General features: G+C 35.2%; 36 protein-coding genes, 4 long non-coding RNA genes, 3 other non-coding genes and 1 pseudogene across 98 annotated transcripts; 19 read left to right on the top strand and 25 right to left on the bottom strand.

Annotated features, from left to right (window-relative positions):
* Positions 1-3,491: 3,491 nt before the first annotated feature.
* Positions 3,492-3,573, top strand: TRNAS-AGA (transfer RNA serine (anticodon AGA)). The gene has a single exon. It is a non-coding gene; the product is annotated as a tRNA-Ser (tRNA).
* A 366-nt stretch (positions 3,574-3,939) lies between these two features.
* LOC7468411 (serine/threonine-protein kinase-like protein CCR2) lies at positions 3,940-6,544 on the bottom strand. The gene has a single exon (XM_002315263.4). It carries the CDS (start codon positions 6,400-6,402, stop codon positions 4,120-4,122), a length of 2,283 nt encoding a protein of 760 aa, XP_002315299.4. The 5' UTR covers positions 6,403-6,544; the 3' UTR covers positions 3,940-4,119.
* Positions 6,545-10,829: 4,285 nt separating this feature from the next.
* LOC7458654 (chlorophyll a-b binding protein 6, chloroplastic) lies at positions 10,830-12,194 on the bottom strand. Its single transcript, XM_002315262.3, has 4 exons — positions 11,927-12,194; positions 11,680-11,782; positions 11,125-11,413; positions 10,830-11,045 (listed from the first exon to the last, which is right to left on the bottom strand). Exons 1-4 carry the CDS (start codon positions 12,112-12,114, stop codon positions 10,894-10,896), a joined length of 732 nt encoding a protein of 243 aa, XP_002315298.1. The 5' UTR covers positions 12,115-12,194; the 3' UTR covers positions 10,830-10,893.
* A 3,708-nt stretch (positions 12,195-15,902) lies between these two features.
* LOC7458653 (uncharacterized) lies at positions 15,903-24,303 on the top strand. Of its 3 annotated transcripts, XM_002316324.4 has the most exons (16): positions 15,914-16,446; positions 16,543-16,718; positions 17,003-17,168; positions 17,364-17,416; positions 18,100-18,243; positions 18,374-18,478; positions 18,563-18,688; positions 19,400-19,582; positions 19,710-19,816; positions 20,041-20,203; positions 20,314-20,379; positions 21,060-21,153; positions 21,935-22,047; positions 22,515-22,585; positions 22,956-23,109; positions 23,300-24,303. In XM_002316324.4, exons 1-16 carry the CDS (start codon positions 16,125-16,127, stop codon positions 23,735-23,737), a joined length of 2,481 nt encoding a protein of 826 aa, XP_002316360.2. In that variant the 5' UTR covers positions 15,914-16,124; the 3' UTR covers positions 23,738-24,303. The 3 variants fall into 3 exon arrangements, with proteins under 3 accessions (XP_024466384.1, XP_024466382.1, XP_002316360.2); XM_024610614.2 differs by lacking the exons at positions 22,515-22,585; positions 22,956-23,109; positions 23,300-24,303 and adding an exon at positions 21,360-21,432 and having other exon boundaries at positions 15,906-16,446; positions 21,935-22,053; XM_024610616.2 differs by lacking the exons at positions 19,710-19,816; positions 20,041-20,203; positions 20,314-20,379; ... (3 more) ...; positions 22,956-23,109; positions 23,300-24,303 and having other exon boundaries at positions 15,903-16,446; positions 19,449-19,584.
* A 462-nt stretch (positions 24,304-24,765) lies between these two features.
* On the top strand, positions 24,766-28,314 carry LOC7468410 (rhomboid-like protein 19). Of its 4 annotated transcripts, none has more exons than XR_002984050.2 (9): positions 24,766-25,101; positions 25,185-25,309; positions 26,245-26,305; positions 26,419-26,585; positions 26,676-26,781; positions 26,908-27,110; positions 27,206-27,343; positions 27,681-27,881; positions 28,011-28,314. XR_002984050.2 is itself a non-coding variant. In XM_024609774.2 (8 exons), exons 1-8 carry the CDS (start codon positions 25,078-25,080, stop codon positions 27,781-27,783), a joined length of 927 nt encoding a protein of 308 aa, XP_024465542.1. In that variant the 5' UTR covers positions 24,919-25,077; the 3' UTR covers positions 27,784-27,955. The 4 variants fall into 4 exon arrangements, 1 of the variants encoding a protein (XP_024465542.1); XR_002984051.2 differs by having other exon boundaries at positions 24,919-25,101; positions 28,047-28,314; XR_002984052.2 differs by having other exon boundaries at positions 24,919-25,101; positions 28,006-28,314.
* Positions 28,315-29,255: 941 nt separating this feature from the next.
* LOC7458651 (probable E3 ubiquitin-protein ligase ZFP1) lies at positions 29,256-38,631 on the top strand. 12 transcript variants are annotated; one of them, XM_024609768.2, is made up of 10 exons: positions 29,256-29,439; positions 30,704-30,751; positions 32,443-32,527; positions 32,695-34,233; positions 35,513-35,670; positions 36,257-37,000; positions 37,089-37,495; positions 37,819-37,917; positions 38,004-38,141; positions 38,380-38,631. In XM_024609768.2, the coding sequence occupies exons 5-10, from the start codon at positions 35,571-35,573 to the stop codon at positions 38,527-38,529; spliced, it is 1,638 nt and encodes a 545-aa protein (XP_024465536.1). In that variant the 5' UTR covers positions 29,256-29,439; positions 30,704-30,751; positions 32,443-32,527; positions 32,695-34,233; positions 35,513-35,570; the 3' UTR covers positions 38,530-38,631. The 12 variants fall into 12 exon arrangements, with proteins under 12 accessions (XP_024465536.1, XP_024465533.1, XP_024465535.1 ...); XM_024609765.2 differs by having other exon boundaries at positions 30,931-32,527; XM_024609767.2 differs by having other exon boundaries at positions 30,690-30,751; positions 30,931-32,527.
* Positions 38,632-38,682: 51 nt separating this feature from the next.
* On the bottom strand, positions 38,683-40,512 carry LOC7468408 (ubiquitin-conjugating enzyme E2 20). 3 transcript variants are annotated; one of them, XM_002315260.4, is made up of 6 exons: positions 40,363-40,512; positions 40,107-40,134; positions 39,583-39,813; positions 39,281-39,344; positions 39,142-39,201; positions 38,683-39,024 (listed from the first exon to the last, which is right to left on the bottom strand). In XM_002315260.4, exons 1-6 carry the CDS (start codon positions 40,485-40,487, stop codon positions 38,969-38,971), a joined length of 564 nt encoding a protein of 187 aa, XP_002315296.1. In that variant the 5' UTR covers positions 40,488-40,512; the 3' UTR covers positions 38,683-38,968. The 3 variants fall into 3 exon arrangements, with proteins under 3 accessions (XP_002315296.1, XP_024465543.1, XP_052312381.1); XM_024609775.2 differs by lacking the exon at positions 40,363-40,512 and adding an exon at positions 40,226-40,338; XM_052456421.1 differs by lacking the exons at positions 40,107-40,134; positions 40,363-40,512 and adding an exon at positions 39,915-40,090.
* On the top strand, positions 39,720-40,603 carry LOC127905850 (uncharacterized). The gene is made up of 2 exons (XR_008060336.1): positions 39,720-39,860; positions 40,323-40,603. It is a non-coding gene; the product is annotated as an uncharacterized LOC127905850 (long non-coding RNA).
* A 2,627-nt stretch (positions 40,604-43,230) lies between these two features.
* LOC7458650 (MLO-like protein 6) lies at positions 43,231-47,409 on the bottom strand. The gene is made up of 15 exons (XM_024609375.2): positions 47,072-47,409; positions 46,751-46,808; positions 46,406-46,647; positions 46,139-46,255; positions 45,980-46,040; positions 45,693-45,781; positions 45,370-45,444; positions 45,183-45,277; positions 45,057-45,106; positions 44,922-44,962; positions 44,625-44,798; positions 44,490-44,525; positions 44,293-44,360; positions 44,107-44,167; positions 43,231-44,014 (listed from the first exon to the last, which is right to left on the bottom strand). Exons 1-15 carry the CDS (start codon positions 47,192-47,194, stop codon positions 43,559-43,561), a joined length of 1,746 nt encoding a protein of 581 aa, XP_024465143.2. The 5' UTR covers positions 47,195-47,409; the 3' UTR covers positions 43,231-43,558.
* Positions 47,410-57,175: 9,766 nt separating this feature from the next.
* LOC7468406 (tetraspanin-6) lies at positions 57,176-59,103 on the bottom strand. The gene is made up of 3 exons (XM_002315258.4): positions 58,380-59,103; positions 57,983-58,299; positions 57,176-57,524 (listed from the first exon to the last, which is right to left on the bottom strand). The coding sequence occupies exons 1-3, from the start codon at positions 58,869-58,871 to the stop codon at positions 57,485-57,487; spliced, it is 849 nt and encodes a 282-aa protein (XP_002315294.2). The 5' UTR covers positions 58,872-59,103; the 3' UTR covers positions 57,176-57,484.
* A 1,133-nt stretch (positions 59,104-60,236) lies between these two features.
* LOC7468405 (serine carboxypeptidase-like 27) lies at positions 60,237-62,961 on the bottom strand. Its single transcript, XM_024611148.2, has 8 exons — positions 62,389-62,961; positions 62,027-62,122; positions 61,822-61,914; positions 61,644-61,729; positions 61,289-61,549; positions 60,930-61,153; positions 60,703-60,811; positions 60,237-60,567 (listed from the first exon to the last, which is right to left on the bottom strand). Exons 1-8 carry the CDS (start codon positions 62,780-62,782, stop codon positions 60,424-60,426), a joined length of 1,407 nt encoding a protein of 468 aa, XP_024466916.1. The 5' UTR covers positions 62,783-62,961; the 3' UTR covers positions 60,237-60,423.
* Positions 62,962-64,246: 1,285 nt separating this feature from the next.
* On the bottom strand, positions 64,247-70,658 carry LOC7458648 (serine carboxypeptidase-like 27). The gene is made up of 9 exons (XM_002315256.4): positions 69,578-70,658; positions 69,377-69,472; positions 69,146-69,238; positions 68,963-69,048; positions 68,598-68,858; positions 66,283-66,410; positions 66,105-66,200; positions 64,855-64,960; positions 64,247-64,662 (listed from the first exon to the last, which is right to left on the bottom strand). The coding sequence occupies exons 1-9, from the start codon at positions 69,942-69,944 to the stop codon at positions 64,513-64,515; spliced, it is 1,383 nt and encodes a 460-aa protein (XP_002315292.3). The 5' UTR covers positions 69,945-70,658; the 3' UTR covers positions 64,247-64,512.
* LOC112329010 (uncharacterized) lies at positions 70,343-71,113 on the top strand. The gene is made up of 2 exons (XR_002984469.2): positions 70,343-70,484; positions 70,652-71,113. It is a non-coding gene; the product is annotated as an uncharacterized LOC112329010 (long non-coding RNA).
* A 2,133-nt stretch (positions 71,114-73,246) lies between these two features.
* Positions 73,247-73,318, bottom strand: TRNAH-GUG (transfer RNA histidin (anticodon GUG)). The gene has a single exon. It is a non-coding gene; the product is annotated as a tRNA-His (tRNA).
* Positions 73,319-81,612: 8,294 nt separating this feature from the next.
* Positions 81,613-91,168, top strand: LOC7468404 (uncharacterized). 4 transcript variants are annotated; one of them, XM_002316318.4, is made up of 5 exons: positions 81,634-81,891; positions 82,158-82,430; positions 83,738-84,604; positions 85,166-86,296; positions 87,950-91,168. In XM_002316318.4, exons 2-5 carry the CDS (start codon positions 82,232-82,234, stop codon positions 90,916-90,918), a joined length of 5,166 nt encoding a protein of 1,721 aa, XP_002316354.3. In that variant the 5' UTR covers positions 81,634-81,891; positions 82,158-82,231; the 3' UTR covers positions 90,919-91,168. The 4 variants fall into 4 exon arrangements, with proteins under 4 accessions (XP_024466718.2, XP_002316354.3, XP_024466716.2 ...); XM_024610948.2 differs by having other exon boundaries at positions 82,055-82,430; XM_024610950.2 differs by lacking the exon at positions 82,158-82,430 and having other exon boundaries at positions 81,613-81,891.
* Positions 91,169-92,053: 885 nt separating this feature from the next.
* LOC127905808 (uncharacterized) lies at positions 92,054-93,987 on the bottom strand. The gene is made up of 3 exons (XR_008060223.1): positions 92,731-93,987; positions 92,427-92,494; positions 92,054-92,269 (listed from the first exon to the last, which is right to left on the bottom strand). It is a non-coding gene; the product is annotated as an uncharacterized LOC127905808 (long non-coding RNA).
* Positions 93,988-94,663: 676 nt separating this feature from the next.
* On the bottom strand, positions 94,664-97,286 carry LOC7495097 (uncharacterized). The gene is made up of 4 exons (XM_002315255.4): positions 97,029-97,286; positions 96,176-96,332; positions 95,597-95,890; positions 94,664-95,484 (listed from the first exon to the last, which is right to left on the bottom strand). Exons 2-4 carry the CDS (start codon positions 96,308-96,310, stop codon positions 94,858-94,860), a joined length of 1,056 nt encoding a protein of 351 aa, XP_002315291.1. The 5' UTR covers positions 96,311-96,332; positions 97,029-97,286; the 3' UTR covers positions 94,664-94,857.
* Positions 97,287-98,652: 1,366 nt separating this feature from the next.
* Positions 98,653-103,523, bottom strand: LOC7458647 (uncharacterized). Its single transcript, XM_024610582.2, has 6 exons — positions 103,121-103,523; positions 101,745-101,853; positions 100,918-101,048; positions 100,768-100,833; positions 100,485-100,631; positions 98,653-99,062 (listed from the first exon to the last, which is right to left on the bottom strand). Exons 1-6 carry the CDS (start codon positions 103,403-103,405, stop codon positions 98,943-98,945), a joined length of 858 nt encoding a protein of 285 aa, XP_024466350.1. The 5' UTR covers positions 103,406-103,523; the 3' UTR covers positions 98,653-98,942.
* A 116-nt stretch (positions 103,524-103,639) lies between these two features.
* LOC7458646 (uncharacterized) lies at positions 103,640-109,052 on the top strand. Its single transcript, XM_024610581.2, has 12 exons — positions 103,640-103,805; positions 104,226-104,672; positions 104,770-104,858; positions 105,204-105,312; positions 106,018-106,085; positions 106,447-106,524; positions 106,650-106,714; positions 107,282-107,348; positions 107,456-107,638; positions 108,027-108,083; positions 108,216-108,311; positions 108,745-109,052. The coding sequence occupies exons 2-12, from the start codon at positions 104,231-104,233 to the stop codon at positions 108,877-108,879; spliced, it is 1,389 nt and encodes a 462-aa protein (XP_024466349.1). The 5' UTR covers positions 103,640-103,805; positions 104,226-104,230; the 3' UTR covers positions 108,880-109,052.
* Positions 109,053-110,653: 1,601 nt separating this feature from the next.
* LOC7458645 (E3 SUMO-protein ligase SIZ1) lies at positions 110,654-120,470 on the top strand. 5 transcript variants are annotated; one of them, XM_024610580.2, is made up of 20 exons: positions 110,654-110,846; positions 110,933-110,975; positions 111,137-111,217; positions 111,388-111,430; positions 111,752-111,830; positions 112,079-112,235; positions 112,499-112,629; positions 113,267-113,335; positions 113,635-113,722; positions 113,844-113,919; positions 114,663-114,736; positions 114,913-115,020; positions 115,324-115,479; positions 115,904-116,008; positions 116,099-116,179; positions 116,273-116,936; positions 118,137-118,489; positions 119,101-119,150; positions 119,412-119,778; positions 119,967-120,470. In XM_024610580.2, exons 2-17 carry the CDS (start codon positions 110,946-110,948, stop codon positions 118,262-118,264), a joined length of 2,070 nt encoding a protein of 689 aa, XP_024466348.1. In that variant the 5' UTR covers positions 110,654-110,846; positions 110,933-110,945; the 3' UTR covers positions 118,265-118,489; positions 119,101-119,150; positions 119,412-119,778; positions 119,967-120,470. The 5 variants fall into 5 exon arrangements, with proteins under 5 accessions (XP_024466348.1, XP_024466344.2, XP_052312255.1 ...); XM_024610576.2 differs by having other exon boundaries at positions 110,655-110,846; positions 116,273-117,455; XM_052456295.1 differs by having other exon boundaries at positions 110,655-110,846; positions 116,273-117,455; positions 119,101-119,258.
* Positions 120,471-122,866: 2,396 nt separating this feature from the next.
* LOC7489636 (elongation factor 1-alpha) lies at positions 122,867-128,464 on the top strand. Of its 2 annotated transcripts, XM_052456652.1 has the most exons (4): positions 122,867-123,032; positions 123,795-124,276; positions 124,406-125,302; positions 128,084-128,464. In XM_052456652.1, the coding sequence occupies exons 2-3, from the start codon at positions 123,815-123,817 to the stop codon at positions 125,291-125,293; spliced, it is 1,350 nt and encodes a 449-aa protein (XP_052312612.1). In that variant the 5' UTR covers positions 122,867-123,032; positions 123,795-123,814; the 3' UTR covers positions 125,294-125,302; positions 128,084-128,464. The 2 variants fall into 2 exon arrangements, with proteins under 2 accessions (XP_052312612.1, XP_002316351.2); XM_002316315.4 differs by lacking the exon at positions 128,084-128,464 and having other exon boundaries at positions 124,406-125,604.
* LOC127905871 (uncharacterized) lies at positions 126,663-127,643 on the bottom strand. The gene is made up of 2 exons (XM_052456497.1): positions 127,632-127,643; positions 126,663-127,563 (listed from the first exon to the last, which is right to left on the bottom strand). The coding sequence occupies exons 1-2, from the start codon at positions 127,641-127,643 to the stop codon at positions 126,868-126,870; spliced, it is 708 nt and encodes a 235-aa protein (XP_052312457.1). The 3' UTR covers positions 126,663-126,867.
* LOC112328978 (elongation factor 1-alpha) lies at positions 127,688-128,077 on the top strand. The gene has a single exon (XM_024610727.2). It carries the CDS (start codon positions 127,727-127,729, stop codon positions 128,072-128,074), a length of 348 nt encoding a protein of 115 aa, XP_024466495.1. The 5' UTR covers positions 127,688-127,726; the 3' UTR covers positions 128,075-128,077.
* A 2,138-nt stretch (positions 128,465-130,602) lies between the features above and the next one.
* Positions 130,603-133,605, bottom strand: LOC7489638 (transcription factor GTE6). 3 transcript variants are annotated; one of them, XM_024609987.2, is made up of 9 exons: positions 133,444-133,605; positions 133,199-133,319; positions 132,883-133,107; positions 132,523-132,600; positions 131,913-132,137; positions 131,704-131,802; positions 131,416-131,474; positions 131,079-131,229; positions 130,603-130,980 (listed from the first exon to the last, which is right to left on the bottom strand). In XM_024609987.2, exons 2-9 carry the CDS (start codon positions 133,313-133,315, stop codon positions 130,780-130,782), a joined length of 1,155 nt encoding a protein of 384 aa, XP_024465755.1. In that variant the 5' UTR covers positions 133,316-133,319; positions 133,444-133,605; the 3' UTR covers positions 130,603-130,779. The 3 variants fall into 3 exon arrangements, with proteins under 3 accessions (XP_024465755.1, XP_002315289.2, XP_024465756.1); XM_002315253.4 differs by having other exon boundaries at positions 133,199-133,322; positions 133,444-133,594; XM_024609988.2 differs by having other exon boundaries at positions 133,426-133,557.
* A 2,241-nt stretch (positions 133,606-135,846) lies between these two features.
* TRNAP-AGG (transfer RNA proline (anticodon AGG)) lies at positions 135,847-135,918 on the bottom strand. Its single transcript has one exon. It is a non-coding gene; the product is annotated as a tRNA-Pro (tRNA).
* Positions 135,919-135,989: 71 nt separating this feature from the next.
* Positions 135,990-138,666, top strand: LOC7489637 (uncharacterized). The gene is made up of 2 exons (XM_002316314.4): positions 135,990-136,151; positions 137,812-138,666. Exons 1-2 carry the CDS (start codon positions 136,073-136,075, stop codon positions 138,459-138,461), a joined length of 729 nt encoding a protein of 242 aa, XP_002316350.1. The 5' UTR covers positions 135,990-136,072; the 3' UTR covers positions 138,462-138,666.
* A 1,058-nt stretch (positions 138,667-139,724) lies between these two features.
* Positions 139,725-154,598, bottom strand: LOC18109220 (elongation factor 1-alpha). Of its 18 annotated transcripts, none has more exons than XM_052456289.1 (5): positions 154,443-154,597; positions 153,205-153,686; positions 152,998-153,075; positions 146,379-146,449; positions 139,725-140,774 (listed from the first exon to the last, which is right to left on the bottom strand). In XM_052456289.1, the coding sequence occupies exons 2-5, from the start codon at positions 153,664-153,666 to the stop codon at positions 140,036-140,038; spliced, it is 1,350 nt and encodes a 449-aa protein (XP_052312249.1). In that variant the 5' UTR covers positions 153,667-153,686; positions 154,443-154,597; the 3' UTR covers positions 139,725-140,035. The 18 variants fall into 18 exon arrangements, with proteins under 18 accessions (XP_052312249.1, XP_052312246.1, XP_052312245.1 ...); XM_052456286.1 differs by lacking the exons at positions 146,379-146,449; positions 152,998-153,075 and adding exons at positions 146,493-146,527; positions 146,655-146,865 and having other exon boundaries at positions 139,725-140,888; positions 153,416-153,686; XM_052456285.1 differs by lacking the exons at positions 146,379-146,449; positions 152,998-153,075 and adding exons at positions 146,493-146,527; positions 146,655-147,019 and having other exon boundaries at positions 139,725-140,888; positions 153,570-153,686.
* On the top strand, positions 145,781-152,706 carry LOC127905836 (uncharacterized). The gene is made up of 2 exons (XR_008060292.1): positions 145,781-145,931; positions 152,480-152,706. It is a non-coding gene; the product is annotated as an uncharacterized LOC127905836 (long non-coding RNA).
* Positions 154,599-168,693: 14,095 nt separating the features above from the next.
* Positions 168,694-169,431, top strand: LOC7489634 (uncharacterized). Its single transcript, XM_024610725.1, has one exon. The coding sequence runs from the start codon at positions 168,694-168,696 to the stop codon at positions 169,429-169,431; it is 738 nt and encodes a 245-aa protein (XP_024466493.1).
* Positions 169,432-171,060: 1,629 nt separating this feature from the next.
* LOC7489633 (protein REBELOTE-like) lies at positions 171,061-174,461 on the bottom strand (annotated as a pseudogene).
* A 1,144-nt stretch (positions 174,462-175,605) lies between these two features.
* Positions 175,606-180,128, bottom strand: LOC7489631 (protein IQ-DOMAIN 3). The gene is made up of 6 exons (XM_002315246.4): positions 179,868-180,128; positions 179,238-179,320; positions 178,800-179,132; positions 178,265-178,492; positions 177,635-177,754; positions 175,606-176,748 (listed from the first exon to the last, which is right to left on the bottom strand). Exons 2-6 carry the CDS (start codon positions 179,292-179,294, stop codon positions 176,017-176,019), a joined length of 1,470 nt encoding a protein of 489 aa, XP_002315282.2. The 5' UTR covers positions 179,295-179,320; positions 179,868-180,128; the 3' UTR covers positions 175,606-176,016.
* A 2,919-nt stretch (positions 180,129-183,047) lies between these two features.
* LOC7458639 (cyclin-L1-1) lies at positions 183,048-185,732 on the bottom strand. The gene is made up of 6 exons (XM_024610723.2): positions 185,714-185,732; positions 184,449-184,720; positions 184,267-184,337; positions 184,112-184,175; positions 183,756-183,909; positions 183,048-183,615 (listed from the first exon to the last, which is right to left on the bottom strand). The coding sequence occupies exons 1-6, from the start codon at positions 185,730-185,732 to the stop codon at positions 183,131-183,133; spliced, it is 1,065 nt and encodes a 354-aa protein (XP_024466491.1). The 3' UTR covers positions 183,048-183,130.
* A 1,079-nt stretch (positions 185,733-186,811) lies between these two features.
* On the top strand, positions 186,812-192,496 carry LOC7489630 (uncharacterized). The gene is made up of 7 exons (XM_024609422.2): positions 186,812-188,607; positions 189,055-189,472; positions 189,634-189,778; positions 190,202-190,317; positions 190,402-190,480; positions 191,114-191,347; positions 191,897-192,496. Exons 1-7 carry the CDS (start codon positions 187,407-187,409, stop codon positions 192,215-192,217), a joined length of 2,514 nt encoding a protein of 837 aa, XP_024465190.1. The 5' UTR covers positions 186,812-187,406; the 3' UTR covers positions 192,218-192,496.
* Positions 192,497-193,757: 1,261 nt separating this feature from the next.
* On the bottom strand, positions 193,758-196,780 carry LOC7489629 (ATP synthase subunit d, mitochondrial). The gene is made up of 5 exons (XM_002315244.4): positions 196,524-196,780; positions 195,844-195,925; positions 194,347-194,411; positions 194,149-194,235; positions 193,758-194,064 (listed from the first exon to the last, which is right to left on the bottom strand). The coding sequence occupies exons 1-5, from the start codon at positions 196,692-196,694 to the stop codon at positions 193,963-193,965; spliced, it is 507 nt and encodes a 168-aa protein (XP_002315280.1). The 5' UTR covers positions 196,695-196,780; the 3' UTR covers positions 193,758-193,962.
* An 11,702-nt stretch (positions 196,781-208,482) lies between these two features.
* Positions 208,483-210,334, bottom strand: LOC7489628 (LOB domain-containing protein 1). The gene is made up of 2 exons (XM_002315243.3): positions 209,923-210,334; positions 208,483-209,137 (listed from the first exon to the last, which is right to left on the bottom strand). Exons 1-2 carry the CDS (start codon positions 210,238-210,240, stop codon positions 208,814-208,816), a joined length of 642 nt encoding a protein of 213 aa, XP_002315279.1. The 5' UTR covers positions 210,241-210,334; the 3' UTR covers positions 208,483-208,813.
* Positions 210,335-218,643: 8,309 nt separating this feature from the next.
* LOC7458638 (pentatricopeptide repeat-containing protein At2g16880) lies at positions 218,644-221,666 on the bottom strand. The gene has a single exon (XM_024609437.2). The coding sequence runs from the start codon at positions 221,523-221,525 to the stop codon at positions 219,171-219,173; it is 2,355 nt and encodes a 784-aa protein (XP_024465205.1). The 5' UTR covers positions 221,526-221,666; the 3' UTR covers positions 218,644-219,170.
* Positions 221,667-224,147: 2,481 nt separating this feature from the next.
* On the top strand, positions 224,148-226,074 carry LOC7489627 (uncharacterized). Its single transcript, XM_002316308.4, has 3 exons — positions 224,148-224,445; positions 224,717-225,050; positions 225,894-226,074. The coding sequence occupies exons 1-3, from the start codon at positions 224,273-224,275 to the stop codon at positions 225,957-225,959; spliced, it is 573 nt and encodes a 190-aa protein (XP_002316344.2). The 5' UTR covers positions 224,148-224,272; the 3' UTR covers positions 225,960-226,074.
* A 472-nt stretch (positions 226,075-226,546) lies between these two features.
* On the bottom strand, positions 226,547-231,820 carry LOC7458637 (protein GET4). Of its 2 annotated transcripts, none has more exons than XM_002315241.4 (12): positions 231,672-231,820; positions 231,289-231,368; positions 230,978-231,056; positions 230,135-230,216; positions 229,671-229,821; positions 228,966-229,056; positions 228,473-228,556; positions 228,049-228,095; positions 227,758-227,886; positions 227,413-227,497; positions 227,102-227,182; positions 226,547-226,787 (listed from the first exon to the last, which is right to left on the bottom strand). In XM_002315241.4, exons 1-12 carry the CDS (start codon positions 231,717-231,719, stop codon positions 226,776-226,778), a joined length of 969 nt encoding a protein of 322 aa, XP_002315277.1. In that variant the 5' UTR covers positions 231,720-231,820; the 3' UTR covers positions 226,547-226,775. The 2 variants fall into 2 exon arrangements, with proteins under 2 accessions (XP_002315277.1, XP_052312523.1); XM_052456563.1 differs by lacking the exon at positions 226,547-226,787 and adding an exon at positions 227,580-227,671 and having other exon boundaries at positions 227,097-227,182.
* A 246-nt stretch (positions 231,821-232,066) lies between these two features.
* LOC7458636 (uncharacterized) lies at positions 232,067-234,838 on the top strand (the record flags this gene model as incomplete). Its single annotated transcript, XM_002316307.4, has 4 exons — positions 232,067-232,270; positions 232,761-232,876; positions 233,815-234,536; positions 234,646-234,838. Coding segments are annotated over 2 exons (318 nt in total), but the record flags the coding sequence as incomplete, so codon positions are not given.
* On the top strand, positions 234,456-234,838 carry LOC18102748 (salt stress-induced hydrophobic peptide ESI3). Its single transcript, XM_006378692.3, has 2 exons — positions 234,456-234,536; positions 234,646-234,838. The coding sequence occupies exons 1-2, from the start codon at positions 234,456-234,458 to the stop codon at positions 234,727-234,729; spliced, it is 165 nt and encodes a 54-aa protein (XP_006378754.2). The 3' UTR covers positions 234,730-234,838.
* A 1,858-nt stretch (positions 234,839-236,696) lies between these two features.
* LOC7489626 (40S ribosomal protein S23) lies at positions 236,697-238,886 on the top strand. The gene is made up of 4 exons (XM_002316305.3): positions 236,697-236,857; positions 237,755-237,910; positions 238,010-238,136; positions 238,554-238,886. Exons 1-4 carry the CDS (start codon positions 236,853-236,855, stop codon positions 238,692-238,694), a joined length of 429 nt encoding a protein of 142 aa, XP_002316341.1. The 5' UTR covers positions 236,697-236,852; the 3' UTR covers positions 238,695-238,886.
* A 593-nt stretch (positions 238,887-239,479) lies between these two features.
* LOC7489625 (uncharacterized) lies at positions 239,480-243,773 on the bottom strand. Of its 3 annotated transcripts, none has more exons than XM_052456693.1 (8): positions 242,939-243,773; positions 242,280-242,456; positions 241,990-242,178; positions 241,593-241,874; positions 241,191-241,225; positions 240,818-240,965; positions 240,104-240,741; positions 239,480-239,968 (listed from the first exon to the last, which is right to left on the bottom strand). In XM_052456693.1, exons 1-8 carry the CDS (start codon positions 243,006-243,008, stop codon positions 239,594-239,596), a joined length of 1,914 nt encoding a protein of 637 aa, XP_052312653.1. In that variant the 5' UTR covers positions 243,009-243,773; the 3' UTR covers positions 239,480-239,593. The 3 variants fall into 3 exon arrangements, with proteins under 3 accessions (XP_052312653.1, XP_052312654.1, XP_024466527.2); XM_052456694.1 differs by having other exon boundaries at positions 241,593-241,856; XM_024610759.2 differs by lacking the exon at positions 242,939-243,773 and having other exon boundaries at positions 242,280-242,923.
* A 142-nt stretch (positions 243,774-243,915) lies between these two features.
* LOC7489624 (uncharacterized) lies at positions 243,916-250,217 on the bottom strand. Of its 5 annotated transcripts, XM_024610758.2 has the most exons (4): positions 250,057-250,217; positions 248,446-249,867; positions 245,574-248,334; positions 243,916-244,397 (listed from the first exon to the last, which is right to left on the bottom strand). In XM_024610758.2, exons 2-3 carry the CDS (start codon positions 249,815-249,817, stop codon positions 245,597-245,599), a joined length of 4,110 nt encoding a protein of 1,369 aa, XP_024466526.1. In that variant the 5' UTR covers positions 249,818-249,867; positions 250,057-250,217; the 3' UTR covers positions 243,916-244,397; positions 245,574-245,596. The 5 variants fall into 5 exon arrangements, with proteins under 5 accessions (XP_024466526.1, XP_002315275.3, XP_024466525.1 ...); XM_002315239.4 differs by having other exon boundaries at positions 245,574-249,867; XM_024610757.2 differs by having other exon boundaries at positions 243,916-244,394; positions 245,574-249,867.
* Positions 250,218-255,635: 5,418 nt separating this feature from the next.
* On the bottom strand, positions 255,636-258,878 carry LOC7489623 (probable RNA-binding protein ARP1). 4 transcript variants are annotated; one of them, XM_052456176.1, is made up of 6 exons: positions 258,391-258,878; positions 258,148-258,289; positions 257,516-257,651; positions 257,378-257,420; positions 256,857-257,142; positions 255,636-256,001 (listed from the first exon to the last, which is right to left on the bottom strand). In XM_052456176.1, the coding sequence occupies exons 1-6, from the start codon at positions 258,577-258,579 to the stop codon at positions 255,961-255,963; spliced, it is 837 nt and encodes a 278-aa protein (XP_052312136.1). In that variant the 5' UTR covers positions 258,580-258,878; the 3' UTR covers positions 255,636-255,960. The 4 variants fall into 4 exon arrangements, with proteins under 4 accessions (XP_052312136.1, XP_052312137.1, XP_024465806.2 ...); XM_052456177.1 differs by having other exon boundaries at positions 255,636-256,021; positions 258,391-258,854; XM_024610038.2 differs by having other exon boundaries at positions 256,857-257,091; positions 258,391-258,843.
* Between the last annotated feature and the right edge of the window lie 7,506 nt (positions 258,879-266,384).

Genomic DNA, 266,384 nt, shown 5'->3' with positions numbered 1-266,384 from the left:
TTTTCAGAAAACCGTCAAATAACACTTTCTGAAAAATACCGACGAAAAATTCCGTCGGTGATTCCCTTTGTAATTGACATGATGAACATTGTTCATAGTTTACCGACATTTTTTTTTTGCTGTGTTTTAAATTTTTTTCCCACGGTAATTCCTTCGGTATATACCGATGGAATATTTCCGTCAGTAAAATCCCTCGGAAATTTACCGACAAAAATATTCCCTCGGTATTTCCGTTTGTATTTATCAATTTTCTAGTAGTGTTAGTTCAAAAAGAATTTTAATTAACAAGGTGAACTAGGATTTTAAACACAATTTCTTTTTTTATTTAGAAAATCTTTTCCTATCTCAACAATTCATTTTTTAAGCTTATGTTTTTAAATATTCAGTTTAGTAATGAGAGACTCTCCTTCAAACAATGTCTTCTTGGGTACAAATATTAATTAATCATCTGAACTTCACAAACCACTCAAGCTTGATATTGTCTCCTTCTATATTTTCTTTGCGAGGAATGTACAAGTCTTTAATATTATACAAATGCATATAACTTGACTTAATCTAATAATCTGTGAATTATTGAACTAGATCTTCTAAAGCAATTTTTATGTCATAGGGTATATCTTTCTTTTGCTAAGTACAAACAACCATAACATTAGCCAATATTTTTCTTAACCTTCTTTCATGCATGAAATAAAGGTTATCAAGTATAAATTCTTCTTTTATGATAATACATCATTTTACTAGCTAGCAAGAGTACTTGTAGTTTCCACCAAATATGATTCTTTAAATAGATCATAGTCAATTTTTGCTTGTGTATAGAATATAGATAATAAACTAATATTGACATTCTTTTCACCTTGTCAATCCCGAGTTAGTCAATTTTTATTTGTCTTTAGTAAAACTCTCATATTGTCTTATTCTTTATCAATAAGTTCAAGATACAAAGCAAGTAAAGACTTAGTTCTTGAAGATTCATTTTAATATTTTTTGTTATATCTGTATATCTTACTCAATAGAAAACTAAAATGAACTTACACACTTTACATTGCATGCATAAATAATGGTTGCCAAGTTTGAAACTACTAAAACTGGTTTTTAAGCTGAATCAGTTGATTGTTTGGATCTACCAAGTGAATCAGTCGATCGTTGTTCATTAGTGATGAACACTTAGGAATTTTGTAGGAACCAGTCGACCGAATGATATGGTCATTTGAATCGATCGATCGCTTTAGCCGTCAGAGGCATTTGAAAGGCTAGTTTCTTTTGGAAACATATATATAGCTATATTTTATGCAAAATTAAAAAGAGATTCTAAACATATATGATATAGAAGCTATTCCAAAAGAAAAATCAACTAGAAATCATCAATCTTATCATGCTCTAAATTGTGCTAAATTAAATCTCTATATTCTAGCACAAGAATATAAACATCACACTCATTATACTTACACACATTCAATCATCCTAAATGTTATTGTATGAGCTATAGAGATTATAATTTTTAATTGTACAATATGTTATTTGAGAGAGTAAATCTAGTTAAAAACAAATTATAATTGTAAATATTTGAGAGTTTGGATAAACTCTTGGCATCAATGAGGTATCACCATAAAGAAAAAAATCTTTATTCATCACTTTATTGTGTATAGTGTTGGAACCACAAGTGTGGGAATCTCTCCTGCAAGAGATTTATGGGTTTGATGAATATCTCTTCTCCTTTTCACTACCTGTTTGTATACGTACGTGTGTGTGTGTATTTCAATGTTAGATTCTATTCTAAACCTTTCTCTTTAACAACCATTATTACTATATTATATTAACCTAATTTAACTATATTTGCATAAATTAACTGTATTGCTGAATCCTCTAAATTGTTGCAATTTCTCGAGAAAAATATTTTAGTTTTGTAAGCTTCTTCTCTAGATCTCTCTCAATGTGTGTATGTTCTTGAACTTATGTGCGAACCCTAGTTTTAATTTGGTGGTGACAAGGGTTTCAAAGGAAAAAAAAGGCTCTACCAAATTAACTATAAGAAGGTATTAACCCCTCAAAAAGAAGATGAAAAAAAAAATACCAGGTGGGGTCAAAAGATATAGTGAGCAAACGGTAGCTTATACCCAATTCATAGGAACATCATATACATATATGGACATGAAATTCACTTGAAGCCCTGCTGTTCCTCATTCGAGGGGGCGTCATTATCACTACAGAACGAAATTGTTGTCACTAGGCAGACATTATTCTAGTCATCTAGTGGCTAAATAAATTTGTTGTCTTTGCTCTGTATTTAATTGCACTGCAAAGGGAAAATGGGACGGTGTTAGTGAGGTGATGTTTATGGCAACAACACATTAATTTCTTCATTTGCCATCCAAATAAAATCTATAGGAGATTTGAGAATTTCGATCCAAATCCCTTCATGGGAGGAAGGAAATATAAGCATTCATATTCTTAATTTTACAATTAATTCTAAATCCAATATTTGATCCAATTTAAAATTTAAATTCTCCTGAGGAAGTATCATGTTCTTCAATTTAAATTTATCTTTTAATTTTGAATCAATAAAAATTAAAAATTACATGAGACGAGATAAAAATAAAGAGTTGAATCTTTCTTACCGTGATTTCCAGTACATGGTTTGAACTCGTGATGAGCAACAAGGGAACGAGCACATCCCTGAATTAATCAAGACATGATGCGTGTTTGGCGCACCCTCTTTATATTTATATATATTGTGATTGAATTTAATTTGATAATTTGAAAATAAAGATATAACATTCAATGATATTTTTCAAAAACATCAAGACAAAGGGTGAAAAGGAAATGCCCATTGATAGATAGCCCCAGGAGGAAAACGATTGGGATCTGGAATTAATGTCCATTATTGGTTCTTGAATTGTTCGAGCTTTCGTATTCATATAGTTGTGGTTAGACTAGCTAGACTGCCATCTCTTTCTCTCTTTCCGGTGGAAAGAAAACAAATGACTACGTCCACGTACAGTATAAAGGTTACTTACACGCCTGTGTGAATATGAAAGCTCGAACAATTCAAGAACCAATGGACCATGAAAACAGTATCCGTTCAAGTTCAAAAATTAGAATTTCTTTTTATATATATATAGAAGTGAAAATGTTCTCTACGCATAGATAAAACAATTTAAGTTTCAAAAATTAATCGCATACAAAAAAAGCAATCTCACAACTCTCACTACTGCTCCCTGGTTCTTGTGGTTACCAACTCTAGCAAGCATTAGAGCCAGCAACAGCAGCTACTGCAACAACAGCAGGCAAAATGGAACTGATGTTTCGAAACTGAAAACTAAAAACCACCCATGTTTAGAGCTCTTCAGTTTTTAGCCCAAATATATACATGAAAAGGCCCACAAACACATCAAGAAGTAGCAGTTATGCTTAAGACTTAAATCAAACGGGGGAAGTTATATAGGAAATATTATAGTATTATTATTTAAATACACTTATCAAGAAGAAAACAAGTGGACATGCCGGAGTGGTTATCGGGCATGACTAGAAATCATGTGGGTTCTGCCCGCGCAGGTTCGAATCCTGCTGTTCACGTATTTTTTAAACCCCCACTTTTCTACCACAATACCAAACACACTTAACAAAAACTTGGAAAAGAGTGTTTCTGATACATGTTAAAATCCTTTTTGTGCTCTCCTCCAAGTCCAACTTCCACCACCACTAAGCACCAACTTAAATCAATGCCCTGTAAATATTATACAAGACGGTGAAGTTGCAGACTGCGCTGCTTGTCTTCAGCACCAACAGCCATTAATTGGTGGCTAGGTGATGTGAACATATGGTAGAAGTGATTGAATCTTGTGACCACCGAGATTTTTAGTTTTTAGAAACGAGCCTTGCCAAGTAAATGGTGGCAAATCTAAGCTTCTTGCAACAAGACGTGAGAAACCATCGAAGAACTTTTTAATGGATGGAAAATTGCAAAATCTTATAACAACAGTAAGCCATCTCCTTCACTTTGTGAAAAGGAGAACGAATTAGACATGTAAAACACAATGTTTACAGAAAATATTCACTACAATAGACAAGCACTCATTGAAAATGTTCCTCGCAAAGCTCTGGATTAGTGATTGAATTTGATTAGAATATCAATCCAATCTTCACAATCTGATCCAACAAAGTTGCCACATTAGACATGCTGGGACGCTCACTGGTATTTTCCCTCAAAGTAAGCTCGGCTACATCAGCAAGTTTAAGGAGAGGTTCCACATTTCTAGGTAGAGGTACATTCCGGTCGATAATGGCAGCTGCCCTTCCCCTCCTCATTAAAGGCAATGCCCACTCAACAATGCCTGGAGGTTCGTAATCTCTATCGTATGCCTTCCTTCCGGTTAACATCTCCAGCAGAACAATGCCAAAATTATATACATCACTTTCCACATCTCCATTTACATCCCTGTCATTAGCACTTACCATCCCAAAATCTGCAATTCTTGCCACCCACTCAGAGTCCAGCAGAATGTTTGAGGTCTTCACATCCCGATGAACTATGGGTGGTGCAACTTCATTGTGAAGGTACTCAAGTCCTCTTGCAGCCTGCAAAGATAACTTCAACCTCAAGTTCCAATCTAAAGGAGAGAGTTCCCCATGGAGATGGTCATGAAGTGTGCCATGAGGCATATACTCGTAAACTAGTAATCTCTCCCCCATTTCAGCACAATAACCCAACAAGTTCACAATATTACTATGCCTTACAGTGCACAAAATTTCTAATTCTGCTTCAAATTCTCGGCTGTTCGTGTGAATTATGGTGGCAGCATTAGCCCTCTTGACAGCTACTTGCCTTCCATCAGTCAGGATAGCCTTGTAAACAAAACCAAAGCTCCCTCTGCCAAGCTCACTGAACTCCTTGAATCCATGTGTCGCATCTTTCAAATCTGAAAGCCGGAATACTTGCGTCTCACCAATACACATGCTTATTGAGAGGGGGGGCTCTGGATTGGGGTCAGGCTCAGCCTCCACCACTTTCTTGCCTATGCAAAAACTGCGATGGTATTTTATATTCTGATCATCTTTCGTTTTGAAAATCCGGGGAATGCAACACCAGACTATTAAAATTAGCATGGAACCCGACACCGATGAGCCAATGATGATAACTAATTTCTTTATGTCTTGCTCCTGCAGCTTAACCCCTGGCGAAGAATGAAGTCCGCAAACATCCCAGCAGGAGCTGTTCTGGCAAAGAGAGCAAGCAGTGCAGATTCTATCAGCATTCTCACTACAGGTACTAGAAGGGAAATAACCTTCGGAACAATTTGTCCCACAAGGCAAGCAAATTTTCAAGTCCTTCCTGACACATAAATTAGTCAATTCTGGCTCATTGAGAAGGCTTGCATTGAATGCAAACTTTCCATGACCACACGAACTAGGCCAACACACACCAGGACTACACAACTGCAAAGGGGGGCTATAATCTGGCAAGGACTTCCCATGAACTCCCCAGCAATCAAGAACTAAGTCAACTTCTCTAACCCCACAAGTAGCATAATCTGATGAAGCAATAGCCATAAACCCCGAACCTTTTGGAATCGAAGCCAGATCAAAATTCCCCCAACACTCAACTTCATGATTATCCTCGCGAACCCCACAAAAGTGACGTGCTCCAGCCGATAAACCTACAAATCGAGTTCCAACTGGCAGAGAACCAAGCTCATCAGAATTTCCCCAGCACTCTACTTCACTAGATACATTAGAAACACCACAAACAGAACCCCTTCCTGAGGCTAAAATCTCAAATTCACCAGAAACAGCTGAGACTCCCAAATTAGCTGATCTGGGTCCCCAACAGACCAAACCACCTTCCTTAATAACACCACAACTAAACCCATCACCAGAAGCAATCCTTCTAAAAACAAGACTATCAATATAAGAATTATGAAACGAATCAAATGATGTCTGATTAAACTCCCAACAATCCACGTTTCCATATTCTACACTAGAAAAGTAAGATCCTTTAATAGCACAAGCATGATATTTGCCTGAAGCAATTTGTGAATAAGAATTGTATTGAAAACTTTTCGGGACAAGATTATTACCCGGATTTGACAAGTTAAAGCAAAATGCTTGAGAATTGTTAGATGTGATTCCACAAATAAACTCTTCACCACCAGAGAGAGAGGCCATTGCTGGAAGAGAGCTGAAATATGCTGTTGATGTTGAAACTGAAAAGTTGTCACCTTTGTCCCAGCATATGATCTCTTGCTTTCCACCGGCATCAATAGCACAAAAGAACCCATTTTCGCCGAATGCAGCTGCTATTGGACCAAGTGATCCATACCCCAATACATTGACCGGCAACACTAGTAGAAGCAGAAAAACGGTTATGGTAATGACTGAACCAGACAGACATCTTTGGATTACCATGTCTACTGGTTAATTAATGGTTTCTTAGATAACCAAGTGTGGATATCTCATGGGCTACGAAATGCTGGTTTGGGGCTGTTTTGTAATGGGAGGGGTGTGGGTGGTTTTGGCCATTTTTTAATGGAAGAGTTGAGATTCAGACAGTTACAAGTCAAAGTGGTAAGTGTCTGACTGAAAAGTACAGGTAGTTAATTCAATAACTGTAATTTAAAATCACAGGGTTAGCTGGCTTCTCTTTTCTAGCGGGGTTGACTCCTCTACTTGGGCTCAGTTGGATTCGATTTAGCTTATTTTACTATTTCACCATTTACTATCTAATCTAACATGTGACTGTGACCTTTTTCTTTAATTTGCTCACTTTTTTCCCTTCAAACCTCTTAGATTTTTTTCTTATTATGTTCAGTAACATTGTATTAGTATCGTGAAAACATAGTTTTAAGAAATTAATTTAGTTTAACGCTCGCGTCACGAGATTATTATAAATATTTCGATTAAATTATAATTTTTTTAAAAAATAAATGAAAGTATTGTTTCGGTAAATTAATAATAATAATTTGAAGTAAAAACTAATCTAAACGAAATTATTAGTTGGATATTAAGTTTTAAATTGATAAGTTATCGGTTTCGTTTACAAAAATGCTGGAAGGCAGAAATATTTTTGACCGTGTAGTTAAAGGTTCGGCGAACATTCTAACAAGCCAGCAAAGAAAAAATAAGGTGCTTATCATTGGATTCTCTTCCTCGATCGTTTGTCATTGTCTATAGTTAAACCTCGTCAACAAAATGTAGTAAGAACTAGCAGCCGACTTGTTTTGAATAGTAGTAACTAAGGATGTTACTGTATGACTATGACCATGACCTGACAAGGGTTCCTTGTTTGTAGAAAGGTAGTGCAGGAAATCCCTTAGAACTAATAATGGGTGATGAACGCGAATCGCCATGAGCAAGCGAGTTGTATGAAGCAAGAGGGAGTCTGACATGAAAGCTTGACCAGAACAGGCTGTGTCCAAGGGAGATGACACCGGCCACTGTAGGCCCGTAGAAGTCTGGTTTTCTGTCTCCATGTCCGCTACAAGCCAAAGTGGACTTTAAAGAATTAGACAGCATATTATCGAGACACTATCTCCGTATCTTTCTCTGATTTGGTTTCTTTAATTTCCCCGGTCTTTTATATGTTGACAGACAAGATTTAATCATTCCTTGTTAAGGGAGAGTTGTGCCTCTAAGCACACAGCATAAGGAATTTTCTTCTTAAACGAGCTCCATAATTTTGTTAGGGCAAACAACAATTCTTTTAAAAGAAAAAACTTGCTGGAAAATGCACTGATTTATACACATGTTTCCTAACATCCAATGCTTCTTGATGATGCTCCCGTGGCCATGCAATGGTGCCACCAGAAAATCCAAATCTAAAATCAAACTACAAGATATTTTAGCCAGAGCAATGATCTTTATCAAGATTCAATGCTTTCTTCTACTCCTTGAAATGATTCGACAACAATAACAAGTCATGGCATGAAGAACATTCTAGTCTTCTGAAGGCCTGCTAAATCTGCTATCAGCATCATGACTCCTTGCTCAGTAACCGATCCAGTATGCAGGCATTAGGCCAGGAGACTTGAGAAAGAAGAGGGTGACGAAGATAATTAATGAAAAATACAGTAAGTTGATTGAATTGGTGTAGAGGACGTCCGTACCTGAACTGGCAAAATGTGTTTGACAAGTAAATCAAAGAATCAAATTAATGCGGGGATCCAAGGAAGATTTAGTAAATGGAGACAGTAGGCATAGTCTCAGGTGCTACCAAATAAACAACTTACAAATTGTATTACATTATACTCTTTGCACATGAAACTTAGAGCAATTCAAGGGCTTGCACCTTTGTTTTCTTTTTTTGTGGCGCCAATGGTAGAATCCACTCGTTCAATGGATATACATTTTATTAAAAATATATATATATCATTTTGTAAGATTAGCATTATTAACAAATACCGAAATTATATAATATTTAAAAGGAAAAAAAAGGCTCAAAAGCCAAGAAATCCAATTGGAGCTTCTTCGCTTTTAGCATTTTCGTATTTTACTATATAGTTAGGGAGGTTTTGGAAACGCGGTTGAAATCGTGTTTTTTTAAATTTTAATTTTTTTTGTTAAAATTATTTTTTAAAAAAAATATTATTTTAAAATATTTATAAGTAAAAAACACTTTTGAACCGCAACCGTTATCACAATCTCAAACAAACTGAGTGTTTGAAGATTTAGTTATTAAACTCAAATTGATTCGTCATCTAATATAAGACACGAAAAAGTTTAGATTTTATAAAAAAAAAATTTAACTAGATCAAAAATCTTAATTTTCTGCAACCATGTCAAAAACATGTTAAATCTTTTCAAAAAAAAATAAATTAACTCAAATCAATCAAAAACCTGGAAAACCTCTGTTCGAGTCCTGGTAGGTTTAACAACAATGTTTGAAGCTACTGCGGCTCCAGTGATATCCTGTCTCTGTCGTTTACGGGTGGAAACGAGGATGCGGTGAATTGTTTTCTACTCTCTTGTAATACATGTGGGCTGGTTGCTAGGTAAGGTCATTGGGCCAGACCATTGGGCCCTAGGCTTTTGTCTTCTTGGTTTTATTTGGGTAAAGCCTTAGTGTTTGTAAGGCATTAATATGTTTACACTTCGACGTTCGAAGAAGATAATCGAGAACTAGAGACACTACTCTACCTCCATTTTCTCAACTTTTTTTTTTCTTTGATTATTCGGGTTTTTTTTTAAATATATAATTTAACTACATATATTAAATCAAAACTAGAAAATGACATGGCATATTCCTCAATAAAACTAATAATAACTTATATGATATTATTATTCGCAATAAAATTTCTTGAACGGTGTCTTTTAAATCAATAGCTAGGTTTGCCATGATTTAGTTAGGGTTTTTTTAAGAGATGAAAAAAAAAAAAAAAAACTCGGAGGAGCTCAATAGCCTTATCTTCTTTTTATCTTTTAGATTTTTTTCTTTTTTTCTTTTTTTTTTAATAATTGGTTTATTATTTTAAATGACAGAAAAACATGCTCTAAACATTTGCTTCCCTTTAAATCTAAGATTTGGTTGAGAAATATGTACAATCAAATCCCATCCTTTAATTTAGATTTTAAAGCTAGAATTTAGGACATTAATTATTAGCAAATCATGGACATTAATTATTTTTGTTCAAGGAGTTTATTAATGCTAAATTATCGATTTGGATCATTAGAAACATGACTAATCATACACCAAATCCAATCATTGATTTTGAATTCGATGATTTTAATCAGGAGAAAAAATAAAACAATTACGAATTAAGTTGTTGCTATCTTAATCATGTGTTAAATCATATTCCTCTCGGGTTTCCAGGGAGCAAGATGTTCAAGTCTCACAACTGGTTTTATATTCAATAATTTAGGTTAGGTGAGAGAAATAAAATAATTAGTAGTTAAGTTATTGTAATTTTTGTCACACACTAAATTAAATTAAAGTAATTAGATTCCATGAACATAAAATACGAGAACACAAAAGTAAAGCAAATTTGGTTACACTATCCCGATTTCTCAATGTCTTTATTACAAGTAAAGGCAACTTCACCATCTCTGTTTCTATATGAAACCATACACAACACTTCACTGTACAATCATAAAGTTTTCTTTGCAGTTTTTTTATTTATTTATTAATGTACATGTATCTTGATTAATCATTTTAAAATTAATAATTATACAAGTTTCTAGTGATCAGTAATAATTAGTATCATTTTTTTTGCAGTTTTGAGAGAGAGAGAGTTCTCTTTGCTAATAAAAGCTCCTTACTTTATTCTGCTTTGCGACCATGGCAGGTAAAAGAGCGATGCCCTTCTCTGTTGTTGTTACTGGCTCGTTAATTGCTGCAAGGATGATCTTTCTTGCATGGCAAAACATATACTTCATGAGAGATAGATCCAAGGGTTGATCTGACTGAGTTTAAATCAGGTGAACTGGATCACTAAAAATTCCGAGATTAGCAATATCAACCTAAAATCCAGTCCAAGCCTAAATCACGAATTTACTGAATCAATGATAGCTCAACCTAAAAATTCTAACAACTATTAATTAATAGATCAGGAAACATGACAGTTCACTGGTTAGCAAAAGCTGGCAAAATCTATGAGGAAAAACAATTGTCCCCTGTATTCGATATCCACTCCATTGTGAAAGATGCTTCGGTTTCTTGATAAATTCAGATTATTGAGCGGCTAAGAAAAGGTGATGCATGGAGGATTCGCGTTAATGCTCTGAATAAGAGATAAATTAGGGTAAGATGGATGGCTGGTATAAGTGGTACAGGGCAGTATAATTTTCACAAAATTTCAAGGCACCACAGAAAGTAACTTCTAAATTTACACAGACCAGAATGATAATGAAATCCTGTTTCATTGCAGATGGTTACAGTAGATAAGCAATACAATATTTGATTTTTCAAGGCGAGACCGATCTAGGGATGAGAACGTCCCCGATGTTGTTGTGCCATGGGTCAGCCAGGTGAGTTGCCAAGTTCTCCAATGGTCCAGTACCAGGATAAGCTGTTTGTTGCACACAGATCCCAACAAATGCCAACAGTGCTAGACGGCCTGCAACATCAAATGCATATTGGATTAATACTAATAATACAAGTACGTACAGAACCATATGCCAAGATTGTGAGATTACCATTCTTAATTTCCTTGACTTTGTATTCCTCGAACTTCTGAGGGTCCTTGGAGTATCCTAGAGGATCAAAAGCACCACCAGGGTACTTCTTCTTCTCTGTGTCTTTCTCCATGCTACGTTGGTGCTCAACAAAGGCAATGGCAACGAATTCAATGGCCAGAATGATAGGGAGGGTTCCCCATGGAACTGGTTGGCCCAGATAAGTAGCTTGGCCACCTGGAGTTGCAGCCCACTCTTGAGCTTTTACCCAGTTGCCCAGACCCAGGGCCTCTGGTACCAGAATTCCAGGCTGCAAAATGAATTCAAATCAATTTAGTTAAAAGTAAACCTATACTCCACTAAGATTTGGACCGTGGTTTAGCATCTTAGCATCTGCAAAATCACTTTTTCTAACACAGATAACCACATCAGAATTAAGGATTCATTTCGTTACGTAGCTTCTTATTTCTATTTCTAGACTGTATCATGCCATATCATACAACTTCAGCAGCTAAACTGATTGATAACTTGAAACATGGAAAGTAAAAGACAACTGAAATTAATAAAAAAACTTACAACAGCAAGCATAGCCCATCTGCAGTGAATGAGTTCGGACTCCTTGTATCTCTCCAGATTCTCAGGGACCTCGCCCAGTCGAAGTGGGTCGAACCCAAAGTCACTGCAACGCACCAGCCCAACAAACCCATCAGCAAAAAATGTTCACAGAATAACACATACTGCGTAGCATTATTAAATAATAACAATAATAAACCAAAGCTTTAATCAGTAGTCCATGAAGCTATTATATAGTAGCGGTATCTACCCGGGGGCTGAGCCATCGAGGTAAGGTGGACGAGGCTGGCCTGGCATCCAGTTAGCAGACATGGTGACACGAGAGGTGCCATTGACACTGGGAAGTGGAATTGAAGAGGCGAATTTGGACTTTGAAGATGAAAGAAGTGAAGGGAAAGCGGTGGCAATGCCGCAGCTCATCAATGTATTGGTGGCCATTCTCTTAGAACCCGTGAACAAGTGTGAAGCTGCGTTTTTGAGAATGGGTGATGGAGAAATTGAGGTCAGTACAGGTAATATCGCAGGGAGGGATATAGGCAAAATCCAAATGTGGATTGTTATTGGTTAAGGAGACTTGCTTGGGATTTGTTATTGGGCCACGTTGGATATGTTAATCTGGTTAGTGGGGTACGTGTGATATCCAGTGGATATGTGGATGAGATTGAGTGCTAGCTACAAAAATCAAAGCTTCATTTCAGGTATCATGTGTGTTTGGCAATGTGGTAGTGGTTATTTTTTAAATAGCTTTTCATGCTGAAATACATGCCAATAATATTTTTTCATTTTTTAAAAATCATTTTTGATATCAGCACATCAAAACGATCCAAATAGTACAAACCGCACTCAATTTTAGCAAAAAAAATTTTTTTAAATTTGATAAAACACAATTACAAACGCAATGCCAAACGGTCTGAAAATGAATAAAAAAACGATTGTCCTCTGCCTCGCAAGTCACAACCCGGGAACGCAGTGGTTTGGGTATATGCTTCTGTTTGAGAATGCGATTATAATTATTTTTTAAAGTATTTTTCATGTTAAAATATATTAAAATGATATTTTTTTATTTTTTAAAAATTATTTTTGAAATCAACGCATTAAAACGATTTACAAAACAAAAAAAAAATTAAATTTTTGAAAAACACGGGTTGACCCACATTTCCATACGCTTTCAAAGTTGATATACAACCGGATAAATACTTCTCGACAATGTTTAGGTGATATTTGGTATTGCACCATGTTTTTTTAAAAAAATTTGAATTTTTTAAAATTAATTTTTTTATATTGTTTTGATATGTTGATATTAAAAAATAAATTTTTAAAATTAATAAAAATATTATTTTTAAAAAACTTTCAACGTGAAGATTATATAAAAAATTTTATTTATATTTGTGTCGGTTATTTATTATTATTTCGTGTTTTTAATTTGATCAATTAATTTTTATGCTCTTTGAATTTGTTCATTTTTTTTTGAATTTGTCTAATTAATTCGGTAATTATTTTTTATTAAGTTTCATCATTAGCTATGGAAGCAGATGTGATATATTGAATACTTTTTATTCATAAGATGTTGTTTTTTATATTCCTGTAGAATCTGTATCACTAAATAAATTGTTTTTGAAATAAATAAATCACATTAATTGCAAGGTGAATAATATAAAATCAAAATCAAAAGGGTTGGTTCCTCGAAGATTTTTAGAAATGAGGAATGGTTCAGTCCCGTTTATTTGTTGGAAAGTAATTTTCTTTTGAAAAGTGAATTCCGAGAAAGTGAATTATTTTCTGATGTTTGGTAATGTAATAAAAAATAAATTAAAAAATATTTTCCAATATTTGATTATATTATGGAAAATGAGCTGAAAAATAACTTATTAATGTTTTATTATTTTCAAGTTTATTAAAATAACGAGTAACAAATCTTACAAATTAAAAAGTTGAATGAGAATGAAATTGAAAAAAAATATGATTTCATAAATTATTTCAAATAAAATAAATAATAATCAAAATAATAGAGATCAAATCTAAAAAATAAAAAAAATTGAAAGAGAAATAAATTAAAATAATAATAATAATTAATATTTTATAAATTATTTCAAATAAAATAATGTAAAAAAAAATCAAGATTTTAAAAAAAACTAAACCAAATCCGTAAACAAAAGAGAAGAAGTAATGGTTTTGTCGCAAAGTTTTTATTTTCGTGATTTTTTTGTTGAAAATCATTTTTAATGTATTTTCTAAATGAACTATTTGATGTTAATTATAGATCCTACGTAAATATAAAAAATTATCTCGCAGATGGAAGTTGTTTTGATGATACCGTGTGATTAGCATTGAGACTTGATAGTTGATAGGCATCTAAGCAATATATGAAAACGGGGTGATTTAAAATCCACATATTTTTCTCAAATAAACCAATAATTGATTGACACGTTTAAATAATATTTTAATATTCAATTATAATGTTAGGAGAGAGAAATTAATGTTTTTCTTTTCCAAGCAAAACATCTTATTAAAGATTTCTCCAGATTAATATTTTTCAAGTAAAATAATATTTTAACAATTAAAACCATGTTATTTTTATTTTTTTTACTATTCTAGACCATGGTTTGAGAATTTTTTTTTAGATTAAGGTGGGTATTCGAGTCAGCTTGTGCGTACCTCGACTAATCCTATAAACTCTAAAATTAACGACTATATAAGCAAGGGCGGAGGCATTAAAGGGCTCGGGTGGGCTCTAGCCCAGGTTAAGATTTTATCAATATTTTTTGAGTAGTTTTATGTAAACAAAATTTGTAATTCTCGATTGAGATATCAAAAAGTTATGAAAATTTACCTAAAGCCTTCTAATATAATGTTTTAGCTTGGGTTAAAATTTCAGAATTTTTGGAGAAATTCAAAAATTTGATAAAAAATCACAATTTGACCAGTTTTATGTTATTGGGTGTAATTTTCAATCCGACCATTAGATTGAGCTGAAATTTTACGAGGGATCTTAAAATATATTGAATAAAATCTGGTTAAAATTTTAGGATGAACAGAGTTTGGTAGTGCTAATAAAAAAAAAGACCGTCAAATAAAAGCAAAACGACTCATTAAAAGTAAAATGGTTATTTGCCATTAAAAAATAAAACAAATAAGTTATTCCATCCTTTTATATGTTGCCGATTGGGCAGAAGCAGAATAGAAAAAAAAAAAAGACGAGAGAGAAAGAAAGAAAAGTAAGTGAAAAACATAAAAAAAAAATCCAAAGAAAAAAAATAAAAAAAGTGAGAGAATAACAATGTCCAACTTATAAAATACTAATATAATAAAGAATAAAGTGAATGAATGAGGAGTTGAGAGAGGGAAAAAATTTAATTACTTTGTTTTTCAGTTGACATGAGTTATTATTTTATTCCGGTTGAGGGGTTGTTACAATATCGATTCAGATTCGATTATAGATAAATTATATTCCACAAAACATCAAAGGATATAACTTCAATAGTAAATTTATTTTTACTTTCACTTCAATTTTATGTATTTTTAAATTTATTTTTTAATATTTTGAGTGGTGTACTTTAATTAAAATTTTATCGTTAACTTTAAAAATCATGTACATAAATTAATAATTTATTTTTTAAAAAAAATTATATATTTATTTAATAGCTTAGGGCAGGAAAAATTCATGGCTCTGCCCTTGCATGTAAGCCTCAAATGGCTTTGAGAAAATAAACTCGTGACAATTAAAAAATAAACCCAAGATATGATGAATTGAATTACTCCTTATAATTGCTTTGAGAGATTTTCGACAATGTAAAATCACTCATTTTCCCGTCAATAAAAACACACTCATTCTAAACCTTGATTTTTTATTTATTTAAAAAACACCAAACAAGATCAAAGGGGTTAAAAATTAAAAAAATATAGTCTCAATTAACACGTAAATTAATAAGAATATTTTTAACGTGGAATAAAAAAAAAAGTTAAATCTTTAATCTCCCTTGAAACCAAACAAAGCCCAAGGCACCGAACCGATGCATGACATGAGAAGTATTGCAAAGTTAGAGAAATGGGAATCATAAAGGTGTCTTTCAAACAGAGGTCAGAATTTGGTACGCGGCATTCAACGTTTAACTAGATGGGCGACGCGTTCAATTCCTATTCGCCCATGAAGTAGAAAACCCAATCAAAGAACCAACAATCATAGTCCCAGTAAGCACTACCTCATCTGATCTGCTCTCCCCACTAACGCCACCTTTCACACTCCACAGCCACACACAGCAAATGAATACAACTCGAGAAAAACCTTCACACAGAGCTCCTCTACTAACTACCTCCCCTCTGTTACCATATCTTCCTTCCATTTCTACCTTCTCCTTTTTTTCTTTTTTCTTTCTTTTCACGCAATTAAACCCCGAAAATTATCAATATCCGAATTAAATCGCCGAAATTACCTGCACTCGCAATCTAAAATGGCGATTGTGACCGTTGCGGCGTCGTCGCCGATGCCTACTCGCGCTCTATTTAGAGAATCCAAAACGGCGACGACGAAAAAGATTTTGAAACGGCAAGGAGTTCGTGTTGTAGGAAATTTCAGTCACTTTGGAGATACGGTGGGCAAGGATTTCGAGTTTATCAAAAAAGGAATTAATAAAGGAATGGACTGGGCAAATGAAGCATTTCGAATTCCGCAAGTTTCCAAAACTCTAGACGACATTTTATGGCTTCGAAATCTTGAAGATCATAATTCTCCTCCAATTGAACCTCAATCCTGGCCTCAACCTTCATATCCAGGTCAATTCGCATTTTCTTTTATTTTATTTATAAGTTGCTGTTCTTTATTTATTTGGCTGTATTTTGATGTGAGATGCATGTGTTATGTGTTGACAGGACTTACCGGTGTGGATTTGCTGTTGGCTGATCTTAAAGCATTGGAATCATATGCTAGTTATTTTTATTGTTTGTCTAAGATTTGGTCTAAGCCATTACCTGAAGCCTATGATCCTCAAGAAGTTGCTGATTACTTCAATTGTAGGCCTCATCTTGTCGCTTTTCGACTTCTCGAGGTATAATGCTTCTCTCTCATCTGCTAAGGTTTATTCACCCGTAGCAATTGGTTTTTTTCTCATTAGATTTTATAGATTGATTAATTGATGGCCTGCCGCATCATTGGCATGGATAAGCAGCTATTTAGGTTATGAAAGAGTAATGGTGGGGATGCCAGCAATTGTTCCGACACTTATTTGCTAATTTTTGTAGTTGGTAAAGTAAATTTAGTAAAAATGTTAGTCTCTAGTAGTATTCGTTGTGAAATATGTTTTTATTATATTTTTATTTTGCGTGCTGGAAGGTGTTTACTGCATTTGCTACCGCAACCATAAGAATTCGAGCCTCAGGGATGAGAAAGTTTTTAAGATCAGGTTCCGATGAGGATGTAAATGGGAACATTTCACAGTACGATTTGGGGATGGTATTAAAAGAAACAATGCTAAATTTGGGTCCCACTTTTATCAAAGGTCAGAAATTCTTATCTGATTCCAAATGTTAGAATTCCAGGTCCTCTCTGGTAACTGTGACTCCTTACATTAATTTGTTTCTTCTTCTTGTTCATTCTTGCAATGCTCTTGAAATTATATGCTGGCCATTTATTGCTATCCTGCAGTCACAAGATTACCAATATGCTAGTTACATGCCTTTGCTTGCTGATGCAGTTGGTCAGTCTCTTTCCACAAGGCCAGATATTATTGGTACTGAAATTACCAAGGTTAGGTGGTGTACATAATTTTTCTACCTTAAGTGTTTTCTAAAGTGTATCTTTTGTCTACATAAAATGCATAGACAGTTCCAAATGTTTTAATATGCATGTGTGTGTTGTCATGAATTGGTTCACGGGAATGAAATTTCTCATCTTTCCCTGTATGTTTTGTTGTATTTTTCTTTTTAGTGGTTTCTGGTCAAATGGTTATCCTTTGTATCTTCAAGACCCTTATAAATATATTTTACTGTGTCTTTGTGACAAAATTATCAAGTGGAGTCAAATGCCTAGGTTCAAAAATTAACATATACTAATTTAATCCTTGAACAAATACTTTTAGACTTGTGTATTTATGCTGTTTGTAATGTGTGTCCTGGATGAATATTTCATACTGTGTTTGTATGGAAAAATTATCAAGTGGAGTCAAAAGCTTAGTGAAAAGATTTCCTGACAAGCTTTTAGGTTTGAGTATTTATGTTTTCCAGAGTGTGTTTGTGCCAGCTGTTACCTTTTTGTGTGTTGGCACTGGTGATGTCAAGTGTATATTGGGTGAAAAAGTTTCTTGTATGAATTCTTGCATCTGTATAATGGGGACCTCCTTGTAGATTGCCATCATCACGATTGCACTGTGAAGTTCTATTATTGGATGTGTGTAATTAATAAGATCTTTGTGTTTTGAGTTACGAATGCAGGCACTTTCTGGACTGCATGATCAAATACCTCCTTTTCCCAGGACCTTGGCTATGAAAATCTTTGAGGAAGAATTGGGTTCTCCTGTTGAATCATTCTTTAGCTATGTATCCGAGGAACCTGTGGCTGCAGCATCATTTGGTCAGGTGGATCTTTGCCTAGTTATTCTTCCACATGGACAGAGATGTTGCTTATTATACAATAGATAAATATGTTTGCAGGCTTGTATTTTCAACATCTTATCATGTTTCTTTCTATTACTGGCTACACATTTAGGTATATCGTGGAAGCACCCTTGATGGTCGTACCGTTGCTCTGAAGGTTCAGCGTCCTAATCTACATCATGTTGTAGTTCGTGATATCTATATAATTCGGCTTGGGGTTTGTACTAATCTAAATTGACCTCTCTCTCTCTCTCTCTCTGTATATATAGTTCACAAATAATTTAGTTTTGAATGTTTTCAGCTGGGCCTGTTGCAAAAGATAGCAAAGAGAAAAAGTGACCTTCGCCTCTATGCTGATGAGCTTGGGAAAGGCTTAGTTGGGGAGCTGGATTATTCTATAGAGGCTGCCAATGCCTCCAAGTTTCTGGTACTCACAGGTTTTCCTTTCAAGTTAAACTGCTCTCAGTTTAGTTATATTGCAGAGAAGAAAAATAGTAGAGGTTCCATGAATGCTGCACCTTTTGCCACTGTGCAGGTGGCATTAATCAAATTTTGCAGTGGAACAAATTTATTTGGTGGTCATGTCCTGTCTGTATTGTTTTGGGGATGGGAGTCTATGTGCTGATGACCGACTCAATAGGAAATTGATCCAAATTGTAAATTTAGATTTTTGATGATAGGGTGTAGTCTTACCACTCTGTCCAGACTGGTATCTTTGTGTATAACAGTAGAACATGGCCTCAACTCTTTTTTTTTTCTTGTTACTTCTTCAGGAGGGGTATTAATACAAAGTGGGATATCCTTCTAATAAAATCATTCTAAATACCCATTCAAACTCAGAGAAAGGCAACCTTTCTATGCTGAGACATGGAACAGCAGCTTCTCTGACAGATTTAATGAGGGAAAAGTAGAGAGTGGTTTCAAGTTTGAAAAGAAATCTGTTTCTAGTTTCACTTGGTAAAATGACTGACTTTGTCGAGTGAGACATAAATGTGATTAACATAAAGAATTAGCTGTGTTTAAGTCACATGGTTATAGTGGGTGATATGCCTCACATATTTAGCCATGGAAATTGTGATTCCAGCTAATATCTAGGACAAAATGCTCATGCTTATTACTACATTTATTTTCTCTGCAGGATGCTCATTCCTCATTCTCATTCATATATGCTCCAAAAATATTTCCAGATTTAAGCCGAAAGAGAGTTCTGACAATGGAGTGGGTTGTTGGTGAGCGTCCAACTGATTTACTATCTCTATCTACTAGTTCCGCATATTCAGAAAGACAGAAACTTGAAGCAAAAAGGCGTCTCCTTGATTTGGTGTGTGATAATAATGATTTTATCTTCGCCTCTTTCATTTGTCCATTATTCTGTGCTTTGTAATCTGCCAGAACTCCCTTTTTTACAATGTTAAAATATAGGGAAACTATACTTTCAACTGTTCCAGGTTAGCAAAGGAGTAGAAGCATCATTAGTTCAACTCCTGGAAACAGGCTTATTGCATGGTGATCCACATCCAGGAAACTTGCGTTACATATCATCAGGACAAATAGGGTATGGTTTTGGCCTTCCATGTCCTTGAATAGATAAAACTCCGCGTTCTGTCCTAGCTGAACTTTATTTGATTATTATATCAATAATTAAGTTTGTGGCTTCAAAATCTGTCTTCCTCCTGACACATAAATATCAAGTTAAAATTTGACAAATTAGTTTCCAGCAAGCTCTGAATCTCCTTATATTCATGGCTTTATTACCTCTCCCGCTAATTTCTGTGGCAGTTTCCTGGATTTTGGATTACTTTGCCAGATGGAAAAGAAGCATCGGTTTGCTATGCTTGCTGCCATAGTACACATTGTAAACGGGGATTGGGCATCCCTTGTGCATGCTCTTATTGACATGGATGTTGTGAGGCCAGGGACTAGTATCCGGCGTATTACAATGGTATCATATTTGCATTGGGTTATCATGATCAAGTTCAAAATAATTTTTTCAAGTGCTCAACTTCTGGGACTCCCTTTTGATATCACTGATTGTTCCTATGAATAATACAGGAACTGGAAAATTCTTTGGGAGAGGTGGAGTTTAAAGATGGAATACCTGATGTCAAGTTCAGTAGGGTAAGATAATGTGTTGAGGACATATGACTATTGTTGTCCTGTACTCCTGTGCTTTCCCACAAGTAATTTTTAGTCCTGTACTTGTGCTTTTCCAATATCCTCAAGGCAAGAACTACATATGACAGCCACCATGGAGTAACTAATTTATAGAAAGTGACTTTGAATGAGAAAAAAAAAAAAAAAACCCTAATTATTTAATGCATCAATGCAGACCCCATTTAGTGGCTGCAAGCCTGGAATCCTGGATTGTTCTTAAGACAAGGTCACTCTGTTAGATGATCAGTGTTTTGAATCTAACAATTAGAAGATTAGGATAGTCAAAATTATGTGCCCTTTAGAAGTACTGGAATCTGGACATATATTATAGGTGCTGATCATATGATTGATCCCCAACTAGGAATATGTTTCAATATTATATTCCATTGTTAATTTAAATGCTGAAGGACTATAGATTAGTCTGCTACAATGCATATCTGGTTATTCATTGTCCATTCTACGCAATATTCAGCACCAACTAAATAAAAATCCCTCCCTAACTTCTATGAGATTGGCTTGTTTTCAATTTTTAGTTCCTTCTGCTTTCTTCACCTATCCTTAAATTTTCTCTATTTCATTGTCGTACAAAATTTATTTGGATGCTTTATATATTCAAATGGCTGATTGTGACTACAAATTTGAAGGTTCTGGGAAAAATATTGTCTGTAGCGATCAAAAATCATTTCCGCATGCCACCATACTTTACTCTTGTGCTCCGTTCTCTTGCATCCCTGGAAGGTAAGTTGATGAATGCCATATTTTATAGCTCCCATCTATATATTTCAGTATTACCTGTAGGATCGCATCATATTCTTCCGTTTCAATGCATCGTTTTACTTTCTTTTGAAACATACTATTGAATTAAAAGTTGCTATATTTTAGCAAACAGGGAATTTCATTTTCTGTAAATAAACCTGAATTAGCTTTTGGGTGACATTTGGCAGTTCCAGCTCTAGCAAACAATTTGGTCATGGCTTGGATACATTATCCAGGAATGAATAATTAGGGTTTGCGGAGGTTGGGTTCATCCACTTCTTTTATAAGATTCATTTTGTTTTCTCATTTCTCACATAATTTCACATTTGTGTTTATATGTGTGCATTTGTCATGTCACGTGAACTTTAAAGAGGCATTATAAAAACTTGTCAGCAAGGAGCTGGTTCTCAAGAAGAATTCAGATTTATTTGCCACATTGTAGTATTTTGATCAATAAAAGATCCTTGGTTCTCTGGCAGATGATCTGTAACACATTCCAATTTATAGCTCTAACTCTTACACGAAATGGGGCCTTTCTAATAACAATAAGTTGGCTCATCTAAGCAAAATGCAGCACAAAAGCCCTCCCAGGGGAAATTCCCTCTGAGATTCCACAGAATATTCAGTTTTGTTGTGCTAACTGTAACATGATCTTAACTGAAAGCCAACAGTCTTAGGACCTGACAATAGCTAAATTTGTTTCTCTCATTTCTCATCCTAACAATAGCTACAACTGCCAATTGCTTTGATTTTACTTTCTCAGGTTTGGCAGTAGCCGCAGATCCAAACTTTAAGACATTTGAAGCTGCATACCCATATGTTGTTCGGAAACTTCTCACTGAAAATTCTGCTGAAACGAGGAAAATTTTGCATCTGGTATCATTATGACTTACTGAACTACTCTCATAGTCTCTTTCCCACCTAGATAATTATTGATTTCCTTGTTGTGTGTTACAGTTCATGTGAGCTATCTAAAACGTGAAAGAGAAACTTTGAAATAGTAGTTAGTTTTGAGGTATACAAGTGATTAGAATTGCAAGTTAAAGGTTGTGAATTGATGGGTTTCATGGCTGTTTCCCAAAAGACCAGTGGCAGGGATATTCTCCTTCACTCAATGTTCCACATTTTCCAGGCACATGCTTTCAAAAATAATAACTTCTCCCATAATTTTCTCTGTGACTTAATAATTTTGGCATGTTAGTTGTCTCTGGGTCACAGAATACTTTCTTGTGACCTGATAATACATCCTTTACTACACAGAATGCTGAAACTGGGTCTGTAGAAAATTTCTGATTCATCAGAACCACTGTGTCATGTGCTATTTATTTATTTTTGCTATTCAGGTGGTTTTGAACAAGCAGAAAGAATTCCGGTGGGAGAGGCTTGCTCTTTTCCTAAGAGTAGGATCCACCAGGTATAACAAGAAATCTCTAAAATGTTGTCCTATGTGATACTATCTACTATTTAAGATATCCTATGCAGGACACAATTAAAAAATCATTTCATCGATGTTAATCATTATCTCTCAAATAGTCTTCATTTTCTTGTGTTCTTTTTGTTAGTTTTGCTTTTGTGGAAAACAAGAAATATATCTGTAGTGTAAAGTTTTATGGGTATTCACATGATGCAGCATTTTCGATTCACGAGAACCAAAAATACCATAAATTACTTCCCATTGTCACCCATTCTCATTTGGCAGTTTTGATTGCAAATGTTCTTCATTGTCTATCTTTCTATCATTATCACATCATCCAATACATGAATAAATACTTGTACTTCTGCAGGAAAGCCTTCAATCGGGTGATAGCATCAAAGAATGAAAGTTCGCTCGATTATTTACCAAAAAGGGCCAGTGGTGTTTTTGATACTGCACATTTAGTTCTGAGGCTTTTACCATCTAGAGATGGTATTGTGCTTAGGAAACTTCTAATGACTGCAGTGAGTGAATTTGAACCAGAACCTTTTCATGAGATACTTTCTTATTTTTATTAGTGCTTTTTTGGGTGCTCCCCAGCGATGAGATTTCATCTTATGCTATCTAGATATTTTTGAAGTGGCTTATGGCATCATTGTCTCTCATTTTATTTTCTAACAATGAATTGGACTCATTTTGCATTTCAACAAACAGAATGGAGCTTCATTAATCCGAGCAATGGTTTCCAAGGAGGCAATTTTCGTCAGACAGCAGCTTTGCAGAGTTATTGCTGATGCACTATATCATTGGATGACTCAAACTTTTGGACGAGGCATTATGGCAACCCGGTACGGTTCCCAAGTAAGATTGACCAGTGAGGCTGACAACAGAGAGCTGAGTACATCTTCCAGGTTAACTGTACCGGTTTATGATTATCAGTCCATAATTAGAGATCGACGCCTCAAAGTGATCTTTTCCAGGATACTAGATTCTGCAAGGAAAGATCCGGTGTTGATGCTAAAATTCTACTGGACTACATTTGTGATGGTTGTCACAGCCTCAGTTAGGGCTTGTCACCGGGTTTTGGTCTCTCTGTCCGAGGCTACGTTGGCCCCTTCTCGCTTTCTCCCAAGAGTGGCAATTAGTGCATGAAATTCATATTTGGCCCTAGCAATCCTCTTCAGAAGAAGAAGATTTAATGTAGACATCCCCCTCGACTGTAGATTTTTGGAGGAGAGCAGAGAATGTGGGATAGAATGGTAATAGGAAAACTAGGTGCTTTTGGCTTGTAATGCTAATAGGAAAACCAAGTAGTCGGATTTTATGACATCAAGGTATGAGTCCACCTCTGGTGCTTACCCTGACTCCAGTGAGGTGGGTTTCAAGTAGCTGGTGCCAAAAAATATTGTACTGCAAACAGTGGGCATCATGGAAGTTGGTATCGCCAAATTCTGGACAACATTGAGGTCAATCAATGAATGGTGGCAGACCGAGGATAAGAACTGTATATACTTCGGTTTCTATAAAATCAATGCATTTGAAATATGTAACATTTAGCATTGGTATGTGACATACGATGTGCAAGAGGCCAGGAGCTTGTGTGGAAAGAGACGTATTTTGCTCGTTGAAGTTATGTGGTAGATAAGGCATCAGTTGAGCGAATTGAAAACGTGAATTTGTGATTCATTACTGATCTAAAGAGATAATTTCTTTGCTGATATTGTTTTTACAAGTAGTAGTTTTCTTAGCCTAGATTTTTGCCTGTATTAGTGATTCGCTTGGGAATTGTTGCCATGTGATGGTTGACTAAAAGCAACAGAGACTACATCCAACTTAGAGAGGGTTGCTTGCATCTTCGTCTAGCACAAGGTGCCTTACGGCGTACATCATCTACCATGTCATAGATACATTGCTTCATAGCTATCGGGAATTTACTATATGTAGCGTTTCAAGCTGTAATTTAAATAAAAAAGTAATCAAAATAATACTTTTGATTATAAAATTGCAGTTTAAAACACGATAGTAAACAAACAGGTAATTTTATTTGAGATTATAATAAAAAAAGCAATATTATTTTGGACAAAACTTGAGAAAAAAAAATCTTTAAATTAACATAACCGATGATCAACCAGCTTATAAATTGATCGTCCTCTAAATTTAACTAGGTGGTAAACTTTCGGAAACGAGATCACCAGGCGCCGGAACGACTTTAATAACTGTCTACAAGTGAATTGTCTAAAATCCAGTAGAGTGGTTTGATAACAATCTTTAACAGTTAAAAAAAAAAGAGAGAGTTAAAACGGCAAGTCGTTTTGAGAACCAATATAAGCCCAGTTTCTGATCTGGAAACCCGGGCCTAAGATAAGTTGAAACTCCCTTTCTTCTTCATCACCAAGCAAAGTCAGAGATCCCAGATCATATCAGATCATCTACCTGTTCCATTTTTCACCAAATCAAACAGTGACCTTTTCAAAACCCTAAATCTCTGCATTATGAGCTCTCCACCCATTCTCGGAGTAATCTCCCCCCCTCTCTCTTAAATTCTCTCCGTTTCTCATCGCATCTCGACCTGATTAACCTTATTGTTTTCTAATGGCAGGGCGCGAGCTTGTTTACAGGGTTCACGAAGCTATGCAAAGGTCTCGCGGTGGTTCTCGTCGCTGGTCACATTGTTGTTCAGATTTTCCCCTCCGCTGTTAACTATCTTGCTCTTATTCCTGCCAGGTAACGAACTTTTCAGTTCTTGAATTCCTTGCGGTTTTGTTTTTCAGATTGCAATCAGTAGAGTAAAGTGGAAAAATGGTGTTTAGTAATAACATGTTATTGATTAAAGATCGTAAAGGATCCGGAAATGGTAACGTGAGGCAGGCAGATACTAGAAGCAATAACACACACACACTTACAGCGTAGACTCTAGGAGTTAAAAAGAGTTACTAATTGAATCCTGTTATATCCATGAACTTGTACATACCTTTCTTGATTATTTCAATGTTGATTTGATGGAATTTTTTTTCGTGTTCTTAGTCCTGGAGGAAGCAGCTTGAAAGAGAGGGCTGCATTGCCTGGCAAGCTGGATCTTTTCCGAGATTTTTTTTTAAACATTATAGTTTAGGATTTAACTGGATAATTGATTATGAATCTAGTTTTTTTTTTTAAGTACTTAAAAATCATAAAAACAATGGGTTGGACCAATGCTGCAAGTCAAATACTGATCACGGTGCACTTCCAATGTTAATCACTTTGGACCACGGAGCCTTTAAAATGGGCGTGTCTTACCGCATGTCTCCATGATCTTGCCTTTTAGAACACAGGATAGATATATTTGCATGATGCTTTATAACTTGCTTATTTTGGTGTAATTGCCTGCATTATTGGTAATCACATCCTTGTGGTCGGTATGGCTCTACCATGGTACGATGAACAGCTGATCAGTTGTGATTTTCTCTTGAAATTAGTGAATATCAATGAAGAAATACAGTCAGAAAAAAAATTGCTAGTATAGGGGATCAGAGATAGAGACAGCTATGGACCTACTATACTCGATTACCCCGCGTGCTAGGTTGTGGAGATTGATAACATTCATGCAGTATGCTCTATATGTATGATCTTCATTTCAATGGCAAGGAAATTTATTCCTTACCAGAAATTTTGTTTTGCAGGACGATTCCTTTTGCATGGAACCTCTTAACAGCTGGTTACATCGAACAATCGATATATGGAGTATGTAGTTCATCTGTTGATAATGCTATTCTTTGTTTTGGTTTTGCCTAAACTGCCCCGTGGCTTTTATATTTCCTTCATAAAGTTGCACTCACCATTAAATTCTTCTGTAGGTGGTTGCAAGCACTTTATGCCTCCTCATCATGGGAAAGCTTCTTGAGCCAGTATGGGGTTCTAAGGAGTTCTTAAAGTTCATTTTCATAGTCAACTTTCTTACCTCTGTCTGTGTTTTCATTACTGCGATTAGCCTGTACTACATAACAAGGCAGGAAAATTACCTGTAAGCATGTGCTTCCTAAATGTTTTTTTTTTTGGCTTGTGCTACTGTTTCTATTACCATTGTACTGATTTCCTTTGTTCTTTCTGGTAGTTATATGCCCATTTCTGGCTTCCAAGGGATCCTGGCAGGTTTCTTGGTTGGTACCAAGCAAATTATACCTGACCAAGAGCTGTCTCTATTAAGATTAAAGGCAAAGGTATGGACCTGTACAATGGTGTTGCTTCATTCATCTCTTGCCTTTTAGTATTACTTGATGATTTGTTTTGCAAGTTGAAAGGATGACTCATACATTCTCCTTGGTGCTGTTTCAAATGCCATGCAGTGGTTTCCGTCTCTTATGCTCTTGATAGCTATTGTTATAAGCTTCTTTACTGCAGAGTCAGCAAAATATCTTCCAACCATAATATTTGGCACTTATATGAGCTGGATTTACTTGAGATACTTTCATAGGAAACCAGAAACAAAACTAAGGGGTGATCCAAGTGATGATTTTGCATTCTCATCCTTCTTCCCTGAATTCCTCAGGTGTTTTCTCCTTTTCTTTTAATACACTAGGTTTTTAGTCCAAGGAATATATGAGTTTGTTTACGTGCTTCCATCTGTCTCCATCTCGTTTTCAGGCCAGTCATTGATCCTATTGCATCAATATTCCATCGGATGCTTTGTGGTAGATTCGAAACGTCTACTGAAGCCCACGGTCACACCTTGGGAGGTGCTCCATTGCCTGGTTCTGATCCCATCGAGGCATCTAGGAGGAGGTAAGTTTATTTACTCAATTTAAAACTTTGGATAAGGATATGTGTCCCTTTCAAATACTAGGATATTGTTAAATCATCCCAATTTATTTGAACATGACACTATAATATGATCTCTGCTGTGAAATTCTAGGGTTATGTGTATTGGTATCATTGTAACAGCAGAAATGAAAAATGCATTTTTTTTATAAATAGAAAAATGAACCCAAAGGAACAATTAAGCAGTGATACAATGTCCTGAACACCTTCAATGACATGTAATATTAAGCACATTGTCATAGTAATTAAGTTTTCACAGGTGGCAAAAAGTTATAGTTTCTGATCAATCTTCCCCTTGCAGAGAAAGAGGAGCTAGAGCACTGGAAGAGAGATTGGCAGCTGAGAGGTTGGCCACTGCACGGAGTGCTGAAGAGTTGAAAAAGGATGTCTCAGAGAATGTTTGATTGCTCGACTTCACTTTCAAACATAAACAACAAATGCGAAATTGTATCTTTTATGACCACTTCAGAGTTTGTGCAGTACTTGGAAAGAAGTCTTTTTGGTTGGTTTCCATATCACAGTTTCTTCATGCATATTTCTGTCGATTATAATTCTTATAGTAAAATCATTCCTATATCCTTGTTTTTTTTTTGGACAATGACTGTTCTTGCCTTGGACACATATAGAGCAGAAATCCTGAAGAACTATCCCTGGGATGGCTTTGCAGAAATAGATGGAAATTTTTTATCTGCCAACGGAGGCTGCTTTCCCAGAAAGATGCGTAACCATCAAGATTTTGTCGGTGGATGGGCTTTTGTTTCCAGCTAGGACCCATTTTTTATTACAGGTGTTGAAACTCTATGCAACTGTTCATTATTGGATCACAATTTAAGATTGGTAGACTGCTTCGAAAAATAAGGTTTGACACGAGCATTCTTTTGAATTCGCTGGGATGGACACAATAATGGAATTGGTTGGGAAGATCCGAATCTCAAGATAGCCTGTCATTTTCAGTTGCTTCCAATTTAATTGCGAACACCAAATCCTAGGAACTGTAGGTGCATTTTCCAAACTTTCTGTTAAAAGTTTGCCCTGGTCCTGGATTCCCTGCCCCGTTCCTTCACATGGGAAAGAAATTGCGTGCCTGAAACCAGTAAGAATAAAGAAATTGCAAGATGATAAATTGATTTGAGAACGTGGAGATACGTCGACCAGAGAAAGAAACTTGCTGAAATAAGAAAAGAATTGGTGGATAGAGAAAGGAAGCGTGTCGTTTTAAAGTTTAATCCTTGCGTACAGGAACCCCCTTTGCCTCAGGCTTTCTTCTCCTTCTTTCTGCTTTTATGTTTTTAATTAAATTAATCTTATTACCTCCTTGAAAAACGAAAGCCTCCACGTTTGACAATACCACGTTGATTGTGGCTTGTCCCACGAGGACTCTTCTGTTTTTAACCTTTTTTTTTAAAAAAAATAAAAATCCAAGGGGTATTCTTTCCTCTCATTAATGTTGAAACTCATATCCCTTGCTGGCTTGCTGCATATTCAATTCAGCTAGGTGAGGGTTACTTGGATTTCTGGTCATGGAAGTTACAATTGCTCTCCCCTAATTCCTCAAATACCCTCCCCCTCAATTCTCAAACAAAATCCTCAAATAATCAAATTCAATAAAGTTCTCGGTACTTATAATTAGGTATGAAAAAGAAATATTACAGCTACTGGAAAAAAAAAAGGGAACAAACTAACAAAGTACTAATTGGAATTTAATAAATCTACAAGGACAAAAAAAAATAAAGTTTACCTAAGGGGGAAAAAAAAAGAGACCAATGAAATCCCACAAGAAACAGGTTTATTGCCAGGACGGTCTCTAATTCATAATTAGCATACCTAACATTACATGCCACACTAATATATTTATATATATAACTGCCTCATTCTATAATTCACACCAACTTACAATTTAACACACAACTCTCTCCTCTCTCTCTCTCTCCTCTCCTCTCTCCTGGCGCCCTTTACCAAACAAAGGCTTCAATCATCTCTACAAAAGGACATCTGTAATTCTCCTCTCTCTCTCTCCACCGTCTGATCCCCGTAGTCAACTTCACAATCAAACGTCTCAGGTACTTTCTTCGGCCAATTCTCTCCGTTTTTCCCTTTTCTTCTTGACCAGTCTCCGTTGATTAACCTCTAATTTCCTCTGATTTTTTTTATTTTCTTTTGAAATTAAACGATCCTCTTCCAATTTAAATAATCGCGTTGATTACGTTTTTTTAGTAGATTTTTTTTTATGATCGTGTTTTTTTTCTCGCTCTCTGGATGTTTTGCTCCGCTCTCTTTCTTTTTGCCTCGGAATTGTATTTTTGCCTGCCTTTTTGGAATTTAAATTAGGGTATCATCGTTAACGATTTGTGAGCGTGCGTGCGTTTATTTGATTATTTTTTAGTGTTTGTTGTGCTGATTAGATGCTGTGTTGGTAGATTATGTGTTTTTTTTTTTACATAATAACCTTGAAATTTAGATTTTAGAGCTAATCTTAGGGTCATGATTGCTTAAATTAGGCACGGAACCAAATCGTATTGAAACTAGTGCGGGGTCCGATCCTCGTAAATCAAGCCCAGTTCGCGAGTTTAAAAGTTGTGGTGTTTCTATCATTGTCAATTGGTTGGTTTAATTGCGAGTTTGAAGCTCGAAGACCTCTTAGCTTGTGAAAATATAAAATTGTATTGTTGGTAGATTATGTTTGTTGGTTTAGTTGGAAAGCTATTTATTTCATGCCAATGATTTGCATCAGACATTAACTTAGTAGGTTTTTGCGCATCGATGTTGCAATCTGATTTTGAATTTACTGATTGATAATAATTTGTTGCTTGCATGGCAGCATGTGCTGTTTCTATATGAGAATAGGCATCATCGAATGTACTTATATTAGTATTATTTGAAAGAGAAAGATCACTTATAATTATTTCCAGAAGGCAGTGGTGGTTGCTGCTATACCAAGGCGGTAGGAAACTATTATTCTTTCTCAATTTTCATGTGATGCAATGGCATTGGATGGAACATTAGTCAATGCCCATTACTGCATTTCTTGTCTTTTGTCTCTTATCCTCGCATATGATTTTTTTAAATAGAAAGTTTTGTGTCTCTGATTTGATTTTAAAGGATTTGGTGTGTTACAATGTGACTATGATCTCATTCTATTTTTTTGTTCGTTTATCTAACAATGCAACAATAATCACCTGGTTTAGTGTTAGCAACTGTACCAGGAGTGCTTGTTTTGGTTTCATTAGCTGTGGATCTAAGGATATTATAATGGAATTACAGAGTATTGGGGTCCTGAATTAGCCAAAATTAAATTAATAAGATCATATAGTTGAATATTCTCAGGAGGGCAGCAGTATTGTTTTCTTGAAAGATTGTGAAGATACATTGCAGGTAAGATATGAAATGTTGTTTGATCATGCCCTCGGCTATGATTTTGATGACTTGCTAATTGTTTCTCAATTCTTTTCCTTGTTCATCGGTGCTTTGTTGCTAATCTGGGTTTTTTGGAACTAGTGGCTTGAGCTGACAAATGCAGCAAATTTCATTTCTTTTCTTGCTTAGATCTGCAGGTTCTGGTGACTTCAAAGATGGATTTACTAACATTTTTTAGAGAGGCGAGGTTAGATGCTTGATAACATCCAGGTTGTCATCAGTAGGTCGGCCTAAGATCTTTGGAGATAATTCCACTTATCCAAACTTAAATTGAAAGATTAGAAGTTTGGCAAGTTTTCCTCTCTTATTAGTTGTATTTCACGATTGCTGTTCACCATACTAAGATAAATTTGTTTATCTCTATGCGAGGGTCTACATCTCTGTAATATTACTCCATAAAGACTATGCTTGCATCATGCGAAACTGTGGCTCTGTATTAATCTTTTTGCCCCTATTTTTCTGTTGTAGTTGTAACTCCCTTCCAGAGCCATTTCCTTCTCATTTTTTGTGCCTCTAGCTTTTTTGCTATTAAAGTCATTATTCCCTAGAGAATGGTGTCCTTTTTTAGTGTAAGTGAAATCATCTAAAACCAGAATGATGATTTACCACCATAATTGTATTGACAAAGATGGAAAATCAATAAGCATGAAGTACAAATTTTAATATCATAAATTTAAATGTTGAAGTGGTCTTAAAGCTCACCCATTGACAAAATCAAATGGATGTAGAAGAACTAGACAGCTTCGGAAGAGAAGGAAAGAAAAACTAAAAATTCTATATAAATTGGAAGAAATTCTTGGACGTGTTATGAAATGAGAAGGCATCAAGCTCCCAGATCAGGAAAATTTGTTTGGTATTTAAAATCTTGAAGTTTCATCACAGGTAAATTTGCTAATCATATGAACGGAGTAAACATTAGAATTATAACTGTCACATACTATACCATCGAATGTGATGGAGAAGATTATATTGGGATTTTAACTGGATTTTTGGACCTTGTTGCCACTCTGTTTACCTATGCACTAATTTACAAGAAGAAAAATTATAAAAATATTTACCAATCATGTTATCAATTGGGTTCTGCTTTTCTCAGCTTTGTTGCTCTGAATTGAACTTTAACTTTATCCTAGATGTATTTTTTTTTCCACTTGGAGGATGGGAACAAAATATTCTTTGCATTCAGCAGTCTTATCAAATAAAAATATCAAGGCATCCTAGGGAGCATGTACTAGAGGTTTTTCCGAAGAGGTTTTGGAGGAAATATTTTGTGCCTGCTTCTGTTGGAGAAGCTATTTTTCCTAATGCTTAACTAAGTGAAGTCATCTCTTTCTTCTTTTCAGTCAATCCTGTTCCTTTTATTCCCTTAGTGTTTGATATTGCTGTAATCATTTGCTTCAGTGAGAGGAAGGCTTAAGTGATGAATGAGGACATGAGTTCTGCAATAGTTCCTCTTCTCAAAGGAATTCATGTATATTAACTTATTTGGAAGTTTTCATGCAGAAGGATGGTGTTCTAAGTTTTAAATATTTTAGTTAAGTCTTTTGCTGTCGGATTTAGGATCTGGTGCATGAAAGTGCTTTGTTACATCTGAGTTATCTGGTTTCATACATAATTTTATATATTCATAAACTAATTGAAGCTTCTTGCAGATACTTTTTCAGTTTATTTCTCTTTTACCATTCCAAGGGCTCAATGCAGATGTAATGGAGCTAATAAAATTGTACCATCCTATGGGTAGGCGGCACCTCTTTGGTGCTTTTCCCATTTCTCCACTTTTAATCATCAAAAGAATGATAATGTTTTTGCCCTGCTCTGGGTTTCTCCACCCTCCTATAGGTATAGGTGGCCAGCGAATGCAGGTTAATTGATGCTTTATATATCTGTTTTTGATTTATTATCAGGTACAGGTGAGCAAGGAACTGGTCTCCAGAGGATCTCTCTCTCTCTCCACATTCCTTAAAGCATTTCTGTTTTGCCAAACAATCTTCAGTCTTGAAGCATGCATAAACTTTATGCACCCTGTCTATAGAGTCACTAAATCTCTTAGCATTTCTATGAGGTTTAAGGTTTCCTAAGTAGAGCCTTTGAAAACAGCCGGAGCCCTTTGCCTCAGCTCTTCTTATATGTACTTCCATGGGTTCTTTAATTAAAATCATTAGTCACAGCCAACTAAATTCTAAAAGATTTCTGCAATTTGGTATATAGGAAGTTTATCTTTTATTGTTATAAGTATTGATCTAAAGTGCAAGTGGTATTGCCTTGCAGGCACTTATGGTCTCATTGATCACTTGAAGGGGATTTTCATTTTTGAATTCCTGTATTTCACATAAATTTCATGAATACATGCAGCTGCAATAACGTGCTAGAAATGAATCCTTGTCCTGGGAGATCGAACTGTGGGGCCTCTTAGATGTATTACTCTGATTTGAGGGTTATAGTCTCGTTCACATTGGGGATAACTACAAAATTGCCTTACGATTCAAGGCCTGAAGATTTTTCAATGCTCCAATTAATCTTGTATAGTGCAGTTTCATCTGAAGGATGTTGTGAGCTTAGAATTAGTTTCTGTCCCAAATACCACTAGTGTGGATGGAGTGAGCATTTTAGGTCACTACATTGAAAAATGAAAGGGCTCTTGGGATTTTCTTGTGCATTTGAGTGATAGTAATCTCACACCACTGAGGTTACTACCTTTCACAATGTGATGTTTATTTAGAGTGGCTCGCCTTTTGAGGCTCTTACCAAAAAAAAGAGATCATCAAGTTCTTGTTCCTTATGGTGATAGTTTTGTATTTGAAGAAGTGTCTGGCGGCATGGTTGCGGAGACTTGCTTGATGAAGAGGAGTATTTCATTGCATAATGGAATTCTGATGGTAGTACAGAAGATATAACTTGTCAGGATTGGGAGAATGATGGTTGTTTCCTGGATTTGAGAAATCTCCATTGAAATGCTAAAGTGAGAGAAAAAATGTGAAATGAGTGGCTGGAGTCCCTCATAGATGTTTGGAAAAATGATTTTGTCTCAGTTATCTGAAACATTATTTGATTGCGGCGGCATTTTGGGACACGTTGTGTTTCTGAGGGGATGTTATTCTATGTGCTCCTTTAGATGTTCTCTTCCCTTATATGGCTGATGTGATGCCCTTTGTCCATATCAATATGCTGTCAAGATATTACTTTGGTGCATCTAGGTTGTTGCAGCCTTCACATAATTTTCCAATCCAAAGCAATTCAGTAGTATTTCTTTAGCAAGCAGTAAAGGCTTTTCTTTTGAAGGGCGAAGTTTTACGTATCTGTTTTTTAACTTCGACAAATTTGCTAATCTGCTACTAGGGATGAAGACGTGGTACATTGCCTGTAGAATCCCTTATCTACAGAGAGAGAGTCACAATTGGACTTTGAGTAGTAGTTATGTTAGCATATAAAGACAGGATCTGGATGTATGTAACCATTTTTCTTTTTCACACATTTTCGTTTCCTTCTTGATGATGTAAGATATGAGGGCCTTATTTTCCCTTCTTCTATTATTATTGTTCTGTCATATTTTTCTTGGAATTTTCTGTGTTTTCCATAGGATTTTTGTCCCAGGAACAATGTATACTTTGTAAGCCTGCTTATTTAAGAGGCATTAAGACAGAATGAACTAGTTATTGTTCCCAGTTTTTTGTTATTTTTTTTATGGCAGTAGGGGATCAGTAGAAGTTCATTTCTCTTGAATTTGTTAGTATGATTTCTGTTTTCTCAGACCATTAGATTTTAGTTCATCATATTTTTTTCTTAGAAGTTCATTTTTTTTCTTTCTTGTTCTAGATGTGATGATATTTTCATAAATTACCTTCCTCAACTCTGTTTTTCTCTCTTGGCTCGTTTCCATTAGAACAATACTTATGTTTCTCAGTATTGCATGGCATTTTTTTGGAACTTTCATGGAGTGTTTGCTTTGTGAAAAAGTTGTGTTTTATTATTTATTTATTTATTCATTTATTTTTATCAGAACTCAATTCCTGATGGTAAAAATCATAGAAACATAACCTGTTATTATAATTGAAAAACTAGAAAATCTGTCTTCTTAGTATGTTTCCCAAATTTGAGACAGCCTGTTTTGCATGTCTCTTGTCATTTCAATGTAGTCTCTTTGGTTCCTAAAGCTTAATTATTATAATTTGACCCTGTTTTGCACTTCATTTTAGGAGTTGCTTGAGTGAAAGCATATATTGATAGGGTTCTTTTTTTCTTTTCATTTCTTTTCTTTTCTTTCTTCCCTTTGTGAGGGGATCTAATTTTTGTAGTTAATCACTTGACATGATGAACTCATTAGCGAACTTTTTCTTGATTTAGCAGGAAATTGGTACATGGATCAAATGGATAGAACTTTTAGAAATTGCTAAAATTCTATTGATTGTGATTATATTTTGACTTCTGTTTATCCATCTTAGTAATGAACAACTTTGCTGAAGAAATTCAAATGAATACTATAAATGTCATTTAGTCATTTCTTCAACCATATTTTCAAGCATTCTGGTTTTAAGGGCTTGGGCTTTCTGGCATATAGTAGGTGTATAATATATCTAAGTTTGAACGTCATTAGTTAATAAAGTTTTGGAGACAAAGCTTAGTATCATGCCTGCTTAGATGACATGTAGAAACTGATGTATAATTGCAGCACACATACTTGTACATACGGGATTGCTCTGATAATTGTAGATGACTTTTATGCAGGTTGGTTCTTCCTCTATTCTGAATCCAGAGCTTAAATTATCTTCTGCTGTAAGGGGTCATGGGACATAGACAAATGTTCAACCCTTCTCAATTCTTCGAGATGGAGCAGGATTGGAGCCATGGCCACCCAGCTGCTGGACAGTCCTATGTTCATATGGGTATTTTACTTCATTTTATGTTATTCAATAAAAATGCCTTTTGTAAGTTAGTATTTGGGTATTTTACTTCGTTTTATGTTATTCAATAAAGATGCCTTTTGTCTGTTGGTATTTCTTCAATACCTTGCACCAATGATGTCCAACTTTTGTTTAGATTGCCAGTGGGATGCAGATCAAGGGTTTGAATCTATCAATGATTATTCTAAGGGGAAACTTTTATTAACTCATCGCTTTAGTAATCTTTAACTAGGAAAATAGCTGCATTTAAAGATATGCAACACTTCCAGGTGCAGTATGAAGATTATAGGGTTTTCTTAAAAAAAATTCATGGCCCAATTGAAACAACACTCCTTATTTTTTGCCATTATTTTTTGCCATCAAGAATATTGGTGGAATTTGAATTATCATTGATATCAAGTGTAAAATTAACTGAAGCTGTCCATTGTGTTTTACCTGGGAGTTCAAACCTACTGCATGCCTTTTAGGTGTTTAGGGAACTGCTATTGCTCTTTTATCTGCCGACTGCTTACATCATGGCTTAGCCTTGCCTTGAAAGTTATTGAAGTTCTGAACAACGTTGTTGCAGGAAGGGCTGTTTCTCAAGAAAATGGTTCCTTTTCTCATCCTATCAATCCTCCTTCAATAGATGGACCCAGCTGTGCCTCTCGGCGGAACCTGGAAAACAGAGCTCTTGAGCATTCCTCTACATATTTCAGGTCAGAAGGTCCGCAAGTTCACGCTCCCCTTTCTGCCCCCCGACATGATGTATTCCCACACTGTCCAGCTGGTGGAAGCTTTTACCCTCCTCCAGAGCTCGAAGCTACCCATGTTCATTCTAATCACCACAACAGGCATGGTATCCATGAAGGTGAGGGTGGTCTCCTTGATCATACAATGAGTGCTGGAAGAGGGCCATTCAAAAGAAAAAGCCCTGGTGTTCCTACCTCGTGGGAAAGAGGTGGCACCAGCAGTATGTACAGTGCAGGAAGTTCCTCCAATTCTTTTGAACTTCACCATGAGAAACCAACTTCAGATTATAGAAATTACTTTTCAGAATCCTCTGGTTTACCTCCCTATATGGGTAGCAGCCTGTCAATTGGGGGTGAAGATCCTCCAAGGAATGTGAGAAGCAGATCTAGACTTGATTTGGAGCCCAACCCAAGGAGAACCCATTCATCAAGTTACACGTCCCATCCTTTTTCTTCAACATCTCATCTCCGAAACCATCCAGGGCCAGTGGATGTTGCTAACTTAAATGCTGACAGAACTGCTTATGAGCAGAACCAAATTGGTGTTCCACCTCCTGCACATGGGAGGTTTCATACTTCAGGTCAGTTTAAGATATATTGCTTTCTAACATCTACTCTTAGTTTTTCCCAAATTCCTAGGTAATTGTAATTTATAATTTACAATTGCAGAAAATAATTCCTTGAGCCATGAGATGAATCAGCATTATGCTGGAGGGAATCCTACTGATATTCGTCGGTACAACCATGATTCCATCTTAAGCAGAAATCCCATTGCACCACCACGACATCTTCATGGTTTTCATGCCCAGGCTTCAAGGGAGGGTCAGAACAGTTATTCTCGAAGAGCTATACCTACACGTCGGGCTGATATAAACTCCTCTCATCTCAGACAAGAAGCTGCTGCTGTCGAAAATGGTCAGCATTTTCTATCAGAAACCCATAGTTCCAGATATTCAAGACCACTTTTGTCTGGAGGTTGGCACAGCAATCATAGAGAAGGAAGGTCAAGGATATCAATTGAGAGATTCCAGTCTCTTTCAAATGTGGTGGATGTGCGTGATAGAATGGGATCTGAGGTGTGTGGTAATCAATTGTGACTTGTGCTATGGTTGGGGCTAGAATTTCATTCTGTTTTCTTTACTTTTCTTTCCTTTTTTTTGTTGTGCACGTGCACATGTCATGCTTGTTGGTGTGATTTACACGTAATCACGAGAGTGCAAGTCATAAGAGTGCAGGATGCTTCTGAGCTTTTTAAATTAGCCATGCACATCATATTTCTTTCACCTCTATGCAATGTGCATGTTTCTCCTCAAAACAAGTAGTTTTTCCCTTTCGGGTTTATATGTGATGGTTCTGATGCAGTTCATCGCCTGCTCACATATTTATTTTACGTTTGCAGGCTCTTATGATGTTAGATCACTCATATTTATATGGCTCCAGAAATTTCCTTGATCAATACAGGGACATGAGACTGGATGTTGACAGCATGAGTTATGAGGTTAGTAATTTCAGGAAATGACTTTTTTGACTGGCAGTTCTCTTGTTTCTCCCGAATTAAAACAATCTGCTATGTGGCCTGGACAGGAACTACTTGCTCTAGGAGAAAGGATAGGGATTGTCAACACAGGATTGCCTGAAGATGTGTTTTCAAAGTGCTTGGTGGAGACAAGATGCCATTCTTCAGACAAAGCCCAGGAAGAAACATCCTGTGCCATATGCCTTGTAAGTAATAGTTGCATAAATGGTGATTAATTTGCATCTGAGTAAACCTTAAGATATAGGTAAAGGTATCGTTAAGATTAAGCTTGACAAGAACAGTATCACGATTCATGATCTTGAATGGTGTAAATGTACTCCTCTGGAAGTATAAATCAGAATACAGGGCAGGATGCCCGTGTGAGAACTAATTTGTTTCCGCTGCTTAACATTTATGCACCTTGCTGGCAATTGCAATTGACAGGAAGAGTACAAGAGCATGGATAAAGTTGGAATGATAAGGAACTGTGGACATGTTTATCACGTCGACTGCATCAAGAAGTGGTTGTCAATGAAGAATATGTGCCCCATCTGCAAAGCACCTGCTGTTGCTGATGGTTCGAACAAGGAATGATTTGCTTTTACTTCCTCTATTTGATCTTGTTCACTTAATCTTGTATATAATAATTTGGTGATGGGATTTGATGACCATTTATAAAAATTTAATTTAAGCTCATCCTTCGATGGTTTGATCCAAGTCAAGAACGATAAAATGCCAAGCCAATCATGGAATCACAACTGGAAACAATTTATCTGCTTATATATCTTGAAAAACTTTCCATACAACTTTGTAGACTTTATTTTATAATAATTACAAAAAGAGATATCACTCGTTTAATCAGAGAAGGCAATGGACAGAACTATCCTGACAAATGATGCGGGTTTGAGTTCTTTAATATTCGTTCATACAAGGATCCAAACTGACTCCTGACTCCTCCCCTAAACCTTTAAAGAGCAACAGCGTGAAGTGCTAACATTTTCTGATGGCATCAAGGACAGGAGGAGCTCGCAGCTCAGCTCTCAAATGCTTCTCCAGCATAATACTGTTTGTGGACCTTCCTTTTGTAATCTGTGACAATAGAGAGCTCTTCAGTTCATCATGCTGACATAGAAGAACATATAAACAGAAGCTCGAGCTTAACATATATCCATAGCAGTTCTTAGACATGAAGATGGGATATCTGACCTTCCTTGTTACTCCAGAGTTCGGCAGCGTAGCTGTTCAAGGGACTATCCGGGTTGGGTTCTGCGTGAAAGGAACTAAATAGTTAGGCAAAAACAGGAATACGGACAAAGTTTAAACATGTACGCAAGTCCGAGCAGACCTCCCAAGAGACTTTGAATGGATAAAAGAATGGTTCTGCAATCATAAGCTGAAGACCACTTATCCTATGAAGACAAACAGAGAGGAGCTCATTAGTCAAATGAGAGAAACATATAAAAACAAGGCAACTAATTTCAATGTCGTGTGGATAAGGAGAGCTCGCTTCGACGGGAAGGACTGGACTTTGGCAATATCAGCGGGTTCAAACATCCTCAAATAAATTGGTTTCACCTAATCTCAATATCATTTTAACATCTGCCATCTCCCGCATCCCTTTAACTCTACAAGCACAATGATTGATACCTGGAGAATATCAAGGCATATGTTCCCAAATTGATCAACATTTGGATGGAAGCACATCGTCTCAAATTTGATCTGGGGAGGTTTGAAAGGGTAATCTAGAGGAAAACGTAGAGAGAGCTTGTACGATAATCCCTCATAGGCAGTTCCCTCTCCACCCGCAATTGTACCAATCCATGCAAAAATGCTCTCGCCTTCAGGAAAAGCTGACACTCCAAGATCTCCTCCAATCATCTGCAGAAACAATGTAAGATAAGTCCAGGCCATCATCAACTGACACGGTAAAAAACATAACTCGATTTTAATTTCTGCAATTGTGTGTGTATTATAAACACCTTCTAACCCCACTCGAAGGGATTCTTTCCAATATAGCCATTGCCAGAAACACGATGCAACAGTCCACCGTAAAGTGCAACAGTTCTAATTCAGTGGATAAAATCAAGACTGGTGACCAGATTGAACATTAAACATAAAAAGTTGATCATTTTTTACAGGCAAGAAATAGAAAAGAAAGGATTTTTAAATACCATGAGAGACATTAATTCCTTCTGTAACCTGAAAAAAACAATAATCAAACAGAACCCATTAAGATCATTTCACTGCCTAAAAAATCAAAAACCCAAGAAATAACATATCTGATACTAACAGGTTCAAAGCTTCTATCTTTCTATTAATTCAAAGAGACCCAGAAGAAGAAAATCAAAATTAACAAACGGGTTTTTCTTTTCTTTTTTTTCCCCAAGATTCCTCAGGAAGCAAACAGAAAACTCAAGAAAGCGAGACCTCTGAGAAACGGAGGTGGTCTCAACTGTGTTAGGAGGAACAACAGGTTGCTTCGAAGGAGTTGCTGGTACATGTCGCCGATACTGCGTCGAGTTATCGACCGTCTCATTTGGCCTAACCTCCATGATGTATTCTTACAATAAAAAGAAAAATCAACCAAGTAGATTCTTGCAATGATCAAAATCAAGGGTTGCTATGCAATCAACAAATTAATCAAGTTCAGGTTTTTAACTTTCGATTCTCTTTCAGTATTGTTGTTGGGGATTAGTTGTCTCGTGGTGGTGAAAGTGCTCGAATATTTTTTTTGTATTGAGAGTGAGAGTATATATAGCACACAGCCTGCCACGACATGCTCTGTTGAACAATACTTGTGTTTTTCAGCTGGGTTTTATATATATATATATATATATATATATATATATATATATAAATTCTAAACCATCCTAAATATCTATCTAGCTGAATCTTTGAAATTCTTTAAAAAATTCGAATTATGATCTTTAACGCGTTTATATGTTTTTTCCTGTTAATTTTTTATTAAGCAAACCTTAAAAAATATCGCCCAAGTCTCAACTTTGCATCCAAATTTTTTATTATTATTAATTTCATCATTAATTCTCGATCAAAGACTTCCATATAATAATCTTAAGGTTTTTCATCCATATTTTTATTTAAATTATACTTTATTATATAAGAAATAACATTATTTTATAATTAAAACTTTTTTACAAATGTTCTAGTTAATTTTTTTAATTAAAATAACATCATTGGGCCTTGGTTTTTGTCTCTCATTCCACTGTTGAAAAGGAAAAGGTACTGCAAGATGTCCACAAATAAAATCATTTTTCTAACTCAAGCACAACTAAAGTAATGGATTTAGCCAGGTGGCAACTTCCCTATGCTGATAAATGCAAGGGATAAAGGAATCTTCAAGGAAAGCCACAAGTAGTGGGCAGAGTCAAAGCAATCTTTAATCTTTTCTTCTTTGAAAATGAATCTCCAATAAAAATAGAAAAAAAAAACCCACATTTTATGCACAAATAAAGTTCGAATCAAGCTTCATTATGATTGAAGAAAGCGAATCATCAACTTTCAATAATAACAAGAATAATCATCTAATCGGTGGTTCACTAGTAAAAAATTGGGATCAAAAGATTTATTCATCTTATGGTCTCAGGTTCGACTCCTGTAGTTGCTAATATGATGGTCACTGAAGTTTTACATGATCGTTAACTTCAGGATCTGTGAGATTAATCGAGGTGTGCACAAGCTGGCTCGGATACTACGTTAATTAAAAAAAAAAATTCAGTATTTATCTAACAAATGTTTTGTGCTCTCTACCCCTAACCTTTTAGGGCTTCTTTGTCACTGGGCCTCCAAATTTTGCTTATGGGTTTCTAAGATTCAAGCATTTCTTGTTATTGCAATACATGAAAGCAGCATTCAACAGAAAAAAATCAGTGCTTTGGAGACATGTTCTGCTCATGAGACCGTCAAAGGAAATGATTTTTAACAGAGGCATCTTTATCAAAAGCCCAAGCCCTGCCTGCACATCCTACGGCACGATACTAGTATATTCGTTCATGTTTTGCTACGGGTGGAATTATTTTAAAAAAAACCTTAAAAAATATTAAGAATATGAAGATTTTTTTAGCAATATCATTAAATCTAATCAAGCGGTTCAATTTTAAAATATGTCAACCCGACTCCTTGTCTAAGTCGAGTTTTGAATTATCTCGTGAGAGTTAATTCAAAAGAAATCATTCAATTTAATAGGTCTAAAAACAATTTGAATGATTGGTAAAAACAAGACATAGCTTTTGAAAAAACTTAGAGATAACAAAAAAATAATAAAATTGAAACGATGCCAAATTAAATCGACCTTAGTCACCCTACGACCTGAGTTGTGGATTTTAATAGGATTAATAACTTTGTTGTTTTTGTAAATTATTCTTTATTTAATTTTTATAATAATATTAAATGCTTGCAAAATCGGACACCCGCCCTAAAAAAGACATTTATTTGAGATCGTGATAACCCTATAGAAAGTAGAAAAAAATAAACCATGATTTTTATTTCCTAACCAATCCAATATTGAAGAAGAGTTAAATAAAAAAAAAACAATTAAAAAAATTAAAGGACCAGAAACTTAAAAAAAAAAAAAACAGGTTTGTGAATCGGATAACCCTAGTCAACACATCAAAATCGCAAACCAGGTAATGGACTCTATTGGGATTAATAACTTTTTTTTTCTAAGCTATTGTCTATTTAACTATACGATAAAAAAAAAATTGACGGTCGCAAAATCGAGTATCAAACCAATATTGCAACTTTTTTTATGATTATGACAACCTCATAAAAAAAATAAAAAAAAATGAAACTCAATTCTCAATTAGCTCAATATCAAAGGATTAAATGAAAAAAATAATTCTTTTTAATAATAAAAAAAGTTAAAACTCGTTAAACCCGTCAATAAGATCATGAACTTTTTAAAATTTAATAATATTTTTTTTTCAAAATCATTTTTTTAACTATATGTTAAAAGGAAATATAAATGATTATATAATCAATTTTAATTAGAAAAAAAAGTACCCTGCTAAACTCGTGAACTAGGGCAATCAGAGTTTCTTAGCTAAACTTGCAAATCGGGTCATTGACTCCATAAAATTTAATAACCTAATTTTTTTAAAATTATTTTTTTATTTAACTAAATTTTTTAAAAATAGACTTGTTGCATGTGATTTTTTTTTATATTACGATAAACATATAAAGGGAAAATAAAAATAAATCATCTATCCCTGTAAACACATTATAATAGACTAAATTTTAAAAAATTAATAACTAAAGAAAAATAAAAATGGGTCAAAATGCAAAAGAAAAAAAAATACTATTATAATTCATAGTGTTATTGAAAATGCTAAACCTTATAGCTTTATACTGAATACACTTACACTATGAGACGTCTGGTTTTTTGAAAGGGTTCTAAATAGTAATACGGGGAGAAAAAACAAAGGTTTAAAAAAGAAGAAGAAGAAGCAAAACTAATGCCTTAAACCATCCCTGCCTGTGCTGCTTTCAAGTTCCTATACTCTTTTCTTTTGGGCCCAAGTAGGTTTCTATTTTCTCATGTACAAGAAATGAACACATGACACGTAAACAACAATTGCTGCACAACAAATCCTGTATGCATCTGCTATCACTTACTAAATGTGAAATCACGAGCACTGCCAACGTTAATTTCATGCTGCTCAGAATGGATGGGGCCTGGCCCTGGAGGCAATTGCACCGGGTTTGGATCTTGAGTTTCTATGACCTGGACTTGGTCCCTAACATCAGGACTTCCATGGTGTACAGGCTCATTGAGTTCATGATCGTGTACAGAATTTGCTTCAGGATCCCATTGATCATTGTTGTCATAATAAGAATGCCTTGGAGAATTCTGGAAACTATCAGGAGCAGTGCTGCCACGGAAGTTGTGCAAGAGATGAACAGGCGACATGCCATAAGCGGGAGTTTGTGGTCTGCTTGACATTGGTGTTTGAGACTCAGAGTTCTTGCCATGTTTACTTTGCTTTTTGGCTGTATGGTGCCAGTTTTTGAGTGCTGCTGCCACTCGGTCGTTAAATACGGTTGGTCTCATGCTAGAACCCATCTGCGAGATCACAGGAAACAATGTCATTCACAAGATTACAAAATGTCTTGCTGCTATGAAAACTTTTAAGGCATTTGAATCTCAATACTAACCTGTGTCACTAAAGCATAAAGAGGCAGAGTCACATAACTGCATACTATCTGTATGACAACCCTGAAAAGTTCCAATGTGCATTTTGTCAGCAATGCTTAAAAATTTTGAGCTAAAAATCCTAATTATACAGAAGTCTTTAACTAGGTTAATATTTTCATGTTTTTCAATATGCTAATGAAACTCACCCCAATGTGATCCTGATGACAATACCCTCAGTGTGAGCATGGTAGCAGGACTTTATTGTGAATTCATACTGAAAGATAAGGGAAACTTAGTTAGGGTCTATTCTTCTTCTTCAAGGGAAAAGGGTATAAGATCATTCTTTGGAAGTGAAAAAAAAAATCCTAATTCATGTTAAAAAGAACACGGTAGAATTGCTTACCACACTCCATATGAAAAAAGCAATCTGAAATGCATTCTGCAATGAAGAAGGTTACAAAGACAACAAGTAAGCATAGGCGGGTATAGTATTAAAATGTTCAGATAAAAGTGAAGGTATATGGATGTGTTGGAGTACCTGAAAGAGAACTAAGTGAATGAGAAAGAGAAGGAATCGTGGGCGTCCAAACCAGAAAAGGTCATCGCCTGGTATAACCACGAGAGCACCCTTAACCACATCTCCTCTCTCTTGAATCCTTAGCCCCATTTGAGTTATGATCACTTGTAGCTTAGCTCCTATCAGTAAAATTATCTGCAAAATTCCCAATTAAATGTTATGATGACTTCCTCATGCTCACACAACTCACAAGAGTAGGAAATTTATTAATCAATTTAGAAGGCAAAACCAAGGGTTTTGTAAGACATTTGTACTCACAATTAAAGGGATAAATGGTAGCCAAAACTGAGAGTTCCATCCTGTCACGAATAAGGAATAGATTCTTAGCCCTTCAACCATATAACTTTTAGTATCTTGCATTTTCTGGGAATTATATCGCAATATTATGCTTACCATGTGTATTAGTCAACAGGAACAACACTGCAGTGAACCATATTATCGGACTGCATACACAAAGTAAGGTTATTATTCTGAAATAAACAAGGGTAATTTAGGGCTCAAATGATTGCGAGAACACACCTGATTCCCACCACAACTTTAAAATCCTCATCAAGTGATCTGCTGATGTACTTTTGGAAGTTAAATCTTGTTTCACTTCCAGGGGCCAAATGTGCCTGTAGAAAATAACAAGACATTGTAACTCGAATAACGAGAATTCCTTGTCAGGGTGAAAGGATTCGAGTACAAGTGTATATTCTCAACGCACCATGATAAATCCATGTCTCAATGTCATATAATCAACCTTGGTAACAGATCCAAAAAACTGTCTGAAGAAACACACCTGATATTGGGGCAACAAAAAAAAAAGAACAATGAGTTTCATATAAAAAATAAACTCCAAGTCCTGAAAATATAAGGTTGCAATGAATTGGCATGCTAATCACATCATTTCTATAGCGAAACCATTAATACCGTATCTTAAGTTCAGTACAGATTATGCAGAATGTTTCAGTGGTTTTATCTTCATAGCCCACATTTTTCATTTCATAATGGCAAATTCCTCTACAAAAAAACGCATTCAGTACTTACAATCCAAAGGAGAATCGATGACTTGCTCCATAGTTGCAGATGCCTCCTTCCAAATGATGTCTCTCTTGCAAACCTAAACCTCTCTGGATCTGCAAGCCATGAAGACATTTAAGTAATACTTAGTATAAGATGACTAAAATAGAAATAGTTGCCACTGACTAGTTTACTGAAAGTCACTTCCATCCTTGTATGTGTAATTTTGCATCTTTGGTGAAATTTTAGGCAACAAATTATGAATGGATAATTGATCATTAAGCTAAGCTATGGACTAAACACTAAACACTTACCATTATGGTATTGGTACTCAAGGGTTTTTGTTTCATCCTCCCATGCCTTCCACTTTCTCATCTGCATTTCAAGGAGTATTGAAGAGATCGATCCATCAGAAAAGGGGAAACAAACAAGCATTTGAGAAAAAAAGTATACAAATGGTAGTATTGCAGTACCTTGGTTCTGCCTATGAAATAGGTAATTATGCAATAGAGCACATGAACAACTGCTAGTACGAAGATGAAAATATGGAGCTGGTGGATACCATATGATGATACAAGGGCAACTTTTCCCTGAAACATATGCAAAGATCAATGCTAAAAATCGGCTGCTCAAAAACATCGAGTTCAGCAGAACATATTATGGACCTACTTTTACCAATCCTAGCACATTTTTCCTAAGTTGAAATTGGTATTCAAAGATTATACTGATCTTATTCTTACCTTTTCAGCACATTTGTCATATTTTGATGCTAAAAAACGTCTATGACTTTCACCGGAGCCCAAGAACTGAAGGAGCCTTCGACGAGTGTTATCAGAATCATCATACTCTGATACCTTTTTTTTCTCCTGGTTCTTACTGCAAGGATGCCAGGTGGCTGCTATATTCCCCGGAATGCAAATATCAGAGATTGGTCCTTGTAATATTGTTAGGAGCAAGGATATGAATCCCATAAGCATGAGCTCTGCAATTTTTAATTTTTTTTTTAAAGTAAGAACAGAAAGGATTAGTTAACTTGGTTTCACTTCAAAACTGGCAAGAACTTATCAAACTAAAAAAGGGGTTACCTGCTTTAACTTTTTCAAGTGCTTCAACTAAAGCTGGCTTGTGTTTTTTCTTCAACCACTGTAAAGAAGTGCAAAAAAAAAACGTCAGGTCTAATCAACGTACGCAGCCATTCAAATATTCAACTCTTTCAATTTTGAGGGCTGGCAGGAGTTTAGTTCGATTGTCAGAACTGCTATCACTTATTTTTCATGAAAATAAACTAAAAAAAATAAAAATTCAAAACATGCTTGCCTGCTTTCAAGACTAATCAAGTTTTAAATTACCTAACATGGTGCAAGTCATCTACCTAGCTAAACCATTTAATGAAGGCAAGAAAATACCTTTTCTACAACATGAATTAGATGCTCGATGACGATTGAAATGGCAACCAAAACGAAGCAGACCACAGCAACAGCCCATGTAGGTGTCTGCTCAAGAGACTGTGCTTTGCCTTTTGAAGCCATCCTGGTATATAGAGCTTCTACTGGTTAAAACAACAGGACCCTCCCTTCGAAGATTCACCAAGAATTGTTAAACAAGAAACAGAACAGAGAAGAGTGGCCAGAGATTGATGCTACAAGGCTTAATTAGCAAATTCAGCACAAAATTAGGCAGAGCTCGGTTACTTTTCTCTGCACGGAATTTCTTTCTTCTTGTGTATTTAGAGAGAAATACTTGGCTTCTTGTTTTATAAGTCTTGCAGGGGCATATATGACATATATGCCAAGACCCAAAACTTTGACTATTTCAAGGAGATTAAAATATTTGACCGAGAAAGAACAAAAGAGTGCAAACAAAAGAACGCGCAGCGTGAATTCGGTTCGTGAGATTATTCAATGTATGTATAAATTAACTCGAATAATCACGTTAATAAAAAAAAAAAATAAACCGCAGCGCAGGAAATAAAAGCAAAACAAAATAAATAAACAAGTCGATAAGGAAATTTCTCCTGCGATAAAATAAAATAAGAATGAATCCTAATTTGCGGGCTCAGTTACCGTAGTACTGGTGATTGACTTGGCTACCAGTCACAACTCTGCCGCCCATTGAATTCTTGTTTCAGACCAGTATGTTTGTTTAGAAGAAATTTAAATTATTTTTTTATTATTATTTTAATATATTGATGTTAAAAAAAAATCTAAAAAAAATATTTATAATATAATTTTAAGTGAAAAATGCTATACACCATAATACCAAATATATCATAAAAATCCACATGTGCTCTATCTATTTTGAAGGATTTTATGTTCATCTTGCCAGGGTTTATTTGAGATTTTAATATTGATTACGATAGATAAATAAGCATTTCCCTTAACATTTATGTAGTGTTTGTAAATGTAATAGCGGTTGTTTTTTAAAGTGTTTTTTGCTTGGAAATACATTAAAATAATATATTTTTTATTTTAAAAAATAATATTTTTGACATCAGCACATCAAAATGATTTGAAAACATCAAAAAATATTAATTTGAAGTAAAGAAAAAAATAAATAAATAATATTTTTTTCAAAAACACTTTTGAAATGCAAAAACAAACAAACATTTAATAGAGCAATGTTATTAAATTTGGTCTGGCTTAGTAGATCAACTCGAGATTTTTTTTGGGTTATATTTCAAAAAAAAATATAAGAGAATTGACTCGATATGACCCCACTAAAAATCATGATTAATCCACGACATGGTTAACACTCATTAACTTTTTTAAAAAAAAAAATAACCTGATTTAACTTATATTAAACCATCCTACCCATGATCCAAGTTTTATATCATATTGACCCCAAATCAAGTGTAATAATCATGTCGTAAAGCAAGACTGACCCGGAATTAGTACTCGTGATTTCTTTGCAAGTATCAATTTTTTCTTAATTGACCGGCGTTACTTCTTTAGTTGTCGTTGTTGCTGTTTTTTGGAGAAAATGCAAAATTTACAAAGGATATGCGGTAGACAGAGATGTCTGTAACCCATCATTTTACCATCAAAGAAGAGCAGTCTATTATAACATGCACAGAGAGGAAGGTTGGCGGTAGGAATTTAAAGTTGAAGAACATATCACTGTGCACGCAGAAATCATTAACACACAAAAAAATATGAAAAAAAAAATATAGACTATGGATTGAAATATAACTTTTTATTTAAAAAGAGTCAAGGTAAGATTTATATAAAATAATTATTAAACACAAAAAATGGCCACAAGAATTATAGATTGCAGACTAGAATATAACTTCTTTTATTTATTTAGGAAGGGTATTATATAAAATAAAATTGACTGGATCAAGCTCTGTTGACTTCACTAGATGGATTAAATTGAAAACTAAGTGTGTAAGAATTTGACCAGCACCTCTCCAACACGCACTAATTAATGTTCATGTGTTTATTTTACAGATTTAGCATGACCCTTGTGAAATATAAAGAATGAAAAAAATGTTCATAATTAATCATTTAGTATTTATTACTATAATGGTATTAAAGCGATGGAGATAATGGGAAGAATAGAAAGGACATGTCTACGTATACTAGTTTTGAAAATATATAAATTCATTCAAGATTTATCATTAATATAAATTTATTTTTTTATATTTATTTTTTATTTTAAGACACTAGCGAACAAAAAAATCCTATTATCTTCCACTATATAAAAGCTTTGGAGATAACGAGGATAAAAAAAACATGTTTTTGTATACTTGTTTTAAAAATACAGAAATTCATTCAAGATTTATCACAGATAAATTTATTTTTTAAAATCTTTTTTAATAGCATGTTTTACCTCTTTTATATATTTTTTATTTTATTTTAAGAAACTGGCAAACAAAAAATTCAACTGTCTTTGCTTTGCTTGATAATAGAGATTTGACCAGAATACTACCTAGTCATAAAACTGTTTCTCGTGAAGGCATATCTGGCCAGTTTGTGTCAGCAGCAGCGTAACTATATTGAGCTCATAGGATTAACATTACTATAATATTTCTTAATCTTTGGAGATTTTGTACAAGAATTTCTTCAAGGAACGAATCTTTAATCATATTCCCCAGCTCAAACTCCAGGTTCTAGCTAGCTAATAAGAACAGCTGACTTTGTATTCCTATATATCTTGCTAATATACTATTATTATAATAAGATCGTATCTAACAACTGACAAAGTCGTAATCGACCGATCGAAACCTGTCCCTGTTCTAACCGATCATCAGCTTAATTTAAAAAGCCAAGGCACAGTTAGCATGCTCAAAGAAGTCCACCGTTCTGATCCAGAACTTATGAGCACTTTTGCCGTTAGCTAGGAACCAATGGGGGAAATTCTACCACTTCTAGATGGCAATTATTAGCGAGGATATATATAAAATTTAGACATGCTTGTCCGAATTCTCTAGCAAGTCCTCCCATTGAATTTAAAATGTTTTCGAGGACCAATTGGCTTCCCAATTTGACTGCAAGGAATCGAGAAATGTCCAGTAAGTCTGGCTTATATTGCAGTGGAAATTTACAAGCAGACTTGTTTTGGTGATTGAGTCTCTCCCTTTTGTCTCCAGGGCTGCTTGTTGTGGTTAGAATTTAGAGTTTTCAATGGTTCTTGAACTGAGTAGACCGTTTAGAAGGGGCTGGTATACAAGGGAAAATTAGGCAATTATCATATAAATTTTAAAAAAATAAACGACTTACGTAATATTAAAAAGATTTAGTAAAATAACATTTTTTTTTACTTATCATGGTTGAAAAACACTATATTTATTAAATGTTATGTGACAATTAATTAGTATCGCAGTTGAAAACTACAATAAAATTTTAATTAATATGGTGATTTAGAACTCTTGCAATTCTTGTCCTTGAAAATTTGTCTTCCATGTCCCTTCATATAAATCTCCACCCAGACTTAAGGGTCCAGCGATACTCTCCGGAGCATATATTTTGTCTCAAAAGAAAAGTATACAAGGGGGTATGGTGAGGTATTCAAGAACTGCTCACATCTTTGCAATGGTCAGAGATCGAGGTTCAGGAGAAGAAGGGGGGGGTATGCCTAAACTGCTCACACTTTAGGCATCATCCAGACGAGATAGACAAGGAAAATCTTAAAACGGGCTCGAGGAAGGCTTTGAGAATTTTCATTGCCGCTGGAGCAATGGAAGTGGGAGACTTACCGTAGTAATGGCCACAGAATAGCCTGTGGAGGTATAGGCGAGAAGGATTTGGAAGAGTTCTTGGACACAGTCACAATACCTCAAGGGCTGAGGTCAAGGGAAGAGAATTGGACCCTATTATTGTTTTTAAAAAATATGATTGCTATTTTATTGTGTTTGGAATTTTTTTCCTTTCTTTTCAACTGGGCCAATAATCCTCCTCGATTTAGTCATTTCACAAGCTTACGTCAGATTAATCATTGAGGTGATTAATTACCCGTCGCCAAAATTAGTAGTTTACAGTGCACTCGTTGTCATCTCTTCTGCAAGCAGTTTTATTGTCAAATTAACAATTATATTATATAAAAACTCAAGCTATGAAATGTTTTTTTAATATGAAATTTGAATATGTTCATATTGTCTTGTACAAACAAGAATTAAAGTAATTGTTTTAGTTGTTACATAAGATTTTAATATATAATTTATATTATTCTATAATAAATATAATTGAATAGACTTTCTAGCCAAAAGAAAGAAAAAAAAAAGAAGGTGATTGAGCTGGCCTATTTATCATGTAACCAAATTGAGATAAATGTTTATAATATCTATAAATGGTTACCGACATTGTTGAATAATTGAATATAGCTCCAAGTGCTGTGTCCAATTGTGTGAAAGGGGAAAAAATAGTTATTAGGGCAGAATTGGAGGGCAGAACTCTATTCAAGCTGTGGCGAGTTCACTTAAGAAATCGCGGGTTCACTTCAACTCATACAATATTAAGTAGTTTGTCATTATATTTATTTTTTAAAGGTTACCAGTTTGAATCTTATAAATTTTATGGCTATTAAAGGTTTAAATGGTTATTAACTTCAGGACTCATGGGATTAGTCGAGATACTTGTAAACTAACCCAAACATCTATATTAATTAAAAAAAAAAAGAAGTAGCCTGTCATTTGTAAGACATCCCCGATCCCACCCCACACTTTCTCCCGTGGTCCTAGAATTCAAAGCTAGCTAGGTTGGCAGGGTCGTTATGGGGGGACTTTAGGGACCATGATGACCGTTGACTGCCCTTGCCCTTGTTATGGGGGGGGGGGGGGGGGGGGGGGGCGCCCACTTTAGGGACATGATGAACCTTGACTGCCCTTGTGACCCTGGAAAAGGGGTGCTGGGTCTTGGTAGGAGAGTCTATCGTGTGCTTATTCGTTCAGAGACAATGGACTAGCTCAATGTTGCCGGCTAGGTTCAATGGATTCTCTTCTGCTGGGATCCATCTCTTACCTGATTGTCAAATTAAAAAAAAAAAAAAGAAATTCTTAATATACAATGAGTTTTGCTAACAAGAGCACTTGTCAAGTAGCATTTATCCTGATTAATGACTAATGATCGATGATTAATATACTCTTTGTCCTGATTCCTTTAACAGAGGATAATTAAGGCAGTGTTTGATTACAATCTTGACCTGACATAGACAAATAATGGTAAAAAAAAAGCTGTCCTGATTTCTATGACATAGAGTAATTAAGGCAGTGTTAATACAAAAATAATAGGTAGAATTATGTTTCGTCGAAAAGAAATGGATATAAAATAAATATATTTATAGAATAATTTTTAAATAAATTTATATATTTTTAAAATAAAAGGCACATGAAATCATGTTATTTTTTTACGTGTTTAGTATTATAGTATATAGTGTTTTTCTTTTAAAAACATGCTAAAATAAATTTTTTAGAGTTTTTTATTTTTAACATCATCATATTAAAATCATGAAAATACTAACAAAACCATCAATCCTATATATTTTTTAGGCCAGATACATTTTTTGAAAAGTAATAAAAAATCAGAAATGTATTTTTTATTTTCACGTTTTCCTCTCTTGGACACCAAATCAGAAATCAAACACGTTGAGCTTTTTAACAGGGCAACCGCTACTAGCTTTGCCCGCATACAATTCATAGGAATTAATTACCAGTTGATATAAGCTGTTTGGAAATGCAGTGGAAATAATGTTTTTAAAAAATTAAAAATTTTTTTGTTAAAAATAAATTTTTTTATGTTTTGAATCGTTTTGATGTATGTGCTGATCTTAAAAATAATTTTTAAAAAATAAAAAAATATTATTTTAATACATTTTAATATAAAAAATACTTTAATAAATAACTCCAACCATACTAAATCTAGGTTTACTTTACTGGTGAATAAACAGAGATGTAAATTTTAAGCAGCCAAGGGTGACTTTACTGGGATCCATCAAGGTCAAGATGAAGATCAAGATCTGCGGCGTTGTATTCAGTGCTCATGTCATCAAGGGAGTGAGACCCCGGTCTATGCATTCACATGTTAATCGACTCCCTCTTCAAAGGAAATTACATGAATTTAGTTTAGATATTTCTGGGCATTTTCCCCCAACAATTCAAGTTATTTTCACCCTTTTTTTATTTATCTGTATTAGATTTGATTTCAAATAAACTATATACATTCAAATTGATGTATTTATATAAAAATAATTATCTTTACATCTTTTTTCAATTTAAATTCAAAATGATAATGTAAGAAACAAATCTTCTTGTCATCTTGATTTCAAACCAAATCTTCAAAGGCTGGTTCTCTCTCGATGCATGTACAGATCGAATGCTCTTTAGCTCACCATCGCAGAACACAGTGGGTTAAAAACAAGTGATAATCAATGTATATGATTTATCCATGATTATTGACTTAATATTTTATTTCAAAAAATTCTTATGTTATGTTGTTGCTAATTCTGGATTTTATCATATCTATTTTTTTATGATAAAATTAAATAGAGTATATGATTATTTTTTTCGGGAAATGTTTTTAAAAAAAATTAATTTTTTTATTTGTTTTAAATTTTAAATTATTTTTTTATGTTTCTAAATTGTTATGATATACTGATGATATGAAAAATATAAATTATTTAAAATATATATATATTATTTCAATACATTTTTAGATTAAAAACAACAACAAATTATTCCATTAACAATCTGCTGGCTAGCTACGTTACAATATATATGATGCAGGACAGGGTGGACAAGCAAATCAAGCAGTTAAAGGAGTAGATTGGTTTGAGAACAAATTTACAAGAAATCCGACTATAAAAGACACATCAAATCACTGATTTCCCTATAAACTTGGTTGAATAATATGGCTCTTGTCATTTTATCTATGTTTTGTTCTTGATTTGTTTATTCTAAATGAACTTAAACTATAAACAAGTAGATGATTGCATGATGTCAAGGAAGAAATTCCGGTGCTCCAAGGAAATAGCCAAAAGAAGGGTAATATATACTAAAATAGCATGTTCTTATCATATGATATGACCTAAAAATCTGTAGCATCTCCGTGCCTGCCTGCCTAGGGCTGATGATAATGCTGACCAAGTCTGCTTCCACGTAAAATATATCACCTACAAATTAATTATTCCGATCGAATATGTGCGAGAGAGAGAGAGAGAGAGAGAGAGTTTGTTTTTTTTATTTTTTGAAAGAGATGAAACGATTTTTTTATTTTATTAATGGCCGTTTGAATTGCGACTATTCAAAGCGACAACGACTGGTCATCGCACTGCTTGTTGGATTTCTTTTTGTGCCCAGCGAAGAAGCCCGAGAAAACAGATTACATTAAGAATTATAGCAGAGTTATTAATTTATAAAATACAATTTAATGTATATAAATACAATTAGTTTATAAAAGTCATTGCACAGCATAGGTTAAGGATGAGAACCTCTTCATATATAATTACGTCCGTCAACGCAGATGCCAACCCACCACCACCTAAATTGGTGGTTGTTTTTCCGATTAACATTGGAGTGAGTATCGATCTCACTGGCGATTCGATCTATAATTTTTTTATTTTTTATTTTTTATTTATTTCATGGGTTGCAACACTCCACTGGTGCCAAGGGAGCAGTAAAGCTGGCTGGACTCATAATATACTGGAGAAAATAAGATGTTATTCCATCTTTATTCAAACAAAGCAACCAGGCGACTCGATCTATAGTCTTCAAGTTGATGCTAAACAATGAATAAAAAAAAATTAAACTTTTAGAGAAAAAAACTAAGACTTGAAAGCAAAGAAAAAATAGAATGAGGATTGAAAATATATATCTCTGCAATATCTTTAATTAATCATTAAAACTCCATAACAATTAGAAAAATAGAATATAAATACTAAAATACTAACTAGAACAAGCGATTGGGTTTATGGGTCATTAAATAAAATACCCAACAATAATTAAATTAAACCCAACAAATAAAGTTTAACTAATAAATCATAATTAAAAATTCATATAAATTAAATTAAAAATAAATTAAAGACCAATCTTTCAATGATTTGGGTTGTTCTTCGTCGTCTATAATTATACGAGTGCATAAATAATGTTTCGAGTTAGATGTCCGCTAGTACACAGAAGAAAACTCTAGAAACTTGAACAGTCCCATCTTTAAAGCACGAGCAAAGAGATTTTGATAAATTGATCTGATAAAGATGTTCTGTCATGCCCAAGGTTGTCAATTCCGTTTCGGTAGGTGTTTCGTTTTTTCAATTGGAATGGAATGTTTCAGTTTCGGAGTGTTTCGGCGTGCCGTTTCGGAGTTGTACTGTTTATATATTCAACAAACATAATTCAAATTCAAGATAAATTAATTATAAATTATGCAATACAAACACAATGCCAAACAAATATAATTTTAAAATTTAAAATATTTCTAAATAGTCAAGATTAAATAAATCTTTAACTTAAAGTAATTCAACTTAAACAGAATATCAAAATATTATGAAAGTAAAATGTTTTAACACAAATATTTTAAATATAAAGTTAGGTTAATGTTATCAAGGCTAATGAAATCTAAAGCATCCTTTGTTTTGCTCAAATTCCTACAAAGTATAAACATGAAACAAACAACATGAATGTAAACCATATATATTAGTGATAAATCTAATTTTAAAAAATTAATATCATTGTTAATGAAAATAGTAATAATAATTTTTAATATTATTATTAATATCATTGTTATTGAAAAATATAATGAAAAAGAACTTTTTATAATTGGGTGGTTTAATTAATTAAATTGAACAAGGTTCAATTTGATTCTATGATTTTTCAAGAGCGGAACGGAACATGTGGAATGAAACAGGAACATTCCAGGTGAAATTTAGCCGAAAAATCCGGAACGGACCGAGATTTAAAATAAGATGAAATTTTTTCCGTTTTGTTCTATTTTTTGAATTAGTATAGAACATTTCGGTCATTCCAAGCAAAACAAAACGGAATTAACAACCTTGATTATGCCACCTTCCTCACCTTCACCAAGTACAAGCAAGCATCACTTGGCTGAAAGCTATACGAACAGAGACCGACTCGCTTAGACTGGACCCATGCTCCATTTGCCCATCAGTTTTCTTTCGGCAAATAAGCCTGCTCTCATTTTCAAATGGACCGTGGCTAGGCCCACCTCAGCCACATGCGTCGTCGATAAATATTGATAAATGCTAGTTTACTAATTGTCTTTAGAGATTTTTTCTTTCCTTTCTTTGAAGTAAAATCCTCGTGAATATTATGAAGTGGATGGCATATTTTAGGTGAAATAAAAAGTTGGGTTTAATTTTGATAAAATAAAGATTGAAGAAATATCCAAGAAAAATCATCTAAAAATACCCACAATGATAGTTAATTTCTCTCCGGCTCAAAAGACCTTTTCCTTTGGCCACCCTAATGTTGACCCCATCGTGGATCGGTTTCTCACCGGAAACCCTGCTCCTCCAAGTTCCGACGTGCACCAACTCATCGAAATGCTAATGTTTGTGAGCATAACATGCAGTTAACTCTGATTATTAATCAACTAGAGGCCGGAAAAAGATATGGAGAAAGTGCCTAGGCAAATAAGGAAAAGCAATAGAAGCCAATGTTGTTGGGAAGCTCTCATTGAAGAGCTTTTTGGTATAGACCACCCGTTTCTTGCCCTTTTTGGCAGCAAATGGTACTAGACAAGCTGGAAGATTTTGGGAACAAACTTGAGATTGATACTGCTTCCACCACGCTTCATCATTTCAACACTTTTGGTTATGCATATGGGATTTGTTGAGCCATCATATTCCTCCATGAAAGAAATTATAAGCTAGAGGTTCGAGAAAGGAGGAATTCCCACCTGAACATTCCCAATTCTTTCAAGGCCTCAGCCCTTTTTTCCCCCTTTTATCATTGACTAATGTCTCATTAGCAATTCTATGCGGATTCATGCATTGCAAACAACTTGTTGCTCATTTTAGAAGTTTGCTAATCCTAGCTAACTAATGTGATATACTTGAAGAGGGAATTAATTATGAAATACAGCCCGTGTCATTTCAAGAACAAGAAAACTCGTGAATATAATTATAGCTTAGTGGGTGTATTTAACCTGCATAACGTCAAAAGGCAGAAAAGTAAAAGAAAGATACTGGTGTGATCTTTGAAAACAAAGGTAAATCCATCCGTGTACAGGGGGGGAAAAAGACTCTGAAAGGACTGTGAAAGGTGACCTTGAAACTTCCAAGATGCCCCCCATACACTGAAAAACAACTGAATTGTCCCAGACACTGAAAAATAACACAAGCAGGAGATTTTTGAAAGATCATCGGGACTCCAGCTAGTAAAGTTGTTCTCTCTTGTCCTGCCACCATCTCCACCTGTAAAGAAGGAAACCAAAGCATGACTTAGCTGTGGAAATTTTTACTGGCCGATCTTGCCCTGGCCCCATCATCGCCGGCCTAATTGTAGCCTCGAGATAGAGCAGGCCCAATGAAGTAACAGCTATCTTTTCATAATGAATATTTGGTGCGTAATTAAGAGAAAAAAATCACAAAATGATCTTGGTGATTAAATTAAACACCTACGTTTTATCAAATCATCATCAGTTCCAAAGTTATAAATCACTCAAAATGAGTTCTTTTCTCTTTTATCCTTTTCCTTTCGTACATGATTTTGAGAAGTGAAGATTCCAATCTGAGCACTTAAATTTTCAAAAATCCAACCTTAATTAAGTTAGTGAGTGTGTGTTATATGAGGTTTTCTGTGATCAGGAGTCTCAAATCTAATTAATATATATCTTAAATGAATATAAAAGCATGGTTTGATTTTCACTTACCAGTAATAATCCCATCTGGGTCGGACTTTGGTCATCCGATTTTCACCATAGGGGTAATCAGTTTCAGCCCTTCTTGTATTCTGGAAAGCACAACATCCTGTCGAATAAATTCCAATCAGAAGCACAACCATCACAATATTAAGAACTGAAAGCTTGCGCCAATCCCTTCTAACATCTTCAAGAACTCCAGCTTTGCACGAATCACACTCGTAGCACAGTAAAGTTGGGACATTGTTCCATCTATAGCAATCTGGGTCCTGAGGCACCGCTGTTGCCATGTTGTAGTTACATGAAGTTGGTGGCTTACAACATCCAGACTGCACCAAAAATCAAGAAAAACAGCCATAAGGCCAAAAAATTCGAGAGTGAACAAGATTGATGAAATTAAAGATTATACCTGTATGGGAGACATGTCTTTCTCTAGATAATCAAGAGGAGTCCAAGAGGCAAGTTTAGCACAAGTCTTAGAACCCAATATGCAACTCCTAATTGTTCTCCAATAATCAGGATCTTTAATTCTATTTCTTAACCATGGAGAATAATCTTCAAGTCTATACTCCTTGTAAACCCTACCGGGCACTTCCACACCGCCGCCTTGGCTAGTGACAACAAAGCCAAATATAGTCAAACCCATTAAGGTTGCAATAAGGAGTAACATGACTACTAAGTAGACCCAAAGTGCCCATGCTACATGAAAACATGCACCGATGAAGCCAGCTAGTGAGATTATAAGCACGACGAAGCCTACAACAAGGAGTGGAGTTTGGAGGAAACCTTCACAGGTTGTGCTACTCCTTGCCATCCATAAACCTCCACCAATTATTGGTATGGATGCTAAGAGAGTGAAAAGATTCAAGAAACCAATTACTGTGTTGCTAAACCTATACATCTCCTTGGCTTAATTAAAATCTCTATATGTTAAGGCTTAGACCACAGTACTAAACCCGAACCTCTCTCTCCCTCTTTTGCTCCATTAATTTCTATTAGTGTTCTCTCTCCTTAGCATGATGCTTCTTTTCTTGTTATATATATGGTGTCTTCTTCAGCTTTTCTTTTTTCACTTTTAACGGGTGGCATTGCTTTTCTTTATTTTGTGTTCCTGCAAGATTCAAGAATTCAAAATGTTTATAACCTTTGCTCTATTTGCTTTTTTGTGTATTAGGGTATTCAAGAAAACTTTATGCGATGTATGTGGAATGAGTTAATTATACTTCTTAGTCTGCAAGTAACTTTGTCGAGCGTTTAGATTGACTGATCTGCCCTGGAAGCATACTGTATTGAGATTCCTAATCTAGTCTAAAGTTCCAATTTGCAAGGACTTGGTTTAGGAATAAAATTGGGCGGGCGATGCCAAACACAACCCACAATTCTTATAGCATACTTGAGAAGGAGAAATTATATTCATTTCAATTTTCAATTTTTTTTTCAAATATAATTCATGATTTAAATGATAGGAATACCTCATGGCGTGCCCATACCAGGTGAGAATAATTTGAAAAGTTTAAAATTATAGGGTTCCTAACATACATGCATGAATAAGTAGACAAACGTAGAAATTACGATGTCTTCCTACCTTTCTTTATTAATGAAAATGTATGGTTGCTCTCCATTGTTTTTTTACACTAAAACCTATTCCAGAGTTAACCCATCTCAAATTCCAAATCGAGTTCGTATCATGAATCAAGTATATGGAGATTATGTTGATCAATATTATATTGATAAAAAAAACCAGTTCAGAATAAAACCTGACCCGAGTAAGGTTTTCGGGCTAGTTTTTATAACTTTGTTTTTGCATGTACGAATTTGACACGTGAAGTTTGTTCACAGCAAGCAAGAATTCTCTTTTCTATTGCCAAATATTCTCTGAGGATATGGTAAAGGCATCAATCCGTAATGCAATTGACCAAGGCAAGCAAAGAATAGCAGGCATTTAGGTAATTGCAAGCTTGTGGAACAGTGAGATGCTTTCAGGGGTTGGACCCTCATAATTTTTAGCTTTCTTTTGAAGCATGGCCAGAATCAGAATTATCTCCGGTTGAGGGGGATCACAGAATAAAATGATGCTTCTTCCTTATCTCCACCCATCTTCGTTTTAGTGCCTTTTTTATTCACTTTACGGCTCCACTGAACAATCTAATTTCTTAATGGCAAAGAATTCCCACCAAGTTTCATGTCCATTGCTCAATAATGACAGAAAACAAGTAGGAAATTGTTGCATCAGATGAATAAATGCTAACTAATTGAAAAGACCAGAAGACTTTTAATGTTCATTCTTTATTCTTAGCTGAGCAGCGGGAAGACAATGAGGCTAAAAAGATTTCTAATTTTTGTCATTTCTACTTTTAATTTGTTTAATCAAATAATGATATGAAAAGAAAAATAAAAACACTCCATACGCAGCTAGTAACCTTCAGGATTAAACAACAGGAAGTCTTCTAGGACTAAAATGCTGGCATGGGTTCGTTTTTCAGAAATTGCCTAAATAGCAATAAAGCAAGTCGAGGCCGAGTTAAAGGCACCTCATGCCCTGCTCCCCTTACTGTCACATAGGTCAAGCCCTTGTAAACTTGGCTCCAGCCACCAACCTGAACAAACCAAGCATGAAAAAGAAGTGCAAATCAATACCAACAGAAAATTCTTCGTGCTTAGAGAAAATCAGAGATAGGAAATCTATATACTCTACGCCAAAACCATTACTTCAGCATTTGTAGTTGACTAACCTGATGATGGTCATCGTGCCAAGCATACCAGCTTATGTTGGTTTGTAGCTGTAGAGCATTAATGGAGTATCTGGTTGCAGTTAGTGGCAAAATTGCATCTGTATCACCACTGTTGATAGAATAAATATCGATTACCCTTTGAGAAAATATGATTTCCCTGTTATTGATTTTATGCAAATTATCAGAATGGATGACTTGTAACTAAATCTTTTTCAGCATGAGCTTACCTGAAAACCCATATTCTAATACCAGCTGCTATAAGTTCTTTGAAGATTGGCAACATGGATTTAGGAGAATCACTCCAGTTTCTCCTAACAATAGAGCTGCAAGTGGCCCAAGGATGAGGAATCCTGGTAATATTGGCATGAAGAGCCCTTTGCACCTCTGGGCGGTTCATGTATCTTTTTGTGTACATCACCACACACTCGTCATTTCCTCTGAATTTCCATGGCTAAAACCCAACAAATGAAAGCTACCAACTCGTTAGGACAACCAAATTATTATCACAAGTTCCGCCATTAATCAGCGGAAAGTGTGGAATAAGAAAAAGAAGAGGGATTTTGAGTGATCCAAGAATATAATATACCAGTGAATAGTTTAGATAGTGTCTAAGAGTAATGATTTCATTGCAAGGAGAGCTGTAAATGCTATAAGGATTTATATCTCCAAACTCTGAATATGCCCTCTTTAAAGCACTGTTGCATTCACTTTTTGGGAACAAGAAAGTACTATTTGGGCAGAACTTCTTTAGATCTTTATAAGTAGAATCGGATATCAATCCATGGTTCCACCAGAACTCGTGTGTGCCCACGTTATCGTGATAATCATCTATAAGAGGATTGCCCAACTGCAAAAACAGGGGAAAAAAAACATTAATTAAGATTGCATGTCAAGATATTTTTGGACCAATTTTAGTGTTGTTCAGGGCAAGATTGACACACCAAGAAACCTGTGAAATTAATGACAGGATTCTTGACTCCCTTATTTCTCCGGGCTATAATTCGTGACAGCTCAGGGATGTAATGACCTGAATTTGCATGGATTAACGAAATATTAATTAATGCGATCAAATTATTAGTCAAACGTTAGTTGGAGATGAACAATTAATTAATTAACCACCTGCGTAGCTTTCTCCAGCAATGTAAAAAGGCCTGTGCTTGTATTGAGTGAACCTCTCAAACCAGTTAACCAGAAAAGTGTAAGCATCTTTGGCTGCACTTTCAGATTTCAGCAATAATCGCCTAGTTAGGGACTAGGGAGGGTAGGCTAACAAACTTGTTGACAAATTATAGCAAAATTATCTATTCTATACTTTTACGAGTACCTGTCCTCTTGTCACCAACCGTGTATGTATCTGATGAAGTATTTGAATAAGAAAATCCCACACCAGCAGGTGAATCAAGAAACAGCAAATTTGCCACTGCAAAAACCAAAACTCTCTGATATTTTATTCTTTCTTGGAACACTCAAAATGTCACAGCACTTGCACCAATGCACATGAAACTTGAACAGAGGAGAATCGACAGGCAATTTAATAGAGACACCCACCATTATTCAAGGTCCCATCTAGATATAAATGAGGCCTTGATGACTGGTTATTGTAATGAAAAAACAATAAACTGCTAAGATCACACATTAAGCGATTAACCTCAGAGATTATTACATGATCATCTTGACCATGTTTACCTTTATTCCAAGCATATGGATTCAAATGCAGGGTCTTGCCATCAGGTCGTACCCTGAATGGACCGACCTCCTCTGAAGCTCCATAGGCCACAGATGAGCAGCCAGGCCCACCATTGAGCCATAGAACTAGTGGCTTTGACTTGGGCTTGACAATCTTGGGGGCCTCAATCAACCAATAAAAGAGAGCCCGTCCTGCCAACGGGTCCACAGTAATGTAGCCAGAGAATTGAGAGAAGCTCACATTTGGTGGCTGCCCTTGTAGCTTGATAATCTTATCCCTCCTCTGCTCTTCAAGGTGACCGTGATTGGTGGCCGCAATAGTAGAAAGCAGGAGTGTAGCAAGATTTAAGACGTAGAGGAGAGAGCGAGAAGAGGTCCTAATGTGCATTGCCATAAGTGAAAAATCAGGCTTTGCTTGTCTGTCTTGAATGCGGGTTTCGGGGTCTTTAAAGGGTGTTTAAATTAGTTGTTAGCTCGTTAACAATTGACTTCAGCCCCTGCTTTTAGGTTGTCTAAGAGTATAGCCAAAGCATGTGTTATTTAGAAAAAAACTGTGTAGCCTGCAAAGTCAGTTATATGTTATTATTTATTGACTTCTTACATGCCCTCTGCGCTGTCCATAGTACTTTCTTTTGTTGAATTGAATGCACACAAGATCTGGTAGTCGAATTTTTTTTTGGGTTGGTACCTGGTAGTTTGTGCTCCTACTTCATCATCCAAAGTTTTCCCCTTTTTTTTTTTAATCCAAAACCGTTGAGCAGCTATGCTCACCTTGAAACGGTATCAACAAATGTTCTTTTAGCGTTCCTTTTTCTTCTTTTGCTGCTAAAAATAAGAGGCATTTTAAACTACCCTTACTTCGGCAAGAAATTTTGCGTATAGACGTATCACTGGAGTTGTTGTATTGATATAGAAGAAATGGAGATAAATAAGACATGTATCGACGTATTTTCTATCTTGAAAATACAGAAATTCATTCAAAAACTCTATGGGAAGTGAATTTATTTCTATTTCTTTAATGATGCGCGTTTTTTTGTTTTCTATATCTATCATTTCTAATGCTAACCAAACAATCAAAACTGAAGTTCAGGGCACCTTCCTAATGATCCGCTGGACGGTTTGTGCAAACAGGGAGAGGAGGATCAAGATTAAGAAACATGCTGTTTGAGCCCTGTTTTGGCTACTATATTACATGATGCGACGAACATGTGAGTTATAAATATTGCAATGAGCTGGACAAGGATCTGCCGCCCCAATATTATTACCATGGACAGTCGACTTCTTTTGATGGAATTGATAGCGCCTGTGCATTCTCCAATAAGCTACACCCACATGGGGCAAGTGGTCCTACTAGAGGACACTGTTCCTCTTTGCCTCCTGGGATTCTTGACTTCTGGGTGTTACACTGTTTCTTGGATTGGAAGGTCATAAATGATAAAACTAGCCGTAACAACGCCCCCAACTTCGTTACTTTTGAGGCACGAGTCCTTACAGCACCTTCTTATTGATAGTAGCAGTGATAATTTTACTGACTACTTTTATGATTCTAACATTTCTTTTGATTTTCAGAATGATGCATTTATGATGAAGTCCTTTCATGCGAAATACTTTGAATTGCGTGCATACAAGGGCAGAAGTGTGGGTTACCACAAGCCTCTCCTCTCCCCTTCATTTGATTCATATCAGTCCACCGAATTTGCCCTGCTGCAAATTTGATGTACGGGTTTCAAGAGTTCACCCTTGTAGGGTAATCTTTTTGCACCCCATGGTGTTAATCTGAGTTCTTTCAACTGGATTTAGAGTGAAGTTTCCAAAAATTGCTAACCAAACCAAGAAAAAGTAAATCTTGGGGCACAAATATTTTAACTCCATTATGTATAAATTTCTTGGAAATTAGTACAATTCTATTGTCTAAACTTACAGTTCAAATAATTGAATTACTATAAAGAATAGCTCCATACATTTTGATATGCTACAACTTAAATATAGAAATGGTGCACTTATGGAAGAATGGAAGAGCACTCGAGAGGAATGCTTCTCTTACTCTGTCATTTATAAGCCTGTGTATGAACAAATTCTATTATCTATCGCTTGTTTATTCATCAATGATTAATGCAAGGAGGACTAAAAGCTTCGGCCCGGCATGGACTTGTTCCCCAAAAATGACATGAAAAGAATAAAAGCCTGTCGAGGGCGATGGAGTGGAACTTCATGCCCTGCTCCGGTCACTGTTACAAAAGTTAGCCCTGTGTATACTTGGCTCCACCCGCCAACCTATAACAGAGGCAAGAAGAAGATGGGAGACGAACAAATTACCATGGAGTTCTGTAAGATTATTATACCACCCTTTTCTTAGTACTGTATTGCAAGAAAAGAATATCAAATCCCCAAATGTTCAGTTCAATGGTTGCACCAAAATAAGGTGGTTGTAGCAATTAGTTCTCTGTATAGTAGATGGGTACTTACCTTTCCACTGTCATACCACGGATACCAATTGATAATAGTTGGTAGTTTTAGGGCATCAATTGAGTATCGAGTTGCAGTAACAGGAACCACTGCATCAGTATCTCCACTGGTCAAAGAGATCAAGCAGAGTTAGATGCATTGCGTAATGAGGCAAGAAACAATTGAAGGCAAAAAGTTATAATGCTGACCAGTGCCGTAACATAAAACAAAGGCCAAATCCGAATTGAAAATAAAAAAGTCCGACCTTTTTTCATATTTTGGCTTTGCAAGACATGCATGCCATTATTGCTGAAGGTATGAGAATATTATACATCACCAAAGTAAATTCTTAAAGTTGACTATCCAAAAAGAATATCCATTCCGTTATTTTTATATAATCATAGCTTTTGGTCATCGTTAAGCAGCTGTTTTCCTATGAATTCTGTCTATATCCCATTTAAACTCAGTTTCAGATGCTGCCTTCGTGTTGACTTCGGTGACTCTTCTCAGTCAAGTAGACATATATAGTTCATACGCTTCCACCTAACAAAACAAACATTTGGGCCCAGTGCAATTACTAGTGCTAGAGCACACAGTATGTCTCGCCTACTGTAAATAAATCCAAAGTCGTCAATCTTTATCAACACTACCTACTGCAAACAAGCTTCCCTATCCAGACATGGAGATTAGTTTAGTTGGCCAAGAACTCAGCGGTTCAAAAGAAATTTATTCTGTTCCAACTTCCCAGTTCCCAACTACCAGGTATAGGTGAAAACATGATCCAACAAAACCTCTCAGCTCTTTACCGACCAACTTAGGCCATAGTTAGTTGCAAATAAAGATTAAACTCAAGTGTTCCACAAAAACAGACCAATGGATCCAAATAACATGAAAACAGATCAACACAAATTAGTTGGAGTTAGCTAAACGAGTCCTTCTTGTTAGTTCCACCGTGTCTATGTCAACATCTTCTTTGACATGTTCAGAAACAAAAACATCTAGAAACAACTCTGAATCATAAAGAAGATCCACGTACACAAGCAAACAAATCACAAAAATAAAAATGCTAAAAAGTTTGTATCATTAATTTCAACCGCAAGTTAGATCTCCTGCTCACCGAGATCAAGTATTGAAAAGAAATGCATAATAATCAATTCCACAAGCATTCCTTCTAGAACTACCATTTGATATCTTCAAGCAACTAAACAGATTTCCCTGATTTAATCTAGAACAAAGGGAATGGCGGGGAAAAGGCAAAGGTGGGAACGTACCTGTAGACCCATATCCTTAGACCTGCAGCAATGAGTTCTTTATATATAGGAAGCATGGAAAGTGGAGAATCTGCCCAGTAGTCTCCTACAATGTTACTGTGAAGTAGTGATTCAGTTAGCAGTGTTATTGGAAGATATGTAACAGAATTCTCAAAAAATTAAGAGAAAAAAATATCACCTGCATGTTTCCCATGGGTAAGGAATCCCAGTTACATTTGCATGGAGTGCCTTCTGGACTTCAGGGCGATTGAAGTACACTTTAGAATACCTCTCTGTGCAGGGATCATATGCTCTGGACATCCATGGCTGAGTTTGAAAATAACAAAATGAGCTTGGTGTATCTACTAAGTACCAGATTAAGTACTGTCTGGGGCAAAAAGTATGGACAGAGTGAATGAAGTACTGTAGAGCAATTCTAGTTCACTCGTCCAGCAATGAACAGTATTTTACATTCATGGATTGTATGGTGTATGAGTTTTTACCTAAAATTTATCAAAGATAATTCAGGGATACAAAACAAACAAAATCAAAGTCTTTTATCAAAATAGCATTTTATGAAACTAGTACAGGTTGATAAAAAAATTTAAGAAATAACATGGGAGATAAAAATGTTTGAAAAATAATACACTTTTGACTCCATTATTATTGGGAATACGGTTTTATTAACAACTGTTAACGATAATAGTGGGTGCTTACATAAAGAGCACAATCCACCTCAAAATTTTACATAAAATAAAGTCTAAACCACCACAATCAAACACCACACAAAACCATAAGTTACCAAACCTCAAACCCATAATTAAAACAGAAGGTATTTTAACATTATTTTTATTTGTTAATTATTATCTCAAATTAATGCATGTGTTTTTTAAACATTATTTTTATTTATATGCATTTTTTAAGTTGTTAATAGATGATTTGAAATATTAAACAACTTGTTCACATGTTCATTTGTTAATTAACAATATTAAATCATACTTATATAAACTAAGTATGAAGATGCATAATATATTAGACAACTTTAAAACCAACATGTTAATTAGCAAAAACAATATTATAAAAATAATTAAAAAAATAACTCTTAACTAGAAAAATAACACAACACAATTATACACAACATAATAATATATCTTAGCCTATCTATGTCTTCTGCGACGGCGAGCGGATGCAACAAAAAAACAATAGAAATGAGACAAGGGGAAGATGATTCTAGTGTTTTGGTAAAGGATTGAACGGTGTTTTGGGGGATTGAAGGCTGTTTTCTCTTGGGTTTTTTTATTTCTAGGGTTTTTTCTCTCAATAGTGGCGGTCATGGAAAAAAAAAAGGTGTTTATAAATGTATTGTAAACGCGATTCAGAATCATGGTTTTGTTATGAAACCGTTATTCTAAATTGCAGTTGTGAAAGAACCACTATTGAGAATAGCGGTTGTATTAAAATCGTGATTCTGAATCACAGTTTTTATTTAAATTATTATTCTAAATAGTAGTTTTTTAACAATCACGATTTTCAACCACAAATATTTACCAACTATGCTATTTTCTGAAAACTTTTCAAATTTATATCATTCATTATTAACTTTCTTGAAACCATGTTAGTTTTCAAAAAAAAAAAATCCAAAATCAGAAGGAAAATCAGTCGTGCAAGTAAGAAACACAAATTTAATCATTTAGTTACCCTCACTCTTGCGGAATCTTTTAGAAACTGTAGAAAACATAATCTGATAGATGAAGATCTAACATCAAAAAGGAAAAGACCGGATTCAGATTTGTGTTTGTTGAGAGGTCAAGAAAAGTTTGGCACGAATTTAGAAGTCATGGTCAGAAACAGCATCACATGACACGAGAACCACAATCTATGGTCCAAAAACCACAAACTTGATGGATGTCAGAAACTTAATATTTAACAACTACCTTCGGTACCCAAGACGAGCCCACAAATTAGCTATTCGGAAACAAGTCACTGTAAGAAAGTTGTCAATTTTTCGAGTAGTGAAAAAATACGAATATTTTTTTAACAGGCCACAGAAAATATTTGCAAAAATATATGCTTGGTGGATAACCTTCTTCGAATGCAATTTGTTTGATAATTGTTATATTGTATTGCTAAAAAATCCTGGAAACTTGCACATGTCTCTTTCAATCTAAGAAAACTATCTTCCAATGTCTATTAAGCTATTGATGGTAGAATCTTAGATGTGAAACGCTATGAGTAAAGGCTAGGCTTGTTCATGATAACTTTCCAGTCAAATCCAAGACTTAGAGGCTGGTGCCAAAAACCAATTGGGTGTCAAAAAAGACTTCTGTGAGCAAATGAAAGCATAATAGCCTTTTTTTCAAGTAAGAAATTTCATGCTAGGTGCAGAGAATCAACTTTTGATAATAATGCATCAGGTTCCTTGTTTAACTTGTATTGCATGTATCTTTCTGCTGACAGTTAAGCAGAATCCCTTGATGATGTTGATTCAGAGAAAAGGGTATGATAAGCGCTTACATAATGACCCCTTAGGTTGTGCCTCAAGGCTGCGGTATTATTGCAAGGCTGTGTGAAAATGCTATATGGATCAATGTTCCCTTGCTCCAACTCTGCAAGCTTGAGAGCCTTCATGCATTCTACTGATGGGTGTGTAGATGATACAAAATCACAGGTGAGGCGTAGAGTTCGATAGGTAGAATCAGAAATTAAACCATGGGTCCACCAGTACTCAAAGGTGCCAACATAATCATGATAATCATCAGTGACTGCATTTCCCACCTAAATGAAAGAAAAAGATATTGACTTAACTATTCACTTTCCATTACGCAGTAGAAGTCTATACAATTCCCAATTTTTATGAATAATGAGTTCTGTGTTCTCACCAAAAATCCCTTGAAGTTAATTACAGGATTCTTAATTCCCTTGTTCTTCTGATAAACAATTTGGGACAACTGTGGTACATAGTGACCTGAAACCGAATTTCAAACAAGTAAACAGTGTGCAATCCCTAAGATGAACAAGTTAACGAGACAGTTAAAAAATAATAATGTTATGCAATTCAAGACCTGCGTAGCTTTCTCCGGCGATGTAGAAATCTCTATATTTGTACTGCGGAAACCTTTCAAACCAATTGACTAGAAATGTGTATGCGTCTTCAGCTACAAATGCACGACACCCAGTTTCCAAAAGCATTTAAAGAAGTCAAAATCAACTAACTTTACGCCAGAAAGGCATATAATCACATTGAATCAAAAGGCTACTGAAGTACTCAACAATCAAACAAACAAAACAATTACCAGTTCTCTGGTCACCAGCCGTGTACAAATCCGAAGACGTATTTGAATATGAAAAACCAACCCCAGCTGGAGATTCCAGGAACAGCAAATTCGCCACTGCCACCGACAACAACAGCAAAATAGACATGAGATGAATTCCAAAGAGAACAAGTTAAAGCACGAAACAGAAATGGCATTGTGTAAATTATCTATTACACATACACTTATTCCAAGCATAAGGATTGGAGTAAAGAGTTTTGCCATCAGGTCTAATGCGAAAAGGCCCAATCTCCTCAGCTGCTCCATAAGCAACAGAGGAGCAACCAGGGCCTCCATTGAGCCATAAAACAAGTGGTCTGGACTCAGGTCTGCGACTTGTCGGTGCCTCGACCAACCAGTAAAACAATGCCCTCCCGGATTGTTGGTTCACAGTCACATAACCTGAGTACTGATTGAACTCTACACTCCCTGGCTGCCCTGGCAAATATGTGATCTTGTCTCTTCCTTGATCTTCAAGAGGAGCGCATATACAGGAATAGACAAAAAGAGAGACTAAAAGGCAGAGAATAGAGAGCAAAGAATGACCCATTAATCGAACAGCCAATCAAGATATGATCCAAAACAAGCAAAGCCCAGAAACAGAAGTCACAAAAAGTTTCTGGCTTTGCAATGAAATTATCTAGACAATGCTATTAGGACATGATCTAGAGAGGGACAGATAGCCAATGAAATGAGAACAATAAACACAGGAAAAGAAGACAGAGAGTCACTTAAAGCGACTAAATAACAGACACAAGCACCACAAAGCCGAGTCTTCGTTGTCAACAATAGCAAACACAAACAACTAAAACCAAGTAACAAAAATCCGAAATCACAGCAGTGTCAGCGAAACATGAAACAAGACCGAGTAACACGAATCACAAGATGTTTCTTTTTAGAATGAACCTAACAAAAACCACAAAAACAAATAAAGCCCAGATCCCAAAATATCTCTTGAGTTCTAGCCAAGAAAACATTTATCCAAAGAAAGACTTTAAAAGAAGAGAAGGAAACATTAGACATTTATAATGAAGAACTGTGTGCACTTGAATTCACATTCCCAATGATTGTGATTAGCTGTCTATGGAAGGTATGTTGTGAATACAAGCTTGTAATTTATTAGTATTATCTTTTCTTGAATTCTTTTATGGGATGTTAGATGGTAATCCTTTAATGCCAAGAAATTTATTTATTCATGTTCAGGAAGAAAAAGGAGAGGAATTTATTTATTTGTCTCTCTGAATTTGGTTTTATCAGGCACTTGACTGAAACAGCTGAGAGGCGCACATGGGATATTTTTGAAAAATGGTAGAATAAACCAAAAGGTTTGTAGCTTTTCAACTGGATCTTTAAACAGCCAGATGTAAACAATGAGGTGAGACTAAAATCTGGAATGATTGGAAGAAGAAGCTTCGTGTAGCATAGCCGGATAAAATAGGATTGTGCATATTCATCAAACAGTGATAGTGCAGGAGTCGTTGTTCTTATTGACAAAACAAACTCTGGCATGTAATGGCGTGGTGTGAGGCAGCTAAGCTTGATGGCCCAAGGAATTTAACTACCATGTATGAATGGGAATGGTGGGACCTCGCCATTTCTGACTGAACGTTCCTTTTCCTGTTGGTAAGGCCATAGCAGCATTTTTTTACTGTTGAACTGCGGATTTGATAAGATTACTTTCTTTCTTTCTTTCTTTCTTGATTTTGATGATTTATTGCTCGAGTTTGAATTCTAATTCATATGTGTTTGAGGAGAGATTTTGTAAAAATATAGAGAGAAAAAAAAGTTAAAAAAAGCTTTGATTGGTATATATACCTTGCTCGTCATCTACATTATACATTATAAAGGGAAAAAGGAGAATATACACGGAGAAAGAAAAGAAAGGGATGGGAGAAAGGAATATTTCATGTCAGAAAAAGCATTCTCATATTTTCAAAATTGTGGAAAGAGACCAGTGTGTGTATGCATGTTAACACATAGGTTCTATGTATCAGTTATTGTTACTTGCCCGTAGGTTGATCCGAGAAAGCTTGTATTCCGGGTCAAGCTTTGACTGTTTTTTTACTTAAATCGAAATAGATATTAATTTAATAAAATCTTACCATCACATCTAGATTTTAAAATATTTGATTGATATAGTTAAACTCAATTCAAATCTATTTGAGTCAATAAAAAAATTAAATTATTTTAATAAAAATAATTAATCTAATAAACCGTGAATTGATCAAAGACATAGATTAATTTGAAAATAACAAATGAAAAACGTGAAAAATAATTTTACAGTGGAGCTACTCGCCAAAAACATAATCAAAGTAACAATCATATTAAATATTTTTTTCATGTAAAACGAGATCACTCTGCCGAACCAACTCACCGATAAGTTCAAATATAATAAATTTAAAGAGAAAACATGTAATTTTGAAATTATTATTATTATCATACATGTGTGTATACAAGGGCGGAGCTAGGAATTATTCCTGCCTTGAGCTATTAAATAAATATATAAATATTTTTTAAAATTAATTATTAATTCATATATATGAATTTTTAAAGTTAACAGTAAAGTTTTAATTCAAATACACTGCCCAAAATATTAAAAAATAAAATTGAAAGTACATAAAATTAAAACGAAAATAAAAATAAACTCACTATTAAAGTTACATCCTTCGATGTTTTGTGGATTCATCTATAATCGAATATGAATCGATATTGTAACAAGTAACAACCCCTCAACCAGGATAAAATAACAATCTCATATCAACTGGAAAATAAAGTAATTAAATTTTTTTTCCTCTCTCAATTCCTCATTCCTTCACTTGATTCTTTATTAGATTAGTGTTTTATAAATTGGACTTTGTAAGTTTAGAAAACTATTCTCTCACTTTTCTTATTTTTTTCCTTGTCGGCAACATATAAAATGAAAGAAGAGCTGATTTGTTTTATTTTTTAATGGCAAATAATCATTTTACTCTTCATGAGTCGTTTTGTTTTTATTTGACGGTTTTTTTTTTGTTAGCACTGTCAAGCTCTGTTCATCCTAAAAATTTAACCAGATTTTATTCAATATATTTTAAGATCTCTCATAAAATTTCAGCTCAATCTGATGGTTGGATTGAAAATTACGTATAATAACGTAAAACTTGTCAAATTGTGATTTTTCATCAAATTTATGAATTTCTCAAAAAAATCTGAAATTTTAACTCAAACTAAAACATCATATTAGAAAGTTTCACGCAAATTTTCAGAATTTTTTAATAACTCAATTAAGAATTACAAATTTATTTTATATAAAACTAGTCAAAAAATATTGATAAAATCTTGATCTGGGCTACATCCCATCTTAGCCCTTAACATACTTCCGCCCTTATGCTAATTGTTTTGATGTATAAAAAAGTTATTAATCTAAGTATCAAGCGGGACATGTATGTTTTTTTTCGAAATAGATTATCTTGTAAACTTAGGAAATTATTAATTCACCATACCTAATCAAGATTATCAATCCACGGAGGCTATATTTTATATTAATTGAATATTTCGTAAAGTTATCTCGCATGCTACTAAGTTGGACCCATTGATTCTCTTTTTCCTGAAAATCTTTAACTCGTGAGATCAAATTAAACCTGTCAACTTGCTGTGTAGACGGAATACCCGGACCTGCTATGCATGTTGATACTCTGGAAAGCAAAGGCATGGAAAATGATGGTCTGGGTATGGGCCGAGACACGCGTCCATGTTCATGCTAGTTAGCATCACACGTGCCGAATGAATATTAATTAAAATTTCCCTGTGATATTTTCGAGTATCATTTAATCGTTAACTTTTTTTTCGTGAAACAAAAAATTAAAAGTTTAGTGTGGCTGCTGGGATTCGAGCCCAGGTCTCCACGGCCACAACGTGGAATTCTTACCACTAAACTACAGCCACTCGATTACTCAAAATACGATTTATATATTAAATAATTATTAAATGAGCTGCTTTTACGAGGCCTCGGGGAAGTTTAAACGTGGAATCACTCAAATGACAGCCCTACAAATGCTAGTAGCATTTGTATTTGATCTGTCCAAATTCTCCTGAAAAAGACCAGTATTTTCTACGTATCCAGTACAGTACATTCTATGATTTGTTTCAACATGGATGACTGTCTAGTATGCCAATACAGTGGAAGAACTATACTTGGTCCTGGTTGGAAAAAAAACTAAAAAAAAAAAACTAAACTAGATTCCAGAAAATAGAAGGGGGCGGAAAATGGTGCTTGGTAGTGTGGTAGTGGTTATTTTTCAAATAACTTTTTGTGTCGAAATGCATGCCAATGATTTTTTTTATTTTTTAAAAATTATTTTTGACACCAGCACATCAAAACGATTCAAAACATACAAACCATGTTAAATTTTAGCAAAAAAATAAATAAATTTTTTGAAAACGCGGTGCAAACAGGTTCTTTAATTAGTTAGCTACGTGACCTGTATCCCGTCACGGGACGGGTAAAAAAAATAATGTTAAACTACCATAAATATGTTTTAAAAAAATTAAAAAAAAACAATGCGAAATAATATAAATAAACAATAAGAAATAAAATAAATTTCAATGAATGCAAATTACCAATTTACCCCTCTAGTTATAGCATAAACCGGCGTGAAAATCCAAAAATACCCCAAACCAAGCCTAAATTAAATTTAACTTCAAGGATGAGTTAGTAATTTTATTATGATAAAGTAAAATTTCAAAAAAAACCGTGACAACTAATTATATGATTTTACTTTCAAGGACAGTGAAAGTATTTCATTGTTCTAAAAAAAAAGATTTCTATAGCCCAATTAAAAATGGAAAAGACAAACGTATTTTTTTAAAAAAACTATTTTATCCTAATTTGAAGAAGAACAAAACTATCAGTTCATTATTCCAATCATAGTTTTGAAACCGGCCTGGTGAGTCGACTCGGGGTTGAAATTAGGCCAGATTAAAGAAAAAATAGGGAAAGAAAAAACCCGGTATAACCTAACGGGTTAACCTGGCGACCCGGTAAAAAACCTGGTTGCAACCCGTTGACTTTTATTTTATTTTTACTTAAAACGATATCGTTTTGATTTTTTAAAAAAATTAATCCTAGTGACCCGGTCAAAACCCAAAACCTGAATCTTGAACCAAATCGGGTCTAAAAATTATAATTCCAATCCACCTAATTCTCTGTCTAGTACTGCAATATTTTTTCCAAGCCCTATATATATATTTTGTTTTTTGGCAAACCAGAGCCTTCAGTTTTTAGAATCCTGGGAATGGATTAGAGTCCGTAATTAGTTTTTTAAAAACAATGTTAATTGCTATTACTTTTATTGGGACTTGGCCCCCGTTTGTAAAAAGAAGTTATACTTCGGTAATGAATTGAGTTATCAACGGCTAAAAGCAAGCAATTCCACGTACAGCCGTGCGCCGCCCGTAAGGTATTGAAACTTGGTGATGGTTTGGTTTATTTTAATTTAAAGCAGAACCTAACTTCAAGGTATTTGTTAAATTAAATCAATGATATTTATCAAGTACATTAAATAGGTGTTATTTTATATAATAATACCTACAAATATTTATAATAAATTTTAAATAAAAAAGAAATATCGTGATTGAGTACAGACGTTAAATAACTATTAATAAGTGTGAAGTGATATTTGTTGGTCAAATATTTAATTTTATTACTCGGTAAATGTTTCCTGAAATCAACACACGTTCCTTTTCTATGTCAAGGAAATAAACAGTAACGGTATTTGTTTTTGCGTTTTAAAAATATATTTTAATATATTTTTAAATAAAAAATAATCATAACTACATTTTTAAATATACAAATATGATATTTTATTGTTGATCGACACCAGTTTTATCTTTTTTTAGAGTGCAAAAAAGAAAACTTATTCACTATAAAGAAACTTGAAGTGAATTATGTGAACTGTGAAGGGATAGTAGAGTTCTTCATTGTTTAACTTGCAAGAAAAAATTAATTTGAAGCAAAAAAAAATTCAAATATTGATGAAAAGCAGGTTTAATCTCAATATCAAGCACTATTTTAGTATGTGTTTGGGAACACGGTTGAAACCGTGTTTTCTATAAATTTGAATTTTTTAAAAAATAAATTTTTATTTTTTTAATATTTTTGATGTATTGATGTTAAAAATATTTTTAAAAAATTAAAAAGTATTGTTTTAATATATTTAATTGCCTAGCAAATAGAGTTGCAAAAATAGAAGGATGAATATGAAAAAGTATAAAGAATCGGATGTAGACAACGATTATATAAGATGCCATGAGTAGATTTGACATGTCCGCCCTATTTTTACATTTTACGTGCTCTCTATCATGTGAGTAATTGGGTTTTCTTTAACTTTAAAGTAAGCGACGTGTTTCGTACTTCGTATGTCTGCGATTTCGAAAATCCCAACTTGGACGGCCAGCAGACGGACGAAAACAAATCCTGCACGTGATATTGCACGAGCAGTAAATGATAGAGGTGGGGCACCATGCGGCATGCGCTGTTCCTAAACCCGGCTAGATTGGGTCGTGTGAAAAAAATTAACATGGAATTCACCTAGTTTGACGTGGCAAACTTGAGAGGTCCATTCACAATTATATCAAAAACTTGTTGATTATTTTTTAAAAAATAATATTTGTTATTATTTTTTTTTTGACATGTCATCCTTTTTTCTTTGTTTTTAGTGAGGTTTGAGGTTTTGTGCTGGATGCTGATCACGTTCATTGACAAAATAAACACAGAGATCGAGAATTTATCCCGGTTCTTTTTTTAAATTTTAGCTCTATCAATTTAAGTATGTTCGAGTGAAATCTAGTAGATAAATTCCAACAATTAATTTTTATTTAAGATGGTATTGTTTTAATTTTTTTCTAATCAAATAGTAACAAAAATAATATTATTACAGGGTTGACTTAAAATCTAGTAACCTGAACTATTAATCAAACTGGTCGCGAGCTTTATCTAACAAATACAAGAAATACTTAGATTTTGAGCATGTAGAGATTTGAATTTTCAATGTAATGACTGTCTTCTTCTTTTTTTTCCCTTGTTTTTCATGCCCACCCTTGCAGAAATTTTCAGCAACCCTTCAAGTTTTTTTCTCTCTCACAAGACTTGGTACATGATGTTTTAATTTCTATTATTTTATTTGAATTAGTTTAATAAATTGATTTTTTTTCGATTTCATCCTTCATTATTTTTTTTCGTTTCATATTTTGTCCTATTTCTTTTTACTATTGTTTTTTTTTTATGGTTTTTGGAATTGATTTTTGTTTTACAGTTTTATCCTTCTTCGTTGTATTTACATGTGAAATTATGTCTTTATTTTTTATTGCTATTTTTTAACCCCGATAAGTTTTTAAAATGTTTTTTTTAATTACATCTCTCAACCTTAAATTGAACTTATTGATTGGCTCCGGGTCTAGAATTTAACGGGTTGTAAATTTGAGAGATTTACTTATATTCAGGAGAGTTGCCCGAGTTCACTTGTTGTTTGTTTTTATTATTTTTCAAGCTCGTGTTTTTCAGTGTCATCACTTGGCATTTAATTTAATTGAATATTAAACTTTATAATTTTTTTCTCTATGTAGAATTTTACTTTTAAAAATAACTTGAGTTATTTCGGGTCTTTTATATTTTTTTTCTCTATTGGATTTATCTTTTTTCAAATTAATATTTTTTAAAATTAAATTAGAGGAATTGCTCAATGTTTATTTTTAATACTTTTTCAAGGCGAGGAAAAAATATTTAACTCGTAAACATAGTGTAATGTATTAAATACTTATTTTCTTTTTTTTAGCTCGTATTTTTTTTTTCAGCGTTTGATTTATTTGAGGACCAAACTCCTTTTTTTTTTCATTTCTATATGATTTTTCACTAATTTTGAAAATAACATGGGTTATCTTGAGTTTTTTTTAAAAAAAATTATTGTCCATTGTTATTTGTAACCATAATAATAAAATTAATACGACTTAATGGATCCATTCATGTTAATTACTCTAGTCTCAAGATTTTATTTCTTCCTTTAAAAAACTGGTCCGAGTCACATCATAGTGCAATACACTATCCTAGATTCGCTCGAGTATTTTTTTTTTACTAAATGTTTTTTTTTCATTCAAGGCCTTCGATATTTGGTTAATTTAAATTGTGGTTCCTAATTTGTTTTGATTTAGATTTAATGGTGTTATCGCGTGCTCGTGTCCCAGATCAAAAGTTCTGCGGGTTAAACATGACTGGTACTAGAGGTGTTCAAAAAGACCGAACAACTGAAAAAAAATTAACTAAGAAAACCGAACCGAGATGAAAAATCGATTAAACCGATTTTCAAAACCATAAAATCTTGTTGGTTCGATTTTGGTTTTAAAATTGAAACCGATAAACCGAACCAAACTAACTAAAAAACAAGAGGGATATAAACACTACAGTTAACCTAACCCTAACAATAACATAACATCTTCATATCTTCTGCACAACATCTCCAAAAAGCCGTCGCCCTTCACTCTCCATCTCAGAACTTAAAAGCTAAGCCATCCACCCATAAATAAAGTCCCGAACAAAAACTCACACCTTCATCTCCCTGGCTTCTCTTTTTATTCATGTGCAACATCTCCATCTTTTTTGCGCAAGCCGAACAAAAATCCACATCTCTTTGGCTCATCTCTTTTATTTATGCGCAAGCTGTCGAGAAGATCTAGTTTGTCTTCTTGTTAAGGGGATAACTTTCGTAGCAAAAACTGATGATAGATTGGTAGCCTAGTGAAAAGTGCGATCAGAACTAGTGCCCATGTGAGAAGGCTGGCCTCCTCAATCTGGGTTGTCCTTTTCTTTCGTTTTGTAAATTTCCTTACCAACAAATATTCTTATTACTCGGTACGCTAAAACTTTTGGGGCTTTGTCATCTTTGTAGGATTTGAACAACAAGATTCTGGCTAAACCGAAATATAATTGCATGCAAATGACAATTGTAATCGTCTATATAGCAAGCATATATGAAGAATTTTCTATTATTATAGGATAAGATTGGATTTCCCGGTTTTATGGTAAAAAAATTGAATTTCACCGAATCAACCCGATTCGGTTTAAATTTTTCAAACTTTAAGTTACTCGGTTCGGTTGGTTTTTGTAGTTTGAACCGAACCGAACTGTGAACAACTCTAACTGGTACTAGTTGAATAAATGTGTTAACATATCATTTTTTTAAATATCATCTAATATATCAAAAACTTAATATTATTAAAATTCTTCATCCATTATCAAGTTTTAACTTTCTATTTTTTTACAAGATTAAAAAAAAAAATCCGCAAAGCAGCTTGGGTGAAAAAAATGGTGAATCGACTATGAGGCCGTTTGTTTACGCGGCTGCGGCTGTGTTTTAATTAAAACGCAGTTTGCAGCCGTTTGGTAATGAAAAAAAGCGATTTACTGTGCATGAGTTCCCATAATTTTTGCGTCCGAAACGCTGTTAATGAAAAGCAAGGAAATCCTGCTTTTTCACGCACTATGCATGCTAATTGCACTGTTCACGGAACAGTGCAATTAGCATGAACAATGTACATTGGTACACTGTTCACTTAAAAAATAATGAACAGTGCAATTCACTTGCATTGTTCATGAGTGAATTGCACTGTTCGCGTGAACAGTGCAATTCACTTGCACTCTAAACACAATTTTTTTTTTCAGTGTTAATTTTATTAATTTTTTTTTTAAAAAAACTAATTTAGAGTGAATTAAATTCATTCGCACTATGATGTGAACATCATTTTTTTTCTCGAAAAACTAGTATAAAGTGAATTAAATTCACTCGCACTGTAATATCAATTTTATACCTGATAATATTTTATCTAATTTTATTACACGCTCAAAAATTTATGAAAACTGTAGTTCTTATTAGATGAATTTTGCATGTAATGGAATTATAAATAGTTTAATGGAATAATAAAAAATATTTTATATAAAATATTATTTATTTCATGATGTAATAGGAGTAATTAATTTTACAATATTTAAATTTAAAACCATCAATATCAATATATATATTTTTAAATTATTTTATAACCTCAATTTTAAAAGCATTTTTAACCAAACACATTAAACTATTTTTTCTTCACCTTCAATTTCAACCACTGTTTTAACCAAACATCTATTTTTTCAAACCAACCTCAACTAAAAGTACTTTTTATAAAATAACTTTTTTCAAACCATAACCACAATAGCTACCGTAATACCAAAAACACTCTATACTGAGATTTCAGGGTACGAACAAGAATGTATTAACAGAGACTGCACATTATTTTAAAATAAGTTAATGATTTCCACCATCATTACATTGTAATTGTATAATCATAATCGCTCATTCTTTGCCCTCCATCTCCGCATCTGCTGTAAATAAAAGAACGTCCAGATTGTGATTTAAACATGCATTTGAAGTGAGAGTCATTATTTCGAGCAAGCGAGATGCTGTATTTTTGTTAAAATAATCAATTAAATTGTTACGATTAATAAGTAAATATACTTGATAGTCCATGACTTACAATTATTTTAATCAATTATTTGTAAAAATATGGCAAACACACCACACCAGAGATAACAACGCCACGTCCTGCCTTATCATTTTTCAAATTAAAAGACAATTTCCCACGTTGACAAGAAGAGTATACCGTCCTTCAAAGATTTAGCTAGAATAATGATTTAGTTAAAAAGATTTAGTTAGTATTTAGAATTATAATAATGATTATTTTTTATAATATTTTTCATTTAAAAATATACTATAATAATATTTTTTTTTATTTTTTTTCCACATCAGTATATTAAAATAATTTAAAATAAAAAACATTAATTTAAAATAAAATTTCATAAACATTAACAGCAAAAACAAACAAAATCTTATTTGGAGATTTCCACTGCCATATAAAGCATTTTAAATTTTAAAACCAGCCTATCTTGCCATTCTTCGTAACTCGAAGGTTAAACTCGTCAAAACCCCAGTTCCAGCGCGTGCATTTCACTCCAATGTCACCCGTCAATACGTGCCTACAATCAAGGGCATTGCCTTAAATAAGTGAAAGTGAACATGGCGGGGGGCCAAAGTGAGAAAAACTGAAAAGCAAAAGCTTTGATTGACGAGAAAAAAAAGGAGTTAAGAATAAAGCTTGTGAATATATAACTCAAAGAGGGGCACACGCTAATCAATCAATAAATAAATAATTTAATCAGAAACTAAACCTTACTAAAAAAATAATACAGAAACAAGACTATATTTTAAAGACTAATGGATTTATTTCATAAGAAATTATCAATTATTTCAAAATGTTTTACTATGTAAACATAAAATCTGCAGTGTTTATCCTAGATGTGAGCAAAAAAATCGAAAAACCGATTAAATCGAAAAACCAGAAAAAAAACTGAAAAAACAAAACCGTGAAAAAAATAGATTAAAATTTTGAAAAAACCGACCGGTTCGGTTTTATAAGCCGAAACCGAAAAAACCAAACAGAACCAAAACCGAAAAAACCGAGCCAAACCGGTTTGAACCGGTTTTGTCTAAAAAAACCGAACCGAAACCGGTCGGTTTGAACCGGTTTCGTTTTTTTTTTTTAAATTTCGATTTGATTACTTTTTTTTTATAAAAACCGAATCAAACCGAAAATAATCACTCTTAATTTATCCATCACTCAAGTAGAAAATTATCAATAAAATTATTTATCTTTAATAGACTTCAACCACAAGTGTAATAAATGATTAATTTTTATATTACCACTTGATTTTTATTTTTATGATTGAAAATAAAATAATAATCTTATGAATTCGAAACTTCAATAAAGCTCAACCACATATGTACTAAATAATTTCTTATAATATTACTTTATCTTCATTTTTATGACTAAAAATAAATTATAGTTGAAGTATCTAATATGTTTTTAATAATACTATGTAAAACATAATTTAACCTTGAGTTTAGGGATTAAAAAGGTTTTTTTTTTTTAACTCTTTCATTATTAGAGTTAAAATCTAAAAGCACTTATTTCTTTGAACGCAAGAAATCGAGGGCTTGCTCAAAATCTATGGGAGAGAATTTATTTACTGCTGTTTATGATTAAAAAAACAACTGGCTAAAAAAATACCATACAAGAAAAAAAAATATTGATAAACAAAAATTACTCCCGAAATATTTATTTTAATAGCGGACGCGAGAGAAGAATGAATTAGGGTTTAATAGCGCCGTTGAGATACGGGTGCCACTCTCCCTCCTCTCTCTCTTTCTCTCTCTCAAGGCTCTCTTTGTCCCTTATCGTTACACACAAAAAAGGAAAAATTTTTTCTCTTCTCCTCTCTTCTTTTCTACCACAGATTTTATTTCTGCAACCAAATAGCAGCAGGAAGGTTCTAATCCAAAATCTCCATGGAATCATTGCACTCTACTATCTCTTTCGATCCAAAACCCTAACTCTCACCAACTGCCAATCAAATTTCAACCCTCTCCTCTCAGGTGCGTTTAATCTTTTTTAAATATATTTTTTTGTAAATTTCTCCATCTTTAATCGAATTATTAGTTGGTAACACAATGGATTTGGTGCTTTTTTTGGACTTGCACATAATTCTAATAATAACATAATAATAGTCACAATAGTAAAAAATATCTATTTTCTTAGGCTAATCTAGGTGCCGTGGATTCTACTCGGCTGTTTCGTGAAGCTGCTAGTGCAGCAGATTTTTCGATCTTTTTTCAAAGGAATTGCGTTTGGTGCGGCGCAGGTGGAAAAGAATTGGCGGCGCATGTGATATAGGTGGATTAGACTAGGGTTAGGGTTTTTGTTTTGTTAGTTTCGATGCCGCCAGAGCCATTGCCGTGGGATCGGAAGGACTTCTTTAAGGAGAGGAAGCACGAGAGGTCAGAGTCGACGTCTTCTTCTTTTGGTGGCGGGTCTACGCCGCGATGGAGGGAATTTCCTTTTTCTTCCGCGAATAATTATGGATCCCCTCGCGATTTCAATCGTTGGGGTCCCCACGACTTTCGCAGGCCTCCTGGTGAGTTTTCTTTGTTTCTTTTACAAGCTATTTGGAACATTAGGGTTTGACAAGAATTGATTTCATTTCATCTATTTTAAAATTAAATATTTTTGGAATCAAATAATTGATTTCAGAATTGATTTCCATCGTGCGGTTTGAAATCGCACCTATAGGTGCTATTCAATGATAATTCATTATCACCGTTGCAAAGCTCACCAAAACCTAGCTGTTTCGAAGCCCTTGTCCTGCAATTTTTTCAACCACCAACCAAGACTTGTTTTCCCAATGAATATCACCAGCTAAGCACTGACCCATTGGTCAAAATAAAGCATGAGAAGAAACCACATTTCAACCATAAAGTGGAACAGCCTCTCATCATGGTAATAGCAAAACTCAATTACACTGATCGACCTCCTTGTATGCATCAAAAGGCACCCACAATTGAAGGGAGCAAAAAAAGATAGAAAAGGAAGCGATTTAAGAGATAAGATGAGACAGGGTAAAGGAAACTGAGAAGAAGAAAACACGGAGAGAAAGGATGGGCAGAGTTCATGAATAAAGAGAAACCATTGTTCTTGTCCCCCCTCTTTTTGACAATAAGAAACTTTTGTTCTTATCTACCCACATGTAGAAGAAGGAACTAAGAGGCCAGTTTAGAACTGAAATCTCTAGTCCAAGAAACCAACGTTTGTTTATCTTAGACTCTAAGGGTAATATGGTTAAATTCCAATCTTATTTATTTATTGTTTAATTTAAACAATGAAAAAAGATCTATAGAATTCAATTGCATCAGTATCATTCCATTCAGAGCATTTGAATTCAAAATCATTTTTCTCAGTTTTACTATCAGAAATGAATTCAATTTCATCGTGGAATTGGTTCCTGACAGGTGTTAATTTCTCAAATGTTGTTCTTTTTAATTGTATGCTGCTGTCTGCAGTTTACTTTTTAGAAGAGATTTAACTTAGGTTTTCTTTGGAATTAGAGGCAGTAGGCTATTGCTTTGATTTTAGGTACTTTTCCTTTTCTAGTGAATAAATTCGTAGGTGTTGAGGTGATTGCCTTTGCAGTGTTCTAATTTTTCTTTTTGTATTTTGTTGTTTCTTATTTTAGTTTTTACTGAACAAAATCTGACCTGGTGGGTTTTTTGGTTATTAGAATTTGTTATGTTCGTCTTTTGATTATTGGTTTGCTAGATCAGAACTTTTTTGCTTCGGGGTACTTGTTTTCTTTTCAAAGTTCATTTATTCTTTTTTTTTCGTGGTGAAAATATATACTTTGCTTGTGTTAATTATGTGTTTTTTCCCTTCAAATGTCATGTGAAGGTCATGGTAAGCAGGGTGGTTGGCACATGCTTGCTGAAGAATCTGGTCATGTGTTGTCACCTTATAGGTTGAGTGACAAGATGCTGGAAGATGAGAATTGCCGGCCGTTTTCGCGTGGAGATGGAAGATATGGCCGGAACAATAGGGAAAATAGGGGGTATGTCAGCCAGAGAGATTGGAGAGGTGGTCATTCATGGGAAATGATCAATGGGTCTCCGAATATGCCTGGGAGGCAGCATGATGTGAATAATGATCAGAGGTCAGTTGATGAAATGCTAATGTATCCTCCCTCTCATCCTGCTCATTCTGACTTTGTTAACTCATGGGATCAGCATCAATTGAAAGACCAAGACGATAATAATAAGATGGGTGGTGTCGTTGGTTCGGGCACAGGCCAAAGAGGTGATAGAGAGATCCCACTTGATTGGAGGCCTCTTAAATGGACACGCTCTGGAAGCTTGTCTTCCCGAGGGTCTGGTTTCAGTCATTCAAGTAGCTCGAAGAGCCTTGGGGGTGTAGATTCAAATGAAGGAAAGACTGAGTTGCAGCCAAAGAATGCCACTCCAGTTCAATCTCCATCAGTGGATGTTGCAGCCCGCGTTACTTCTGTAGCACTATCTGAAGAGATTTCTTCTAGGAAAAAGGCGCGCCTTGGATGGGGTGAGGGGCTGGCAAAGTATGAGAAGAAGAAAGTTGAAGGCCCAGATGCAAGTGAGAACAAAGATGGAGCTGCCGTTTCCGCTAGTAACATGGAGTCCATTCATTTTCAAACTTCAAACTTGGCTGACAAGAGCCCCAGAGTTATGGGCTTTTCAGATTGTGCATCTCCTGCAACGCCTTCCTCCGTTGCTTGTAGTTCCTCACCAGGTACTTGTTCGTTTCTTTGTAATTTTTCTGTTAAGCTATTGTATTTAGTTATTTCTTCTAAGTTGTCGATATGACATGGAAGTCTGGCACATTCACATGGCTCTTAAACTTAAGTGATATGCTGGTATTTTTCATTTAATTGTCTCTGTTATTGCTGCTATTATTTGGTTGATTAGTTGACGCCTAGTACTGGGAGTATCACCAATAATGTATGCAATTAGAATAGTGAATTGCTATGTCGCAAGGACTCATTACTCATATTGAGGAAAATTTGTGGCATCCTCTTCTAGTTCTTCCTGCCTGATGACCTAAACTACTCTCATAATCATATTTTGGTGTAAGAAAATTGCATTGCCAATTTCTTCCAGAGGAATTTTAGATGACCTTTCTAGATCTTCTTCCATCAATACAAAGTTTGATTTTACTCCAAAATACTATTCTTCTCTTTAAGAACAATGTTTCAGACTGCCATGCTAGGCACTGTCTATTTTCATGAAGTTATTATATCTTATTTTCTCTTTTTTTTGCCGTTAAGGATTTTAATTTTTGCCTATATTACAGGTTTAGAGGAGAAAACTTTTCTGAAGTCAACAAATGCTGATAACATTGCTAGTAACTTATGTGGTTCACCTAGTGTTGGTTCTCAAAGCCATATTGAGGGATTATCTTTTAATTTAGAGAAGATGGATGTTAGTTCTATAGCTAATCTGGGATCTTCCCTTGCTGAATTGCTTCAGTCTGATGATCCAAGTTCTATGGACTCTGGTTTTGTGAGGTCTACTGCAATGAATAAGGTACTTGTATGGAAAAGTGACATTTCAAAGGCATTGGAATTGACGGAATCTGAAATTGATTCTCTTGAAAATGAACTTAAGTCCATGAAATTTGAATATGGAAGCAGGTGTCCCTGGCCTGCAGCATCCAGTCCTCTGTTTGTGAGTGATGTAAAACCTTGTAGTGTACAGGGGGTGGCCTCTAACAGTGTCCCTCGACCTTCTCCCTTGCAAGTTGCATCACGTGGGGATGGAATTGTGGAGAAGGTTTCTCTTTGCAATGGTGGGCTGGAAGTTCATGGTGATGTTAAGGATGATGATATTGATAGTCCTGGAACTGCTACATCTAAGCTTGTTGAACCAGTTTGCTTGGTGAGGATAGATTCATCGACCGTTGCCTTGGAAAATGATTTTGATGGTATTCAGTCTGCAAGGATGGACTTGAAAGGCCCAGTTCCCCGTGCTGATGATGAAGAGACTGGTGTATTTGCATGCAAAGATGATGTAATTTCTTCTGGTGATGTGATTTCAGAAACAAATGGAGAAGATAATTTATGTAGTTTAATACTGGCTTCTAATAAAGAATCTGCTAGTGGAGCATCTGAAGTATTCAATAAGTTATTTCCTAGTGATCAGTGTAAGTTTGATTTTTCGTGTGTTACCAATGGATCCTCTTGGCAGAGTGGTGACTTAGTTGTGGAAAAAATTGCTAAAAAGAAACGGCTATTAAGATTTAAGGAGACAGCTGTAACCCTTAAGTTTAAAGCTTTTCAGCATCTGTGGAAGGAAGAAATGCGACTGCCTTCTTTAAGGAAGTATCCTGCGAAGTCTCAGAAGAAATGGGAACCAAGCTTGCGGACAACTCATATTGGGTATCAAAAACATCGTTCTTCTATTCGTGCTCGATTCTCTTCTCCTGGTAAGGCTACTAATTTTGTTTGACTCTTTCTTTATAAGTTGCTGTAGTTTTACTGATTAAACTTGTTATCATGTTAGTAAATTGGAAAAAAAAGGTGCCTTATTCTTTGATTACTTGGAACCACCATAGGTTGCTGTGCAGGTCTGGCACCATTCTGGCTAGAAAATGTTAAGCTAACAGATCTGCAAGGGGACCTTTAATTTTCCATATGATGAAGTGATAATAAAGCACATTGCTACCAGCTTATAATATTGTTCTGTTTCTGTACCACACAATGAATCTTTACAAACATGCTATTGTTCCTTGTGTCCGTTGTTAGGGGGTTGGAAATCCATCATTTGAGAACTGTCCTTGTATTTGTGCCAATGACTTTCCTGTTTTGTGCCACAAAGTCAGATGCCCTCTAAGAGGTTTGTTGGCTAGAAACGATGTGTTTAATTGTGAGTTTATTTGCGATACTCCATCTCAAGTGGATCTGGATATTGGACTCCCTGATTTTTTGTATAAATTAGTTACATGTTAGAACACATGGAACTGGAGTATTGTCGTCATTGGATTATGAATGAAAATAAAACTTGAGTACTTGCCTTATGCATAAAACAGGAGTTATTTATTAATGAAATTAAGTTTTAGAACGAATATTTTTGCATGACATCCTTCCTGGCACCAGTTCTACTGTGGAGGATTTGTGACTCATTCTTGACTGGTAATTGTTGTTGCGGAGAGCTTTTGCATGTACTGAGTGACCAAATGTCTGCTTGAGAAGATTTGGATCACAAATGCTCTGTGAACATTTCATTGGTGGTGGTCTAGAGTTCTCTTGAACTGTATGGATAGTGCATAGGTGAAATTGGATCTCTTATGACCTTGGCACCTGATGATCAAACAAATAGCAATTGTCTGGACACTGCGAGAATCACATGCAAGTATTTGTATATTTGGGTAACTTCATCCATGGGGCACTATGTAGCTCCAATCTTATAGACTGGATAGGATTTTATAGATTTTGATGTCTAATTGTTAAACTGTGTTGTAACTCAGGTTTTTATGTCATTGGACTATGGTGTAATTCAGGTTTTTATGGCATACATGTAAATGACCTTTACATTTTATGTCAAAATGGATACGGCTCCATTGTTCTTCTTATCAGAAAGGGGGTTCAACTAAATTTTTCTTCGCCCTGGTAGCATATAAATTATCAAGTGTGAGTTTAGGTTATTTTTGGTCAGGGGAGATAATAGTCATTCTTCTCTTGCTATAAAAAGTTTGGTTACAGTGATCTAAGCCAAATTTGTGACATTACATCTGTTCTGTTTTTAGGATATGGTTACTGTAATTATTATGGTGCAGATGTGGGCAAGTAGTATCATTTGATTCCTGTCTCCCTTCCTCCACTTTTGTTATATATGTTTTGAAAATGTAATTTTCCAGAGTTGACCAACTCTGTATTTTGGAGAAAAATCCTCCACCCCAATGTCCTTTATCGGTCTAAACCAAACCAAAGTTAATTTTGGAACTTTGAGGATTTTACTTGCGTGCTTAGTGTATTGTGAGTTCAAAATATGATAAAAATGATTCTTAATGGTACTCTTAAATTTTAAGATTTATGTTGTTGAATTCTCTTGAATTATAATTTTTGTTTGAATATTGCAGCTGGAAATTTGAGCCTGGTCCCTACAACAGAGATCCTCAACTTCACAAGCAAGCTGCTTTCAGATTCTCAGGTCAAGCCATACAGGAATGCTTTGAAAATGCCAGCTCTAATTTTGGACAAGAAAGAGAAGATGGGATCACGGTTTATCTCTAGTAATGGATTGGTTGAAGATCCTTATGCTGTTGAGAAGGAAAGAGCTATGATCAATCCCTGGACTTCTGATGAGAAAGAAATTTTCATGCATAAGCTAGCAACGTTTGGGAAGGATTTCCGAAAAATTGCTTCCTTTCTTGATCACAAGTCAACTGCAGACTGTGTTGAATTCTACTACAAAAATCACAAATCTGATTGTTTTGAAAAAACCAAGAAGAGTAAGCAAACTAAATCTTCTACTAACTACTTGATGGCATCAAGTACGAAATGGAATCGTGAATTGAACGCTGCTTCGCTTGATATTTTGGGTGTGGCTTCACGGATTGCAGCTGATGCTGACCATGCTATGAACAGTCAGCAGTTGTGCTCTGGGAGAATCTTTTCCAGAGGCTATCGTAATTCTAAAATAACAGAAGGTGATGATGGTATTTTAGAAAGATCAAGCAGTTTTGATGTTCTTGGGAATGAAAGAGAGACTGTTGCTGCTGATGTCTTGGGTTCACTGTCCTCAGAGGCCATGGGTTCTTGTATTACTACTTCTGTTGATCTCATGGAGGGCTATCGAGAACAGAAGTGCCAAAAGGTGGATTCTGTTGCAAAAGCACCTTTGATATCTGATGTTATGGAGAATTTTGATGAAGAAACCTGCTCAGATGAGAGTTGTGGGGAGATGGATCCTACTGATTGGACAGATGAGGAAAAGTCCATCTTTATACAAGCTGTGTCATCTTATGGCAAGGATTTTGCAATGATCTCCCAAGTTGTCAGGACAAGAACTAGAGACCAGTGCAAGGTGTTTTTTAGCAAGGCCCGGAAGTGTCTTGGACTGGATTTGATGCATCCTGGACCCAGAAAGTCCAGGACACCAGTTAGCGATAATGCAAATGGAGGTGGGAGTGACACTGAAGATGCTTGTGCCATGGAGACTGGATCAGCTATCTGTAGTGATAAGTTGGACTCTAAGATTGATGAGGACTTGCCATCGTCCATCATGAATACAGAGCATGATGAATCTGATGCAGAGGAGATGATAGGATTGCATGAGGACCTGAATGGAACTGAAGGCAATAATGCATGTGGGATATTAGATAAGAATGATTCCAGGGTTGTAGATGAAATGGTTTCTGATCCATCTGAGGCAGGGCAGAGTGCTGATCTAGCTTTCAATGTTGACAGCAAATTCGTGAATACTGTTCATCAGTCAGAGCCTGTACAGGCCCAGAAAATGTTGATTGCATCAGCTAATGCAGAATCTGAAAGAGATCAAGTAGCTGACAAGGTTGTTTCTGTTGTCGAATCACTGTCTGTTGTAGGTGCAGTTGATGTCAGCACATCCAATGCAAGTACTGCAGTTGAGTTGAAAGGTGTAGCTGAGGTCTCTGGTAATGGATTGCAAAATGGTTTTACAGAGCAAGAACTTTTTTTACCTGAAAATAGTTTGGGTAGTCCAAGTGGCTTGATGCAAGATTCAACCAGCAATGCTTCACACCATCCTGTACATATGGATTCCTGTTCAGAATTCAGCTGTAGTTTAGAAAATATGCATCAAGTCTCTGTCCAGTTAGAATCTGTGGAAAAGCCTCCTGTCATCTCATTGCCACAGGAAAATAATCTTGCTTTAACAAATTCCATCTTACAAGATTCTGCTGTCATCCAATTTGAGAAAAGGCACAAACAGGATACACTTCAGGAGAGCAGTAGGGATAAGCAGGGTAAAATATCTGTTAGTGGAGATGATTACTTCCAGCATCTGTCGGATCATCCTTTGTTGAACCATAATGAATCCTCCCAGATCCCCCGGGGTTATTCACTGCAAATTCCTACAAAGAAAGAGATGAATGGGGTTATTTCTGGTAGGCTTCTTTCTGGAGCTCAAAGCCTTCCAAACTCAGAAAAGAATGTCACCAGTCAGTCTGAAGCTCAGGAGTGCTATCTTCAAAAGTGTAGCAGTTTGAAAGCTCAGCATTCAGTGCCTGAGCTTCCATTCATATCCCAACGGCGTGGACGTGGAAGTGATCATCTGAGAGATCATTCACGGAGGTCATCAGATGTGGAAAAGCCATGTAGGAATGGTGATGTTAAACTGTTTGGTAAAATACTCAGTAACCCCTTGCAAAAGCAGAATTCTAGTGCTCGTGAGAATGGTGAAAAAGAGGCCCAGCATCTTAAACCAACAAGCAAGTCCTCAACTTTTAAATTTACTGGCCATCACCCTACAGAGGGTAACATGACTCTCTTGAAGTGTGATCCTAATAATCAGCCTGGCCTGGAGAATGTTCCCATGAGAAGCTATGGTTTCTGGGATGGGAACAGAATACAGACTGGGTTTCCATCTATGCCTGATTCTGCTACTTTACTGGTCAAGTATCCTGCTGCATTTAGCAATTACCATGTGTCATCATCCAAAATGCCCCAGCAGACATTGCAAGCTGCTGTCAAGAGTAACGAGTGTAATCTGAATGGCATTTCTGTTTTTCCTTCAAGGGAAATAACTGGGAGCAATGGAGTGGTGGACTATCAAATGTACAGAAGCCATGACAGCACTGGAGTGCCGTCATTTACTGTAGATATGAAGCAGCGGGAGGTTATATTAGCTGAGATGCAAAGACTGAATGGGCAGCAAACAAGGGGGATGGCAGGGGTGAATGTTGTTGGAAGAGGGGGGATTCTTGTTGGGGGAGCTTGCACAGGTGTTTCAGATCCTGTGGCAGCCATTAAACGGCACTATGCCAAAGCTGATCAGTATGGTGGGCAAAGTGGAATTGTCTTCAGAGAAGAAGAATCTTGGAGAGGTAAGGGGGACATAGGCAGGTAGTAGGAGTGTTAAGAGGGCATCTTTAGGACGTCCTCAGTGGCAAATTCTTCCTTTGCCGCGCTTTGTATCATAGTTCCTGTATTTTCAATGGAATGTTAGGGCATTAGACGGTTTCTCAGTCCCATCTTTTTGGTAAAGTTATTTTAGGTGTCTGTATTATTGCAGCTATTTGTTGTATTTGATGGAAAATGCAAAAATAATTTGTTGTTGGGTAGGGCGACATCGGAAGCCACCCCCCTGCTTTCAAAAACCTAATCTTGGAGACAATTGACCCCTTCATGCACATCAACAGAACTCTGCAAATTTATCCTGTTTCCTTTTAGAATCAGGAACGCTCAACTAATGGGTTTTGAGACTTGAAAGGTTAAGTATCGTGTAAACGTTTACCTTGTGTAAAAGAAAGAGAAAAAAACTTGAACACGGTAAAATCTTATTGCTTAAGAACACCCGCGTTCAACCCCTGCTCAAACCGCGGCAGGAAAGAGGTAGCGACATTCATCACTTCTTTGGCTTCAGCCTGTGCGCGTAAAATGGATGGGATAGGTGCTGTAATTTATATTTCTTGCAGTTAACCAAGGAAGAAATAACTGAAGAAAGGGAACATCAAGCCTCTTGCATCTTAAAAATTGCAGCAGAGTATCACCTAGAATTGCTTAAAGAATAGTTGAGCAAATTTTATAGCCGATCATGAAGCTTTGTGTAGCACAAAATCACCAAAGTTTTTTTTATAAAAAAACAGCTTCTTTTCTTGTTTTTTAGTGTATCTTATAAAAATTATCTCGCAGTGATCTCTTGTCCATCTTAGCTTAACATCTCCTGGAAATCTTGCATTGGTGTCTTTTATTATATCTGTCTGTGAAAGCCCACTATCCTAAGAGGGGAAAAGAGTATGAAAACTTTTACTCTGCGATGCAATGAATTGTTAATGATTCAGCAAAAGGCTCTGTTTCTGTTTTTTTTTTGTTTTTTTTATTTTTTCTATGCAGCCCTTTTAACTCTGTTTGATATATGTTACAACTGGGGTCTGGTTTGATCTAGTAACTATTATATATAGCTTTGTAGTAGGGCTTGGCTCCTACATTTTTTTATCCTTGATCAAGGAATTCATTTAATTCATAAGTTCTTTTAACCTCAGCACATATCGAATTAGCAATTAATGAACCATAATAAACACTCTGTAGCGATAAACAGCTTTCATTCCCATATCAATTGCCTTCTGAATGTTGACAAGGGTGTAGACTTCATTCAAATACACAGTAAAAACCTATCCACACTAAGGTCTACCCAGCAAAGGATGCCCTATGAAAGAGTGAAGGCAAATCTGGCGTGGGCGTCCTGATTCAATCTCAGCCTGTTAAAACATATTAACAAGTACTTGAAAGTTCAGAAAAAAAGTTAAATGATGTTCCACTACTTTCCCTCCATTTCTTCAGATGTTGAATCAGAGAAAGCTACTGCATATGTGCGCTAAGACATTCAAAATGTACAAAGTGAAGCGTGCAGAATACCTGGACCAATGTGTGGTTTCCTTGTGCATCTCTCTCATGGACTTCAACTTTGCTCAAAGATGATTATCCTGGCTTGACCATTAGCGAAACCTAAACATGATCAGAAATACATTCAAAATAGAAAAGGAGGATCTTGACAGCAAATAGTGGAATAACAAACATTCAAAGGCGAGGACACTTCAGGAGACTAGAAAACACAACTAAAAAATTTTTATATAGTATTGAATTTATGCAGTAACTAGGAGTTATTGAGAGGAGAAAAAAAACATAAATTTTATTTAGAGAAGGGAAAGATTTAATGAACCTGAGGGTGAAGCAACACACAGCCCTTTGGCCACTCCAGGGAAACGCATTGTTACCTATCCTGATTCTTATCATGAAAAGTTATTTGCAAGGAATGGCGTGATTGAGAAAAACAAACAACCACTGGATACAGATGGTTCTTCAAGTTGTCAGCATTATAAACACAAAATAATCATTGCCAACCAAAGAAGAAATCACAGCATAACCAGAAGATTACAAATGCCACAAACAGAAAAGGAAGCAAAAGACAGTGGTTGAGCCAAGGTGTTACCTATCCTGATTCAGTATCCCATTCACTAGTGCTAGGTATATCTTTGAAATCTTCCATTTTATTCTCTGCTCCATGTTGGTATTGCTATACATGAGGGAATCGAATACGTTTTATCAGCAAAATATATTCTGGTTTACAACCATGACATTGGCTGTCACACTATTATGTCAAGAACCGTTTCTTCAGTTAAAGCAGAACAGAAGAAAATTATGCCAGGTCTTCGCTTGTCAGCATTTCTTATTTTCATATCAATGCAATGTAGTAGTGTAAAGTAGTCCTCATAAGCAAAGCTTCCTCCTGACTGACTAATGAAATTGGAAAAAGAGTGCAATTATCACGTGCACATTTCCAAAATTTAGTCATTCATTTATTCAGCACCAGTAGCTAACCTGATGAAGGTGATGAACAGGATGTGATCCTTGGCTTGCTAGGGAAGAGATGTCCTTGCTTTCCCTCCACTAGAGTTGCATTAAACCTTGAAGACCGGACAGCTCGTTCAAAGCAATCTGATCATCACCTTCACATGAAACTTGAAGCAAGGCGCATCAGGCTCTCTCCACGGAGCCTATGATAGGCCAATTCCGAACCATCCCTAAAAAATCATGATCCCTTTCTACACAAAAAATACACATGAAATTCTTTTATTTGGTTTTTAACAGAAATCTACCCAAGGATTGTATAGGGCTCTTTAACAACTTCACCATCAATTCTTATCTGTAACCAAAAACAAAAACCCATTTCAAAGAATTACTCAACAGTACAGTACATCACCAAAAATAAAGTGAAAAACTCACCATTTTCTCAAGACTATGAGTAAAGTGGTGATATGCTTCCCATTTTTTCTGTACGTCACTATGGCTCTCACCCCTTTAGTTAATGTGGTGGTTATTTGTTTTGGAGTAGTTTTAGTTTTACCACTGTCAAAAGTGTTTTAACATCCATGAATTTCAAAATTCTTAATAGCCTATTGACCAACTTCCTCGTAATTCTTTTTAACAGGTGGACATGTAAGTAGTGTCAAGTGAGTTTTGAATATATATATATATATATATATATATATATATATATATATATATATTTTTTTTTATCAGTGGAGTTTAGACTTGTGTGGTTTGATTTTTTGAGGAAAAAAGTAATTATCTTGCAATTGATCAGGATTTGAAGACTCGACAAAAGCATTAGTGTCAAAACAGGCACCCCACAAACCCTACACAATGGAATGTTGAACACAAACAGGGACCAGGTCATTCGTTCGTCAAGAACAAACTGCAGCTCAAAGTACTAAAATCCAACATAAACTAGTGTTCTGGGTTCAAGCAAATTAGTTGACCTGCTCCCATGGACGATTGCCACTAAGAAAAGAGAGGGCCATTTGGATATCTCAGCAGGATTTTGTTGAAAATTCCCTAGATGGCTTATGGAGATAGGGAAAAAGTGACAAGCAATGAAACGTGGATCTCACAGATGTTGAATGATAGGTTGAGCATGGAAAAATTAGTTATCGCAATTTTGAATGATTTATTCATAATAATGCATTGCTATCTTATTCGGTCACTTTTTTAAGTTTTAATACGCACAGAAAAATTCCTATTTGTTGGAAAGATGACAAGATCTCAAGTATCAAGCATTCCAAGATATTTGTCAGGACAGAGAATTGCCTGAATAATAAATAAATAAATCACTCATGATTTATTATCTTTTATTTCTTCAATTGCCGGAATCAGGTCTTTACAGGAAAGGAAAACAGCGACAATCATGGAAAAACAAGGAGCAGGCAACCACCCCTTGTTGGACACAAATTACAATAATGTAAAAGCACAAAGATGGGGTAAACAATTAAGTGCCAAGACAGAAGAATTAACAGAACACATCTGCTGCTGAAGAGGAATTCCCTGCCATCTGAAGGGAAACTGGATATTCCACTAGAGCGCCGCAATGTCCACTCTTAACAGCAACAACTTGCAACTGACTGGAGCTACTGGCAGGTGTTTCGGCAAGAGGCATTCTCTTGGCAGCTACTGCCTTCAGCCGGTATCGCTCTGCCCTAGATCCAATAACCTGTCCTAATATAGATGCTCCAATGGTAAGTGCCATGGCTGACTTTGGCATCAATATGGATTTCCTAAGCATGGCTATGAATGGAACTGCAGCATGGACAGCAGCAAACCAAGATGGCGAAAATTTTTTGGTGTGTTCCCTCCATATTCCTAAAGGAACATTTGCTGCCATACCCAAAATCCCAATCACAAGTATTTTTGCGGGCAAGGGTTGTGGCCGGAGATTCTTTGCAAAGGAAGTTCGTGATATAGCTGCTCTGGCTGCAATCACTGCAGGTGGGCACTTGATGTTCATGCCTGGAGGGGGTTTCAGAACCTTAGCTACAAGTGGCAAGACACTGCTAACTGCCCGATAAGATTTCGCAATAGGGCAGTTTCCAGTTTGCAGCCACTCATTGCTCAATGCCTCATGATTAGATTGTCCTCCCTGAAACATCATCATAAAAATTTGTCAAAAGGGGAGAGCTGAGACACAATTTAAAGTTCCAAATTTGTTTTTCATCATATATGCAACAGTCTAGAAATCAACATTTATTTACCTGTGAAGACGACCCTTTCTTGGATGAATTGGAGTTTTTCTTCTGATTATTCCACTTCTTAGAAAACGCATCAAAACTGAAGGGTCCCCCAGCTCCAAAGGATGAAAGACTGATGGTGGCTGCCTTTGCAGCTAAAGGATTGAATTTGGGTACAGCGAGTTGAGGTTCTACTTTCTCAGCATTTGATAAAGATCTTTCAGAAAGTGGGACTACTCCATCATGTCCATGGAATAGCCTAAAAGCCATGTCAAAATTGGGACCATCTTCAAAAATTGGACCCTTACCCATGCGCACCTAGCGAAAAGATTGATCAAAATTTTAGTCGCATGTTCCATTCCAATTAACCAATTTCAAAGGTGCAATGGACAAAACATCGGATTAAGTAACAGGTGAGATGCAAGCCCAGGTTCAGAATCTATTGGTTTCATACTAGGCCAGGCAAGCTCCGAGCAACAATACAGTTTTCCGGGTCTCAGGAAATGCACAAGGTATAATAAATGAGGCAACACCTGAACCAATACCTAATTGAGATGAAGAAGCTTATATTTAAGCAAAACTGAGCAAAAATAGAAAACTTACAGGCATTGGGAAAGGCATGGATGAGGAAAGGGAAAAACTAGTGGGCTCATTAATGTTTCTCAGAAAGGGACACCTATGGATGTCTAGCTGAGAAGGTGCGGGATCCTCACTTAGACCTCTGAAGAAAAAGTCCATCTTTATCAGAAATCAAGATTACCTGCACAAAAAGAGGAAAGAGCATAAAGATAAATGCCTTCATCATCTTATGAACATGAAATGATAAACTTCCAAACATGAAATCAAACTCTCAAAACAACGTTAAGAATAAAAATTGACCACAACTCTGAATCATACCAACCACCGATCAAGATTGTAAAACCAATCTCAGAAACTGAAGAAACACACACAAGATTTTGATTGCAAAGCGTGAGATCATATGCCCAGTAAACACAAACAATTCATCAAATCAGAAGTTCTAGCTATCAAAATCTAAACTTTAACAAAGAGACAAGCATCATTAACACACAGGTACAGTTTCAATTATATACCAACAATTATAAAAACTGAACATAACTCTTAAAAAAAGAATACAACTAAATAAAACCGGACATCATCTAATATCTCAACAGATCACTACACAAAGCTTTTTATTACAAGAGCTACAGAGTTTAAGATTTATCGAACTGTCTTTACCCGGAAAAAAATGAAACCCATTTGACTTCCAGAAAACCCCATTAAAGTTTTTTTTCTTTAAACCTCTAAATTATCGAACTTTAGCAAACCATTAACCCTCTGGAATCAACAAATCTCAATTATAATGAAATAAAGCAAAACACCAAACAATGCCAGAAAAAACGTCAAAAACAAGGATCTAAAAAACCGAAAGAAAGCAAGAAACTTTAAGATGCCATACCTCTTGCGCTGATGTTATAATTAAAACCCAGAAATCAAAATAGAAAAAAGTGAGTAAAAAAGGGTTTTTTTGAGGGATTGAAGAGACAAAGAAAGGAATCAAAGTTAGGTAACAAAGGAGAGAGAGAGAGAAAATTGTTCAAGAGAAGAAAGAGAGGGTGTAAACGACGACGTGCTAAGCACACGCCTTGGATGTTTAGTGTTTGTAAATGTCAACGTTCGAGTAACATGTGTTTGTGTTGTTTGGTTTGGTCAGAGCTGGATGGAGGCTTTATTCTTAATTTAAATAAGGGTTGGGATTCTTCGTTATTTCCTTTTCAGATTAGGATTCGGAATTATGTATTTGTTAACCTAATTTTCTCTTTAAAAAAACGAGAGAAAAAATATTCCTTACAGATAATATATTACTTCTTTATATAAAAAAAAAGGCACAGGCTTTTCCATCCGTGAATACTAAATTTGGGTTTTCCATTGTATCACAAATATCTTATTGACAATTAACTCAATTGATTCGTAGTTTCTAGGCATATTATCAGATAATAATCATCTAATTAGCTAAGATCCAAAAAAAATAATATGCCTAATATCAAGGGAAAGAACATGAAATTTTACCTATAAATAAAAAATAATGGAGAAACATGTGTATCAAAGTATTTCAACTTTTTTTTCCCTGAGTTTTTATTTATTTTTCAATAAGTATTTTAACTCTCAATCTTCCCAATCAAGAGCCAAAAACTTATTCTAAAATTAATTATTTCGAATTATTAGAACTATACACCAAGTTTAATGGGTTTTTACTAACTCTTCGTTATAGCAATGTTATGCCATCCTTTTCAGAGTCCTGTCATCTTACAATCTAGTGCTTAAGAAGCTGAGATACTGGTCGAGAGGAACAAGTGCTGGAATTACTTGACCAGGTAAATAAAGTCATGTGCTTGGTATATATCTTTCCCACTAACAGTAAGTCTGGGAATAGTAAAAGTGATGTTCGAGCAAAATCTAATCATCCTCGTGAATGGATACAGATGGCTTTCAAGATCTCTGCTTTTGGTCTTGTTGGAAGTTAGCGATAAGGTGGTTGATGACTTCAAGCACCTTTGATTAATTTTAAAACAGTCTTGACTCTTGATAATGCAATTTTAATAAATGATTCTTGGCACTATTACTATTTTATTTCGCCATGGAAATATCTTTTTTGCAGCACTGTTTAAAGACCTGAAGCATTTTAAACATTGACAAGGTGTCCATGCATGAAGCATGTGGTGAAGTTTTTTTTGAAGGAAAAGTCCACTCATTCTGAGGTGCTGTGTGAGCCAACTCAAATCCTTTAACCAGCCATTATCTCCGCTAACATTTTCTTTTGGGTAGGCAAAAATCAGTTCACGAGCTCGTTGCAAATGACCAAATTAGCTCTCTGCTATAAGTTAACTGGGCAAATTTTATTGTTTACTGAACAAAATCCTTGTATTTTTTACCATTTACCTTTGCAATCCGTGGGACATAAACAAACATTATCATGACTGGTCCCATACCAACAAATTCACAACATGCGCCAGTTTCAGAAATCACTGATCAGTAGCCAAGGACAGCCTTTGTTTGGCAAGAAAATGAAAGAACAGTCATAGTTGAAAGGGTCAGACATTAAACATTCTCGTAAATGACAATACCCTGAATGAAATATGTGGCCAAGTTTGTATTTACAGAAAGTTGACAAAATTGCCATCGTGTGCTGATCTGAAAACTAGAGGTTAAAAAGCAAAGACGCCTACTGTTTCCTTCACGGCCTGCCCTCTTGCATACAAGTCAATTTCATTAGAAAGAGGGCATCAGGAAAGTAGTTTAGGGAAAAGGAGAACAGTACAAATTACTATTAATAGAGCTCCTTTCTGCAGTCATTCATCAGCAATACTAAAATCTATTCAGGCGCTGGTTCCTCGTTTGATTTCTTGTATTCCGGCTTCAGCTCATATGATCCTTGATTACTTCCCTTGTTGTTATAGACACAAAGGTCTTTAAGCATGTCTTTAACAAATTGCTGCAGAAAGACAAGGTAATAATGAGACAGAGAAGGCGAGGACAAAATACTTCTATACTGAAATTCAACAGAGAAAATGGCAAAAAAGCAAATCTTAAAACAAGCATTTCAAAAGAAAATAAAAGGTATTTCACATAAGCCTTAAAAAAGATCCTGGTGGCTGGCCGCATAAGTTTTTGAAACAGCCAAAACTATATTTTTTTTGTCTGCAATCCAGAAGGGGGAAGGAAGAAGAAGGATGGTCAATAGATGATAAAGTTATTCTAGTGTGACAATTCATGGAGCACCATCTGCCCAGGCTTGTTCGAAATGTTCAAAAATAAAAATAAGTATGCAAAGTCACAGTTATTCTGAATTTTGAAACAAGTTCCATATTGGAGATAAACAGAGCTTCTGAATTTCTCAGCATAGAGAAACCCTGGTTAAAATAGATAGAATTGCTAAAATCTGCAAGAAACAATATTATGTAAAATCTTAGAACCCTAGCATCCAAAATTAGGGTTTTGATGAGTCGAATAATTTCATTCAAAATCCAGAGACAAGGTGTAGAAAACCATCCAATGAAAGGATGCAATCATGAGGTCAACTAACATGAAGCATGTGGTCATGACCATTCTAAAAAGACATGCCTCGTGCCCATTTGAAAAGTCAAGTTAACAAAAAGACGAAAAAGCTCATGCCCATTTGAACCTGTTAGTGAGAGATATTTGAATTTCAACTAAAGGCTCAAAGAACTTTTGCCTAGTGTTTGGATGCAGAGTGCATGTACTTTTCATAGCTGAACAGCTTGAAATTTGGCGAATAATTTTACTTCTGACCCCCATAGAAGAAAAGTCTTATCATGGTGTTAAAGGATGAGTTCATAACAGAAACCAAAAGTAGTAATATACTAAATAGTAGGAGCCTGTAATGTTTAAACATGGGTATAGCAGGTAAGCATAATGCTGGAATTCTTCAAATTACTATGAGAAGATCAAATTAGAGCACTTTCACCCTACACAAACAAAGAGATAATCAGAGCACCCCAACTTGTCTTACAGCTTTGTAAAGACCCATATTTAGAAACAGTGCCTAACAAGTCAAATGTCCAAATATACACTATATTCTCTGTTGATCTAAAGGTCATGCGTAGCAAAGTTTGTTAAACTCATGATTGCATAGTTCATGAAATCATATATTCCTCTAAAAGCAATATGTTTTTGCATGCTTTCAATACAGCATCATATGGCAACAATATGGACACGTAAAATGACTTGGAAGATCGAAAATATGACATACAGCACTAAAAAGAACTCTGACCACTAATTCTGGGTATCATACACACATAGAATTTTTAATTATTTTTTTACACGCAGTATTGTTACTAAGATCCAAACGGTAGCATAAGCACATTTGCAAAAACTAAGTGGTCAAAAAACATACTTCAGGTTGGTCTGTCTCTTGGACCAGCTGTTTTAGTGTCCAGTTTGGTTGCTTTTCAAAAAGCTTAAACATAATCCCTTCCATTTCTCTACGGTCTCTTCTCGTCCTTTTCATATCTGATGCCTTGATTGGCAGTTTCTTCTTATCCTATTGCAAACACAAATGTTTAGAATAGTCCATATCATAAATATCACTAATCTATCAGGTAATAGCAAAAAAAAAAGTGCCTCCACATAAAGCAAGGTGAAAAAACATTGACAAAGATGTAGAAAAAGGACAGTACAGCGAGTCCAGATATAATCATCCCCGGCATAGGCATCATATGACTCCCAGTGTCATTGTCGATGACCTGAAATTGGGAACAAGGAGAGGGTCAAAGAGAATTGATCATCCATAAAAAGCATGAAGAAAAGATGTTTAGTGTAAAGCAGACCTTTATTTGTCTACTCTTGACCATGTACTTTTTTGTTCTTTCACGACAGATTTTTCTATAGTTCTCAAGGTTTTCACTATGAGGCCTCACATCAAATTTGTTCAGTATTCTTCCCTCCACAGACAGCTTTCCTATAAAACAATGGAATTGCACCAACTTTAGTTCAGCTTCCAAAGTTCAGTTGCCAAAATTGAAACATGTTTTATGAGTTAGAAGTTAGAACAAGAAACCAGCTGTTTGCTATCCAAGTAAACAGGCAGAAAAAACAGCATATACTAATTGCATATTCTCTTGAAGAAAGTAAGAGTTCCATTTCCATGACGAACTGATGTGCATTTTTTTTGGTACAGAGAAGGGCCCACAGGCCCAAGGACACAAATACTAACTAATTATCATGGATACTATTACAAGCAAACCTACAATGATCAGCTGAAAGTAAGTTCAGGAGTCCTGGTAGAGGATCAGGAAGATATTTGATTCCTAACTTCGCATTAGATCTTATATTAGTTAGTCAATCAGCATTATGAGTTCCCTTCTCTGTAGCATGTGCAGTTATATTTAAGTTATTGCTCAGTGGCAATACAGTGCAGAAAAATTCAACCTAGAGTTTTCTAGCTATCCCAAAAAAATGATCCACTGGCTTGCTTTTCCTTGAAGTGAACCATCTTAAGAGGTTACTATTGTCCGCAGTTTGGATAGAGAGGCAAAACAGGGAATTTATGCAAGCTATTTTGTCAAATAAAAATGATAAATTAACTATGATCTGAAGTGTTCTTCATGGAAAGTGAATTTCATGACATGGGCTCCAAAGACAGAAGCATGCTTACCTTGAGATGACTCAGAAAACACAGACATATCAACTAAGTCTTTAGACATTTCCATAGAGTAAGACTTGAGTCCATCTCCAGGTCCAGTGCCAGCCATTTCCATAGTGAACTGAATATGATAGGGGATGACTTAGATAAGGTGAAGCAGTACAATAGACGTCCCAAAACAACAAAAGAAATGCTATATCATCTCCCGAATTTTTTCATTGATGTCATGAATTAATCTAAATTATTGATCTAGTTATTGTGACATCTTCACTCAACCCAAGGAAAAGAAGAACAGAAATCAAGGCAAACATAGTACCAAGAAGCTCGTTATTATCAAATTCTGTCCGTGCAAATTCATTCGTATGCACCACATAAAGGAGCTCTACAATCCAACAAGTCCTTTCAAACCTTAGTCAATGCTGATGAAATTAGAAAATTTTAATGTCATGATCACTACTCGCTAAGAAATAAAACAATTTGAACACACCATCTTCTAACTCATCTACTGTATGTTGCACTTGAAAAGGATTAACAATCGGAATACCAGAAAGGATTGAAAGCATTTGATATCAAGTTTGCAAAATGAAATAGATTCTTTTCCATGGGAACATGATGATTACAGCAATTCAAATATTTCCATCCGGATACTGATGTACTTCCTAAGAAATCTTCCAAGCACAAAGTTATGACTCACTCTGCCTTCAATTCCCACTAGCCAATCCAACAGGAAAAACAAAAACATGCAAGTCGCAACATAACAGAAAAACAACAAGTCGCCTCATCTAAGATTTTTTTCTTAAAGTAGAAAAGGTCATTACTAACTTGCGGACCACAATTCCTGAAAAGGGAAATCTGAAGATAATAGACATAAATATTTAGTTTGATACGTGAAATTCAATTCTCATTAGCAAAATTCATTAAAACTAAGCAACACGATACACAACATTACAGATAAAGAAAATCAAAATGACACGAAACTGAAAAATAACACCACATTCCATAAGAGTGTGATAACTTGTGAAATGCAGAAACCAAAAGAAATCGTGAAGTGTGAAAACCAAACAAAACAAAACAAGACTCAACTCGAAATTTAATGCATTCGGATAATCCTGCAGTAAAATGTCACCATTAACCAAAACAATCCAAAACCACACAAATTAGTCCCTAGAAATGACACGGCACAAAATCCAGCCAGCAAAAGAAAAAGAAAACACAATCTTGATTCAAAACAAAGGGAACCCATAAACCCCAAGGAACCACACAACGCAAATAAACCATCAAACCTACAAAAACCAACCATGCAAGGCAAAGAAGAAACCAAAAAGACATAAACTTGAACATATCTTAAAAAAGGAAAGAAACACAAAAACAGGTTGTATCTTTTTAACCTCTGTAGCAGAATTATCATCATCATTGCTTTTAAGAGGGTCAACAGAGACAATGACTTTAGCCACAGGTGGCGAAGAGGCATCACCATCACCAACTTCATGTTCTTGGCTTCGTAGAAAACGAGAGACTATTGAAGGACATTTCATCAACCAAACTGATTTCTCTGCTTTGCTTGCATCCAAGAACCCACCAAGAACAGGACTTTTGTTATTATTGTCATTTGTAAGGTTTTTGTTGTTGTTGTTGTTGTTGCCGCTGCTGCTGTTGCTTGCCTCATCGTCCATGGCGCGAGAGACTAAAATGGGGCAACGGGGTCTTTCTCTCTTTGGGAGTGAAAGAAACGGTTTTTGAGATAATATTTTGGTTTTTAATTTTTTTTTATTTTTAACAGCGAGAAGACCACAACGGGTTATGGGGGCAGTTTTATATAGCGAGAAGGAGCCACGTAAGGCGTGATCCAGCTGGAGTCTTTGTGTTTGAATTGAGGAATTAGGATTATTAGTTTATTACCACCTAGAATTAACTAAACCTGGTTTCGCTACAACGACAAGTCGTCTGCTGCCACTACATAGTGAACCAGGAGGATTAAAACCCCGCTACGAGCAACAAAGTTTGTGACTTTTTTGAGTTCTTTTCATAAACTCTCTCTCCCTCTTTCTCAATTTGGTCCTCATTACTTATATGGTAATCTCTTGATCTCTCTTTCCTCTTTTACATGCAATTGTTCATTCTTCTATGTAGTTTTTGATTTATTTTTTTTGTTATATATATAATGGTGGAATTGTAAGTGAAAAAGCAAAAGCCCAGTTGCTGATTGGGATTTTGATTTGTTCTTACGAACTGGGTTCTTCTTACTTTGGTCTCGAAAGTGTAAAAATGGATGAGCTGCTGGAATCATGTTGCATTGTTGTTTGAGGTTAATGTCCGGTTCTTTGTTTGATTATCAATTGATGCAACAATGTTAAGTTATTGCAATTTTTCAATTTTGAGAAGGGAAAAGGCTGTCTAGAGAAAAAAACTTGCGCTTTCTTTTACATTTAGTTATAGTTAAGCGATGAATCTTGTTGTTGTAGCAATTTGTCTTGATATTTAGTGTTCGAATAGGTAAAATGGAGAACAGAGTTGCTAATCAGCTCCCTGAAGTAGACTCTTTGCCAGATGGGTTTGTTGACAGCTCAATGGAACCCGTGGCTCCTCAAACTCCAACTTCAGAGCAAGAGAAGCCAGTCAGCGACTGCAAGGAGGATAGTATTGGTAAAGTGGATCATGTGAGTGAAGCATTACAGGAGTTGGCTGCAAATGAGTCTCAAACCAGTCAGAATGGTACCGAGAAGCCTGAAAAGATGAGAAATTTCCCTGTTCCATTGTCTGATATTGATGGATGTGATGCTTCAGTGCACTTGGTAGTTGAGCCTGATCAGGGCGCGTGGCAGGAAGAGGGTACACTTACCAAGCCTGTTTTAGATGATTTAGTTCCTGAGGCTTCTGTTGGGGTGTCCAGATGCAGCGAGGTAATCGAAGTTCAAGGGAGTTCTCAAAGTTCAGATAGATGTAATTATCTTCTCTTCCATGGCAATTGCTTTCATAACTCCAATTTTGTTTTGAGTTTCTGATTTTACATTGTTGGCCCTTGGTCATTCCTTTGCAGCCACTCAAGGAGGTTTGGACTCACAAGCCACTGGTGTAAAAGAAATATCTTCATCAGAAAGCACTGAGTTACAGAAAGGCAGAAAAGTAGTCAGTGACCTACCTTGATTAGTTTGATCACTAAAGAGACTTCTAGCTAATTTATTTTTTCTTATTTCTAGTTACTTAAATGCATTTTGATCTCTGTGTGAGGACTGCACAGTTGTGTGTTCGTTTCTTTCCTGTTCCTATAATTCCTTGACAGTAAGGCCTGCCATCTTTTTCAGCCATCCAACTCCATACTGTCATGCCATTTTGACAACAACATGCATACTACCATGCAGTATTTTTTTTTTGTTTTCCTGGATGTGCTTTATTTTTATGAACATCCCATATTTCCATCTATATAGGAAGTATTACTATTGTGATTCATTGTACTTCATTTATTGCCTTCAGGAAGCTACTGAAACAAAACGTAAGAATGCAAAACGAACCTTCAAGTCAGAAAAGGAGTTTCTGGAGTTCACTTTGAAGTATCAACAAGTGCTTACTGAAAGAGATGCTGGTGAGTTTGAATGTGTTTGTAGTACCTGAAGCTTACTTTCATTGTATTTGATAAACTTAATACATCCTTAAAGAGAAGAAATTTTGAAGCTTCTTTTTAGTATTTCCTTAAGTATAATTGATTTGGATGTAGCATACCTTGTTCAGATATTTGTTTTCAGACTAGCATAATTTCATGACAATATAACTAGGACATGTTTTGTTGGTTTATAAGATTTGCACCCACAATTATGAAAAGGAAGCAAACCACATTTTGTGCAGGAATTTAATGTAGAAAATGGCTTTCACTTGTTACCTGGGCTTGCAATATGTTGATCTCTGAAATCTAGAACATCACTTCTTCACATTTACAGGAAAACACTGTTAAATTAAGGGATAATTCCTCCTTTTTGAGAACAAGTTTGCCAAGGTCTTCCAGATTCCTGCCAAAATACCTTCCTTTGCTTTCTCCAATGAAAAAAAAACTTGTCAGAAGCTGGTGACAAATGGATTGACCATTGAAGTTGTTTTTCCTTGAATTGCTCATTGTAGCATTTTATACAATCTTTGCAGGATCAAAGAGACAACTACATCAAAATTAAAACCATTTGTTATCGATTTTTGTTTGTAAAATCATGATACCCATTGTGATTTTCATTAAAATCTTTACAATTTTGAAGATAGATCAAACTCATGCTCGGTAACCTTTTCCCTTATTCTTTTGCAGCTATTGTTGTTCGTGATAAGCTTGAGTCGCTGTGCAGAGAGTTGCAACGCCAGAATAAAATGTTGATGGTATACTTGCTTTTAAACTGTATCTATCCACACTGAGTGAACTGTAAAGTTGTTACTTGTTTCAGATGATGATACTTTACATGTGATTGGTAATGTTTGGGTTAGTATTTTGAGCATGCAAAATCTGTTGAGGTCCTTGACTTTTCCCACAGTTGATGGCTTTTAAAGTTCTGTTATCATCTATCCCTACTCTTGAAAATAACACACTCTTAAGGGAAAGAAACTGTTCAAGTTCTGAACTTGTATTTTTCATTCACAAACTGTGCTTTATTTAATTCAGTGGATTGTTTCTCGTACAAATTTGATATGAGAACTTGTTTTCCTAATTAAGATAGGAAGTGATGGGGTGATAATTTGACAGGATGAATGCAAACGGGTATCAACAGAGGGGCAACATTTGAGATTGGATTTATCAACCAAATTCCAAGATGCAATAAAGGTTTGGTTAGCATTTTTCACTCAATTGAGATTGAGTATCGAGCTGTAGTACACTTGCATCATTCCTTTTTCCTGGGAGGATGAACCATCTGATGCAACTGGAATAACTAGTGTCTTCTGTTATAGGACGTGAGCAACAGGCTAGAAGAGCAGAAGGAGGAATCTCTCACTCAGTTGAAGGAGAATGAGATGTAAGACAAATATAAAATACATGCAAAATTATCAAATTTTATAGTAATTTCATTTTTTGTTTGAAGTGGATGAATCAATATATAATAGTAATATTGTTGCAATGATAAATATTCTGGGCTTGACTATGACGGTTCAGTTTCGAGTAGTGAGCAGCCTGTTTATTACAGATAGGTCTGTCTCCAAATTCCCCTTTCCTAAAATTACTGCTGGTACACAAAATTGTCAATACGTAATGACCGTAGCTGTATTTGATGTTTCTCTTTCATGAATAAGAATTGAAGCAGAATGGAATTGGATTCCTTGAATCTTTGAGATTGTATAACCACGCAAGAGGCATCTCTATATCATAAATAAGAATCACCATAGCTGTGTAGTCACAAACAAAATTTTGTGATTTAGCTGTCTCAGTTTTTGTCCTCTGTCCCTACCCTTTCATGCCCAGATCATGGATGCTTTCTTGGATTTATCCAGGACTTATCCGCTCACACCTATCAATGGTTCTTTAAAACATATGAAGTGTGAATACTATTGCTCTCAACATAATCTACCTGATTTTTCATCCTTAGGTTAAGAAAAAAGCTGAAGGAATTTGCTGATCAGTATGCCATTTCTGAACAGCAAAATGCACAAAAGGTTTGTAATTTATGCTTTACTTGAATATGAAGAATGCTCACTGGTTCCTTGTCTTTAAGTACTTGTAAAGTTGTTGTTCATCTTGTTTTTGGAATTTGAATTCACAGTTAAAGCAGAAAACACTGGAACTTCAGATTGCTGATTTGAAGATCAAACAGCATGAAGAAAAATTAGTTCAGGAGCAGTCACAGATGAAAATATATGCAGAACAGGTGTCCCAATTATTGGCAACTGAAAAGACTTTGCGTTTGCAGTTGACAGCAGATGGAGACAAGTTCCAACAATTCCAGGTCAACTTCATTTGCTGTTATGCTTCAGCTTACATCATTATACATGAATTTTAAATTGGATAGTGAATGTGAATTTCAAGTTTCATGTCCTGGTAACACTTGATAAAGGGTGGTATGCTAAGATTCCTTTTTTTTTTGTCCTTGTACAATATTGATGCCAGCTGATCTAATTAGCTAAAATCATCATCAGCTTCCCTTAACCAAAAAAGAAAAAAAAAGTTGTAATCTCTTCTTAATCCCGCTCCACTTTGTCATTGTGATGTCTGTGGCCCGTGGCAATTATTTTCGAGTTAGAGAGTACTATATATAATCCATCTCCCACAACTTACATATTCCATTCATAATAACTTAACATTGAGGGATCTAAAGTGCTAAGTTGATTTTGCAGGAAGCGTTGGTAAAGAGCAATGAGGTTTTTGAAACATTTAAGCAAGAGATTGACAAGGTACACTTGCATTTCTATTAAAGAGAACATACATTTTATTAATGTGCCTATTCTTGATTTCTCTCTGTTTCAGTGCTGTGTGCATTATGTGTGTTGAGTAATCATTTCTCCTTGTTGTCGCGGAAATAATAGATGGCAAAATCGATCAAGGAACTCAAGAAAGAAAATACATTCTTGAAGAGCAAGAGCGAGAAATCAGATGTTATGCTGATTGAGCTTGTTGATGAGGTATGGTTGGCTTGCATTTGTAGATTACATCTTTCTCGATTATTTGCAACGGGTAACCCTTCCTTTTTTTAAGCTTTTATTGACATGCAAGCATGGATTTTTACCAGTACTTAAGCTCCATGAGCTTTTAAGCATGTTGCTCTCTTCAACTTCATGCAAGGGGTGTGTCTGTCCTCCATCATTGGAGGATATTATCCTCCTCCATGTGCTATCTTCAAATGTAGAATTTAAGTTGTACATCAAGAAAGCCTTTTGCCCCAACTACAATTGGCTACTCTAATTATATGTGATCGGCCCATACAAATTCTAGACATTTCATTGCTCGTTCCAGCGATTTTGGTGCAGTACTGATTTACTACTGCAAAATTCCTCTATTAACATATGCTTTCTATTACCTGAAACATAAAGCCCTTTGAATTCTTCTTTTTGGCAGAGAGAGAAGTTGAAGAAACAACTGGATAAAACAAGGAATCAAAAAGAAAAGCTGGAGTCACTGTGCCGATCACTCCAGGCAGAGAGAAAGCAGAATAAAACTGGGAGCAACAGCAGTGATTCAGTCCCAGCCTGATTATTATCGATCCTCTACCTGATTATTATTGATCCATGCTTTAATCTCATTGTGAATTTTGGAATATTGTTTCAAATTTTATTATGTTTTGTGTCGGCTTTGGTTTCTTATTGAGGGGATTCGCAGTGATCAAATGTAACCAACCCTTTATGAGTAGTTTGCTTTTTTCGTGAGATAGTTATCTTTTCTTTTCTTGGAACCAAAAAAGTTGTTCTTGTTATTGTGCTGCTTTAGCTTATTCTAGTACCTATGTTGTGATTGGCATCCAAAGTTACTTTGGGAAATTAGTGTACAGTTTTTCAGGTTAGTTTGTGCTCGCAGCCCTACAGATTCAAAATCGAGATAACAATGAAGAATAAATATAATAACCATTTTACCGGAGTTCGAAGTGATGTGGGCCTCCAAAGCTGGCGAGAATCCCTTCGAACCTTCCTCAATTTGCTTTACCAATCACCACGAGTTTCAAACTCGTGCATGGTAGGTGTATTTCTTGCAATACGAAGAATATTTGCCTCGTCATGAAATCCTTACCGGACAAGGAAAACATCATGTTTTCTCCTTACGAATTTGTCAGGTAAAAGACAACGTCTCCGCCTCTCAGGTAACTTCCAACCATTTTCCATTTGAATTGTTTGAAGGTGTGGAATTGTCGGTGTTCACACGTATTTGTAAAAAGAAGAAAAAAACCTGGACGTATTTCTTCTTCTTTTTCCTTTTCAAACCAATATTCAAGATGTCCTGCAGAGGTAATTGTTGATCACATATTTTTTCCTTCTAGTGTTCTTGGTGTACAGCACATATCCAACTGCGATTGTAGTATTTGTAAATTTTTACACCAAGATCATAATCTAAAACGTACCATACATGGAAATTTCAACTGTGGTGATTTGAACTAAATTCATCTCTCCAATTTGACTAAATTCAATTAATTATTTTAAATGGAAACTTACCTTCTCATACACTAAAAAGGAGATTATTGAACACTTCCAACACATAATTAATTCACACTCACAAAATTGGTGAATCCCACAAAACAATTTAGAATCTTCGAACAAACCAGCACACAATCAATTCACACCACAGATTTGGCAATCTCACAAAACTCCATGCTTATCCCCTTCTTTTTTCCACTGTATACTAATCACATACTAGTCGTGATCCACACATTTTTTGGGATAAAAAACGAAGACAGCACGCGAATCTTTTGTTTGAAAAGACTGAGAAATTTATAATTAATCAAACATGTTTTCGTTTTTTTTCATGCGACACTAACAATTTTCTGCATACACAAAGTATTAAAAATCTAGGAATTGAAAACCGGAATCTCAAAGCCATGAGGTTTCTCATGATCTTACGTTTTCATTAAATGAACATGTAAGAACAAAACGCTTGGAAAAAAAATCTATTTACAAAGGGAAGGCAGGAGGAGACTTTTGTGGGGAGACTTGAGAGAGATGAAGAAGAGGGCACCTCACCTAATATTATTTTTTGCTAACGCCAGTTGAACCGTGAGTCAATACTAACGGACTTGGGCAGCCACGCCGAAAAGACACTGCCTACGTCAGCAGAATCCACGATAATGTTCATTTAATGTTTCTCGTACTCACTCACCAACTCCAAGACCCCACGAACCGTCGCACACTCATTTGCCCAAAGATTTGACAGCCAATAGCGTTCCTCCACGTTTCCCCAAACTCCCTACTTCTGCATGCACCGAACTCGGACCCGGACTTGTACACAAATTCCATAACATGAAATTTATATAACCGTTTCGAATCCGTTGTTCTCGTATGTAACAACCACCCGAACCATTCATCGCTGCAAATTTAAGACCCATCTTCCTTCCCCCTTTTCCCTCTCCGAAGTTTGTAAAGTCATGAACTTTACTGATCACTAAAAACCCTAGTTCAGTATAATCACTGCTGTGTTCCTTGTCCTTTTCTCTTCCTTTCAATTTCAAGTCAAAGGTAGGCCTGTTTGTTTTAACCATCTATTGTTTGGGTGATTTTATGGTTTTGGGCTGAATTCTGTGGTTTTGTTATTCATTTTTTAGGGTTTTTGTGCTGATGGAGATGAATTTAGTGGCTAGTTGCAAGGTAATCAGTAATTTAGTATACTTATCAGTGGTGGTGTTGATCAAAGTGTGGTTTGTTTGGATGTTGATTCACGTTTTTGTGGCAAAGAAGAATTTTATTTTGTTATTTTATGCATGCATGTATGTATCTGTGCTAATAATGTTTATATGCTTAACTTGAAGGGAAAGTTGGCATATTTTAGAATTAAAGAGCTCAAGGATATTTTATCCCTGTTGGGTCTTTCAAAGCAAGGGAAGAAGCAGGTCTCTGTCCTCCTTTTTCTGTCATTTTTTTTTTTTGCAATTGTTTGTGCAAAGATTTGCAGGTTTTACTCATTTTTAACTTGTTTGTTGGCTCAATAATTATTCAGGGTCCTTCTTTTTCCTTCATTTAAATCATGATTGTTTTATCTGATATTTTTCTTTTTGTGCAGGATTTAATGGACAGAGTTTTGGGTTTGCTCTCAGATGATGAAAGTGAGTTTCATTGCAATTTTTGTCATCGATAGAATGTTATTTATTATTTGCCCTTGGTACTGTTAGTCAGGGCTGGTGTGAATCACTAGGGGAATCAGCCTGTGGGTTTTTTCTTTTCTTTTTTTTTGTTCTTTTATTTTATTTTATTTTTATTTCAGATGTGTCTTTTGTGCCAATGTTTCTCGGAAATCTAATCATCCCTTATGTTGTCATGAAATTGGTTTCTCTTGTTTAGAATCACAACTCTTTATTTACTTGCCTCAGCGCAGTTTAATTCAACTCTTGATAAATGTGATTAACATGTATGAAAACTTTTTGCAGTTTGCTCCGCTCGCAGCTTTGTAAGGAAACAGCAGATTGGAAAGGAAGCTGTAGTGAAAATAATTGATGATGCTTACAGGTTTTTTTTTTCCTTCCTATTTTCATGTGCTGTGCATGAAATCCTGATGGCTGCTCTGTAGTGTTTCTGTGTGGGTGTCTGCCTGTCATTTCCTGACTTGTTTTGTACAAATGGTTTGGTTTTCTAATCAAAATACTTCTAGTTTCTTCTAAACCTATATTTTGCCCATCTATTTATTGGAAAATAAAGTGTTATTTCCCCTTGTTTCTTGCTCATATGCTGTGTGTTAAACCAATTATTTTGCCCAGAAAAATGCACATAACAGATGCATCAGATTTAGCAGTGGGGGCTCCAAGTGGCTTTCATACTATGAGTGTTAAAGAAGAAGTTGAAGATTTCATTAGTCCAGAGAAGAGGATTCGTTGTCCTTGTGGAAGTTCACTGCCTACCGAGTTCATGATACAGGTAAGGTCAAACATAGTGGTAATTTTCTTTTCTGGTTTGAATTAAACGTGGAAGAACTCTGCAGTCACAGCTTAATCGGATATCTAGTTCTTTGTTTTAATCTTTGAGTTTTAGCAGGAAGAGATAGCTAGCTATGAAGTTGAATGCGTTACACAGCACCTTAGGATTCAGAGCACTTACATTGCCTGATTATTTGATTTTTGCTTCCCTTGTAAAATGTAGAGTGTTGTTTCAAATTCTTACTGGGGCTTTTCTATATGCAGTGTATAGATTCAAAATGTCAAGTGCAACAACATATTAGTTGCGTCATTTTTCTGGAGAACCCTGTGGAGAGTGACCATCCAATTCCACCTGTATTTTACTGTGAAACATGCCGTATTGACCGAGCAGATCCGTATGTATTTTATAGTTATCTTTTTGTTTGGTCATATATGTATATTCCCAAGTGAATCATGTCTAATTAGTCCAGTTATGGCCATCACTATTTTTCTTTTCCTGGTGCATAATTAGTGTCTTCTAATGGTGTACGAACTTGAAAATGATTTTGTGTCCACAATGGAATTTCTTCTCTATATGAAGGTATTGTAAGCTCATAATTGTTCTGTATGGATGTGACTTTGAACTTGCTCTATTTAATTGTTGCTTGCTACATGTCGAAACGAAAAAGTAGTTCTGAGGTAGAATGTGAAGTGGATAAACTCTCTATTTTCACCTAGCAAAGAGGATCTCCATTTTCATAGAACAAAATGGTATAATCATACCAAAAAGGCATGTCAAATTATTATTTGGGACATCCTTTAGCATGTGTTGCATGACATGTTTTCACACGTGATATGATGATTTTCCATGAGAAATTACACGTGGATCAACATATTGGTTCCCTTATTAGAATTGATGCATGACCAGCACCCATAAGCGCAATGGACTCCTATTGGCGATTTATGTTTGTTTCAGTCTTTTTACTTCTGTTTTCTTTAGATTAGATTCGCGAACAAAGGGTTCTACTATATTAACAAGCTTCTTGTGGACAGTTTTTGGGTTACTGTGGCGCATCTATCATTGCCTGTGAAGTTAACGAGTTCAAATATTTCAATGGACGGGTGAGCTCTCTCTCTCTCCCAACCTTAGAATTAAGTGCTACTACAACTATGGAGGGTATCCAATCAAGGAATCCACTTAAGCCTATCACACGACAAGAATTAATGAGCCATGAAATTGATTTTGTTAGCATTATCACTGTTGCTATAGCTTTTTGGATCTATAATTTTGCAATTCCTTTTTTTGGGTTAAGGCTTTTTTTATTGTTCATATGCCATTCTAGCTCTTATTTTCTCAATTTTTTGGCTCATGTGTTCTTGTAATCCATTATATTCTATTTTTTTTTTTCAATGTTCTCCAGTAATATCACATCGCAGAAAGTGGAAACAACTTTTCAATTGACAAGATCAGATCAACACCTACTACAGAATTGTGAATATGATGTTCAGGTTGGTTTCCTGAATGGTGCGTTGATTGCAGAATATTCACGATTAATAAAAAAAAAGTGTCATGCCTCCATAGTTTTGTCATGTACAGATAAATTTACATGCTCAAGTTGTTTTCGTGTAGGCCTGGTGCATGCTTCTCAATGATAATGTTTTGTTTAGGATGCAGTGGCCACTTTTTGCAAATTTACAGGTTAATGGTATGCAAATGTGATCTTCTTCCATTATGCATTAATGGGTACACCAGCAGCTTTACTTCCTTTCTCAGATGTAACAGAATTATTAATATGAGCTGAACAGTCTCTTCTGTTACACTTTTTTTTTTTTTTTTATCTGGGTGTAACTTTGGTTAAGCATTGGTGCTGTCCTTAGGGCAGGTGTAGAAATGTTTCATAATTCAGTAATGACTAGACTTTCCTTGGCCATGAAATGGATGGATTGTATCGTGTTGTTGCAATCCATTAGGCTTTTCTCTTGGATTAACAATAGTGTTGTATGGTGAACAATAATTGTTATGCATCTGATGCATTACACAAGGATCTTTTGATCATGATAGGGTTTCAGGTGCAACACCTTGGCTAAAACAATTTATTTTAGTGGGTTAAGGTTGTAAGGTGCTATTGGTCGATATGCATTTATTTAACTTAGAGAAGATATGACACCTTTCACCTACGACTTGGTCTGCTAAGCTTGCCACATAAGTACCCCCCCTCCCCGAAAGGCCTGATGCTCTTTATGCAAAAGAGGCAAAATAGGTGATTTAGGAATGTTTGCCTAGTATGCTCATTGCTCAGACCCTCCAAACAAGTTGCTTGGAGTTGGTTCATTTTGTTTTAATTTGTTGACTGACAAGCCGGTGGAGCTGGTATTTCAGAAGTCTTGTTTTTTTTCCTTGAATGCTATGCAAAAGCCCAGTTGACAGTTCTTCACTCTTTAAATGCAGATATGTCCGTGAGAATGCTAGATAGACTGGTATCACAGTCTCTTGGTGCTAATGGCCGTGATGATGGTGCACAAGTGAGTCCATTCCCCAGTCTCCTTTCTTATGAGATGATTAATATCCTACTTGGCATTGTTTGTGTCCATTTTTTTTTGTGCAACTTTGTATTTGATTGGATATTGTTTCGAGTTAAAGTCAAGCATTCTTTCATTACATGTTTTATTGAAATTAACATCGGTGCTCTTGATGTCAGATCAAATTATGCATTCGAGAGGGAATAAATAGAATTTCTTTATCAGGATGTGATTCTCGTGTTTTCTGCTTCGGCATCAGACTCGTAAAGCGACGAACTGTTGAACAGGTGTTCCCACCTTTCATTCATATGATTTACTTGTTGGGACAAATGGATGGCTCATCTCTTTGAAGGCTATGTCCATAAAATCAATTTTTTGGAACATTACATTACTGATGCCTCTATTTGCCTGCAAAAAAATGTAGCAAACTTGATTTTAATAAAAATGTCTTCCTAAGTTTATTAATTTTGTTTTAAATATTTGTTTGCGCTCATCTATGCTACATCTCACTCTTAGATCCAAAGAAACAATGTGCCTTGAGTTCCATGTCACTAAATGTTTTTCCTCTGCTGACCAATTTACTATCGAAGGTTCTCAACCTGATTCCCAAAGTTGGTGAGTCTTTTGAAGATGCTCTTGCTCGTGTTTGTCGTTGCATTGGTGGTGGGATGAGTACTACAAACGAAGATAGTGATAGTGATTTGGAGGTGATTGCAGAGGCGATTACAGTTAATCTTCGCTGTCCTGTGAGTATGCCTGGCTTTTCTGTATTCATGCACTTCGATGTATTAAGCACATGTCATGAAGTTCCATCTGACCTTGATATGGATAATGTCCTATGATTCTTGGCGAAAGATTCATTTTTCTTTTGATCTAGCATAATCCCAAGTTTGGGTATCTGGTATGATCTTTATGCATCATGATGTTTGCATTTTGATAGGATAACTACTGTTTATAAATAAAAAAACCTAGTGTTTTTTTTTCTGTCCATTCCACTGTTAATATGTCATTATGGCTTGCAGCTATGGCACACAAAAATGGTTTAATGAGAAAGACCAGTTCTATTAAAATTGTTGGTTGAGAATATTATTCATTTCAATTTACATTTCTTTTCTTTTGTGGGTTGGGGTCCATTAGTAATCTTTTTAACTGACCATGTCTATACTGTAGATGAGTGGCTCTAGAATGAAGATTGCTGGCAGATTTAAACCTTGTGCTCACATGGGCTGTTTTGATCTTGAAACTTTTGTGAAACTAAATCAACGCTCCCGCAAGGTAAGTGATCTAACATACATGTATTGCAATTCTCATTTTGTATTTGATTCACAAGTTTATATATCTGAGTGAGGTGTTCCGTGGTTGCAGTGGCAGTGTCCTATTTGTCTTAAGAATTACTGCTTGGAGGATATTGTCATTGATCCTTACTTCAACCGCATTACAACTTTGGTAGTTCCTATGCTTAATATCTTAAACCTATTTTTACTAGCATGCCCATCAAAATTTTAACAAGAGAAAATGTATATATGCTTATTGGTATAGATGGGTCATTGTGAAGAAGACATAACTGAGATTGAGGTGAAACCTGATGGTTCTTGGACTGTAAAGACCAAAGTTGACATAGGTGATCTCAGGCAATGGCATTTTCCTGATGGTTCTCTTTGTGCTCTTACTGATGAAGTTACTTCCTGTTACAAAATCCCGAGGCAGATCGAGAAGGGAGATGGCTTGAAAGCACATTTTAGTCCTGAGACCGGAATTAAGAATAATCTCAGTGGAATTGTGCAAGGAAGAAACCCTCAGCTTGCCTTTTGTTCCTCAAAGAATCAACTTGAGGGAAGTTTTGTAAATCATGGCCAAAGGACACTAACAATGAGTAGTAGCACCACTGGAAGTGGCGGGGATGAAGAGGACCCAAGTATAAACCAAGATTACAGTGGGCATGTTGAAATATCTCCCAGTAGTGTCAATGAGATCAACTCTATCTGTCATTATTTTGACCCAACACTTGCAATAAACCATGGTAGTTCTGTGGCACCAGGGAATGCTGACATCATTATTCTAAGTGATTCCGATGAAGAGAATGTCAATTTAGTTCCTCCTGAAACTGTCTATGATACTTACAGAGTAAATGGGAGTGGTTCTTCATTGGCTGTCAATCCTGGAATAACAGACTCATACTTAGAAGATCTAGCTCTTGATGCAGGTGCAAATTCTTGTTTTGGTCTCTTTGATACAGGTGTCAATGATGTTGGGATGTCTAACTGGTCATACTCTTCTTGTACTCAAGCTGGTCCCCATTTCCAATTATTTAATACAGACCCGGATGTATCAGATGCTTTTATTGATCTGGATCATCCTTCCATTAGTTGTGCTGTTCCAATGAATGGTTGTACACTGGCATCAACGCCAGCTATAACTTCTGGTGGTGAGGTCCTAGATTCTTTAGCCTGTGACGCCAATGTTGATATGGATGTTGGCTTGGTTGATAATCCTATGAGATTTGTTGCTGAGGACCCCTCATTACAAACATTTCTCCCAGTTCAACCTGTGCAGCCTGACTTGGTGCACAAGCCTCCTGTATCAAATCGTGCCCCTACTGAGGATTGGTTTCCCCTTAGCCTCAGCAGCACCAGTGAGAGTTTTGGCAATCACACCAGGAATCATGATCAGGGTGCTGCTAAAATTGGGGTTGATTTGAGAAACCAGTTAGGATCAAATCAAGGTGCCTGATTGATATTCTTACATTGTTTTAAGCAATACTTTGGATTAGATGGTAATGTTGTTGCTTTATATTCCAGCTGATTAAATCCCTGTTAAATTTCCAACATTTCAAAATTTCTATAATTCTCCAATACAAATTTGTTTTGAAATGTATCATGGAGGGCTTAATTGTTTTGGGATCAAGAAAACCTTATGTTGATTCCTTTAGGGTCCTGAATTGGTATTTATGCCAATTTGTTAAATCATAATTGAATGTGACGAACTGACGATCTAAAGTGTTAACACGGTGATGCTTGCCACTTTTTTGGCCAATGATATTGCTAGCATGTTTTAAAGTAGTTAGATACTTAGATCAGGTCATGGGTTCTCATGTGGTGCCATTTATGCAATGAAACTCCTTGAAGTTTCGTGGGTGATCATTAACCATGCTTTTAAAACCGGTTACTAATCTTTAGACTTGGTCATTTTTCCCTTCTGGTAGAAGCCTTTTTTTCTAAATCAGGAATATGGAAGCAATTGCGTGTTAATTTCGTGATGAAATATAATTTTGTGGCCTATAATATCGATCCTTCCAGTTTGTGGTTGTGTTCATTCACACATTCATCTGTGTAAATGTATGGGTTGAGTTAAATTTTTAATCGTTTATGGTTTTCGGTAAGGTGTTAACTTTGAGCCTTTGCAGCTACTTCAGTTGCAGCTCTAAACGATGAAGCTAGGTCTAACAGGAAATGTAACAAGAAATTTTCAGATGGCCCTTTCTCATTTCCTCGCCAGCCGCGATCTGTGAGACAACGTGTTTATTCTCAATAGATTCTGAAAGACAAGAAGGGAATATACATTTTTTGATTCATCAGGAAGGCTAATAGCCACCAGCACGATGCTCCCTGTTCATGTCATTTAGTCTTTTTCTTGTGAATGAAGCAAATAATTTCTTTCTAGCATGTGCATGTGAAGCCTATTGATCATGATGCCTATGGGATCAACGCTGATATGCTACATGATTATACGGCAGTAATGGGTCTGCTTTATTTAATGGTGAGCATTAATCGTACATTTGTAATTTTAAATTTCAGTGTTGACTGATATATCATGACTTTTAGCATCTATACTTAACACGCATGTGCCTCTGCGTATGTTTATATGTGAACATGTGACTGCGATCTTGTTATACATGTAATATTGGGTTAAAGTAGTATACTTTGTAGATACTACAATTGAACATCTGTAATGCTAGCCAAATGATTTACATCGGTATGACTAATACAGCCAAAGAAAAATTGTAGGGAGTTTCTAAATGGAGTGTGCTTCTATTTATTTGTTATTTTTTTTAGTAGAATTTCTGGATATTCATGTTATCATTCAGCTGTGAGTGCTCTGATGATAACCTTGTCTAAAGATGGTAGGAAATGATTGACTTTTTGAGATAAAGACCAAAACGTGAATCGTGCATTTCATAACCAGCAATAGTTGTAAAATTGTGTTGAATAGGAAACTATGTATGATGCAATTGAATCTGTTGCTAGTGTTAACAGAATCAGTGGATGCTTATAAATGAGCCGACCATCTTTGATAGTTTTGTGTCAAACAAGTTTTGACAGTATTATTCAAATCAGATTATCTAATGCTATTTGCCCACTCTCTTTTAGGTACCCTTATATTTATCTATTTTTGGATCTTGGTGTTGAAGATTTGGCAGGTCAGACAACTATCTTGTCTTTTTGAGTTTTACAACTGCTAATATCAGTCTGAACAAGGGAATGAAAATCGCATTTTTCTCGGTGGTGGTTAGTCTTAGACGTCATAGGTCTTTCTCTGACAAAAGAAGTAAAAAAATAAATTTTCTCATTGAACTGAATTATCGGAGAATTATAGACAGCTGGAGAAATCTGCTTATTTTGTCTTTCTTTGACAAAAAAAAGTAAAAAAATAAATTTTCTCATTTGTTTGTGGCTGCCAGTGGAGCCATGGGATGGGACAGGATGGTGAGTTGCCAAACGAGCAACATTTGTGGCATTACCGTGTCTATAGGGTGAAAATTGGAATTGGAGTTGTCCAACATAGAACATTAATCCCTAGGTGGATGTGGAAGTAGATGAGCAACCAACAGGAAGCAGGGCAGGTTGCTCCCTTAGTTGCTAGAGGTGGTTAAATTTGATTTCCATCTCTTTGGGAACTTCTATGTTACAACATTGGAAGGCATGCGATATGATACCAGGTTATTGCTGAAGTGGGTTTTGAAATAGATGCAACCAACTGCAAGCAAGGCAGATTGTATTCAACTATGAAAGAGGGGCTGTAGATGGGGTTCATCGCACTGCCTACAGGTTTGTGGTTTTACAAAAATTGGTTGTAGGCTTGAATGGTTTTATTGGATGAAGCCAGTCGCCCTTAATTTGATTTGTTGGAATTGTGTTCCAACATCTTACCTTGGGGTTGCTCTGATTAGTGAATTTCGTCATTGTGGATTTCTGTCAGACCATCAAATTTAAATTATTTGTTTGTATAAATGCAGACAAGTTGGGCGCTCAGATGATTTATCTCTGGTGGCCGAGGTTGAGCATGGAGAGACACTGCAAAGGGGGGTAAATATTGGCTGTGTGACTTGCAAGGTAGATTCAAGATGTTAATCCTGCAACTTGCATGATTCAGCAATTTTCTTCGTCGTGCAATACCTGTGAAATGACTCGGATGAAGATTCTAAGATCCTATAGGCAGAACTATGACATGTAAAGCAATGAGTATTCGGAGGCACCTTTTTAACCTTCTCTTGAATATTATTACGCTCGTTGTGTAATCTTGGGGCAAAGCTGCATTACATTTTCTCAAAGCCACCAATTTTACTCGAGAAAAGGTCTAGGTTTGTTTTTCTGGGATGTTCCTTTTGTGATCTTTGGTTCTTCAAAGTCTTCCTTGCTCTTTATGCCGCGTCTAGTTTTCTTGTTGCGTTGGTACTTCCATGTTTGTGCAGAACAAATATTGTCGCCGTATATATGATTGCCAAGTTTAATCCTTTTCATCTGGATGCTACTCAATTGTATTTTTTTAGAGTATGTCCTTGTTCTCTTGCTTCCTCGTGTTTTTTTTTCGGCCTTCATTTATTTTTGTCTTGGGTTTCATGTTTGCAAGGTCAATGTTCATTTTTTTTCTTGTCAAAAAATGTCGCTCGGCTGGGATTTGATGATCTTAGGGTCCACCAGGAAAACTTTTCTTGAATTTTCCGAAACATCTCCAAAAACTCCAAATTTACACACTAATGGTAGTTATTGCTCCACATATAGCTTTTGAAATTATATCTGTAACCTTCCATCTTCGTAACTTGCATATACAACTAGATCTTTTCTATCAATAATTCCTATAATAAATCGAACTTGCACAGACACATGCTTTTTAACTTGCTTCGATTAAATTAGTCATTCTTAGAACTTTGTTTATCTCAGTCAATCATAATAATAATTTGAGGCTATAGAATGAAGCTTTTATGGCTTTCTTGACCCAAAAGGCCAACCCCAGCAAATTATAATTAGTCTAACCCACGAGAAATAAAATTCTACATCAAGGAGAGAGAACAGCTAACAATATTTATTTAGGTTATGTTGTTATTATTTTATCTATTGAAATGTGGTCATGCTCTCCCATATATATGTTGTAATAGAGATTATTATTACATTACGTTAAAGATAATTGTTATGAATTAATAGGTTGTAGTTAAAAAGAATAAAAATAACAAAAATAACTATTTTTTTTCATTTGCGCTATTTAAAGGGTGTGTCTTTCTAAATTTTGTGAAACTTTATTTTTTTTATATTTTAATTATTAGCAGTCGAGAGATGTGGGAGAGCCGCTGAAAATGAAGAAGAGAGAAAAATCTAATGACATCAAGAAAGATCATCAATGGCGACCCGAGTGGGTCACACATGCCGCCCAAAGGCGACAAGAGGCTCACTTGTTCTTGGCTGCAAGTGTAACCCACTCGGGTCGCCGTTGATGAGATCTTTCTTGGTGATGTTGGATTTGTTTCGTCAAAATCTTTCTAATGATACCAATGATGTAGGAATCAGAGCTTCAATGTGTTTTAAAGGTATTTTTTTTCTTTATTTTTTCTCCATCCCCGCTCATTTTTCTTGCCCATTTAGAATTTTTCATTGGATGACGTTGTTTTGAATAGCAACAAGTTATAAAAATCACGTTTCTCAATCGCGATATGTACAAATTATGTTGTTTCGCTAATTCTTTTTTACCTATGTTATTTTGATATTTTTTTAAAAAAAATGTGCTAATAACCAAAAATAGAAGTTTTTTTTCCCCTAAACTAGCATGGTAGAAAAAAAAAATATTTTTCAAATTAGCACATCTAGAAAAATAATTCTCAAGCTAACAATAGTTGATATATGCATACACTACATGCACAATTATCCGTGTTGAGTAGATGCACAGCCAATAAATTTTGATTATTTCTTTCTTTTCTCAAATAATTCACATGCACAGAAGTCAACATGCATTTTCATAAAGATCCAAATTGCATGAAAGAAACAAAAATGATCTAATGGGATGAAATAAAAAAACAAATGAAAAGAAATTAAAAAAAAAGATGAAGTATCAAAAACACACCAAAATTAGAATGATAAAACTCATAGTACTACTGAAAAATATATCAACAAAACAAATTCATAAACATCATGGAAAACTAACTTCGAAGTTATTTGTGAAATGCATATTCAATTCAAAAGCGACAATATGCTCACTTGTTGACATCTTATTAATAGCTTCAAAGTTGATTTTTTAGTTTGTGTATGAATTTATCTTGTTGATATTTTTTTGATAGTACTGAGAGTTTTATTGTCGGAGCTACATGTCTCCAACGCCTCACTACTTTTTTTTCTTTTTTTTTGATTTTTTTTTTGCCATGTCATTTTTTTTTATAGCCATTAGATATTTTTATTTTTTTCATATTATCGGATCTTTATAAAAATACATGTTGATTTTTGCATAGATGAATTATTTGAGAAAGAAAAAAAATGAAATTTGTTAGTTGCTGCATGCATATTAATTACTGTGTTAGATTAAAAATTATTTTTTAATATATCAGAAATATTTTTTCTAATGTGGCACTCCTGGAATAAACTCCCAAAAATACCCTACCAAAACAGACAACATGACGTCGTTTATTCATCTGCCCTTGCCTTTTGCGGACAGCGAGCGTTTATCATTTGACATTTCTCACATTTTTCTACCGTATTCTCCATGACACCCTGTCAAATCCTTTTAAACCTGAAAGTGGACACAGACACTTCCACCACTTCCACGCTTTTCTAAAGCGCGTGAACAAACATAGGCACTGATTTGCTAGCAGAATAGTAATACGCGCATTCATGCGGCTGGTGATATAACACATCAGGGGAAAGTCACGAGAGGATAGCTCAGGGATTCTAAATTAACAACAAGGACAGTTTAGGAACTCAAATTACAATATTTGCAATATAAATGACACAAACCCTACACTCTCTCTTCACCCCCCCCATTTGCTACTCTCTGCCTATCATCTCTTTAGCGGCTAAGGTTTAAGCGAAACTTTCTGCAGGTCAGATTCTTCGATCCCTATCTCTCTTTGCTTTCTATTCTAGTTCTAATAAGGGTTATTATAATTGTGTTTTGCTGGTTAATCTCTAATTAAATCTCTAATTAAGTTTTGTTAGTTTTTCTGGTTTCGTTGTCGAAGATTTTAAGCTGTATTATGTTTAAAATTTGACTGTTAGTGCCTTTGTAATTCTTTTTATTTTTTTATTTTTTTACGCAGATCTAAAAGATATCACTAGTGTATTTGGATTCCGTGTTAGAACTTAAATGATAATTGTTCCTGCTTGACAGATATGGATATTAGAAATTAATTGTTGTTGTTGTTATGATCTTCTGAAGAAAAATATTTTTTTTACATATATGTTGACCTGGCTTCTCATGGATGATATTTAGATGTTTTACTCGTCTGTTGACGAGATAATAGACTAGTTAAATTTTCAGGATTTGAAATTTGTAAATTTGAAAAGCTGCAACTGTTTATCAGATAATGGATAGTTGGTGTTTTTGTTCTCTTTAAATGGATGTTGCACTCTTGAAGAATTGTTATATAAACAGTTCTCACTGTACTGCTTTGTGATTTTAATAGCAATTTTATTATAGGTTGAAGTTTTGGAAATTTAATTACTAAAATCTGTCAATAATTTAAAGCTACTGCTATGATTTATCCTCTGGATGTTGACTTTATTCTTTATTTCGAGTATGCTCTCATCGTGTATTTTTAGTATGGCATGGATGGTTTCTAACATTATGTTTTTATGTTTAACAGTTTAACACTAAGACTTAAGCATGGGTAAAGAGAAGACTCACATCAACATCGTGGTCATTGGCCATGTGGACTCTGGAAAGTCAACCACCACTGGCCACTTGATCTACAAGCTTGGAGGTATTGACAAGCGTGTCATTGAGAGGTTCGAGAAGGAAGCTGCTGAGATGAACAAGAGGTCATTCAAGTATGCCTGGGTGCTCGACAAGCTCAAGGCTGAGCGCGAGCGTGGTATCACCATTGATATTGCCCTGTGGAAGTTTGAGACCACCAGGTACTACTGCACTGTCATTGATGCCCCTGGACATCGTGACTTTATCAAGAACATGATTACTGGGACTTCCCAGGCTGACTGTGCCGTGCTTATCATTGATTCCACCACTGGTGGTTTCGAAGCTGGTATCTCCAAGGATGGCCAGACCCGTGAGCACGCTCTTCTTGCTTTTACCCTCGGTGTGAAGCAAATGATATGCTGTTGTAACAAGGTATATTTATTTTTTCTTCCTTCAAGTTAACTGGGTGGTTAATATTTCATCGAATTCTTACCTGTTGCCTGCTTGTAGTTAAGTTGTTTTTTGCTTTCTACTGATGTTTGCTGGTTCTTTCTGGAAAAGATGGATGCCACCACTCCAAAATACTCCAAGGCAAGGTATGATGAAATTGTCAAGGAAGTGTCCTCCTACTTGAAGAAGGTTGGTTACAACCCTGACAAGATTCCCTTTGTCCCAATCTCTGGATTTGAGGGTGACAACATGATTGAGAGGTCCACCAACCTTGACTGGTACAAGGGCCCAACACTCCTGGATGCCCTTGACCAGATCCAGGAGCCCAAGAGGCCCTCAGACAAGCCCCTCCGTCTCCCACTTCAGGATGTGTACAAGATTGGTGGTATCGGAACTGTCCCAGTGGGTCGTGTTGAAACTGGTGTCATCAAGCCCGGCATGGTTGTCACATTCGGTCCAACTGGACTGAGTACTGAAGTGAAGTCTGTTGAGATGCACCACGAGGCTCTCCTAGAGGCTCTTCCTGGTGACAATGTCGGGTTCAATGTTAAGAATGTAGCTGTTAAGGATCTGAAGCGTGGTTTTGTGGCCTCAAACTCCAAGGACGATCCTGCGAGGGAAGCTGCCAACTTCACCTCCCAGGTTATCATCATGAACCATCCTGGACAGATCGGAAACGGTTACGCTCCAGTCCTTGACTGCCACACCTGTCACATTGCTGTGAAGTTTGCTGAGATCCTCACCAAGATTGACAGGCGGTCTGGTAAGGAACTGGAGAAGGAGCCCAAGTTCCTGAAGAACGGTGATGCTGGTATGATCAAGATGATTCCCACCAAGCCCATGGTGGTGGAGACTTTCTCAGCGTATCCTCCACTTGGTCGTTTTGCTGTGAGGGACATGCGCCAGACCGTTGCTGTGGGAGTTATCAAGAGCGTGGAGAAGAAGGATCCCTCTGGTGCTAAGGTGACCAAATCTGCTGCCAAGAAGGGTGCCAAGTGAACCGTGCGAGTTGGTGCACTAAGAAGCTTTAATAAAAATCAAGAGTGGGTTCTTGTTACTGGTCCATTTCTTGGATGTCTATCTGTTCATTATGAGAACTGTAGTCTTAAGTCATCACCTTCATTGCAAGGCTTTTGTTCACAGAACTGGGTTCTTGATAGGCGGTGGCGTGGTTTCGGTCTTGATTTTTTTTCCGAGTCATTGTTGTGTCTCCCATGTTGAGAATTTTAATCTGTTTTTATTTTCACTTGCTCTGCTCAGGAGTTAAGTATTTTGCTGTTATGTTAAGTACCCTTGAATACTTTTTACCATTTTACTTGTCGAGTTTTTGTTCGTCTGCTTAGTTTCTACGTATGCCTTTGTAGAAGAGTGATATTCTGAATGTTTTTTCTATTGCCTGTCTCTCAAGGTTTGAACTGCAATTTAGACGAAACCTCCACGAGGATTAAGACGATTGCCTGTTCCCATTTCTTGTTCTTTGTGCTTCATTTCTTAGGTGACTGAATGACTGTAATGTCATTGTAAATTTTTTTATCAAGGCAGGCAAAATTTATCAGTTGGCCGCTGGGAACGAAAGCTTGGGTGGACAGGCCTCTAGCTGCAGAGGCAATCGGGATTCACAACTGTTTAGTGAGATCTTTTTGAAATCTGTTGTGAGAAAATTGGTGTGACCTGCCTTCCTGATGCAAACTCGAGCTTGTATTAATTGATTTTGAGTGCCCTTGCAGCGTGGGTACCAGAACAAGTGCTAATAGATTGCCTTCGTCCCGGGTTAGTGTGGAGCAGACCGGTGAGAGTAGAAAGGCTTGAGTTTTTCAAATTGCCTAGAGAATCGTTTAGGTCCCAACTTCACAGTGTCTCAAACTGGCAAAGAAAACGATGATCAGTGCATCGCAGGAGGAGGTGGTGTAGTTGAGGGCTATTCAATCCCAATGCCACTCACCAAAATAATCCATTTAATTTCCTCTCTGTTTCTTTACCAGTAATAATTTTTACTGAAATTTCATTTCTCATTCTATCAAAGAAATTAAAGCAACCTGGAATAAAGCATGCTTCACCGAACCCCACGTTGCTGGGGAGGAAAGGCAAATTGCTTGGAATCCACCCTCCCAAGGTCGGTTGAACTTAACATGGATGGTTGAGCAGAGGAAAACTTGGAATTTTAGGTGCAGGAGGCTTGCTTCGTTATTGGCAGGGGATATACATATATATATATATATATATATATATATATATGGTTTGCTTCATTCTGGTACTTCCTGTACATCACTTAATTAGAGCTAAAATGGGATAGACACTCCACGTGATTGCATATATATTGCTAGCTTGTATTGAGCCTTTTGGCTCCTCCCCTTACCCAAGATAAAACTTCAAGTGTAAGCTTATCCATGACATTAAACATCAAAATTCAAATATTGATTCGTTTCCTACTCTAGAAAACATTGTCTCGATAAGTAGAAAAGGCTAGGGGGGGGAAAATGCCCATTGGCTCAAAACCAGGCCAGAGCTTATCACAAACCATGAAGTAAAATCAGGTCATACCGTACTCAGGGAAACCTTGCAGAATTTTCCAATCACAAATTTTTGAAAGCAGACTCGTGAGCTGATTTCTGTGGGGTTAGTCTATTCAACAATGCCTTGTTATGACAGTGCTCTGAATCAACGAAGTAGAAATTTCCGTTCGCCTTAAAAGTCACAAAGGGCCTGTTGGTTTCTGGAAGCCGGATATCAGCAAATTTGATAGTCTTTGGAATGTAGGTTGCTAACCAGGACATCATCTCCACTTCAAAACTATCTGAGCCGGGCTGCCATCTAAGCTTGTGAATGTAGGGGCTAACAAACCAGTGCAGAGCAGCAGTGGTTGAAGCACTGAAGAATATAACAGAAGATGCAACTGCCCCCTTCAGGATGACATTTGTATCTTGAGATGTCATAAAAGTTACAACCGGACCCAAGGATACAGACAGACAGCATGTTGAAAGAGAGAGCATTTTTACTTTCTTGATGGTGGATGTGATTGGACCATAATACACCACCCCAGTTTCTTTTTCATCTTCTCCTGCTTCCTTCCCTCGGCGTGGTCCAATGCTGATCTTATTGTCATCTTTTGTTGTTGTAGCTCGAGATGCCCATCTTTTCTGAGTAGCAGTGAGACTGGCATGGTTGAAGTTGAGTTTGGCACACTGATCGTGTGGCCATGTGCCAAACCGACAAGGATGATAGCCTAAAAGAGAGAAAAACAATGACAATAAGAACACATAGAGTAGTGGCTATTTAAGAAATGCTCCCAAGAACTTTGTAGATATGCTTTCTCATCTATTGATTAGCCTCTCCAAACAGAAGCAGACATTACTACGTAACAGATAATACTAAAACATAATCAAGCAACTTCAGAAAGAATAATCTGCCAACTTCACCGCCCAAGTTATCATCATGAACCATCCTGGGCAGATCGGAAACGGTTACGCCCCTGTCCTTGACTGCCACACCTGTCACATTGCTGTGAAGTTTGCTGAGATCCTAACCAAGATTGACAGGCGGTCTGGTAAGGAACTGGAGAAGGAGCCCAAGTTCCTGAAGAACGGTGATGCTGGTATGATCAAGATGATTCCCACCAAGCCCATGGTGGTGGAGACTTTCTCAGCGTATCCTCCACTTGGTCGTTTTGCTGTGAGGGACATGCGCCAGACCGTTGCTGTGGGAGTTATCAAGAACGTGGAGAAGAAGGATCCCTCTGGTGCTAAGGTGACCATATCTGCTGCCAAGAAGGGTGGCAAGTGAACCGTGCAGGTTGATGCTATTGAAAGCTATCTTAAAAATAATGTCTTGCTTTTTATTGGATGTCTATCCCATGGATGTCTATCTTTGTGTCATGAGACTTTTAGTTTTATGTGGTCACCATCATCACAAGGCTGTTCTCAGAACTGGGTTCTTGATCGGCGGTGGCGTGATTCAAGGCTTGATGTTCTTTCTGCATTCAGTTTCTGCCTGCTTTTTTGCTGGCTCTCTTAAATTTAGATGTTGGTGATGTTTCTAGTTTCATGAACAGCTCTTATTTTAATTTTAATGTCTAGTTATCGGACTCCGGGAACTCCGGAAGACGTGTTGTGTTTTATCTGAATTTTCATGTCAAAACTCGTTATCAGTCAGTACATCTTTTATTTCGCGTTATTCCTTTGGATTTTCTTTTTCTTGATAGAATGAATGCCATGTAATACATTGCATCCTAGCGATGCTTCGCAAGCTCTGCTTCTGTCTCAATTAGTTTTTGCCATTTACACCGAGGATGCGTGTACAAATACACTGGGAAGAGGTGGTTTATGCGATGAAAAACCAAAGAGTCGTTTTTTCCGGGAACCGTTAATTGTCTAAAATAGTCTATGCCGTGGAAGCGTCTTCATGTGTCTCCTTTCTTTCATCTGCGCATCTGGAAGTGGGAAGAGGTCCTGTCCGGTCAATCATGCATCATTTCATAAATCTGGAGTGTGAAAAGGTTCATGAACTAGATCATTCATCGCTTTATAATTTGGGCGACAAAGAAACCCTTGAAAGCTTTAATATCGGGGAGCCCTGTGCATATCGAATTTAAGGATACCAAATACCAAAGCTTAAACGATGGCTGTGGGCTGAAACATTGACAAGGTGTTGAAGAATAAAGATATGGAGGCCCAACTCTTAGGATCGGGCTAATAACTGTGTATAGGGTCTGTTTTGTTATGTAGAATTCATCTTATTGAACTTCTGTACATTCTTTTGTTTACAGGAGTGAAAAGGGGTGACACTTGACTAAAAATCAACGATCCATTTTAATTATTTTACGAATTTAGGTAGAAATATATGATTTTAAATCTATACGTTTTTCACATTTAATAGCTTGCTCTCAAGGTTTTTTGAAAGTTTAGATTGAAAAGAGAGAGAGAGAGAGAGTAATGTGCTATATAGTTTTTACTTTCCTTTTTTTTTTTTCCCAACATGTACAAAACAAAGGTTTGTATGGAAATAATAGCATTTTCTTCGAAGAAGAATAATATATTAGAGACTAAATTCTATAAAAAAAAATCTTCGTCTTTTTGTTTTTGTTGTTGATCTGATTCCAAATCTTGATCTTAAACTCTATCAAACAATAGCACAATAACGACTGTTAATAATTAAAGAGAGGAGAGGGAGCACCTCCTCCTCTGGCATTGCAATTGGGCATCGATATCCTTAACCCTCTGGTGCACCTTCCGTTCCTCGGAATTAAAAGGAACTAAAAAACGAGACTTGACATTCTATACATTGGGAGACGACATGTTGCTGTGAGAAAAACAAGTAGTTATAGAAGGAATTAAAAAGAATGGGCGGGTGGCTGCAAACTGCTCAGCCACCAGTTCCAGCAATTTCCATCGCCTAGCACCAGTGGGTTGCAAGCCATCCCCACCATGGCACCGTGGCCTGATTTCCCTCAGATGCTCCATACTCCCCCGCACATTTCCCCACCCTTTCAATAAGAGTAAAGATATAAGTATCGTGAATGCAGTTGCCCATTGGTGCTCCATAGAGGTACTTCTGCTACAAAACCTCCTTTTTTCCATAACTGGGGAAGAAGCCGTATGAGCAGCTAGACATGCGTGGCATAGAAAGAAAAAAGGTGTGGCAAAACTAAAACAGGAAAGCATTGCCGCCAGTAAACATTCAGCTGTTCCAAGTGACACGATGAGAAAATTCAAGTCCCATCTCTGTTCTCCATTAAACAAAAATATCACCCACGAACAGGACCACTCGAAATCATTGATCCACAAATCGACAATCACCACTCAATCAAAATGTTCATTTATTAAACAGTCATGGCCTCGCAGGTAAATGCTCCGTTTCTCATCTTGCTAGTTTCTTTCATCACAGGGATTGGGGAAGCATTTTCTTGAAGAAAGAAGACCAAGCAAAAATTTTCATGCAAAGAGATTATGCCACACAGAAACAGAAGACAAGGTAACCCAGTGTGGAAGTTTTCTGGGTGAGAGTCAATAGGCAGTTCAGACACAATCAAAGCTATCTTCCTACTCTGACAGAGAAGAGTGGGATGTGTGTGAAGTCAGAATCGATGGTTGAAAGTGTTGTGTTGAGCAAATTGCCAAGAAGTCAAGAAGGGGCCCAACGCCTCCATTTCAAACTCATGCAAAAAATGGTGTCTGGCTCTGTCGTTGTTGTACATCTTACAAAATTGTGGCAGAACAAGCGAAGGAGATTTACATTGCCAAAAAAAAAAACCGCTTGAATCTGATTTTTTTTTTGAAACAATTGCACATTAGAAAGGCTTAGCAACAACTAGCTCCTCTCAGAAGATAAATATCATTTACCAAGAGACAAGTCAAGATATGTGCCTTGACAAATCAGACTCGTTATCAGACAGTAAGAATTGCTGCCCGCTATATTGTTCCATGAGAAAATGCAACCAAGATGCAAGCTTACCAAAATCCAGAAAAACACTTGTTTATGATACAAAAAGTTCAAGAAGAGGGCTTTTTACTCCTTTTCTTGGCAGTTTTGGCAATAGCATCGCAAATCTCTCTTTTTCGTTTGTTGTTATTGCTGGTGTTCTTGTTGTTGTTGTTGTTGTTGTTATTGCCACCTGTGCTTGCCGCACTTTTTCCCTGGACTTCCAGCACATCTTTCACCAAAAACTTTAGCCTCCACAGGGTGGATTCAGTCTGCAACGGGAACAGAGCAAACTCAACAATTCGTCCCTTTACTAAACAGTTCGTTAAGAATCTAACAAAGAAGCACTAATTATAACATAAATTATGACCTGAGCATCAATGTCGAGATCCACCTCTTCAGCAGTTGCTTGGAAGCCTGGATTACTCCGAGCAACAATCTCCAATGCTTTAGTTAGATCTTCAGGAGAAAGTCTCGTAAGAGCCACCCCGAGCTTTCTTTTCTCTTCAGTGGACATCTTTCTGGAATGGAATTTTCAAAATTAACTTAGTTAGTTTCCATGGAGAATTGGAAAACAGAATTTTAAATCTTCGAGCAGATGTAACTCATAAGTTAGCTTTTAAGCATACCCAGAATACGCCTATAAGAAATAACTTTTGTATTCGCAGTATTATCCACTACATATACAAAGCTGGACCACCACTAACCTGCACTTTTGAACAACAATATCCCGAAGCTCTTCCAGATGCATATCAACCTCATAAAGCTGAAAACAGGTCATTACAGAATCTTAAAACATATTTTCCAACATAACCCTAATACAAGATGAAATGCATTGTTGAACTTGATTATAATAGAAAATCAATTTCAACATGTTTATGGAGAATTCTATAGTTATACAAAAATATTAATAGATCAAGCATGGGAGGAAGCAAATTAAAAGATTTTTCAGTGCTTTATATATTTGTGAGAAAGGCTGTGATGTTTCAGTATACCTCATTACTCAAATCACGAGCCATTTTAGCATGAGCAGCCTCCTGAGCAAGCTGCATATCCAATTTAGCCTCCACTTCCTCGTCTTCTCTTCTTTTTTCCTGTGTGTATTGATTTGGTATTCCATAAAATTATCCAAAAATAGAAAGCAAGGCAATTGCATTTCTCTCAGCAAAAAGATCATGGACTAAGATAGCTCCATAACACATACCTCTTCAGTGACTTTAGGCAGAAGTTGTAGCCACTTCTCCTCAAATTTTCCCAGCAATGTTTTGGCCATAACATGAACATCGCTTCTTTCATCATTATATTTCATTGCATTCTTAAACACTAACCTCACATCAGCACTTATCTCTCTGACATTCTTATATCCTGTGCCATCCTTAGCCTCCATTTGATTTTTTATTGTACTGAAGTCCATGGGCTTGTCGATAACCTATTGAATACCATATGTGCCAATTTCATTGAAGTCATATTCAGATGGAATCCAACTCTAAAATGGTAGAGCAATTAACAACCAGAGTGATAAATGATTGAAACAACTAAAATTCATGGTGGGTCATATTCCCAAATAAGTAACAAGTCACACTTGCATGTGTGTGATCCCTCATCACACAAACTAAAAGTTGAAAGCACAATTTGCTATCCTTTTAAAAACAACTCGATACATGTTTAAATGGGGTTTGTGTGTTGTTTCGTGTTCACAATTATACTGAACGATTCCTGCGCAGTCACTGGAAAAGGGTAAAAGCGCTTCATGTGATTTCTGTTATAGTACATGCTGATGAAATAGGAAATTGAGAAGGATGCTATAACTTCACCTCATAATAGTCATGCAACCTAAGACCTTTAACATCTACAGGTTGCATAAAAGGCCAAGCCCATTTGTGCTGCGTGATCTGAAGGCAACAAAAAAGAAACTACATTAGATAACGAAAATCAGCTCGTAACACTTATTTTGTTTCTTTAACCTCAAGCATCCAAGAACAAATTTCCATAACTAATTGGTCTGTCATCATAACAATGAGATATAGCAGGGGTAAAAGGAACCAATTTCCATAACATATTAAACAATCCAGACAGCAATTTCTCAATCCACCTTAAGATTTCATAACAGAAAGGAAAAATCAAGTTTCATCCAGACAAACGAAAAACATAGAAAGCACCGAGTGATACATTACTTGACGCAATATGGTACCGAATTGGCGCATAAGCTCTTGCATTCTCTTAGCAGCAGCAGCCTCTCGTTTCGACGCATCTTGCTGCTGTTTCCTAATACTAGTAACATGCCTCTCTTTATCTTTATCTTTCACAATCGAGCTACCACCACCTTTCGAAGAACCACTCTGCTGCTTTTTACTTATATCCAAGTAAAACTGCTCAACCCCATTCATTCTTTGCTCCAACTACAGATTCAAAAGCAAAAACCAAAATAATCCTCAAATCTTTCACAACATTCATTCTACGCGCATTTTTTTTTTATGATGACTAGCTTACTTTATCAACTTTTTGGAAAATTTCATCCACGCTATGCTTGAAACCCTCCGTGTCGGCATCGTTGCCGTCGGGATTTCTTACCGGAAGATTACCAAAATAAAAAACCGACGGTTCCATCTGACTGCTAAAACAGAAAAAAAGAAGAAGAAAACAAATACAAATTAAACTTTGTTAAAAACATTCAAAGATGGTAAAATTGAATTGCTAAGCAGAAGATATATACATACATTTCATGTGTAAAATACCTGGAAATATTCGTATCTGTATACGGAGACAGTAGAGGGAGTGGTGGAAGTAAACAGAGCAGGCGCAGGGAGACTGCTTTGTCTCGCTATCTGTCTTGCCAAATTGCGAAACGAAAACCTGACTTCTCTTTTTAACGACGTCGGTTTATTCATGCTGCTGTGATATGTCGGGTAACGGCGCCGTTTCTCTATCTCTCTCTCTCTCTGTTTTTCTTTGAATGCACCAAAATAGTGTACCTCTAATATGTCTTTTTGTTTTGAACTTTTTTTCAAATCTTTTTAACATATCCTTAAATTAATTTTTATATATAAAAATTAATTTTTTTTCTCGTATTATATACCAAACTTAAAATGATATATATAGAAACAAGTTTAAATTATACTTGAATTAAAAAAATTGTAAGGTAGAAAGTAGAAACATGTTGAAATCAGAAGCGGATTCTTGGTGGATGTAAACTAGAAATTAAGAAATATTCAAGCCATTTCTCTATTAAATTCTTTTTAAGAAAGAAATTACAGGGAGCTAAGATAAGATAATTTTTTTATACAGATTTGATCCATATAAACAAAGTCTATATACAAATTCCCCACCAATTTGTAGCCCGAGGCAGAGTACTTGGAAGAACATCAAGACTCCACATTTTCAGAAAGTATTGCACGATGGGAATGATTAGAACTGTAGAGATGGTTCAATAATCAAGTAAAATCCACTTATTATAATTACCTATGGACTTTCTATATACATAAAATCCGAGAATCTATCTCTGATCAAGTGCAGGGATGATCAAGTCCTGATCACAAGAGGGGAATGCACCCTTTAAAACAAGCCTTGGCGAAAGAACCTGAAAGATACGTCCTCTACTTTAATGGTTTGGCAAATTCCCCACGACCCTTTTGGCAGCTTTTACCTGATCTATCAATGCCCATAAAAAGGCGTTTTTCATCACCAGCCAGCTCCGCAGCCGGGATCATGGGTGCCGGTGCTTGACGGCTCTGCCTTTTCTTGATGTCACTAAGCTCCATTTTTGCTGGAATCTTTGCCAATCCTATCAAGACCTTGTGCTTTCTTGAATTATTACTTGAGTACTGGTCCCGGAAACTACCGGTTGAAATTGGGGCCTGAGAAGGTTTTGAGGTTTCTATGTGAAGTGAATGTGAACGTCTGCTTCTGTTCAACAAGTGAGGTGAACGACTGAATGGGTTATGAGAGTTTGTTCCATGAATAAAAGGGTTAGGACTGTTGACGGATTGTTTTGTCTCGTGGAGTATGTTTCTTCCAAAGAAGATGATATCTCGCGGGGGGTTTGTCTCCGTGCTCTGATCATCAGGTGGAGAGAACTCAAAGAAGTCTTGGCTTGAAAAGGAATTTCTTTGTTCTTGATCATCATGATAGTAAGTGTCGCGTTCAGGTTCTTCGTCGAGGGATGATAGAAGATCACCGAAGGAGAGGTCTTGTTCAGGCTCTAACCCCCCCTCACGGTGATAAATAATGGTGGTGTTTTCCATTTTGTGTGCCTGTTTTTTTAAAAAGAAGGAAAGAAAGAGAAGAACGAAAAATGGCCTTGAAGTTGAGAGAGAGATGGTTATTGATGGATTGATTTGCTAGCCAAAATCAAAGTATATAAAGGCAGAAGAGAGGAGGACTTCTTTTTTTAAAGGGAAGGTTCTTTCAAGACATTAGAATATTTTATTTTATTTCATTTGATTAATTCATTTTTGTCCCGACTGTTTTGTCAGGATTCTGGAAGGAGTACTGGGTTTGAGGGTTCAATAAATAAATAAATAATAAAAATGCAAAAAAGAAAGGACGTGGCAGCAGCAGTGGTGTGTTAGGACTGAGGAAATGAGATGCTTGGAAGAGAAAAACAATTAGGAAATAGAATGTTTTACTCTTACAGGAACTGGGTCTGAAAAGAAGCTGTCAAAGATAGTATGATTAATTAACTTGATGCTGCTTGTGGCCAGTAAATTGTGCTAAACTGTGTTCTAGAAATATATAATTTTTTTTTATGACTTTAAAGTGTTATGTTAAAAATTATCAGTTTGATAATTAAAAATAAATAAATAAAAAATATTATTTTGATAATTAGCTCGCTAATCTAGGTTTTTCCTTTCCAATCACTCGGATCTCTTCCGTTTCGACAAAACCATGTTGTTTTGTTATTTTGTGTCTGCTATATATTATAATAATGAGTGACATTGTCGTAAATAAATATGGTAAAATGTTGGAAATCATTTCACAAACATTGCAAATACACTTAAAAATATTTCTTAACGCAAAAATCTCCGAAATCTTTTTAAAGGAAGACTTCCCCTAATCCACAAAATCTCCGAATTGCTTAGCCCGAAAACCTCCGAAACACTTCACCGGAAAAACACAGTGAAGGGAAAAAAAAGAACTAAGGGGCATTCCGAGAATTGAACTCGGGACCTCTCGCACCCTAAGCGAGAATCATACCACTAGACCAAATGCCCTTCTGGCCTTCGGATTATTCTAATTATGAATAAGAGAGTTGATTCTTGAGCTCAAAGGCTCTTGAACCCTCCAAGTCCAAACCAAACCCTTGGATATTTACACTCACGAAGGGAGTCCTGCGGGAATCAAGAAACTCAAAGGAAGCCCAAAGAAATGGCGAGAGGAGCGGCTCTTCTTCATTTGCTTCGATCTCAAAGCAAACAGCTCTCAACCATCAGAAACTTCCACTCAGGTTTCTCTCTTCATTTCCTTTTCCCTATATACCTGGCTTTCATTTTACAATCTCATTTTTACTTCAAAGAGCACAAACCAGTAACTAACTTAAAAGTCACGATGCAATATCTGATTTTTGATTGGAGAAGAAACCAGGTTGTTTCATTTCTGTGGGGGGATTTGTTCTAGAGTGAATAAAGCTGGAATCTTTAGCACATACAAGGGTTTAAATTTTCAAAAGCATAAAGATTTAGAATTGGAAGAGTGTAAGAGACCCTTAATTGTTTTTGTGCTCTTAGAGGTTCTGTTGAATTAAGAGGGAGGGGCTGGCTTATGTATATAATCTAGTGAAAAGGTTTCAACTCTGTTGAATCAAGCCGTTCAATAAAGATTTAGGATCGACCAGTCTTCAGCTTCTTGAGTATCCTCAATATCCGAGCATATGTGAACTATATGCACTTTTGAATAGTTTGATGTTGTTGGGGTAATGAATACTTGATACGTTGGAAGCTAGGAATGTATGTAGCTCAATGCCTGTTCTTCTGTGTTTTGAACTTATTAAGCCGTTAATATAAAGATTTAGGATCAACCAGTTCACATGAATTAAATTTGTTGTATTTTGTTTTAAGACGGTCCTTTTTCAACCGTGTTTTTGTGAATCTTTCCCTCTGCACCATATTGCTTTGCTGCAATTTCTGTTCTGTGCTGCCTAGACTGAAATATATGCCTGGACTTATTTACAGTTTGGACTTAAAAGATCATATTTAATTTTGCTTACGGGGACACTTTCTTGAATCAGCTAGTGTGTTTGTCGATCTTTGTATGTAATATCCCTTGTCTCTTAAATGGTTTCATTGAACAACGTCAGGAACTTTAAAGTCATTTGCTTTTTGCTGCTTTTATGTTGAAATTCTCATTTGAAAACATGAGGTCACTTCTGTGAAATTAAATTGTTTTTGGGCAAAGCTGGTCACTGGCTAAGTTCAGTTGTTCATGGATATGGTTCAAGTCAAAATGTTGTGCCCTATAGCTTGTGATGGACTATATGGCTGAAGGTATCATCTGTTTAGATGAATTCTAGAAGTACCACTGGCTGTCACTTACATTTTATTTTTAGCTCCTTTTTACGTGATTTCAATAAGAGAATGAACTTCTTAGGCGTTGTCTTAGAACTTTCTACCAATGCCATAGTGTCTAAACGAATCGGACTTGACAAATTGCTCACTGTCTTAGACTCTGTATTTCAATTCAGTAGCACCTGCTATTACAGGATTCATAACGTGATCATTGATTTCCCTTTGATAATTCCATGCCCCATGGCAATTTCTATTATGTGTATCTGAACCTGTTATTGGAATATGCTATGATCTATGTTCAATTTTTCTCTTTACTCGGGTTCATTTATACATATTTTATTTGTTGCTGATCATGACAAGTCATATTTTAGAGTCAGCCTATTGATTTGTGTCAGGAAGGTTCTTATTATGAGTCGAATGCAGATTATTCTTTCTGAAGTTGCTTGATTATGTTTTAGTATTATCTGTTACGTAGTAATGTCTGCTTCTGTTTGGAGAGGCTAATCAATAGATGAGAAAGCATATCTACAAAGTTCTTGGGAGCATTTCTTAAATAGCCACTACTCTATGTGTTCTTATTGTCATTGTTTTTCTCTCTTTTAGGCTATCATCCTTGTCGGTTTGGCACATGGCCACACGATCAGTGTGCCAAACTCAACTTCAACCATGCCAGTCTCACTGCTACTCAGAAAAGATGGGCATCTCGAGCTACAACAACAAAAGATGACAATAAGATCAGCATTGGACCACGCCGAGGGAAGGAAGCAGGAGAAGATGAAAAAGAAACTGGGGTGGTGTATTATGGTCCAATCACATCCACCATCAAGAAAGTAAAAATGCTCTCTCTTTCAACATGCTGTCTGTCTGTATCCTTGGGTCCGGTTGTAACTTTTATGACATCTCAAGATACAAATGTCATCCTGAAGGGGGCAGTTGCATCTTCTGTTATATTCTTCAGTGCTTCAACCACTGCTGCTCTGCACTGGTTTGTTAGCCCCTACATTCACAAGCTTAGATGGCAGCCCGGCTCAGATAGTTTTGAAGTGGAGATGATGTCCTGGTTAGCAACCTACATTCCAAAGACTATCAAATTTGCTGATATCCGGCTTCCAGAAACCAACAGGCCCTTTGTGACTTTTAAGGCGAACGGAAATTTCTACTTCGTTGATTCAGAGCACTGTCATAACAAGGCATTGTTGAATAGACTAACCCCACAGAAATCAGCTCACGAGTCTGCTTTCAAAAATTTGTGATTGGAAAATTCTGCAAGGTTTCCCTGAGTACGGTATGACCTGATTTTACTTCATGGTTTGTGATAAGCTCTGGCCTGGTTTTGAGCCAATGGGCATTTTCCCCCCCCTAGCCTTTTCTACTTATCGAGACAATGTTTTCTAGAGTAGGAAACGAATCAATATTTGAATTTTGATGTTTAATGTCATGGATAAGCTTACACTTGAAGTTTTATCTTGGGTAAGGGGAGGAGCCAAAAGGCTCAATACAAGCTAGCAATATATATGCAATCACGTGGAGTGTCTATCCCATTTTAGCTCTAATTAAGTGATGTACAGGAAGTACCAGAATGAAGCAAACCATATATATATATATATATATATATATATATATGTATATCCCCTGCCAATAACGAAGCAAGCCTCCTGCACCTAAAATTCCAAGTTTTCCTCTGCTCAACCATCCATGTTAAGTTCAACCGACCTTGGGAGGGTGGATTCCAAGCAATTTGCCTTTCCTCCCCAGCAACGTGGGGTTCGGTGAAGCATGCTTTATTCCAGGTTGCTTTAATTTCTTTGATAGAATGAGAAATGAAATTTCAGTAAAAATTATTACTGGTAAAGAAACAGAGAGGAAATTAAATGGATTATTTTGGTGAGTGGCATTGGGATTGAATAGCCCTCAACTACACCACCTCCTCCTGCGATGCACTGATCATCGTTTTCTTTGCCAGTTTGAGACACTGTGAAGTTGGGACCTAAACGATTCTCTAGGCAATTTGAAAAACTCAAGCCTTTCTACTCTCACCGGTCTGCTCCACACTAACCCGGGACGAAGGCAATCTATTAGCACTTGTTCTGGTACCCACGCTGCAAGGGCACTCAAAATCAATTAATACAAGCTCGAGTTTGCATCAGGAAGGCAGGTCACACCAATTTTCTCACAACAGATTTCAAAAAGATCTCACTAAACAGTTGTGAATCCCGATTGCCTCTGCAGCTAGAGGCCTGTCCACCCAAGCTTTCGTTCCCAGCGGCCAACTGATAAATTTTGCCTGCCTTGATAAAAAAATTTACAATGACATTACAGTCATTCAGTCACCTAAGAAATGAAGCACAAAGAACAAGAAATGGGAACAGGCAATCGTCTTAATCCTCGTGGAGGTTTCGTCTAAATTGCAGTTCAAACCTTGAGAGACAGGCAATAGAAAAAACATTCAGAATATCACTCTTCTACAAAGGCATACGTAGAAACTAAGCAGACGAACAAAAACTCGACAAGTAAAATGGTAAAAAGTATTCAAGGGTACTTAACATAACAGCAAAATACTTAACTCCTGAGCAGAGCAAGTGAAAATAAAAACAGATTAAAATTCTCAACATGGGAGACACAACAATGACTCGGAAAAAAAATCAAGACCGAAACCACGCCACCGCCTATCAAGAACCCAGTTCTGTGAACAAAAGCCTTGCAATGAAGGTGATGACTTAAGACTACAGTTCTCATAATGAACAGATAGACATCCAAGAAATGGACCAGTAACAAGAACCCACTCTTGATTTTTATTAAAGCTTCTTAGTGCACCAACTCGCACGGTTCACTTGGCACCCTTCTTGGCAGCAGATTTGGTCACCTTAGCACCAGAGGGATCCTTCTTCTCCACGCTCTTGATAACTCCCACAGCAACGGTCTGGCGCATGTCCCTCACAGCAAAACGACCAAGTGGAGGATACGCTGAGAAAGTCTCCACCACCATGGGCTTGGTGGGAATCATCTTGATCATACCAGCATCACCGTTCTTCAGGAACTTGGGCTCCTTCTCCAGTTCCTTACCAGACCGCCTGTCAATCTTGGTGAGGATCTCAGCAAACTTCACAGCAATGTGACAGGTGTGGCAGTCAAGGACTGGAGCGTAACCGTTTCCGATCTGTCCAGGATGGTTCATGATGATAACCTGGGAGGTGAAGTTGGCAGCTTCCCTCGCAGGATCGTCCTTGGAGTTTGAGGCCACAAAACCACGCTTCAGATCCTTAACAGCTACATTCTTAACATTGAACCCGACATTGTCACCAGGAAGAGCCTCTAGGAGAGCCTCGTGGTGCATCTCAACAGACTTCACTTCAGTACTCAGTCCAGTTGGACCGAATGTGACAACCATGCCGGGCTTGATGACACCAGTTTCAACACGACCCACTGGGACAGTTCCGATACCACCAATCTTGTACACATCCTGAAGTGGGAGACGGAGGGGCTTGTCTGAGGGCCTCTTGGGCTCCTGGATCTGGTCAAGGGCATCCAGGAGTGTTGGGCCCTTGTACCAGTCAAGGTTGGTGGACCTCTCAATCATGTTGTCACCCTCAAATCCAGAGATTGGGACAAAGGGAATCTTGTCAGGGTTGTAACCAACCTTCTTCAAGTAGGAGGACACTTCCTTGACAATTTCATCATACCTTGCCTTGGAGTATTTTGGAGTGGTGGCATCCATCTTTTCCAGAAAGAACCAGCAAACATCAGTAGAAAGCAAAAAACAACTTAACTACAAGCAGGCAACAGGTAAGAATTCGATGAAATATTAACCACCCAGTTAACTTGAAGGAAGAAAAAATAAATATACCTTGTTACAACAGCATATCATTTGCTTCACACCGAGGGTAAAAGCAAGAAGAGCGTGCTCACGGGTCTGGCCATCCTTGGAGATACCAGCTTCGAAACCACCAGTGGTGGAATCAATGATAAGCACGGCACAGTCAGCCTGGGAAGTCCCAGTAATCATGTTCTTGATAAAGTCACGATGTCCAGGGGCATCAATGACAGTGCAGTAGTACCTGGTGGTCTCAAACTTCCACAGGGCAATATCAATGGTGATACCACGCTCGCGCTCAGCCTTGAGCTTGTCGAGCACCCAGGCATACTTGAATGACCTCTTGTTCATCTCAGCAGCTTCCTTCTCGAACCTCTCAATGACACGCTTGTCAATACCTCCAAGCTTGTAGATCAAGTGGCCAGTGGTGGTTGACTTTCCAGAGTCCACATGGCCAATGACCACGATGTTGATGTGAGTCTTCTCTTTACCCATTATGAAATCTTAGTTTTGAGCTGCAATACATAAAAGTCTAAAATTTAAAAACAAAATACTAGAACACTGAAAATCACTTCTTAAACATTCAACTAGATCTAGTTGAAGTGTCCAGAACAATAACAAATCCACCATGGCATGTCCAATCCAACTTCAATACATCACGATTTCTGAGATATTTTAACACAGCATAACATTCTGTTCTAACATAAAAAATCACGTACAAAAGATAATCTGTATAAATATTCAATATGATTAATCAATCTAGTTACATCATTATCAGTTAATTTGAGTGGCAATTCTTACATTCAGATTAATCACAATAATATCAAATCAACAACTAGAGAGAACATAGAATAAGTTTAAGAGTTCTTTTCAGTACCAAAACCAACAAAGAGGAAATCAAAACAAAATAATTTACTATCTTATTATATCTGTATAACAATTAAAAAAAAAAACTTCCCCTGCAAAAAAAAATAATAATCTAAAAGACCTGTGTATAAAATCTTAAAAGAAAGTAAAAAGGCACTAAAAACTAGATCCAAGGCTTGCTCTCAAAACAAAATTGGATTAAAAGCTAATAAATCTGATTGAAATCACAAAGCAATCAAAGACTTCATACGAATAAGAATACCAGTCATTAACTAGATAACCACAGTGATTTCCAATTAGAGATAAAGACAGGAGTGAGACGAAGAGGCGATAGTGAATCGAACCTGTTAAACTCTAGCCGCGAGCGAGGAGGAGGAGGGTATGAGGGACTTCTTGATAGGGTTTGTGGATATATTTATATCACCCTGCTGGTATTTTGGTTTCCTAAAATGTCCTCATTTTGAGGTTAGAATCGCCATCATGTCCTCATACCTACTCTGTTTTATTATATGGAATCCGCTTACTTGGTGATCAAGACCTTAAACTGTTTTTAAATGAAATGAAATTTGGTCCCATTTTTATTCTCTGAAGGTTGCCAAGTCACTTCCCGCTGAGGGAGATTTCATGATAATAATTAACTAAATAAAATGACTAAAAAGAGTAGCTCCAAATAAAATCAACTCTAAACAAAGCAACGACTTTGGGATGTTCCATGAATTTTATTGAACCGAGGGCATAAGCTAAAAGGAAAAGATAAAACAAATTTAAATTTCATCCGTTATTTTTATAATTTCAAGAGAGTACTTATTTTTAAGTTGAAGACTATATATATATATATATATATATATATATATATATATATATATATATATATATATATATATGTTTATCAAAAAAGCTAAAATTTATTTAATATATTTTTATGCATAAAAAAGATTTAATAAATAGTTATATTAATATCAAATGTTTTTTCCTATCGAAGCATGTATATGAAAAAAATACTATATTTATATTATTTAAAAAACTATATTACCAATTTGACTTTACCGAATAGTTTTTTTTTTAAATATATTTTAAAGTTGACTTTTCACATACCAGAAATTTTTATATTTTTAAAACTCTCGGATACTAAAAGATTTTGAATTTTTTTATTATTTTAATATTAAAAATAAATTTTAAAAAATAAAAAATATATATTATTGTAATATATTTCTAAAAAAAAAAAAACCTACGTGATGATGGTCTATAAATGTTTAGTCTATATCTTAGTGAAATGCCTTCTTGAATCTACATGACAAAGCCCAAATTTAACAGAACATGAAAGACAACGCTTGATAGAAACAAGAACTGGTGCTTCACAGCGAAGACCATGACGGCTACCTGTATTGGCCCAAGGTAAATTAAATTGACAACAAGAGGCAGCGCATTTCAACGCATTCAAAATAGTAAAAAATACTAGTTACATCACCAGCAATTTATTTGCATAAAAAATATCAAAAAAATATAAAATTTAAAAATATTAGGTTTTTTTACAAAGTTATATCCAAGAGTCTTGAGTTTAACTGTAATGTCTGACCCAAGAGTAATATTTATAATATTAATAATAACATTAAACTTGCATAACCCAAGTTTAAGTGGATCTGACTGCAATACCAGAGCCAATAGTTTTGGATGTGGGTCTGGCTGCAAGATCGTGTCATAAAAGTGTGATAATTAAATAGATTAATTAAAAAAACAAATAAAAAAACCAACAGAAAAAAAAAACTAAAGAAAAAAAAGAAAAAAAAATCTGAATTAACTGGGTTAACCCTTCAAACCAGGTTAACCCGTCAAACCTTGAATTCGTGTCGTGAAAGTTTGATAACTAAATAGAAAAAAATATTTGACGGGTTAACATGGAATTAACTGGGCTAACCCGTCAAACCCGGAATCCGTGTAATGAAAGTTTGATAACTAAATAGAAAAAAATTGAACATTAACAAACTAAATTAAACGAAAAAAATTAATTAAAAAGAAAAAAAAACAAAAAGACATCAGTCTTTTCACCGTGGACTGCACTGTGCAGTCCACAGTCAAAGGCATAAAAACAAAAAGAAAAAAAAACTAAAGGCATCAGTCGATAACTAAATAGAAAAAAATTTAATATTGATGAACTAAATTTAAAAAAAATTAAATAAAAAGAAAAATAAAAGAAAAAAAACTTATAAGAAGAAAAAAACTAATGAAGAAAAAGAAAAAAAAATTAAATTAACTTGGTTAACCCGTCAAACCTGAGATCCGTGTCATGAAAGTCCGATAACTAAATAGAAAAACATTTAATATCAACAAACTAAATAATAAAAAATTAATTAAAAAGAAAAAAAGAAGGCATCAACCTTTTCATCATGGACTGCACTGTGTAGTCCACCGTGAAAGACATAAAAAAAAGAAAAAACTAAAGACATACAATATTAAAAGATGAAATCGGAAGAACAAAACTAATGAAGAAAAAGAAAAAAAATCTGAATCAACTGGGTTAACCCGCCAAATCATGTTAACCCGTCAAACCTGAGATTCGTGTCATGAAAGTGTGATAACTAAATGGAAAAAAGATTTAATATTAATGAAATAAATTAAAAAAAAAAGATTAATTAAAAAGAAAAAAAACTAATGAAGAAAAATAAAAAAATCTTAATTAACTGGGTTAACCTTTCAAACCAGGTTAACCCATTAAACTTGGAATTCGCGTCATGAAAGTCTGATAACTAAATAGAAAAAAAAAATTGACGAGTTAACCCAGAATTAACTGGGTTAACCCGTCAAGCCCGAGATACATGTCATGAAAGTCTGATAATTAAATAGAAAGAAATTTAACATTAACAAACTAAACTAAACGAAAAAAATTAATTAAAAAGAAAAAAAAAATCTGGTTAACTCTTCAAATCAGGTTAACCTGTCAAACCCGGGATCCGTGTCATGAAAGTTTGATAACTAAATAAAAAAATTAACATTAATAAACTAAATTAAACAAAAAAAAATTCATTAAAAGAAAGAAACGCAAAAAAAAAAGCAAAAAAAAAACCCATAAAGGTATAAAAAATTAAAAAAAATTTAAAAAAAAAAAAATAACTCGTTTCATTGTGGACTACACCATGTGAAACACTAAGCAGTTTTAGTATATGTTATAATAATTATAATAATAATAATATAGTTATAATTATTTGTCCACCAAGGCTTGATGTATTTGTTCATTCAAGTTTTTGCTCTTCAAGAACCAAAAACAGAGGGCAGAAGTGAGAGGAGACAAAGTTGAAAAAATAAACGTGGTGGACATCCATCAACTCTTTTTAAGCAACAGAAAGAAAAAGAGCTTTAAAACAAAAAACACTATTAAAATCTACAGTAAAAATAGAGTAAATATACAGTGTTTTCAAGAGCTATTTTAGTTTTTTTTAACAGGAAAGAGATCGACAAGTTTACGACAACTGAATATAAGCAGACAGAAAGGAAAGGGTATAAAACTAGAAAGAAGGCTGAATATATGAGCAGGCGGGCACAAATGTAAATTCAACGCCCATAAACAAAAACATGACATGGAGATCTTAGTGTCCAAATGCTCGAGACCTAAATTTCACGAGCCGATAATGAATCTAGAAACATAATCCAATCTCCAAAATTTTAGAACAAGATTCCACAAAATAAAACTACAATTCTCATGACACAGCTCAGGGACAATTAACAAAAAAACAAACCAGTAATTGCACAACACAATGATTACTTGGCACCCTTCTTGGCAGCAGATTTGGTCACCTTGGCACCAGAGGGATCCTTCTTCTCCACGCTCTTGATAACTCCCACAGCAACGGTCTGGCGCATGTCCCTCACAGCAAAACGACCAAGTGGAGGATACGCTGAGAAAGTCTCCACCACCATGGGCTTGGTGGGAATCATCTTGATCATACCAGCATCACCGTTCTTCAGGAACTTGGGCTCCTTCTCCAGTTCCTTACCAGACCGCCTGTCAATCTTGGTGAGGATCTCAGCAAACTTCACAGCAATGTGACAGGTGTGGCAGTCAAGGACTGGAGCGTAACCGTTTCCGATCTGTCCAGGATGGTTCATGATGATAACTTGGGAGGTGAAGTTGGCAGCTTCCCTCGCAGGATCATCCTTGGAGTTTGAGGCCACAAAACCACGCTTCAGATCCTTAACAGCTACATTCTTAACGTTGAACCCGACATTGTCACCAGGAAGAGCCTCTAGGAGAGCCTCGTGGTGCATCTCAACAGACTTGACTTCAGTACTCAGTCCAGTTGGACCGAATGTCACAACCATGCCGGGCTTGATGACACCAGTTTCAACACGACCCACTGGGACAGTTCCGATTCCACCAATCTTGTACACATCCTGAAGTGGGAGACGGAGGGGCTTGTCTGAGGGCCTCTTGGGCTCCTGGATCTGGTCCAGGGCATCCAGGAGTGTTGGGCCCTTGTACCAGTCAAGGTTGGTGGACCTCTCAATCATGTTGTCACCCTCAAATCCAGAGATTGGGACAAAGGGAATCTTGTCAGGGTTGTAGCCGACCTTCTTCAAGTAGGAGGACACTTCCTTGACAATTTCATCATACCTTGCCTTGGAGTACTTTGGAGTGGTGGCGTCCATCTGTTCCAAGAACCCAAGAATAAAGATAAGTAGCAAGCCAAAGATATCTTCTCAAATACACGTGACAAGACAGATCAATGCAAAATGAGTAATAAACTTAACTTGAAAGAAGAGAATAGAAATATACCTTGTTACAGCAGCAGATCATTTGCTTCACACCAAGGGTGAAGGCAAGGAGTGCGTGCTCACGGGTCTGGCCATCCTTGGAGATACCAGCTTCGAAACCACCAGTGGTGGAATCAATGATAAGCACGGCACAGTCAGCCTGGGAAGTTCCAGTAATCATGTTCTTGATAAAGTCACGATGTCCAGGGGCATCAATGACAGTGCAGTAGTACCTGGTGGTCTCAAACTTCCACAGGGCAATATCAATGGTAATTCCACGCTCGCGCTCAGCCTTGAGCTTGTCGAGCACCCAGGCATACTTGAATGACCTCTTGTTCATCTCAGCAGCTTCCTTCTCGAACCTCTCAATGACACGCTTGTCAATACCTCCAAGCTTATAAATCAAGTGGCCAGTGGTGGTCGACTTTCCAGAGTCAACATGGCCAATGACCACGATGTTGATGTGAGTCTTCTCTTTACCCATTACGAAATCTTAGTTTTGAGCTGCCATACATAAAAGTTTAAAATTTAAAAACAAAATACTAGGACACTAAAAATCACTTCTTAAACATTCAACTAGATCTAGTTGAAGTGTCCAGAACAATATCTTAGAGCTGAACTGTTACACACAAAATGAACAAAATTAAAACATAATAATTGTAGAAGGAAGTTATCCACAGAAAACAAAATTGTATATGGCATGATTTCTGCTCCAAGCAGACATAAAAATAAAAAGTCTCAAGAGCAAGAGCTTAGCACTTGTACAGTTGGACACAAATCAATACAAAATTGATGTTTAAGAAACCATCACTACAGCAAACGAAAAACTAGTTCATTTCAGGGCAGGGTATGATTCTAATGGTAAGTTAGACATGGCAGATGAAAGATAGTTCCGATGAAATTAACGATAATTAACTAATCAGTCTAATTATATTAACTTCATTTCATTTCACTGATGATTCTTAGGGCCACGCTAATCACATTCATATCAATTCAGCAACTATAAAATAAACAGTCGAATAAGAAATTTATTACTAAATACCAACAAAGAGAAACTGCTACTGAAAGTAAACAGTCAAGCAAAGAACACCTAAGCATTTCATAATCATATAAATTAGTAGCGTATTAAATCTATATAAAAAAATCAGTGACGAGATGCTGAAACCATATACATCAATTATCATGTAATAGATCTGCGTGTATAAATCTTCAAAGCAAACAAAAGGCACGAAGAAATCAAAGTAAAAATCTTGCTCGAGATAGAACAGACTAAAAGATAATTAAACGGCCCAAAAACACAAATGCTAGACAGAGCAAACTGATTTACAGTCAAATTCAATTAATGATGCGATGGAAACGAGGAGGGGGAGAGAGGCCGACCTGAAGAGAGATGCTAAAACCCTGGCCGCTGGAAAAGATAGTAAAGAGAAAGAAATGTGAGAGTGAGAAGGGAGATAGGGTTTGTAGGTATTTATTCACCTTTCTTTCCTGAAATGTCCTCGATCTGATGTCTGAATTCCCATCATGTCCTCGTACTTGCTTGGAGATCAAGAACTGCAGGTCGATTTCCTAGAAAGGGAAAATATCTTTTCAGTGATTCTGATCATATTTATTTTTGTATTTAAAAAATATTTATTTTAAAATAATATATTTTTAATATATTTAAATCATTTTGATGTACTGATTTTAAAATAATTTTTAAAAATAAAAAAATATTATTTTAATATATTTCTAAATAAAAAACATTTTGAAAAGTAACCGTAGCTACATTCTCGTAGTGAGATTGAAGTTGTTTTTTATAAAAAGAAATTAATTTGAATTAATATTTTTATATTATTTTGATATGTTAGTGTTAAAAATAAATAAATAAATAATATTATTTTAATATAATTCGAATCAAAAAATATTTTAAAAATTAATACACACAACACTCTCAAACACCCTAATTTTTTATCAGTATACAAGTGATCATCTCACAACCCACGAGTGTGAAAGCATGGAGGAAGTTTTGAAAAAATTTGAATTTTTTTTTTGTTTCAAATTAATATTTTTTTTGTGTTTTCATATCATTTTGATGTGATGATGTCAAAAATAATTTTTAAAAAATAAAAAAATATATTATTTTAATGTATTTCCGAGTAAAAAATACTTTTAAAAACAACCGTAACTACACTTCCAAATAGGCTCATACTTCTTTACTAGTTTGTTTTAAGGAAATTGTTTTTCTAAAAAGTAGTTTTCAAATTTTTTAATGATGGATTAACTCTAAAACCTTAAGTTTTCAACAAAAAGAAAAAAAAAGATCCCCCCCAAAAAAAAAAATTATTTTTCTCTTCGTAAATCTGAAAAACACTTTCCTTTAACACGTAAAATAAACCTCATGCAATTACATACACCTTCCACAAATCTCTCTTTCCACGTCCTCGTACAAAATAAACTGTTAATTAGTGTCATTAGCTAATTTGACTTTTTATCAATTTAAAAAAATATATTGAGGTTCCGAAAATGAGATTTACTTTTTTTAAAAATATTTATCAAGGTTATATTCATGTTTAAAATATTTATATTATATATATATACATCTAAATAGAATAAGGTATGTATAAATATATGATATAATAAAAAAAATATTTTTACTGTTATACTTTCAATAACTTTTTTCTGTGAGTGATCAAATAGTTATATTTAATGTTATGTAATCTTTTAAAAAAAGTTACAAGTTATTTTTTTAATTTATTTTTCATAACACTATTGAATATCAAAAATTAATTTACTTTATAATAATTTATTTTTTAATAAAAATCACTTCTCATGTTGAAATTGTTTTCCAGCTAACAAACTAAACAAGTTCATTATCTATATTATCGTTTTGAGTATAAAAACAATTTTTCAATCTATACATAAGTATTTTATAATTGTTTTTTTTATTAACATAGGTGTCCGGACCAGCTTGCGCGCATCTCGACTAATCCCACGGGCTCTAAAGTTAACTACCATGTAAACTTCCAGTGCCCATCATATTAGCAACTACATGGCTCAAACCTGAGACCACAGGGAGAGCAAACTCTTTAGTCTCAATCTCTTACCACTAGACCGCCGACTAAATAGCTATTTTTATGATTATGTTTGTTATAATTGGTGGAAGACAAAGGACACGGATGGAGATTGGTATTTATTTATTTAATTTTTTTAATATTCCATGACTATTCCAGATCTTATTGTCCATGAATATTAATATTTCTAGTTAGATTATTTTTTTATTATTATTATTGAACTAAAACTTGCTAGGTTTCTCTATTTTATTTTGTTTGGTGTATGTGAACGGGGATATAGATATTAGTTATTTGAAACATGGTGATATTGATTTTAAAAATAGAAGATTTTAAATATCCTTCAAGATTGAGCGTGTCTCTCTCTTATGTATATTCCCGGTGATCAAATGTATCGCCCTTGATTTTATCTCTAGTTTTAAAACCGGTTTGGTTTGGTGGGTTAATCTGGGATCCGACCAACCCGGTGCTAGAACCAGGCCGGGTTGAAGAAAAAACAAGAGAAGGAAAAACCCGGCGACCTGGTTGACCTAGTTAAAAATCCAGTTGCAATCCGTTGATTTTTATTTTATTTTTTTTAAATTGATCCGGGTAATCCGGTGACCCGGTCAAAATCCAGAACCCAGACCGGGTTTAAAAACTATGATTTTGCCACTTTAAAATGAAGCATGACTCGTGTTGATGAATTTTGATTTTTGTCCTGAATTAACTTTCACGCCAGTGATCTTCTCCTTTTGCTATGCAAAGTATAAATTAATTTAAGTTATTTTACTAAAAAATACAAAAAAATCAAATACTTAACACGAACGATCCTTATTGTTTTATAATTTTTTATTTATTTTTATCTCAATGATTAATTTTAGCTGTTGAAAACAAACAATTTTTGTTTTTTTGCATGCACCATATAAAAACAACTTACATGTATACAATACAGATAAAAAAAAAATGAATTATAATAATCTCATCAAAGGAAACTAAAAGTTAAAAAAATTAATTATTATTTTTAAAAAATGTTAGCCAGGCAGCTTAAGAAATAAGAGAGAGCGTTAATTAAAATTTAAATAAAAAAATCAAAATCAAGGAACTGAAACACAGATAAAAAATGAAATTTTGAGATTAAAATGTAAAATTTAAAACATAAAATCATATCAATGTAACCTAGCCAATGAAACTAAAAATAAAGTCTTACAAACAAAATGAAAAGGACTATAACCCTATTCACATGAACAAAATATAATCCACTACTCTAGAAGCATAGTGAACTTCACTATTTATTTTTTTCAATTTTTTTAGTTTATGGTATAATTATTTCAACTATTTGAACTTTAGTCTATAGTATAATTTGTTCAACTAGCTGAACAAATAGCTATCTTTATGAAAAAGAGTTGGATAATCTTTTTCGGGTCATAATTCAAGAATGTTTGCGAATATGTTAATAGTTATTTTTCAAAGTATTTTTTATTCTAAAATATATTAAAATAATTTTTTTATTTTTTAAAAATTATTTTTGATATTAACACATCAAAATAATACAAATATATAAAAAATATATTAATTTAAAAAAAAAAAAAAAAATTAACTTTTTTAAAATCACTTTCAAAACTAACGCAATGTAATACACGTCCGGCCAGATGAACATAACTATTTCCAAGCCAACTGATGGCAATCCGACACGAATGAAAAAAGAATACAATAAGGCTAAAGTTGCTGGAAACGTGATTGTAACAACGTTGCTTTAAAATTTATTTATTTATTAATTTTCATATGTAAATCTTAAAAATAATTTTTAAAAATTAAAAAAAATATTATTTTAATATATATCTCGCTCATGCAATGCAATCTAAACAAAGACTCCCACTAGCCCTGGAAGCTATTCTGGCCAGAATGAAATAGCCCGTACGGGGAACAGTCCGATGTCATTTATTTTTAATAGCATGTCCGGCAACACGGCCTGGGCATGCTTTTAAAAATATCATTTTTTAAAAATAATTTTAAATCATTAAAAAAATACTTTTTTAATACTTTTTTTTAAAAAAACCCTTCTATTGCAATGCCACTAACAAACAGGCTTCTAACAGCTTCAGGCAGCAAATTGTAAATTCACCTACAAGAAGCGGAAAAGAAGGAAGAAAATGCAGAAAACCCTGTGAAGGTTACCGGTAACAGGCCAACGACAGAGACCAAACAAAACACAACACTATTCAAGTACAATATAGAAGATGTAGAATCCTCGGTAACAAGACCTACCAGTCGCGACCAGTTCATGAAAATAGAAAAGTCTGACAAAACCTTTAACTTTTAAGACAAAAAAGCGCAGAAGATATCTAAAGATATACATCGCCACCGCCGATCAAGAACCCAATTCTGCGAACAGCCTCTTGATGAGAGTAGTGACATAAAACTACAGAGATCAAGACACATGGATAAACATCCAAGAAATTGAGAACTAAGAAGAACCAAGTCGTTATTTGTAAAATAGATTCCAGTAGCATCAACCTGCTCCGTTCACTTGCCACCCTTCTTGGCAGCAGATTTGGTCACCTTGGCACCAGAGGGTTCCTTCTTCTCCACGCTCTTGATCACACCCACAGCAACAGTCTGGCGCATGTCCCTCACAGCAAATCGACCAAGTGGAGGATACTCTGAGAAAGACTCCACCACCATGGGCTTGGTGGGAATCATCTTAATCATACCAGCATCACCATTCTTCAGGAACTTGGGCTCCTTCTCCAGTTCCTTCCCAGACCGCCTGTCAATCTTGGTGAGGATCTCAGCAAACTTCACAGCAATGTGACAGGTGTGGCAGTCAAGAACAGGGGCGTAACCGTTTCCGATCTGCCCAGGATGGTTCATGATGATAACTTGGGCGGTGAAGTTGGCAGCCTCCTTGGCAGGATCGTCCTTGGAGTTCGAGGCAACAAAACCACGCTTCAGATCCTTAACAGCTACATTCTTAACATTGAACCCGACATTGTCACCGGGAAGTGCCTCTAGGAGAGCCTCGTGGTGCATCTCAACAGACTTGACTTCAGTACTCAGTCCAGTTGGACCGAATGTGACAACCATGCCGGGCTTGATGATACCAGTTTCAACACGACCCACTGGGACAGTTCCGATACCACCAATCTTGTACACGTCCTGAAGCGGGAGACGGAGGGGCTTGTCTGAGGGCCTCTTGGGCTCCTGGATCTGGTCGAGGGCATCCAGGAGAGTTGGGCCCTTGTACCAGTCAAGGTTGGTAGATCTCTCAATCATGTTGTCACCCTCAAATCCAGAGATGGGGACAAAGGGAATCTTGTCAGGGTTGTAACCAACCTTCTTCAAGTAGGATGACACCTCCTTGACAATTTCATCATACCTTGCCTTGGAGTACTTTGGAGTTGTGGCATCCATCTGTTACAAGAACCCAAGAATAAAGATTAGCAGCCAGCCAAAGAAATCTTCTCAAATACACGTGACAAGGCAGATATCAATGCAAAATGAGCAATAAACTTAACTTGAAAGAAGAGAATAGAAATATACCTTGTTACAGCAGCAGATCATTTGCCTCACACCAAGGGTGAAGGCAAGGAGTGCGTGCTCACGAGTCTGGCCATCCTTGGAGATACCAGCTTCAAAACCACCAGTGGTGGAATCAATGATAAGCACGGCACAGTCAGCCTGGGAAGTCCCAGTAATCATGTTCTTGATAAAGTCACGATGTCCAGGGGCATCAATGACAGTGCAGTAGTACTTGGTGGTCTCGAACTTCCACAAGGCAATGTCAATGGTGATACCACGCTCGCGCTCAGCCTTGAGCTTGTCGAGCACCCAGGCATACTTGAATGACCTCTTGTTCATCTCAGCAGCTTCCTTCTCGAACCTCTCGATGACACGCTTGTCAATACCTCCAAGCTTGTAGATCAAGTGGCCAGTGGTGGTTGATTTTCCAGAGTCGACATGGCCAATGACCACAATGTTGATGTGACTCTTTTCCTTACCCATGATGATATATTAGAGCTGAACTGTTATACAAGAAGATATGAAATGTTTAAACAATCAATGGTAGAGTAAAAAATTACAAGAAGAAAGCATACTCAACATAAAGTATTAAGTCAAATCAAATTAATAGTTTCAGATTATATACAAGTGTTATTAATTAAACACCAGAAGAGAACTAAGAAATAAACAAAGGCGGTACTGGAAGAACTGTTTAGATAATAGTTATTCGTAAATACCGCATGACTGTTAAAAAATACGGCATGAAAATCTAATAACTATTATCCATAATAATTAGGGCATAAAATCGTCCCAGATTTTTTCCAGCTTCAATTTCAAAACTACAGGGTTAAAACTGCAAGCCTGTTATCTCAAATATTAACAAAATCATCGCCCAAGTAAAAGCATAAGCAATAAAAACAAACATAAAGAAATCTATATAAAACCATATTTTAATATGCCAATGAAAATAACACGGACGTATAAAACGGTATTTATCTTCGAAAAATCTTATATCACAGCGATTAATTTCTTAGATCTATCTGTCAAACAAGAACAAATTTCATGCAGCAACTTATAACACGAAATAAAAAATAATAAGAATTAAAAAAAAACTAACGAAAAAAATCCACGCAGGATACAGCTTAAAATTCTAGACTAAAGCCGAGAAATATATCACAAATCTTCGACAAATAAGTCACTAATCAGCAACTCAGTTATGTAATCTTGATCAAAACTACAACGGAAATCAAGAGAAGATAACATGTACCAGAAAATCCAACCTTACGAGAGAATGGATTAAACCCTGGCCGCGAGAGAGATGGAAGGAGGAGAGTAGCTAATGACGGATTGGAGAGATTGTAGGGTTTGATATATTTATATTACTACTAAAGTGATATTGTTTTCTTCCTAGATTACCCTCAGAATAATTTTGAATACCAAATATATCATCCTGTGACCTTTATAGCCATGTCTATGTCTGAATCGCATAGATGCACTTATTGCTAAATCCGAACTTATTATTACACTGGGGTTGTTTCACGCGCTCAAGGAATGCGTGAGAGAGCGTAGAAGTGTTGTTTGTGTCCACATTCCGGTTTAAGGATTTTGAGTGGAAATGCGTGCTGCCGAATGCAGGTAGACAACGACGTCGTGTTGTCTGCTCAGTGAAAACGAATATCTTAACATTCTCTTTTGGGCCGAAAAAAGGATTTTCTTTCACATGGGCTGGACCTGTTGCCGTGGAGATTGATGGATAAATTGTGGTAATTCCTAATAATCAATGTGGGGTAGCTTTGATGCATGTTGTCTCCTTTTTTTATTTAACCCAGTAAATAAAAAAAATAAAAATTCAATTCACTCTTAAATTCTTCTCGAACAAATTGTCATGATGAAAAGGCTAATGTGTCCAAACTTCCCTTCAACCTTTCTATATTTGTTATTTCACCTGTTTAAAATCCACTAACATAATAATATTTTTGTTTTGTTTTTATATTTCAAAAATATTTTAAAAAAATTAAAATTTTTTTATTTTAAATTAAATTTTTTTATGTTTTCCTAATATTAAAAATAATTTTTAAAAAATAAAAAATATTTTAAAATACAATCATAAATACATTTTCATACAAGCCCGAGACCTCAACATAATGGCAGTGAATCATTGAAGTCACAGCACATATACCTGCACAGGAAGGTCACATGACCGTTATCAAAAACGTTAATTAATTCTCATTGGGAATTTACCTTGTCACGGTACAAGACATGGAATACTATTTATTATAATAGTTTCATGACTTTATTGTCCCCTTGTTTTGGGATGAAATAGTTTTTTCATTGTGATGTAAATATTTATTTTTTAAATTATACAGAGTTATTTTAGTAATTATATTTGTTAATATATAATAAAATTATCTTTCAAACTAAATTTTTTTTTTTTGAAAAACTAACATTAATGGATAGTAATCTAACGAAACAGTATGTTTTGTATTTTTAAAAATTTTAATTTTTTTTGTTTAAAATAACTTTTTTTTATATTTTTAGATTAATTTAATGTGTTAATATTAAAAATAATTTTTAAAAAATAAAAAAAAATATTTTAATATATTTCTAAATAAAAAAATATTTTAAATTATCATCACCGCAACTTTAAAATGTTCGTTATTTTAAGTTGGTGGCTATAAAAATAAAATGCTTTTTACCTTGTCATTTTTAAATTCAAATTAAAAAAAAAATGAGCAAGAATTTTTTTTAATGAGTACACTTATCCAAATATATAAATGATCTATCTAACTAAATATATAAATGCTCATATTTTTTTGTATTTATTTTCTTTTCTTTTCTGTTTTAGCAGTCAGATGGAACCGTCAGTTTTTTATTTTGGTAATCTTCCAGTAAGAAATCCCGACGTCAACGATGCCGACACGGAGAGTTTCTGTGAAATGATTTTTAAATCAAAATTATTTTCTGTGAATTTTTAGATTGAACATGTGTTTTTAACTTGCTTTTTTATCCCAATACTCTTTCATTGAATTTTATTTTTATATTACAAATCTTACTACTAACTCATTAAATTGACCATAAAAAATCAATAGGGGAGAAAACACCAAAACTTTAATTTTGTCAAATTGAGAATCAATTGAGTGTCCATTTTCTTTCTGATATCACAAAAATCTTATGTCAAGCCAATCAGAATAAATCATCAAGTTTAATTCTGGATCAAACATATTGTAAAACGACAAGATTGTAAGGAAAACAAAGTCAAGTGATCAAAAAAATCAAATGCTGAAAAAAATAATTTGAAAGGATTCAATAAAAAAAAAATCAGTAAAATTGACTTAGATTTTGCCAAATCAAATATCAACCGAGCTATCATTTATTTCCTGACACTACAGTAATCTTGTATCAAGTCAATTAAAATAAACTGTAAAAATCAATCATAAATTAATATAATATAAAAATATCAAATTAAAAATAAAAAATTAGCGCGGCTCACTGTACAACAGTGTTTCCACCCAAGTTTTTATAAGTATATTAATAATAATCGATAATGTTTTATCTGCTCCCTGCGAGTGACACGCGTGCTTTCTCTGAGAACAGATTTGTAATCAAACGCTCCAATTCTTGAAAGTTGGATTAAAAAAAAATGTTCAATTTATATGGCCAGACAGGCCCCTCGTCGTTGAAAGATGCTTACCAAATGATAGGAAAAAAGAGTGAGTTGACGTTACAAGCACTGTCTGCTCGGGGAGAAATACGTGTTTCATCGTCCGCCAATAGACTCCGTGCACATTTCTTTATCTGTCAATAAATTCTCACTGGCAAAACTTCACATGAATTTCAATCGAATAATCGATGTTTAAAAATAATCAATTTTTTTCTATTTCATCCCAATTATTTTTTAATCTACAAATAATCTATCATATTACAAATAATTTTTAATTTCATCCCTTGTGACTTTTTATCTTTCAAGTTTGGATTTAATTCTTTTAATTTCATTTTTTTTGTTTTGGATATTTTTTTTAATTTCATCTTTATTGAGTTTTTTTCTATCAGATTTTAGCTCAATTCTTTTTTTTTTGCTACTCATTTTTTTTTCATGTTTTTTATTAATAATTTTTTAAATTATTTCATATTTCAAAATTAAATTGGATAATATTTAAGTTTCTTGATTGAAACTTGGATCCATGATTTAACAAGTTGCAAGTTTTTTAGATTAAACTAGATTTAAGAGATTCACCTAGGTTTGCTTGGTTCCCTCCTTCTTCTTTTTTAAGCTGATGTTTTATGTGTTTTTTTTTAAGTTTGACTCTTTTTTTTATGGTTTTCATCCATCCAGGTTGACATTGTCTTGTTTGATAATCTGAATAGACTCGAGTGTGATTTTTTTATTGTTTTGTTTTTTTTTTTATATTATTTTTATATTTTTGTTTAAATTATCACTTTAACCAATGACTCAATACTTTAATTTTTTTTAACCTATCGCTTTTTTTACATAAAAAAATTGTTCTACACACAACAATGCGTGGGCAACATATCTAGTTATATGCTAAGCTTAATGGTGTGCAAAGAAATTGGGATTCTTGATGAGCAAAATAGAGGGATATGTTGTCCAAAGTATCACATGCAAGAAGATAATTAGAGAAGATTATAATCATTCAATATCATAAAAAACATAATAAACTTGTAATGACAATAAAAAGGATAACATGTTTTTCTCTATATATATATATATCATTGAAACACAATCCTAGCACAAATACTAATATAATAAATTAAATAAAACCAAATAAATATACTTACTTATTGAAACACTTTACAAATTGATTAGACTTTATTATTGTCAAGAATTAATATTTTATTCTTAAAACTTTATTGTTTGTCATTTGATGTAAGAGAACTTTCTTCAACAATACCTACAAGATTCCAACAATACTACTTTATTTAAATACATTTCTAAACTAAATCTAATAAAACAAGAAAAGTGTACTTGATAATCTCTTTATAACGATTGAATCTAAGCTTTATATAATAATAATAAAAAACATAGAGCTTAAAAACAAAAAGAGTTGAGCTAAAAAAATAAGCGAAGAGTCATGTATTTATGCATAAGATTTTATCCAAAATTGTGTAGAAAAACAAAACAATAAACACTTTTCTTCAACTTCATTTATAAAAAAATTTAAAAACCAAAAGTTAATAAAATCCTTAGCTAATAGCTTTGATTATCCAATATAATTAATCAGAATTAAACCAAAATATTTTCAAATTTATATTAGAAGATTTCTCAAATGAGAAATTTGTCGAGGCATTGTTGAAAGTGTTATGAAAAAACTAATCGGATTCTAATAATTATGAAGTAGATAAATCAATGGCTGAATAAATATTTTTTTTCACGGACCATATTCAAGCCCTTATTTCACCTCTGGCAAAAAAATAATTATTTGCAGCATAAAAATTATTCTATAATAAACCTAGGACTATATGAATGCTAGCGAGTTTAAACCCAAAATTTACTTTGTTTAAGTACCTTCCTCTTCAAAACTTGGAGTGCTTTTTGGATCCAATATTAATTCCTCACCTTTCTACTAAATAAACCCTAAATTAACCATGAGAAGAACTTGTTTATGTCTAGTGTGTGCTATAATTTTTTGGAGTTTTAGATTTCAACAAAAATATATCAACTTAGAGTTAGAGTTATTTAAGATAATTTTTTTATTTATTTATAATTTTTTTAAATTATGTTAATATTCCATGTTAAAAAACTTAAATCAATGATTAAATTTTAATAATTTTTTAACTTAAAAAATAAATGAATCCCACTTTTAAACAAATTTTCAGCAGATCAGCATAGAAAATTGAAATGATCGTGGACTAAGTTCACGTTGGCCAAGATTCAGAGGATTTTAGATCAATCGGCTTAAGGAGAAAGGAATTTCCTCCTAGGATCTTCGTTTTTAATTTTTTTTTAATATGATCTGTGAAGCTTTGTCGGAGTACTGCTGCTCCTAGAAACCGTGACGTGCAACGAAACAAAAACGAACCTAAAAAACAATACAAGCTGACACGACCACTGAACAGGTCAGGTAGCATTTTCTGTGCAAGCATTCACACTTGGTTTAATAAGCTTACCATTCCAGAAAATTGACCTCGTGGAGTAGATATTTGCTCTGGTTCTAGAAAGCAAGAATAATAAGCCACAGATGCTTGGTAATTGAAGAATCTCATCTCATTTCTATCTAGAAGGGTCTGTATCATGCCCTCCAAGAAGGAAGGACGCAGACACACATATGTGGACGACGGAGAGAGCAGACTGAAGAGTATACATTCCATGTTGCAACTCTCTATTTTATCCGTCTCCAAATGGCAAAAATAATTAAAATTACTGGAAAAGATTTAAAAAAGAAAACGAAAAAAACAATGGGCAGTGACTCATTATTCTTCTTCTTCCTCGGAAAAGGCAAGACCATAATTTTGGAAGAAGTTTAATTCAGTAGGTAGTGTCTGGGAATGGGAATGGAATGATATTGCGTCTCTTAAAAATTTGATTTTTTTTAAAAATTAATTTTTTATATTGTTTTGACGTGCAGCTATAAAAATTAATTTTTTAAAAATAAAAAATATTATTTAAATATATTTATAAATAAAAAAACAGTTTAATTATATTATTAATCATGTTCATGATGCGGATGCATGGCCAACCGCATCATTGATCGCATGAACAAATACGTTCTTAAATTTACACTCGAGCTTGGAAAAACCGGCTAACCTGAGACTTTTCATCTCCATGATATATGATGGTGTAATTCAAACTCATATTTAAAAAAGAAAATACTAAAAGATATTGAGAGATTTATTAGGTGGGTAAAAAACCTAAAAGAGTTTATTCTTACAAAAAAAAAACATATACTTATAATCGTGTAAGAAGAATCAGAAGAAAGATCATATGGTGATAAAAACTCCAAAATGACTAAATAATTTGCCAACTACAGAGGCGCGTGATTTCCATGTCCTTTTGGCAATAAAAAAATCCAAACGCGGAGTATGATGTTGTATTTTACACGTCACGAAGTGGAAAGCCAATCACATACAAGTGAGTGCCTTTCCCTTCCACCTGCCCTGTTTAATACCATCTCACTTCCTGTATATCCACCTGTGTGAAATCGTTCTTCCAATTCGGACCGGGTTCACCTCAGAACAGACAAAGATTGGGCGACAAATCTGATGGAGTCCTGAATCTCTCTCTTAGTTTTCTAAGAACAGCAAGAAATTTATTAACGCAAGATACACATTACCTAGCATAAAAGCCAAGCCTAAATGTAACGATAGAAATCTAACACAGAATTCAACATCACGCTTTGGAAATAGAACACTCAAACCCTAGAAGGACGATAAATTAAGAAAATCTAGAACAACTCAAACCCATGAATTTTCTTGGAATGTCTAAACATATGAACTAGATGATCTTCTATACGCAAATCCCAATTTAGCAATTTAGAAAAGAAAGAGAACCGTCCTATTTGCTTCTCTTCATTTCTTGTTGTATTACTAGTCTTCTAGACGAAGTTTGTTTTTGTGGTGTGAATTTTTTTTAAAAGAAATTGATTTTTTTATTTTAAATTGTTTTTTTTAATGTTTTTAAATTGTTTTGATGTAATGATAATAAAAATAATTTTTTTTAAATATTATTTTAATATATATAATTTTTAGAAAACAAACCTACCAAATTATTAAACGGTATAGAAGTCAAATCTATCTGTATCAGCCACCTCTAATTCCCGTCCGTGTATCTCTTAATTTCTCCTCTATATGTGTACGTAGACTTCTTGATTAGCCACCCCATCAAACTACAATTTGACCTTTTCAACAAGCCCTCCCTAGCTAGTCCTTAATAACATTGATCACTTGCTTGATCCATATCCTTTTCTCTTCTCCATTCTCTGATCACGCAATGATTGGCACCAAGGAATTTGACCCTGAACCAGTACAGGAAAATACTAGCTTGCAGGATTTTGAAGATGCAGAAGAAGCATTCTCATTCTCTGATCTTTCATTAAAGAACTGTGACAATTATGGGGATGACTTCGCCAAACAAGACCTAAGCTCCTCTTTTGATCATCAAGATTTCTTTGAGTTTTTCAGTGAAGAATTTACCAGTACGGCCAGCTCTACTAATTCCTCAGACAGCATCATCTTTTGTGGAAAGCTCATACCTTACAGAGGAGAAACAGTGGTAGCTGAGACAGAACAGAACCTGGGACTCGCGGCGCAAGAAACAGTGGTAGCTGAAACAGAACAGGACCTGGGTATCGCAGCGCAAACAAAACATACCAAGAAGGGCTCAATCTTGCCATCAGAACTATCACCCTCTTTCAATAAATCAACTGAAAGAGCTGCTGCAAGAAGCAAAACTCCACCAAAGAAAAAGAAATTACAGAAGAGTACTGACAAGGCCCGTGAAAGTACTAACAAGGGATATGCAACCAGGAAATTAAGTGTTGATCGTAAGTATGACTGTTCAATGAGAAAAGGACCAGACTTGTCACCCTTGATGAACTCAGGATGTTATTCTTTTAGATTAGGAGTTGGGAAGTTTCCAATGGAGATGGATTTGAGTGATATCAGGATGAGGCAAGGTAAGAAGAGTACACCTCCAGCCAGGAAGCTTCCGTTCAATGATGAGTGTCACCAAACGGATAAGAGTGGCAAGGGAAAGAGAGAGAAGACTTTGTGGGGTTTGTTCAGGGGTAAAGCTTCTCTTGGTTGCATTCCACCAGTTTGAGTTAAGCTTTGGTCACCGTTGTTGTTCAGTAGGCCAAGTACGTTGTTGTTTCTCCTTAGTCTACAGTTTAGTAATCAAGATAGAGGATATGTAAAAAATAAAAAAAATAAAAAATATATTTTTTTTGTAGAGGATATATACTATTCAGTAGCGTACATTTTCTCTAATATTCAACCAGAAAGTATTTGAAAATTATTATCATCCGATTAATTAATTAAGATCCTTTCATGGTGGAGTTCCAAGACTCAAATCGTATGTTTTACTTAATTTATTCCGCACATTTTATATGATTATAGTTTATTAACTCTGTTTCGGAAAAAAAATTAAAAAACTTTACAACAACAAAAGCTTCTACAAAATAATTGTTTCAACTCTCTATCAAGTAAATCAAGCATTTAATCTGAAATGGACGGTTGGATAAACTAATATGACCAATGATCTCCATGCCTGCGCGCGGGAAAAAAAAAAGATAAATTTGCTGCTTTAGCATACATAAATAAATAATCAATAATTTTTTTAAAAAATATTATTTGATATATTTTCAAATAAAAAAATATTTTAAAAAATAATTATTACCACAAGAAATAAATTCCCAAGACAACAATAGAAAATTCCTACAGTGCACTAATAATTACAATTTATAATACCTTTTTCCAGGTTTAGATCACATTATACAGGTGAAGTTGCTTAATTACTCAATAGATAGTTCAGAAAAAAGTAAAAGTAAAATGGTTATTGACGTGTTGATGGGTCTTTCCCTTGAATTTACATGAAGACCATGCAATGCATGGGTGCGCAGAATCAACCAGTCAAACAGAGTGCGACCGCAACTGTAAAAGCAGTTTGAAGATTCTTACATGCGACTGCTTTTGAAGTTAATTAATCAGTTGATCTTGAGCGCAATCAATGCTTCACCAATTTTAAAAACAGACATGGAATCACTACGCACATTTCTTTGCTTTTACTGTGTTCTTATGTAAGATTGTATTTCCAGAGCATCTTATAAAATTATACATATCAATATTAAATTTACAATCTAATTGGTTTAGAGGGAGTTTGGTATTACGGTTGAAATTTTATTTATTTAACATTTAATTTTTTTTATGTTATTGGATTATTTTGATGTGCTAATATAAAAAATAAATTTAAAAAATTAAAATAATTTATAATTTAAATATATTTTTAAATAAAAAATATTTTAAAAAACAATTGTTACAATCCTATCAAATATAATATAAAAAAACTGTGTTGGACTAAACTTTAAATGAGATATATTGACTTACCGTTTTTGTTCATTTTAACGGTCATGTGATACTTATTTAACCTAAAACTAAGACACCATTCACGGCAAAGATAGAAAAAATATACTTTAATGACTTGCCTTTGAAATTAAATCCCAACTAGACCATCCTCAATTAGAATCAGCGTTATTCTACATACATAAACAGAGGTTATGCCAATTTTAATTTATCATTTGAAGCATTAGTTATAAGGCGTGATTAGGGGTTTACATGTTTAAAGTTCAGGCTGCGAATCTAGAATTGACCCGAGTTAATTAAATCTGTAATATCTATTTTCTTTTAATTTTTTTTTAAAAAAACATTGTTTTTGTAAAAAGTAGGAGATCAATTTTTTTTTATTGATACTTGGTGTCTAGATCAATGAGTCACTAAATTTAATCATCATGGCAAGGCAAGGCAAGACGAGTTTCAAAAACAAATACAAAGTATGAAACCGACTCAAAAATACATGTTAATGGGTTTTGAAGTTCAAACTTGTTTTGTGTTTTTTTTAGGAAATTCAAATTAATTTATACCTTAAAAAAGTAGTTTTTTTCCTTACCTGTCTGACATTGATAAAATCTCCCTATAAATTAAAAAAATATAACTTTGCCAATTAAAAAAAACCCAAACGCCGTGTATGTTGGTCCATTTTATACGTCACGAAGTTTCGAAGCCAAATCACACACGTCCCACCACCTACCATCGTTTCAATTCATCGTAACCATATATATATATATATATATATCCACTGACGTTGATTTATTTTTTTCGATTAGGACATGGGTGGGTAGCCTTAAACGGACAAGGCAAATCTGAAGTTTTCCTGAGAATTTCTGTATACGAAGATTGGATCTTATCCATCCTATTTGTGCTCGAACAGGACATTCATAGAAATATATTAATTTAGGAAACAAACAGCACGCTTCCTACCATATAAGCCAAGTCTAAATGCATGTAATTATCAAAATCTAATATAGAATCCAACGCAACTCGTTAATGAGAGAAGAGAAAGAGATGACATGCATGAACGCTAATAAATCAAGGAAATCTTGAAAGATTCAAGCCCAGAATGCATGCATTTCTTGCTGTATATATTTATAGTCTTTCTAGAAGTAGCCAATTCCATCAACATCAACCAAAGCTCATTCCCTTCTGTCTATCTCTTAATTTCCTCTACATATAATTTTATATACTTGGACTCCTTGATTACCCCCCCCCATCATTTGATTTTTTCAATAAGCCCTCCTTGGTCCCTAATTGATTACTTGCTTGAACCGTATCCTTTTCTCCTCCATTTTCTGATGATCACACCATGATTATAGGTGCCGGCCAGGATTATAACCCTGAAGCAGTACAGGAAAATACCGGCTTGCTAGATTTTGAAGATGTAGAAGAAGCGTTCACATTTTGTAATCTTTCATCAAACAACTTCGACAGTGCTCACAGGGATAACTTCTCTTTTGATCATCAAGATCACTTTGGGTTTTTCAGCGATGCCTCTACAGCTCATTCTTCAGACAGCATCATCTTTTGTGGAAAGCTCATACCTTACAAAGGAGAAAAAGTAGTAGCTGATCAAACAGCACAGAAGTACCAGGAAATTACAGACAAATCAAAACTTACCAGGAAGAGCTCCATCTCCCCGTCAAAATTATCGCACTCTTCGAGTAAGTCAACTGAGAGAGCTGCCGAAAGAAGCAATGCTTCACCAAAGAAAAAGAAACAAGAAAAGAGCGATCGCGAGGATTGTGGAAGTACTGACAAAGGGCATGGAGGTAGGAAATTAAGTGTTGATAAGTATGATTCTTCAATGAGAAAGGGATCAGACTTGCCACCCTTGATGAAGTCAGTATCTCATTCGATAAGATCAGGAGCTGCGAAGTTTGCAATGGAGATTGGTTTGATCAGTGATTTGAAGACGAGGCAAAGTAAGAGGAGTTCAACTCCAGCGATGTTTTCATCTGCAAATGAGAGTGATAAAAAGGATAGGAGGAGCAAAGAAAAGAGAGAGAAGAAGAATTTGCGTGGTTCGTGTAGGGGTGAAGCTTCAGTTGATTGCATTTCTTACTTTTAATTTGAGCTTTGGTAGCAGTTGTTGTTCAGCACACCAAGCTCCTGATTCTCTCTAGTCTAGAATTTGCTTAAGAATTATATCGTTATAATCAATCAAATTACGACCCTTTCATGTTGAGGCAAAAAGAATAATCATCAGGGGCGAATCCCAGATGTTACATTTCGGAGGACAGAATTGTATAATTTTTAATTTTGGAGGTCTATTTGATAGAATTTATATAAAATTAAATTTGTATGCACAAATTAAAGGGTGGATTTCGACAAAATTTTAGAACTCCTTTTTTTTTTAGGGGGGTGGACCCCAAATTCTTCCCTGCCAATCATTATAAATTAATTAGTTTATTCCACACACTTGATTTGTTTTAAGAAAAGTCTATATCATAATTTTACCTGATTTTACGAAAATTTGATCAATTTAAGATTGAAATCAGGCCTGGATAAAAAAAAATAGGAAAAATTATGACCTGGTATGACCAAGCAAAACTATGTTGCAACTTATTAATTTTTTTTTATTAAAACAATATAATTTTAATTTTTTTAAAATAAAAATTAATCCAAATAATCTAGTTAAAACCTAAAACTCAAGCCTTAGACATGATGGAACACTTTACCGAGTTTAAGGTATAGGATGTAACTTTGCTCCACTTTGAATTCCATGCGAAAAAAACAAATTCCATTTCATAATCAGTAATTAATAAGTCATTAATTACGAAAAAGAAAAGTATGTGCTAAGTCACAGTAAATATTGCACTGTTCTTAAGTAAAAAAAAAAAAAAGAGGTTAGGATTAACAATACTCTAATGTTAATTGATTTCTCTTATATTTGGCCATAATATTACTGTAAATTAAAGCATGATTTTACTTGATTATTTTTTTTAGCAAGCAAAAGAGCCCCTTATAGATTTTTTTTTTTACTCCAAAAATTAATAAATAAATCATTCTCGTTAGGTAGACTAAAGTGGGGTTGTATAACAATTTCTTGAAAATCAGATATAATATGGAATGGGGATTTATTTCATTTTGGCTTTGTTTTTGAGAGAAAAAATCAATTATAATTTAAAATGAAGGAGAATAATAAAAACGAGAGATTAGCAACAACTTAAGTACTATAATTGGCACTGATTAGCCAAAGATAGATTCCGAAAGAAAGGGTAATTATCCTCGAAAGGCATTCACAGACCTGAGGATTCACAGGGAGAATACTGCTTATGGTGTTGCAAAGGAAAGAAGCGAAGTCTTACAAAAGGCTTGAGGGAACGGGATCGGAATCATGACTTTTCAAGAGGCGCTTTATTCTTTCTTACGGGGATCGGCAATCAATGATTCTTCCTTTTTAGTGCAATATCAGATCAGCCTGATCTTTCCCTGCTTGGTTGATATCGGCTTGAGTAAAGTAAAACATTGGTCCCTGGAAACCTAAGGGTTTCTCCGCAAGTTTTGTCCATGGAGGGTGAGTCAGGGTGTGAGTTCAAGCTGAAAGGTGTAGTTGATGGACAACAGATGACTATTACTGTACCAGCGAGGGATGGAGGGGACTAGGTTAGCTGAAAATGGTCATTGAAGTTAATTCTCATGGAATTAAACATGTTCGAGTACCAGGTGGTACGATGTTGAAGTTACTCATGTCATGCTCAGAGGAAAAGCTCAAACGACCTTCAACAGAAGGATATACCTACGAGCGTGAGACAACCCTCTCTAAAAAACTCAACAAAATAACCCCGTAACTTTGGGAGAAGAGGTGCCTCCTCACAGAAGGGGTTTAAATACTAAGTTCTTGCGGGACATGTATTGATATGTTGTGCTTGAGTCATGAAAGATCTTGAATGTAAGGTAAAATTATAAGATTGAATTAATCGTTGTAATCAATTCATTAATCAGATCATTCTGTTATGATTTTATGGTTAAAAAAAAGAAATAAATTGTTGCTATGTATAAATGTATGTGATAATATTCTCAACTGAGTTGTTAAAAAAAAATTACAAAGTTCTAGATTGATATATTAATATCGGGTTATTATAGTTGGTCACGCTATTTTATACCAGAAAGCCAATGTATTTTATGATCCTGTTTGCTTCTACATTTTAAAAGTTTTTCTGAAAAAAATTGAATTTTATTTATTTTTATCTTTACTTCAAATTAATATTTTTTTGATATTTTCAGATCATTTTGATGTGTTGATATCAAAAATAATTTTAAAAAATTAAAAAAAAATATTATTTTAATATATTTTTAAACAAAAAACACTTTAAAAATCAACTATTACATCACCTTAAAAAAATAATAAAAATATAAGCAGTTATGTCCTTTACATACTAATTTCCGGACTAAGCTTCTTTTTTAAGTGAGGTTAATTCTCCTTTTATCACTAACAATATAAAATGAAAGAATTACACACAACCAGTCCTCGAATGATACAGTGCCAACATACTTGCTAACAAGAATTTAGCACCCAAAAAGAAATATCCTCGCTGACCAAGAATATTCTGATGAGGTCATTGTCATTCTAGATCTCAACACGTGGGAGACCACAGCATCAGTTGAGTGCTAATTAAGGCAGAGAACTAGTCCAAAATAACAATATCAATCACGTTCTTTATCAAGAAGTAAAAAACCCATCCCCTTTACAAAGCTTAACAATAAAAAAAAAGATTTAAAATTATTAATATAAAAAGATTTTATCTTAATTTATTTTTAAAAAATAAAATAATATTATTTTAAAATCACGAATACACTGATTCCAACATGAAATTTATGGTCCCATGGACGTTGCTAAATTATTATTATTATTATTATTTTCTAAAATATTAATTGCGTGCATGATAGTAGGAGAAGTAGAATCTCTCCGGCATCACATGAAAGCTCGACATAGTCTCCTATATTTTCTTTCTCAGAAAAGACAGCAACGTAGAGACAAACTCTGTACTAACTAACTAGTAAAATATACTAGAAGGCCGAGCCAAAGAGAGAAGAAATATTAAAAAAAGGAAAGGTAGAAAGAAGAGCAGCCTTAAGATGCGTTAATGGAGTCTCATCAACCGATAGAAAAACTTGACACCCAAGGCAATAAGAACCCACTTGTCTATCTATGACCGCCTGCTGTTCTAGAATCAAAGAATTTCTAAAACTATCCGTGATACTTGCCATATTAATTTATTTTTCTTTTTTCTTTGCCCTCTAGAAGCCGCCCCCACTCCCCATTAATTCACCAACTATCTCTAAGCATCATGTCAAAGCATCTTCCTTTGAGCTTCTGTTGAACGTGTAATATATAGTGGTGACAACTTTGCCAGTTTTTCTCATCAAACTACAGCAAAGCCATTTACAGACTTCCTTCATCAAGAATCTCTTCTTAATTCTTTTTGGATCCTCACCTTTTCTTGCCATTGTTTGATATTCACAATGGTTGCGAAAGAAATGAGCCTTCGACAGCTACAAGAGGACAGTGAGTTGCAAGATTTTGATGATGAAGCAGAAACACTATCTCTTTGTGATCTTCCATTGTACAACTGTGCTTCTGATTGGGATGACTTCTCCAAAGAAGATCAAAACTTGGAAACGTCTTTTGATCAAGATTTCTTCGAGTTCTTCAGCGAAGACTTCGCCGCTTCAGCCTATCCCTCAGATAATATCATCTTTTGTGGAAAGCTCATTCCTTACAGAGGAGAAACAGTAGAAGAAAAGGCAGAGAACCTGGCCGGAAGCACAAAGAAAGCGAAGGATTCCAAGAAGAGCTTTAGATTCCCTTGGAAATCATCCTCTTTCAACAAGCCAAGGACAACACCGTCAAAGCAGCTACAGGAAAAGAGTGACAAGGCTTTGCAAGTGCCTCTATCAGAGAATCATGGGTTGGCAACAAGGAAATGCGATGATAAGAATGACTTTTCGATGAAGAAGGTATCGATACTAGTGACCCCGGTAAAGCCAAGATGGTACTTTTCGGCATTTGGAGTTGGAAGATTTCCAATGGAGATGGAGCTGAGCGATATTAAGACGAGGCAGAACAAGAAGAGTCCGTCGAAGATGTTTCAATCCGAAAAGGGAATTGAAATGAGTAGCAAGAAGAGAGGGAAGGGACTGTGGAGTTTGCTTAGGGTTTTAAGGCACAACAGTCATCATTCGTGTGCCATGGCTAATTAGGCCTCGTTTGCTAGCGCACCCATTGCGTGAGAGGTCAGAGGAGTACTCCTGGCAGCGTGTATGGTTAACCAGGCCAAGATTGACCGAGAGAAATTGAAATGCAACGGTAAACTAAGATGTTCATTTTTTGTAATCACAAACGGGCCTGACTCTCTAGCTAGTATTCAACAGGGAGCTAGGGATGGCTGACGAGAGAATTAAAGAATGTTCAATTATAGAGGCATATCACCATTAAAATTTTGTTCTTAGGGACTGTACATGAACATGGCTTAGATCATGAACACATGATAATTGAGTACTCTGTATGCACGTATTCACACTTGTTCCAATATTGATAAGTGATTACAAGATGTTATACAAATTACAATGCCTCGGCAGATCAGTCGCACTTCTCCATGGTCCCAGTCCCAGAACACCGAAGATGGGTCCTGGTTAAGGAAACCTAATTGCAAACCATGAACAAAATTGAATTCAACTGACAAAATGTAATTTAGGTACTAGCAAGCTAGCTTTGACATTCAAAACAAACAGGTACTTTTGAACGACAAATGCCAGCTCAAAACTTGAAGCTTGGTCTCGTAAATTTGGTGAACAAAACTCACTGACAGGGATTTGTCAGGCCTAATATATCCAGTCTAAACAGAAATGAACTTGAATGTCGGTTTTGAAGAATTTTTAGAAGCCTAAACATGGAGCACATCAAAATTTCTGTAAGAAACTATAACTAGCAAAAACTGATAGTTTCTGTAATCTTACAAAACATCGAAAATGGTGGCAGGAAAGCTGAGTTTCTTCCATTTCTTTCCGCTGTTTACATCTCACCAAATACACTTCTATTTATTGCGAATCTCCTTCACCATTAACAGCCAAGTCCACATCCATTGCCTTCTTTGGAGGCTGTTGCCTCTTTTCTTTTGATTTCTTCTGATCCAGAGAACTGCAGCAAATATCATATTTTAAGAGCCCTTTTCAATTTTGTTTTTAGATCTCGTAGTCAAATTATACAGATTTACAAGAGATTGCACAGAGTTACTATCCAATCTTCACTGCTATAAAGGGGCACGCCAAAAATGGGTGAGCCAATGCAGTGACAAATTACACAACATTCCTGCTAGAGACAACTACACTAGGCTTGACCCAGTATGACCTTATTTCTACTGGTCTTGGACTAACAAGACTGGGGATGTACTGGAATCTCCATCAAGTAAATCAAATCCAATTTGAACAAATTTGATTTCTCACCATATCGAAACCAACACAGACCTGAAGCTCCTACATAGCTCTAAACATACTTGACTGCCTTTTCCACGTGTCATTGAATATCAACATTCGCCAAAAATGTGGAATGAAGCATCAGAATAACTCAATTGTCAGCCCAAAGCTAACATTTGGTTTCGACCAGTGTCATGCCCAAATACGTCAAAATACACCTCGCTCAATTGCCCCGTGCTTGTTTTAACAGGTTTTTATAGAAGGGAAAAAGATTTCTAAATAAACTCACGCCATAACACCACAAGCCATTGACTGCAGCAAATTAATAGTAAAAAGTAAGGCCAAGTAAAGGGAAAAGATGTCTAGATATTACTTATTTTTCCATTCATAAGTAGATTTCTAGAACCAGCTTTTCCAATGACACTAATGTAATAATGTGTAACGGAGCATCTCCACCGCATATTTCAAGCTGCAAATCAACCACAAATCAAATTTAGAACATGTGACATCCATCTAACACTACAAGAGAATGGGTCACAGACGCCTGCAGAGGACTAAAAAGCAAACTTGAAGAAATGATTCAACAGATTGCTGATCATTTGGTGAAAAAGAAACCTCATCCCTCTTCTTATGCACATACTCCACGTTCTGCTCTACCTACAGTTAAAAACAAGCACGGGAAACAATGTTATGTGAATCATACATCCTTACAAGAATCACCATAAATCATTAACAGTGATAAAAGCACTGTTGAATATCAACGATTATGGTTAAATTTATGAAAACAGAAAAGAAGAGATAGACAAGAACTAGCATGATCAAAATGTAAGAATTTTCCAGTGTCAAAATAACAAGATGCTGAAAGCATCTATTGCTTGGGCCCAAGTTGGGTTGGTTCTCCATGTAGACCTCCATAAGGATTGCAACTACACTCTACAGCTTTCATGGCAATTATTATGCTGACATGTAATATAAACTAAGTTTCAACCTCTTTAGAAATCCATATTGTTGGATACAATTGAATGCCATACTCTTTGGAAAAGAATACCTGATCAATAAAACGCTTCACCACATGCCTTAAACTCTCAATAGTAGTCATCTCATGAATTTTACTCAAATGGATGATTGGAATAATTTCAGGATCAGGAAATGATTTGTGATGGCTCCGCTGAGCACAGTGCACTGCCAACAGCTCAATAGCTGAAAAAAACACGTTCATCCTGGAAGTTTTGAGATTTAAGCCAATGCTTTGGCAACTGCACAGGAAACAACACTGTTAGCTTTACCAGGTGTGCAGTATACTTGATGCCAAAGAGTTACCAGGTGGATTTTAGGAACCAACTAATTGACATTGAAAGAGATCAGGTATAAAAGATTCGAACAAATATTACCAAACTAATTAACGTTGCGATGCGAGCCACATAAGAAACTCAGCCCAGGGCAAGTAAAATTTTGTACTGACCTTAACCGCAGAAGAAAAGCTAAAGTCCTTTCCAGGTTTCCAACTCTCCTTGCCTATATTATATTCCAAAATATCCAGCATTAATGATGTAATGGGAATGAAAAACCCACTAGATCCAGAGAGTATTCAACCATTGGTTACATTTAACTCTTAAAGGCATGTATCTTGGTCCTGGAAACAGAACAGCTACTCCATTTATGATCTGAATTATCGTATAGAGGCTGCAGATCATAGTCATGTATATTTACAAAAATAAATGCAACCCAGATAGCACACTGCCAGCTGCAAATCTTAGAGTCGGTAACCTTGTTCAGGAGAAACAGGGTACTTCATACGTAAGACTTGACTAGTGGTTTCAAAGTTTTCCATTTGGAGGTATTCTTCAGTTCCAAGATGACCTCTTTCCTTTCATTGGAGCAAGATATTCCCAGAATTTCATGGAATATGTTACCAGCCTTATGAAGCATGAATGTCAAGATCTTGCCAAAAGTGCAGCTGTCTCCATCAATGGTGGATGATTCAGATCCATAGTGTCATGCAGCCCTGTACTCATTTCATAGCCTCACAAAAGCAGGTACATTATTCTGCTCCTTGAGTACTACACATAAAGAATCAACAGTAGAACTACTCAACTTCCCTATTTCATTTGCAGATAGCCTGTCATTCTCACTAGTCTCTTCTTCGTCTGGATACTTCCGTGAAGGAAGAGATGGTTAAAACTTGTTAAAGGGAGGGAAAAAAAGGTACACAAAGCAGACTGAGTATAAGGTTTGATTACTAGAAATTACGAACTTCGATGGACGGAGCAACTTTTCATCTTAAAACAGATCGTATGGACAATAATATAGATGACAGCTATATATTTTAAACATCAAGTGGTTATAAGATAGATATACAAGCTAATGGTGCCTAGAATTAGCACAATATCCACACATTTACATTCTCAAGATATTAAAAGTCCAGGAACAGGAGATCAAGACTTAATAGCTTATATTTTCCTCATCCCATAATGTCTGAAGACGTTCCTTGTTGCTTTCCAAAAACTTGGCAAATTCTGGATCCTGTCAAATTTTAAGTGACAATGCTTAGTTGAATCTCTACATGATGACAGTAAATTCATAAAAATGGATTCTGCTCCTAGAAGGCATTTGGAGTGCAGAAGTAAATAAGATAAATTTAATATCAAAGGTTGTCTGATAAGCATGTAAATGCCAAAAAATATTGCAGATTATTGACACGAGGTCAAAGCAATCACAGATTTCCCCTTCACGATTAATTTATGATAGTTTTAGATTTTAGCACTCACAAAATTTAGCCTTGACCAACAAACTGAAGTGCTATATGGGAAATATTACCCAAGATCGAATAGATATAAAATCCTAAAAAACTTTGTTTTCTGAAAAAAAAAAAAAGAAGATTATGATCTCATCACCTTGGCTTTCAAGCCGTTCAACCTTGTCATTTTCTGTGCCAGTTCTAAATGAATTTCCTTGTTCTGACTGATAAATCACCATCACCATTGTTCTTTGCATGCATATTACTAAAAACATAAATATAAAGGCAAATTATAATTTAAAAGACTAAAAAATACCAGAAAAACTGGTGATGATATCCTGACCTTTTAGATGATTCTCACTTTCAGTTTCACCATTATATGAACAGCTTGCATCCTGAAATTTTACCGGAACCAAAAATGTTAGAAATCCTAACAGAGGAAATATGGCAAGTTAAGTTTACCGGAAAAAAGGGAGTTGGCATAACAAATTTCAAAACCTCAGATAAATATCCGTCACTATCCGAATCATCCTGGTCCATATCACTGTCATCTTCACCAAATACGACACCATGGGAAACATCTTTAAGATCTCAACTTCATTGTTTCTGTGTACAAGATAAGGATTTTAAAGAGCTAATTCAAATCAATAAACATATCAATCCTCGAAATCATTCTCCTGTACAAGCAAACAAGCAGAAATGAACTGAACTAATATCAATAAGAACCAAATGAGCTATTTAAGAAAAGCTTTTTATCATATATTAACAGGAAAACAAAAACGAAGCTAATCTTTCATGGTCAAAACAATGCGCCCCGATAGCTTTCTTTAGCTTCCACCATATATTTCTTTTCTTTCTCCATCTGAGTCTTCTCTCTAATCTCCTAAGCCAATAATTACTCACAAACTCAAGCTCAAGCAACCACAAAAGAAAAGAAAGCAATGAAGGTATCAAAAACAAATTTATTCATACTTTTAGCAGTTTTCTTTTTGAAGAAAGACTTGACCTTCATCTTCCTTTTAAGCACTGACTGTAAATTCTTCCCTGCAAACTTCCCTGCTTTCTTTCCTAGTTTCCCCATTACTTTCCCTTTCCTGCCCAAAATATCACCAAATTTTCTATAAAAACACAAAACTTGGAATGGAAAAGAACTCAGAAAAAGTTTTTTCTTACTTCAAGAATTAACGAACTTCAGCTCTTACGTTTTGGTGGCTTTCAGGCTCGGAGAACAGCAGTAGAGTATCAGTGCAAAGGAAGACAGAGAATCAAAAACCCGACAAGTATGAATTTCGGGTATCCAAGCCCGACCTATCAGATGTCGGGTACCATTCGGGTACCCATAACCCGACCCACTTCATAAAAACGTGTATGAATTCTCATAGTTGAATTCTTGAAGGGCTGGAGATGCCTGGGGACTTGTTAAAAAGTCACGGGACTCCTTTGCCGAGCTTATTTGCGATTCAAGCCTGAGAACATTGATTCTCTGCCATCAGCCACGTTGAAAAACCTTAAACTGGAATAAATTGAAACCAGAGAACAAAACAGAGGAAGAAACACTTACCAAGGGACTTTTTTTTTATATCAATCAACTGAAACGAAGCACGAAGGATCTTAAAAACCCACTCTAACATGCATTTCATCTAACATATCTTTTACGTAACAATGCACCAAACAATAGTTAGCGTACCCATTTCACTGTTGACACAATACAGGAATCTAACAATAGATTTCACAAAGTAATGGTAGCAAACCATCCTGAAACTTCAAAAATCAAAGAGGCTAAAGTAAGGATGTGGTGCTTGGGAAGACATAGGATGGTGGGATCTGCATTCAATATGCCCTACTGCTTGTTGTTGCTCATAGGGCTGAGAATAGGTTCTCTCGAACCACATGAAACTGTGAGTTGCTGCAACGTCTCTTTAGTACCCGGAATAACTCAACGGGTAGAGTACGAATCTCACTGTTCAACAGCGAGGATTCCTCCCGCCACAGTTCTTGTTGATGATGACGATTATAATTGTGAAATCAACCATCTGTTTATCACTTCTGGTTTTATGCTAAGAGCCTTCAATTTATACTCTCAGTTGACAGTAAAATAGCACTAGCACAGAACAGAAAATCGGAATGGTAGATTTGAATGGTGATGATAACTTCCTAACATTCTCAGTGGAGAAAGATTCATACATATGGTTTGTGTGAATACAGGCAAATTAGAAACGAGCAAATGATAAAAAAAAAAATCTGATTATGAACACAGGACACCGAGTTCTTCCGTCACAGTATTACAAACCAAGTTAACCGGAGAAGAGAGAGGATGAAGAGTGGTGAAGTTATTCCGACAAGACTACTACAACTAAATAAATCAAATTGTTAACATCCCCAGAAGCAATCCTGCTACATATAACAAATGACACATCCCTAATAATTGTAAGAATAAGGAGTTAACGGTGATCACAATGATGATGAGAACATGAATCACAACAATAACACATTTATTCCCTCCCTTCACTTGTTTCACAAAGAGTAGACACCGAAGAAGAAAATGGAGGCGAAGATGAAAATCTAAACCCATTTTTATATCTTTTGTTTTTTTTCTCACTGATATCTAAAATGAAAATTTTCTCGCGTCTCCTGCACTACTTGCTGCTTGCTCCATTGCTCATTTTCTCTTCTCTGTGCATTTGAATGTCTTTAACAGCACTGGCATCCACCCTAGGAGGACCAGAGTGTCTCCTTGCTCCAGCTGGTGAAGCAGAGAAGGAAAGCCGCTTCTTTACATAACCCACTGATGCCTTATCTGGTGTCCCATTATTATCTATGCCTAACGGGCTTGACAAGCGGGATTTTGCCTTTGCTGACTGTGACCGTGTGGGTGCCATGTAACTTGGAACTGAAGGCGAACTTGCAAGACTCTCATCATCTCTTATTGATGACCCTGCTATGCTATGTCTCCGATAGCGCTCAGACTGGACACTGAATGTGCTCCTGGAGTCCTCGTCTCCTCCCCAAGCACTCCCTCTAGGGCTTGGTGGCTTTGCTTTCCCTGTTACTGAAGATGTAGATGGTGCCTTAGAGGGGGGAGTAGAAGGTGATTGCCGACTGGGAGGCCGACTTGATTTTTGCGCACCAGGAGAAGCTTTATTGTCATGGTTAAGATCACGACGAGAATAAGCTCTGCTGATTTCTCCAAGAGACATGGTACGGCTTGTTGTACTCTTAACAGAGGCCCGATCATTGTTATCTATTGTGCTTCGGCTCTCCCAAGGTCGGGCTGCCATCCACCTCTCTAACCAACTCCATCCCCAACGAGGATTGTTTGGATCCATGAATGTAGCATTTGCTGATTTTGAAGATTGCTTCCACATTTGCTGTTTACAAAAATTAGTCATCCATGTTAGTTTTAAATTGAAGTTTGATTCAAGAATGAGAAATAGATAGTCTTTTAGCATTACAAATTAGAAGCTCTAGACACGTCTTTCTTTTGACATTTTTGTGATGAGTATAAAATAGAAACTCTTGGTTTTCTGGGACAAGTGTGTACAGAGTAGAAACTTTCAAGACAATAATGATAAACTCCAGGAAACTGTTGATGAAAAGCAACATTGGTTTCATATTTGTGTCCAACGCTATTCCTTTGCAGTAAACGAGCAAGAAAGGGTTCTTATCTGCTCCGTGTTCTTAAAATACATTTCTCGAGGAAATTGATCAATTTGGCTTGAAACCATTTAACAAATACCAGTGTTAAGACACCCTATGGAAGTAAAAGTAAGCAAATTTGTTCATTTTACTTGAATACTAAGTTCAGTAACACGAGTCATTGCTGAGCAAAAGGAAAGTTGTAATGAAATGGCATTATTTATTGAGCAGCAACAATTATAAAGCAAGTGTCTTCACATGAGATATCTGAAAAGCTATTTTTGTGCCCAGTGTGTGCGCACATGTCCATTAACTTATCAGCAGAACTTTGCATCAGGAAGGAGTGGGAAAATCTGAAAATATTCCTGAATTCAAATATGCCAGAATTTCCCAAATAACCAAGACTACTTAAATGTCTTCTAGTATTACAAGTACTAAAATGCAAGATGGAATAAAACACCAAAAGCAAGATACTAAGCACCAGTTGTGCATATTGACTTAATTTTTTCTCTTTCTTTGGCTAAAGGTACTCAGAATGCATGCTCCATTACATGACAAGTTACAGGCTATGTTACAAAATTTTTCAACAATGGACTATTTAAAAAACCACTAAATTACCTGATGCGAGTATGCATAAGCCAGTGCCCTTTCTCTTCTCATGGCAGCTTCTTGCTTTTGTAGTAGGCTGGCTTCAACTTCTTCCTTTGATTGTGGGCTATCATCCCATTGTTCTCCAATCTGTTGCAAAGGTATATGATGTTAGAGAATAATATAAATTATATCTTGGGACCTCACCTAACAGCTTAAGTTATTGGGTTGAGATGGTTCTTTAACATATGAAACATATATATGCACAGGTTAATACAAAATATTCAAACTTTCAAAGCAAAGAAAAGGGAAAAAAAACACCCATTAATGAAAGGCAAAAGCGAGAGCAGTGTAATGCATGTGACAGCAAAATACTCGGGTAAATTTGGGTTCAGAGGAGGGAAAAGACTGAGAGTGCAAAAACAAAACAGAAATTTGTTCTCCTAAAAATCCACACATTCACAATACATATGCATTCAGATGCAACCCAGAAAACAATCGGGTTAACTTTTTGTATAGCAAACAGGGAGGGCATGTAAAGGGAATGCAAAGCACAAGCAATGGCACATATGCTAATTGTGCAACCACTGCATAAAATGCAACAGGAAAAAACTACATCCAAAAAAGTCAGGTAAAGAAGTATGAGATGATCGCACTTACAGAAGTTCTCAACTTCTCAAGTTCTTTGTCATGTTTCTGCTGGAGCTGCCGTTGGAGGGCCTCATTTTCCTCGGACATTCTGATCCTTCTTGCACGAATCTGAGACTGCACACGAGCAAGAGTCTGCATGGCTCGTAATGTGGCAGTTGCTTGCCGTTTGACAGATTGCCCTTGTATCAATGACTTCAATCTCACCAGCCCTCTCAAAGCACGTAATGCCCTCCTCGCCTGAAAGCAGGAATAGCAAGAGCAGTTCTTATATGCAACTAATTACAGGAAGAATATGAAAAGGTGTAGATTAAGAAGTATATTACGTTCTCCAATAAGTATGGCCAAGTTTCCACGACAAAAGTAGAAGGTTTGATTACATTAAAAACAAAAGTAAAAAAGAAAGCAAAAGAACCTAAAAGTCAGATCCGTCATACATGGAAGTTTTGACAGATAACTTGTACGGACACAGTACATGTCTTGCTAAGAAAATGAAGAAACCGTAAGAAATAAAGAAATTTCTCAAGTAAAATCATAGAAAACATACCAGGTATCCTCTAAATGCTGTTTGAATCCTGATTGCAGCTATTTCCTCCTTCGATTTTCCAGAGTAATGTGCCACTGTAGTAAGCCGAACAACCTCAGCGGCAGCCTGGGCGGCTGCAACAGCTGCCTCAGCTGCCACAGCAGTGGCAAGCGCCACGGAATAAGCATGCTTGCTCTGCTCGTTCTCAGCTTCAGTTAATTTCACATCTTCTGCTGTAGGAGGAGGTGGTGTACGAGGAGGAGAAAGAGAGGGTGCAACGGTTTCTTCATGTGAAGAAACACCTAGATCCCGGTTCTTCTCTTTTTCTGACCATTTCTTCTTTGATTTGGATTTCTAATTAAAAAGAAAAGGGTAACTGAACTTAAGATTATCAACATTTCGAAATAATTACAAGTTACAAAAGCCTTGTTGAATATATAGGCCAAAACTCCAACAAACCTTAGAGGAACCGAGGGCTTTCTTCAAAGCAGAGAACCAACTCCCTCTTTTCCCCATTGCTTAATTTATCAATCTTGTTCGGGCTAAAACAAGAAATCCAAGCCCAAAATGAGATCAAATCATCAAGACACAGTAAAAAATCTACAACATATGTAACAGTAGAAATGTAGCAAAGACCATATAAAATTTCAACACATTGGAAACAAGGGAAGTGAATAACTAAATTGCTGAAGGAAACCGCAAGGTAGTAATTCAACCCTCAAAATATGTTTAAACAAGAACATTTCAAGTTACTAAAAAAAATGCAAAACCCACACTTGTGTTAGATCTATCATTAAACACAACAATAAACTGCAATTAAGAATGCGTTTACACATGGAAATGAAATAAGAAGACAACATCAAGAGCTACGGGTAATAAAGATGGTAACTTTAACCAATTACTGCATCTAACCAACAAATGGCAACAAACCAGATGTTATATTTGCAAGATCTTCTCAAAAGACATAAGCCCCAGTTCGAACTTTCCAATTCTAAACCAACCCAGAAACACAAAAGACAATGAAGACTCACAAAATGAGACAAAACAACAAATGTATCAAAAACAAATAAGAGAACTCCAAATCTATACCTCTAAATCAGAAATTCTCAGATCTCTGTGACCTAAAGATCATTCTCTCTATATAAACAAACAAAAATATCCAAAGAAGTTGAACAAATCACAGGTTGTGTGTGCACTTGTGTGCGTTAAAAAGTAGATCTTGACAGGGGATGAAAGCTTGAGAGATTGGAAATGGAACAATAACAGCTTGGTGTTGACCCCACTTTTAACTGTTGTGGTCCCTGCTTTGGTTTTTATTACTATACAAAAATAAGATCAACACAAAAAATAGTAACAAGAAACCGCAAACAACGATAACAGACAGCCTCCTTTCGCTGTCTTTTCAGTTTTTTTACATTGAAGTACGCGGTTACCTGTCACGGTTAATTTTTGGAGTGAGGGTTTGCTGTTGTCGCTATGGGGAAAGAGAGTGTTTATTCATTTGACCAACCAGAACTTGCCACATCTAATTTAGTCAAGTTCCTTTGTTTATAAACACACTTGCTATTAAACCCACTTCGCCGCCGGTATTAAATTTTTCTTTTAAAAAAACCCTAGTTGTAGAGGTTATTTTTTTAAAAAAATTAAAGTATAAATCAAAATGTTTATGTAATTATATGATAAAATAAATATATAATTATTTATATAAATAAATAAATAAAAATTATTAACAATAAGCAAAAAAAAAAACTAAAAAAATTAAGAAATAGATATAGATCAATATATTTATTAGCGCAATATGAATTATTTATTCGATTGTGTTCAATAAATTTATTTATAAAATTTAATTTGCAACAGAAATCAACACACATAAAATTCATTGAAAAAACAATTATATGCAATGTTGCACATATTAAAATATTGCATAAAAAATAAATGTTTTTATTTTTTTAAAATAAGTTTAATATATAAAAAATATAAATGAATTATATCAATCTTATAAAAAAGTTAAACACGCTAAGTATAATATAATAAAAAATAATAATTGTTGATTCAAAAAAGCTAGATAAGCCAAAAAAAAAACAATTACATAGAGGGGTATTGATCAAAACTTAAATGCAAAATTTGTTTTAAAAAATACATACAAAAAATTAGTAATTAAAAAAATAAAATTATATAAAAAAGGAAAAAAAATGAGGCCAAATGTTGTGGATTTAGTAAGTCAGGCCTAACGCGCTGACCCATAAAAAAAGGACCCGCATGCATGAGCCATTTTTTTTTCTAAAGTTCGTCGTTCACCCCATTCTTTGCAAAAAAAAAAAATTGACAATGTATCGTCTAAAAATTGCTCAAGATTCGACCACTATAGTAGTCGAAAAAACAAGGCTCTTGTTTTTTCAACCAAAAAACCTATTTTCAACTCGCCTTTGACCCGAAAACACATAGGAATCATCCTTATAATCTCGTTTAAACAATCAATGGGCTTAAAAAACACAAAGAACCACCCGAAAATAAAAAATCTTTCAAAGTTTAAATATGTTATTTTAGATGTTTTCAAGGTAATAAAACACTTAATCTAAACTCTCATCGTCTTATGAAACCATTTGACATAAAAAATCGACCGTTTTAGTAGTTAAAATTGTTGCCAACCACCACTTTATCTCTCCAAACTAAAATAAGGCAATCCCCTCTCTCTCTTCCACTAAAAAAGAAGGAAAATAAAGTATGATATCAAAATATAATATTTAAAAATTTTAGGGACCAATTACCTAGTAGTTTAAAAAGATAGGGGATTAAAATGAACTTTTCAAATAAATTGCAGAGCCGCCACCCAAGTTACTTGTGTTTTTCAATTAAGCCTTCTTTCTTTCAATTCAACCCCCACCCCTCAAAAAATATGCATCCGAGCTTCAATTTGAGATCAAAATAGCTTAATTATGCAAATAAAAAGTTTGAAAATCAAATTAATTTTTTTAAAAGTCCTACCATTGAAATCCACAGTTGATGGTATTACGAAAAAAAAACATGTTTATAAAATAAGGATTTTTAGTTGTTCTACTATGAGTTAATTAAGTGATCATTCATATAACTATCTTCAGTCTTCACCCATATAAATAAAATAAAATTATCTTGATGAATACCTTGGATACTGTAAAAAGCTTTTTTTGAAAAATTTAAGCATTTTTTGTGCGCACGCGTGCGCGTGTATATATATATATATATATAGGGTGTTCGGGTTTTCTTTTACTTTCCGGGTACACATAAAAACTAATCTGAGAAATTATTATATATTTTTTTCATTTATATCCAATAAAAAGAGGACCCATCCTAATAATCATTTGTAGGATCCTCTTGATCCATGCAAGCTGGAGATCACTTAATTACCTCTTTTTAAAAATAAAAAAATTGGTGAGAATAGAAGGATGCAACTTGAAAAGAAGATTGTTTTTGGTTGGTGGTAGCCGGAAAACGACAATGAGATTATGTCAGGGAGGAAACGGCGACGGTGATAATGGTATTTACAAGTTCTCTTATGAAAACTCCAAGTGGTTTGCTTGCAATCATTTTACAGATCGGCTTACCGGTCATTCACCAGGCCCTTGCTTATTTTTTACATTTAATTTGTTTAATTATTGTCTATTTATTTTAGGACAGAATTTGATTACCCTTTTAAAATAAAAGAGATGGAAATAATGAAACAAAAAAAAAACATTTATATTCTTTATTTTGGAGATATAGAAATTTATTCTAGAATTATTAAAAAAATATGTTTGTTTTTTTAAATATAACTTTGCACCAGCAGCCGAGTTACTAACATTTTTTAGAAGGTCTCATCTTGCTCATTCGTGTAGGGGTAAAGGTACAAGATCATTCTTAACTTATGGCAAACGCATTCATCATAGTTATTCTCTGCCTAATCCACGTAACGAATATCTTTTTTTTTAATATTATTTTTTAATATTATTTTAATACATTAATATTAAAAATAATTTTTAAAATATAAAAAATATTATTTTAATATATTTTTAAATAAAAAAACACCTTACACTACATTTATTATCTACATGACAAAGACCCAAGAAATGGATAGAGATAACACCTTCTCTGGAAACAAGTGTTATCTTTTCGAGATCCCGGCAGACACCGCATTTAATAGTACAGCGGCATGTTTTTTGTGGTTGCATTAATGGCATCACATGTCATGCTATTCTCCTCCAATTTCAATTTACCTGTAGAAGCAAGTTCAAGCCAGTAGCCCAGCACCAGCATCAGCATCAGCATCCCCTCCTCTTCAAATGGTGTGGTTAGCCAAACCAGCATGACGTGATCACCTTATAATTTACAAGAAAGGGTTAAAAAAGATTTGCACAGAAAGGCCCAGTTTCAAGTACAGAGCGGATAGTGTTGAGGGAACTAGCAAAATGGAACTCGGTGATTTTTAATTTTTGTTCCTGTCCTAGCATGATGTTTCTTCTTCTTCCTTCCCTCCTCACAAAGGAACGCAGACGAAATATGTAAAACAACCATGTTATTAATATATATAGGTAGTGTCTTTGTAGTCCGTGCTGGTACATATATCTCTCGGAAGTGATAGGAAATGCATGCATGCACAAGCCAACGGGCAGTTCAAGCATATATATGATCACTAATGCCCACATCGATCGATCCTTCTCTCTTGATGAATAGGAGAAACTGTGGTAATAAGGATCTAAAAATGCAAAATAGTCGCCGATAAGAGGACTGCCACACACGTGCACGAAGGAAAAAAGATGAACCTCGGAAGGCCAGTTAAAAGACACACCGTGTGATGAATGATGCCTTGATTTCTCCGAGTGGCCTGCATTCAGATTAGAAGATCATATATTATTAGAAATGTGTTCCGAGAGCACTTAAAGTTGTTTCTAAATTCCAAAGTTGTTTGAGCCAACCTCCAAATTTAGTGTATCATTTGGAAAAAAAAGGAACTTGGGAGCTAACCTGATTCTCTTCCTCTATCCTTTGAACGAGGATGACCTCGATCCTTACCTCTATCCCTGTCTCTTTCAATTTCATCTCGCTCTCTTTCCCTGACAGAATCTCTGCCCCTATCGTGATCCTGGGCCTTTATCCTATCCCTATCCCTCTCTCCCCCCTCTCACTGTCCCTGTCTCTCTCCCTGATCCTGTCACCACTTGCTTCAGTAGTTCTGTGCTCAGACCTCGATCTTGGAATGAGCTCTTCTCTTGCCTCTAACTCAAGGGGCTTTGGATTTATAATCACTCTTCTTATGTTCCTTCAGCATTTCTGAGGCAACCTTTGTTACGTCCTTGGATCCACCAGTTCAACACTCCCACTTGGAGCTGCCTTTGCTCAGTTAAATCATTATTAGCAGGTACGTAGGCCACTCCATGGAAGTTCCTATAAAAGAGCACATGAGATCACAATTTCAGTTATTTGGTTTATATGACGAAGCATCCCTGTCTCGGATGAATTTGCAGAAAATATCTACACGAGGTTGCTTTGTTTTCTGAAAACAAAAGCAATACTTGCTCCATCATTAGGCAATCCACCATGCTCCATCTGAAAACAACAGCCGTTGATGACAGGGTGACATTTGCAAACATTGTAAGAAACAAAAAAATTCAAAATTCGAATTTAGAAACAAATGAAGTAAAAGAAAAACTGACCCACCTTTGGAATTACTGGCTGCAGTTGTGAATCTGACGACTTGTTAGAAGAAGAAAAATCTCCATCCTTGCAGACTGATATATACTGTGCCTTAGGAAGGCTATACAGATGAGCCAAAACTTTACAAACTTCATCAATCCCATATTTCTCTGCATCGAATGCTTTCCACCATGGTGGATTTTCAGGAAGAGGTACTTGGAATCTACGAGCTGCAGCATATACAACCCCACAAGCTACAATCTTGAAATTAACAAACACACAAGGTCGTCCGCAAACTGCATGAAAAAGTAATTGATGTAGAAAAGGACCAACAAGAAAGCACACTAGCAAGTCCCAGGAAAAGAGGATATAATAAACAAGCAAAAACACCAAAATCTGTTAATAAAAAACAGAAGTTCCATCTGTTTTTCAAACGATCTTATTATGCAGTTCTGTCGTGTACTGATAGCTTCAAGGAATATGCCACCGAGTAAGCAAAAAGAAAAGGTTGTAATTCATGCTAACTGTTAAGTCATTATTAAAGAAAAAATAAAAATTACACACTCACACACGCTTTTCCGTTCATCTCTCAATCAACGATCTTCTTTGAAGTTACCATTCAGACACGAGCTTTAAAAACATTTACGGTGTTCGGTAACTATCAACGTTCTGTTAGGTTACCTGACACTAATTATTTATTATAATTAAATTTAATCATGATATTTGATCTGAATTTAATTAATAAATAAATTAAATTTATATATTTAAAATAGATAAAATTTAATTTATTTTGTTTTTTATGTTATCCTTGTTACCTTCATTTTATGTTTGATGGATATTTTAAAAATATTAATTTTAATATTTAAATATCTCTTTTTATGAATTATAATTAAATAAAAGGTGTTAACATCTAATTTACTTTTGTAGTCTTTTTACATATCAAATTCTATTATGAAATTCAGTTTTTAACACTCAAAAAAATTTGAAAAATAAGATTTCATTAAAGCTCTGAATTGAATCCCTTTCAAATAATTTCAAACAAGTTATTAATTATTTTATAAATCCATTTTGAAGGGGAAAAAACACAAGGAAAAAAAAATCACGACCTATAAAAAAAATAATAACAATATCTCATATATCTTTCCTATTTGAATTTTTTTAATTTCCTATTTTTTTTTTTTGCTTCTCTCTGCCTTTCTGTTAGTTTTTTTTTTCGCCTGTCTTTCTACTTGTTTTTTTTTAAAAAAATTCTCTGTCATTCTTCTATGAAAGGAAACCTTTTTTATTACACGAAATATCAAGTGCCATTGCAAATTTTCAATGCTTTTATGAGATGGATTATCTGATTATGATCCCAAGTGTAAATCAAGCCTCGTGACATGCAAGTTTTAAGTTAATTTAAGAATATCATTAATTACATCTTTTTTAGAGATTTTTTTGAAAAAGCAACTAAATGCAACATTACTTGGTCGTAAAAAAAAAAAAAAAACAATACATTTTCACTCTACAAGCTACGTACCCAGCGCAGCACAATGCGTTTCGAATTAAGTTATGGTTTACGGGAGAGAGCAATGCAAAAATAATAATAATAATAATAATTAAAAAAAAATACATATGATCGTGAATTTTTTTCGGCAATTTAGCAATTACTCCTTGTATATTTTAAATATTCATCAACATAAAAATAGATAACTTGCCTAATGCACAAAAGTCTGTGAATGGTGGACAGGCATCGGACTAGCAGTAGAGTAGCACGTTAAGCATTTGATTGATATTATAGTATAAAATATTTTTTTATTTAAAATATATTAAATATTTTTTTGTAATATTATCATATTAAAATTAAAAGATAAAAAGATATATTAATTTGAGTTTTTTATATGAAATATATTATTAAAACGCATCAAAAATATAGATTAATATGCAATAAAAATATGTTTAGGGTGTTTGAAAGTATAATAATGATTATATTTTTAAAATATTTTTATTTCAGAAATATTTAAAAAATTTATTTTAAATTTTTTTTTAAAAAAATCATGAAATACGAGTTACACTGGAACCATAAATAATTTCTAAAAACTTGTTTATTTTTGTGTTTTAAAAGTATTTTTTAAAAAATAATTTTTTTTATTTTTTTTGTATTAAATTATTTTTATATGGATATATTAAAAATAAATTTTAAAAAATATAAAAAATATTATTTTAATATATTTTAAAATAAAAAAACTTTAAAAAACAATTATATAAAAGAAACTTTAAATTTACCATCAATCACACAATAATAAGAGTCTCGGAACCCAAGATCCAAGTTCCGCCTACTTGGTTCTCACGTCAGCTTCTATGCATTTTTTCGATCTTTCATTGTCCAAAGAAACAAATAGAAAAACAAACAAATACAGCAGTGGTAATTTCCTCTTCACTTTAATTCACAAAAATCAGAACAAAAAACAACAATAATTATAATAAAAAAACCAAACCAGAGGCCTCCTCTTCCTCTTCTTCCTCCGCCACCGAATTCTTTCTATTTCTTTTAAGAAATAAATCCACGAATCTTTTCTGGCACTTTATTATCTCTAAAAGTCAAAAAATATTTCCACAATTTATTTTTCTCTCACAAAAAAAACTGAACTTTCACTGTATATAAAAACCCCCCTCTCATTTCCAACCTTTGTTTATCAAGAAAGCGAAGAAAATGCAAAAATGGGCACAACACTGCCGTTTACCTGGGCCCTTGCAGTCTCAGATTCAGATACCCTTTAAGACCTTTTCAATGGATCTCGCAGCAATCTGGTCCAGTTCACTGTGCATTTACCGCGCCTAGTTCTTCCGTTTTATTCAATTATGTGCTTTTCTTGGTTCAATTTTATTTCTACTGTTTTTATCAGAATTGTTGTTGAGATTTGAAATCGGTAAGGCGCATATAAGAACTGGGAGAGTAAAAATATTGAATTTTTGTAATTTGGGTGTTGTGATTTTGGAGTAATGTTGTCTACAAATGATCCAATGGAGTCCTTTATGAATTCAATTCAAGTGGTCAAAGATGCACTTTCACCACTTGAACTCGGGATTCGGAAAGCTGCTAAAGATCTTGAAACTTGTTGGGGGGTTTCAAAGAATGATGATAAGGCAACCCATGATCTAGTTACTGATAATAGCAGCAAAGTTTCTATCTTTACTGTGAAAAATAAGAGTGTTAGTCTTGGAAATAGTGAGAATAGGCAGGGTGTGGTTAATGAAGAGAAAAAGAAAGGATTTTTATCTATTAAGTTTCCTATTAGGAGTTTGTTGGGGATGTTTTCTATGAATTTGGAAGGTGGGCATAGAAATGGAGGTGATAATAAGGCTGGGCTTCCGAAGAAAGTCTTGAAAGAGAAGGAAATGAGTAATGAAGACGGGTCTTGTGTAAATTGTTTGCGGTTTGCCATGACTTTGTCTTTGTTGGTTAATGGTTTGGTTCAGGCATTTCCTGGCCCATTTAAGATGAACAAGAAACGGTTTCAGAAAGTAGGTGACGAGGATAAAGATTATTTGCATTCGTCCAAAAATGGGTCGAAAGCTAAGGTTTCAGGTGAAATGAAGCTAAGGAAATCAAAGGGTCAATCTGTTAAAGGGTACCAGAATGTGAGTGAGAAGGGTAAGGAGGAGAAACCTGTGTCCCTCGAATGCTTTATAGGGTTTCTATTTGACCAATTGGCTCAGAATCTACAGAAGTTTGATCTGGGTTTACAGGAAAGAGATATCAAGGGTTGTGAAAATGATTGTTCAACCTCACCTCCAGCATACTCCCAGTTTGATCATTTGAGGGCAATCATAAGTATTTGGGAAGGTCAAAAGGTGTATGTAGATGGGGTTTTGGGAAATTTGAGTTTTGCGAGAGTGGGTGGTGTGCCATCAAGTATAGTTGGAGTATCCTCTTCAGTTAATGAAGAGGGTGATGATGGTGCAAGTAGTGCACCTACCAACAGCGCTGAGGACACAGGGAGTAGTTCACCACAGAATCTAGCAAGTGGGTTACTGAGCATTCCGCTATCAAATGTAGAGCGTTTGAGATCCACATTATCTACTGTTTCATTGACGGAGCTAATTGAGCTTGTGCCACAACTTGGTCGATCTTCTAAAGACTATCCTGACAAGAAAAAGCTATTCTCTGTCCAGGATTTCTTTAGATACACAGAGGCTGAAGGTATGGTTTTTCATCTCCTTAGGGATGGTTTTTCATCTCCTTAGGGAATCAATCCTGTATTGGTTTTATGTTCTATTCCTGCTTGTTTCAATGGAAAATGAAATGTGTGTGTATGAAATATTGCTGAGCATACAGCTTGCTAGTGTTGTAGCCTTTTAGATGAGGAGCACGTATTTGTTTATTTCAAAGTTTACACAATATCAGCTGAATGGAGCTGATATATTCATTTGTGCTTATGGAATGTGCTTCACTGGAAAAGGAGATCTTGTTTGACAAACAGAACAGTTAGTAGATGCAACTGTTATTTTTTTACCCTCCAGATAGGGTAGAAAGATAGAAAGGCAAAAAAGAGAATTGCTTACCTTCAAATGGATTTCTAATTATACCGATCCTTCTGTATCTTTCATCCGAAATATTGCTCTTATTTGCACCCTCAAATTCTTATAGGAAGAAGATTCTTTGAGGAACTTGACAGAGATGGTGATGGTCAAGTGAATTTGGAAGATCTTGAAATCGCATTGAGAAAGAGAAAATTGCCCCAGAGATATGCCCGGGAATTCATGCGGCGTGCTAGAAGTCACTTGTTCTCAAAATCATTTGGGTGGAAACAATTTTTGTCCTTGATGGAACAGAAGGAACCAACAATTCTGCGTGCTTACACTTCTCTGTGTTTAAGCAAGTCTGGGACCCTGCAAAAGAGTGAAATATTGGCATCACTAAAAAATTCTGGACTTCCAGTGAATGAAGACAATGCTGTTGCTATGATGCGATTTCTGAATGCTGATACAGAAGAATCTATTTCTTATGGGCATTTTCGTAATTTTATGCTTTTGCTGCCTTCTGATCGACTTCAAGATGATCCCAGGTAAGATGTTTGTGTTCATTTATTCAGAGCTATTACATAAATTTTGGGCAAGCTCATTTACATCATTTACTGTAGGCTTACCTCCATTTGATCAGAATGAAATTGTGTAATTTACTGGATTATGTCTAACTGATGTTGGCTTCTCCTCCTAATACATACAGGAATATATGGTTTGAAGCAGCAACTGTTGTTGCCGTTGCACCACCCGTGGAAATACCTGCTGGAAGCGTTTTACGATCTGCATTGGCCGGGGGTCTTTCATGTGCACTCTCTTGTTCTCTTATGCACCCTGTTGATACAATAAAGGTAAACTATTCAGTGTAATTTTGTGCACTTTTTTTGTCTCTAATGCAACTAGAAACATTTGACCAATTATAGAAACATTGACTATTGGTAATTTAGGGGGGTATTCATGATCAAATACTACATAGCTTTTCCACTTAAGTTAGCATCTGCTTTCTGTCAGTATCTCGTCTTTTACTTATAATAGCCTTGTATTAGACTTTCAAAAGGTGGAAAAAAGAGGACTTCAGATAATATAATTCAGACAACTAAGTATTGTAGCATATAGATGCAACGTTAAATTGAGCAATATAATCTTAATTTGCTTTTGTTCATCCTTAAACATATATATATATATATATATATATCTCTGTGGTTTTCCATTATTGCTGATGTTAGGTCTTCTTATGATTGTTTTCATGATCTGTTGTGTTGATATTCTCTTAGACTCGGGTGCAAGCTTCAACATTGGCCTTCCCAGAAATAATTTCAAAGCTTCCACAAGTTGGAGTTCGAGGATTGTATAGGGGTTCAATTCCTGCAATTTGGGGACAGTTTACAAGGTTATTATTATTTTTTCTCTTCCAGACTTTTGATGAGTAGCAACTACTTGTCTACTAGCTCACCTTTCTCTATTGACATTTCAGCCACGGCTTGCGAACTGGGATATTTGAAGCTACCAAACTTGTGCTAATAAATGTTGCCCCAACACTCCCAGATATCCAGGTGATGCTTATTATTATGCCACTAGAGTTAAATTTTTTTCGATTTTCAAGCACTGAATCTTTTACATCCTGGTCTTCCCGAATCTCATGAACAGTGCTTATAAGCAAAGAGTTTGAAGTGGCAGTAATAATTTCGAGCAGCCATTTCCTTATTGCAGGGAATGGCAATATTGTTGGCTTCTGCTTAAGCATGAGACCTTCAACAATATTGTTTTTACCACTTCTTGTATTGCTGTTATTTCAACTGATTAAAACAATTCAGTTGCTGCTCTCTCTCTCCTAGTGGTTCTTTCCATTAAATCTATGTAGGCTGCTAAAATCTGTGTGTTTAATTCATGCATCTTGTTCATTAATCATTGCAAGTCCGCTCTTTTGAAAGAAGATGGATATATCAATGCAGCTTATAAAAGTATACTTTAGTTATTGACTAGGCTATTTTTTTGTCTTGCAATCTTTGCTATTATATCAAACTCGAAAGTTGTTCCTATGCTAAAGGAGATGACTAGATAGGTGGCGCATAAAATGAATATGATAAGGCCTATACCCCCAGTTTTATTAGGAAATGTTATTCTGAAACAACTATTCCAACTCTAATCTAAAAAAAACTGTTAACCTGCTTTGGGGTGCTATACAGGTTCAATCTGTAGCATCATTATGCAGCACAGTTTTGGGGACAGCAGTGCGGATCCCTTGTGAGGTATTGAAGCAGCGTTTGCAGGCTGGCCTTTTTGACAATGTAGGACAGGCTATTGTTGGTACATGGCAGCAAGATGGCCTAAATGGGTTCTTTCGTGGGACTGGTGCCACTCTTCTCCGTGAGGTTCCATTTTATGTTGCTGGCATGTGTCTATATGGTGAATCCAAGAAGGTAAGCAGGTTTTCGTGCTTAAATATTTATATCCCCTTTGCTTTTGTAAAATTTTGAAGGTGCAGTTTTGCATTCTATGTGCATGTCAACCAGAGAGTGATATTTTTCATCCTGTAGTCCACCAAATTAGGCAAAATAATTATTACAATAGAAGGGCATTATCGATTGCAATATTTAATTCCATGGAGGCTTGGTGTTTTTAGCTTACTTTCTTGAAATGAATTTTATTTTAAAGATGATTCGTAGTAATAACATTTATGTCAGGTTTTGTACAATTGTAATGCCAGGAATTGGTTGTTTCTTTAAAAGAGTTGTACGAAGGAATGAAGTTATGACTAAAAAGTACGGAAGGGGAAAGTAACCACTGCAATAAATTGTTCAAAACATGCCAACAGATGAATAAACTGTTTGTTTAAGCTTTGCTTGATCTTGTCCCCCCGCTAGATGCATTTGAGTTTATTTTTCTATCAAAACATAATTTTTTCTTTTGCAATTTTTTTTTTAATTTGTTGTTTTCTGTATAATGTGTAATTGATTTGATTCTTCAAGGTTGCTCAACAACTTTTAAGGCGGGAGCTGGAACCCTGGGAAACAATTGCTGTTGGGGCTTTATCTGGAGGCCTAACTGCTGTTATCACTACCCCTTTCGATGTACTGAAAACTAGAATGATGACGGCGCCACCAGGAAGAACTGTATCAATGTCATTGATAGCTTTCTCTATACTCCGACATGAGGGGCCCCTTGGCTTATTCAAAGGAGCAGTGCCGAGGTTCTTCTGGATTGCTCCCTTAGGTGCCATGAACTTTGCAGGCTATGAGCTAGCAAGGAAGGCCATGGACAAAAACGAGGAGGCCACAAAAGTTGAGTAGTTCTGGGTAGATATCTATAACGGCCTTTCTGAAGCAAGAACCCTATCAACCACAGCCTCCAGTTTTAGATTTGTGAATGCTGGTGGAAGATGTTTTTCTTTTTCTGAGTTCTCAGCAACAGATGCATCAAATTTTATCTGTCGACAAGCCCTTTTTGCTTTCCTTTTCAGGGTCTCTTGTTAAAGAATTTTCAAGTTTTGGCAAGAATAGCAGTTGATCTGTTTTTGCAGTGATCTTGTATTTTGTTCCCAAAATTTTTTATTGTACATTTTTTGTGCAGTTATTTTGTTCTTTCATTAATCTGAATCTTACTGCATTCAACGAGTCATGACCAGGTTGTTGAATCATTGTGCATTTGCAATATCCTTATCTCCAGCCGGCATGCACTTAACTTGTAGCTAACATATGAAAAGCACAGACGCTATTTGAATTTGGTAGTTGTTTGGCAGAACCCTTTTTGTTAATCTTATGACATTGCAAACCCAGTCTGTAACTCCTGCAGGCAACCGAGAATCGTTTTTGAGAAAGGAAAAGGACAAATTGACACGGTTTCCAAGCACACAAACATCTATCCTGAAAGCTTACGAGTGTGAGATGCTCATCCTTGCATCAAATTTATGCTTGCATCGTGGTGTTGCTGTGACAACACAGGGGGAGGGGGAATAATGTCACTCAGACCATTACATGAACCACAATGAAAAAAGGCCTAAAATATTCATGCGAGTTCAAAAATAAAAACTAGAAATCGGAGATCATAAAAAGCCAAGAATATTCACGAGCAGCCCAACTAAATTAACCAATGATATACTAGCAAAAGGCAAGGAACAAATTTAATCATCGTCTATCACGTCTGGGGAAACTTCGAAGAGCCTGAATTGTATCTCTCAAGAGCCTTATTGTATTTTTGAGGAGCCTTGAGAAACGAGCCTTAATTGTATCTTTGGTTATGTTAGATGATGACGCTTCTGAAAAGAAATTTATATGATCTTCAGAGTCTACGAATAATTTAGATCATTAGAAATTCGGACACCACCACCAATCATCAATGAAGTAAGTTTAGGCTGCCATGCAGGAAACTGGGTCATAGGCTGCCATGCAGGAAATGGGTCACAAATTTAGTTGGAAAAGAAAAGGAAAAGGCATGCAACCCCCATACCCAAAATTGAGTTTTTTTTTTTTTTTTTAACGTGGATGTCCAAGTCAGCTTATGTGCACCTTAACTAATCTCACGAGCCCTGAAATTAATGACCATGTAAACCTCTAGTGACCATTATATTAACAACCACATGACTCGAATCTAAGACCACAGGGGAGCAAACCCTTTAATCCTAAGCTCTTACTACGGGACCACCTACCAAGAGTTCTCTTGTTTCCACCAGAGTTGGTAAAACAAAAGTCTTGGTCTCAACAAGGAACGAACATCACCTTCAAAATGAAGTCGAGCATCATAAATGGATGTTTTGAATGTTAAAAAAGCCTGCATTATTTGCATCATAAACAGTCAAAATGGGAAAAAGGAGAGAACAATGACAATTGATGCTGATCAGAATAAGCGCATCTCCTTGTAAATCCCAACCGGCCTGTCCAAATGAAGTTTAGCATTTGACATGGTCACTGTTGAAGGTCCAATTCTACAAACATGGAGCCACCTCGTAGTAATTATTATTATAAAAGGAAAAAGGAAAACACCACAAGTTCAGAGTTTCAGGGTTGCTGAGGCTTGAGGCCAAAATCAGCTAATGTGATCAATAACCCCAATAGTCATTACGGATTTCATCATCAAACTTTTTCTTCAGCTCAGGATGCTTCTCGAAGTACTCTTCTGCAGTCATGGTGCTGATTTTTTTCTGCTCAGATTAATGACTGGATGTTAGAAATCATAAACTGGGCACGAATAAAACTAAAAGATATAAGTATCCATTTCCATTTACCTTCAATTCTTGAACATCAGCAATTTCTTTATCCAAGCGCTCAGACTCCTTCAGGGATTGTTGCTCTGCTTCTTTCAAATCCACCAACTGCAAACCAAATGAAAATACATGCTATGAGAGAGAGGGAGGGAAGGGTGGCAGCAAGAGGCAAGTTTTAAGAACCAGTATAAAAATCAGAATTGCACTTTTGGCTCGCACCAATTGATCAAATTTAGGCTTGTATTCTGGAGTCGTTTTGTCTTCAAACTTAGGGATCTCTACGCCTGCAAAAGAATACAGATAATTGGCTCAAATCAGTTCTCTAATAGACAATGGCTCCATTTTAGTAACCAAAAGAAGGAATGAAAAAACAGATTATATTCCTGTCGATAAGATCCAATAAGCTAGCAGAGCTATGATTCTAGGTACACTTAATTTAAACTTTAAATTGAAAATGGGGAACAACACCCTAATTAGCCCAAAGAGGCCATACTAAACACAGTATGGACCAAACCTAAAGCAAACAAAGCACAGGTCAACACACTCCATTGTAGGACCAAAACAGTTCACACAAACTCCAAGAACTAAGATGTGCTGTGCGGAATCTAAAGTATAAGTCTAAGCATCATGTCATGCACTGGGAAAACACATACTGGGGAAAGAAGTTGGTATTAAACAAGGGACCACCTAACAAAAATTAAGGAATCAACTTCAAAATGGTATACGACACATAGCAAACAAAAAAGACCTCCAAGTCAGTGCGTGAAGCATAGAACCAAAACAAAGCACTTCAATTTCAAAAGGAATAAACAAACAGAAAGCAAAAGAACTTTTGGAACACAGGAGATTAACATGGGCATCTAAAGGAGCCTGCAAGCATATCAATAAGGAATTTCAGCCATCATTGGATTGAATCATAAGCAAATTCAGAAAAAAGTAGATGAGTTTTCAAAATAGCTTGTAAGGGGAAGAATGGTAACTCTACATTGGATAGCTTTCAGCATATCATCTAAAGAAACTTCTAAATATGAAATTACATGAGAAGATCAAATAAAGAGCTAACCTGTCATTCATAGATGTTAAGCTGAAATTCAACTTTGGAAAAATTGTTTTAGCCCTGATGGAAGGGAAGCCTACCCATTAAGCTGAAATTCAACTTTGGAAAATTTGTTTTAGACCCTGATGGCAGGGAAGCCTATCCATTAAGTGTTCCTCAAGATCAATTATTAACGGGCAATTAGAACAGTGAAGCCTAGAGCAGGGGGAAAATGTCTTCCTGCACTGTTAAAATCATGAAGAGATAGATATGGCACTAGCTCTTAAAAGTCCAAAAAACTTGGCAGGTATCCAGCATAGAATCAAAGGTCAAAGTTTTCCAGTTTCCACATAGTTGAGAAATATATCTGGGTAAGTCATAAATGCAGTTCCATAAACATCCAATCATCTAAAGGAGTATTTTAATCAACCTATAGCAGATAATTGCTAGCAATTATAAATCATTTTGCATCAACAATATATCCCAAGTTAATTATTTATCCAATATGGGCTGTAAAACTTGAATAGTTAACTGCCAGCAACATCACTGACACCAGCAAGTAACAAAATCAAATCAAGTAAACAAGTATCAAGCAGCACAAGGCAGCAGTAACAACTTAAAGTGAATCAGGTAACCTAAAGACACGAGGGTTACATTTGTGAATGAACAATGAAACATACTTTCATATGCCTGTTTGTACATGTCCACCAAGCGAGAGCCAATTCCTTTTCTGTAAGATTCCCAGTCTATGGGTTCGGGTTCCTGCACAACAAAACAACTAACACTCATAAAATAATACTTGCAATCACAAGCAGAAGTAACTATAAAGCTTTAAACCACTAGTAAGGACAATAGACTCGACTTTCACAGGGCTGCTTTCAGAAATAAAATGCCACTCCTAAAAGACGAGCATGAATCTCACTCTACGTATTCAGAATTGAGTGAAATGCAGCTTGAATTAGCACAAATAATTCCATATATTTTAACTTTCCTACCAACTCAATAATATAATGTCCTCATACAATCATACAGTGCCAGTACAGACCAATCACTAATTTCCCATTTTAATTTTTCAGGAAACAGTGTAATTTCAATACAAAACAGACCCATCTCGTAAATCCAAGCCAAATCCCTTATCAAAACGCAAAAACACAAATAAAATTAAAAATCACCAATCCACCATAAAAAAAATGATTCAAAAAAATTACAAAACCCCTAACTACATAGTTAAATAAATCATATGCAAACAGATCTAATACAGTTAACAAAAATTATATATCTAGAAATGCCAAGATTTAAAAAAAAACAATAAATCCAGAAAAAAAAAAAGGAGAGATCTAAAAAGATAGAGAGGGGAGACCTGGCTGAACTTGGTCCCGAGTTGGGCGTTAACTTCGTTGAAAGCGCGACGAAGAGTAGCGAACTCTTTGCGAGCCTCATCGGAGACTAAAAGCTTGGCCATCCCATCCCAATCAACGGTTTTCGATGCTTTAAATGCCACATCCACTACTTTCTTTGAAGGTCCGCTCATTTTCTCTCTTCACTTTCTCAGCGGCCAAGCAGGAGGTTTTGAGATTGGTAGATGTTCACTTAGATGGCCGTGTAGCCCTTTTCCTGTTTTTGTGTGGAATCTGCGACGTTTTGGGATGAAATTTCGAGGGGTAGCCCAATGGGCTGTGATGGGCTAAGTTCTCTAGTTAATACGGTCACATCGAGTCCGTGGATATTGAAATTTGGAATTGGGCCTTTATTAGCTCTAGAAAATCCTGACCTTTATACTTTATAAATGTTTCCTCAAACCTTTAACATAAGCCTCCAACAAGCTTTTAATCTTATGGCTGAGAACACCGTTCGGATTCGGGATTCGACAGACCCATCCATAGCTTAAGCTGGCTGTATAAAAAATTAATTTGGAATTGGAATTGACTTAGTAAAAATTTTAATTAATTTTTTATTTAAAAAAATAATATTATTTTAAATTTTTTTATTAACCCAAATTAACCTATTTTGATCCATGACCAGTCCTTGCTTCGGATCTACTTCCAAGTTGAATTTTATAACCATGAATAAAATTAACTGAATGATTTATCATGATAGCATATATTCAAATAAATAGCATTAATATCAAGGTTATTAATGAGGTAGATTTTGATCTGAAATTCTGAATCCATTCCTTTTTGTAATGCCATTAGATGGATTTGATACACAAAGTTCATGAATTATTTATTCCCTCGTACGCTAAATGGATCAAATATAAATTTATTTTAACCTATTCCAATATGGAATTTATGAAATATTGTTTTTAAGAACACCAAAGCATATAAATAATGGGCCATTTAAAAAAAAAAATTGTTTGGCAAATCTGATGATATATTTACTAATCGGGTGTACATTAATATAATATATTTTTTTCTATGTAATATTATTAAAAAGTCTTCTTGTTAATGACGTGGCTATGACTAATGTTTAGATCAGTTTAATGACTCGAGGTTGAAGTAAAGTGAAAACATTACCTTGAAATGTAGCGATAAATGTTAAGCAATCAATTACAAAGAGATGGTATTCTATTCATAGTTTAAATTTTATCTGTATTTTTTAATTTATTTATAAGTGTGTTATCAATTAAGTACCCGAGTTAGCGAGTTTATATATATATATATATAAACATTCTTAATTTGAATTCTATTATTTATATGGTAAAAATACGATCAATTAAAAACAAACCTCGAGTTAGCAAACTTTTTCTCGTGGTTTGACGTGGCTGTGATGTGTATCATGTCTAGAAGTATTTTCATAATATAATATTAAAAAAAAAAGGAGAAAAATCCTTGGAATGGAAGAGCCAATTCTTGATGAGACTCGTAGGATTAAACAAGCTCTGTTAATGGCAGGCAGAGGCAGTCAAATGATTGGACTTTAAGCGACCTAGGAATTTAGGTATCTCATATCCCATTGCGTTTTACAGCAAGGCTTGTCCGCTACTTACAATCGACAAGTCATTGAATTTATGAGCTAACGTGTGTTAGATATTAGCTTGTTTGAATATTTTGCTCTGATCATAGCATTTCTTCTCGGAAGTTCTAGATGAGGCACAAAGGGCCTTGCCATTGAATTCTACAACACTTTGATATGAGGTCTGAAATCTTGGTGCCCTTTCTGAAGCTGTTAACGACATCAAATCAGTTGATGTTCTAACTACAGGAAAGTATTGATATCGTTTGTTTCCAACCAACGAAGGGGCTTCACTGTTTATGCCCTCTCAGGACTGTACATAGACCCCTTCGAGGGTGGTCCACGTAACTGGCTACACAGCACGCACACACACAAAATGTAGACAGGTTTAATATGCTGCAATAATCTCGCTTTGACCTTGAAATTTCTACGTTTCATTAACTTTCACAGTAGAGCTTTCTGGTATACACAAATGTTGCGTTAGTCTAGAAATGATAGTATTAAACGTGACTAACAGAATGTTTCTGAGTTTGCTGATGCCTACCGCAACTCGTCAGATTGACTACTTAATAATCCCTCCAGATTTTTGGTCAGGTTACCTCAGGCTCAAGGTGTCCCAGTTCAAGTAAAGCAACAACTTGACTATATCCCTGCTCTGCAGTCAGTATTCATCATCAAAGACCTGGAAGAATTAGTGAAGTGTCTAATTGTCTCTTTACATTTTGTAGGGTCACTTTTCCTCGGGCAATTTCTTGTCCCTATAGAAGCCGAATGGGTGCGTGTCAATTCTGCATGTATGAATTCAAGAATTTTGATGTGTAATGTAATTAGCTGCGGTCCATTGCCTTAAACAAGGTAGCTGAAGGACAGCTAAAACCTCTCTTTCTTTCTGTGCTTCACAATGTGTGAACACAAGAATCGATCAGGAACAGAGGCATTAATTTGATGATTTTGCAGGAAAGTTCGGAAACGGAAAAGGCCTATTTCGAATAATTATATGTACCCTGATCAAGCATCAAGGCAAAAGTTTATATGCATAGTCAAACCATAATCAGATCCAGCACATGAATTTCAAGTCTGCAAACAGCATATGACTGCATGATGATCACGCATATCGTCTTGCATGTTTCTGATGGGTGATCCATGCATGTTCTTAGAAATTACAATCTACTTTCCACAATCGTACAATAAGGTGGAATAAGAGTTTGTATTGGTACTGTAAAAGTACCCTTGTCCTCAATTTAGACTACAACTTCGCAATATATATTATGATGATGCTGGGCGGGATTAGCACGCGCATGTCCGTCAAAACTTTCTTCTTCTTCATGTTCTTTCTCCTTTTCCTTTTCTTTTTAATCAAAAAAATAATTTTTTAAAAAATATTAATAGATTTTGACCGTATCATGGGTTAATCCGAATCTTTGATCAAGTCAATTTTTTTTTTATTTGTTTCAACTCACTCACCATGTTGCGTGAATTTTATAACCAGGTTAATTGGGCCCCAATGTTATTTAAATATTTAAATCTCATTAATTCCATATTTTTTTAGTGTTGGAATCTAAAACCTTCAAACGTAAATTCCAAGTTTTGACACTGGGGTTGTCCTCATTATATACATATTAAACTAGTCAATCACCGTTTGTAAAGGCCCACAAAAGGAGCCATTTCGGAGAAGTAACTTGGCACTAAAGCTTCCAATGGTCAAGGCCTCTCTGGATTTTCCATAAACCAATGAGTTTCAGAAGGAAATTTCGATTATGTATTCAAATTTGGAAGTAGAAACCTCAAATTAGCCACTAATGTATAAACGTGGATAGCGACACACCACCCAATTAAAAAAAGTATAGAATGCTAGGAACTCTATTGACAAGAGTTTTTGTTCTGTCGTGAAATTGAGAATATATAGGATAAGAGTCTAGGGACATCATTGAGGTTTCTCGAGTTAGAAAACGTAAGAACTGGATTCAACTGAAAAGACAGTGGAAGAGGAGAAAGCAGAGTCTCCTGATTGGATTGTTTGTTCTGCTTTGCTCTGAGAATCTCTCGTTTTCTGCCTTGTGGGTTCTCCTCTTGGTGTTATCTTAATTTCGTGCATCATTATATATATATAATCCATCAATTAATTAAGGAATATTACTAGTTGCTTGACAGATTATAATGAAGCAAGTGTTGGAAATTTAATCTTACTTTGACACTCGCATTGTCTTCCATCAAAAGTTTAATTACGTCCATATCCCCCTTCAAGTAGTGAAACTCCTTCTATTATCTATAGCTACAAAAAAAATTACTCTATCTGTATTCGATTCAGGGTGTTCACATCACTCCATTTACGAAGCTCCTTCTCTGCTTCCCTCTCCTTTTCGTTCTGAACAAGGATTTATAAACATTTAATCAGTCCCCAATTGTCTTGTATACATAGAGAATATTAATAAAACTAGAGTCAATGGCGCCTCGAATGATACAGAATTTTATTATAAGAGTTTAATTTTACCTAATCTATTATCAAATATATATATTTATTCAAGTACTTGTTATTAAAGAGTAATATAAAATTATTTTTAAAAATTTATTTAAAATTGATATGATTCTTTGATATTATATCAGAGTTTTGATAATTAAACAATCATAATTTTAAATTAATAAAAGTCAAGCATAAAATAATGATGTATCCTGCTAATTTAAAATTTAATGTACTTTAACATGATAAAATGTGTTATATATTAATATAAAACTATCCTCGAAGCTATTGTTAAAGTTTGGCATTGATAAGATAAAGTAGGATTACTAGAAAAAAGAATTCGTGAGTCAATCACGCAATTTATGGTTTCTTGGTTAGTAAATCAGTTAGATACATAGTTACATGTAAATTCATAGGTTGATTAGAATGCAAGTGAAAGTAGAGTTGGCCTAGATGCATGCTAACTCTAAATCTAGTAAAGTACATGACTTTCTCAAGTTTTCATAGCTAGATAGCTAGCGATGCTAACCATCCTTTTCCAGTGACGCAGTGCACGCAATTTAGGGTCTTTGAGTCTGCTATATCAAGTTTTAATTAATTACAAGTCTGAAGCAACTTTCCATGTTAAAAGCTTAACCTAAAAGGTTAATTTTATGCTCCATATCGTTGTTATCCGTGCAAGCTGATATGTAAAGTGAAAACTCGACCTTATAGCCAAAACATTGTCAAAATGGCAGACTTGGGAGAAACTGGTCTTCATGTTCTTTTGTCCCATTATAGGTTACAATCGGAGGCGTTTTCTAACAAAGAAAACCATGTTCTCATGGCTGCCGCGACTTATTTATGGGTTAACGCGTAAGAGCAAGACATGCCTGAAGATTTCAGACTATTATCCTTCTCTTGTTCATACTCTCTCTCTCTCTCTCTCTCTCTCTCTCTCTCTCTCTCACACACACACACACACACACACGACACATATATGTATGTATGCACCTGAAAACGAGTCGATGAAAGTCAAGGGTATCGCAATCGTACAAATTAATGTGTAGCTGTGATTGTTGCTCTTGAAAAAAGATGAAACATTAAAGAGCTTGTTCAGACAACTATGCCTACGTAACAATGTTTTGTAGGGTGAAGAAAAAGAAAGCATGATATGAAATAATACCCAGCAAATAAACGGCTACTCCCCAGAATTAAATTATGGAGAGAGTCTGCCAACTATTTAACTAATTATTGACAGCCAAGCTCACTTTGCATCGAAATGTATGCTTATGAACCAAAATAAGGCGAACTTCGACTTGAATAGATATCAACACGTAGATTCATGGATTCACCAGCCAAAACCTCACTGTTTCTCCTCCTTCAGTTTCAGGAGTACTGGTCATTTATAATTGAAAAATATATAACGAATTTTCCTTGTAATTCCCTCCATTCAAAATGATTTTTTTTATTTTTATAAATGCATCAAAATAATATTTTTAAAATAAAAAATTTACAAGCATAAAAAAATAATTTAAAATAAAAAATAAAAATTTTAATTTTAATAAAAAAAATAGTTTGAATCTCAATTTCAACGGGATACGAGGTTTCATGCTACACGTGTTGAGCAAATTAAACGTTCGTAATTAAAGAGAGAACGTGATTGCAATGGCTCAGGACTAGCCGTTGAACAAGAAAATCTTAATGACACATTCTTTTTGGCAGCGTCGTTAATTTTGCTTGGGAGTGATTAATCCTAGGGTCTAGAGCAGGTTACGTACGCCTGTAAATGATTTTCAGCTCCTTGTCAGGAAAGAACGTCAAATAAACATTAATTTAAATTAATTAATGTAGAGCAGGGCCAACGTTTTTAATGAAAGAACTCAAGTTTGTACCCAATTTTATGGTACATAATTAGCTCATCTTTTTATCAAATTCGAGTGGTAGAAAACACCAACGAATCTCAAAGAGGAAAGATTGCATAAGTTAGATATAGATTTTAGAGTGAATAATTATTTAATTAGTGCCAGTGTTTCTAGCAATATAATAGTTTAGTCCCACTAGTTTTTAAAATCATAATTTAATCCCTTGTCTGTCTATGAGGATTAATTATTTAAAAATTCCTATGGTTTTTAGAAAATGTCCAAACTACCCCTACGTTTTTTTTCCAGTTACTAATTAATATACAGCCAACAAGGTATTTTGGAAAGAAAAATAAATGAATCAGGGACAACTTAGCACTCTGTTAAAGGACACTTAATAATTAAAGGGACTAAGTAATAAACATAAATACAGATATAAGGATTACAATATTGAGTGTCTTAAATCATGTAGAATAACAAATGTCTAGCTTTGCTTAAAATACATGAACTAAATAATAATTATTGTAGATTTTATAAAGAAGAAGGTATATTGTAAGTGAGATGCAAGAATTTTAGTCTACCCCCATTTGATGTTGCGATTCAAATAGAGGTTGGGTGAAATTTAATAAAAAACAAATTAATGTTTTTTGGATCATTTTAACATGTTGATATCAAAAATAATTTTTTAAAAATAAAAATATATATTATTGTAATGCATTTTCAAGTTAAAATATTTTCAAAAATAATTATTACCGAACTCTCAAACACCTTCATATTTTCAAGTTGAGTGTTTTGAGCGTGGAATTGCTGATTTATTGGTCAATATATACTAGACCTATATGCTATCACGAGTCTATTTATAATTTTTTATTTTATTTTTTAGTGAATTTTGATTAAAATTTAAATATATTTATTTTCTATGAATTTTTTAGCATTTAATATAATGAGTGTATTTTATTTTTTTAATTAATGTTTTTACGAGGATATATATATTCTGGTTTTGATAAATAAAAAACTAAACACACAATTAATTATTTATTTCATAAAAAAAGCTGATTAAAAGAGTCCATTATCAACGGTCAAGTATCGTAGAAAGAAAACATGAATGGACTTTAGAATGGTGCCGGTCCATCCCAATTCATTTTTTTTTAATTTACCGTGAATTGATATAATTTTGAGCATTAAACTACATTATCTCATATTTAATTATAAATTTATGTAAGCAAACGATAAAATTAATCAATAAATTATATAATGTGATACTAAGATGAAGAAGAAATTATCGGACTTTCAAGAAATACGAAGAATCAACTTTGTAGTAAGAATTTAATACGAATCAAGCACCGAATAAGTGCTGTTGCTCAGAAAGGTAAAGGCGATAGTGTGTGGGCATCAATCGTTTTATTACTCAAACCTACCTTAATTTAATTATTATATCACTCTTTCAAGAACTTTGTTCCAAGCATTTATTAAATCAGTGACCGATATTGCACCTATTATATACTTAATTAAAATGGGAAGCTTACACTGAGGCTATATGTGTACATGTCAAGCCGATTCTATTCATACTTTGGAGGGGTTTTGGAGGAGACTTTCCCAGAAACAGTCATTAATTAATTTAGTTGCCATCGTTGATCGAAACCATTTAATTTCAATCAAAATTTATTGTGATTAGATGTGATTGTTTGTCTCTACCATTTGAAAATTAACTCTAACCACCAATTAATGTGTTTCTATTTCACATTTATGGGAAATTGATTATAAAAAAAAAAGCTACTTGCAGAAGAGTCTTAATAATCTCCCGCCAAATTTATTCCTGTTCATTACTTACAGAGTATTTATGAAGCTACGTACGGGTGAAGACCGAAGATCTTTCTGATATCAATAATGTCTGCAAATAAACTTCTTCTTTATAATTCAAGGGGTTCACACTTGCTCTCAACTGTGTCTTACATGTGGAGAATCTGTGAGACGGGAGTCAAGAGGAGAGAGTGTCCATGTAGCAAAAGACAAATACACACAGTGGACAAGATTTTATAAATAGTTCTTGACAAAGCACATTAATTTGTTAGTTCATCGGTGTTGGTTAGCTACTCGTTAATTTAAAAGTTTGATTTAGCTGCTCTTTATGACTCCTCCTATTTTCTTACAGAGGCGGTTCTTTTCTAGCGATGATCGTGACTAATTTGCAAGGCTCCAGTCGCCAGATACATCATACATCAGTATACCAGCCCCAAGGTTCCCGGGAAAATCGAGGATAAACTAGACTGATAATGATATTGAAAGAAAAAAATGCAAAATATTGTAGAGAATTTGGAAAGGTCATCATATATGACGTCGAATTTCTCCTGCGTCAGTCATATATGTGCTATTAATTCCTGATTTTTCCAAGGTTATGTGCTATTCTCGAACATTAGACGATAGTAATTTACTATGCGATAATTATGGATCGAAGTAGGATGGCAATAAGAAAAATAGCTGGAATTTTCATTTACAGAGTATCTGGCCTACAAGAAAACAAAATCCTCAAGACCAAACAACAATAAATCTTGACTCATAGCCTACATTTCCAGTCTCGTCTAATGTGTATCGGTTCAAGTAAAGCAAAAACCTGACGCCATTGCAGGTTATAGCGCATGCTGCCAATTTTGATGACTTGAGAGAACAAGTGGTAATGTGGTTTTGTCCATTGCATCAACTTATATATGGCTTGACGCTTGAAAGGATTTACTTCCCTTCATCGTTCACACGGCACTTGTTTGATGCTCCATCTCCAAGAGATCAATTGTTTTGATTTCTAGACTGGTTTTATGACCCGAGAGATTAAATCTGGTTGGCTGAGGAGGTTAAGGTATCACCGTCGTCCTGAATACTAATTCATTAATCAAATGTGTAAACATGAGAATTTCTTGCGGCTTGCTAGCTGGGCTAGATGGGCAATCCTGATGATCAGTTCAGCTGAATATTATACAAGCACGAAGTTTGACTCGTGAAGAAAAAACAAAGACAACATTTTCGTTCAAGATTATAATTAAATGCATTCTCATCTCGGGTCAAGAACGCAATTAATTTCATTACCAGTAACTTATTCCAACAATCCGTGTAGACAACAATATATATATATATATATATATATATATATATATATATATATATATATATATATATATATATATATATATATATATATATAGAAGTTTGATTTTTGTTCCGGTAAACAAGTTTGCTGTTAATTGGTCCAAAATCATTGTCATAACTAATAAGCTATGTTCCATTTTTAATTTATAAACAAGAAAAGAAAAAAACGCTGATTGATGAGTTGCTATGTATCAAGAACATTTCTTGCGTCTAAAATCAGCTGATCAATGACTTAACTAATCTAGAATTCAATATGTTGACTCGGTATAACAACTCTAGACACCTTCCAAGTTTGAATTTGACATGGCACTGCCCCTTTCACTATGATATGCATTTTGACACCACTAGAAATTCAACCAAAACCAACCAAATTACTAATGAAGTTTTTATGTCGGTAATTTAGGGTGATAATTACCAATAAATGTAAATCAGTCGGTAAACCTATTGGTATATACCAACAAAATACGTTTGACGGTATATGCTGATAGAATTACAGATAAAATATATAGAATTGTTTTTTTTTTAAAAAAAGCAGGTTGTTGATGTGAAATATTTTACGAGTGATTTTTGCTGATGGAAATATCAAGGGATTCAAACCGGGATCTCTGTACAGTGACATGACACATCACCAACAAAAAATAATTGTCGATAAAATTATTAAATGTTGTAGTAAAATTAACTAATTTCAATCTGTAAAATGCAAAATAATCTCGCCTGGTGATCTTAAGCTTCTTTTTTTTGGCTCGATGGCATGGACACAAAGAAATAAGCATGATCATGATCATGAACATCTAACTAACTATATATTAATCCTCGGATCAAGAGGCATATACATTTTGACACTTTTACATTTGCTCGATGTAAGATGAATGCATCCCAGGGCTTTCTTTTCTTTTCCTCGAGGAGCTTTTAAGCCATCTTCGGTACTGCATGAAACGGCCATTAATGAAAATCTTGAATCAACTGTTCTTGCCCCTCCAAGACCGTACATATATTGCCCGAAAGGTCCATATGTGACTTGGACCACACACACACATATCGAAATTATATTCATTATTGTTTTCCCCGGGTAAGAAAAGTAAGCTGCATATGAACAGAAAGTTTGTCATTATAGTGAAAATGGATGCATGATTTGGAGTGGTTCGCAATTTTGCATTTTGAACTTCTTTATTTTCTTTTGGAGGTGATTTGAACCGGGGAAGTACCCTAAGCAGCTGCATTATTATCAATCTGTCAAAAAAGAGGAGGAAAAAAAAAAAAGATTCTGCCGCTGGCGTAGAACACAAAAAATGTCAGAGAAAAAGATAAAGAATGTACTGTCTGGAGATGCCGACGATATGTTCTTTTGCTTATAAATCACAACACGCATGTGGGGTGCACGTGACATGATTAAAGTGAAAAAAGTTCTAGAGCTTGGTACGTGTTCCATGTCCTCCTCATGTTTTAATGAAAATTAATTTTAAAAAAAAAATTAATTTTTTTTATATTTATTTTTTATTAGCAAAGTTGATCGACAAAAAATATTTTTTAGTCAAAGAAAAATTTAGTTTGGTTTCTAAAAAAGTGTTTTCCTTTTATTTTGAACGGAAAAATTATGAAAAATTTAGAAATATCATGTTATTTGCTAATTATATCAAATTTAGTCCTCAATCTTTTGATTGTTATATATTTTGTTTTGAATTTTTTTTCAATTTTATCCTTTGAAATTTGATTTAATTTGATTTTTATATCAACTTTAGTCCTTACTTTTATGATTGTTATTTGTTTTTCTCTTATCATTTTTTTAATTGAAATTTTTTATCTATAAGATTTTGTTCTCATTCTTTTAACTGTTATTTATTTTATTTTAAATAATTTATAAAATTATAATTAATTTTTTTAATTTCATCATCTTTCAACTTTTTTATCTGTTAGATTTAATCTTCAAAATTATTTGATTGTTGTTTATTTTATTTGAGATAATTTATGAAATTAGATGTTTTTTTCAATTTCATTCTCATTCAACTTTTTAATTTATAAGATTTGTTTCTTATCATTTTAATAAACTTGAAAAATAATATTAATAAATTATTTTTCAGCTTATTTTTCATGATATAGTCAAACATTAGAAATTGTTTTTCAACTTATTTTTCATAACACTATTAAATATAAAAAAATAATTTATTTTTCAGAAATATATTTTTCAAGAAAACTACTTTTAAAAAACAACTACTTTATAGCAAACAAACAGGATTTAAGTACATTTATGAAGTGAGTTTCATGTAGTTAGTCAGCCAGTCACCTAGCTAGATGCATGCTTTTTGTTCATAAATAGGGTTTGGATTTTGAAATTCACTGTATTAGTTTTTAATTTCCTGCTTAAAATGTATAAAAATTTTCTTGCCTGGATTTTTTTTCAAAGCACAATATTATGTATATTTGACAATTACAAGGAATTTCTCTATCATGAAATCTGTGTGAGAGTTAATTGTAGTTTACAGCCTGTTAATGTGAAAGAGAAACGCGGATATTAAGAAAGTTGAAGTCATTGAAATATTCACCATTAATTAAATTATCATAACTTCTTAATTATGAAAACTAAAATACTATAAATTATTTCGATCTATTAATTCTTCATATATTAATTAGTTTGGTTGTGATTTTAGTATTTACTATTAAAATAAGGTCCATTATACTGATAATGCATGAACATATTTACTTGGGAATTTCTTTTCTTTAGCTCCCAGATGCTACACTTCCAAGGGAAGTGGCATGATCGATCATCCTCCCACTTTATGGGATAAAGGGAAAAACATGGATTTGAAATACTTTTGAATGATGGATCAGTAGATCCACCAATAGCTAGTGTTTTCAGTACTCCAACAGTAGTAAAATCAAAATAAAAGATCGAAGCAAGAAAAAGGTCAAGTGCAAGGTTGACAAGGAACTCATGAACAAACAATATGTATTAGAAAATTAGGTCACCGATATATAAACTTCTTTAATCTGATTCAACAATTAGCACCGATCGATCTCCTTTTCTCTCTCTCTTTCTCTTTTCTTTTCAATGGTTTCCCTCCATTTTCTCCTAACATTACAGGTATAAGAAAGACCCATCAATATCAGTCCGTTTCGTCAACATGGCTAAACAGAAATTCATCATGACACATATCTACCAAACCTAATATGGTTACTTTATTTAATTTTTTCTTAATGAGTATGTTTTTCGATGTCCCATGCCTGCCCCATCTTGAGGGCATAAGTAATTGGCATAGTTGATCATCATGTCCAAAGAGGTTCCCATGATGTGCCCAAGTTGTTCTCGTCAAGAAAGCAGCTTGTGTCAACGTATTGGTGTTGTTGCAAGATGGGTTCTTGTTGAGACTGTGTCATTTCCATGCAGAGTAAAGCAACTAAATTGGCTTGCTGGCATTGCATGTTCACCACCTCAGCTTGTGCCTTGGCTAGCTGTGCTTGGAGGTCACTAACTTGTTTTTGAAGCTGAGAAATTGCACCAGCACAGCCATAAACCGGGTCTCTGATCCTCGCATTGGCTTCATAAACCATGCTGCTCACTGCATCTGCTCTCTGGGACTCTGGCAGTTCCTGCAGTTTTTCACATTGGTAACAGTACTGATCAGTTTTCAAAATTGAATCTTGAAAGCGGTCCAAGCAATGTTTTAAGCAAAAATCTGATGTGATTCCTAACATGACAATATGTTGACCTTGAAATGGAATCCCAAACTTGCCCTTTGGGGGTTGGTGATGCGTATTGCACCCATGTGCAAGTTGTGGTGTGGAATGACTTCTCTATATAACTATAAACAATTGTGGTGGGAAGAAGTAGCTAGCACATCAATTGACCTCTAATATGGACACCTTTTTTTGGTTTTGACTTCTTTGTGCAATATGCTGGTAACTAATTGTCCAAACCCTCCTCTCTTTTTCTTTTGGTTCTGTCTGGAAATAGTGATTCCCCAATTCAACCTCTCATGATCATTTTTTTCCATAAAGCAGGTGCAGCAGCACTGCAGCTAGCTGCTTTGCTTTAATTTGTTTAATTAGAGAAAGCAAAAAATGGTTGGAGATAAAAAAAAATAAAAAAAAAAAGTTAAAACCATTTAAAAATCTAAAGGCCCTCAAATGTCCACTATCGAACTTTTTCTTAAAAAAATATCATAGCGGTTGAAGAAAAATCAATTTTTGGAAAAATTGTTTCAAGTCAAACCTGAAGAACTGCATTGTGCTTATACATTGGACGAAAAAAAGGGATGAAAAGACATTAAACAAATTTCTATTAATGTTCAAATCTCTTAAATTCAAATATTATGGAGGAAGGCTACTTGTCCTATAAGGAAACTGATGGAAACAAAAAGAACGTCTTATGGTACCTGCAAAAACTTGATGATGTTGCTGGCTCCAAACACCCTATGAGCAATGGTGAACTTGTATGGCTCAGAAGGAGGAAAATAAGGAGCTAAAACACACTTGTCAACGCAACGCCGGCGAAGGATTTTGCAGGCAGCACAAGGGCTAACAACTGGCGGAGGAGGAGGGGGAGTGGCAGCTGAAGGTGGAGTAAGATTTGGAGAAGACTTTGAAGGAGAAGAATGATGAGAAGAAGGTGGTGAAGAAGAGGATGGAGAGTAGGAGAATTGAGATGGAACATTGATCGGAGATATTGCTGCAGATTGCTCAATCATATCCATATTTGATCAGAGAGAGAGAGAGAGAGATGTGGAGAAGGGAAATGGAGGAGCTAGTTGCTGCTGCTTTGCGAGTATACTTCACAGAAACCAAAAGGAGGGAATATATAGAGAAAAAAAGCATTTATTTTAATGATGTCAAGCTTATGTCATTAATCTTTTAATGATGTCACAATTTGAAACCAGTCACGTTTCGTTTGGTTAGTTTGACAGTGTCCGTAATAAAAGGTGCAAGAATATAAATATAAAATAAATTTATTTTTAAAATAAGTTTTTATTATTTAAAAATAAAATGGTATATGGACTTTTTTTTTCCTTACAAAACACTACATTTTTTTTTTTTTATCTAGTCGTAACATGTCTTTAGTTGGAAGGCAACTCCTCCAGGGCAGGACAGGTTAGGAAGAGGCATACAGAACTGCCAAAATTAATTCAGAGAAGTTTCATTCAGTGCTGGCTATGAATTATCAAATTCTAGTTGCGTACTTGACCTTGAATTACTTGAACACTTAATTTTGTTTTCAAGGTAACAAACAAATTAATTATGCCTAACCTTGAATTTTTGTCATTTTAATTCTGGTAGTAATATATATATATATATATTGCATTTTCTACAGAGAAAATCAAGAGATTTTTAAACAAGTCTTAATATTTTTCCGTCAATGTGAAAATTAAAATACTAATAAAGGTATAAGTTTTTTTAGGTAGTATTTGATATTGTGGTAGAGTTGTTTCGCAAAATGTTTTTTATTTAGAAATATATTAAAAAAATATTTTTTTATTTTTTAAAATTTATTTTTGATATTATTACATTAAAACTATTTTAAAATACAAAAAATGTATATTTTAAAACAAAAAATATTAAAAAATTAAAAAAACAAGGCTAAACCCATAAACAAACAGTGCTTAATCATACACTATAGAAGAAATAGTTGACTCTAGCTTTGAGTTTAGCACGATATATATGTGTGCTGAAACTTTTTTCTTCCTCCACTGTTTATATATTAAAAAACCTTTTTCAGGGATCTGTAGGTGACATCATAGAGCAAGATGGAAAGAGAACCCACTAGGAATTCAATAGAAAAGTGGGCAAAGAATTGATTAGTTCTATACCAGAAGGTCGACTAAACACGATTATGTCGAAAACTAATTGATTAAGATAGCACTAGTGCACCTTGATCACTCGGTTAGTACATAGTTTAAATGCTTCACCTAGGAAAAAAAACATGGCGAAAGAAAAAAAAAATTGGGAAAGTAATCTTGCCAAGGAAATCAAACGCTTGTATGATTTTGTTTTGCAATATTCTTTAGCATATTCAGATTACTTCAAAAATTAAAATCATTAAAATGAATGTTCAACAATCGGCACCTTCTGAGAGCTGACTCACTTTAAAGTAGAGGTTTAGACGTTGATGAATTAATAAAAAAATATTTTTTAGTTCTTATCTAAAGTTTGAAATATACATTAGATTTATAGCAAAAAAATAAAAAAATCATCCATGTTTTTAAAAAATTATCTCAATCTAAAAATTTAAACTATTAGATGATATCTCAAAATATGATTTATATTATTCTCTAACACACCTCCTCAAATGAAAGCCATTTAGATTTGAAACTTGCACAGATCCACACTATCTTGTGCTTAATTTTTATCAAATAAATAAGAATGAAGAGATTCAAACTCATGATCACTTAGCTATCAAATTTCTAATACCATAGTAAATAATTATTTTAACCTAAAAACTTTAACTATGAAATAAAATCTCAAAATATAATTTGTATTATTCTGTAAATCATAAATATTACCTACTTCACATCCTACTTGACTGATCATCTACGCGGATCCTTGTTGGTAAGTACCCTCCATCATTGCTTATAAGTCGTTCAAATTTTAGTAGGTATTGCTCATCACTAACTCCATACCAATACTAGTCCTATCACAAATGCCTTTCAGGACTCGGGAGATCAAATTGGCTTCGAGGCTGATGCCAACACAGATACAATCCCCAGCATTAGTCGTACATTAGTTATAATTCTAGGAATCAAATAACTACCTTCTGTTACGTCATCATAAATATCACTTTCCAACCTTTGTTCCAGCGATCAGAACCACACATTTGTCCGAATTCCTGAATTTGTAGTGATGTTTTCGTTACTGATCTTGTTGGTAAATTAACTAAACATGAGTAGGTGTGGATCATCTTGGTACCAACCTGTCGAATCACTTACCAAGAGACCTTGTTATAGAATCTCAAGGCTGATGAAGTAACAGTAGTTTTGGCTTCTCTCCACTAGTCTGAATAATGTCTGTATGTATGAATTCCACAATACTACAGAAATGATCACGTGTACATACACATGTATTCATAGACAGGCAGGCGGCACTAATTAACATATATATATGCAATGTATAGAGACGTCAAGAGCGCAAGCTGCTCTTTCTCTTTGAGATATATTGCCATCTGCATGGGGGGAAATTAAAATTAAAGTCTCGACTACAAAGAGAATGCCACCTGGCCGATCTAATTGCCATCCAAATTAGTTCATCGGATGCCGGCTTTTTACCGAGGGATTATGACTTGCAATGCTGCCACAGCAGACCGAGAAGGAGATGCAACCTATCACCATCTTTCAACTACTTAACTGCATGAAGTGGCGAGTATTAGAGATAATGACCGAAGATTTAAGAGAGTACAACAGATGGAGCCCTAAGCTCGTATTGTCCATGGTGGGTCACTAGTTCGGTGAGAACCGATGGCTCGTGGGGGAGCAAGAAGACGAGAGAGAAAAGAGGATCCTTATCATCTTCGTTTTGTTATAAAAAGTCCCCTAGAGTGTGACCTTTTAAAAGAGACTTTCGTTTTCTCCAAGTAATATTTCTACGCTCTAATGCCATTCTTTCTTCAAGTTAGAAATTTTTGGGTTTGTAACATGGTTTGTAGTGCGAAGTAGTTGGACAGTATTTTTCTTGCCTATTCTTAATTTCAATGTGGTGCCTTTGTTAGGTTTCTCCCCTTTCGTCACCGATATATATTAATTTTAAATTAGTTAAGAAGAGTAATTATAAAAAAGACCCCAGGACAAAAAATAGTTAAGTGCTCGATATTCGTTGCAATATTAATTAATTTATATGTTTGTTATATTAATTGTATTTTTTTTCTTTAAGTTGGTTAGTGTTCTTGGATTGATTCTCATGTGTTGAGATTAAATCGAGATCTTCCCTTTTCAGTTCAAAAATAGACAGACTATTCACATTTAAAATTAATATATATATATATATATATATATATATATATAGTGAACATTTTGTTTGTGATTTTTAATTCTATATATCTTTTTTTCCTACTAAAATATTATTTTTATATATCTTTATAGAAAAATCAAAAGAGAAGATACATAAACCCGTGTGGCCAACTTCTCTTTATCTATAGTTGACTTTTGTTTCTCTTTTTAAGAATAGAACAATAAAAAAAATATATACAAATTTCAAAATAACCTTTTACCATTGAAATGGATATAAACAAAAAAAATATATATTTATATATATTTTTTAAGAAAGTGTTTTATCAATTTGGGTCTTCAAAATAGCATATTTTGTTGGAGTTGCTCTCATAATATTGTGAAAAGCAAAATCTTGATGAATTTTTCATTTTCAATGCTGGAGTTTTTCTATTGGATTAAAAAAAGAAAGAGTAGATAATTAATAAGTGCCGTAAACCACTAATTTAATGAGTCCACTCCCAAGTTTTCTAATTCGAGATTGATACCAAATATCAGAGGCTTCGCGGTTCCATGCTCGAAGTTTTTCAGTGGATACGTTTCTCAACTTCTCTTGTCACGTTCGAGACAGACAGAGAGTCTTCTGCGTGTGGACCAAGGCCAAGTATAAAGAGAAATGGAATTATTACCCCACCCATATAATAGAAAGGTAAAAAAAAGTGATCAATCGATCTTAAACTCCATTATTAACCATGATTGACACAAGTCATGATCCTGTGACAAATGACTTTAACATTTCTTAAATTTCCCTTTTAATTTTCAGCAACCTAATACTCATGCCAAATTCCCCTAAAGTCAACAAATGTTCATAATAAATCTAGCCACCAATATGTTCAAATTCCTTTTTCGCACCCAAAATCATGCTAGAATTATTTAGCCTCCACCACCAATGAATGCTTGTTGCTCGTCTCTACTATACCTCACAGGGGATCAAGCGTGTGCGCATAGATAACACAGATAAGCATCTGGAATTACGTAGTAGCCAGATTTTGAATCGATGTGAGTCATGTTTATGAACATTAATTAAAGGTAAAAAAAAAGGAATTTGGTACACAATTAGTCTAGATTAGGCCGAAGAGCTATGATTCCATAACGAGAAAAAGAAAAAAAGAAAAAAAAAAGGAAATTTGGTAGGCCGCATCTTACAAACACGAAGACAAGAGATGAATGAGGCAAATGAGCCTTCAATATGAGAATCAATGGTAAGACTAAAAGATAAATTAACTAACTAAGACATGATGTTTGAAACGGGATCAGAGAAATGAGGCTTTGACTGCACAGCACATAAGAAAAAGTCTTGACAGCCATGCAGCTGTTCCACAATGGTTTTACACACACACACACAAGATATTATAGTTTAAAAAAAATTGGTGAAGCAGCGTATTTTTATCAAATTGCGTTTTTAAAATGAGGTGAAAGTTGTATCTGGTTAAATTAATCATATGATTGTTTTATATAAAAATCAAAATTTTATATAAAAAAAAATTCAAACATATAAGTCAAATATACATCTTTATCTAACTTGTAGACTACAAAATAGACTCTGATTAAAATCTCAAAAAGTTATTATTTAGATAGTGGTTGTCATTTGTTTTTCAATGTCAATGAAGTACACAGACTTATGATAACGGGTGATTCTGAGCATCCAGGTGTGGGTTTGTTATAATTAAATGAGGATCTGTTCCAAACAAATTACATGAATGGCCTAGCATATGCATTTATGAACCATTATGACAAGTTTAGGTCCAAGAGAAGGTTTGATCGCGCTAGATCAAAATAACATATCAAAAGGGCATTTACTTTTGATCTGACCATAGGACACGCTCAAATTTTTACAAGAGTTTTCAGATGTCATTTTGCCTATAGTAGTCACTGCGTCGCTACACAGACCGTCGAGTCTCTAGATAGAAAAAAATCTTGCCAGCCCCATAAATTTTGGTAGTTTTGAAATTTTTTCATGTTATTTTTAGAATTGGTTAACCAATTTCACTTACCATTACAAATCGTGGCCGACCGGTTAAGCCAAAAAATTAGACTTTCAAAGGCACAACAAGATAAAATGTATTGTTTCACCAACTCTTTTTCAAATGAATATGTTACTTCATCAATTTTTTATGTTTATTATGCTAATTGTCCAGTTGATGCTTCCACAATGCAATCCAGATTCCTTTACTGATCACACAATAGTTTTGGTGTTTGATAAATTATTTTCTAGACGCACCTTTTATCTAAGGAAAATAATTAAAGTTGATTAAGGAACACATGAAAATTGCTTTTGCTTCATAAGTGGTGGTTGTAATGTCACCCCCCGACCAATTATAAGACCAAAGAAACCATTATTTTGCTGGTTGGGGTGTGCGCATGCTTTCTAAAAATAGCAAAGTTCTATTGCAATTATCACCATCTCAGTAATTTTCTGTCACCAATTAATTGAAAAAAATAAATCTCAATGCTTTTCCAGATTAGAACTGGGTTTTTTTTATGATAATTTGTTTTTTTGTTATTTTCATTATATATCTCTGAATCTATAGTGTTTGTTTTTGCATTATAATTTTTTTTTCAAATTATTCCTCACTTGAAAAAATATAAAATTAATATTTTTTATATTTTTTTTAAATGGTTTTGAATGACTTACATTAAAAAATTTAAAATAATTATTTTAATATATTTTCAATTATAAAAATACTTTCCTTGAAGATTTTAAAAAAATAAATATGTATGAAAATTAAATCAAATATTCAGATCAACAATGCCTTGGCCCGAATACGAATAGTCCATTCAATACCTCCTCAATAAAATACTTTAGAACGTGTTTGCAGAGTATAGTTGCGGTTGTTTTATAAAATGTTTTTCACTTAGAAATGTATTAAAATAATATTTTTTTTATTTTTTAAAAATTATTTTTACATCAGCGCATCAAAATGATTTAAAAACACCAAAAAAATATTAATTTAAAATAAATAAAAAAATTAAAATTTTTAAAAATACTTTTAAAATAAAAAACAAACAGTTTGATTTTATTACTTATCGTGTGATCATTCAGCCATAATTATGTGGAAATAAGAAGAAAGAGAAGTAAACCTTAATTATATTACGAATTATAATCATTTTTTCTGCGGACTGATACTCTGCAAATCCACAAAACTATATATAGGCATATCAACATCATGCTTCCCACGAGAGAGGATTATATGTAAACAACCAAACATCGCAATCAGTCTCGTAATTAATCAGTTCAGTGCAGCTCATTAGACTAAATTAATTAGATCTCAAGCAATATCAAGAAATTGGATTGCACCAGTTTCCATTAAGGTCCACGCGTCATTGCTTAGTTTGAATAAATCTTGTAGGGCTTTTTGCCACACGGTTTCTTCCTTTATTTTTATTTTCTTGAATCTATCTCTAATGACCTTCTAGAAAGAAGAGATGTAAATGTTAGGGCACCCATTTCAAGAAGAAAAACCTCTCCCGCGGTTAATAGTTTTGTTTACTTGCTTGCAAGAGTACAAAAGTTAGCCAGAAGTTGCTGTCTGTAGTCAATTTGGACAGTGATTGTGCTCTCATTAATCAACAGAAAAGGGAAAAACCGATTTTTTATTTTATTTTATCTATTTTTTTGGTTTAGTGTAAACTGAATTAAGTTGTGGAGAAAAGCAAGGGAACGTGAAGTTGATTGTCTTTAATTCGGGAAGAAAATTCATAGAGAAGAACATTGTGTTTTAGACAAGGTCAGCAATCGTGTTCTGGAGATTGAATTTTAAGTTAGAATTTTCTGCTGTTTATTTTCTAGGAATCGATCACTCGGTCATGTATATAATCATGAGTGGAAAAGAAATTAAACAGCTGCATAATTTTAATTTCCCCCCCCCCCCCCCCATTTGTTTGGCGAAGAAAAAACTCAGTCTTACCCTGTTGACACGACCTTGAGCACGCAATTTCTTCACACGACAAGTTTCTGGGCACCATTTTTCTTTATAGGAAGTATGTGTTTATCGTAGTTATTTTAGGTCTTTGCCAGAAAATGTGAAGGCTTAAACATGAAGCATGTTGATCAGGGTAAGGTTGGGTGAGACTTCTCCTACCCCAACTCACAAGGGTCAAGGTCATGTCTCCCTATTTAAACCTAAAATGGGTTCATACTGGGTAAATTTATGAATTTTATGGCTTGAACAGAAACTGGAATAAACTGTTGTTTAAATCTTCTGATGAAAATATTGTGCGAACAGCTGCCTTGAGCTAAATTGTTCCTTGCAAATCTCAGACTGGATCGATCTAGTTGATTATGTGCCATGAACATCCTCATTAGTTTCTAATTGTACAGTAAAATCAATGCAGTCATAAAGCACTAACTCATTGCATCCAAAAAGTAGTGAATCCTGCAAAGGGATATTGAGAGAAGGTGGCGCGCACAGTGGAAACACCAGATATTCACTTAAATTGATATTCTTTTTTTAGCAAAAAAGGGTTGCAAGTGGTGACTTTATTATAGCAAGTAAACAAGAAGGCAAGCGTCCTTGATCTCTAGAAAAAGTCTATATTCCCATACCTTAGATACTGCTTGGTGCTTGCTTCGTTCTGCTTGACCATGAACAACTGGCAAAATTAAGATACAAGGCATGTAACCCTTCTTCAGGGACACAAACTCCACTAACCCAAAGTGATGCATTAAATTAATATTTCTTTTTTAAAGTAATCATTCATGTTTGTCAACAAATTCTATTATATTAGTAAGAGCTCACATTTTTTTACAGGGATCAGAATGGAAGAGCAAATGAGCAACCATGTTTACACTTTGCAAAGCCAATTAGTCCCCGCTGCTGATCCCTTCAACTTCACACAAGCAGGAAAGCAACTAAGATGATGAATTAAAAATAAACTATTGAAATACATTCTGGCATTAAATGGATGAGTATAAGGAAGAATTGGCGAATCAGTCTACAGAACTACAATGAGTTGCCATTACCTAACAATGGGTTATCAGTTTTTGATCTTTCCTTTTCTCCGCTATAAATGGAAATCTGATGTGCAAATCCCAGTATCCGTAGAGCGGATACTCAGATTCAAATTGTATAGCATATGAATCTAACGGAACAACGGCGATCAAACCTGAGGTAATACAATCCAAAATGATCCCAGAAATAGAAAGGAGAGATTTTATTGCACTGTTTTACGCAGCAATTGTACAAAATTTTGATTCTATCATCTATGGGAAGGTTAGATTTTATTGCACTGTTTTATGCGGCAATTGTACAAAATTTTTACTCTATCATATATGCATGGCTGGCTTAATTGAAAATCAACACGACAGTATACAAAAGAACAGGAGTAAGGACTACAGAACTAGAAATATCAGGACTTTTGAAGAACAAAAGCTCAGTGTAATTTGGTAGGATTGCAACTCTCCTCTTTCAGGGTTGGTGTATGTTCCCCTTCTTTGGCTTTCAGAAGGCAGACTCTAATCCCCTTCTTTGGCTAAATACCCTTCTCGAATCTTTTGCCAGAAAATTATCTCTTCAAGTTGTTTGAAATGAAGAAACTGATCCAAAAAAATTACTGAAACTCGGCTTTTGAGTTTAAATCCTGATGAATCTGAGCTAAACATGACAATGAGCCTTCTCCAAGTCAACACTTTCCAGAACAACCCCGATAAAAAGTCACGAAGATAACATGCCTTTTGATGTGCTTTTCCTCCTCTTAATAAGGCCATCCATCAGATCAATGTAAGTAGATTTAAGTAAGATGATGTTCTTTTGAGTCGATTCATGGAATATTTTCATTGCATCCTTGTACCTCCCTTGAGAACAAAGCTCATTAATCTTGTTTGAATAAGCAATCGCATTTGGATGAGGTTCCTGGGGAATCTCACTGGTCCTTGCATCCTGCCTCTTCCCCAATTCTAAGAACTGATTCTCCGATTTTCCTTTCTCAGCAATTTTTGATATGAACTCCTCTGCATCCTTCATCCTTCCAGCATCAGTAAGTCCACCGAGAATGGCATTATATGTATAACAATCAGGTCCTAGTTTCTTTTCCTCCATTTCTTCAAGAAGATCAAAGGCTTCCCCAAATCTCTTCTCTTTGCAAAGAGATAAAATTATTGTGTTGTATGAAACAGCATCAACATCTTTGCCCTTTGAAATCCATGTGTTGAAGAGCTTAAGAGCTTTTTCAAGCATACCTTCTTTGCAGAGCCCACAAAGAAGAGTATTACAAGTAACTACATCTGGCTTAAAGTTTTTCTCAACCATTTTGTTGTGGAACTGAAATGCTTTCTCAACTTGACCCTCCTGGCAATATCCATGAATAATTGTGTTGTATGTAATTTCATCAGGGACCAAACCACTCTCCAGAAGTTCATCCAGCTTGTCTATTGCTTGATTAGTTTTTCCCATTTGGCATAAGCCTGCAATCATAGAGTTATAGGTGATAATACTTGGAATGATCTCTTTCTCCTTCATCTCATCCCAAAGCCTCAAAGCTTGACTTGCCTTTTCATGCTTAAAATATCCTATGATCAAAGTGCCATAACTAACTTCATCAACAAAATAGCCTCGCCTACGAGCACTGCAAAGCAAGTCGTGTGCTTCATCAAGCTTCCTCTCCCTACAGAGGGCACGAAGCATAGTGTTAAGAGTCACGTCATCCATCTTCAGACCTTTCCTCCCCATTTCATCCATCAATCGGAATGCTTCATCCATCTTCCCCACCTTACAATGCCAACTTATCAAAGTATTATAAGTAACGATATCTGGCAAACACCCACTTTCTTCCATCTTTCTAACAGTCTTATCCACTTCATCCATTTTCCCTTTCTTCACAAACCACTTAACCATAACATTATAAGTAACTGAATTCGGCTTCATTCCTCTCCCTTCCATCTCCTCAATCAATTTAAACCCCTCCTCACTACTCCCATGTTCAAAACACCCATTAATTAAAGTATTATACGTTACCACATCGGGTGACAGCTTCAAATTCTCCATCTCTTCCCTTAACCTCATTGCCTCAGCAATCCTACCCTGTTTACAAAACCCACTAATCATCACATTATATGTCCAAGCATCTGGCACCACACTATTCTGCGACATTAATTCAATAACGTTCGCTGCCTCCTTTAACCACCCTAACCTACAACACCCCACGACCAATATATTAAACGTAGTCCTATTCGGGAACAACCCTTTATTTTTCATATCCAACAACAAATCCCTAGCCTCATTTAACCTCCCTTTCTTACACAAACCATCCAAAATTGTATTATAAGTAATATTATCTGGCGGACATCCATAATCCCGCATTTTACCCAAAACCCTTATTGCTTCACCAAACCTGTTCTCCATGCAAGATCCATGAATCAAAATATTAAAACTGTTCGTATTAATCTTAACACCAATCTTAATAAAATCAGTAAAGACAGCTTTAGACAATCTGATTGAATGCGAAGACGGGAATCTCACTAAAGCATTTAACAAAGTATTGCAAGTTAACAAAGTAGGCTGCATACCCAATCTCTTCATTCTGTTAAAAATTTGTGCAGCTTGATGGGGCCTACCGCACGCAACATAGGCTCCAATGGAAATATCAAGAAGAGGCTTCGAAATGTGCAAACAGGAGACGGGGTTATTGGTTTTTTGGGGGTGGAGGAGGAGGTAGTGAAGGGAGCTCGATTTGTCGACGGGGATAAAGGAGGAAAGAAGGGATTTGGCAGCGTAGAAATGGCGGTACCGGAGAATGGAAGGGAGAAGAGAGAGTAGAGGGAGAGGTGAGTGGTGGGTAATTGAAGGAGGGAGGTATGTGTAAAACTGAAGGAGAGTGTTAGGGTTTTGAATTAGGGTTTTTGAATTTAATAAAGAGATTAAGAGGCTAGGGTTAGTGGAGAGATGGGGAATGTAGGGTTTTAGGGATTCAAAGGAGACGTTTTCTGAAGTTAGGATTTTTGTTAGGGTTCCTAAAAGGTCTTGTTCTGATTGTGGTTTAGAATTTTGGGGATCTCGTGGTGGTGTTTCCATTTTTGAAAAGTTTCAAGCTTTGATTAGAGAGTTTTAGGGTTTTGAGTAGATGCAGATTGCAGAGGGACAGGCGGGGAACTGGAGAGAGATGGAAAAGGTTCAAACGACATTGCGTTTGGTTTTCATTAAACAAAAATCACGTCGTTTTATCTGTAAGGCTGCACTTAGTATGTAGCAACGGGCCAAGTCGAGTTGGGTCAGAATTGGGCAAGGCGTTATCTAACCTTTGAGAAACTTTCAGGTCGGCTCGGATATTAGCGAAGTGGGCCTAGTTTTATTTATTTATTTATTATTATTATGGTCGGTGGTGATGGAAGAACGAATAAGTAAACATTTAAAATGATTTAATAACAATTATTAAATCGTAATTGCAACCAATCATTTTAAATAAATCTTTATCTTACAATAGATGAAGATTTATTTGCCAAAAGTCATCAAATAAGTCTTTCTGCTATTATTATAAAACTTGGGACAATATAGAACTCAATTAATCAAGAATTTAGATTATTTTGGATTTTATAAGAAAACAAAAAAATGAAATTGATATATGTGACCCGATAAAACTTAATAAAAAAACCCATTAATGCTTTTTAAAAAAATTAAAACAGTATCATTTAAATTTTATTTTTTGTCATTAACCCTAGCTACTTATAATCCAAGCCTTGCTCTAAACTAACCCAAAGTCAAGTTTTTTTAAAAAATATACTTCCTCCATTAGAATAAACCCGAGGAAACTTCAATGGAAACTTTAACTTAATCCCAGTGAGTTACAAAATAACCAATGTACTAAACACACAAGGGATGGTAACAGTTATTTTACTTGGACTACAAAGGTAAAATTATTGTTTTACCTTTTAGAAACCGTTTTGCAACGTGGTGGCGTACACGTTTCCTGCGATTTGAAGCTACAAGCTGTTTAGTAACACATGAATGCGAGTTACTGTTCACTGGGTCCCACGTGCTACAGCGTTTGAAACGCGAGAAAATAAGAAGCAGCTCCTGCCTGCTTTCTGGGCGGTGAAATGATGCTACTGTAGTGAACAGTGGAGCATGGCTCCACTGTTCACTAAACTTTTTTTTTTTAGAAACAGTGGAGGCATGCCTCCACTGTTCAGTGAACAGGTTTTTTTTTTTTTTTAACCAGTACACTTAATTAATTTCACTTGCACTGTTCACGTGAACGTGAACAACAACTTTTTTTAAAAAAAAATAGTTTAAGGTGAATTAAATTTACTCGTACTGTAATCTTAATTTTATTTTTGATAATATTTTACCTAATTTTGTAGTTCTTGTCGGATGAATTTTGTACGTAATGAAATTATAGATAATTTTTTGTTAAAGTTATTTTTTTATATATAAAGTGTGATTTATTTCATGATGTAATAGCAATAGTTAAATCCATAATATTTAAATTAAAAACCATCAATATTAATATATATTTTTTAAAATTATTTTATAACCTCAATTTCAAAAGCATTCTTAACCAAACACATTAAAATTACTTTTTCTTCGACCTCAATTTCAACCACAGTTTTAACCAAACACCTATTTTTTCAAACCAACCTCAACTAAAAGTACTTTTTATAAAACAATTTTTTTTAAACCACAACCGCTACCACAATACCAAACACACTCTTAGTCAGATAACAAGTCACCTGCTTGGGAGGGTATTGTATTTTTTTTTGTGAATAGTTAAAGGATCAAAATGAACTTATAACAAAAAAAAAATTATAAGCCTTTGGTAAGGGGTATTATAGGTTTTAAAAAGTTAGGTTACAATTAGATTACTAAAATGCCTTTAAAGTTAGTTATACTAAAGCTTTTAGTTAAGTGCTGTTTATGTCTTTTTTATTGTTATTTTCTTGTCTTGACAAAGGCATTGTTATAATTTATCATAATAAAATGATAGTAAGTTTCAAAAACTTGTTGGCGTGTGCATTACACATCTTAACGCGTTAGAGATACTCACGTATTTTGGATAGCACATGCGGAGTCTCTTGTTGATTACAACTATCCATCCGCCTTGCAGTTAGATGCACTGTCGCATCTTCTCTCAGCTGATACGGCGCATGTCGTCGACGGTTAGGTAGTATGTCTCTATGTTTCTAGCATTTGTGCTCTGATTCCTTTTCTCATGGTTTTTTTTTTATGTCATTGAATTTTTAATAAGAGTTATGTTTCCTTACAATCTAGTCCCTCAATTCCAAATATTGATATATCATGTTTTTTAATTTGGCCTTTCAATTCAATTTTATCTCGTGTTATTGTTTTCAATTTGATCCCTAGTATCTTTTTTTATTTGAGTTATTTTTCTCTTCAATTCAACCCTTCCAGTGAAATTTTTTGTCTTCTTTTCTTGTAATTGTTTTTGTCCTTTCTCATATTGAACAAGTGTTATTTCTTTTCAATTTAGTCCTTCAATTTTATTTTTTCATGTATTCATTTTTTTATTTGGTTCTTATTCCTTGGATTTCTTTTTAGATGTGCTATTTTTATAAATAAGATTTTAGATGTGCTATTTTCAGAAATTCTTTTTGTTACTGTGCCTTTTTTTTAAAAAAAACTCCAAAATCAGTAAGGACGACATCGTTTAAATTCACAAGGAAACGCCCACGAACCACCCCCTTTCCTTCTTTTTATTATCTTAAAGTAGCGGTGGCGAGTAGCGAGTCTAGTGACACCAGAGAAGGTAGAGAAACTGTATTTTATTCTCAATTTTGCTTTCGGGTAGACAAGGAAGAGGAGAAATGGAAATCTCTGGGAAATCAAAGCCACAGCCAGTGAACATGAAGGTGGTGAAACCAATTGAAGCAACGCCAGAGAGCTTTAAAGAGTATGGTCAAGTAATAGAGGCATGGCCTGATGGTGAGGAGTTTGATCCCAAAGATGCCCAGCTAAACCTTAGCCAAGGAATTCCAAGGTAACATCAAACACATGTTTCAGTAACTAATCTTGTTCGAATATTTTGGGGTTTCTTTTTTTCTTTCGGTTTTAAGGGGTCAGCGTATTCTCGGGCCAAGTTGCGCGCACAGTCGGAGAATGTTAGTTTCCGTACGATAACAGGCAGAACATTGGATGCATCCACGAAATAATTTCTCTCTCTGCATTACCTTGGCTAAAAGAGGTGATATCAGTATCACCATAGATGCTGTGTTGTGAATGATGTTAACACATCTTTTGTTTGTTAATAGGTTTTACATTATGAAGCTGGAAAAAAGGTCACTGAAGTTTTCAAAGATAACGCACCATGCTAAAGTGACTCAATGCCTTGGGTCAATTGGAGGTGGGGTCTGGTATCTAGGAGTGGCTAAGCCATCGATTGTGGAAACGAAAGAAAATGCAGGGAGTGATGCTATGCAGTCAAAATGCGGTCATTTTTATGTGCCTCCTGCTGTTGATAAAGTCCAGGTTTTCAGAATCTCTGGGTCCAAGTTTATTAAGCTTAATATTGGAACTTGGCATGCGGGGCCATTGTTTAAGCCAGAGACAATGGACTTCTACAACTTGGAATTGAGCGACACCAATGTGAGCCTCTTTCTCTTTTCAAGCAATTTTTTATGTATTTTTTTCACTCATCTTCTATGGATGTTCGTTTGCTTCTCATTGTTTTTGTGAGAATTGTTTGTGTTTGTGCATGCACGGTGTGTCTGCTAATCGAAGTTGAGTTGTTTTGAGTTTAGCTGTTGAAAGAATGAATCAAAACTAAATGGCCTATTGCCAACTTATCTGGTTTAGCTACTTGGGATAGAACGAGTCAAAAAGGAAAGTTAGAAACCTCAATTGATTCCGATGATTCAATATCGACAGGGTTTCTGTCATTTTCACTAATCAGAATCTGTTTTAACAGAGCTCAACGCCGATTCTAATGATCATAAATTTTCATAGTTGCATGTTTCTTCTTATCTTGCATTCACATATGACTTTGCCCCTTCCTTCAGCTCCACTCTGCCCTCCTTTTTCTTTCTCCCTCTGTGTGGCTCCCGTGCCTCATAAATCGTTGTGTGCCAGTGCTCAAATTTAAACACATGTGATTCATTGAGATCCTTTGAGTTAAAGGTAAGAGTTGAGCTTATTTATCTGCTTCCTTAAAACTTTAGTTAAACTAGGGCATGGTAATCCATTCAGTGCTTGGATTTGAAAATCTTCCCTTCAACTCATTCCATTATCTTCTGAAGGGAAAATTTGTGTTTTATACTTCTGAGATTGGTTTTACTATCTTTAATCCATTCCTAGTGTACCTTGTAGAACACCTTCCAGGAGTCCCCCTTTAGCATTTAGGCATGTCAACAATTTATGAATTTTACTCTGTAAATACGAAAGTATATGAATCAAGGACGTTTTGTGACTTTAATCGTTCTTTCTTTGCAGGTGGTGGATCACACAACACACAACTTAAAGCAGCAAGATGGGATTGTTTTTGTAATAGATGACTGATGTATAGGGCGGAAGAACTTAGGGAATTAAGCAGGAAACACGTCTCTGTTGTTGCAATAAATATGCATTCCTAAATTTCTGGAAAAAAAAAGGCAAGGAAGGCATTTCTATCTAAGCTCTCAAATTCCATGCATCTCAGGACTTTAAGCTGAAAAATAGGCGATGAACGGTTTCTCTAGCTGTGATAGATTGATGCAATCCATGGCAGGTTATGAAAGAGTCTGCGGGAATTCATCTTTACTACCAGCAGGCACTTTCAATATCCCCAGGAAAAATACGATTCCATTTACCAGTCAACGAGCGTGGACATCTATGTATGTATTAACGGGACACCAAAAAAGTTGAAGGTTCATGCATTATCACTAATTTCTGTACCCACCAATCCACAAGATACCTGGTCATAGCAACACAATGACGATGATGCATAGCCAACCTTTTCAATTTCAACCCGTTCAAGTTGCTTTTTAAGAATGAACAGATGATGAAAAAAAGTGTTCAATTGGCACGTTTGGAAATTTTGCAAGTGCAGACTCAAGTTCTCACATGCATATGCCAGCATTCATATTTGGAGAGGTTAGCCAAAGAAGAATGAGAATCAGGAAAAATTTCATTCACTGTGGTCTACTACTAGCTCACCCAGGATAAAATAGGTGGTCAATTACAAGCGATCTTCAATTGCAAAAACAATGATTTTACAAATATTCAAATTATGCTACTAATGCATCAAACAGATGATTACTTCATCTAAGAAAACAACAGAGGTCCAGTTGCTAGTCCAGTTGAGTTGCTGACACATTGAAATTGTCTGTGTTGTCGTCAACCCATCATCTGAAAAAAATTAACGTCAATAGTCTAAGTAAGAATTCTGCTTGTTAGAAGCATTATACTTTCCATTTGAACCAACATTATCTTTGCATATTTCACACACACTGCTGTAAAAAAAATTCAGAGAACATTCTCATTGAAATGGGACAAAGAATTGCATTTTTGGTAGATATAAAGCAATTGTATCTGTTATTATATACGTAACATTTGAAGAGATCAAATTCTGTCCCAGTTGATAGTATCAAGCCTGTGACATATTTGAACTCAGCAAAACACGCGTTGCAGAATACTAGATGCAACAGCGTTAAGAATTTTACCTTGAAAATATCTCCAAACATCCCTTGCAAGGGATTCCTACGTTGTACACCATAGAACAACTCTGCAATTTCATCTAGTCGCTGATCCATAATCCATAATCATGTTAGAATTTGTAGACGCAGAAAAGGTCATCACAAGCCACAAACATCAAGAAAGTTACAGCATCACAAGCCACAAACATCAAGAAAAGGCCATCACAAGCCACAAACAGCAGGAATGGTGCAGAAAAGAAATAGCTAGATAAGAGGTCCATTCTTGAACAACGTGGAACCCAATAACGAAAATTCTAATTAGCCAGAAAATTGCACACCTCGTTGAATGCAGGTTCCCTGTCTATGCTTGACTTGTACTTAGTTCTCAGCATATTGAAAAGAGGTAAAGCATCTCTTTGCAACCTGCGCAGAAAAGACTTTATGGAACTTATTTACATGGATAGAGAAGACATCTAAAATGACTTACTTTCCCGGAAAAACTCACAAATGAAGCTGGTTAAAATGGAGTAGCTATTATTCCACTTTAAGGACAGAATTCCAACAAATCCATTTACTAGCAGCATCATATAAAGATGTCTCAAAAGTAACACAAGAATCTTATAGTCAATTTGAGCATTAAACTCTACACAGTATCCCTGTATGGAAGAAAAAATACAACTTACGTTGGCAGAAGATGATTGACGAATTGGATCAAATCTGATCGATGAAGGTCATGCTCCTTATATTGTGCATGCTTCTTTAACTCATCCATCAGAAAATTAGCATCTCTAAGATTACCCATAGCTAAATACCTATCACAGAGGAGGAAAATTACCTGGTAAGTTGGCATTCCACACGGCTACAATTACATAATGGCAAAAGGATCGGAAATTGCAGGGTTATGATTGATATGTCAAATCATTTTTGCATTAATAAAAGTTAGGCAAATATTTTAATGTTTTAGAAGTGTTTACATTAAAATTGCTCGTGCAATAGCCAAATCATCTTCACCAGGATAACACTGCATGGTGAAAAACCCATCAAAATACTAGCCAAGGAAAAATAAAACCTACACTTAAAAGACATGAAATATGGCATCAAATTACTGGATAGTAGATATGCTATTTCTGGTCTGTTCAGCGTGAGATTACAACAATCATGACTTCTAGATAGTAAATGATAAATAAAACATTAAAAGTTAGCAGAGTACATATTGATGCTATAAATCAGACATACTTCATTAATCTTATATATTAAATATAACCACAAGTCATTAGCCAAAAAAAAAAACTTCATCAACACATGTTATTAATATACAATAACAATGACATTAATGGAACACTATAGATACAATCCACATGAATAATATTCATCTATATAGAATTAGAGAAGACTAACCTTGCCCATAAAATTGACTAAAGTAGATGCAAACTTCTTCGGGTTGTTTCCTCTAACAAAATGATATGATACTCTAGTCATGTCCTGTACATAAGTAGCATATAGCAGTGACCACATCAACATCACATAGAAATGATATATAAAATCACATCAGGCATAATATGGACCTCCATATTCCATATCACCACTTACACAGTGCATAGTGAGAAAATATTAGGGTAACTTCAAAGGCATAATGAAAATTTGGTAACCAGAAAAAGAAAGTCCACTGGATCGGCCAAAGCAAGTTAGAGCTGGAAACAGCCATCCAGAATCAAATGAATTGGAAACACGATATCATTGCTAAAATGATTGTAAGAACCTAAAAGAAATAGCATCTTCTCTGAGCGAGCCAAAGAAAAATAATCCAACCAAGAGCTGACCCCAGTAGCAATTATTTACTAACAAATCATTTCAACCAAAAGTTTATAGCAAACTTTGACCTCAGACCTACCAGCTCAGGAGATTCAGAATAAACATATTCCGCTAGCATAACATGTAGTTCTGGAGAGCCATTCCTATGAGCTCCAAACTCTGCAGACCACCTGAAAACAAAATAGCTCAACATCAACAAGGCAGTTAATTGCAGTGCCACAGGAAACAATTAAAGATGTGGAGACCCACATAAACTTGCACCTTTTTCCTCTCATAGGTTTTGTTTTAATTCATCACACCTTCCCAGCCCTTTCTCATGATATTCTCTGTCTCATACACTTATTTACTCCACACATTATTTGCCCCCTGTCAAATCCTCCCATTATTTTGTCTCTCTCTGGATGAGAAAAATGTGAAGCTCAAATGCTCCAAAACACCCTCATAAACGCCTGTTCCACAACGATAACAGCTTCCCCAGCCCAAAAAATAAAACCAACCCCGGATGGCCCACATTAAATGGGATCTATACATGAACTCAAAAAGGGTATCATGGGTTTTGGTGCCAAGAAAACTAAAGAAATCAGATAGAGAGGCCTTTTTACTACATACACCCTCATACCACCAACAAGGGGACTCTACAGTCCAATCTAACAACTACAGAAGAGATAAAGGAGGCAAAATGCCATCTTAAAATATTCCACAAAAGCACGTGTATAGGAGGTATTATAAATAAAAGCACGTTGCAATTTCCAAAAGAGTAAAAAAACAAGACAAGATATCTCACTTGATAGCAGCTTTTAAGAATGACAGGCAGCAGTCTACACGTATTTTTGCAGCCCCAAGGGCTTCATTGAGTTGTTGCATATCTTCGTCCTCTCCCAAGTCTTGTGGCAAAGGTATCTGAGGAAATGTCTTGTAGATTTTTCTAATGCAATCTAAGATAGATATTCAGTCATGATAAATAATGGACATTGTTAAAAATCTAAATAGGCAGCAGCATGGCTATGCAAAAATGTGAGACATGACAATTGAAAATCAAACAATGCACTCTCCCTAAGTTATTTTCAATATCCATATAAACCCTAAAATCTCAGTTACCAGAACAGATTGAGGAAGATTTTTTCCCCTTTTTTGAGATGTTGGAGCAAGGGAGAAATAGAAAGCATTAAGAATCATTCCATGGCATAGAAAATAGACCAAGGGAAAGTTTGAAAGCATTATAAGCCATATCAAAAAGAATATACTAACCAAGTACATCATCATCATAAGGAACTTTTGCTTTAACAAGCGTCTCCACATAGATCACAGCAAGCTCCGACCCACAAGTAACCTGAAATTGGTTTATTATGGAATGAATTCTAATTCTAGAAGTATGAGAATAGTCTAGAATCCAGCAATATATTCCATCATGCACAATTAGTAATGCTTTCTTTTTCTGCCATTGTATGTACACGTTATACAGATATCCTGGTCAGAAACCAACAAAAAAAAAGAAGAGAGTAAATAATCTAGTTAATGGAATGACAGGTGTAGCATGGAACAGCCATGGCCTGACTTTTTCAACTGTAGAAGATTGCTTTTCAGGCCAAGAAATCCATAGCTAACATTCCAACCCCACTTCAGTTGGACCATTACATCAATTATGCAAAGTTGTATCTCAGCTTAGAGGAAGCTATGCAGTTGTTTATCCATGTATTTGAAAGCAAGAACATAAAAAAAATACAAATAAATTGACAGATGATGCAATTGCTAGTAGTCAGCTGTTTTGATGTGCTTCTTCCATTCCAATACCCCTACTACCCATCCACCCTTGACATCAATCCATTTTAGCTAACAGAGATCTAATGAAGGTTCCTATCATATCAGACTTTACCGTTTATGTTCTCATACTCATCCTCAACCAGTCAGACAGAGCATAAACCAACCATCAGCTCATGAAGACAACTTGGATATGCTGGCATCCAGCTGAAATATTTTTCTTTAACAGGCCAAATTTCATATTCCCATTGGCTTCTATTTAATAATATTATTATACAAAATGGCCAAAATCACCTGACAGAAATAGCAACAATGGAATTGAAAGAGAATAACCTGGCCATTTTTCAGTTGGAGGCATGCTCCCGAGTGAAGAATGTCCAGAGCTTCAGAATGTCTTTGAGCTGATACGTATCTGTAACAAAGTAAGTTTTAATATCATAAAAAAGAATGATCTCAGAAGAAAACATATGGGAACAAGTTTAAATATCCATTTGCGTAAATCTGCCCCCGTTGTGTACCATAGCAAAATCACGCTTATATTCAACTCTAGTTAGACTTGGTAAATTCAAATACCATAGGTTGCACAAGCATCGGTAAAGTATGATTAACTTGACGAAAAATAAAATACACAATAAAATGAATACCTTGCACTGATAGACTTGTACATCTGCTGAGCTCCATAGTAATTACCCTCATTTATCACATTCTCCAATTTCTTAATATTCTACAATTGACACCACAAACACAACGTAAAGCCATTAGAAACCTCTTCTTCCTTGGACAAAAAAAGAAGAAGCAAACAAGCCCCACATCAAATATAAGAGATCACAAGCTTTCAAATTCTTTCAATCCAGTTTTCTTAGCTGATATCTGATTTGATAATTTAGAATCAAAATATTATCCTTCCATTGTCAACCTCACTTTCAACATAATATATCAATACAACTAATCAAAGCAACAAAATCACAAACCCAATTTTCTCTGCATCCAAACATAAGTTTAAAGGTTAGTTTCCTAATTCAATTACCTCTTCAGCAGGAGGGAGTGTAGCCCTCCTTGGTCTTTCTCGCGACATGTTGTCTCCCTCCTCTTCTTCACAGACAGATCCAATTCAGTTGTTAACGAAGACGGACCCTTTTTGTTTTGTTACATTATGGGCCTATATGGGGCCCATAAATGAGCTATAACACTTGAGCCATAAGGCTCAATAAAAAAATCCCTAAAAATATTTTAAAATTAGTTTGATAGGTTAATATTAAAAATAAAAAATAAAAAATATTATTTTAATATATTTTAAAATAAAAAATATTTTAAAAAATAAACCTTATTATATTTTTAAATATTTTTTGGAATTCCTAAACTTTCTCAGTAACCAAACACAGGTTCAAGATTTGAATTTTTGTGGAAAATAGTTCCAAATAATTACAAGCTTCAAACGTATACAGGGATCTTCTCAAATCTGTCAACAAACACATAGGAAAAGAAGGCTACAAGAAGCATTTTGGAGATTATATAACACAGGAGTTTAGAGAGAACTGCAATGTTTTAGACCGATCTTCTGTTCTGCAAAAACTCAAGCTTGCTCGTGATTACACTTTCTTATTCAACAGCGTGCAGCATCACAAGGTAATTAAATTGCCAATTGGCATCTAAAGTTTTGATTTTTTGAATATTGTATGATAAAGTTTTTGTCTTTACCTTGTCAAGAGTGAATATGATTTCGTTTTTGGCTCAAGTTTGATGATAATTTATTATAATTTTACATTTTTCTTGGTATCTTTGATAGAGGGGCAAAACCTATTTGTGAGTTTTGCTCATTTTGTACTTCTAGTTAGTGCAAGCTTTTTGAGTGAAGTCACTTGGACTGAGATATCAAAGTCTAAGTTAGGACCAAGAGTAAGTTTTGATTTCTCCGTACTTAGGACTACAGGAATTGAAGAAGGAGAAGGGCTACCCTTGTAGTGTAACTTAATGCTTGATATTTCTTCCAATGAACTGAAATGATTGTTGTTCTTGTAGGAATGTTCTTCATTCTTTTGTATATGGGTAATTTTAGCAGAAAGCATTTTATGGTATTGCTTAAATACAAGGCTGGTGCTGGCTATTGTTTTTGCAGGGGTTGCGGTTCTCTTACAACCTTGCTGTGGATAGATCGGAAGAAATGAAAAGAATACTAGGAAAATCTGCTGCAAGTGTAGGTCTTCAGCTTCCCGAGGCTTATCAGGCCTGATGGTCAGTTGGCTTTGCTCTTCATCATATTGTATCCTAAAATAATTGTGGCTCCATTGTGCCTCAAAACTAGGAAAGTTAGTTGAAGCAGATTTATTCAAGCTTAGATTTTGAATAATTTCTTGTTTGTTCAGGAAGAAAATTAGTTCAGAAACTTTGATTGAACCAGATGTTCGACATGCTTCCTTGTTTTGTTTGGAAATTGTGTTATTGGAAATATGGGGAAAATCTGTTAGCTGCTTTTCTGAAATTTTCTTTTGGGTTACGAATCAAGTTGTTTCTGAATTTTTCGTTACGAATCCAGTTGTTCCCAGATGTACGCGAGTCACCTAACTGTCGCCTTGTCTGATGCTTGCGAAATCATCAATGGCTACGTCTCCTGTTCGAGGAGTAGGTGTGTGTGTGTGTGTGTGTGTGTGTGTGACTAAGCAACCCATCTTCACTGTATTTTTCCTTCGCGGCCGTTTGGGATGTTTTTTTATGAAATTGTCACTGGATACTTTACTTTGGAGGCCAGTTGGCCAAGTATGTTGTCAGATTTTGCAAAGCAGCCAATACAGACGTGCAGTAACTTATTACTTAGATGAAGACCGACTCTGAATTAAGATTCATGAGCTAAATGCTTGATAATCACACATGTTCTTTGAATCACTCGTATGAATATAAATGGCTAGCTAGAAACATTCATTATGTAAACCAGTCAAGTCATTAGCTGATTTATTGAAATAACATCCATGTTGTGTTAATAAGCAAAAAAAAAAAAAAACTGTTTGCGTATATCCGAGTACAGTAAAGAAAGCCTGCTTTTCAAAAGATTACGAATGCAAAGTTTGCAAATCCTGTCTGTTACCGAAAGAGTGGTGCCCCATAAGCGTTTCTCCTCTCTTCCCTGAAAATGTTTAAGATGCAGCGAATTAATGAGTTGCTGTACCCTCTTTCAGTGTTGAAAATGCATTTCTCCGGCTGCTGGACAAAAATCTCGATCACATCAAAGTCGGCTGGTCATGTGGCAACATAGACGGTTCATAACTTAAGATTGATTTTATGCCAGTACTTTATTATTAGCTCCCTTTGAGATTTTGCCAGAATGACATCGAAAATAATTCTTTTGATGTTCGAAGTCAAACTAAACAGCAGCCTTTGAGATTCATAGGGACGAAGTTCATGCAGCTAATTGAGTTATAGTATTCAGACCTGGATATGCTATCTTGGTCGAATTCATGAGCAAAGAGCTGAGCTGCCACCATATTAGGCACAATTTCAGTATAGTATCCTGCTCTTTTCACGTGTTGGCAGTAGTATCAAATTGATACTATCAATAGAATCCAGGCCTTGTGTGAACCAGATCCGAGATCCAGTTTCTTAGTACAAGTCAAAAGAAACACTACAAGTTAGCTAAGACTAGACACCTGTGCAAACTTTCACATACGTGGCACCCTGGATCTCTCCGCACGCGACACCATTTTTTTCTTGTTTTGTCTTGTTTCTCCTGCTTCTTCTTTATTAGCTAGAAGTTATCAGTAGATAGAATTAGGTGCCAGTCAGGATATTCAACACCACCACCATCACCAGCAACAACAGTATGGGTTCAGCGACATTCCTAGAAGTGATACTGGCCATTATCCTACCACCTGTTGGGGTCTTCCTGCGTTATGGCTGTGGAGTAATTTCTTGTTAACCCTTTTGTGCAATCCTCATTTTATGTTCATATTCCTTTCGCTTGGCAAAAAGGGCTGATTGATTTTGTTTTTTTTGGGTTATTGAAAATGCAGGTGGAGTTCTGGATATGTTTGCTGTTGACCATATTGGGATACCTTCCAGGGATAATATATGCCATTTATGTATTAGTTGGATAGTGTGTAGATCTCTCTTGATGAGGTTTGATATTTGAATGTTCACAGACAATTCAGTTTGCCAGTCTTATTTTTCTTATTATTATTGATCAGTTGTTTTCTCTTCTCGTAAGATGATCAGTGTATATCCCAGTATGGTTTAGATCTTGGTGGACTTCCTTGTTCTTAATTTATGACAGTTTACATCATGTCAGATTTCTTGGAGTGGCAAACTCAGTTTCTGTTTACCACCGCAAGCGGTGGCTTGACCCGGATAACTCGTTGAGCACGTGAATAGCTTGATTTTAACAGGTCCAGAAATATGTATCTAATCTCAGATGATACGATAGTACTACGCAGGAAAAGAAATTATCCCCAGTCTTAAAAAAAGAAGAAGCTAATAGCAAAAACCAGCGACAGTGACTATTTTTTCCTTGATATATTAAATTGTTTTACAATCTAGATCGAGGAAAGAGAGGAGGGTAAAACAGAGTGGAGAAATTTCATTAAGATATAAAAAGTGAGTGCATGTTTGAACAGGATTCACCGAGTTTTCTCCGATCCAACATCAAACCCGACCTGGTTTCTGAGTTAACCCCCTTGTTTTGAGCAAGACTGGGTTCCATTCTGAATTTGTTTTTAGTACGTGTGTATAAATGAAGCATGTAATAAAATATAAAACAAACACGGAATGAACCAGTCGGGTAGGTGGTGGGTTAAGGCTTGATAATTGAGTTGGGCTTACAAGCCCCGGCCATAAAAAAGCCCATCCTCTGTCGAGTCCAGTGGAAGCTGGGACTTTTGGATGGGGCCCAATTGCCATCCCTGGTTTGCATGCAATTGACAGTGATCTTTTAATGACACCGTCCTATCTCTTGATCTTTAAAAATCACAATCAGGATTATAATTTCAGCAAATATTCCATGAGATCTGACATTTCCCTAATTAAATAATCAAAAGGTGATGTGTTTTTGAATTACAATATTAAAAAAAAATAAAGGAAAGATTAGGTTCAGACATCAGTTAAAGTGCATGTTATGTTTAAGGTTTCCAGAGAATTATGATAGCTTTTACTTTTTATTTAACTATATATTAAAAATAAAAAATTATTCTGTTAGTTAAATAGTTTTTGCCTTTGATATCTGGCTTATATATTATACTTTTTAAATTTTAATTTTATATAAATTAAAATAACATGTTTTTTATTTATAAAGATCTATTTTTATTTATTTTATATGCAAAAAAATCCATTTAATTTTTAAAAAATACAACTAAAAGTGTTTTTTTTAAACCACAGTGACAAAAAGTTATCACACTACCAAACATAAGGTTGTTTGGCATTGTGTTTTTACGTGTGCATTTCAAAAATACACTTGACATAAAAAAATATTAAATTAATATTTTTAGTATTTTTTTTTATAATTTTAATATATTAAAATAAAAAATAAATAAAAACTATTTTAACTCATGGAAGTGACTGTTTTTTACCGCGGTGCAATTACATGATGCAAGAGGGTGTTTATAAATGTGATAGTGATTGCGATTCAACGTGTTTTTTAACTCGAAAATACATCAAAAAAATATATTTTTTATTTTTTAAAAATTATTTTGGACACCAACATATCAAAATAATCTAAAAATATATATAAAAATGATTTTTAAATAAAATATTTTATTTTTTTTAAAATAAAATCTTAACGGTAGTCTCAAACATGGTACAAGTTTTGAACTTTTGAGACGTCAAAGCTGCCATCAGCCGAAGGATGGCGTAGGCTTTGTTTGGGCTCTTGAACTCGTCTTGTTTACTGGGTCAGTATCTGAGCCGTGATGGCCTTTTATAGTCTACATTCTATCATACTTTGAATCTGTCCACCTATTGATAGCCCAGGTTATTTTCCTCTCCACAGCCCATAAGGTCCAAAAACCAAAAAGTCAGTAGAACGTATCCGTAATTACATCAAAAGAAAGGCTATTTTAGTCAATTAAACAAAAATAGCACGCAACCAAACAGCCCTAGCACACCATATATAGAGTTCAATAACCAAATTAGGGTTCCTCTGTGTTTTCCACTAGGCGGCCTCTCTCTCCCAGGCATTAAACAACCAATCCCCGTCTCTGGACTCTAGCAGCACTCTCTCTCCTCCAAAATGGGGTTAGTGTCTCTCACATCTTCTCTCCCTATGCACTCTTTTATTCTGTTTTGTCACTCATGGCTCCGTTTCTGTTATTCTTGCTTCGTAGTCAACAGTGCTCTAGTGACTATAAGTTCTAGTTTGTTTTCGTTAACTCGAGATCTTGATCTTTTTTTCAAACCGCGTTTTCTTTTTTCTGAAAAGTGCATGTTTTTTTTGCGGCAAAAACTGCGTTTTTCAAATGATTTTTTTTGCATCATTTTGACATGCTTAATTCAAAAATGGATTTTAAAAAATAAAAAAAAGATTATTTTGATGTATTTTCCAGCGAAAAGCATTTTGAAAAGTAATTAGTTTCACAATGTCAAACAGGCACAAAGGGTCGCTGATTATATCGTGGAAAGTCCAATAAAATATGAAAAAGTTTGAATCTTTATGTTTGATGTTGCAAACAAAAATAAGTTAAAACTGCGATATATTGGTGGTTTTTAGTTGAACTTTGTTTTGTGAAGAATGGGATTGTTGTTTCAGACTAATACGTGTCAGTATGTCTGTTTTGAGCTACAACTGTAAATAATTTATTGTGTTTCTATGCACGACCCATTATCTGGGTTGGTTTGAATCGATTGGATTGTTGGTATTAGTTAAAGTTTTCTCCTTGATTTCAATTCTATTCACGAAGAAAGCAGCTGCAAAAATGCTTATATCAATGCATTATTTTTTAATGTGGTAATCTGTAGATGTAATTAGTGCTTGTGCACTGATAGGTCGTTTCCAATTGTTTAATTAAGAGGAATCTTTGCAATGCTGCTTTGTTTTACTTGCGTGGCAACTAAGGATAGGATTTAAAGATAACTGGATAGTACTATAGAGAATGGAATGTTTTGTAACTTGGGAATTTGTATACAATAATACAGTAAGACTCGTGGAATGGGAGCTGGTCGTAAGCTGAAGTCCCATCGCAGAAGGCAAAGGTGGGCTGACAAGTCATACAAGAAATCCAACCTTGGAAATGAGTGGAAGAAACCATTTGCTGGGTCTTCCCATGCTAAGGGGATTGTTCTTGAAAAGATGTAAGATTTGTTTCCCATTATTTCATCTTTCAAGGAATGTTTCTGTATTCATTAATGCTTACAACTGGGGCATGGATGTTTGTTAATTGGTTTATGCAGCGGCATTGAGGCTAAGCAGCCAAACTCTGCTATTCGAAAATGTGCTCGTGTTCAGCTGATCAAGAATGGGAAAAAGATTGCTGCCTTTGTACCCAATGATGGTTGCTTAAACTACATTGAGGAAAATGTAAGTTCTTTCGATGTTTATAAAGCATGAAAAGTTTATAAGCATAATACCAGATACTTTTATTAGACAAGCCCAGTTTCTTGTAAATTTTATCCAACAAGGATATTTATTTTTGAAGATGATTATTGTTTGGAACTTAATTTAGTGATCTTTAGGTTTTGATCTTTTAGTATCTCCTGACACAGTGACACCTAGGTAGATAGTCTGGAACAGCTCTGTATCCTAAATTCTTTCTTGATTATCTTTGTGGATTTGTTTGCTCCATTTTGTCTGCATTTTTTATATTGCTTACTTGGCAACAGTTTGTGCTCGGAAGCCAACTTCTGTTAGAAAGCTTGAAATGTAGATGTCTCGCAATGTTATGGCTGACTCCTGTTTACATGCTAAATCTAATTTATACCTTTCTCTTTTGCTTAGGATGAGGTTTTGATTGCTGGATTTGGACGAAAGGGCCATGCAGTGGGAGATATTCCTGGAGTCAGGTTCAAGGTGGTGAAGGTCTCTGGTGTATCCCTTCTTGCTCTGTTTAAAGAGAAGAAGGAAAAGCCAAGGTCTTAGTTTTACTGGGAGAGCTTTTCCTTGATCCAATCTCTGCCATATCTAACCCTTTCATCTATAGTAGTAGCCTTTATCATGTAAGGCAGAATTTTGCAAATGACTTTGAACATGAATCTGTTTGTCTTGAGAAAACAAAATTTTCGACCAGAATGGTGTTTGAATGACAATTTTTTCTGCATGGTGTTGCCCTTACTTTTCCGAATTTTGTTCTGCTGTGAATTATTGATCGAATCTGAAATGGCCTAGCAACTCCAGGTGTTTCTAATGCAGGACATTTAGTGTCAAGCTCGTTATTTTTAGTCACGACATTTTAGGTCGAACAGTTTCAAGAGAAAAAAAATCTCTATTGTGAGAATTGGTGAAAAGCCGCATATAATCGAGGCATTTGGTTATTTCATAGTACGAATTTTATAAAAATATTAAGGCAGGCTATCTAGTGGTTCGATCAAAGTTCGATCTCCTTGTAAACGACAGTTGTGTCCATTTGCGGATTCACTACCCCTTCCTATCTGGTTTCGCTATGTTAAAGTTAGTTGCTTGCTAGCTTTCAATGGTTGTCTCTGTTACTCAGCTTATATCATATAGCATCTCAAGCTAACAAGTGCTTCGGTGACTGGATTAGGCAACAGCAGATTACCCAGAATCAGGAGACAGGAGAGAGAACCACTGTTTATTGAGTTTCATAGATATGTCACAGGTTTTCTCCCAAGTTTTTTTTATTCTTCCGGCAATATGCTTTATGACCACATCAATATAGAGGGAGAAGGCGCTTGCATTCAAAATCCTCTTATTTTTATGTTATTACCGTGGAGTTAATCGGATAAAAAAATTAAAGAAAATTCAACACGCTTGTAAATAATGGAGACAGCAAACGGTGAAGGACTTTTATTTACTTTAGACTACGTGATCAATTCCCTCCTAAAAGCAATGCCTTGCACACGTCTGCTCAGGTCATCAACTTGATTTTCAAAACCACCAATGTTTTCTTTATCTTCATCAATTCTACGCACTTTATTTCCACGATCATGCCCTTTGATAACTTCATGCTCTTTCACAGGTTGCTTCTTCTCCTGTAAGCAGACCAGCACCAGCTCCTTTGTGCCTGTTTTACTCACAGACATCGATGTGGCTCCTGCCAACCGATGCATGCCATATCTTGTTCTATCTGTAGCTCCATTGGCATCACTAGTACCACTTCTGTTTTTGGAAGAAGTGCATTGTACACCAGAGGAAAACTTCAGGCCTCCATTTGGTGCTATATCCACGAAATTTTCCTGAGAGAGAAGAATTCTTCATGCATTTTAAGAATTTACAAGACAATACACTAGATGTGAAATAAACTGTATCATGTCCACTCTTAGCAAAACAGAAAGCATTCAAATAAAAAAGACGAATGAAAAACAACCAACCGCATCAAAATATCCAATCTTCGGCAATGGCATTCGAAGACTTGAAGATGTTAAGCTTTTTGAAACATTGGACCGAACAAGACTGGTTCGCTCTGAGTTTTTGTTTGGTTGCGCAGTCATGAAGCTTGTTTCCTGACTTTCATGTACCAAAGAAGGTTCTTCATAACGACGTCTCTGAGAATCTGTTACCTGAGAGGCATCCTTGCCAAAAGAAATCCCTGTGCATGCTGTGGTTGCAAGAATGGCAGCAAAACCATTTGATCTTGGGTTAAGAACGATGGAAGATGATTCTGAGGACCATCCATCCATGGAACTAGCAGGTGATGTACAAGATGATGACTTGGGCGTGGATAATAAACAGACAGAGTCTCTGGATTTCATCAAGTCATTTTTGTTTCCAAATGAATGCTTTGAAGGAGTTCTAGAGGTTGAAACAGAACTAGACACTTGGGAATTAATTCTCCTCAGGGAATCTGGAGGAGATTTACCAGTGAAATTAGGAGCACAGCAAAATCCTCCAAACTCTTTCCCAGCAGTGTGCAAAACTGAAGAAGGTGATTTCACTGGTGGTGTTGAACTTGGGACAATACTGCATGAACCCCGGATACAAGTTTTCTTTGACACAATCTTGGTTCTCCCTATAAGAATAACATAGGGGCCATTACCAACAACAGTATCTTCTGAGCATGATGAGACAATTTTTGGAATTCTTACCAGAAGCAACTTGTGCACCTTTGTTTTCCAATTTAACATGGTTTACACCCAAAGAAGCCCTTTTGTTGGGAGCTGTGGATAGAGTGCGAGCACGGCATGATATCTTTGGTGGCTTGAGAAAAGATTTGGATTCTTTGTTAGGTGCAACCTGCTTAATCACATTCAAAACTTCAGTTCCTCTACAATAGCAGGCACTAACCTATTCATCAATCTTGACAGTGGATGCAAAAGCTGTAGAACACCTCTTTAATGGCTCCCTAAAGCTAAACTATGGGATTAAAGCGAAAGAATGACCATTTCAGATGATGCATAGGTGAGACCTTGGTACAGTACAAATAAAATGATGTAGTGAATATGAATCAAGACAACTTACTCTTAATCGAGAGGAAGCATCCAATATTTTTGAAGCTGAAGAAACGACAAAAGCAGCATGAGTATCGAATTGAACACGTGATTACTGAGGGTGAATACAGGAGATCAAGATAAATACAACAAGGAAATGAAAGCAGCGTAAGGAAAAAATATTTTAAAAATCAAATTGAGCAGTACACAGTTTACAAAAGCAAAAAGTTAATGACATAAACTTGCTGGCTTGCTTAGCCTGACATGGCAATAGATGGAGAGAAAACATATAGAGAAGGAATGAGGTTCAATAATGGAATGAAATTGTAGAACAGCCTGACAAGGACAGCTAGAATTCAACACAAAATTGAAAGAACGAGCTGCCTTCATTCACTCTCAATGCATATACTTGTAGAAACAACAAAATACTTACTATTGCCCCTTCGCATTTCATTTTCTCTACTAACTTTTCCGGTTGATGTTGGCCTATTGGATGATGCCTTAGGTGATTTTTGCATGAATGCTCTCATATTGTCTAAAAGATCAATCTCAAGGCTTGCAAGGGAGTAAGAATCGGTATTTCTTGTTGAGTTCGATTGAATAGAACTCCAAACTTCTTCAATCCCAGGAAGTAAATGTGCTTCAGATGGTCTAAATCCTCCATTTAAAAGAGACAACTCCTCGGCATTCAAAACTCCTAAGAGCAGCAAACTTGCTATTACAACTACTAAATCAATTAAACATTGAAATCATACAAGATTACAATAAGAACAAGCATTGATTTATATATGGGGCCTCAACAGAGACTTCTAAATCATCTAAAACGGTACCTGAACTTGTAAAAAAGGCACCATCCCAAGCTAAACTTTTGCGCACAGCGCACTCATCAATTCCATTGTTTCTTTCTGGTCCTGCAGGCTGAGAGCGTACAGACCTCAGTTCCCCGCCCCCGGTTGTGTATCCTCCATTATCTACAATCCGAATACTAAGCGTCTCCAGCTCTTCAGGGTCCAGAACTCCTGAGGAAGCACAACAAAACGCATTCATATTTCCAACTTTCAACCTTCGAAAACAATCGGCAGCACTTGTTAAGAAGGTTTATTCAGCCTAGGAAGCAAACCTGGACTAGTGAAGAAGGCACTATCCCATGCCAAACTCTTGCGCAAGTTAAACTCGGATTCAGATTGTGAAGCATCCGTCTCTCTATGTCCAGCTCTTTCTCCATGATTCTGCATATGCTGAGGATTCAGGCTCTGAATCATCTGAACATCAGCCTTCTTTCTACTCTCTGAAACTTCTAAAAAATAAAAAAGCCAAGGTCAAAAGTATAAAAGCAACCATTTCTACGCTCCAAGATTGAAAGAACAGAACCAAAGGAAACCAACCACGCTGATATGTCCTAATTATTTTCTCTTTACTGGGCATTGTTCGGTGTTTTCCTTTCCAACACCATCGTTAAGACAATCTTTTCACTTAAAAAAAATACTTAACTGGACATACGAAAAACAGACTTGTTCTATAGAACAGAGGTGCAAAAATTTCCAGGCATTTCTCGAATCATAAACTGTTATTACAGCAATTCTTGACTCTTTAAATCCATGAAAAGAAAAGGAAAGAGAAATTCAATAATGCAAAAGCAAAAAAAAAAAACTTGTCAAAATACAGGGCATGCAAAACTAAGAAAAAATGATTAAAAAAAGTCATAACCAAAAGGAAGTATAAGTAAAAAGACAACAAGAACTTGAAATCCATTCTTTCTTGCAAAGGAACAGAGAGAACCTGAGAATTGAAACTGTTGAAAACTTCCTTTAGAGGACATTTTTGATGAAGTGGTATTTTTTTTTATCATTCAAAGATTTCTTCTTCAATTCCTCAAGACTGTTTACAAGCAGAGGATATATCTAGGCAGGGGAAGAGACGTTTAAGGAGAGGGAAAATTTTAAAATTTTGATAATGAGTTATGAAAAATAAATTTTGAGTAATGAGAGGCGTTATTTATAAAACGGCTGCAGTTTTTTTTCGCTCGAGGAGCGGAATAGAAGATTCTATTTTCTCTCGGCGCGTGAATGTTTTTTTTCAAGATGGCAAAAGTGATATTCTTACAGTCTCGTGGTTTAAGAACCGTTAAGAGTGGCTCATTTACGCGCCATTACTGGCTTGCCAGTAAGGTCCGATCTTTTTGGCCAACTCGGGGCCGGTGATGATGAAGTTGCTTGTTTAGTAGTATAATTTTTTAGAGTGATTTTTTGTTAAAAATATGTTTAAATAATTTTTTATTTTTTAAAATTCATTTTTAATATCAAATCAAAAATAAAAAAAACATAAAAATTATTGAGCCGGTTCTAAAAAGTATCATGAGGTATCAAAATTATGAACGATTTGTTGTCTATCCAGTATCCAAGGCCTCACTCTTCACTGATTTTTTAACTTGATCATGTTGCATCCTCGGCTATTTCTCAAGTAACAAGCCGAGCTCCTCAATTTGAAAATTTGGCATGGCCTTTACGCTCCTAAAAGTCGCCCTGTTGAGCTCGAATCAACAATTCACCATGAACTTTTTAAGAGGTGAATCTTGACCCATCCGCGACAAGTCAAATTATTACTATAAAAAGAGAAGAATTTGGCCCCTGCTTTATGGAAAATTAAGGAAAGGTGGAGCTTTGTGCCACACGTGCCAAAACTCTCTCCCAAGGCTCACGCTTTTTCAAGAGATCCATGGATGCTATGGATCCAGGTATCTGCCAAAGATTACAGCATTGCTAAACTGCCAATGCTCTCAGCATTATGGACAAAAGTGCTCTACCTCTTTCGCAGTTTCTTACAGAAGGAAAATCATTCCATGTGACATGCAGACCTACCACCGTAAATGACGGAAAGGCAGAGCATGATTCCATGATCGAATCTCCTACTCATCAAGAACATCAACTACAATCCGCTAATAACCTGCTTTACAATGCACTAAGTTAAGACTACTGAGGTTTCAGAACAAGGCAACATTCTACATCCTCCTTCAGACACAGTCAAGTGAAGCTCAAGTGGAAGACACAGAGAAACATGTTATTATTAGTCTGGTTATTTCCTCAGCAAACCTGTCTGCCGAACATATGCCAGCAATCAACTGCTGCTGCGGATAACTTGTTTGCTTCATTACTTTTCTCAGCAAATTCATCGGTTAAATGTGCCAGACGTTGCCAGTAGCTGTGTTGTCTCCGTGTGTATCTTCAGCACTGGCCATCTCCTATCATAAAAATTGATTCATAAACAAACAGCATTTTATACAAGTAATGAAGCAAAACAAGTGAAAAGGAGCAATAGCGTGCTGCAGCAGTGACTGATAAGAAGTCAAAACTTAAGGTTAATCTCCAGAATGTTACAACCATCTAAAAGCCAGGCTTACTTTTCATCAAAATGTTTTCAATTTTTGAAAGGGAGAACTTTAAGGCCGATTCATGCTCTTGGCAAATGATGAGTACTTCCAACTTCAGTGAGAGTGCATATTTTCCAATGAAAGACATGCACACACAAACACAAACATGTATTTCCACCCAAGTGTTCCAGACTCCAGAAACTTGCTACTCCCAGAAGACGAGATGCCTATCTCCTACAATTTTTTTCTGCAAAATTTCTTGGTTTTCAGACATTCTCTCCTCCCATGAACAAATTCAAATATTTAATATTGCTGGTAACTTAGGCATGTGCATTCGCACATGTATAATTCAGTTCATTGGAAATTTTTAAGATTTTAAAAATACATTTATTAACTATCCAAGCATTACTATTTTGTAAAATAAACAAGGGCATACATGGATATACCTATGAGTTCTTTTCTTTATTTATTTAGAAACGGCATTGAGTTATTTAGCATCACCATGATGCACTTCTTGTTTAATTAAAAAAAAATGAAGTGGTAAATTAAAAATATTTGCAAAAAAGGTAAAGTGAAAATAAAAAAAAAACAAAACAATTGCAGCAATAATAAAATAAGTAATAGCATCAAAACACAAGGGGTGGAAAAATAATACTTTAGAATGAGAAGGAATTTGATCCATGCCTCCTATTTCTGATGGGGAAGTAAAGCTAAGACATCTGAATAAAAGAACAGGCATGACCGATTATGAAATATTTCTTTATTCAGAATTAGAAGAATAAACATAAGGGAATTTGAAGAGAAAAAAAGACAAGTGTATTTTACTCTAATCAAATGTTTACATATAGTTAGTACTTTTTATATATAGATATGGATACTTCGATTATATTTGTCCTAAATCTGCTAACCAGTTCTAAATAAATCAAGCTCTACCAAGAAAGAATATGAAAAGGACATTTCCAATTCAGTAGGAAAATATCACAAGGCTGCTAATATTTACCAAGAAACCATATGAAGAAGACACTCCTAGTACAGTTATATGTTTACCTGAGTTTCATACCAGATCAACTTCAATATTGAAGAAAAAGAGTGGCATCTTCCTCATCTTGGAATAGAGGTGGAGTTTTAAAAGGAACAGATATAGAGTAGTTGAGCTGGTAATTCACAAGAATCGGACCAAAAATGTTGAACTTGGGAGCACTGCCATAAGCAGCTTCTGCATCTGAACACCTCTTGAAAATTACTCTGGCACGATTGGTATCCCTATCAACTTCTGTCTCGGATTCTTTTAGAGGTCCAAAGCGTCTGAACATCTTATTTAGGCTTATTTCTGAAGGAACAGAATCCACCACAGGGAAATGCATTACAAGCTCTGCCGGAGCCTTCTCATCCACATAACCAGCTGGTTTCTGAGCTGATACATCATAATTGCTATCAGAATATTGTTTCCTAGAGTTTGACCTACCACTGGGTTTATCCAGAACAACAGGCACAAAAAGATTATCCCTTTTCCTACTTTTACGTGGTGGTTGCTCTTCAGAACCATTTTGAATAACCCGGTCTGTCCAATAAGTGTCATTCATATCCTCGAATTCAAATGTTTCAGGAAAACCACCAGAAGAATGGGATGTTTTTCTCTTACCAGATACTTTATCATGCTGGTCCATGACCACTGAGTTCCTGAAATCAGAGAAGAAGCTAATGATGATGTTCAAGAAACCATATCCTTTCAAGGGATCTTGTGCTGTCAAGTGAAGTTGTGATAGCAGATCATCAAGTGATGAGTATTCTGTTGGAACTATTATTCTCTTTATCTCAGCATCCTCAGAATGCAAAAACGAAGCATCAGATCCATCTCCAACAAGCCCATCGCTGCTTCCATCTACCTTAGGGCTATTACACTTCAGGATAGAAGGAGACCCAGTCATTTGGCTAGCAACTCTTTGGATGCATTCGCCAATCTTGAAGGAGGGCTTCAATGCGGTTGAAGACACTTTTGCAAAAGATATAGTCTTCCTCCGTCCTGTCATGTATGCATCATCAGCAAAGGTATCGGAGCCTTTTCTTTTCTTGCCAGAAGGGGAAACTAGCATACTGTTTGCTTTCCCATCAGACCCAATTTCATCACCCACAGAATCCCACGAGTCACTGATCAAATCAGACAAGTTTCTCTCTTTTTTCCTGGGATAGATGCTATCCTTCAGATTATGTTTGCGTTTGTGAGAAGAGCCTCTTTGAGTTTGCAAAATCTCCTCACCCGATGAAATTTGCCCATGGTCCTCATAAACAGCAGATGTGTGATCAATCGATCCATCCTCAAATTGTAAAGCATCTGACTTCTCCAACAACCCTCCACAAAACTGATATTCAGGCAGTTCAGAGTAACCTTTTAATCGATAGAAGGCCAGCAACTGAGACTTTGCAATCACAAACTCCAATCTATTAGCCCCACCAGATGGAGATTGCGCTAATGCTTTCATATAATCCACTAATTTATCTGGTTGAAACAAATCAGCACTCATATCTTTGTCAACACCATCTCTTGTACTTGCCTCTGGCCGGATTCCAGTATTTTCAACTACCTGACATTTGATTTCATCGTAGGCATCCTTTGGCAGACATGAGCAAGCCAGACCCAGCTCAACTCGTCTGGAAACTTCTTCCAGAGAACAATCAACAGCATTCTGAAATACTTCCGAATTGCTCTGCTTCTCAACCTGAGAGAAGTGTGACCTGAAAGGCTTTAGCAAAGATGCTTCATTCCATGCAAATGTGCGGTCCCCAAAATATGCTACTAAATAGCAGTCCTTCTTATGATACCTCATTGCTTTCTCGGAGGCATCTGATGGATCAAATATCTGTCCAGGCCACCAAGGATGACTCCTTACTTTACCCCAGACCAAATCTGATACAGAAAACTCACCTTCATTATCTGGCGGCAGCAGATAACAAGCTTGATCTTCTTTCTCTGAGCTTCCAGGCTTTAACACTGACAATTTAGAAGATTTCTCCTCCATGGTGTTCAGCTGTTCAGTGTCAGTATCCTGTTCTTCAACTTCCATTTCTTGCCCTTGTAAATCAACCTGTTCAGCATCAAGAACATGTTCTTCATTTGTCATTTCTTGCCCTGCATTTGAAACAATCTCAAAAGGACCATGAGATGCACCCTCATCCAAACCTTCCTCGACCTTTAATTGCTGATCGCTTTCAGCAAGCTCCTTGAGTTCAGTTTTGGAAATCAAAGCTTCCTCATTGCTTGCGATAACATTTTCCCCCACATCCATGAGCTGGCTATCTGTTTCTGTGCACACGGATGCTGTTTCGGCATGTGAGTTCTGTTCTTCTAGGTTTTTCTTCTCCCCTCCAAATTCTTTAGCACGAGTAGCCTGTTCTTGAACTTCCATCAGTTGTTCTTTGATTGAATCAACATGAGCAGGATCACTGGGTGCACTTTTGTCTAAACCTTCTTCAGGCTTCAACTGTTGATCTTTTACAGAAGGATCTGGAACTTCAGTACGTGAGGTCAAAACCTCATCGTTGTGTGTCAAAGCCGTTTCAACATCCATTTCCATCCCTCCACATGTTGTCTTAGTCCTTATTTCAGTGCTTCCATTAATGGTCTCAACTTTCTGCTGTTGGCAAACTGTTATTACTTGCTCTTTCTGTAGATCAGCTTCTTCAGCGTTATTAACTATGCACGCAGTTATTGCTTTTTTATTCTTTTCAGGATTCAGAAGCACATTGTTTTCCTTTGCTACAACTACAGCTCCAACAACTACTTGAGCTGGTTGATACGAAGATTGTGAATCTGCACATGCATTATAGCCATTTTCAGTGCTCCCATTGGCTGTCTCAGATGTTCCCTGCAGTTCTTCCACTGAAAAACAAAAACTTTCACTAAAAGCATCAGTGTCCATACCTTCATTGTTAGGACATGTTATATTTTTGTCGTCAGTTGATGAAACCCTCCCTTCAATGGCAACTTGTGTTTGTTCATCCAACAATTCCGAGTCTGGGTTGGCAATGCTGTCTTTTTCTGTTAAAACTGGTGAACTTTCAGAAGTTGAGATAATCCCCTCTAAATCACCAGCAAGTTCTCCCTTCAAAGCATCACTCCTAGTTGCTTCAACCTTGGGATCTAAACCTTCATTATTGGCCATCACCACAACTTCCTCAACAACTTTGGTCTCTACATTCATATCTTCCACAGCTGGAGAAGTTACAACTGCAGTTTCAGTAACAGAATTCCACACTTCGTTATGCAAAACAAGCACCTCTTGCGTCTCTGAATCCTGAAGTGCATCGTTCACATTGCCATCTTTTTCCTCGGCCCTACCCGCAGCTTCCTCAACCAATTCACATTTCTCTATAACTTGGGTTTCACCTACTGAAGAACCTACTGCCATGGAAGGACCTCCTGCTCCACTTTCAGCTCTTTGATCCTGAGATTCATTCTCTGACAGCCCAACTAGTCGAGAACTCACTTTCTGACTAACATCAATCCCAACTCCCTCAACACCCTCCTCTACCAATTCCCTTTTCAAACTCTCCTCATCCGTAACAATAGTCGCTTCTTCTACTATAGCTTGGGCTTCCCCACCAATCCCACTTACAATTCTCACACACTGAGCATCAGCATCAGCATCAGTATCTGCATCCTCGACTTTAGATGAAGTCTTACCACCATCTCCGCCAACCTCCATCTCTTCCTCTCCACCCTCTACCGGTTTACCTTTTCCTTTAGATTCTGCAAACTCCTGAACTTCCTGTGAAGTCTCATCACCATGGCCACTCACCTGCCTCTCCTTCTCCCCGCCCTCAGCTGGTTTCCCTTCTTCAGATTCTGCAACCTTAGAAGACTCAACTTCTGAGTTTGATGCCTCAACACCAGAACCCCTATTCTCATGTGTCCCTGAATCACCAACTACACCACTAAAATCTGAATGTTGCGCATCTCCGTCGGCATGACCACAAGCAGCAGTTTCCTTTCTCCCTCCCCCTCCACCTCCATCACCCAAATTGCCTGTGCACCCACCATCAACATCCTCGCTTGAAGACCCCCTAACCATTACTTCATCTCCATTACAAGATCCTCCTTCCTTTGCCACCACATGATCCCTTGAAGAACCCTCAATATTACCCTTACCCAGACCCTCAGCCTCCTCACTGGCTACGGCGTCGACAACAACTGGGGTCGTTGCTTTTGTGGTTTTCTCACTATCTGCATGTTCACTAGTCGATAATTCCGTAGCATTACTAGCCAAATCATTATCATTCTTGCATTCATCCATTTAAAACAGTATTTGGGTCGGTTTCAAGATCCGAAAAGGAAGCCTTTTCACTATAAGAAACCACAATTTTAAACAAAAATATTAAGAAAGTGATAAACCCTAGCCAAAAAAAAGTCCACAATTCTGTAAAGAAAAATAGTAAATCAAGTGATGTACTTATTAAAAAAAGATATTAAAGAACAACAATTTAGATTGCTATATTAATAAAAAGAGTGATTTTTTTAAGATTACGTGTTTACCTCGTTAGATCTTGTAAGAAGTGGAAGCCAGGGGATTGTGGGGTTTTTTCTTTTTTGAGTTTTTAGAGAGAGAAAGAGAGAAGATAAAGGTAGTGTTTGGGCATGAGAATAACCTAGGCGTCCTCTTAAGTGATCTGTAAACAAAGCCCGAATATAATGGGTTCTTGTCCTTTTTCACTTTTCAGTGATTGGCCATCACTGTACCTGTTAGGCGTCCTCTTATGTACTTTTTATATTTTAAAAAAATTTAATTTTTTTTAAATTAATTTTTTTTATATTTTTAAATTATTTTGATATAATTTAAAAAATAATTTTTAAAAAATAAAAAATATATATTATTTTGATATTTATTTATTTTTGTGTTTTAAAAATATTTTTTTAAAAATTTAAATATTTTTATTTTTTTTACTTCAAATTAATATTTTTATTAATATTTTTAAATTATTTTAATATATTAATATCAAAAATAATTTTTAAAAATAAAAAAATATTATTTTAATAAATTTTCAAATAAACTCCAACCACATTTACAATTCCAATCCGGCACAGGCTTTTTCCTTCATTTTCTATCAATGAGTGTGTGGAACTTTGCTGGTGACCGAGGATTGTGACGGCCCAATAATGTCTGGGCACGTGTGGTTAGGATTTAGTGAGAAGGTGGAGACCGGTGGATTATTCCGTGGCTTTTGGTGATTTGATAGGGCTTCGGTAAATGTCTTAATCATTTTTTAATAGACTTTTCTCAGTCAAGGAATATTTTTATCACGTCTCTATCTCTTGATAAGCTTTCACCATGTGATCCTGTGAGAGTCCATAGCAGAAGATATCTACACCACCTGTTGTCTAAGCTCTTTTATATTCACAGCACAATATCTTTTTATACTTTTTTTTTTAATTTATGGGATTATTCCACTTTAAAAAAAAAAAATGGACGGGGGTGATTGCAGTGAATTTACGAGCAGTAATGTGACGAGGTATATCTGGTAGAAAATTGACTAATTGTAACCAATTGGGTAATCTAAGAGATTGCTGCCCGATTTACGTAGCAAAGGACAAGAGAGAATCCTTCTGGAAGTACTGGTTTCGTTCACGACCACCCCTTTCCGACACAACAAAAACCGCAAACATAGTTGCGTGCTCGGTTGATAAGTGTACTACTTAGGTTATTATACTTGACTCGGAGTCGCTGAGTTAACTTATTTAATCTCAAAATAGAAATTAAAACAGCGTTATTCTTTTTTTTAAAAAAAAAAAAAACGATTGTTGACTGGGTCAGCTTCTTTTTTTAAGTCCTGACCGAGGGCTGGGTCGACCCAACTGCCCGGACCGATTTCAGTTCATGTCTACTCGGTTGAGTTCTGACATGAGCTGCACCTGCACGTGGTTGGTAGATTTTCACCAGGAGTGCACTTAATTAACTGGGGTGATGGAGACTTTTTCCAGTACTATCTAGATACCGGCGATGGCATTTGTTTTTGCGGGTGAATTCAGTGTTTTTCAGATTATTTTTTACATTGAAACCTATTGATATAAAAAAATTTAAAAAATCTAGAAAATATATGTTTTTAATTAAAGAATATTTTTACAAAAATACAATACAGTGCATCTTTGACCTTTTGCATTGCAGCTTGCTGGTTACAATTAAAAAAATAAACGACAAAAACTAATAAAAGTTTTCTTCTCTCTCTCTCTCTCGTGAAACTGTTTTTCTTTTTGTTTTTTAATAAAAAATAAGAATGTGCATAATTATTAAAAATGAAGATAATCTTTTTTTCATTTTAAAAAATAAAAATTTAGCAAGATCACAATTATTTTTCATAAAAAATAAAATATCATAGTTTATAACAATTATTTTATATTTTATATTCATGATTATCGAATTATATGATATTAATTTTATTTTATTCAATATAAAAAATATAATGAAAAATTTATATTGTTGGCTCGGGAAATGTTTTTATGTTTATGATATTGACTAGATATATATATATAAAAAAAATTAATCGTTTATAATGCTAAAAAAATACTTGTATATAACAAAAAAATATTTTTCATGTCTTTTATTTATTTGAAAAATAAATAAAAACTTATAAAGCAAAATTATGATAACCTCTAGTACTGTCTAAACTCAATACAAAATTTAGAAAACTACAGAACTAGTTTTTTAATTTCGTTGAATCTGAACATGAAATTTCTAACTAAAGTTTTCTATGAAAGCATTTTTTATTTCAAATTTTCATAAAATTAAAATATCATTTTGCTTGTAAATAGATCCAATCGCATTTTTACTTCAAGGTTTGTTTGGTTCAGTAGTATAGAAGTCGAATAAAAGAAGGGAACATTGATTGGAACCTGGAAGCTTTCATCATGGTTCTTCGGGTTGATTCTTTCTATTGTTGGATTGAAACTAAGGCTATCCATCTCGGGAATCAGATCATTTTCAAAATTAAGACAGCCCAGCAATATTATGAGAATAAACGTTTGCTTTTAGAAATATTGTTAAAAAGTACTTCACACTAAAAAAATATTAAAAAAATATTTAAATATTTAATTGTATAAAAAATAAAAATAATTATTTAAATATAACTTCAAATAAAAAATAATTCATACCACGATATCAACCACTTACTTAATCCAACTAAAATCAAGTGTTCCTAACCATCTAGGTGGTGGTCCAGTGGTAAGAGCTTGGGACCAAGAGGTTTGCTCCCTCTGTGGTCTCAGGTTCGAGCCCTGTGGTTGCTCATATAATAGCCACTAGAGGCTTACATGGTCGTTAACTTCAGGGTTTGTGGAATTAGTCGAGGTACGCGCAAGCTGGTACAGACATCCATATTAAACTAAAAAAAAAAATCAAGGGTTCGTGATGTTGAAGCCATAAGCAGATCAACACGTTTAAAAGAGTGCTATGTGGCTACGAAGATTCCTTCGGCCCAAACTAGTCCTGGCCCATATGTTAACAGATTTTGAGACCCAATTGATCTGGTCAGGGCCAGTGAATTACGATCACTTTACAGGTGATCTTGTATTATATTCCGAGCCCTCGCCGGCCTAGATACCAGATCCAAAAGACTCCGTCGAACCCACATTATCTCATCAATTTTTCCCCCGAGAAACAACCGCGTGGATGGGCTCCAAGGTACATCCACTCGACGTCCCCGAATGATTCAGGGTCTTTTCTCAGGATCTTTAGATTTCGTTTTCATTGCATTTTTCTTTTCCATTTTACGTGCCAACAAAACATCTGGTTAGTTTGATCAAACTACTTCTCGAGGAAAATTCAAATCACCCCTCAAATGCACGACCGAATGTGGCTAAATTGCAAAATTATTTACATTTAATGGAGTTTTGTTTTGCTTGAAATTTTATTAAGAATTGTTTTTCTGTTTCTCGGAAATTTATAAGAAAATTGATCAAGTTACGAACCTAATTCATCTGTTAGAAAAAACTTTAAGCTCAGGGTTTTATAAGATATTTAACTAATAGTAGTTAATTTACAATTATAATATCATTTTAATTATCATTGCCGCAACAATCATCATCTCATCCTTGTCACCAATTACCACCATATTTTTTCCATTATGGGTTCATCAAAATATCAAAAAATTTATCTAAAAAAAAACATTTTATATGTAAATATCTTATTTATCCTTAAATTGATATTCCTAGACACCCGGTTTAGCAACAAGTGACTCTCTTATAAACAAGATCTTTTTAAATGCAGACATCAAGTCATTTTCTAAGCCTCATTAACTACTATAACGCGAGGTTGTCTTCTAATATTGTTTCATTTGCACAATATATACAGGCCTGCAACTACAAATAACTTTATAATTTATTTTATAATCTGGTAATTTGCAGATTACTAGATCTAGATCTCCTAAAGCAAGCTTTAATTACTTTGTGAAGTATATCTTGCTTTTGCTAGCAGATAGCCAGAGTATTAATGAACACTTTTCTTAACTTTTTTCATACGTGAAATAAAAGATTATCAAATATAATTTTTTTTCATGATAATATATATCTTTTTGCTGGAGGCTTTATTTCTCCAAGTAATATTTTTTTTAGGTACATCTGAGTCCATTGTTGACCTCGGACAAACAATGAACAAATCTTGACATTTCATTCACCTTGTCGATCCCGAGATGTTCAATCTTCATTATTTGCTCCTAAAAAAGGCTTGTCAATGAAGGCTGTTGTGATTTTTGCTGCTGCAAAGAGAGTTGACGTTGTTGCTATATGAATTTGCTATTTTCTTGGACTCTGTGTCTATGCTGCTGCTTCTGCGTGTGTTTTCTTCGAAGGACCGTTGCTGTGTTTTTGTCAACGAAGGCATGTTTTGCTGCCAAGTTTATATTATCCTTTTTCTTCCAAGCTCTCACACCAATTATTGAAAATAATGAACACTCGAGTATTTAACATTCCAAAATTTTATTTATTATCGATATTTAACATGTATTTTTACACAATTCTGAATACATGATTCTAATAAAGAAAAGCTAAAACTATCAATTTTTTTCAGCCTTATAACTTTAACAGAGAAAGGTATAGTTGGTAGTTTTGAAACCGGTCAGGCCAATCCGAGACTGGAACCGGGCTGGTTTGAAAAAAAAATAGAAAAAGTCATGACCTGGTGTGACCTGACTGACCCGGCAGGTTGACCCGATGACCTGAAAAAACCCAGTCAAAAACCAGGTTGCAACCCATGTAATTTTTTTTTTTTACTAAAATGATGTTTTGATTTTTTAAAAAATAAAAATTAACCCGGTTAAGACTCGGAACTCGAGTTTTAGATCGAGCCGGCTACTAGACTGGGTTTAAAAACTATAGTATCGTTTATCAAGGTAGGAAAGATTGAAAATAATAGTTAAATAGAGATTCGAAAATGCAATTTTTTTTTAATCAAGGATTTCTGTCTAGACTAGAATTTCAAGTAATATCTTAATATATGCGAGTGAGAGTACTTGATTGGAGCATGCTTCTTGTCATTAACCGGAGTGAGACTTACCGACTTAACGAACTAAACTTTCACGTTTACATGTTATAACAGGGAACGTCCGTTTGTGTCTTTGATGATGGACTTTTCTTTTATATAATCATTTAATATAAAGGGGCTATCCTCCTTTTATTTGCTATCCAAGTATATATCTTCTTTTTTGAAGGGCATAATGATCTTTTCCCGAATGGATCTTAGCTTCCCGTATCGTATTCTAAATGCTTTTTTTTCCCTTTTAACGAGCTTTTTATACATCGAGACCATTATCCAAGTATTTTATTTCAAAATTATTTTGAATATAGATTTATTTTATATTTTTATTTTTTAAACTAAATATGTTTTTATATTTTCCATATACACACACACACACACACACTTATGTTTCAGAATACCAGCTATATCCGCAAATGCTCGAATTAGCTCTCTCTTCCAATTAATGGGATATATGGAGGGGGAGATTAATTTATGCTTGTACTGTATTCATTCTCGGCATAATAATATACTGCATGCTTAAGCATTGTTATAGAAAACTATATAATATATAGACATCAAGCTAATAACCCAGTAGAGGGGGGGCAAAAAATTATTAGAAGATGCAGGCTTTTTAAGCAGAAAAGTTAATTGAAATCCATCAAAAGTAACCCATAAGATATGGGCAAAACATACATGACGAACTTCAATTACAATTTTTTTTTTTTTTTTTTTGGTTCTAATAGTTCACACAGCTCAAGCTGAGATGTTAGATAGAGAAAGTGAATGAAAGAATCTTATCAAACACCTAAGAATCATAAATACTTTTTTCCTTAAGAAATAACCGCGGAAAGAAGAACCACAGCAGATCTGATAATAATGTTGTTCTGCAGCTACTCCCCTCTCCTTCTGTTATTGCCAACTGAGTGCCCCCTCTCTTATCCATCCCTTTTAAAGCTTTCACTTGCGCCACCTGTACCTATTCCACAGCCAGGCAAACTGTCTCTGTAATATCAGTTTATATTTATCACCGAGTTCCATTGAACACACACACACATCTAGCGCCGTTCAGTCACAATGTAAAGAGAGAAAATACTGGAAAAATTAAAGGTATACTCAAGAAGATATTGCCTATAATGTCAGCATGGAGCATCAATATCAATCTACTAGCTAGCACTACTGTATGTTTCACTTCATACATGAAAGGCTTGCTAGGCTGGTAAAGATGTACAGCACAATCATGAACCTTTAGTTCATTATTTACCCACGCGGAATACGTACTCTCACGTGTCTTTAACCTTTCTTCTCATTTAAAGATCATCTTCTCATGCCGATTTTTATATTCTAACACTAAATATATTTTTGTTAGTTTAATTGTGCTTTTAAAATTTTTTGAATATTTTTTTAGTTTGAATTAATTTTTTATATGTTATTGAATTGTTTTGACCTGTAATTTATTAGAAGTAGGAGTTTATCTCAATGAAAGGACAAACTGGTATGTAACTCAAGAAATTAATACAAGGTGGTGAGGGACAATGAATCAAACAAAACTTGTAAATTCTACGCTACAAGCAATTTGTGTTATTGTAAACAGCAACTAGCATGCAGCAACCATGGATTGGAAAGTATCCACTGACTTTGAGGGCGTTTTGATCTTCTGGCACGTGAGTTTCTAACATGCCAGTTGTAAACGCACCCTATTCAATCACAAAGGCACGTGGCACGATGATTCTTTTGTTCACCTTGACTAAGGTTGATCATGTTACCATGTGAAGCTAACCCAAGAGGCTATGAAATCATCGTGTACAGCTAACATGCATGGAAGAGTATGTACCTGCACTAGGAGGAGCAATTGACGGTGGTTTGGACATGATAGTGGGGACGGTTGTCATGGGACCCGCTGTTGTTGGTGGGAAGATGTGGGCAGCAGGTAGGCCCATAGCTTGTGATTGATGGAAGTGATAAAAAGGGTACATTGGCATCAATGTATTGGCACCCACCATAGCTTGCCCTGGATACACCTGAGAGAAATGCCCATTCATGTAGGACCCGCCTGTGTAGTTTAGCTTCTGTGGACCATCATAGCAACACGTTGTCACGATCGACTCTCGAATATTTTTCTGTTAATTTTAGGGTGGATCGGATTGTTTAAAATTTGGGAATTTCAACTCAATTTCTTTTTTCATCGCTGAGAAATATTCCATTAATTGGCTGAATTTGTAGTTCATTATCAATATTGGGCTTTCATCAACTTGCATAATTATCCATAAATTACCATAACCACCACGCATACTGAAATGATCATGTGTTTGAATAACTATTCATCAATGATAATAGAGTTGTAGAAAAACTTACATGATTGCCACTGGTATCGGTGGCAATGTAAGCTGGAGAATACCTGAAAACGGCAACTACAACATAAGAAACGCTCCATGTTCACATTTCATGTGGTAAAATTAAGAGCAATATTCAGGCCGCAGAGTGCCAGCTTACCCGTAAAAGGGAACGGCTTGGTGATGCTGATGATGAAACGGCGATGCTGCTGCAGCTGACCCTGCCGGATAATACCACTGGACATGATTTGCCGGCGCTGCTGGCGTGGACCTCGGTCCAGCGTTAATGTTAGGTCCTTCATGATTAAATTTAATCACAAACATGAGCAAACTATATAATGCTAAAATTTATTGAAATCCTATCATATATTAGAGATTTATTTCTCGTTTTTTATGTAAACATTTTTTTCCTTTTAATAAAGGGTAAGGTTATACAAATAGGAAAATTATACAAGTTTTTTTGGTAATATATAGTAAGTGATCATGCCATAAATGATCAGGCGATCGTCAGATTTTTAATACAGCAATTTTATCAAGCATTGATGCATGACTCCAAAAATTATTTGATTTTATTTCAAGAAAGCTGGCAGTTTAATTTTATATATATATATATATATATATATATATATATATATATATATATATATAAAGAGAATCCACAATTCTTTCTCTCTCTCTCTTAATTTACATGCCCTGAAAAGAAAATAAAGAAATATTCCTTTCTAAGAAACATATTAACATAGATAAACATCTATGTTGAAAATACGTCCATAGACTTCAAAATATCCATACCTTGTTGTGGAGGGGCCGGCGTTGCAGACCTAGGGCGGCGTGCACCAAGGGAAGCCAGATTGCAGTTGGCACGGCGGCCATTGATGATGGGTGAAGCATCCTCACAAGCTTTCTTTGCCGATTCAGCCTCCTTAAACGTAACCTAATTATTTAAAACAATCACCAAAGCTAACATTAGCAAAACAGTAGCAACAATTAAAATGAAAACGTACTCGTCTAATGTACAGTGAAATTAAGACTTACAAATCCATAGCCCTTGGATCTACCAGTGATTTTATCAGAAATAATCACAGCCTCCAAAATCTCACCATACTTTTCAAAATGTTCTCTCATGGCATCTTTTGGTGTCTCCCATGCTAACCCCCCAACAAACACTTTGGTCAGTGTGGTATCACCAAACTGCCCAGCAATATTGTTGCTCATTGACGTCATTCTTTTTCAGTAAATCCCTGCGCAAAAATTTAAATTTGACGCACAATAATCCAACCCAATTCGATTCAACTAAACCTTATATTTATTTATCACGAAGAAATGTGTGTTTTAGTGCTTACGGGGAGAGAAAAAGTGGCACGTCAAGAAGGGTTTTCTGGAAGGGAGGAGAAGAGAGGGAGGGAAATATAAGGGGAAGAGGGAGGGGGAGGGAGGGGGGGACTACAGGGTGCTCAAAGAATAAAAGAATAGAAGAAAAACAGGAGAGACAGAGAGGCAGACAGATGAGTTGGTGCTTGGGCTATCAACAACGTGATCACACAGTCACACTAACATATTTGTCAATACTTAGCAGTGATGACATAATTCTTTTATCTGATGATCCTGAGCTTTTAATGTGTTCTGTTTTTGTTGGTAGGAAAAATGTAATTAAGCTACTCGCGCTTACTCTTACGCGCCTAAATTAATCAATGAAGCGTGATACGCCTCGTATCGTGGTTAGTTAGAATATGACACGAGCATCTTTCCAATTGCATGCCCTACCGCACGCGTCAACTTTGCGTTGAATACATATTTCCTTTTACTACTATCTACAAAATCAAGGATAAGTCCATGCATAACCTTTTTTTTTTTTTTTCTTTTTAAGGCAGGGTACTCTCGGCTAATTTTTGGGCACCAATTAAGTTATGTAATCATCCACAACCGGTCTTTATATGTATATATATTTTATTAATATAAATATCCGAATCAACTTGTGCGTATCTCAACTAATCTTACAAGCCCTGAAGTTAACGACTATATAAGCTTCCAGTGACCATTATATTAATAACCACAGGACTCGAGCCCGAAACCACAATAAAAACAAATCTTTTAGAGAATATATATATTACCCATAACCAGTCTTAAAAAGTTTTCCATTTACTATATAATTCTTTAGATTTTTTTGAGAATTCAATGGAACAACAAATTTTATAATGAATTTAACTAAATACTTTTCTATATTATTTTATTTTACTCGTCTGTTTTTAGCTTAGCTTTTTTTTTTTTTTCTCAATACGATTTTTTTAAAAAAATAAAATTCCTTAATACAATATTAAAGTCAGACACCAAACATGGTAGCTTTGTTTGTACGTATAATAATTAATTTCATTTGTACCATGTGTGGAATACGATAAATATAACTTTTTTCTGTTTAATCCCTTATTTAGAATTTTTATTTTATATAGTCTTTTTTGTGAGGCAACTTTAGCTTTCCTGTCTTATCATTAACATATAATCTCTCTTTAGTTGGTAATAAACAAACAAATACTCGTGATTTTTAAATCCTTGATTAGTATTTCATTGGAAATAATTTATGATCTATTTTAAATTCATATAATTGATCAGGAAAAGGAAATGCAAAAGGTAAAAAAAATTAGAAGAAAAGCCTAAATTCCTAATAAGATAGAGCGTGGTTTCACGCGCAGAGAAGACGGTTAAAGTAGAAAAATAAAAAACACAAAAGACAGCTAAACGCCGTACACTGACGGAGGGAGAGGGTCCGACAAATTTAACGAACGCGTCGTGCCGACATAAGATTTGCAAGTCTGAATTTGAAGGCCGGTCGTTAGGGGCAATAATTATCAGTTACTCGACTCCGTAACTTGCTGTCATTACCAAAATAACCATCATGCCCTGCCATGTTCGGTAAAACTAGAATTAACTCTCGAGGTTAAAAAGGAAACATGCAAATAGCACATTCTGTTTTTTAAGCTGGTGACTCATGGTTTCCAAACGCGACTACACGTGTGCGTGGGCTGAGGTGTCAGTGACTAGGCACTCCATGGTGGGGAAGCACGGACAGCGAAAAGTACCAAACCTGTTGTGCAGTAAGCTCCTACTAGGCAATTAACAAAAAATGGAAATGCTGTAGTATTTTTTACTATTCATCATCTCATTTTTATTCTGAACTGTAGTAGTGATTTTTTTTTAATTTTGTAATTTAATCCATATTTTTTTTTTCATGATTGAGCCACCAAATTAGTACTCAATTGTATATTTTTTTAGAAGAAATTGTTGAATAAAAAAAAAGACTTAAGCGAGTAAAACGGTTAAAATAGATGATGATTTTAATTTTATATTAAAAATTTATTTTAGCCATTCATATTTTTTAGTTATTAAATCATTGGTCCATGTAATTTTTTAAAAATCAATTTTGATATTAAAATTCATTTTCTTTATTTTTAGTCATTTCTTGATTAAATAAGGAAGAGAGAATCATCAGATTTTGATGTAAAGAGAGAGAGTCATTGTTGACGATGATGAGACGGAATATAACCTCTTTAAGGAAAAATAAAAAGTGGGTCGAGCCCAGGCGTGCAGGTTGGGCTAGAAGGCCCACACTTCTGAGTTGTTTTCTTTAATGTTCATGCACCCACAAATTAATTTGATTTTTTTTTGCTATTTTATATTTGGCTTAAATTTTTTTGATAAAACAAATAATGAACCCAATTGAGTCCATTAGTTGAGTCACATGTTTAATTGGTTAATCTACTATGTTTGGACTATTATTAATTTTTTATGTTTTTTTTGTTCCTCAAATTAAAAAAAAAATACAATTTTACCTTTTAATCATTTTTTTTTATTTGACTCGAACCAAAAATATTTTTAAAAAACCCTAAAAAATAGAAGCAGAAAATATCCCAAACACCCATTGAATTGCCTCCTCCACTCTATCGACACAAAATATGTTCCAGCTTGTAGCTAATTAAGTGGTATATCCATGTCCTTTCTGGATATATTTCAAATTCGAATCTTTTCTTGAAAAATAATTCTTGCAATTAGTAATATAATGGGGCAATGATAAATGTTTATCTTAATAGGACATGAGGTACTAAAGTAAATACTTTATTTTTTTATATTATAAAACCTGTGTAAATTAATAAAGATTAATCATACATATAACAGGATCATTGTATTGTTCATGCTCGTACATGCACATTTATATACTAGCCCCATCATTTCGATATTAAGTTGAAATTTAAAATGCCTGTAAATAAAACTAAGATCTATTATTTTTTCAGTGTCGAGGTTCGAATTTAATACATAATTACAAGTGAATTATGCATCCCTTCCCTTATATATTGCGTAAACCACCTCGAAAAATGGCTACAAGAGAGTGTATATATCCAAGATATTTGAGACGTGGAAAAGCACGGATTCTCAATCAACTAAATTCACACCACGATCTTTCATTTCATCCACAAATCATGTCTGATTCTTGTGTCTGGGACGGTGTGATCAATAATTAGTAATTTCATTGTGCTAATTTACATCTTATATATATATATATATATATATATATATATTACGCCCCACTTGGACGTGTATATGCAATTTTTGCATGCATTTCTCTTCCTATTTATATATAAATTTCTTGTTCCTTCAGAAGAGGTGAAGAGCGTACTGATAATTAAATATATAAAAGCATGCACTAGCAGAGATATAAACTTTAGAGGGTGTAGATGCATGAACTAATAAGATGCAATCACGTGACAACCATGTAGTTTATTATTTTTATAGCACTGCAGATTTTGTTTGTGGATTACATATAGATAGATTCAGAGTTCTAAAAAATGTTAATCAATACCCTAATTAACCCTTATTTTTTTTTTTTAGTTTAACATGGGTGTCGGGGCAGCTTGCGCGCACCTCGACTAATCCCACGGGCCCTGAAATTAACGATCATGTAAGCCTCTAGTGACCATCATATAAGCAATCATAGGGTTCGAACCTGAGACCACAGAGGGAACAAACCTGTTAATCCCAAACTTTTATTTTTCTCCCTGCTCAAGCATTGACTGGCTGACGCTTGATTTGCTGGGTTCATGATGATCATGGGGTCCCACGACAGATGCTTTTGATGTTGAGGAGGTTGTGCTGAAGTGTTTGGCATGTTGTTGTCATTTGTCAATCGCTTGACGAATCTAGGAAGAATGGAGGTGATTGGATGCACGTAGTTGGAAAATTTAACTTGTTAGTTACATGGCCGAGCACTTTGTTTTTCTTCCCCGCGTACGTGATCAACGGGTGGTTTCTATGAAAAGTTAAGCCGCTGATTGAGGGGTTTTCCCGTTGGAAGATTTTGTTTAAAAATGGTTAATTAATGTGTATGATATTTAAGATTCAATTAACAGAGTCCACTTATTCTTGTTATTCATCGTGAAACATGCACTAACATAATTTAAATAAATTATATGTAAATAAAATATTGATCTCAATAAATTCTCGATAGATGTATTTTAGAGAACCTCGTAACCCTCAATGTTTTATATGTCTATATGTTTTCAATATTTAATTGCATGTTTATCATTGTACGTATATTGTTATTTACAACATGTTTATAATCTCAACTTGTATGTTTTCTAGTTTTTACTTGAGCTTCCATTTTAATTAGAATACCCGTGTTGTGGTGTGATGAAATAAAACATTTATTTAAATTAATAATTTTTTAAAATATTTTTATAATTTAAAATGTTCTATTTATATTTGATAATTTTAATGTTTTTATAATGAATAAATTTAAAAACACCAAATACATTCTAAACATAGTCCGAACATATCACAAACAAAACTTAATTGTTTAGAACCAGGGTAATATATATATTTATGTGTTTGCCTGCGAAAAGAGCTCGATGAAATTATAAAGAGAAACTCTTTAATTTAATATCTTATAAAGCTTAAGTGCAAATATTGTTATTGAAATATATATCCATGTCCGATTAATCTTGCAAATAAAAATATCTAAGTTTAATTTGACCCGATATAAATATATTAAAATTAAGTTTTTCTATAGATTTGTAAGTGAAAAATATGAATTTCTTGTGTTAAATTTGAGATAAACTAGCTAGTTTGGATATCCATGTAATTAACATATATAATAAGAGTTTTCAATCATTTTTGTAACAAAATAAAAATATTCGATGAGCTACAGAAGTAGACGGACGTTAAAGACAATATATAAACCTAACCATTAATCTCCTTTAATATAATCCAACCACCAAACATTACTCAAGCCTGTTGATGTAGTTTGGTCCACACCAGCAAGCGCAGTTTCTCTTGGTTTTCCACGAACCATACACAGTACTGAAAGCGAGGGTTTGTAATTGAATGGATTCAAAGGTTTTGGTGAGATGAACCAAACAGTAAGATAAATGAAACCATGCCATAACAGGTAGCAATGAAGCCATTTCATTAGCTGTCGCATTTGTTGTCGTCTTCATTAACCGTTAACGGGGGGGTGCTTGAGTGCCGAGGGGGGTTTTTTAAATATATATTTTAGATTTTTTATTTATTTATACATTAATATAACTAAAAATAATATTAATTTAATATTTTCCAATCCAAAAAAACTTTTTAAAAAATATTTTAGAGTAAAAACAGAAATCGTGCTAAACACCTTCTAAATGGCCTCCATGATAAGTGCCTTTGAAAAAATTCGATGGTTTATTTGTTTGTTTTTGTTTTCATGGAGATATTTTAGTATTATTTAAATTAAAAATATTCTTTTTATATCACGGACTCTATATTACATACTGTGTTTTAGTATTTTACAGCTTGAAAATAAATTTTATCTGTACATTTCACAAAACAAGAAAAATTGCATCTTAATTATATATTAATTCGAGTATTTTGGCAACCGTTTAGTTTGTGGCTGATAGGGCAGACGAGGAATGATAAATAGGCTGGAGAGAATGTCCCCAGGAAAAAAGGATCTAATATAAATACATATAATGAATTTTTTTTATATGGTAAAAAATAAAAATTCTTTGGCCCTTGCTCTTGTGGGTGTGTAGATAGATTGCCAAATCAAATCTTATGTTCTTTCTAATTTTTTTTCTATTATAATATTTATTAATAATTACAGCAGTTTTTCCACGACAACAAACTTTTTAAATCACGGAAGTGTTAATTATTTTATTATTATGGGAATGATTGACACAATAATTTTTTTTACTCAACTGTTTCTACTTCTGTTGAAAAATTTGATGGCAACTACCAAATTAATGAGTTTTGAATGATGAATGATTAAAGATTTCTTTTATGATCAATAAAAAAAAATATTATTCTCTAATACATACTAGCAATTCCATTTTGACACCCTCGTAAAATTCTAAATATATTCAAATAACTGTCTTGATTAAAAAATAATATAATTTATATTATTTTCTAGACACTCTCTCGTATGAAATTTTTTTAACTTGAAATCGAACATGTTCAAACTAAGTTGTGCTATTATAATTATATCAAATATAAAAAGAGTAATGAGATTCAAACTTGTTATCTTTAGATCAACAAGATTTTGATAGCATGCCAAATAATTATCTTAATCAAAAAATTTAAATTTTTAAATGAAAATATAAAATATAATTTATATTATTATTTAAAATAGATAATCGTACTCACATCAAGGATTTGAAAGTTGCTAAGTATCTTCTGTTGTTCATATCTATTGAACTGATCGATTTTATTTTCCTACTTGTTTGTATATATAATAATAATAATAATATAAAGTAACACAAGTAGTTGTATAATGAATTAATTAATCCGAAGGCCAGTTTACAACCATTTGGCTTCCAGTTTACTTCCTGACAGCTTTTATAACAAGAGCGTGGCTGCTGGCTGGTAGCGGCCATGATGTAATGAAATGAAAACAAGAGAATAAAAGGGTCTGGTCTGATCTTGATGGTTGATACCCTAATATTGTCTGTGCTTGCAAAATGCAAATGCAGCTAGCTAGGGTTTAACCAGCACGAGGCCATGTGAGGATTTGCTAGATGTTAATTAACTCATGAATCTCTCTCACTCTCTCTCACTTCCCTGTGCTGGATTATATATAACGTGGCCAGCTGTAGAGCAAAAGGGTCTGTAAGCTTGGTTTGACCATGGAAACAAAAGATCAGTAGACAGTGAGTTCGACGAGGATCACTTTTGGGACTAAATGGAATTAGGAAGGAACGCCAGGAGTGGACTCCTATTGTTTCAACGAAAGAGAGAGATATTATAAACAATAAATGGCGACGGCCCAGCAAGGGGTGCTAGTGGTGTGAGCTGGAACTTTCTGTGTGTGTGAGTTGGCAAAGAGCAGACATCGCGACTCTTGCCCCTTCTACTAACATGGTTCTACGCCACGCAGATGATAGATGGGAATAATATCTATATTTATAGTACTATTAGATACCCCAAACTTTATTCAGATGAAAAAAAAAAAGAGTACAAAATTACATATAATCATGTCATCTTATTATATATTTAGTCCTTGTCAAGTTTATTTTTAATGAATAAGTGAGGTTTAGGCTCAAGTATCTTCTTTACAAATCAATCCATCACAGTTTTTTTTTACAGGATTCAAACTCAAATCCCTTTACATTACAGTGCTATCCATCCCAGAATAGCGATAAGCAATTAGTTTTTTTTTTTTAATCTGAATCTATCAAATTGTAATGGATATTATTTAATAAGTTAAATTCATAATCGATAGGAATTAGAGGCACGGTACGGTACAGTCATAGGAGAGGGAGATTGAACGCCTACACAGTGGGCAAGTGGGCAATGATGGGGGGTGAGCTGGCATGCTCGTGCAAGCAAGAAATGATGGTGACGTCGTGGGAAGGAGTGGGAGATGGAGACACTGGATATCACAAGCATTGCCATGCTGCTATGTCTTGTTTCGAGCACCGGGTGGTTTCATATCCAAGTTTTTCGATTCGACAGCAACAAAAGCATGGCATGATGATCATGACTCTCTTTCACTGTAAGCTTGTATTATC

The sequence above is a fragment of the Populus trichocarpa genome, chromosome 10 (assembly GCF_000002775.5).
Source record: "Populus trichocarpa isolate Nisqually-1 chromosome 10, P.trichocarpa_v4.1, whole genome shotgun sequence".
Classification (NCBI taxonomy): domain Eukaryota; kingdom Viridiplantae; phylum Streptophyta; class Magnoliopsida; order Malpighiales; family Salicaceae; genus Populus; species Populus trichocarpa.
Note: the sequence above shows the minus strand (reverse complement) of the source record. Positions and strands in the feature narration are given on the sequence as shown.

Excerpts from the sequence above, each read along its gene's own strand:
- LOC7468411 (XM_002315263.4), bottom strand. The coding sequence starts at position 6,402 with ATGGTAATCCAAAGATGTCTGTCTGGTTCAGTCATTACCATAACCGTT.
- LOC7458654 (XM_002315262.3), bottom strand. The coding sequence starts at position 12,114 with ATGGCCACCAATACATTGATGAGCTGCGGCATTGCCACCGCTTTCCCT. Across the intron at positions 11,783-11,926 it reads CTCGATGGCTCAGCCCCCGG|TGACTTTGGGTTCGACCCAC; the intron begins GTAGATACCGCT and ends GGTGCGTTGCAG. Across the intron at positions 11,046-11,124 it reads AGTCAAGGAAATTAAGAATG|GCCGTCTAGCACTGTTGGCA; the intron begins GTAATCTCACAA and ends TTGATGTTGCAG.
- LOC7458653 (XM_002316324.4), top strand. The coding sequence starts at position 16,125 with ATGGCGATTGTGACCGTTGCGGCGTCGTCGCCGATGCCTACTCGCGCT. Across the intron at positions 20,380-21,059 it reads CTGATGTCAAGTTCAGTAGG|GTTCTGGGAAAAATATTGTC; the intron begins GTAAGATAATGT and ends ACAAATTTGAAG. Across the intron at positions 22,048-22,514 it reads CGAGGAAAATTTTGCATCTG|GTGGTTTTGAACAAGCAGAA; the intron begins GTATCATTATGA and ends TTTGCTATTCAG.
- LOC7468410 (XM_024609774.2), top strand. The coding sequence starts at position 25,078 with ATGAGCTCTCCACCCATTCTCGGA. Across the intron at positions 26,306-26,418 it reads TCGAACAATCGATATATGGA|GTGGTTGCAAGCACTTTATG; the intron begins GTATGTAGTTCA and ends ATTCTTCTGTAG. Across the intron at positions 27,111-27,205 it reads TTCTTCCCTGAATTCCTCAG|GCCAGTCATTGATCCTATTG; the intron begins GTGTTTTCTCCT and ends TCTCGTTTTCAG.
- LOC7458651 (XM_024609770.2), top strand. The coding sequence starts at position 35,571 with ATGGGACATAGACAAATGTTCAACCCTTCTCAATTCTTCGAGATGGAG. Across the intron at positions 35,671-36,256 it reads ACAGTCCTATGTTCATATGG|GAAGGGCTGTTTCTCAAGAA; the intron begins GTATTTTACTTC and ends ACGTTGTTGCAG. Across the intron at positions 37,918-38,003 it reads TTGACAGCATGAGTTATGAG|GAACTACTTGCTCTAGGAGA; the intron begins GTTAGTAATTTC and ends TGGCCTGGACAG.
- LOC7468408 (XM_002315260.4), bottom strand. The coding sequence starts at position 40,487 with ATGGAGGTTAGGCCAAATGAGACGGTCGATAACTCGACGCAGTATCGG. Across the intron at positions 40,135-40,362 it reads ACCACCTCCGTTTCTCAGAG|GTTACAGAAGGAATTAATGT; the intron begins GTCTCGCTTTCT and ends TGTTTTTTTCAG. Across the intron at positions 39,345-39,582 it reads TATGCCTTGATATTCTCCAG|GATAAGTGGTCTTCAGCTTA; the intron begins GTATCAATCATT and ends TTGTCTTCATAG.
- LOC7458650 (XM_024609375.2), bottom strand. The coding sequence starts at position 47,194 with ATGGCTTCAAAAGGCAAAGCACAGTCTCTTGAGCAGACACCTACATGG. Across the intron at positions 44,799-44,921 it reads TACCATTTATCCCTTTAATT|ATAATTTTACTGATAGGAGC; the intron begins GTGAGTACAAAT and ends GGAATTTTGCAG. Across the intron at positions 44,526-44,624 it reads TTCACTTAGTTCTCTTTCAG|AATGCATTTCAGATTGCTTT; the intron begins GTACTCCAACAC and ends TCTTCATTGCAG.
- LOC7468406 (XM_002315258.4), bottom strand. The coding sequence starts at position 58,871 with ATGTATAGGTTTAGCAACACAGTAATTGGTTTCTTGAATCTTTTCACT. Across the intron at positions 58,300-58,379 it reads AAGACATGTCTCCCATACAG|TCTGGATGTTGTAAGCCACC; the intron begins GTATAATCTTTA and ends TTTTTGGTGCAG. Across the intron at positions 57,525-57,982 it reads CCCAGATGGGATTATTACTG|GTGGAGATGGTGGCAGGACA; the intron begins GTAAGTGAAAAT and ends CCTTCTTTACAG.
- LOC7468405 (XM_024611148.2), bottom strand. The coding sequence starts at position 62,782 with ATGGCAATGCACATTAGGACCTCTTCTCGCTCTCTCCTCTACGTCTTA. Across the intron at positions 62,123-62,388 it reads TCCATATGCTTGGAATAAAG|TGGCAAATTTGCTGTTTCTT; the intron begins GTAAACATGGTC and ends TGGTTTTTGCAG. Across the intron at positions 60,812-60,929 it reads ATTAGAATATGGGTTTTCAG|TGGTGATACAGATGCAATTT; the intron begins GTAAGCTCATGC and ends TTCTATCAACAG.
- LOC7458648 (XM_002315256.4), bottom strand. The coding sequence starts at position 69,944 with ATGGGTCATTCTTTGCTCTCTATTCTCTGCCTTTTAGTCTCTCTTTTT. Across the intron at positions 66,201-66,282 it reads TACCCATGGGAAACATGCAG|TAACATTGTAGGAGACTACT; the intron begins GTGATATTTTTT and ends ACTACTTCACAG. Across the intron at positions 64,961-66,104 it reads CTAAGGATATGGGTCTACAG|TGGAGATACTGATGCAGTGG; the intron begins GTACGTTCCCAC and ends CTCTTTGACCAG.
- LOC7468404 (XM_002316318.4), top strand. The coding sequence starts at position 82,232 with ATGCCGCCAGAGCCATTGCCGTGGGATCGGAAGGACTTCTTTAAGGAG. Across the intron at positions 84,605-85,165 it reads TGCTTGTAGTTCCTCACCAG|GTTTAGAGGAGAAAACTTTT; the intron begins GTACTTGTTCGT and ends CCTATATTACAG. Across the intron at positions 86,297-87,949 it reads TGCTCGATTCTCTTCTCCTG|CTGGAAATTTGAGCCTGGTC; the intron begins GTAAGGCTACTA and ends TGAATATTGCAG.
- LOC7495097 (XM_002315255.4), bottom strand. The coding sequence starts at position 96,310 with ATGGACTTTTTCTTCAGAGGTCTAAGTGAGGATCCCGCACCTTCTCAG. Across the intron at positions 95,891-96,175 it reads CCATGCCTTTCCCAATGCCT|GTGCGCATGGGTAAGGGTCC; the intron begins GTAAGTTTTCTA and ends TCTTTTCGCTAG. Across the intron at positions 95,485-95,596 it reads AGAAAGGGTCGTCTTCACAG|GGAGGACAATCTAATCATGA; the intron begins GTAAATAAATGT and ends ATGATGTTTCAG.
- LOC7458647 (XM_024610582.2), bottom strand. The coding sequence starts at position 103,405 with ATGGACGATGAGGCAAGCAACAGCAGCAGCGGCAACAACAACAACAAC. Across the intron at positions 101,854-103,120 it reads ATGATAATTCTGCTACAGAG|TTCACTATGGAAATGGCTGG; the intron begins GTTAAAAAGATA and ends TATCATATTCAG. Across the intron at positions 101,049-101,744 it reads GTTTTCTGAGTCATCTCAAG|GAAAGCTGTCTGTGGAGGGA; the intron begins GTAAGCATGCTT and ends ATTGTTTTATAG.
- LOC7458646 (XM_024610581.2), top strand. The coding sequence starts at position 104,231 with ATGGAGAACAGAGTTGCTAATCAGCTCCCTGAAGTAGACTCTTTGCCA. Across the intron at positions 107,639-108,026 it reads ACAAGTTCCAACAATTCCAG|GAAGCGTTGGTAAAGAGCAA; the intron begins GTCAACTTCATT and ends TTGATTTTGCAG. Across the intron at positions 108,312-108,744 it reads TGATTGAGCTTGTTGATGAG|AGAGAGAAGTTGAAGAAACA; the intron begins GTATGGTTGGCT and ends TCTTTTTGGCAG.
- LOC7458645 (XM_024610576.2), top strand. The coding sequence starts at position 110,946 with ATGGAGATGAATTTAGTGGCTAGTTGCAAG. Across the intron at positions 111,431-111,751 it reads TTTGCTCTCAGATGATGAAA|TTTGCTCCGCTCGCAGCTTT; the intron begins GTGAGTTTCATT and ends AACTTTTTGCAG. Across the intron at positions 116,009-116,098 it reads TAAATCAACGCTCCCGCAAG|TGGCAGTGTCCTATTTGTCT; the intron begins GTAAGTGATCTA and ends CCGTGGTTGCAG.
- LOC7489636 (XM_052456652.1), top strand. The coding sequence starts at position 123,815 with ATGGGTAAAGAGAAGACTCACATCAACATCGTGGTCATTGGCCATGTG. Across the intron at positions 124,277-124,405 it reads TGATATGCTGTTGTAACAAG|ATGGATGCCACCACTCCAAA; the intron begins GTATATTTATTT and ends TTTCTGGAAAAG.
- LOC112328978 (XM_024610727.2), top strand. The coding sequence starts at position 127,727 with ATGAACCATCCTGGGCAGATCGGAAACGGTTACGCCCCTGTCCTTGAC.
- LOC7489638 (XM_024609987.2), bottom strand. The coding sequence starts at position 133,315 with ATGGAACCGTCGGTTTTTTATTTTGGTAATCTTCCGGTAAGAAATCCC. Across the intron at positions 133,108-133,198 it reads TTTTCCAAAAAGTTGATAAA|TTGGAGCAAAGAATGAATGG; the intron begins GTAAGCTAGTCA and ends TTGAATCTGTAG. Across the intron at positions 132,601-132,882 it reads TCGGTACCATATTGCGTCAA|ATCACGCAGCACAAATGGGC; the intron begins GTAATGTATCAC and ends TGTTGCCTTCAG.
- LOC7489637 (XM_002316314.4), top strand. The coding sequence starts at position 136,073 with ATGGCGAGAGGAGCGGCTCTTCTTCATTTGCTTCGATCTCAAAGCAAA. Across the intron at positions 136,152-137,811 it reads CATCAGAAACTTCCACTCAG|GCTATCATCCTTGTCGGTTT; the intron begins GTTTCTCTCTTC and ends TCTCTCTTTTAG.
- LOC18109220 (XM_024610821.2), bottom strand. The coding sequence starts at position 153,666 with ATGGGTAAGGAAAAGAGTCACATCAACATTGTGGTCATTGGCCATGTC. Across the intron at positions 147,009-153,204 it reads TGATCTGCTGCTGTAACAAG|CGTGTCATTGAGAGGTTCGA; the intron begins GTATATTTCTAT and ends GGTATTGACAAG. Across the intron at positions 146,528-146,654 it reads TGATCTGCTGCTGTAACAAG|ATGGACGCCACCACTCCAAA; the intron begins GTATATTTCTAT and ends TTCTTGGAACAG.
- LOC7489634 (XM_024610725.1), top strand. The coding sequence starts at position 168,694 with ATGGTTGCGAAAGAAATGAGCCTTCGACAGCTACAAGAGGACAGTGAG.
- LOC7489631 (XM_002315246.4), bottom strand. The coding sequence starts at position 179,294 with ATGGGGAAAAGAGGGAGTTGGTTCTCTGCTTTGAAGAAAGCCCTCGGT. Across the intron at positions 178,493-178,799 it reads CAGCATTTAGAGGATACCTG|GCGAGGAGGGCATTACGTGC; the intron begins GTATGTTTTCTA and ends TCCTGCTTTCAG. Across the intron at positions 177,755-178,264 it reads TTGAGAAGTTGAGAACTTCT|ATTGGAGAACAATGGGATGA; the intron begins GTAAGTGCGATC and ends CCTTTGCAACAG.
- LOC7458639 (XM_024610723.2), bottom strand. Across the intron at positions 184,338-184,448 it reads TGCAGCCAGTAATTCCAAAG|ATGGAGCATGGTGGATTGCC; the intron begins GTGGGTCAGTTT and ends TGTTGTTTTCAG. Across the intron at positions 183,910-184,111 it reads CTGAGCAAAGGCAGCTCCAA|GGGGGAGAGAGGGATAGGGA; the intron begins GTGGGAGTGTTG and ends GGACAGTGAGAG.
- LOC7489630 (XM_024609422.2), top strand. The coding sequence starts at position 187,407 with ATGTTGTCTACAAATGATCCAATGGAGTCCTTTATGAATTCAATTCAA. Across the intron at positions 190,318-190,401 it reads ATTTGGGGACAGTTTACAAG|CCACGGCTTGCGAACTGGGA; the intron begins GTTATTATTATT and ends TTGACATTTCAG. Across the intron at positions 191,348-191,896 it reads TATATGGTGAATCCAAGAAG|GTTGCTCAACAACTTTTAAG; the intron begins GTAAGCAGGTTT and ends TGATTCTTCAAG.
- LOC7489629 (XM_002315244.4), bottom strand. The coding sequence starts at position 196,694 with ATGAGCGGACCTTCAAAGAAAGTAGTGGATGTGGCATTTAAAGCATCG. Across the intron at positions 194,412-195,843 it reads GTACAAACAGGCATATGAAA|GCGTAGAGATCCCTAAGTTT; the intron begins GTATGTTTCATT and ends ATTCTTTTGCAG. Across the intron at positions 194,065-194,148 it reads CTGATGTTCAAGAATTGAAG|AAAAAAATCAGCACCATGAC; the intron begins GTAAATGGAAAT and ends TAATCTGAGCAG.
- LOC7489628 (XM_002315243.3), bottom strand. The coding sequence starts at position 210,240 with ATGGATATGATTGAGCAATCTGCAGCAATATCTCCGATCAATGTTCCA. Across the intron at positions 209,138-209,922 it reads ACATCATCAAGTTTTTGCAG|GAACTGCCAGAGTCCCAGAG; the intron begins GTACCATAAGAC and ends GAAAAACTGCAG.
- LOC7458638 (XM_024609437.2), bottom strand. The coding sequence starts at position 221,525 with ATGGAAACACCACCACGAGATCCCCAAAATTCTAAACCACAATCAGAA.
- LOC7489627 (XM_002316308.4), top strand. The coding sequence starts at position 224,273 with ATGGAAATCTCTGGGAAATCAAAGCCACAGCCAGTGAACATGAAGGTG. Across the intron at positions 224,446-224,716 it reads CTTAGCCAAGGAATTCCAAG|GTTTTACATTATGAAGCTGG; the intron begins GTAACATCAAAC and ends GTTTGTTAATAG. Across the intron at positions 225,051-225,893 it reads TGGAATTGAGCGACACCAAT|GTGGTGGATCACACAACACA; the intron begins GTGAGCCTCTTT and ends CTTTCTTTGCAG.
- LOC7458637 (XM_002315241.4), bottom strand. The coding sequence starts at position 231,719 with ATGTCGCGAGAAAGACCAAGGAGGGCTACACTCCCTCCTGCTGAAGAG. Across the intron at positions 231,369-231,671 it reads CACTCCCTCCTGCTGAAGAG|AATATTAAGAAATTGGAGAA; the intron begins GTAATTGAATTA and ends TGTCAATTGTAG. Across the intron at positions 229,822-230,134 it reads TTATGATGATGATGTACTTG|ATTGCATTAGAAAAATCTAC; the intron begins GTTAGTATATTC and ends TATCTATCTTAG.
- LOC18102748 (XM_006378692.3), top strand. The coding sequence starts at position 234,456 with ATGGGTTCAGCGACATTCCTAGAAGTGATACTGGCCATTATCCTACCA. Across the intron at positions 234,537-234,645 it reads TCCTGCGTTATGGCTGTGGA|GTGGAGTTCTGGATATGTTT; the intron begins GTAATTTCTTGT and ends TTGAAAATGCAG.
- LOC7489626 (XM_002316305.3), top strand. Across the intron at positions 237,911-238,009 it reads GGGATTGTTCTTGAAAAGAT|CGGCATTGAGGCTAAGCAGC; the intron begins GTAAGATTTGTT and ends TGGTTTATGCAG. Across the intron at positions 238,137-238,553 it reads TAAACTACATTGAGGAAAAT|GATGAGGTTTTGATTGCTGG; the intron begins GTAAGTTCTTTC and ends TCTTTTGCTTAG.
- LOC7489625 (XM_052456693.1), bottom strand. The coding sequence starts at position 243,008 with ATGATAAAAAAAAATACCACTTCATCAAAAATGTCCTCTAAAGGAAGT. Across the intron at positions 242,457-242,938 it reads TCAACAGTTTCAATTCTCAG|AAGTTTCAGAGAGTAGAAAG; the intron begins GTTCTCTCTGTT and ends TTTATTTTTTAG. Across the intron at positions 241,226-241,592 it reads TGAAATGCGAAGGGGCAATA|CTTCAAAAATATTGGATGCT; the intron begins GTAAGTATTTTG and ends TCGTTTCTTCAG.
- LOC7489624 (XM_002315239.4), bottom strand. The coding sequence starts at position 249,817 with ATGGATGAATGCAAGAATGATAATGATTTGGCTAGTAATGCTACGGAA.
- LOC7489623 (XM_052456176.1), bottom strand. The coding sequence starts at position 258,579 with ATGACGTCAATGAGCAACAATATTGCTGGGCAGTTTGGTGATACCACA. Across the intron at positions 258,290-258,390 it reads GATCCAAGGGCTATGGATTT|GTTACGTTTAAGGAGGCTGA; the intron begins GTAAGTCTTAAT and ends TTAAATAATTAG. Across the intron at positions 256,002-256,856 it reads AATTGCTCCTCCTAGTGCAG|GTACAGGTGGCGCAAGTGAA; the intron begins GTACATACTCTT and ends GCTGTGGAATAG.